Source organism: Sphaeramia orbicularis, chromosome 18, assembly GCF_902148855.1.
Source record: "Sphaeramia orbicularis chromosome 18, fSphaOr1.1, whole genome shotgun sequence".
Lineage (NCBI taxonomy): Eukaryota > Metazoa > Chordata > Actinopteri > Kurtiformes > Apogonidae > Sphaeramia > Sphaeramia orbicularis.
The window spans coordinates 8801179-9089536 of NC_043974.1; the positions used below are offsets into that span (position 1 = coordinate 8801179).

The 288358-nt window shown below is 36.8% G+C and overlaps 12 protein-coding genes across 15 annotated transcripts; 4 read left to right on the forward strand and 8 right to left on the reverse strand.

Moving 5' to 3' along the window:
* Positions 1 to 3900: 3900 nt before the first annotated feature.
* emc4 (ER membrane protein complex subunit 4) lies at positions 3901 to 15708 on the reverse strand. Of its 2 annotated transcripts, none has more exons than XM_030162615.1 (6): positions 15574 to 15708; positions 14534 to 14678; positions 13140 to 13254; positions 11590 to 11743; positions 10957 to 11117; positions 3901 to 4676 (listed from the first exon to the last, which is right to left on the reverse strand). In XM_030162615.1, the coding sequence occupies exons 2-6, from the start codon at positions 14635 to 14637 to the stop codon at positions 4641 to 4643; spliced, it is 570 nt and encodes a 189-aa protein (XP_030018475.1). In that variant the 5' UTR covers positions 14638 to 14678; positions 15574 to 15708; the 3' UTR covers positions 3901 to 4640. The 2 variants fall into 2 exon arrangements, with proteins under 2 accessions (XP_030018475.1, XP_030018476.1); XM_030162616.1 differs by lacking the exon at positions 3901 to 4676 and adding an exon at positions 7240 to 7251 and having other exon boundaries at positions 10914 to 11117.
* A 1646-nt stretch (positions 15709 to 17354) lies between these two features.
* On the reverse strand, positions 17355 to 34618 carry cyld3 (cylindromatosis (turban tumor syndrome) 3). Its single transcript, XM_030162931.1, has 17 exons — positions 34550 to 34618; positions 34092 to 34316; positions 31766 to 31883; positions 31400 to 31557; positions 29399 to 29911; positions 28314 to 28419; positions 26969 to 27429; positions 26005 to 26170; positions 25765 to 25906; positions 25545 to 25667; positions 22814 to 22905; positions 22606 to 22669; positions 19580 to 19784; positions 18797 to 18905; positions 18506 to 18624; positions 17644 to 17851; positions 17355 to 17552 (listed from the first exon to the last, which is right to left on the reverse strand). The coding sequence occupies exons 2-17, from the start codon at positions 34257 to 34259 to the stop codon at positions 17368 to 17370; spliced, it is 2937 nt and encodes a 978-aa protein (XP_030018791.1). The 5' UTR covers positions 34260 to 34316; positions 34550 to 34618; the 3' UTR covers positions 17355 to 17367.
* A 975-nt stretch (positions 34619 to 35593) lies between these two features.
* LOC115438873 (adenylate cyclase type 4) lies at positions 35594 to 62590 on the reverse strand. Its single transcript, XM_030162743.1, is given in 27 exon segments — positions 35594 to 36501; positions 38369 to 38493; positions 39302 to 39416; positions 39548 to 39655; positions 39748 to 39894; positions 41487 to 41645; positions 41771 to 41855; positions 43207 to 43382; positions 44541 to 44618; positions 44777 to 44914; positions 45754 to 45838; positions 45962 to 46059; positions 46314 to 46377; positions 46640 to 46693; positions 46788 to 46819; positions 47062 to 47238; positions 47926 to 48085; positions 48291 to 48449; positions 49752 to 49879; positions 49979 to 50090; positions 51673 to 51827; positions 53145 to 53294; positions 53668 to 53829; positions 54876 to 55088; positions 58461 to 58507; positions 58510 to 59689; positions 62396 to 62590. Coding segments are annotated over 26 exon segments (3885 nt in total). The 5' UTR covers positions 59333 to 59689; positions 62396 to 62590; the 3' UTR covers positions 35594 to 36366.
* A 7637-nt stretch (positions 62591 to 70227) lies between these two features.
* Positions 70228 to 104109, reverse strand: khnyn (KH and NYN domain containing). Of its 2 annotated transcripts, none has more exons than XM_030162633.1 (9): positions 103834 to 104109; positions 101571 to 101830; positions 96326 to 96460; positions 89423 to 91209; positions 86572 to 86702; positions 83981 to 84077; positions 82185 to 82292; positions 80712 to 80813; positions 70228 to 74360 (listed from the first exon to the last, which is right to left on the reverse strand). In XM_030162633.1, the coding sequence occupies exons 2-9, from the start codon at positions 101790 to 101792 to the stop codon at positions 73982 to 73984; spliced, it is 2961 nt and encodes a 986-aa protein (XP_030018493.1). In that variant the 5' UTR covers positions 101793 to 101830; positions 103834 to 104109; the 3' UTR covers positions 70228 to 73981. The 2 variants fall into 2 exon arrangements, with proteins under 2 accessions (XP_030018493.1, XP_030018492.1); XM_030162632.1 differs by having other exon boundaries at positions 101571 to 101841.
* Positions 104110 to 110568: 6459 nt separating this feature from the next.
* Positions 110569 to 138192, forward strand: ripk3 (receptor-interacting serine-threonine kinase 3). Of its 2 annotated transcripts, none has more exons than XM_030162791.1 (13): positions 110569 to 110689; positions 113064 to 113227; positions 113322 to 113490; positions 117463 to 117618; positions 117966 to 118114; positions 123328 to 123377; positions 126598 to 126759; positions 126859 to 126941; positions 127076 to 127139; positions 127267 to 127328; positions 130725 to 130773; positions 131115 to 131299; positions 137054 to 138192. In XM_030162791.1, the coding sequence occupies exons 2-13, from the start codon at positions 113067 to 113069 to the stop codon at positions 137237 to 137239; spliced, it is 1476 nt and encodes a 491-aa protein (XP_030018651.1). In that variant the 5' UTR covers positions 110569 to 110689; positions 113064 to 113066; the 3' UTR covers positions 137240 to 138192. The 2 variants fall into 2 exon arrangements, with proteins under 2 accessions (XP_030018651.1, XP_030018652.1); XM_030162792.1 differs by lacking the exon at positions 110569 to 110689 and adding an exon at positions 111207 to 111339.
* A 4729-nt stretch (positions 138193 to 142921) lies between these two features.
* LOC115438196 (cerebellin-1) lies at positions 142922 to 160181 on the reverse strand. Its single transcript, XM_030161630.1, has 5 exons — positions 159702 to 160181; positions 153871 to 154050; positions 153386 to 153767; positions 148964 to 149083; positions 142922 to 144997 (listed from the first exon to the last, which is right to left on the reverse strand). The coding sequence occupies exons 3-5, from the start codon at positions 153674 to 153676 to the stop codon at positions 144800 to 144802; spliced, it is 609 nt and encodes a 202-aa protein (XP_030017490.1). The 5' UTR covers positions 153677 to 153767; positions 153871 to 154050; positions 159702 to 160181; the 3' UTR covers positions 142922 to 144799.
* A 247-nt stretch (positions 160182 to 160428) lies between these two features.
* LOC115438165 (E3 ubiquitin-protein ligase TRIM39-like) lies at positions 160429 to 170780 on the reverse strand. Its single transcript, XM_030161585.1, has 9 exons — positions 170671 to 170780; positions 167478 to 167712; positions 166977 to 167364; positions 165992 to 166087; positions 165547 to 165780; positions 163319 to 163466; positions 162970 to 163061; positions 162189 to 162305; positions 160429 to 161022 (listed from the first exon to the last, which is right to left on the reverse strand). The coding sequence occupies exons 1-9, from the start codon at positions 170723 to 170725 to the stop codon at positions 160618 to 160620; spliced, it is 1770 nt and encodes a 589-aa protein (XP_030017445.1). The 5' UTR covers positions 170726 to 170780; the 3' UTR covers positions 160429 to 160617.
* Positions 170781 to 194394: 23614 nt separating this feature from the next.
* Positions 194395 to 207060, reverse strand: LOC115438164 (E3 ubiquitin-protein ligase TRIM39-like). Its single transcript, XM_030161583.1, has 10 exons — positions 207025 to 207060; positions 205408 to 205638; positions 203687 to 204068; positions 201654 to 201749; positions 200889 to 201122; positions 200618 to 200765; positions 199852 to 199878; positions 199337 to 199401; positions 197006 to 197128; positions 194395 to 195406 (listed from the first exon to the last, which is right to left on the reverse strand). The coding sequence occupies exons 2-10, from the start codon at positions 205632 to 205634 to the stop codon at positions 195020 to 195022; spliced, it is 1689 nt and encodes a 562-aa protein (XP_030017443.1). The 5' UTR covers positions 205635 to 205638; positions 207025 to 207060; the 3' UTR covers positions 194395 to 195019.
* A 27047-nt stretch (positions 207061 to 234107) lies between these two features.
* LOC115438222 (E3 ubiquitin-protein ligase TRIM39-like) lies at positions 234108 to 246510 on the forward strand. The gene is made up of 8 exons (XM_030161665.1): positions 234108 to 234158; positions 236443 to 237039; positions 241015 to 241110; positions 242285 to 242518; positions 242593 to 242740; positions 242858 to 242884; positions 243254 to 243429; positions 245560 to 246510. Exons 2-8 carry the CDS (start codon positions 236446 to 236448, stop codon positions 245941 to 245943), a joined length of 1659 nt encoding a protein of 552 aa, XP_030017525.1. The 5' UTR covers positions 234108 to 234158; positions 236443 to 236445; the 3' UTR covers positions 245944 to 246510.
* Positions 246511 to 249505: 2995 nt separating this feature from the next.
* Positions 249506 to 256118, forward strand: LOC115438959 (putative C-type lectin domain family 20 member A; the record flags this gene model as incomplete). Its single annotated transcript, XM_030162850.1, has 4 exons — positions 249506 to 249637; positions 249732 to 249771; positions 251515 to 251892; positions 255931 to 256118. Coding segments are annotated over exons 1-4 (738 nt in total), but the record flags the coding sequence as incomplete, so codon positions are not given.
* Positions 256119 to 264232: 8114 nt separating this feature from the next.
* Positions 264233 to 271081, reverse strand: LOC115438704 (C-factor-like). The gene is made up of 6 exons (XM_030162483.1): positions 270938 to 271081; positions 267982 to 268036; positions 267654 to 267841; positions 267393 to 267554; positions 266611 to 266721; positions 264233 to 264693 (listed from the first exon to the last, which is right to left on the reverse strand). Exons 1-6 carry the CDS (start codon positions 271079 to 271081, stop codon positions 264580 to 264582), a joined length of 774 nt encoding a protein of 257 aa, XP_030018343.1. The 3' UTR covers positions 264233 to 264579.
* Positions 271082 to 274261: 3180 nt separating this feature from the next.
* vbp1 (von Hippel-Lindau binding protein 1) lies at positions 274262 to 281447 on the forward strand. The gene is made up of 6 exons (XM_030162717.1): positions 274262 to 274371; positions 276365 to 276489; positions 276871 to 276937; positions 278117 to 278215; positions 278352 to 278490; positions 280492 to 281447. Exons 1-6 carry the CDS (start codon positions 274291 to 274293, stop codon positions 280566 to 280568), a joined length of 588 nt encoding a protein of 195 aa, XP_030018577.1. The 5' UTR covers positions 274262 to 274290; the 3' UTR covers positions 280569 to 281447.
* The last annotated feature ends 6911 nt before the right edge of the window (positions 281448 to 288358 follow it).

Genomic DNA, 288358 nt, shown 5'->3' on the forward strand with positions numbered 1-288358 from the left:
AAAAATAAAATATTTCACATGGGGTTTCATGAAATCTACTCATCAAAATTTAACAAAATAAAAAAATACATGATGACAAAAATAGTAATACTTACAGCAAGTAAAAAAAAAAAAAATGAGAAGAAAAAATAAAATAAGAAAATACATTTTGAAAATGTAACTAAAACATGAAAACATGGCGGCAAAAAACAAAAATATCAATGGGCAAGGCAAGGCAAATTTATTTATAAAGCACCATTCATACACTAGGTAGTTCAAAGTGCTTTACAAAGGCATAACATTACAATAAAATCATAGAGAATAAAACATTAAACAAGAGGAGAGTGCAGAAAAGATAAAAAAAAAAAAAAATAAAGAAGGAAATTACAACAGGAATAAGAGAGAGTTAAAACAACAGCTGATAAAAACAGTCTTGACTGAAATTAAGAATTTAATATTAAATCAATCAAGTTAAAACTGTGAGTGTCAGTGCAGGTGTCAGAACTGAAAAAACTACCCTAATCAAAGGCCGCTGTAAACAAATGAGTCTCAGCAGAGTTTCAGTAGACCTGCAGTTTTCTGGTTTGTTCCAGATGTGTGGAGCATAAAAACTAAAAGCTGCTTCTCTCTGCTTGGTTCTGACTCTGGAGACAGAGAGCAAACCTGTGCCAGTGGATCTGAGTGGTCCGAATGGTTCATACGGTAAAAGAAGGTCACTGATGTATTTGGGCCTTGAACCATTCAGAGCTTTATAAACTAACAAAAGTATTTTAAAGTCTATCTGCTGAGAGACAGAAAGTCAGTGTAAAGACCCCAGAACCGGTGTGATGTGGTCAGCTTTTTTGGTTCTAGTGAGGACTTGAGCAGCAGCAGCATTTTGGATCAGATGCAGCTTTTTGATAGACTTTTTCGTCAGACCTGTAAAGACACTGTTACAGAAATCTAATCAACTGAAGATAAATGCATAAACTAGTTTTTCCAGGTCCTGCTGAGACACAAGTTCTTTAATTGAGATATTCTTCAGGTGGTAGTAAACTGTCTTTGTAATGGTCTTATTATGCTTTTGAAAGTTCAGGTCTGGGTCCATCACTACACCCAGATTTCAGGCCTGACAGCTGGTTTTTAGTTGTAATAATTGGAGCTCTGTGCTGACTTGATCGCTCGTGTTTGGTCTAAAAACAACTACCTCTGTTTTGTCCATGTTTAGCTGAAGGAAACTGTGGCACATCCATTCATGCATTTGCTCTATACTTTTACCCAGGGCCTGTATGGGACTATGGTCACCTGATGACACTGAGATATAGAGCTGTGTGTCATCAGCGTAATTATGATATAAAAAAAATTTGGTCCCAGGATGGAGCCTTGGGGGACCTCACATGTTATTTTCCTCTATTTAGATTTAACCCTTTCATGCACGAATTATGAGAACCTTTGTCAAGATTTTTTTCTTCAGTGTTTAGCCATGAAAAAAACAATGCGATTGAGTTTTTTTTTTTCTGTGGAGTTACAAAAATATCCATGCATTTAATTTTTGAAGTAAAGAAACATGTTTAAAATCCAATATCAGAAAGTGATATGAAAACAATGAAATAAAAACATTTTTAATGCTGCTAATCTGATGTCTTCTCACATTTTAACATATTCTAATGCTAGTAATTACTCACTTCATGGAGATAATATGCAAAAAAAACCCTTCTTGTCTAACAAATAACAACTGATTTACACTCAAACATGTTATTGCAGATCAGGTTTATCAAGAACAGTAAAGTTACAGTAATGATCTGAATTACAGTGTATGGGATGGTGCATAAGCGTCCACTGTGTTGGCTGATATGGAACTAAAACAACAAAACCCATTAATATACAACAGAACAGCTGGAAAAGAACTGTCCATTGGAGTGGACAGTGCATGAAAGGGTTAAAATTACCTACTGACGTAAAATAGTCCCTATCTTTCAGATAAGAAGCAAACCAGACTAGTACTGTGCCAGAGAGTCCCACCCAGTTTTGCAGACTGGCCAGTGATATGCTATGGTCAACAGCGTCAAACACAGCACTGACATCCAGCAATATTAGGACAGAGGTTCTGCCACAATTTGAGTTTAAGTGGATGTCATTAAACACTTTGACCACAGTGGTCTAAGTGTTGTGGGGGGGCAATGAAACCAGACTGGAAAGTATCCAAGCAGTTGCTTAGGGTTGAAAATTTATTTAAGTGTTCAAAGGCAGTTTTTTCAATAACTTTACTTAAAAACAGCAGATTTGATATAGGCCTGTAATTTTGCATTAAGGTTCTGTCCAAATTGTTCTTTTTCAGCAGAGGTTTGATGACTGCTGTTTTTGATGACTGCTGTTTTTAATGCCTGAGGGAACCTATCTGATAACAGAGACAAGTTCAAATCAGATACCATAACCTCTGAAACTGTTTTGAACAAAGTTGTTGGCAAAACATCTAGACAACAGGAGGAGGAATTCAGTTGGTGTAAGCTATCCTTAAGGTTTTTGTGGTTTATTGGGTGAAACTGCGTCATACTGTTAGAATTAGTTTTAAATGGACACAGCACAAAACCTGGATTCAAAGTTGGTGTACTGACTGATTGTCTTATTTTCTGGATTTTCTCTGTAAAGACGGTGGCAAATTCATTGCAGGCTCTGGTGGACTGAAGTTCAGGAGCTGCAGCTACATGAGGGTTTGTTAATCTGTCAGCTGTAGCAAATAAAGCACATGTATTATTTTTGTTTTTGGTGATAATGTCAGAAATGAAAGACTGCCGTGCATTCTTCAGTTTTAAATTGTTATTATGAGGTCTCTTCTTGTAGATGTTATAATGGTAAGTGACATAAATAAATGAATGAACAAAACAATAGCCTGCATAAAAATAAAAGTCTTAGTGACTCATAGTGTAAAGGAAATATATTAATAAAATCAGAGATAAGAAATAAAAGAAAGTAGATGCTTAAATATATCTGGTTTTAAAACTGAATAATAAAAAATATGACAAAATAGAAATACTGTTAGAAAGGAGAAAACAATAGGCCTAAATGTATAAAAGAAAAAGTTATTAAAGTAATTTAAAATAAAAAGCCAAAAGTATGTTATGTGAAAGTTTCAAAGGAGGGAATAACGCTGTTTTTTTTGTGTTATCACTCTTACAATGACGACAAAAAACTCCCCCATGAGGATAATAAGGCTTACCTCACCTAACCTTCACATGTCAGGGTCTAGTTATAATGTATACTTGGTTGCAATCTGTTCGAAGTAGTTTTCAGAGATATTCTTGAAGACTTCATGCAACATATTTTATATTTTTATATTTAATTTGTACTAAAGATGAATGTCACCCACCCAGGTCACATCATGGCAGGGTGCCATTCACCTTTCATCTACTCATTCATGACATAAAGCTGCAGACTTTATGCAACTCGCCACTCAAGTTCTGTCCTCAGCTCCACCTGACTGCTTTTGTTATTCATGCAGGGTGTTGGTGAAATACCTGCAAGAATAAAACACACCCTGATCTCAACAGTAACTGCCTTGTATTTTTGTATATGTTAGAGAAAAAGTCAAATTGATCATAAAGAGTCAAATCTGTTTTTTTCAATCTGTATAATCATGTTTTATGCTCTAATATTGTGAAAAAATACCACACTCAAAAGTAGAAGCTGTATATCCTAGTGTTGAAATTATCTGCATGAGATAAGGTTTTTTCAGAGAGGATTGTTTAGTTTCAGGACACACTGTTTGTCCTTCACACCCAAACAAACTACTAAGTGTGGATAAATTAAAGATTAAAAAAAATATTACTCATAAGCCAGGTTTTGATAGGTAGTAGTCACCTCTTTTTATTTTTTTTGGCTGTGACTATGCAAAACAAACCCCAACTTATCTTAAGATGGAATAACCAGAAATTCAAAGCACAATAAAGACACATCTTTATTCATTCACAGCAGAGAGTATTTTAATTCAAGGATTTATTTCATCAAGCAAATCAGTATAAATTAAACAGACCTATAAATTAAACACAGTAGTAAATGTTGTAGGTTAGCAAGCTGGAATCATGTTGACAAAAGTATGAGTTTTTATAGAAAATTGAGAAACAAAAAGTAACAAGAGATTGAAACAGAAGAAATTGCTACCTTACTGCAATAATAATATGACTACTGATGACTGCTTCTGTGCCTGATGAAATGGGAACAAGTTACAGACTGCAAACTCCTTTTTTTTATGCCATTTATATAAAGATTTTATATCTGGGTATAAACCATTCTGTTAAATAACAACCTCCTACTTCAGGCCTACGTAATGTTGTTTTCAAATAAAAAATATTACAGTTCCACAACTGTCAACCTGATGACCTGCTGGCTTTGAAATCGTTATTAGAAGAATCAAAATCTGAAATACGACAGACAAGACAAAGCAGAGCAGGAGGCCGAGGCTGTAAGGTTAAAGATGAAGGTGATGAAGAACGCTCCCCAAATTCTGCTGCTGTATTAACAACCGTTTCGACAGAGGCAGAAGAAGTTGAATGATTTCGTGGATGAAAAAAATGACTTGTCAGCTGTAAAGGGCAGCCAGTCGGTGTGGTGGAGTTGGAGAATGTACATAGAATGTATATAACCTTTGTAAATATACACATCCTCTGTGTGCACGCTGCATCCTTTTACAACACCATCCCACCGCCCATGATCTCCATCCTCTGTGAAAAAAAAAAACAGAGACAAAGTGGTTTAATTAACTTTCAAAAGAAATTGGAGTCTATTATGACCTCTGCTGGTGTACAACAAATTTCAGTTAAAAGCCCACAGATTGATCAACTCTGACATGGTAAGATGACATGAAAAAACCTGACAAAAATACGCCAGTTGCTTTATAAAAACGCAACTTTTATCTCAAGCAATGGCATCAGCTAAATCATTTAGTGAAGAAAATCTTGTGTTCTACTTCTGTTTAGAGCCTAAAAAAATGAATACTAAATTTGTCATAATCCAAGAGAGAAGACCAATATAATAATAAAATATTTTTGTTAACTTCTGGAAGCTTAAATGGGTTGTTGTTTTAATGTAAGACAGGATATGAAAGCTCTGTATGTAGGTAACTGGACCAGACAGTCTTGAAGACATTTCACCTGAGTTCAAATCTCATTTAAAATCTCGAACAAAAAGCTGAAACTCAATGTATTTTTCCATTACCCAGAATTCTGTTGTTATGGAAGCACAATGATGGTAGTTCTCAAAAACCTCTACAGTTTTGTCTCTCTGTGGTCATGTTTTTTTGCCACTGTCACACTATTTATCTCATTTTTGTTCAGTGGCTACATCAGAGCTCCACCTCTTGTTTTGGACTGAATGCTGTTGTTAGTTTCGCCTCTTTCCTTCTATCTTTGTCAAAGAGAGTTGTTGGGAAAAGGTGGGAGTCACGGACCTGCCCAGTCCCAACCTCTACAGGCAGGTCACTCACACCTTTAGAATTAACAGGCAGAAACCTCTCGGAGGATGGTCATCTGCCTTGATCAGTTGGGGTAAAACAGAGAGGGAGAGAAGAGTAGAGGAAGCGGAAGAGAAAGAAAGAGATTCGGGGAGGGGGGAAGGAGGGGGAAATAGGGGGGAGCCACATGGATGCCCACCAAACTGCACTACAACTGTTAAAAACTAGAACTAGTTACTAGTATAACTACCAATAACTAGAACAAATATCCAGAACTGTTAACAATACTACTATAAATACAAGTACTAACAGCGGATGTACTACTACTGCGGCTGTTAGTGCAGTGTGTTTCAACCTTGGGTTTGGGACCCCATGTGGGGTCGTATGGAATTCATATGGGGTCGCATGAAATTTCTAGTAATTGATAAAAAATAAAAGTACATAAACTACTAATAAAAAATATTTTTAATTAGGGATGCACCGATACCACTTTTTTCCAGACCGAGGACGAGTACTTACATTTGAGTACTTGCCAATACCGAGTATCGATACGAGTACTTAATAATCTCATTCCAGTTCTTTGTTCCTTTTGTAAATGTGCTTTATTGTCGTTGTCATTAGTCTAACTAGAACAAAGTGCTGCTACTGACATTTAATGTGTTGGAATGTGCATTTCTCAATCAATCCACCAGGGGGCGCCGCTCTTAATTAACCATACTGGACAAATACCATGAAGAAGAGTAAAGTTTTTTGAGAAGAAGAAGAAAGTCAGTTATAACAAACATGGAGACGACAGAGGTAACACTAATGTGATACTAATATTGCAGCGTTTTCACGGTCCGCACTGCTCCGTACACCCGCTGGTATTCTCATTCTGTTTACGCATCCGCGAGCACCTGGTAAACGGATGGAATGTACGGAGAGGATGGACAGAACGTATCTGTCTGTGTCTTTAACGTTACTTGCAGTCAGCGTTACTTTTATCACCGTCATTTATTTTGAAAAATCTCCCCACTCTCCACACATTATTCCACCGCCGCATACTTGCTGCACTGAACTGTGAATGTCACACGGCCTTAAGTGGTATCGGTGCATTTGTATTGGATGTCTTTTACGAATACGAGTACACACACTGAGTATCGGAGCCGATGCCGATACTCGTATTGGTATCGGTGCATCCCTATTTTTAATGATTCAATATATATTTCATTATAATTAAAACACCACACATTTTTCCTAATAAAAATCAAGTTCAAATAAAATGCAGGATATGACATCTGAGAAGGCATATCTTGATTGACCTGATCATGTAACTGCATGCGTTACTACAATTCAACCTGCCTGGACACAGTTGAAACCGGACTGAACAGAGAATGGAGAGACTTCTTCACCCGCCTGGCCCCGCTAAGACATCTCCAGGAGAAAAATGTCTCCGTTTTGAATGTTTGGGGTCACCAGAAATTTGTGATGTTAAAATGGGGTAACGAGCCAAAAAAGGTTGGTAACCACTGAGTTAGTACCAGTATAACAGAAACCTCTACCATCTATGTAACTAGATAAATCACAATGGTCAAAAGGTGTGGCTGGGTGTAGAGCCGACTAGGGGGGGTTTCATGGCTGCACTGAAAGCATCATTCCCCACCTCCTCTGTTCAAAGATGGTTGCTCCACATTTACATAGATTAATTATTTTACATCTCTTTCAAACCATGTGTCCTCAAAACCCTATGATTATTGATATCGATATTCAAGTCACAACATTTCCTAATAAAAACAAGTTTTCCTTCTAGATTGAAAAAACTAAAATAGGACGAATGGGGTTTACGCACAGGCCCACTACTTCCTGAGCTTCAGGCAGCTCCTTTATTTCCTGTCTTTCATTATTGGACACATTGATTAATCCAAGCGTCTGCTACTTCTTGTTGTGACTACTGTGGTCAGGTACACCTGAATTAATCAGTGTGTCCAATAATGAAAGACAGGAAATAGAGGAGCTGCCTGAAGTTCAAGAAGCAGTAGGCCATGCATAGAGCCCATGGCCCTGTAGCTCACTGCCATGTTCTATCAAAAATCAATAAGTTGAATTTGTGAGGTTATCAGGTTCTACCTTTATGTTAGAGTTATGTGGTCTTGATACAGGAGATCAATCTCCCAACAAAAGTGGTGGTACTTTCACTGGAGGAGAACTCAACTAATCAAATGAAAGTCCTTATATGACTTCCTATCAGTGCTCAATAGTAACTATATTGATATCTGTAACTATTTCAATATTAAAAGCCATCAAAATATGGCCCATTATAAGTAAAGGAAAACTTACAATCTTTCAAGATCCCTCCCAAAAATTTCCCAAAACTGTGAACAAACTTTGTAGATATTGTCCCAAGGAAGCTACATATAAAATCTGAAATGAATCCGACCAGTAGTTTAGTCAGGGAAGATGTTTGAAGAAATTGCTATTGGTCGGAGAGCTAAAAATGGACCAGCATCATATTATGAAATGAGAAGTTTCCTGTCATAACAAGATGTATTTTATGTTTTATGACATGTAATGTGTAAATATCCTGTTAAAACAATATACTTTCACACTATTATGGACATCTAAACTAATGGAACAACTAACTTGTTAAAACATGAAAAATGTCACATTCTTGGTCACAGGTTAGATGTATGTATGCGTTACTCTGTCCCTCCTTTAGTCAAAAGAAACTCTGCCACACAGGTATAAAATAATATATCCACATCAAGGATACCTCTATAATCCACACAGATTCACTTCAGTTTGAGTGAGGAAGATCATATTGCCTACAGCCCACTTAACTTAACTGTCACCTGTTTTCATATTCACAAATTCACCATCAGCTCAATATGAAATCTGTGTATTTTCATTTTGCTTTTCATAGTTGATGTTTTTAATGGGTTAACAATGTGATATTATGCATGCTAATACATCTGAGAGCTTGACAGTACATGCAAAGTAATAAGCTGAACATCCTGAGAACATTCAGTGAAGATACTGTGAATATACACTACCGGTCAAAATTTTTAGAACACCCCAATTTTTCCAGTTTTCTGTGAAAAATTGGGGTGTTCTAAAATTTTTGACTGGTAGTGTACATTGAAATAAAACAATAAATAAACAAAGAAATAAATACCTGATGAAAAAATTATCATATCTGTCATGACATGTACAGTGTACTAAGGGAAAATTCAGGTATCTTACAAAGGATGATGTATTTCAGAATAACAACAGTTGAAATTAAAATTGTATGCTGCTCACATTTGATTCAGTTTTAATAACAAAGGTTCTGAAATGTTCTCAGCTGTATTTCATCTATACATTCAAAACCTTTTGACTCTTGCATTTTATTCCTGTTGAGTTAGAATGAAAAGTAAATGGGTAAATGATAAATGAATAACCAGCACAAATTAAGTTTTATAATTTTTCCACTGTAATCAGATTAATAGCTCTTTGAGACAGTGCACACACACCCAAGAAATTACCAGTAGACAGTCCTCCCGGTTAATGTGGAAAAGCCATCAATCAACAGAGTAGGTGGGCTACAACACTTACCCTGCAGTAATGAGAACCCCCCCCCCCCCAGCTACAACTTTGACCCATGTGAATCTAACACCTCTGAACACAATCGGACAGGACAACCATTCATATGTCATATCAATGATTCTGAATGTGTGACAGACCCCTCTAAAGGAAGCTGGTCAACAACTCACAGTGACCTTGATGACTCTCCTACAGGTTAATGGCCTGTTCACATTAATTTGGATATTTTTATAAATGTATTTTTCCCCTCTATTTTTTTTTTTTACTGGTTTCTATGACCTTCATTTTACAAAGTATCTCACAAAATGACTATAAATCATTGTTTCTGTTTAACTTTAAGCAGCTAAACCTGCAGAGTATCAGATAACACAGGATGTAGCAGAAACACAGGCTTTAGTCTGTCAGGAAGTTGAGCAAAACTGACAACTTGTAAACTTGAGTTGGTTTGGGTTTTGAAGCACCTTCTTCATATTATATAGATTCTGCTAAATCATCCTTCTCCGCAAATGTATTGGTGCTGGCCACAATCTGCTATCGGTATTACAATAACAGCTATAAGAATAATACATTGGCCATGGTTGCTGTTGGGTTCTGATATAGAGACACACAAGCGCATGTTGTTTACACAAAAAAAAAAACAGACATGTGAGTGTTTCAAGAAAAAATCTGTTTAAGTGACTCAAAGCACTGTTTATGTGTGGATGACAAAAATGGTTGTTATGTAAAATATCCACATTAATGTGGACAGCCCAGCCATACTTGGAACACTTCACCAATCTACCAGGACTAATGACGCCTTTTGGAAGAGAAGTGAAAGGCTGCCAAGAAAATCTAACCAGTCCAAAAACCTGCCACATCTTGGATGAATGAGAATGAGGAATATATGTTGTTGGTTTATGTGTGTATAGTGTGTATCGGCATCATTTTCAATTACTACAAAAACCTAAGCCATCATATTCTGTAATCGCTATCTTTCTTTCCACTGCATTGAATTAAAACAGAGAAACACAAATGATAACTCTTTACACCCATAACACCTCAACTGTTACATAATAATAATAATGGATTAGATTTATATAGCACTTTTCTATTAATGCATACTCAAAGCGCATACAATGGATCCATTATTCATTCACTCACACATTCACACTCTGGTGGTGGTAAACTACATATGTAGCCACAGCTGCCCTGAGGTTGGGATCTAACAATTAGAGATTTTGTTGCTACAATTATTGTTAGAGAAATAATTGTGGTTTCACGATTACTATGATTGTTTTGCAGTTGGTTTATACATGGGGTGGCAGTCCGTGCTGCACCCCCACAAAAGTAAAACTTAATGTGCATTACTAATTCCTCTCCGTCTCCCGCTGTTGTGAATCATCAGACTATTTTATGTAGTTTGCCTTGTGATCAGAGCCCATTTACTGTATCAATTCACAAGTTTAACCATCCCGAAGCTTGTATGACAGTCTGAACCGCTGGAGAAGAATGGCCTTACTGTTCAAAAGTTATGCAGCCAAAAAGTTGTGACTTGGTTGCACAACAGTAGTCTGAAGCTGCGTAGATGACAGTAGTGAATAAAAACTGTATGGAAGTGAAAGTGAGCCTGCATCGAAAATATATGAACGGTCCGAATTTCTGAACTGTCTGTCTCAGACTACTGTACTTTATGAGACTGTTTTTGGCAGCCTTGACGATTAATTAACCATGACGTTTAAAATCGGAATTAATCATAACACCATGACATCGTTACAACCCTACCCTGGGGCAGACTGATGGAAGCGTGGCTGCCAATCCGTGCCAACGGCCCTCCGACCACCAACAAACATTTATATGCATTCATGCACCAGTGTAAGTAGCAATGTGGGCAAGGACACAATGGCACATGACTAGGACAGAGTGGGATTCGAACCACCAACTCTTCGGTTACTGGATAACCCACCGCGGCCACCCATATATCTTTCCTGTTATTTTATGCTGATCATTATATTTACCTGAGGTGGATCTATGAAAGCTAGCCAATCAGACGAATGTGTTGGGAGCAGTCCCATTGATTGGCACTTGTAGATGGCCAGCGCCGAGCCCAGAAGGTTTCCGATCAGATAGACCAGACCTTGAAGCCACTGCTGGCTGGAGCTCTCCAACAGTTTGAAAGCTGTAACACAAGACAAAGGGAAAGGTAAATGACATGTCTGAGGATTTTTAGTTTCACATTGTCTCATTCATCAGAATTGTTTGCACTGATCCCGTCTTTCAGCATGGTGCTGGATGTTAGGTTGAATATCTATGTGATACAACATAATATATGTCTGGCAGTGAGCACTACATTACCTTCTATTTAAAAATATTTATACATTCAAAAGCACAATCACAGTATGAGGCCTCTTGCATGTTTTGCCATGGGCTGTGCTCTTATACATACAGTACATCTCAAAAGTTAGTCACATTTGCCAATGGAGTTATTTCTTTTGCTGAAAAGTTCTGTGCTTAAACTCCCTAAAAAGAGCAACTTGCTTAAAGGAAGCACAAAATGTAACAGTGCATATAATGAGAAACTGTTAAAACTCAATTCAGGAAATGGTACGCGGTGACCAAGTGAAAATGAAGTAAATAACTGGAATACTCACTGGCAGACATAGACATAAGAGCCTGGATGGGTCTCCACGCCATCATGCAGACCATCATGATGGGGAAGATGGAGATGGTGTTTCCTGACATGTACATGATGAATAGGTTCATGGGGATCTGTTTTAGGGGTCCAAGGGCCACATCCCAGCAACGCTATATAAGAGAAAAACAGTAGAGGCATTTGTGTGACTATCAAGAACTCTAAACTTTATAATCAGGGTTCTTACAGGTTTCTACAAGTTAAATTTAAGACTTCTTAAAACTACTGGGTTGGAACGGGTGAAACTGAGTAGACCAGTGTTACTTTCTTTACAGCTTGGACATTTCCCAAACACATTTAAGCAATACAGCCAACAAGTTTATGGTAACATAACTTAAGACCTGCCATGTTAAATGTAATACATTGTAAAAACTTTTTTAAGATATTAAATGCAGATTTGTAAATTCAAGAGTTTTATGACTTTTTGACCCCACGGGAACCCAGATAAAACAAGTGAATTTCAACATGGTGGGAACCTAAAGGGATGCACCACTGCCGCATTATTGTTTCTGATGCAGCTAACTAAGGCTATACTCATAACATCTCACTAGCCGTGGTAGAAAGCAGAGGTGAGTGACCTCTACATTTTATACTAAAAATAAACAAATAATGTCTACATTTTATTTTATTTAAAGATTGACAGACCAAAGATTTTTTTTAGCGGATATATAAACAGTTAGGGGCAAGAAAAAGCTTTAACTCTAAGTAATGGTAATTAAGATAAAAAAAAGAAGCAGCAGCTCTGTACAGGTGAACATCTAGTGAACTGTAAAGAAAAAAACAAGGTGGTAGTAGTTTTTTTTTTATCATCTCAACTTTTGACCTAAAAGAGTAATTCCATTTGAAGCCTAATGATAACAATAGAAGCCACTGGCCACAATTCAAGAGCCACCTTCTACCAATACTGATAGCAAAGAACTAAACACTACTATATTGTTCCACGACAACAGAATCTCACAGCAACAAAACTATTTTTCCACCATTTTGGACTTCCTTAATCTCTGTGTCTATATTCTTTGCTACAATTAAATAATGATAAGAAGCAAGAGCATATTATTTGTTACATGGTAACATCAGTACATAGCAGCAGAGCTACACTGCTGCCATGTTAGACTGAAAGCTGTTGTCAAGGAGGCACCAGCTTATTCACCGATTCTTTACCTTCTATTGTCTTTGCAGATAGTCAGTACATCTCTAACTATTATAATGATAAAAGATACTTTGATGATTTACTGATTATAGCCTAAATGTCCTAAGAATAAAGGTAGGGTAATTTTGTTTTTTTTGCACCAGAAAATATTGGAATCTGCATAGAATTCCAAAAGCAAAATGTGAATGGATAAAAATGAAACAATATACAATTGTAATCATCTTTGATCACATATTTTCTAGTTCTTCTAACACTATACACTTTTTAAACACATTTACTTTTCCTTGCCAATTTCCCAGGTGCATATTTAAACAATTTATTGTACATCTAACCAAGACATGTTACTTAATCTGGCTCACCTTCTCAACCAGATTCTTGTCTGTTTCCTGGATGCTTGTGTCAGGAACAGGTTTCTCAGAGTAGCCGATGGGATAAACAACATCGCCTTGACCGCCCTGACGGTCTCCACGACTCCTGCAGCACATAGGCCACACAAACAACGTAGTTATATATCCTGCAACTCAGTAGTCCCTCTTTCAACATGATAAAACAATACTGATCACTCCACTCACTCCAGTTACATGCACATCAGTATTGTGGATGCTTTGAAGTATCCTGTACATGTATAAATCCTACCGTGATTTCAGTACACTGGGTAAGACTACATCCTGGTTTTGAGAAACCCAGTAACACTAACTGGAGTACTTTAGAAGTAGCAAAGATACTATTAGACGTATATATCTTATCTTGGCTCTGACATTTGTGGATTACTGCTCTGGTGTTAAATGACAGAAATACAAACATGATGGTGACAATGAAAGCATCTCACTTCTAGAGCAATGAAGACACAGTTTTGTCATTCAGTAATAAAAAAATGTAATACTTTGGGCAGATTGGATGGAAAAAGCATCGTAACCCTAACCACTTCAAGCTTGTAGTAAACCAACCAATTGGACATTGGTTTAACAACATGTTCAGTGCAGATGGTCTGTGAAAAATAACATAAAAACCAGTCACTGAGCTTCATCATGATGACCCTCTGTCATCAGTCAGAGCTGTAGATCTTCATCTGCCTCCTTATCCTACATGGTGGCAGTGACAGAATAAAAAGTGGAGGTTGTTGACCAGTTGATCTCATGTCCCTTTGCTTGGAATAGAAGAATATCAATAAGATAAATCCACACTACGATGCTGGCATATGACAAAGCTACATTAACCAAAGTGACCTCATTTTGTATAGTCACTGTGACATTAAAGTTAAGGAGCAGCTACTGAACTGTCAGATTAAATTAATATCTTAAATGTCACAGGCGTCTGTGGAAACAGCAGCAGTAGTAGGCAACCAGAATACTGGTATTTGCCGTGTCCACAGGGATATGAGTGCACAGATTTTCCTCTGTAACATGTAAATGTCATGTCTCAAAGAATATCTAAATTGGGATAAACCTCAAAAATGGGATGCTACTGTGCATGTAAAAACAGTCACTGTCACCAAAGAGCAATGGAAAGCAACAGTTTCTGTTTCAAACTGCACGTATTGTGTTCAGGTTTGGACTAGCTTTAAACAGCAAGACAACCTCGGACAAACCTCCATTTCCTTTCCATTGATCAGGTATGCACTGATAAGGGAAAGAAATGTAAATTCTATTGATAAAATCACTGCACATACAGGTTTTGTTATTCTGAGGAAAAGACAATCCCTTCCGTTTTATGAACTGTACGTGTTTTTGTATACACTACATTCTCTGTTTACCTGGTGTTTCCCAAGCTCAGCTCCAGAGCCCATTTCATCCTTTTGGCACCACCGCCTCCTCTCGTGGACAGAGCTCCTCCTCCTTGTCCCCCTGGAGACGCCATGGCAACTGACAGCACTGCTGGACCTCAGAGACAGAAAACACCTACAGAAATAGAGTACACTGGATATCAAACCAGGAATATTCATTAACTTAGTATGATTAAAATAAAGTCTGAGATCAGCAAGTAATGAATTTTCATTTTAAATGAACTAGTGCACCAACATATCAGTATGTTATCAACAAGAATGACATAGTTCTGGGTTACAGTTGAAGGAGGATCTGGGTAGGCGATGTGACTCATCAATCCTTGTGAGTCCTGATTTAAGTTTTTTTATTGTTTAGAACTAATTCTAATATTACATGTGTGAAAAGGTGCATATACCATTATTACAGTTGGTTTCATCACAATTTAGAATTATCTTGAAAATAATATAAAATAGCTACATCCTCAATTGCCTATGCAGCAGTCAAAACTATACTGTATAAAAAAAATAACCAGGAATATTCAGCAACTTCAAAATACTTCCTTTTTTCCATTCATATACATATATAAAGTACAGGCTCAGTTTTAATTGCATTTGGCATACTAACAATCGCATGGATATTGCATAAAATTATTTATACCCTATTGTGTTTCATTACAAAGATGAAAACTGATTTATTTATGTTCTGGACATAGTACTGGCATAACATATTAACAGTGTTTTCTCTTATTTACCCTTAACAGCTGGCCTTAATATGTCCTCAAAACCTACCAGAAAGAGATCATAGCGGACTAAAAATAATGATGTTTAACAACATAGTCGCTTTCGTTATGACAGTCGGTAACATTGCCTGAGATGTCAAATATAAAACGAAAACTATCGTAACACGAAGACAAAATGTTAAAATGTATAACGGTTCATAGCGTTAGCACAACACGATGCCCCCGTCACTTGACGCATCTGTCGTCAGAGCTACAAACAGACATCACACAGCCTTTTAACAATCATTTTACCTTACTGTGACATTCAATTTTTCACGATAAAGTTGCGAATATCGTTGCTGTAGGATAAAAAGAACAAATACTGGGCTTGCTGCTGTAAACAAGAAATTCACTCGCCCCTTGTCGCTGGTTCCGGGGCCCGTAATGATGACGCAACTAGGTAGTACAAGCGGACATGGCGTACCGCTCTCCCCCTAGTGGCGCCTCCAGAGAACTGCAATGGAGTTAGAATGGAAGATAAAACTGGAATGAAAATATAATACAATTAACTGACTGTTGTGGCTAAACAATTTATCCACGGATGTAGATGTAGTCAGACCATCGCTCACTGCTTTTGTGCATGATATAAATATTAAGAAAGCCATGAAATAAATACAATATATAGAGGTCTTCAAAATTAACATAAAATACAGATATCTAGTTAGACCTGTCCTTTTGCTTTACATCTCTATTTTTTGTGGTTTGTGTGAACCTTTTTGCCAGCTGGATATTGCATTGACCAGATTTTCATTCTGAGATATTCTTGATAGCATTGCTTATGTAGATTTATATAATTCACTGATAGCCAGTGCAAACAGTTTTCTATTTCTTTTTTGTCACTTATTCTCCATTTTATTCCAGTCTTATGTCTACCATCTTAAAATCTTCTGACTCATACATAAGTTTAATTTCATTTGTTGTGCTTAATAAAAAAAATATTATGTTGTATTATGCTTTTTGTAAGTTCCCAAACGATACCTGTGTATAATTAAAAAAAAAAAAGCACAGAGTGAAACAACAAAATAGAGGAATATACATTTTTTTATTTGCTTGGAATTTGTCTCCATTCCTGTGGCTGGTTTATATTGAACAACCCATATACAATACAAAAGTTTAGATATTTCTGTGCAACTTTCACAGTCAGTTTAAGGCATTTTCTTATATACACATATGAGATGTAAATAAAACAGTGCAAATCAAATGGTAACATATGACATGTTATACATTACAGGCATACTCATTGCATACATTAAGACACTGGTTTACTTTGAACATAGCATAGAACTAACACCGACCTTATCAAAGTTTATTTGTGTCACATTAAAGCTATGACATTAATAAAATTCAAATAACAACTTGTTCAGTCACTCCTTTTTTGGTTGGGCAGTCTAACCCGATTTGGTCTAGATCCAGTTCAGACACCTTAGGTATGGATGTAAAAACCTGAACTTTTATCAGCCGCAACAGAAACGATGCTTCGGTATCAGGCTTATATACATAGTCTGACTAGATTGACTCAGTCTATCAGTGCTGGATGTGGATTATGTTATACAATCCCATTGGTTCAGAGTTTGGAAGCAGTTGTCATAGAGAATACATTCTGTGTCTTTCATTTTTATGAACCATTTCTAATCAAAGGGATAAAGTGAAAAGGAACATTGGACTAAGTGGTTTTTTGATCATTCCTATAAAATATAATATATGATGTGCTATTATATAAAGTAGAGGGCCGTCCACACCAAGAACTAGAACAATAACTACTATGTTTTTAAATTCTAAACTCAACTGGATAAATAACGGGCGAAGGTAAATAACCCTCTTTTTAACTTTTCTTTAAGAGGACCTACAGTGAGAGTTGTGGATAAAACATTAACATATGCTGACTTCAAATTTGCATCTACACACTGTTGCAGATGCACAAAAGGTCGATTTTGGGGCTCTGACACAGTTACTGTTTATAGAATGGTATTGTTCATCAGTGTAAGTAGCAGTTGTTGGTGTGTATGGCCCTTAAGCCTAAGTGAGCAGCTGTGTTTTTTCTTCATATCACTTGTAGAGGCTGAGTTCAGGACTGTGATACAAACACATGTAGGAGTCACAGAGCAGGCGGCGGGCGGGCTCTCGTAAGGAGGCGGGGTCAACTCTGCTCAGCTCCTCCTCTGACAGGCTGAGGTAGCGGCCCACCTCGGGACACGCCTTGACTCTGGGGACGTTGAAGCCGTTTTCTCCACCTGGATGAAAGCACGCAGAGAAATTGGAGCTCTTTTATAGCTGCCGTTCGAGCTTTGTAACCAAAAACCCAGGTGCCTGATTTGATCTCACCTTCCCGATCTGCCATACTGTCAAAAAACAGCCAGTCTGTGTGGAGCGGCCCGTGTTTGACGAAGCTCACGTAATGGCTGGTCTCGATACATGTAACAGCAAACAGAGACATTCGCTGGCGAGTGCAGTGGAGAGGGCCGGTCCACGTCAACCCAGGAACACCAACCTGGACTGGGCTGTGGGAAACCCGCTTCTTGTGACTATGGACCTGGTGATCAGCAGCAGACGTGGGCAGAGTCAATATATGTGTCAACTGCAGGAAATATATTAAAGCCTTTCATTAAACACTAGCTGTGTATTGAGAAAACCTGGATTTCACAAAAGGTGGAGGAGGATATTGTTATTAAATGAGCAGTTCCCAAAATGTTTAGACTAAACACAGCTTACTGCATTATAGGGCCTTGAGTTTAATGTTTAACCATACACAAAGGGCTGGATAAAAACTTAAACAGCAATAACAGTGTTAAGTAATAATATTATAATGCATGTGCAAAATTACTTGATATTACAGTCAAAAAGGAGAAATACATGGGAATATTTACAACCATAACAACTTTCAAATATATGCACTGATTTTAAAAATACATTAAATATAGGGCTATTTATCATTATTAGAAAGCATGCGGCTAAACAGTTTTCATTGAGAAACATTGCAGCATCAACAAAACAGGCTCAACATTTATAAGAAATTGATCAATAATAAAAAAAAAATCCATAGCACAAGCTACAGAATGAAAAGTTTTTGAGTGGGAGTGGAGAATTAAAGATGATTTGCCAATATTTGATAATAATGTCATTTAACCTTTAAATTAAAAAGGTATTTAGGCTTTCTAATATTTAGTCGAGGCTGCATAATGAGTACCTGTGTGTTGCAGGTCTGGCAGTACTGTTTGAGCTGACCAGGAGTGATGTCTAAGTCTTCATAACACTGGATGCATTCCCATTCAGCTACAGCCTGACAGATACTGCACTGTCGCAGTGCTACAAACAAATAAGAGAGATAAAGTTCTAAATATACAAACATATATATAATTCTGAATATTAATATATATACCAAATATACATATTAAAACACTCTATTAAGATACAAAAAAAATGTGATAAATATGTGAGTTGTGCTAGATCTAGGAACAGTGACAGATTGTTTCCTTACTGTCGTCCACAAGATCTGTGATGTCGAGGCTGAGGGTGGGTAAAATGGCATCGAACATTTTGAAGTCTTTTCCAAACCGGGGCATCAGCAGAAGCAGGCAGGACGGAGCCTGGTGGCAAATTAATACAGTAAATAGTCCCATCTCCAAAATTAAGCCTGTAAAACCTGAACCATTAAATCATTGACAAAAAATCTCAGTTCTTGGAAACTGGAGCCTTTATTGGTCCTTCTGAACAACCAGAAAACATTTTTTTCAAATATCAATTTCCATGTATGAGTTTCAATTTTCTATCATATTTGATACATCTGCTCTCAATGTTAAAATATTACTATTTTTGAACAAACAAAAACATAATACAACACAAACATGTCTAACAAATTGGTAATTCCTTTTCAAAATTGGCAAAGTTCTGCCTCCTTCCTCATTAATGACAGTCTTGTAGTGTCACTGGAAAGGCCTCTGGTGAATGAATTCCTCCCCCCTCGTGGATTATCCGTGTATTGCATGTATCTAATTGTACACATCAGATTTTTCAAGGAAAAAAAATATCACACTGATCATGTAGAGGGCTTCAAAACTCATGTATCAAATATGATACGTTTGGCGTTATAGGGTTAAGTACTCAAACATACTCATTTCACATCATTTTTAAAAGGAGACATTAACATAATAAGCAAACGATAAATATAAAGTTCTGATGTTTTGTATTAGTTCTGAATGATTAACCGGGTCTGATTTAATTGGCTATCCAGCGACATGTCAGATTGAAGTCTTGAAATTACCTCTACAAACTTAAGTCCTGAGTGGAGGAAGGAGGACTCCAGCAGGGCCTGGACGCTCGCCACTCGCATCCGGTTGGACGATGGCGAAAAAAGAGCGATGGGGGAGAGAGGAGGGGAGGCAGGCGAAGGCGAGGAGGGGGAGGGAGGGAGGGAAGGTGGGAAGAGCTGGTAGAGGTGACACTCCTGAGGCTGCTGAGTCATTGATCTAAGAGAGTAGAGCAGGGGTGTCAAACAAACATATGGCCTGCAGGCCAAAAATGGCCCGCCAAAGGGCCCAGTGCAAAAAATTACACTGAAGATATTATCAGTCAAGGGTGTCAAACATGTTCTACTTCAGGTTCCACATACAGACCAATGTGATCAAGTAAAATAATAGCACAATAACCTATAAATAATAAGAACTTAAAATATTCTTCTTGGTTTAAAGGGGTAATATTTTGCTAAACCCACTTTTATTAGTCTTTGGTACATTTATTTGTGTACTTGGACCCTAATAATTCAAGAAGTTTAAAATTGAACCCTCCAGGTGCTGCAAAGCTATCTTTATATTCATTTTGGCAAAAATTGAGTGGATTTCTACAACCTGTTTTAAATTTGCATTTAAAGGGCCAGCCCTCAAAATGACCTTTCTGGTGTCATTACTCAGAAATAGGGTTGAAGATGGACCTGTGGAGTTGAATTAATTTCAGAATTCAGACCCAAGCATAGCATTTACAGTTTATGTAGACCACAGGGAAATGTTTGAAAATGCATAATTCCATTAAAGAAAAGCAAAATATCACTCCTTTAATGTGAAAAAAATATTTGCATTTACAAACTAGAAGCACTCGGAGAGCGCAGACCTCCGCCAAGGCTGATCAATGCCCCCCCCCCCCCCCCCCCCTCCCTCCAACAAACCCTGAAAATTTCATCCAAATCTGTCCATAACTTTTTGAGTTATGCTGCACACTAACGATCAGTGGCCCCCCCCGTGGGCCCCCCCACCCCCGATCACCACCAAAATTTAAACATTTCTTCCTCATCCCATTTCCAACAAACCCTGAAAATTTCATCCAAATCTGTCCATAACTTTTTGAGTTATGTTGCACACTAACAATCAGTGCCCCCCCCCCCGTGGGCCCCCCACCCCCGATCATCACCAAAATTTAATCATGTCTTCCTTATCCCATTTCCAACAAACCCTGAAAATTTCATCCAAATCTGTCCATAACTTTTTGAGTTATGTTGCACACTAATGGACAGACAAACAAACAAACAGACAGACAGACAGACAGACAAACAAACAAACAAACCCTGGCAAAAACATAACCTCCTTGGCGGAGGTAACTATCCTTCCAGAAAAAACATGTGAATAATCTGAACAACTATGAACCGGAAATGTTGTAAGAAATTTAAGTACGATTTTAACAACATAACGCCTGCTACTAAATGCTTTATGCATTTGTAGATGCACTATAATATTAAGTTGAGAAATTGTTAAAATTCCACTTATTTTTCTGAAGAAATTTCAGGTTGTACATGGTTGTTCAGGTTTTTCACTTTTTCATAATGTAATTTTACTTTTTTCACACACTTTTTTTTTTTTTTTACTTTTTTCACAAAGACAAAAATTTGAGTAATTATTTATAGGTCATTATGGTATTATTTAACTGGTCTGGCTCATGTGAGATCACATTGGGCTGAATGCGGCCCCTGAACTAAAATGAGTTTGACACCCCTGGAGTATAAAAAGTTATCTGCAACTCATACCTTCAGGATCCATACACTAAATACAGAGCTGTGAAAAAGTATTTGCACCCTTCATGATTTCTTACAATTTTGCATGTGTCACACTTAAATGCTTCAGAAAATCAAAGAAATTACAACATTAGACAATAATGACCTGAATAAATAAAAATGCAGTTTTTTAAAGATGATTTAATTTATTAAGAGAAAAAAAGATATGTAAACCAACCTGGCCCTATGTGTGGCATTTTGAAAACTTTTACCCTACTTCACTTTGACGGACGTTCTATTTAAGCTGTTTCTTGATTGAACTGGTTAGGTAGTAATCAGGCCTGGATGTGGCTAGTGAAAATTAACTCAGTTTTCCAAAAAAAGTGGCAATTTGGGATGTAACAATGAGGACAATTTCTTTTTCACACAGGGTCAGGTAGGTTTATGTGTATTTTATTCACTCAGGTGACCTTTGTCTAATCTGAAAGATCTATGTGTGACAAATATGCACAAATGTAAGAAATCAGAAAGGGGGCAAATACTTTTTCAAAGCACTGTATCTGTTTAACATAGTGTTTGAACTCGCTTTAACCCATAAAAGACCCAGTGCTACCTTTGTGGCAGTTCCCGAATAAATGTTTCATTATATTTAACCTTTCTTAAGTAATTTATCACCATTTATTTTTATTTTGTCCGCTGTATTTTGAATTTTTTCAGTGAAAATAATGCATTTTCCTATATTTAATTCACTGACCATGTAGATGTTCATAAAAGCTCACAGTAAAGTTGAGGGTTATTAAAGCAAAAACAGAGAAAACTGAAGTAGAAATGACTTTTTCAGTATAATAAATCATTAACTGAACATAAACTCAGTGTGTCCATACACTGTCAATGATCCAACCCATGGGTTTAACTGGTGAATCAATCTTGTAGAAGATGACGATGTTTCCACGTTCAATACAGAACCTCTGAACGTCCAAATGGGTCATATATGATGATCATGAAAAGATGACAAACTACCTTTTACTCCAATTATTTCAATATATTAATAGATTTAGTAGTTCAGAAGTCCTTAACCATTTTAGATCAGTAGATGGTTTTGGGCGCTGGTGGCTGTTTGGGTCTTTATGGGTTAATATATCTGTTAAGAGTAATGCAAAGGATGAAAATCCTCAAATACATCTCATCTTTCCACTATTGTTTAGACTGTTAGTAAGAAACAACAGACAATACCCTGAGACAACCCAGTCTGGCTTTGACACTGATTTGCACACAATCAAAAAGACCGAAAAGAGCGTCAGTGAAGTTACCTGATCTTGAGGAGCGGCTCGACTTGGAGGAGCTGGAAAAGCTTGTTGAGGAACTCTTCTGGATCTGAGACACGGAGGAGCAGCAGGACAGCATTCCTCAGTGTGGTTACACAAAAACAGCTTGTGCAGGACTGTGACACATGCACATGCAGAACGCAAATGCAGGAATGACTGCTTTCATACGCAAAACAACAAACACATTCTGTACCTTTCTCCTGGTTCGTGAAGCCTGTGTCGCTGTTTGCAGCCTCCAGGAGTCGTCTCAAGGCCATGGTCTTACTGGCACACACATAGCCATACCTAGCAAACACACCAGTACACACATACTTAAGGAATACTCTATATCTTGTGTATAAAAAATATTTATGAGGAATGTGGAGAAACAGTCTTATTGGACTTGTCTCCTATATTCAATTTAACTGTCTGAGACCCTTAAGTCATTGTTTGAGTTGAGCTGTGTTTTAGAAGCTTAGAGAAATGCCCAGAGATGACATAAGGAACTATGAATAAAGGGTAATCAGAACAATATTTACAGCAGCTCACATAGTAGCACACTTAATAATCTATGTGATGACAGGGTGTTGAACTAATGAGAGAAGCTGCAATGTGGGGGGGAGTGGCTGATGAATTCAACCACAAGCATGTCTCAGAAGAAGCCTAAAATATGGTGACATAGGTTTGGAAGGACAATCCTAACCCTGATTACACTTATTTATCTGGTTTTATGTTTAAGCAAGGTTACTTATTTTATTGTCTCTCTTTTTTTAACTTCATTTACACATTGTTTTAGAGTATTTTAACCTTTAAAGACCTTTTGGTGCATGTTTAAAGTGAAACAAAATACTTTAAGAGGTTGATTTAGACAGACAGACAGACAGACAGACAGACAGACAGACAGACAGACAGACAGATAGATAGATAAGTGCATCCTGGTTTATTACCTCCGCCAAGGAGGTTATGTTTTTGCCAGGGTTTGTTTGTCTGTTTGTTTGTTTGTTTGTTTGTCTGTCCGTTAGTGTGCAACATAACTCAAAAAGTTATGGACAGATTTGGATGAAATTTTCAGGGTTTGTTGGAAATGGGATAAGGAAGAAATGATTAAATTTTGGTGGTGATCGGGGGTGGGGGGCCCACGGGGGGGGGCACGTTTGTCTGTCCGTTAGTGTACAACATAACTCAAAAAGTTATGGACAGATTTGGATGAAATTTTCAGGGTTTGTTGGAAATGGGATAAGGAAGAAATGATTAAATTTTGGTGGTGATCGGGGGTGGGGGGGCCCACGGGGGGGGCCACTGATCAGCCTTGGCGGAGGTCTGCGCTCTCCGAGTGCTTCTAGTTATTCTGATGAATTTGTTCAATCTCATATCATTAACATTATCTTTTTCTGCCTTTTACATTTTAAAAACATTCACAAAATATGTCCCTGTGGGTGTAATGTGGTTGAAAGATGAGGAAAACTGGTGCCAACTGATTGCCAGATACACTATATTGCCAAAAGTATTTGCTCACCTGCCTTGACTCGCATATGAATTTAAGTGACATCCCATTCCTAGTCTATGGGGTTCAATCTGACGTGGGTCCACCCTTTGCAGCTATAACAGCTTCAACTCTTTTGGGAAGGCTGTCCACAAGGTTTAGGAGTGTGTTCATGGGAATTTTGGACCATTCTTCCAGAAGCGCATTTGTGAGAACACACACTGATGTTGGACAGAAGGCCTGGCTCTCAGTCTCCGCTCTAATTCATCCCAAAGGTGTTCTATTGGGTTGAGGTCAGGACTCTGTGCAGGCCAGTCCAGTTCATCCACACCAGACTCTGTCATCCATGTTTTTATGGACCTTGCTTTGTGCACTGGTGCACAGTCATGCCAGCTCCAAACTGTTCCCACAAAGTTGGGAGCATGGAATTGTCCAAAATGTCTTGGTATGCTGAAGCATTCACAGTTCCTTTCACTGGAACTAAGGGGCCAAGCCCAGCTCCTGAAAAACGACCCCACACCATAATCCCCCCTCCACCAAACTTTACACTTGTCACAATGCAGTCCGACAAGTATCGTTCTCCTGGTGACCGCCAAACCCAGACCTGTCCATCAGATTGCCAGATGGAGAAGCGCAACTGGTCACTCCAGAGAACGTGCCTCCACTGCTCTAGAGTCCAGTGGCGGCGTGCTTTACACCACTGCATCCGGTGCTTTGCATTGCACCTGGTGATGTATGGCTTGGATGCAGCTGCTCGGTCATGGAAACCCATTCCATGAAGCTCTCTGCGCACTGTTCTTGAGCTAATCTGAAGGCCACATGAAGTTTGGAGGTCTGTATTGATTGACTCTGCAGAAAGTTGGCGACCTCTTCGCACTCTGCGCCTCAGCATCCGCTGACCCCGCTCCGTCAGTTTACGTGGCCTACCACTTCGTGGCTGAGTCGCTGTCGTTCCCAAACACTTACACTTTCTTATAATACAGCTGACAGTTGACTGTGGAATATTTAGGAGCGAGGAAATTTCATGACTGGATTTGTTGCACAGGTGGCATCCTATCACAGTTCCACACTGGAATTCACTGAACTCCTGAGAGCGACCCATTCTGTCACAAATGTTTGTAAAAGCAGTCTGCATGCCTAGGTGCTTGATTTTATACACTTGTGGCCATGGAAGTGATTGGAACACCTGATTCTGATTATTTGGATGGGTGAGCCAATACTTTTGGCAATATAGTGTAAGTCTACATGAAAAAAGGAACCAAAAGTTGAACCTATTCAACAGTCAAATCCAAGTTGACTGACAAAATCTGTAGAGTACATTACGTTTAATATAATTAGTCATAGATCTACTGTTAGCAACTGAACAGAGCTTTAATTACTCGTGGTCACCACCTTCAGCTATAGTACCAGTGTAATAACAGGTTCTTAACGGACACTAACAGATAAATGCAAACAAACAGACCTGCGCAGGGGGTTGACGATCTCACAGCGCAGCAGGTCCTGAGCCTGACCGGAGTTCGGGTCAGTTTCAGAGTGAGATGGCCAAAACAAAACCCAGTCTGCAGAACTACAGCAGGAAAACAAACTGGAGAGAGAAGGACAAAGGGATGGATCACAGCGACTGGTTTTAAGAGAAGACATTATTTTTCCCCACTCGTTTTCTCCATAGACTTAGATTTTACCTGAACAGTGTAGCATCCAGGTAGCAAGAGTTGAGGTGACCCTGGATGCCTCTTTTCCAGCCCTGGTACAGGTCTCTGGCCTCGTCTCCATCTACAGGAGGTGTGTGGTCCTCCACGCGCTCACTGCCCCACTCTGCAAAGGCTGCAAGCCACAGAAACACAAGAGTGAATGACACAATCTGAAATGTACACCACCACAGGACTGAGAGTGATGTTTGACCCTACAGTTATAGACTCTACCTATGGAATTGCATCTCTCCACTTGATTGACAGGTGTTTCGGGGGCAGGAAACCTGGAGTCCCGCCGACAGTTACGAAGTTTAACAAACAGCCCCTTGTTGGCTGGGCAACGGAAGTGGCGTTCACCGAGGTAACTCCCGTCTGTTCCAGCAGACAGCTCCTGGTCCTGACACACACACAGGACGGTAATTTCACATTTTTACACACATTCCAAGTGCATCTTGTATAATAACAATGATGTAAAAGGGAAGCGAAAGTTCAGCTGTCTGATACAGACTGAGTGTTTCACAAATGCTTTAGTTCATTCCTACTTAAGTTTAAATTTCTGGATTTTCCCACCTACTCATCCAGCTCTTTCTGCCAGACTTTGTTCTGTTAGGTGACTTTTCATAATGATGCTTTCTTCAGTGGCAACTTTCTGTGACTTCCCTTCTTAATGTAAGCTGTCAATAACTGTTTTGTTGGACTGTTTGGACAGCTATGACGCATTACCCATTACTGTGTAAAACTTATACTGGCTAAAGGATCATTCCTAAACAAATAGCCCAGCTTGTGTTGTTCTACTATAAACAACAGAATACATGCTGCAATATGTTTTGTATAAGACAGCTAGACCTCTGAAGTTATTTGCATTATCACACTAATTTTATATTTTTAAATTGTATTTATTTTTGTATCTGAAGAAAAGAGAATGAGAATTAAATATGTGCAGTATGTTCATTTCAACCCTGAAAAAACAACAAACAAGGTGGCCTAAAACCTTTGCACAGTACTGTATATGTTAATGATGAAAAACAAAATCAGTGTTTTGTGTCTGTTAACTTATCATTATAAAAGATGCTGAATATATTAGTAGAACAATGGTTAATGACCAGAGTGAATATCCAGAATGTTGTTACATATACATACATATTTATCAGTTTTTCTCATTAAAGGAAAGATGTGAAACATAGTGTTGGCTTACCAGCTCAATTCCTGCGACTGGCTCTGTAATGCCATTAATCCGCCCAATCCAGCGGATCACCCCAAAAAGTGGCGGGTCGTTCACCTCCACCATGGAGCCCACCTCCAAGTCCCCCTCCAACTCAGGCTCTCCATTCTCTGTTGAAGCTTCACCATTGTCTGGTGATCTCAGTGGCGAGGGAGGGCTGTACATGCCGTTGGTGTACGGGAACTGGTCTGCCTCAGTGGGCGACACTGGGCTGTGCAGTTTGGGGGGTGGGACAGGAGGGAGGGGCTTGAGGACGGGCTTTGGCGGGGGCAGGGGAGGAGGTTTAAGTGGCTGTTTAGAGGGGGGCATCAGGGCCACCTTTAGAGCAGATGCAGGTGGTGACGATGGGCTTGATTTACTGATGTTTGATGTCACTGGCTTCAGGATGGATTTGAGAATTTGAGTAGTTGGGTTGCTACGGCTGGACTTTAGCTCTGAGGACACAGAATGTGAATTATAACACTGACTATTACTTGATATGTGGACAAAAATAACTTGCAAGTCAGCTTAAAATTCCCTTGATACAAAATCAGGTGAACACTCTTTTTCAAGTGTTAATATGAGTGTCTACTGTTACAGAAAATGCATTTTTCCATTACATATTACAGTGTATATACTGTAAACAGGGGTTTTGTTGTCGGGCTGTATAAAATGACCACATTATAATTTCCCAGTATAACTCATTTCATGTCCAGATACCAGTTCATATCTAAATACATTACATTTTCTGTAAATTAACTGACAAATAGGTACAACTGACAAAATAGTTGACCACATGGAAAAGACTACTTCTTATACACACTGATACTTCATTAACAATTATAATTTGACAGCTAAAAGATAATATGAATGCATTTGATTATTCTTCTTTTATTTTGAACATTTAAGTGACAGTGAATTAACAACTAAGGATGTAATAAAATATATAAGGTACAGAATAAAATCCTGCAAATCTATTTAAATACTTCACTTTTAAAAAAAGCAAAGAATGAGCAAAGAATGTATAATACCACACACACACACACACACACACACACACACACACACACACACACACACACAAGTATATTGCTAAAGTAACAAGAGGGGGGGTTTAAAATAAATAAGATGGAACCTGGAAAAACCTGAAGAGAAGTTATAACTTCTCGCTCAGCTAATGTACTTCTCTTTAGGTTATTCATTTATTAACTGAGTGCCTAATGACACCAATATTATATGTGTAAAAACATGACAGTTCTTGGATCTTGACTGGTTCCATACATGTTGACTTATTTTTTAAACCTATTTTCAGGACTTGTTGAGCGTATAGTTGTCATACCTGAGGAAACCTTGGTGACTGGCAGTAGTATTCCATAGAGGGGTGAAGGAATATGACAGAGCTTCTCTCCTTTATAAGAGCCATCCCAGTTTCCAATAGGAGCGTCCTGTAATGTAAAGCATGGAGACACAAAGTCAACACAAAGACTCGGGCAGACACACAACAGCACTACAAAAGGACAGATGATCCTAATAAACAGTTTGTAGGTCTGGGTAAAGGACACACACTATAATGACTGCCTTTTCTGGTCATCTGAGTCTCTGATCTCCTTCAAGATAGTATTTTCTCAGTACATACTTTTACTGGAGACCCTTTCAGTTTGTCATTTCTGCTGCTAGATGTCTTTCGATCAAAACAACAGAGACAGGTGAGACGTGCTGCACATCACAGCTTCTGTTATATTACTGCTCACAATAAAAACTCAAAACATATCCACTACATGACTGGACTGGAATCAGAGCACTGCCAAATGTCTGACATTTTTATTCACAAAGTGTTTAATGACACATATTCACTTTATGTCATTTCATGCTAGTGAAATAACCACAAGTAATGTTAAACGTTTTACTGTCAGAAAATGAATGAGCTCATGTTAACCAAGTTTAGAACATTGGCCTTGTTATTTTTAGATAATCTGATATAGAATAGCTACTTACTGCGCATTTATCAGATTTTCCTTTTCATTCTTTCCTTTTTTGTGCACTGTCTTGTACTCTTTGAATTCATTCTTAATGCACTACAGGTGTCTGATTTTGATATTTTTACTATTATTTTCCTCAGAGTTTTAAAAAATATTTCTGCTGTTAAGTGGCTAATCTCTTTGATTTTATTTTCCTAACAATGTTCCTTTTCTTTACGTTGATTTTGTGCATGAAAGGAATTATATAAATACACTTGTCTTGTCTTTTAGTTAATTTTTTCCAATTCACACCTTTTTCAACAGTATACTGCTTTTTACACATCAATATTGTCCATTTTATTTTCCTGCCTTTGTGAAGCACCTGAAGCACATGCAACATGAATCTTGAGAGGAGCTCTATAAACAAACATATACAGAAAAAAACCCTGAAATAATCTCTACTAACCAGCAGAATCCCGACATACATTCCTGAAGATGACCGTCCTGGTAGGAGACCACAGAAGCGCACCTCACCCCCATGGACAACGTCTTCCAGGGGGAAACACACTCGCTGGCCAACTTGAAATGGCACAGGTGAAGTGGGTCCTCGAACCTGGATCTGGTTTTGAACTTGAGCTGTAAAAGGTGCAGCCTCAGCGGTTCGAGGGAGCATAACATGTGTGTGAGGAGGGCTGATGGGACGATGATGGTGATAATTAATGTGGCGGCTGTGCTGGTGATTTGACCGCTCGTTGTTGTTGCTGTGGTGCCCGTTGCTGGGGTGATGATTGCTGCTGCTGTTGCGGTGAACTCGTTCTCGCTCACGCGGCCGCTCATGTGCTTCGGGGCCATTGTTGCGGGACCAGCTACGGAGCCTGATGTGATTGACTGGGACGAAGAGAGCAGAGGCTTCTGGACAGAGGAAGAACTGGTGACCCTTGTATGAACCATTGCTTGTTCCTCTACCTACTGCAGAGCCCTGGGGAAGTAAAATAGGAGGAAAAGTTATTGACAGGAGAACTTTCTGAAGAATCACAGGTTCCTGTTTGAAGCAGATTTCTACTTTGTAAACAGCTACTTCAGGGTTTCTTCCCTGGGCTGTGCAGACACACACTATACCTCATTGTAATGTCCAATAACTACTCTCGGAACATGTACTTCATGTCTGGGACATGTATGATGATATTACACTGATATATTTGCTTTATTGTCATACAGTATATCTCTAATTTACACACATCTCTATTGCACACATACACACACACACACACACTATATATACAGGGGTTGGACAAAATAATGGAAACACCTTCACCTCAAGATGATAATGCCCCAATCCATACAGCTAGAACTGTTAAAGAATGGCATGAGGAACATTCTAATGAAGTTGAGCATCTCGTATGGCCGGCACAGTCCCCAGACCTCAACATTATTGAGCATTTATGGTCAGTTTTAGAGATTCAAGTAAGACGTCGATTTCCACCACCATCGTCTCTAAAAGAGTTGGAGGGTATTCTAACTGAAGAATGGCTTAAAATTCCTTTGGAAACAATTCACAAGTTGTATGAATCAATACCTCGGAGAACTGAGGCTGTAATTGCCGCAAAAGGCGGACCTACACCATATTAAATTATATTTTGTTGATTTTTTAAGGTGTTTCCATTATTTTGTCCAACCCCTGTGTGTATATATATATATATATATATATATATATATATATATATATATATATATATATATATATATATATATACTTTTTTTCTTCTTTTTTTTTCTCTCCTTTTTTAATATATGTCTGTATTTTATTGTTCTGTACATAGTGACATAGTACACTGTTGCCAGCAGAGACCACCTGTAATTATGTTGCACAACCTGTGTAATGACAATAAAGCCTATTCTATTTTGCAATTTTCAGCAAACTAAAATTTAGACCTTTTTAAGATAATTATGAATCTTCTTTAATAATCCAGGGTGGAAGATTTAGCAGGCTCTCAGAACAATTTAACTGCAGAAAAAAAAGTATATACTACTCCATATAGTTGTCATATGTTAGTTATGTCAGAATGGATGACTCCCTTTACTCCTTTTCTCCCTTTTATACAAACTCAGAGATACAATTACCTAGTATCTTTGAGTCTGGACAACAGTTAATATCACCTCATCTAAAAAGCCCAGAACAAACAAAACCAGTGGCTCTGTTGAAGGCCATTTTTTTGCAGTCACCGTAAGGGAATGGGTGTGAAGTTACACTTAAAGACATATTACAGTTTATAATCAGGATTATTGGAAACTGACGAAACCCTGTTACAGAAAAAGAAAGCCTCCAAATGGATTAATTTTCTTTACATTTAAGTGCAAGAAACATACAGTGATTGAATTATGTTCAAAATAAAATGACTTCCCATTCCGGGGTCATTCTGTGAAATCCTCACACTTCTCTGGGATACTGAAAATACTGTCAATCTACCTTGAGCTGCACCCCAAAAAACACAGCACTGCTCCCTCCTGACAGTGGACCAACGTATTGAAGTTCTGCCTCTGCCAGCTCATCCTGTTGACCAATCTGGACCCAGAGTGGGGCACCTTCAGTTAAAGAAGCCAAGTGTTGTAGCTTTCCAGGATTGGCTACAAAAATATAAAACAATAAAATTACAAATAAAAACCCAGAAGAGAAACCCAGAAAATTACTAATAATATACCCCCTTTGAGGTGAGAGGTACTGTTGTTGTACATTTTTGAGTTAGTATAGTGACTGAAATCAAATTATCTTTAGTAAAACTTTATCCATTGCACTGCTGCAGGAAAATGAGCACACAAAACACATGATACTTACTTATTAGTCTCATGCGAGCTTCACGATCAGTTACAGGCTCCAATATCCCGCCAAGGTCCACTGGGACATCAAGCAGAAACTTCCTCTCTATTTTTACCATACTGCCATTATCTAACACCTGCAGGAAAAACAGGAAATAGGCAAACATGAGGGAAAGGACAGAAGAGACGGATGCATATGGTGGATGCTATCAAGCTGGACCGTAGAATTTTTTTTAAATTAAACACTACGTTTACATCATCTTCTTTCCCATTCAATAAAAAAAAATTGTTTCAAAGCTAACTGAAAAACAGGCTGGTTTATTAAATGCTTTTAAATGGTGTCTCCCTATCTTTTACTATTATGTCCCTACAATGCACCAAGAGCACTGAGGTTTGCCTTTTCTGTGGTGGCCCTGAAACAGTAGAACAGCCTACCTTGCAGGTTAGAACTGCACAGTCTCTTGAGCATTTTAAATCCCCACTAAAAACCCACCTGTTCTCTTTGGTGATCACTTCCAGTTAAGTTTTTAAGTTAAGTATTTTGGCCCTGTTTTTAGTTCAAAATTTAGTACTATGTTTTTTAATTACTTTTTAATTACTGTGTTTTTACCTAGTTTCTATACGAATTGTTCTTAATTTTTAAAATCTTGTCTATTGCTTTAATTGTATCCTTTGGTTGATGTTATACAGCACTTTAGTCAATTGAGGTTGTTTTTAAATGTGCTATATTAATAAATATGACTTGACTTGGTTTTTCAGAGCTCAAGAAAAGCTGACTGTTTAGTAGGGATGTAACAATTACCGGTAAAATGATAAACTGCGGTAAAATTGCAGACGGTTAGTATTACCGTTTAAATTCTAATTATCATGATAACCGTGTTTGATTACCACACTTTTCCACAGAAAACGCCTATGTAAAGATCTGCTTTTATGTCAAATATTTGAGTATAGTTTTAATTTATTACAATTTTAATTTTATATACTTAATATTTGGAACCAATATTCACCTTTCTGGCCTTTTATGTTGATATAGTAGGTTAAAGAGAAAAAAATAATAGACAGATGAGATAGATGAAGTTGTGCTGAAAAAAAAAGATACCAAACATAGGTATAGTAAGTATTTGTTTATATAGTATATAAAGGCAAAATCAAAAGCACTGAAAAACAGCCAAAAAAGGCTCAGACCACTAAGGGCTAATATTTGAATGTTTCTGCCAACAGAAGGTACATTGTGCCAGTTATTTTATTTGTTTTTTTTGTTGTTGTTTTTATTTTCAAAATACAACTTGGTTAAATTATTTCAGTGTGTGTATAAGCACTTTTTGAACATTTTGAGCACAATTTCAACAATACCACGATAATAATGATAACCGTGATAATTTTGGCCACAATAACCGTGATATGAAATTTTCATATCGTTACATCCCTACTGTTTAGTGATAACTGGTTCTAGATAGAGATGCTACAGATATATGACAATCTGATATATTGCTGTAGATTATACTACCTAACACAGTGCTACACTCAAATATAGTAAAATGTAAATATATATTAAAACAGCAGCAATATAGTATTGTACTGGAGTATTTACAAAATGACAGTAGTTCTTTTACCACCACTGTCCATCAGTAGCATCCTCTAGCACACAAGTGTCAAATATGCGGCCCCTGGGGCCAAATCCGGCCTGCCAAAGGGTCCAATCCGGCCCCCTGGTATGAATTTGTGAAATGCAAAAATTACACTGAAGATATTAAACAATCAAGGATGTCAAAATGATTTGAATTCAGTTTCCACATACAGACCAATTAGATCTCAACTGGGTCGGAACTAGTAAAATACTATCATATTAAACCTATAAATAATGAAAACAGCCAATTTTCTCTTTGTTTTAGCATAAAAAAATAAAACTAAATGGAAATGTTTATATTAAACTATTCTTTTACAAAAAATGTGAATAACCTGAAATGTCTTAAGGTAAATAAATGCAATTTTACCAATATTCTCCCTATTATTAAGTGTTTTGTGCATTTGTAATAGTAATGTAAGTTGTAATGCACATGTATAACTGATAAACTAATAATCTGAAGCATAATATTGTTAAAATTGCACTTGTTTTTCTTAGGATGTTTCCAGTTGTTCATGTTATTCAAATTTTTGTAGATGTAAATATTATAATTTAATTTTAGTTTTTTTTCTTATTATTTAACTAGTCCTGCCCACTTGAGATCATATTGGGCTGAATGTGGCCCCTGAACTAAAATGAGTTTGACAGCCCTGCTCTAGCACCTCTATATTGTGTCTAGTCAAAAAGATGACGTAAATTGACTTCAAGTGGGTATCCGTACCTTAACCCACAGGGAGTCCCCCCTGCTCTTGGCTGAATCCTGCTCCTGGCACAGGTACCCCCTATGTAGGCGAATGGTACCTTCCAACTGGTCGTGAACCTTCATATCGGTCGTGATTAAAAAATATTTGGGGGGGCGGCGCTTCCTGTTTTCGTGTGCCCCAGACATCTTACTTCTTGTCTTAATTTGAAGGCTAATCACAGCGGAATTAAACTCGTCATGTTCCTGTAAAAGAAAGGAATTTGATTATTCACAAAATGTAAAAATAACAGTAGTAGGACTAAAACACCTGGAGGTCCGTTCACCTTGCGCGGTGGTTGGCAGGTAAAGTTCATTTTGAAACTTCGTTCATTTGTTAACACCATTAGAATAGCATAAGTTACTTTCCTTGAGTGTAATCTAAACACGTACCACACAGTTTAACCCTACAGCAGCTCAAGAGGTCCATTAAAACTTACCAACTTTGTAAACTCTTTCCGTCCACATTTGAAGTCACTCCGCTTCAACAACAAACCGAACCGTGAAGCAGGAAGCGGGAGAACTGACAGGACCAGCAACCAATGAGAAGTTAGGAACGCGCAGCGGGGAGTAGCTTCACCCAATCAGAGTGCTTATGGGCGGTACGAGGGCTGTGGGAAATTCCACAGGTCCTGATACGCAAGGTATATACGTCTAATATGCACGTAAACAAATGAGGTGTTTTTTAAAATTAGTTTATAAATACAAAAACAGTGTAGCTCCCTAAACTTTTCAGAAAATTTTGCTTTCACAATTCTCATCCTCCCTCTGAATATTCAGTGCACAATTAAAATGATAAGTGTAATTCATTAAAGTTGAATTATGTCGCATGATAAACATCAACATGGGGTTGCACATATATTTCACATTATCATCTATGACAGTTTTGTGTGTCAGCGTGTTCAGTAGTAAGGGAACAAGTACTCGGATGTTATACTTATGTAAAGTAATATCACAATGAAAATAGTCAACCACAACTAGTAGTTCTGCATTGAAAAACTTACTTGAAAGGATATAAATAGCGATTATCCTTAAAATGTTAGAAAGAAAAGTAAATGTTTACATGATGCAGGAAAATGGCTCCTCTCTCTCTCTGTGTGTGTATGTTGTTTTCATATTGATGCTGCATTAATGTGTATGTTACATTCTAAAAAATACATTTCCTCTGAGTGTGAAGTTGCATAAAATGGAAGTACCTAAGTAAGGAAGAAGTACCTCAAATTTGTATTGAAATTGCACTCCAGTACTGGTGTTAGATACCACCGGGATCTTCAGGATATTGGAAATCCTTGGCTCAAAAAATGGAATGACAGAACCAAAAACCAAAAAAAAAAAAAAAAAAAAAAAAAAAAAAAAAAAAAAAATGCTCTTGGCTCCTTAAAATAAAAATAGTTCTACTTACAGCTCTATTGTATGTTACATGTGTTTATGACTACGTTCAGCCCAAACATGATTAAAATGTGACCAGTACACATAAATTCTATGGTCTCATATTTATTTATTGATACCATATGCTGGGGATTGAACCCAAAGAAAAAAAAACATTCAGTTTCACAAAACTGTCTAGTAGTGCAAAATATGTAACCTCAAAAGGTTAAGCTGAGCTAAAGAAGTAAAAGCTACTTAACAGACAAAACAACAAAGATGAGGCTTGATTTTCATAAAGCAACTCATCTTCAGTACCTCTCAACACTCAATAAATTAGTCATAGAACAATGGTTTATGATCAGGCAGTGCATGTGATCCAGATAAGTGTAGCAAAAATGTGTTTAAATTTTAACACCATCTTATATTTACAGTTTATATTATTCCACATAAAACATGAAAACACTCAGATATGTTTAGATGATAAACAGGCACAGTACTAAAATAGCAACAAACAAACATGATTTTCTATTGAATGGTCCATGAAAAGAAAAGTAGAAAAGTCTGTTTTCATTTGCAGCTTCAAGTTTCAGGTCTGGAGTTGACTGTTCAGGATTTATTTAGTGTCTCATCTGAAAGACAAAGGCAGTCCGTAGGGTCATGTGAGTGACTACTACATCACCACTCCAGCACTCAGTCAGTGCAGATGTTTGTGGTGAACACAGGCCTGTGAAAACAACCAGGAGGGATTTCAAGTCACCGCTGTTGATTGTGTTCGTCTGAATGAGTCACATAGTGTCTGGTTAAATGTAGCAGTTCACAAAATACATAACGACCACTTGTGGCTTCAGTTTAGGCTCGGGTTTGAGTAATAAGTTATTGAATGAGGAGGTCAAAACGGGGGAGAAGACTGGTCTGTGTTAACAAAGTAGGTGGTGAGTTCTCCTTTTCCCTTGACGTTGATAACTCCTCTGAGTGTGACGCTGAAGCCGACGCTCTCGACCATCTGAGCTGTCTCCTCTGTCACCTGGGAGCAGAATTACAGACACTGTGAGATTTTCTTTGTCAAATTATCGATCACCCTACTAGTATACTGCCCCTTTCCCACTATGATAATGATACAGGCATCCCACCAACTTATCTACAGGCATACATGTGCATACAGGCACCGCACACACACACTCTTAATTTACATATTTTTATTTTTTTTTCTTTCCCTTCAATACCATTTGTTACGTACAATACTTAATGATGTTCATATGTGGGGGTTTTTTTTGCTCCTCGATTTACTGTTTTATAAGGAAACTGTTTCTTTTGACATTAAGACACTTGCTGACAGCTTTATATTTGTTAGAAAGAATGAAAATGTATCTGAAATTGTAATGTAAATACAAAGATATATGGGTTGTTTAAAATTAAAAAAAAAATCAAAATAAACAATAAGTTATATATATATATATATATATATATATATATATATATATATATACATACATATACATATACACACACATATATACATATATTATATATATATATATATATCTACACACACACACACACACATATATATATATATATATATATATATATATATATATATATATATATATATATATATATATATATATATACATACACACATATACACACACATATGTATATATATATATATATATATATATATATATATATATATACACACACACATATATATATATATATACATACATACACACACACACACACATGCATGTATATATATATATATATATATATATATATATATATATATATATATATATATATATATATATATATATATATATATATATATATACACACACACACTGAACAAAAATATAAACGCACCACTTTTGTTTTTGCTCCCATTTTTCATGAGCTGAACTCAAAGATCTAAAACTTTTTCTATGTACACAAAAGGCCTATTCCTCTCAAATATTGTTCATAAATTTGTCTAAATCTGTGTTAGTGAGCACTTCTCCTTTGTCCTTTGCTGAGATAATCCATCCACCTCACAGGTGTGGCATATCAAGATGCTGATTAGACAGCAGGATTATTGCACAGGTGTGACTTAGGCTGGCCACAATAAAAGGCCACTCTAAAATGTGCACTTTTACTGTATTGGGTGGTCCAGGGGGGTCAGAAAACCAGTCAGTATTTGATGTGACCACCATTTTCCTTGCACAGTCTTCTTCATGAATTCTCTGAAACAGCTTTGGAGATGGCTTATGGTAGAGAAATGAACATTCAATTCACAGGCAAAAGCTCTGGTGGAGATTCCTGAAGTCAGCATGCCAATTGCATATTCCCTCAAAACTTGTGACATCTGTGGTATTGTGCTGTGTGATAAAACTGCACATTTTGGAGTGGCCTTTTATTGTGGCCAGCCTAAGGCACACCTGTGCAAAAATCATGCTGTCTAATCAGCATCGTGATATGCCACACCTGTGAGGTGGATAGATTATCTCAGCAAAGAAGAAGTGTTCACTAACACAAATTTAGACAGATTTGTGAACAATATTTGAGAGAAATAAACCTTGTGTGTACACAGAAAAAGTTTTAGATCTTTGAGTTCAGCTCATGAAAAATGGGAGCAAAAACAAAAGTGGTGCGTTTATATTTTTGTTCAGTATATATATATATATATGTATACACACACACAACCCATTATTCTATTAAGGTTAATGTTTATGTACTGCTTCAGAAGTTGCAGATGTGTCTATTTTTCTTTTTTAAAACCCAAAAACATGTCCTGTGACATTGTTGAAATTCCTTTTTTGTAGCGCTAAAGTAGTTGACCTTTGTTTTAATAGATACACAAAGTAAAGTAAATGTTTCTCAGCATTAGGGCCTTTGCTCTTTTTTTTGACCTGTATCTTGTCTAGTACTCCTGTGCTGTCCATCCTGCTGGCCACATTCACAGAGTTCCCCCAGATATCATACTGGGGTTTATGAGCTCCGATTACACCTGCGATCACTGGGCCGTGGTTTATTCCTGCAGGTAATGAAAAGAGGAAAATATTTACAAAGTTTTAGATCATTGTGTGTTCATTTTCTTGTTTGCTTTGTGACATTTGAGAAAGAAGGTTTGGTTTAAAGTGCTGAATACAGTAGAAATACAGACACAGATACCGATACAAATAGAAATATTTTACTTTTAACTCCACATTCATCTGCCAGAGAATTCAAACAACATATACTTTCATTTGAATTATTTATTTTTATTTATTTAACCTTTATTTAATCAGGTAAGTTAGTTGAGAACTGATTCTCATTTCCAATAGCAACCTGGCTGAGAGGCAGTATACAAACAGGAAGAACAACAGAATAAATAAATGTACACATGTCATTAGAAACAAAGATTAAATAAACAGATTAGTGTATCAGAATTAGTTTTTTCTTCATTCATCTTCCATAAATCATGTGACGAGTCCTCGGGTTTATCTGGTTTCCGTGTGTGTAAAACTGGACGTAAAGTCGTTCAAACAACTTCCACTTACACTCACAGCAGAAACAACACTGACATTGTGTAAAAACACTGATGCTTCTCTACTCACACTTAAATCATACAATAATAATCAGTCATAATATCAGTTAAAAAGATCACAACAGTACTTTTACATAAGTACAGTTTTTTGCACTTGTTTTTAAATTGTGCTAAAGTAAAGGATCTGAATCAGTTTTTCACCTGTAGATGGACAGATTTCAGAGTTTTGCAATTTTAGTTTTCTGTATGCAATGTACATATGGCAAAACTGACAGTAAAGCTGACTTTGACTTTGACTTGTGCAGAGAGGACTCACCTATCCTGAGTTTAAAGCTGTTAAAGGAATGTTTGTTGATAAGTTCCAGTTTATTCATCAGAGCGATTGCAAACTCCATCATGGAGCGCACATGACTGTAGGACATCTCACATTTCTGTAGGGGGAACCAGAGTTCACGTTAATGTAGCTCAGAGTACCTGTTTGACTGCACCGATGATCAAGTAAGACTGGGATAAAAATAGTTTAACCTTTGTGAATGTGAGAACAAAGTTAGAGGAAACAAACCTTTCTTTCGTCTCCTGGAGCAGAGTGCGTCAGCCCTACGGCAGCCATGTACGTGCTGCCGATGGTTTTAATCTTCTCCACTGAAGAGAATTTGGGCTTAGAGAGAAGCTGCATAGCACAGAGAGAAATACAACACAGTATAATTAAAAAACAGATTTCCCACAGGAGGTGCTGATGGTGAAATTATGATCCTCTCATACCTCATCAAAGTCTGCTATGATTTCATTGAGGAAGCGCAAACACTCCAAGCCATCGTTGTTGGCGCTGCTTTCACTGTAAAACTCTTTGAACTGAGGCACAGATGCAAACATCACACACACGCAGTCATATGACTGACTGTACAGGTCCTGAAATACAAGTGTTAAACGAAAACATTATTTATTCCAACAACACCAACAGTGGGGTGACAAAACACTCATGTAGTATTTTACAGTGTGCAATGATGTTTTATGGACTGTTTTACTACCTATGCTTCATTACTTATTTTTACCATTACATGTACTAAATTCATTACTTATTACCTCCGCCAAGGAGGTTATGTTTTTGCCAGGGTTTGTTTGTTTGTCTGTTTGTTTGTTTGTTTGTTTGTCTGTCCGTTAGTGTGCAACATAACTCAAAAAGTTATGGACAGATTTGGATGAAATTTTCAGGGTTTGTTGGAAATGGGATAAGGAAGAAATGATTAAATTTTGGTGGTGATCGGGGGTGGGGGGGCCCACGGGGGGGGCCACTGATCAGCCTTGGCGGAGGTCTGCGCTCTCCGAGTGCTTCTAGTTTTATTATGTATTGAGAATCTGGTGTTGTTTATTACCTGGATCTTTACCAAGGATAAAGGACAAACAAAGTCTGTCTGTTTATTTGAACTTGCAGTTTAGGCACAGTTTAATTTGTTTTACTTTATTAACATTAACTCATGTGTCATAGCTTGATTACCTCCGCCAAGGAGGTTATGTTTTTGCCAGGGTTTGTTTGTTTGTCTGTTTGTTTGTTTGTCTGTCCGTTAGTGTGCAACATAACTCAAAAAGTTATGGACAGATTTTGATGAAATTTTCAGGGTTTGTTGGAAATGGGATAAGGAAGAAATGATTAAATTTTGGTGGTGATCGGGGGTGGGGGGGCCCACGGGGGGCCGCAGACCAGAAAATTTCATCAAAATCTGTCTGTAACTTTTTGAGTTATGTTGCACACTAATGGACAGACAAACAAACAAACAGACAAACAAACCCTGGCAAAAACATAACCTCCTTGGCGTGGGGGGGCCCACAGGGGGGGCCACTGATCAGCCTTGGCGGAGGTCTGCGCTCTCTGAGTGCTTCTAGTTCATTTCTTTTTCATCTTAATAGTTGGTTCCTGTTTTTTTAAATTAACTTGTATGAATGTGTTATGAATGTGTTTTCATCGTACACTCATCAGCATTTTTAGTTTTTGGCTGCAAATTGTAAACTTTGTGTTTCAACCCATTATAAAATGAACACTATAAATTTGTTCACTTCAAAAGAGCTCAACAGTGTTAATGTTGCAATTATCACCTTTTTCATTTTTAAAACATTATTTTTCTTCTTTTTTCACCTCTTTCTTTCTCATAGCATGCTGTTTTTTGTTTTAATTTAGTTTCTCCCAGGGTCCGTAAAACTTTGACTTAGGCTTACTTGCATGGTTTTTCTGCTGCTCAAGAGGTCATAGAGTTTTTGACTAAACATAAATAACATCACATCACATTAGTATTGGTCAAGTTTTGATAAGTTGAATGTTTAATTCCAAAATAGCAGGCAGTAACTGTGTTTGCCAAGTAAATTATGTGAATGCAAAATGTATTTAATTAACAAAGAAACTGCATTAAAAACTGCAGAATATTGTCTATTCATCCAAGTCACTTGAATGGATGTGAATGGGCGGTAAGTATGTAAAGTAGAATCTAATGGGATGTATTTTTCTCTACCTGGTTCTGAACATTTTTGCCCATGAAGAATGAGGCGACATGGAGTGGCAGAACATTCTGCAGAAGGAGCTTATTAACGTTCTCCATGGTCTCCATCTCCTCCCTCTCCAAATGGAAACAGTGGTCCAACAGGAAATCTACACGACAGCTGAGCTCGTCCTGACAGCAGGAGACAGTTAACGCAGATGAAGAAATACAGATTCAGCTGAGAAAAAGTAACACAAACTATCAGGTGCACATGTATATCTAAGCAGATGTACACTTCATATGACATTTTTACCTACCTGTCTGGCAAGGATGAGGCATATGATATAAAAGATGACCAGCCAAACCCCCGACATGATCTGAGGGTCTTTCAGGACGCCAGGCCTGTGGAAAAACACATTTAGGTATGATGAATCCTTCTTTTGAAGCCCTTAGTTTAACATTTATTTAATTCATTACATAATTTCCCAGACAAAAGTGTCCTGTATCTTACAGTAAAAAGGTCAATACCCCCAGGACATCCCTCTATCTATAGTTCAGTCTTGAATAAATGATGGTTAACTGAAACTCCAGGCAAAGATTCACAATCTGGACTTGGAGTACCACACAAAGCCAGGTAATCTTACACCTTGGCTAAGCAACACAGACAGTGTGATGATTAAAGATAATGGTGAATGAATGTGGACAAGTGGAAAGTGAACATGGGGACATGGACTTTAACAGGTCAGAAGCTTTAACACTAGATATTCATGAACACACACTTGAATGTATCTCATTCATATAAATGGTCCTTAACACATTGAAACTTATTCAAAAAGTGAATAAGGTGTTTTATGCTTAAGAAGCCAAATATTTCCCAATGTAATAAAACTGTCTAATCTTTAGCAAAAAATATCTGCCATGATGCCACTCGAATCTGTAATTATGATATCTTTACCTGGCGAGTTTTTTTTTTTTTTTTTTTTTTTGTAATTAGAATAAAATGATGGGTCATAAAAGAAGAAAAACATTAAGCAAGCTGTTATGTCAGACTCACACTGAGAAGTTGTGAAATTAATTTCACTCTTAAAATTATGAAAACAATCATGCTCCTCTGCTGAGATATAAAAAATGACTAGAAACAGGGTCGTTTCACTTTGCAGTGTATTTATATATTCATGCCTATACACCTTCCTACTTCTTGTTTGTATAGAAAATATTTTAACTCAATATAACCATGAAAAATGTTAGATATTTTTAACTCAAAAAGATTGACGACAAAAAATAAGTAAAAATAAGTGGCTACGTTCAAAGCTTCATCTACACCATTCTGAAACCTGCCAGTTCAGACCAAAGCAGCCAGATGTGCCACAACTCTGTTTTAACTGCTGCCATTTAAGTCTTTTTTGATTTATGTCAAAGTAGTAGCAGTGTTGTAAACTGAGTAGAGTGATGTGAGTTACTTGTATTTTTAACATTAATGGAGGACGTTTTTACTCTAAATGTCTGCTCAGCACCATGTTCTGACTGTAGTAAACTCATTCAAGTGTTATAGACACTGTGCAAAAAAATTAACAAAACCTAACACAATATTTTGTTGCTCTTTTGTTTATTACTATCCTGTGTTATCCTATTTTGTGACTAATGCTTTTACTATGAAGCACTCAAACTTCTAGATGAATAATGTTATTTTTGTGTTCCCAAACAAGGAAATACAGAGTTTATTCAACTCTAAATACTGATGGCTGTCACTCACGTTGTGTTGTTGTAAACTAGGGTAACAAGGCAGAAGGACCTCGGGGCATAAACGTGAAGGAAAAGGGCCAGGTAAACCACCACAGCAAGGGTGAGCAGCAGTATTTTCACTGACATGCAAGTCCTGACGAACACAATCACTCCAAGCATGGCGAGCAGGCAACAATACAGGTAGTACTGCATGTTTGAGGAGAGAGAAACAAGGTCATTATAGTAAGTAGGTTATTATAAGCACTGACATTTGAAGCTTGTACTAAGAACTTAAAGTGCAAATTTATGGCACTTCACTTTAGCATTTCCATTTAACGCATCTTAATGTTTCTACTCCACTATATCTCAGAAGTGAATAGTTTACTTTTTACTCCACTCCATTTGTTTGACAGCTTCAAATTAGACTTTATCATCCCCTTCCTGTCCAGTGATAAGCACATATGTCAAAATGTGAATATTTTTGATCAACTCAAGGATGATGTGTTCCTTTATAGCAGTGTCTCTCAAACTGTGGGGTGGGGCGGGCCACCCCAGGGGGGGCATGAAGGCTGGCTGGGGGGCATGGGCTCTCTCCTGGGTGTTTTTTTTCTTCAGGTTAGAACATGTAGCAAGTAGAACTATGGTTTTAGCACTAGAGCACCCTGGACTCATTTTAGGGATGTGCAACAAACCAATCTACTGCCATGGTGATCTGTCACTAGACTAGAAAAAGAGTTTAGGTTTGGAGAATGGACAAGGATTGGACTGGAAAAGAAAAATGTGCAATGGTTCTGTTTTTGCACAGTTTGCACTTTAATGTTCTGAGACGTACAATATAAAAAGGCTCATTGCAGCCACTGATATTGTTAAAATGTTCATCTTTGTTATGAAAATTTGTTTTGTTGTTCTAAAAATTGCAAAAAATTATTATCATAGTTGTATGATAATTGCAAATTTCCTATTTTCATTTGGAAAAATATTGTTTCAGGGAGCAGTCTTGTTGAGTTTATTTGTATTGTTCAATCAAAAATCCAAGTTATTTTTAATTTGCACTATAAATTATTCAAGGAAAAGCAAAAAGTATTGTTACAATATTGATGGTTCTTTCAATAAAAGTTATAATTGCACCACTTTTACAATATTGTTGGAGTTCAGGGGGGCCTGGGAATTTTTCGTCCTCCAAAGAAGGACCCGAGAGAAAAAGATTGAAAACCACTGCTTTATAGGGTTTCTCAGCCCTCTGGGATTTACTGGAAAATACACAAAAAGCTGAAAACTGGCCTGATTCTCTAAGGTCAACATTTTAAAGATTACAAACTATGATATGCAACAAACAACATGAAGTGCTCCTTTGAAGGTACTTACAGGCACAGTGTAGAGTTTGAGACCCTCCAGTTCTGTTCTGTTGACGATTGAGGTGCAGTTGTTTCCTGGGAGGAAGAACTGGAAGGAACAGCAACATTGCAAACAAAGAAAAAAGAAACAAGAAGAAAATATGGATGAATGGAAGGACAATTTATTCCTGAATGACAGGAAACACGAGGAGATTGCCAAAAGTATTGCAAAATCCTGTAACTGGGAAGCCAAAAAAAGGAACTTACAAAGTTGAGGATGGCCATAAGCAGGGTAATGAGGACGCAGAGAGTGACCACAAACACCCGCAGTGCCGCCCTGGTGGAGACGCCACGGGATAGCCCTGAAATCCACTGGACACTCAGGGGCATCTTAGACTGCCACTTCTGTCAACAGGAAGGAAAAAATAATAACAGCTGAGGTTCACATAATCATGTTAACGTTTCTTATTCAAACAGCAGTGATTAAAATTGGATTAAAACATAACAGTTATTGTCGAAAAAGTAAATAATTTCCAGTTATAAAGATAACAGTTACAACCTTTTAGGATATACGAATCAAAACAAGCACTATGAAAATGCTGAAAACTTTGAAAATACTGAAAATAATAGAAACTCTATAGAGTGTGAGGCTAACAGTGTAATCCTGAAAAAGTAACAGGATGCCTTGAGTGGGCGGGTGGCATTTCCACCTGCTGCCACTGCTTTTCCCTGTCGGCTTCTTTCTCCCTTTTTTCTCCCATTTTGTTGTTTTGTACAAGTGAAAACTGGACTATTTAGTAATAATTGTTATTTCTACTTTTTAAGACATGAAAGTGTTTTTTATGGACCTGAACAATATGCAAATATTTTGGAATGATCTGGGGTTGATATTTGTCAGTAACTGGTTTTAGATGGATGAGCATTTAATGGGAAGCCTTTACATCATAAAGAAAGATCATCCATTCAAGCAATATTATGTTCACTTCTTGCATCTTTCATCTGTGGTGTAAAGAAGCCACTGTGACCATAAATTCAATAAATGCTCACACTAAGCTGAAATGAAACAGCTGCACATAAATTAGGAAAACAGCATAAATATGTTAATGCCAGGTTAAGAAAATTAATTCAAATTGTAGGAACGATGCAGAATTTGCCCTTAAGTCACAAGATAAACCCTGTATTTATGTTTTCTTTGCAGCCAGAATTTGAAATTTGTAAAATTCTCTTTAGTGTCCTGTGTTTACCTCCAAGTATCCAGTGAAAGCGATGGACAGAAGCAGGATCAACACTGGGAAGGTCACACCATAAGACACAGCCATTTCAAAGTTCCTGGAAGGGTTAAGATGAATCATAGGAGCTTTTCCTCAGTGTGTTTTGAAATGAGCAGAATATGGACATAACCAGCTCGGAAATGTGGGCGTACTGTGTGAATGTGACTGAAATGTTACTCACCTCTTAGAGACAAGCATCTGGACTGTGAAAAGAGTTACGAAGATCAGAGCTATGCAGCTCACTGAGTGGTGTAAACCCTTTACCTCTGAGAAGCGGAACTGACAAACAACACACAACAGACAAGGTAAATATTACTCAGAAAACATAAAAACACATCATCTTCATCAAATACACAGAGAACATAAACATGCTAGATATAACACTAGTGCTAAATTATTTATGTATAAATTCAACTTTACTTTATCTAATTCTTTGCTTGACTTGACAAAGGCATATTTATTCATTTTTTGCTATGTTTGAGTAGAACCATTTTTAATAGTCTCAAATTAAAGCAATTAAAGGTTGAAACTACCTTTCTCTCCAAACTTATGTCATTGAACAGCAAAGTTAAACAGTTGAGCTTCTTTTTTCTCCTCCTAAAAAAGATAAAGGATGAAACTGTGACTGGTGTTTGACAAAAGTGACGCAGTTAAGAAAGCATTTTTCTTGTATTAATAGATATAAATTTTTTCAACAAATACTTCAGAACTTAAGTAACATAATATTGCTATCTTTGTCACTAATCCTGATAACTAATGTTCATCATGTGTCAGATGAGGCAAAAGCAGCATATAAATAAAGCTAAATTACAAAAAATACAGAAAATAACACAAGAAATTTAAAGATTACAGTACTTACCCTGCAGTGTCCATTGTGTCTAAAGATCCTCTGACACCATTATCCACAACCAAACTGGAAAAAAACACAAACACATTAAGCTTTTCTTAGCCCACACAAAATGAGACTTTAATTATTCATATTGCAAATTTCAAAATGTTTATCTCACCAGCCAGAGCTATTCTGATCAGGAAGTCGTTCCTAACGCAAATAAGAAACAAACACAAAATACCAAGACTATAATATTATACAGGTCATTCAAAGGCATTCAAATGATGTGTAATATTTGCTCTATGACTTTGTAATGTGTTCCTGGCAACAATGTGTATGCATATAAAAGATAAACAAAATGAATTAGGACATTTTTTGCATGTGTACTTGTACTGTATATTCATATAATAAACTTTTATAGCAATAGAAGGAAGGGAGCACAAAGTACTGACTGAAGACTGCTGTGACTGGTTCATTGCAACATTTTTGGGGATGACTGGCTTCTTGGGGGTCTTGGCATTGGGGTTGCTTAGATCTGCAAAGGGGTGGATTGTGTGCCAGGACTGGAGATACTGAGACATCCGCACCGACGCCCGCTGCCTAGTCTCACCTGACGCAAGTGTGTTGGGCTGAAACGAAAAAAGGAAGTATTTTTTTTAAATAAGTGCATATATGATATACATTCACATACTTGTAATTCACTGGCAACTGAAAGTAGTAAAATGCTTCAACCCAAGCCTGCCTGTAGTCATGGAAAAAGTATTAGACTTAGACTTCCTTTATTGTCATTGCACAAAAAAAAACACAGCAGTGAGATTTTGGCAACGAAATGTCCTATTCAGATCCTTATAACATATTATGAGCCAAATGGTAAAGGTAAAGGGGTCCATGTGCGAACAAAGAACAGACTTGACAAGTATTCAGGAATTTTGGACCATTTTGTACAATTTTGTTGAGAATAATAATATATCTGTTGATGGTTGGATGTGTGACACAAATTGATTTATTTTCGTATTTATTTGATTGTGTGTGTTGTTTTCTCCCCTGTAATATTATTAATTGTTTCTTTTTTGTATTTTCATATACATATATACTCTATGTGCCATGTTGTTTGTCTGTAACTTGTTCTCTTGGTTAATAGAAGAAAATCTCAATAAATGCATGGTTAAAAAAAAAAGGTGCAGTACAATGGCTCCTCACATTGAAGTAGTGGGTTTAAAGAGGACAATATCTACATCTAATATGTTGTGATTACAGTTGAATGAAATAGAAAGAATTAAGACATCAAAAATATATATTATAATAAATGGTCATACCAATCTTTGTCTCCTAGAAACAGTCTCTGGTTGGTGAGGATCAATCACCAGGTAGGTTTTCCTTCCTTGAAGAAGAGGGTCTCGACTCCCTCCGTTCCCATCCTCCACTTGGTACGCCCCATTCAAGTGCTGCAGGGTCTCCTCTGTGATGTGGACTCGTCTGCATTAATAATAATTCAATCAATCAATCACTCAATCAAATTTTATTTATACAGCACCAAATCACAACAAAAGGTATCTCATGACATTTTACATTTGGATCTGGTCTAAACCAGATTATAATAAGCCAATTCAGACACCGACACAATCCTCCACAGTTTTAGACCAAGTAGAAGAAAGGCCTCAACAAGAAAATGGACCCTCACCCAGGCAGGCCTCCAGACTCCATGTGATTGGCTAATGTGACATCATGTGACCACACATCGTACTGCCATTTCTGCAAACCGATGACACCAGAGAGCACATTGCCAGTGTGAACGCCAACCCGCATACTGATCTCTACCCCGGTTGCCTCTCGCAATTTACTACAAAGAGGGAAGAGAATTGACAATTCAGAAATGCTTTATAGTGTAATAAGTACATTTTGGTCATGTCTTGTTGTCTTGTTTTTCTGGGAAGATGCACAACTTTCAAACACAGGAAATTAAGCAAATGTGTTACTGAAAGTAAAACAAAGGTAACTGCAGTATTGTTGAGGTGACTTCCACACAAATTTTTCACCACATCAAACCTTTCCTAAGTTATTTATCAGTATTTGTTATTTCATCCTTTTCAGTGAAAATCAGGTATTACATATTCTGATCATGTGTATGTTCATAAAGCTCAGTATTAATTCAAAGGTTATTATATCCAAATAGAGAAAGCTGAACAAAAAAAGAGTTTTTCAACAAAATATATCATTAACTGAACATAAAAACAAGTGTCTACAACCACTGTCATTTGTCAAGATGACGGTGTTTCCATGTTCACAATAGAGCCTCTGAACATCCAAATGGATCATATCTGATTCATGTGAAAAGATGAGAAACTGCATTTTACCTGAATTATTTCAATGTATTGATCAGATTAGTGGTTCAACAATTATTACATATTTTAGATCAGTAGATGCTTTTGCTCTCCAGCAGCTGTTGAGGTCCTTGAGGGTTAAAATTGTGTGCATGTATAGCATTTTTGTAATACACATCTGTCAATCTGAGTCTGTCTATACTAGTATACTGGTGATATATTAGTAAACTTCTACTAATTCCTACAATATTAGTGATCATAAAGAATTTAACGTTTTGCTATACAAAGTCAGGGATCAAGTCCTACAACACATGTTAAAGCTGTTTTAAAGCTATTTAAGACTGCATAGAACAGAACACCAACTAAGCGCTTTTACATTATTTTAATAGTACAAATCCAGCATGAATGAATCATTTCCATTTTATGATGCTTCCACATTACATAACCTTGTACTTGTTAAAATTAACCATGTAACAGCAGCTTAAAAAGAGAGGTGAAGTAAAAATGCCAATAGAACAATGAGGAAGTTATATGGAGAAAATCAGATGCAAATTAAGATTTTCATACAGCTTTCATTCCAGTGAAGGCGGAAATTTTTTGAGTGCACAAACGAGAGCTTGGAATATATTACTTTTCCATTATATAACATTATCAATTTCCTCCCTGAATTTATACAGTTAATGTGTATCTGAAAAATGAAATGCCTAAGGACACTATTTGTTCAAAAACCCCTCTATTAGTCTTGGCTTCATGAGAGGACATGAGTCAGGTAATGTGGAGCAGAAATCTTCAGACATAGATAAACATTCAGATAGACTGACCTGATGGCAGTGCACATGTCCAGTCCCATCTGCACACAGTTCTTGGCGTGTGAGGGGATCGGGTCAGGCAGACCAGACACGCAGTAGTAGCAGTCACCCAAAATTTTAATGCGAAGGCACCCATTCTTCTACAAATACAAACAAACAGAGGGTCAGACAAAGATATTTAGTCTATAAACATGACTCTTGTACAGCCAGAGTTGGTCTCAGATGTGCTGTAGTTATACCTTGGCGATGTCATCAAATCTGCCAAAGAGCTTGTTGAGCACAACAACCAATTCCTCTGGTGAGCAGGTACTTGCCAGCTTTGTGAAGCCTACAATGTCAGCATAAAGGATGCTACACAAAAGCACATAGACAAACACAAGTATTTAGCATTGAATCTTGCAAAAGAGTGTGTATAGAATAGAAATATCCAATGTAAAGTAAAGAGGAGATGAAGGTTAAGCCAAAAATAAGACACACTTCCTCAGCGCAACTGAGTATATAAAGACACTCCAGATGCAACTAGAAAAGCACTCAGAGAGCACAGACCTCCGCCAAGGCAGATCAGTGTCCCCCCCCCCCCAGATCACCACCAAAATTTAATAATTTTTTCCTTGTGCCAGTATCAACATTTCCTGAAATTTTCATCCAAATCCGTCCATTACTTTTTGAGTTATTTTGCACACGGACAGACAGACAGACAGACAGACAAAAACAAATGCCAGCAAAAACATAACCTCCTTGGTGGAGGTAACAATGAGTCAGTTAGTTGTGAATTGTTAAATTAATCTACAAATATTCTGACAGATCACAGTAATTTTTAAAGACCAACAGTCAAAATTCTCTAATTTCAGAGTCATAAATGTGCATGTTCTTTTATTTCTTTTATTATTATTATTATTATTATTATTATTATTATTATTATTATTAATAATAATAATAATAATAATAATAATAATAATAATAATAATAACACTAATACTACTAATAATAATAATACATTTTATTTATAGGCGCTTGGCACTCAAGGACACAGCAAAGTAAAACAGGAGAGTATAAAACAAGCAATAAAACAGAGTAAAAATAAAAGGCAGGTAAAAAAACTGGACAATGCAATTGTGTTCACAAAGAGAAAGTGGTCCTGAACAAATGGGTTTGGAGTTTGGATTTGAAAAGAGGGAGTGTAGAAGTATTTCTGAGCTCTGGTGGCAAGGAGTTCCAGAGATGGGGAGCAGAGCATTCATGGTAGTGAGACAGGCAGAGGGAACAGTGAGGTGGATGGAGGAGGAAGATCTGAGGGAGTGGCAACATGAAGGAGGTCAGACAGATATGGAGGGGCGAGGTTATGGATGGCCTTGAATGTCTATAAAAGTATTTCTTCTCTATGACAGTAAACTGAATATCTTCAACCAAACAAGGCATTTGAGGACCTCATATTAGACTTTAGGAGACACTGAGCAATTAATTGATTTATTTAGGAAAATGATGAACAGATTAACTGAAGTAGAAAATAATCATTAGTTACATCCCTGAAATTCACAGTTCTAATATTTCTCAAATGCTGTCCTGTAAAATTCAATTGCTCTAATCTGTAGATGTAAAATATGTGTCTTCACAAGGTCTCTCTTGGATCTGAGACATTAATGAATAAATAAATGTAATAATAATGGGTTAAGCCGACTGCAAGAAAGAAGTTACAGTAGTCATTCATTCATTCATTCATTCATTCATTCATTATTATAACTCAGATACACTGAGATAAAGGCCTAAAAAAAGGAAAACTCATGAGAAAAATAACAAAATCTTCAGGAAAAGAAAAGCAATAAAAACATTAAATGAATTAACATTGCATACACAATATGATGGTATATTTGTTATGTTTTACTATGGAAACACTGAACTAATCCCCTCACAATGAGGCAAAACTGCTCATTACCTGACGTCTTTGTGCTGTCGTATGTAGAGGCTGTGGAAGTTGTGAAAGTTGGGTCCATCCTCCCTCTCACTCTTGGGTTTGGACAGCCTCTTTATCACCTCTGCTTTTAGCTCTACGGCGATGTAGCGTGGCAACACCGACAAAAGGAGCCGCTCCTGTTGCCGTGGAAACAGACAGGATGGGGTTACTTGAGTGAAAAAAGTGGCAGATGACTTTTGAGACTTTGTACATGGCTTTTCAGCCCAATGGAGGTGATAATCTGTTAACGCAGGCCGTAAAAGAAATAGGCAGTCGTCAAAAGCCTCCTTCAAACGATGCCATGTTTACTCAGTGGATCACGTTTCATCTATTTGTCTCCTTGCTCTGGATACTGCCCACTTGGCTTTGCCTGTTCTGTTGCTGCTGGGCTTCAGACAAGTGAATGATTAATCTATTGACCTAATGGCCAGAAAATTCTACAGCAACCAAACACAGGTCGTTCACATAAAGTGCCCTTTAATACGAGCAATTAAACATAACGATTTTCATTTTAGATTCACTGCAAAAAATGCCCAATTAGAATGAAGCCAAATATTCTGAAATACAACCAAACTGTCTTATATTAAGCAAAAATATGCCAATGGGGTAAACAAAATTTCCTTGGCTTAAAATGGGACTAAATGTCTAACCAGTTAAGTACTGTATTGGACCTAATGAGAAAATTCAAGCAAGTACTACAAAAACACGGTTATTTAAGAGAGATTTAATATTCTACAATTGAGAACACTCTTGTATCTGCTGGGAAATTATACACATCATAGTTTTAGTTTTCTATTGGTTATTCTGGTATCCTTTTAAAAACAAAAAAAAACCAAGACTTAAAGACTTTTCTCAATGACAAGATTATTTTTATTGTAAGCAAAAAATAAGACTAATTACTCAGAAACAGGACTGTTTTATTTTCTTGAAGTTCCAGTTTTACAGGAACTGATCTTTACTTTTCTATAAACAGGCTCATATTACTTTTGGTTAACATTTTCATACCAAGAAATCAGATGTGGAAGAATTATTAAGGTTCTTTCAAGAAAAAAGTCCAGCATGAAAAATTCAAATTAAACCCACAGTGTGTCATATTTTTGGATTATAATATCCAAAAATAAAAATTCATAAGTTTTATATATTTCTTAACATGTAACTAATGTTTTCCTATTATGTTCAAATTCAGATAAAAACTTAATTTATTTATTTTATTTATTATTGCAATAGGATGTTTGAGTTGGTTGCTTGTTAATGATGACATATTCCCTTTGTTACGTTAACGTTATTATTTAATGTTACATGTGACGTCTTTTGTCTTAGTCACACAGAGTGTATGTTTAGAGCATTCACTGTGAAATGCGGAAGTGGTTAATCTATAGTCATTATCGATTATTATCTTATCTTCATGTTCAGTGAAAGAAAGCATATTGATTTAAATGAAGTCAGTGTTTAACCTGCTGGTATTTTCTTATTTCCTTCTGGGAGCGTATTGCGCTGAACTTTTCTCTCTTCTGATTGGACTTCCTGAGGTCATGCTCCGTCATCCACAGGTGGAAAATCCCAACGCAGTTCACACATATGAATAATACACCATTTGCTACCAGCTGAGAGAGAGGAGAGGAGAGAAATAGATAAATATCCATACTTCAGTTAAAATAAACATATTCTAATTCCTAGAAGACAAACAGCTCTTTTGGTTGAGCAGGTTGTGAAGTTGAAAAAATAAAAAATGCTACATGTAATTTGCACTTATTCCTGAGAAACTGTAAACACGTGACATGGATTCAATTCAGACGCTATTTTTTGATCCATGCAAAAACTGCACAGCTCATTTGCATGACTTTGCATATATTTCCCATTGAACCTAAAAGATGTACAGTTATTTGCATTTCCCTGTCAAAAAACTTTGCTCTAGCATAAGCATAGCACATGAGAGATGTAACAAAAACACTGTATTTAAAGACTGCAAATTTTTACCTGCACAGCAAGGTCCGCTGTTTCAGGACTTGTGACAGGGACGTAGATGCTGATGATGATAATGTGTGAAACGCTGGTCCCAATTCCCACCATGAGAGCCCAGGCCAAAGAGAGAGGCAAAATTGTGTACACACTCAAAGACAGGAAGAGGAAAAATGCCACCTGAGAAGGAGAATGGACAGCAGAAAGAGAGAAGGATAAAAAAAAATGAGACAAAAGACACCATTAAAGATAACTTATATAATAATAAAGGGTTAGTTCAGTTTTAGAGATATTTTAGAGCACAAAAAAGCCAATAGACTGTTAAGTGGCTGATATTATCTCTCCTGCCTCACTCAAAAACAAATCACAAGTTCCATAAATATCTTTGAATTTATCAGAAACATCAAAATCAAACTGAAAATCAAATTAGCTTTAAGACTCTAGGCAAAACAAATTTTTAGCTATTATTTTCTGTAGAAGTTAGTAATTCCAGTGGAAAAGCCTAACATTAGCTAATGGCCAAGGTCTGTTGATACTAAGTTTGTAAAACAGTTGCTCATGACCTGATTCAGCTACACTAAAAAAAAAACCCTGATCCCCTTGGATGATAAAACAACTTCAAAACAGGACAGCGATAAAATTTATGTTGGTAACAGTCAGAAGCTTTGAACATTTTTTCTTCATATGGATAAATATAACAGGTAATCAGACAGTCGAAATACATAAAGTGTCGTATTTAGGTTTGAGATGACTGTTTAACAGACTAGGAGTAAACATCTGTGACAAAGACATCATGTAAAATAAAACAAGAAAATAAAAACCTGAGCATACTCTGCTGTGTTTTGGTTTCATGTACTGCTTCTTTCTGTTCCTGCTGGTGTTTATGTTGGTGTTTGACACTGGAAGGTGGATGTTTCACAGCAAAAAAAATATTGCACCAAAATGCTGCAACCAAGACCACTTTGTAAATTCAGAAATCTGCACTAAAATTGCCCAGAGTACTGTTTATAAAGAAGAAAGTTCATGTTTTCTTATTCGCCTGTGTTAAATAGAACATATTTAATTTCACTGAAAATATGAGAATGCTGCCCCAAGTTTAGTCAGTGAACTCATTACCAAGTCATATACTGTGATAAAAATATTGACTAATATTGAAAAAAAAACCCTCCGTGATCACATTTTTGGTCATATGGTCCAGCTCTACTTGAATTCTATAAACTTCTCACCTGTTCCCATGCAGTGACACGACCTCCGGTGAAGATGAAAACTATGGCAGTGACGTATAATGTCCCCCAAACAAACAAGGCCAAGGCTCCTCCACAGCGCCTCATGGTGGCCAACCAGGGCAGGCAGACAAGCAGGATGGCACTCAGACATAAAACCACACACACCACTGCCAGGGCACCGACATGGAGTTCCTGTAGTTCTTCTGTGTCAAACTGAAGCAGGAATGGCAGTTCAGTAAACTGAAGTTTACTGAAAACATATCATCATATTATTTAGTGTGGGAGAAAAATCTGTGATTAGTTCGCCCTAAATGTTACACTCTGAGTAAGATCCAAATCACAAGATGTGGAGCAACATTAACACTACAAATGATTCAGGATGCACTGCTCTTTGTAATGTACTTTATTCACCCTGGTTCCACTACCTGTTAAAATGAGTTAAAAGTGTCTGTGAAAGCCATTGGAAAGAGAATGAGCAGTGAAACCTCCAAGCAAGGCTCACGCTGCCAGCTTAAGTAAATTAGTTGGTTATTTATACTTATTGTTTGAGAAATAGTCATTAGCCACATTTCTCCCTATACTCAAGTTGCAATACACTGAGTTTATTTTTGTATGTTTTGTATGTATTTTCCAGTCATACTCTCCAGTGTTTATTTTGTTTTTCTAAATCTACCTCAGAAAGCCACAGAAATTTAGACAGACTTGCAGGACGAAACTCTTGGGTTTCCTTGATGAATCAATACTGCAGAACTTGTCAGGATAACCATCTTCACTACAGAGCCTCTAAATGTCCAAAAGAGACATATATAGAGAGAACGACACTTATATGTGTCTTTAAGCATATGGATGGGATTACTAGTCATCAATGCTCGTTATTAAACATCAGATTAATCACTCTAAACTCATACACCCCTCATTTAGCCAACAAATATTTCTGTAAAACTAAACTTAGTTTTGAGTCTTTGTAAAAAGTAAGTATAAATTTGACAGCAGTAAGGTAATCTGCTATTTTTTTTAAACCATTGAATGGATAACCAACTAAAAAAAGTAATAATAATAAAGAGCACCTCATGTTAATATTCATGGAAAACACTATTGACTCATGCCAAAACCACCCATCTATTCCACACTAAAAAATATAATTAAAATATTGTTTGTTATAGATGAAAGTCTGACGGCTTTAAAAATCTGATGTATTATTTGTATTTAATTAGATTAGATTAGATTTAATTTATTGGTCCCCGTGGGGAAATTTGTCTTCACTGACTGAACATTACAAGAAAAAGACAGCAACATTATACAACACAGACAACAACAACAACAGTAGGGGCAGACATAACAAAAAGAGACATTGATGAAGCGACAGTTAGCAGACTGGTCAGCCTGTCAGCGGGGCCTGGTGTTTAATCGGTTTCTGATATTAAGTAATTTAATCTTCATTCTATTAGAGACATGTTAAAAAAATGACTACAATCTGGACAGGACAGAAGAGTAACTAATTCCACTGTTGTATTTTAAAATCATAATAAGAAAAACATGAAAACATTCATAAACAGCTGATGTTTAGAAGCTGAGATCGTTATTTCTTCAGCAGTGCTGCTACCTTGCCTCAGTTGTACCAATAACAGACCAACAATTCAAGTAAAAGCTGTTCTACAACCTATTTGAGTTGATCAGTGTCTTGTCCATTATAACTGCGTTTTTCATTTGCAGTTAAAACAGAAGACCCATTTATGCTTTTACTGTGCCTCTATTATCTGTGAAGGAGAGAACATAGCTACATAATGAAACTCATGAATGCCATAATCGCTTTTTGGAAACACAGGTTTGATGTGCTACTTCCTTGAGAAGCATGTACTAAGTGAATACATTAAATACTGAAGAACTGTTTTGAAGTAGTTCTTGAGTATTTTCATTTCTACTACTTAATTCTTGAACAACTCCACTACATCTCGAAACAAATATAAAACCTGTTATTAAACATGCAAAGAAATTACTGATGATGGCAGATACCAGTAGAAGTTAGGCGGCTCCACCCCAACTCTGGTTATGCAAAAATTATTAGTTTGCTCAACTAATTACAAAAACACATTATAATTATGTAATCATGGTAAGGATTATGTAATAATTACATAGTGTTTGTTGTAAAGTTTATGATTACTATGGTGATGATTACGTAATTTTTTTTAAATCTACATGGAACCAAAAAATAAATTCATTTTTATCTCTAAACTCACAATCAGTATCGTACTTTGTCATATGATGTGCTTTTTCAGAAGGATCATACTATCATTGCATAAATAAATGTCACTGCTTTCCCAGTTTTCCTACTCTATCAGTATTAACATTGAATGACCCAAGCACTGGTCTAATAATTATTTGTATTTTAAAGTGTGTCACACAATGGGTTGTTTGTCAGGCTAATGACTGTATTTAAGTCTGTTTATAGTGATAGCTTTAAACACTGTAAGTGTTCAGTTGGTTCAATTTAACCTATAGAGATTTATTAAAATGTTGTTTTGTTTCCACCGAGGAAATAAACAATAAAATAACTTCAAGCAGCAAAAAGAGCAGATGAATATTATGCACAGAGTCTGGTTTTATACAGATGATGTAAAACACAATGTGAGAGATATATGATGTTTAAGTGTTATAGTATCCCAGTTGCTTATGGCAGTGTGGTGAGACAAATTAGTCTATGGCAAGTTACGAATTTGAGGCGATTAAAGAAAAATCGTTGCTGTCACAGGCAAAAAGGTCGGGCACCATAGTATTCACTTCATCACTGTAAATCTCTATTTTGGGTTCCTTCTAGCTGCTGTTTAAATACTGCCAGTTCAGGAGTGATGTAAAAATGCCAGTGGCTTTTTACTGAATGGGAGCAACAATAGTAAGAAAAGATATAGCATCACAGCCTAAGCCCACCATAAACCTCGAGGAAACTTGGTAGAGTTTGGTTTTAAATATCACACACTGAAAGGTGTGAAAAACTGCAACTGAAATCATGGGATGGGATTTTACCTCAAAACACTGTCATATTACTAACAGCTCTCAGTAAACCCCCCCTTTGTACCATGTGCATGCACAACCACAATGTAAATATGTAAATAATATTTTACTTTCATCCTAATTCTATATTTATATGAATACCAAATTTCTCATTTGTCTCTTTATATTTCATTTTTTTGCTAATTTGTGGTTATTCTACCTGTCTTTTTCTCTACACTTGCTTGTTGTTTCTTGCTGCTGTTAGCTGTGAAATTTTCCCAGGGTGGGATAAACAAAGTCTTATCTTATCTTATGGTTTTAGAACCAGTTAAATTCTGTCAAACTATATTGTCGCTGTCGGCCGGAAACCTCTTATGTCCAAAACAGTAAATTTTCAGGAAACTGGAAAATATATGTTCTAATTAAATGAATAAAGTTAAGAGATGTAGTCACAAGCAGTTTTCAACATGTTTCATTGGTTAAATATTTCTAAACCCATCAGGCCAACGTGAAGACTGACCAATATAATCGTTTTATGACAAAAAAGGCTAACAGTGACATTCTTCATGTTTTGGGTGTACTATGTCTCATTCTCACCCTTCCTGTGGTGGGGATGAGGACGATGATTGCCACACAGAAGGCCAAGACAGCACCAGCCCCGTCAGCATCGCCGGCGTCTCCTCCACACACCGTAAAAAGGCCCTGTGAACGGCGTGATAACAACAGCAAACTCCCTCAGCCACAGTGCTCCTCCTGGACCGAGTGCTTTGCCTGTCCTCCTCTTCATCCTCCTCTGCCCATCTCATGTCTATGCTGTCCCTCGGTTGGGAGACACTGCATGAAACGTCAGGAAGTACAGATTTGCTGCTGCTGGGGGAGATGTCAGCGTTTGAGTCACCCCTGTCATCCATCGGGCAAGAGCTGGAGCTTTTACTAGAGTCTGAAGCATCCAAACTAGATTCTTGGAAACTGTCAAAAGAGATGGGATTCTTTTTCTCACAGGAGCTCTCTTCAAGTTCATGTCCATCACAAAGGTCAGTGCTAAAACTAGTGTTGGCGTAACCTGGGCTGGACTTGGAGCTACAGTAGTCTGAGTCACTGGAGCTGCTTGGTTGAGATGAGATGGTGCTCTCTTGTTGCAAACTTTCAGTGGATAAGTTGACGCCATCGTCCAGACCTTGTGGAGTTCCTCTCAACAAAGAATTGGCTTGAAGAGGTTCAGGGACCTGCGCCGTTTTTGCCACACCCACTTCCACAGAAACCTGAGATTCACTGAGTACAGACTGCAAAATTTTAGGATCAGCATTTTGTGTTGTGTGGCTTAAATCATCCAGTTCCAGGTCATTCCCTTCAGCGACTTGGCCCTTCTCTTCACTGGAGATGACCACAATATCCGGCATCACAGCCACCTGTGACAGGTCTTCTCCAGTCCCACTCCTTCCCTGAGAACCTTGTGACTCATGTGGCATCGTGTATGTGTCAGGATCTTGTAGGTCGTCCACTTGTCACTTTGTGTTTCCACGCTGTCTATCTCTGTCAGTACGATAAATAAACACCAGGGCAGTGTTTACTTCTTTATCTATTCCTTGTCAGGCTCCATTCATCGTCATTTAGGCAAAACATTACAAACAATATTATAAATTAATTCAAGAGTGAGTCCAGCTCCTCAGTTTTATAGCAGAAAATAAATTATAATAATGATGTTGGCTCTCTTTGAGGTTACATAGATCTATTCAGGTCCAAATGATTGTTGATAAGAAATCTCAAAACACATTATAATCTCCTTTGACAATCGAGGATCTGTAACGGATAGAAGAAAGCTCTCACTGTCAAAAAACAAACAGGTAAGTGATTAGAAAACCACAAGAATAAGAGATCTGGGTTATACTACTGAAGAATGATGAAAATAAAAGGGTTATTTCTACAAGTTATTGACAGTCATTGTTGTCTACATCACCACTATCAGTCATAATAATTTACACTAATTTCTGTGCATCAATAAAGGCTGCTTTGTTTAGTTTTAGGGGATTAGTGATTGCGTCATTGTTGACTTTCTCAACATTTAGGCTGATTCATGTATGGAACGATAATAAATAAAATGCTGGATGATCACCCTCATGCGTCCATCAGTGAATATCATATATAACATCTGTAAAAATTTGAAAATGATGTAAATGCTGTAACAAAACAGAAAATACAGGGAGACTGGATGACTGGGAAGGGCATCGAAATGTTCCAAATTCTGTTGATGACATTGATTTGTGCATTGGAGTAAAGTTAATGTTCATTATTTTCAGTTTATTATTATTTATTACCTCCACCAAGTGTAACGGCAGAGGTTATGTTTTCATCGGGGTTTGTCTGTCTGTCTGTTTGTCTATTAGCAAGATAACTCAAAAAGTTATGGACGTATTTTCATGAAATTTTGAGGAAATGTTGATACTGGCACAAGGAACAAATTATTAAATTTTGGTGGTGATGGGGGGGACAACACTGATCTGCTTGGCGGAGGTCTGCGCTCTCTGAGTGCTTTTCTACTTTTATTTGAAGTTATAGCACTTTCAACAGTCTTCACATTGAACTAATACAACATATATTTCAGTTAGTAAATGTCCCTCTGAGGCTTCCTTTTCATTTTAAGCTTTTATTACTTTTCAGAGCTTAAACTATCCTTACTGCAGAAAGGAAGAGTTATCAGAACTTCTACTTTTACGTTTTTTTACACAAGTATATGTATGCATATTGTAAAGAATACGTATAAGCCTGTACCGCTGATAAATCTTACAAATGAATGTAAAATGCCTTAAAGATAAGCATCATTAGCATAGAAGAAAGAATAAACTGAGCTAAACATGCTGTGCAGTTTTGTTCCACAGATCAGAGACTGCATGTGATCATGTTTCAAATAACTGTACATGGTTTTAATACCATTTGAATGACAAACCTCTTCTAGCTGTGTCTCCATTATGCAAAAAACTTGTTAGTCCTGCTGCACACTCATCAACACACACGATGTTCACTGTGTACTGGAATGACATGTCAGCGACGCACCCATTGCAACATTAAAAACATTTTTCCAGCCACCACCTACACTCAGCAGCTCACTTTAATGTGCCCCTCTGCTGGTTTCCTCTTTTGTGTCTTCTTCCTTGTCATCTGACTCCATCCAAACGCTCTCCTCCCTGTCAGTGTGCAAAATATCACAAACGCCCTAACAGTACCCCACACTCAATCTGCTCCAATGTTATCATTAATTCTGGGATTAAAAATATCTCTTTAATCTGTCTCCTACAGGTGCATGTCTAGTTTAATGGCAAAGTCATGCAGGGATTACGCTGAAATTCATCTGAGTTATGTGTTCACCTTGATTGACCTGCTGGGACTATTTTATGTTGGCAGGCATTGATTTCACATTACATAAAAACAATCTGGGATCTTTACAAAAGAGGTCTTGTGTGTTTTTTTTCTTTTGGCCATGACACTTCTGTGACACAGAGCAGTATTGACAGTACATTTATTGTTCGTACCGCTGTTTAGGCTAACTCGTCTCATTCCCCCCCCCCCCCTTGTTTTTTTTTTTTCTATTGCCACTACTGTGTTCACTAATCTAAGAAGTAACCTGCAAGAAGAGGAGGGGTTTCCATAAGAAACTCCTTTGGTTAAAATCAGCTCAGTGATGTAGTATTTTTACTTTGATTCAACAGCCTCAGATTATCTTTTATAATCTGGTCTAAAACCAGAGATTCACCAAGATAGCCAGTTTTGAATTATATAAAACAGACACAAAATGTGTACATTTAACAGCTGAGATCAGTTTAGTAATCCTTTATGTTCAATAAATTAGTTTTTCATCTCTATTTTTAACTAAAACACACTTAAATGAGTCAGTGTCTTAAGTGAAATCACCATCCATGTAATTTAGAAACCACATAATGTGATTTAAAGTCAAAATTGGGAATTTTTAGAATGAACTACAGCTGAGAAATCTAACATTTTCTTAATTAGCCTGTTTGGTGTATTTCTGCTCATTTTGATTAGCCTGTATTATAATTCCACCTAAAATAGTCTTGACCTGTTGAGCTTGCGATGAGGATAGAACTGAAAGACAAATTAGCTATGGCAAATTATTTAACCACCATATGAGAAAAATCAATAAAGCTATCTTTAAGATCTATTCTTTTATCTGCAGTGTAACGGATGGCTGCATGTTTAAGCGTCTGTACACTTGAATAAGCAGCTAGCATTTAACTAAGATGTCAAAACATTAATGCACAGACAAAAACCCCAATTTGGTCGGATATTTCTAAAAAAAAAGTGACCTTTTTGAACCAATTTACTGGTCACTGCCTACAATTTACATCCTATTATCGTAGTTATTCACCTTGTGTTCGAAACATTATATGACTAAATGTAATTTATTGTAAGTTTGTCAATGTGGAGGGCAGTAAACAGGATTCTTCAATTAATGAAAGATCTCAGAAAGTTTGTGGTTTGCGTGTAGCTACAGGTCATAAGTAAAACTCTTAACTTACCTCATTGTATCTCTATTGAGCTTCTCTAGACGACAATTCCCATCAGCGTTTCCATCGCAACTTCGTCTGCCATCGTTTAACTACTGTCAAAAAGAAAACGCGAACATTTTTTAACACGTTTCAATACGTTTAAATGCCGATATGCCCTGAAAAAGCCGTTTGTTGTTCACAGAACTCGCCTCAGCCGGGCGCAAAGCGACTGTGTGTGAGATCTGAGGAGCGCGAGACAGACAGGTGAATGCGGGGGCGTGTGCGCGAGCGAGCGAGCGAGCGACAAGCGCGAGCGCACACTCCGGTCCAGCTATGCAAATACAACGCGAGGTAAACAGAGGCTGAGAGATGGACAAGAGGAAGGGTCAAAGGTCAGACAGCAGGTGCGTTGTCTTTACAGGATGCGCTCAGGTGTGTCATTACCTGAGACATCTTAAATATCGGACATGTACACACAACACGGATTTAACCCTAAATATTGTAAAATACTGTAAAATAACGACTGAACCTCGTTTCATATTTGTCGTATAATTAACCCTTTCATGCATACTGGTCACTACAGTGGACATCTATTTTCCATCTGTTCTCTTTTATATTCATGGGTTTTGTTGTTTTAGTTCCATATCAGCCAACATATTGAACACTTATGCACCATCCCAAACACTGCAATTCATACAATTACTATAACTGTGCTGTTCTTGATAAACCTGATCTGCAGTAACATGTTTGAGAGGAAATAAATTGCTAGTTGTTATTAGACTGTAATAAACAGTTTTCTTAAACAAAAAGTTTTTTTGTGCATATTATCTCCATGAAGTGAGTAATAACTTTTACAGTATAATAAAATGTGAGAAAACATCAGATTAGCTGCCTTAAAAATGTTTTTATTTAATAGTTTTCACACAGTATATCACTTTCTGTTATTGCATTTTAAATACATGCTTCTTTGCTTCAAAAATTAAAGGCATGGTGTCCAGCTGAGTGGACATTTTTGTAATGCCATAAAAATAGGTTCATTAAGAAAAATTTCAATCATATTGTTTTTTTTTTTCATGCCTAAAGAGGAATAAAAACACTCAGGAAAAAAATCTTTAAGGTTTTCATAATTTATGCATCAAAGGGTTAATGAAAATAGGTTTGTGTTACTGTTTGAATTTGTTTAGCTGATAATATAACTCTTTTTGTTTATTTGCTTCTTTTGCACAGTGGCTAATATGTAAAAATCTTAGGCAGACTTTTGTTTTGCTTTTTTGCAGGGATGTAATGTGTATGTCTTTATTTCTGACAAAACATATGCAAGAAATATATGCATGTTAATGAAACGCACGCACAGATGGAAAAACATAAAACCAGAACTCTTTTATTGGATCCCTAATTAACAGCAAAAAATAAACAAAAACAGACACATAAAATATTTTATTTGACCACCTTAAGCTCTGACAACAGGACATGTCAGCAAGGTGTCAATGATACCATGTAGTGCTACAATAATTGCCATAAGATTTTTTTCCAACCAGAGTTATGACAGTTTTTTGCTGTCTAAAGTCTTCACCAGCACACCTCAACATTTCTTTACAGGGGTAACTTCTAGACTCTGTGGTGGTCAATCTATAGACTCTTCTCAATTCTCACCTCTTTGGCTCCTTGATACTAGATTGTGACTTGGAAATTAATCTAGGAGCTCCATTTTAAAGGAAATCTCAGTCCCCTAAAGTGCACATGAAGGATTGGAGGCTGACCAGAGGAGCAATGACTGAGGCTGAGACTGTGACCTGTAAAAGAACTGACATCTGGATTGTACAAGTTATTGCAGAAGTTTTCCTCAATCTTTCTCACAAAGTTCTATTTAATATTTAAAATGATCAAATATGCAATAAAACCTGTGTCCTAAATTTAAAAAAAAAGTATGACATCATTGCATCACCTACTCACTTATGCCTTATTGTAAATTTAATTAAAATCCACTATAACACAACACATCACAAAAACCTTTTGCCTCGACTCCTCCGCTCACATGGCTGACAGGAGGAGTTAGGTGTGGAGGTGAGGACCTGAGGAGCTAAAGCTTGAGATCAGAGAAGAGGGACATGTGTGGAAATGATGTCTTATATTCCCCAATCCACTCTTTCACAAAGCCTGATGAGCTCAATGAATCTGGTTGGAACATTAAGGGTGAACCACTACATCCACCTCCCTTCCACCCTGATGTGCCCATCAGTCTGGAATGGAATGGACTCTGCACAGCCCCTCTACTTCCTGAATTTAAGGCAGCTCCTGTATTTCCTGTCTTTCATTACTGGACACACTGATTTATCCAGGTGTGTTTGCTACTTCTTGTTGTGACTTCTGTGATCAGAGTCCATTATTGCTTATAATATGGAGAGTTCATCTGTCTATCAATAAAAGTTTATCTATACAGTTGTTAGTTTCATTACTTGTACAAAACCTGCACTAGTCAAAGAGGTGGACAGCTGATAAAAACACTTAAAAAGACCAAAACCCCTGATGAAATGCACAAAACGTAGATGTCACCTTCATATATTTCAAATTAGGAATAGAAAATTCCCCAAGGATTAGAATTTTATTAACCAGACCAGAAAATCATCTTTGCTTCATCAAATGGAAAAATAAATGACACAAAATACATAATTACTATCTTTAAGTTGCTGTTGCGTTGATTTTGCACACACACAGTCAAACTACAGGAGTCTACTTTGAAAAACACGATTCATAGAGACTACATCAAACATACACATCACACAACTACACAGATGGCCTATACAAATATACCACACATTCCCTCTTTACATTGGATATTGCAGAACTGACATGTAACATAGATAGATAGAAAGATTATTTGTTTGTCTACTCTCTATCTCATTTTTCCCCTTCCCATCAAATAGGTTTATTGGTGTAATATTTTCCTTTATTGCCAAACAAGCAATTTCACAGCAGCAGCAAACACACACATCCATACCACCTTGTACATAGATGCTGCAGCTGCAGGTTGTAGAGATGAATATATTATATAATGTGTACGTTATATATGTGTACGTTGTAGGTTAACATATTGGATCAGCAATATGTAACAATAAATGACTATATAGTGGATTTGTATGTATATACAAATATATCCAATTAAGTGTTTTGCATTTTGAGATACTTATTCACTACATTTTAGTGATATACATCATTGTGCAACAATAGGATTTCCAGGAAATTATTTTATGCAAAACTTGAAGCCACCTCAGCTACTGACTGTTAATGCTTCCCACCAACTTACTGTAACAGTGTTTTTCAACCTTGGGGTCAGGACCCCACGTGGGGTCGCTTGGAATTCAAATGGGATTGCCTGAAATTTCTAGTAATTGATAAAAATAAAAAAACAACTACTTACTAATAAAAAATATATGGTGAGATGACAGAGACAATCACAATACATAAAAGACATGACAAACTCTGAAGGTGAAACTGAAGCACTGTGGTACTGTTTATCTTTCAAATGTTCATTGTGGTCGGTTTAAGATGCTGCAGCTCTTTCATAATTCATAGTTTGATTTATTGTTTGTTCAGTACTAATTGTCAGCCTTGTAAATACAAGCTGGACTGACTGTACATATCCTGACCAAGGAAAATCAAATTCTCACTTTATGCAGTAATCTACACCTGGCTTTTCTGCCTCCGTCCATAATAATATCAATTATATAGCCTAAATGTCATCTAAAATTAAGGTTTATTTGCAACATACAGTAGTATAGCAAACTATTACATGATCCAAAAAAAATCATTTTAGCGAAAAAAAAAAAAAAAAAAATCTCAGTTTTGAATGTCTGGGGTCGCCAGAAATTTGTGACATTAAAATGGGGTCATGAGCCAAAAAAGCTTGTTTTGCATGGTCACCTATAAATAGACAGTCCACTGACCTTTCTTTTTTTTGGTGGAATGTTATTTGTAGTTTTCAGATTTTTTTTTTTTTACTTAGGTAGATACACTCACAGGCAACTTTAAAGGTGCATTCAAAACCATTTGTAAGTATATCAAGTAGTTTTTGTGCAGTAAAATGGTCCCTGGTCAGAGTTTTACTTTTGTATGTGACATCTGTGAATTTGTTTTATGTGTATTTTGCATGTTGCTGCTGCAGATGAGCACATTTAAACTGCTTTACGTAATAATGGATAGCTTATGTACAACAGGGGTTCACAAACAGCCACAATGAGTAATGTTAGCAACACACTGGTTTCCAAGACAATGCCAAACAAACATGATTGATTTACTTTTCCACTGACAAAACTGTCTCTGCTACGGAAAAATGTTTTTGATGGGTTTCTATACAGCGAGTCCTTCTGATTTGTTAATGTGTAAGATTTACCTACTGAAGACCTTGTGACTGAAAACACATTTAGTCCCCTCCTCTACTTTGGGGAAGCCAACATTTAAGTGTTTTTACATTTTGAGATATTTGTTCACTACATTTTAGTGATATATATATATATCATTGTGATAACAAAAACAAAATCAGGGTCAATTCAGCCAGAAGTCAGTCATTTTTTTTTTCAGAATACTTGTCTTGTTTTTTAAATTAGAATATGTATAAAAACGTGTCATGTCATAGCAGTGTTTTGTATTTTACTCTACCATTTGAAGACCCAATAAAATGGATTGTGACCCAGTTTGTGAATGGCATATCTAGAGCAATGTGCCACATTCAATCTCAGAAAAGCTGTGGATGTCTGAAAATCTGCTATGCATTAGCTCAGTAAAACAGGCCTGTTTTCAGCTCAATGTAATTTTAATCAACAAGATTAACATCCCATGATGCATTGAGGTTTTGAATTTGAGCTCATGTCTTTTATGAAGACTCTGTGTAACTGAAACACATTGGTGATAGTGTCCCTGTAGGTAATAAAGGACTTTTATTTCTGTATCAAGGTGCCTCAGGCTTTTTTCTGGCTACTATAATTTTACGTTACTTACTTTTTGAACCCTGATGCTTGTTATTTTTTCTACCTAATGAAGTGCCTGCAGTGAACTACATTTTTTTTTTATTCAAGGATCTTACACCTTATGAAGAAGGAAAATTTTTTTCTACCCAATGAAACACTTTCTCAGACATTTTAAGTTTTCACTGGAGAGGAAGTGGAAGAAACTGCAATCTGAAAAGGTGTCAGATTCAAAGATTCAAAAGATTCAAAGATTTTTTTTATTGTCATTTCACTAGATGCACAGGATATACATTCATTCATACATTCATACATTCATTCATTCATTCATTCATTATCTGAACCCGCTTTATTCTCACTAGGGTCACGGGGGTCGCTTGGAGCCTATCCCAGCTACTTAAGGGTGAAGGCAGGGTACACCTTGGACAACTCGCCAGTTCATTGCAGGGCACAGGACATACAGAAAATTGAAATACTGTTTCTCTCTCACCTTGTTAAATGCCACACATTTAACACATTTTAAAAACAGAGGTAAAAATAGAATAAGAATAAATAAGTTGTATAAAGAGTAATCCATAGCAGAATTACTAGAAAGGCACTCAAAGAGTGTAGACCTCCACCAAGACAGATCAGCCCCCCCACCAAAATGTAATCATTTGTTCCTTGTGCCAGTATCAACATTTCCTGAAAATTTCATGAAAATCCGTCCATAACTTTTTGAGTTATCTTGCTAACAGACAAACAAACAAACAAACAAACAGACAGATAAACAAACAGACAAAGCCCAATGAAAATATAACCTCCTTGGCAGAGGAAATAAAGTGTAAAGTGTGTCAGACAGATGTAGTGGAGTAAAAAGTACAATATTCTATGGTGTAATGGAATAGAGGTATAAAGTTGAATAACATGGAGATACTCAAGTACGTTCCACTACTATTTGAACTAGGAACTAAGCACACAGGTATTCAATGAAACTTATTGTGGAACACAGGAGGAACTCCAAATGGGTTTTATGACCATAAAAGCATGCTTGGCATTTGAAAGGGATAAACCCAAAAAAACACAGGAAAATGTGGAGTGATATATTAAACTTTTTGTGCATTTACCACTTTGTTTATGGTGCCATTTCTTTCACAACACTGAAAAGATATTCATGGACTGACCACGGACCATTTTTCCTGCAAACAAGTCTGAAGGTACGATACAATATGAGGTTTTCATTGTCACATTTTGTGTTTCAAGATGCTATGAACATTCTCTGCTTGGGATAAATGTGGACTGCATCAGGCCAGTCCAGCACGCACACCCTCATATTCAACAGCCAGGTCTTTGTATTGTGTGCAGAATGTGGTTTTGTATTGCCTTGTTGAAATATGCATGAGTATCATTAAAAAAGGTGTCATCTTTAAGGTTTGCTCCAAATGTCAATGCACTCTTCAATATTAACAGTAACAATGACCTTTGACTTTTACAGCAACAAAACCCCAGACTATGACAGACCCAGGCTTCTGGAGATATTGTTGTCTTCACCTCCGGAGTGCAGGGCATCCATTCCCTCTTTGTGTCTTTACCCCTTACACACTGAAATATATTAAGGTTTATTAGACACTCTAATTCTCTTCTGCATATTACCAGTTATTCAACAAAGGTGGACCTCTCTGACCATCTTTGCAGCATCCTTCCTTGGATGCAGCTTTTGTACCAAGTAATTGTTTTCACATCACCTGTTTCAAACTACATTGTGATTTTCATCTTTTTTTTTTTTTTGCAGTTTTTGTACTAATTTACTCCTGTTGTAACTTTCTCCTGAAGTTATTAGAGGTTCAAAGCTCACAAATGCAATAAGGCGGTCCAGAGAACACATTTAATGTTGTGCTCATACCATTTACAGTAAAATGCTATTCATCATCACTGCATTCTTTTTCCACTTTCTTTATCTACTTTTTGTTTCAGGTTGCTGAGAAAACAAAAGAATGGTAGATCAAACTGCTACAAACCAAAGAAAAGAAACCAAAGGTGTTCAGGCACCAAGCAACATCAAAAAATTTAATCTATTGTCCACCTACTGTGTGTCACTCTAATTGCTATTATAGAGCTGAATCAGATGTTTAATGCTGGGTTGGTTGGTTCATTAAGCAATGTAAGGAAGTTCCCAAAATAGACATCCTGTCTATTTTCATTATTGTTCAAAAGTCACCCAACTGGTTTCGTTTCTATTCTCAGAAAGGCACGACCTAATCCTCCTCTGTGGAGTCCCTAAAGGTAACAATGTATAGTATGCGCTATAGAAAAAAAAAAAAAAAAAAAAAAAAAAAATAATAGAAATACAAATTGTTGACATTTTACATATGAATTAAAAATAAAAAAACCAATACATTTATAATTTCAGAAATAAATGAACATTAAATGAAATTATAAGAATCCGAATCAGGAAGAAACTAATGCTTGTTTAAAGAAACACACTTTGTCCTCATTCAAAAAGTCCTCATATGCTTCTTCAGAAAGGGTACAGGTGATAATCCAAGAGTTTTGATAACTTTTAATAAATTACATTTTATGGAAAGAAATCTTTTGAAAATGATGTAATTATATAGAAAAAAATGATTAAAAATAACCTATCCTCTGAGTAGAATAAGCATGTTACTATTATATTAAATGTTGCAGACACACACTAATGACCTGCTCTTCCTGTTAAATATTGGTGAAGAGTGACCCCTGGTGAATCTTTTGATGAACAACATGTTTCACTGTTGATCATATGGTGATAGGATTAATAACCACAAGCAAAAGATAATTATACCTACCACATAATAACAATGTATAGATTCATATAGGGGGTTGTATAATTTTTGTTCCATTGGCATTTGGTTAAAAGCTTCCAACAAAAGAGAAACAACAGAGAAAATTCCAAATAGATTTAATGAAAGTATGACAGAATTCAGCATCAAAGTCTTAAAATATACACACACAATCCTATTTCATATTTCTTAAATATTACAGAATGCTTTTAAGTGGTCGACTGAAGAGCAACGTGGGCGTCATGTGACCTGGCAGCAACAACTTATCAGCCCCCACTCACTTCATTCTTTTAGTTTGTTCTCAGTTTTGTCGAGACTCACTTAATGTAAACAAGAGCAGAAACCTACAGAAATACAGCATCCAACCTGCATCAAAAGTACATAAAAGCCAATATAAAGAACAGAACAGAATGTGGTCCAGTATTATTTTGGCAAAATAAAATTAAGTCTCACAACTACTGGATCTACATTTCACCTCAGTTTAGTTCACATTTAATTTCTGCTACAGTGGTTTTTTAACACAGGCAGATTTTTAAGGTATTTTATTGCTCTTTTTCATTCTAAATAAAATTTTGTCTGCCTGTAAATCACATTCATTTTCTTAAACTTTAAAGCATAATTTAGAATTGTGCTTAAAATGTCTGCACGATTAATATTATGGCTCAGCTGCATTAATTTTAAGACTGATGGTGATCTGCATGTTAGAGCTGCAAAGTACACACATGGAATAGTTACACTGATGGATGAGCAATGTCAACTAAGGCCAATTAACACATTCCACACATTTTTCTTGCTACCTTGATACCAAAGGACAACATTCTCCATTTAATCTAAAGACAAGTTTGCCTGATATAAAATAAGTTACTCAGATTGAAGAGTTAGATTGTATTATTATTGAGTGGCATTTTTTACTCTTCATGCACAGTGAACCAAACACAATGATTCTTAATCGATTTATCAAACAACCAAAGCTGTTCCTATGACTGCTTGTTGTCAACCACAACCTTCAAATGAACATGAACACGAGAAACAAATTTCAGGGGCAGATTTAGCTGCAAAGAGAAAATCTTTAAGGTTTGGGTTCAGCTACAGGAAGGATGACCAAAAACAGGTTCACTGAATGCACCACAAAGCTTTGTAGAATGAGTTCTGAGATCTGAGTGAATTCTAAAGAAATAAAAAAAAAATTGCATGTGTTTGTGAGCAAATAGATATTCAAGGCTGGTGGGAATCAATGTATTTCTTTCAGATAAATATGTATTGAAAAAAAGAAAAAAAAAAAAGAATTGCATTGCAGTGTCAGTTTTTTTTTCCCCAACATGGAGCTTTACTACTTTAGATAAATGATAAGCACTGAAACACGTTTTTTTTGTTTGTTTTGTCTTTTTTTTTTTTTGGGGGGGGGGGGGGATTTACTAGCACTTCTTTCCACTTGTCCTTTCTCTCCTGATGTCCTTTGGTCTTTTCGCCTGAACAGGGTCAGCATAAGCCACTGGGTTTTGCAGGGAGAATATACAGAGGTAGATAAGAAAAAACAGTGAGTGGCAGGCTGGAGGAGGAAAGAGGCACGGGGGCTGGAAAGGCAGAAAAAAGCAGTAGAATGGATGCAAATGTCATTACCCTATGATTGTCTTTCTTTTAAAAGTTAGAGAGGTCACCTAAATGTCACCTCGGCTCTTTTTACTAGCACAGCAACATTTGAGCTCACAGCCAACAGTGCAGAGAAATATTAATCATACTTAAGACAGCGTAAAGTCATGCCATTACACCTCACCATGGACCTCCCCCTTAATATCACAGATATTCCTGCAAACAAAAAATGCTAATATGTTACTGTGGGATAGTGCACAAAAGCTAAAGCTCTACAATAAAAACTTTTTTGTTTCATTGTTATTACTATTTCTGTTCAAAACCTCACTAATTTCTTATTAACATTCTCAAGTATTAGCTAAATGTTACAAGTGTAGGAACACCTAAGTAATAGTCAACCAATACAGTGATATGACACCTTTAAAATATCTGCAATCTGCAGTTAATATTGACAAGGGTTTCTGCAGGATAACGCGTTCATCTACTGGATCCAGACTTTGGTGATGCCGTTGATGTGAATACAGAATGATGCTGGCTGACAGCAACTGTTACTGGTGGATTTTTCTTTCACAGCTTTAAGTTTTATCCGACTCTAATAGCTTTGTCCCAAACATTGCAGTAGGTTTCAGATTTGTCAAATTCAACAGGCTTCATCCAATCACTACATTGTAAAAATCTGTCAAAATTATCTTTTAAGGTGTTATATTCAGATTTTACACCTGCACCAATCTTGGTTTTATTGTCCTTAAATAGTTATAAGGACATTAAAACAGTCATTCTTGGACAAAGTGAGCTGCCATCTTCTATATTATAAAAGCTAAGTGGCCTCTGTGTGTGTCCCCAGGGATTCACACAAAATCCAGAAAGAGCTGACTGTTGCAGTTCAGCATACATATGTATTTTTGGTCAAGGAAGAGGTTAGGGAAACAGCAAGTTGATAGGACCAATATTTTTGAAGATGCTGGTAATTTTGGAATACAATAGCCTTACAATCACGTTGCTATGGCCAGAACGCTTTGGCAGTGACTGCTGGACAAATGCGATACAGCACGCAAGAATACACGACAGCACAAAAACTACCACATCTAGAACCCATGGATCCTCATGGGTCAGCGCACTAGTTAAGTATATTTACAAACATTTTTGTCTGTAAAATGTTTATGCAAATATGATAGAAACAGATTAATTCTTTGCAAAATCAAGATTTGCTTGCAAAAAGAGTGAACATACTTAATGATTTTTTACCAATTATTTGTGAGTTTTTGCAACAGCTAAATACTGAATAGATTTTGCTGACAACTGAAAGAGCAAAAAAGACTAATCAATGTTCATCACGGAAGTAGTATAAAAATATAACTGGTAAAAACAAGTCAACTTCTGATACAAAAATAAAAATCATTTATTACCTCCAGGGATGTCATCATTATCACATTTTGACTACAGTGTCTTCATCAGGGCCATACATTGTGAACATTGATTATGATTGTTTGCTCTTTTAGTTTTTACCCCTCGGCCGAGGTGACCTTGACCTACTTTTTCAAGGTCAAATGGCCTTGTGGAGCTGTAACTACTTTCACACATCAATATGTATGTAATAAGTTTTACACAAAGACAAACTAATCTACATTACAGGCCAGTAACTTTCAACTGAATCTTACACTGTAATTGGCCCAGAGGGATTAAAAGTGCGCAGAACTTTATGTTTATTCAGTGAGCTCCTGTCTTCGACGAGCACCAGATTCCTTAATTTACATCAACATTTTGTGTTTCTGGCCCAGTGAAGCACCTACCACTCATTTTTTTTCTTGGACGTTGGTGATTATCCTTGCGGTTTCTCAGTACAACTGATAATCCACAGAAAAAGAAGCAATTGGTGAGACTTAAAATAAACATACCAATGTAAAATCTAAGGGCCAAAATTCAGGACTAAGACAGTATTTGAAGTAGACCTTCAGGATTTTAAGTTAGGTGAGTCACGTAAGTCACGTTCTTGATAAAGAACTTTTCAGGAGATTTTTTAAGAAATGCCATGACGAAATGGGAAAAGTTTGGGTGAATTTCCCGGGGATGACGATAAACTAAAATAATCAGTTTTACATTCAGCTGTCACCAGGATGTTTAACTCATATGATAGCATGTAAAATCGTTGCTAAACAGGAAAATGAATTCCTGGTCAGTGCTTCAAATGGCTTTGCTGGAATCCAGAGTTATTCTTAACCCATCCAGGGCAAAACACAGTATAAGACAAGTCTAAATTAAAGGCATTTCTAGTCCTTCTGCTGCTCCAAGATGAGGTCAGACAGTACGTTGATGTCCGTCTCTGTTGGGTGACACTGTAGCACCAACGTCACCATGCTGTCCTGACCTGGGAAAACCTGACCCAGCTGCTCTATGAGGTCGGCTGTTTGCTCTAGACTCCTGTTGGCACTGCGGCCCATGCCCAGACCTGCAGGTCCATGTTGGTTTTGATCCAGGTGGCCCATGTCCCAACCCCCACCGAGCTTAGTCCGACGACCCACTGCATCTAGAGCACCACCCAGTGTCCGATCGCGGAAGTTCAAGACCTCTGTTTGAGAGCGTGGTGTTTGGGAGGAAGGGAAGGAAGTGGCTACACCAGCAAACGAGTGGTTTCCTGGATCTGGAGTCCTGAGAGGAAAGAAACAATGGGAGAACACAAACCAAACTATGACCAAATGACTGAGAGAAGAGTTATTTGATTCTTAATATTATGTGAAAAATTTCAGATGTTTTAAAACTTGAGGAAAATCCATAAAATTAAAGTTAAATTTATCCTTTAACTTATATAGTCCATATTTTGGGTTTAATATAAGTACCAGGGGCCTCATGTAAAAAGACCTGCGTGGATTTCATACTGAAACCGGTTGTATGCTTACATCCAGAAAACTTCGTACGCACAAAAAAAATCCAGACGAATAAAACTGAGCGTACGCCCGATTCCAAGTACATTTCCTCTGTACATCCCAATCAGCGCGGAATTGACCAAATATGTTGGAGTGCCTGACTCCTCCCTCTCCAAACCCCTATTTAAATATGCAAATTGGTATAAACAGGCCCTGCAGGTGGGATTCCCCTCTCTGCATGATCAGATGATGTCAAGCAAATGCAAAACAGGTGGAAGGAGAAAAGAGGATGAACTCAGCCCATTTGAGCAGAGAGTCACCGCTATTGCGAGTGACACTGCCCTCACAGGGGTGACTCAGTTCAAGGTAAAGATATATTTTGTATTTGTGTAACTCACACATTTGTTCATTCTGCGCGTCATACAATAGTCTGTTCACAGCCAAACACAATGAAGGTTCATGCATAATCATGCCAGGATATCAAGGAGGAAATCAATGACTTCGACTTATGTTTAAAGGTAGGGTAGAAGATGTTTTCCCAGAGCATGTTTTACTATATTGCTTAAAATCCCCTTCACACCCCGATTGTGACCAATTAATTAAATGTTCTAACACAAACATAAAAAAATTTTAGTCACCTGTGGAATGGACAGGACTGAAAAAACACCATCCAATCAATTTAACCGGCCCGTCGAAATGATTGAATGGTGATATGTCGATCAAATTCAACTGCCATTTGTCCCTCCCCCCGTCTGCAAGTACAATCAATACAATGGAGGCGTGGCATCAGAGGGAAGTCTAAAGAAAGGGGTTTGAACTTTTGAATTATGTATTTTCAAAATGTAGCTTGCTCAAACTGTTTTTCCAGGATCTCCTACCCTACCTTTAATCACTCAATTTATTATTTTAAACAGACAATGAGGCAGAAGAAGATGGTGAGACGCAGTCCCAATGGGACAGTCTGAATGTAAAAAAAAAAAAAAAAAAAAAAAAAACTTAATGTAGCTTAATGTCTGAAAACAGCAATCAGTTATCACCAAAATATTCATGGACATCTGTAATCATGTCGACATTCACCTCTCCAAAAATCAAAACCATGAGATTGGTGATGATTGATTGCAGTTTTCAGAAATTAAACTACGTTAAGCTTTTTACATTAAGAGTTTTAGATTGTCCTGTCCCAGCCTCCTGTCACAGACCCGTAGGGGCCTCCTCCAGCCTTCCGGTGTTAGCCGATCCCCTGGTCCAACAGCCAGCTGCTGATACTGTCCGACCAGTCGTGTCCTTACACGTGCTCACCCGAATCACAAGAGGACATTGTGAGGGCAATTGACTGCATCATTGAGCACCTAGACCGACTTATAAATGTTTTCACAGACATTAATACAACATTAAATGCATTTATCAACAAGTTAATTTTGTGTCCTTGTCTCTTTATAGGGTTGAAATCACATGTTGTCAGACCAAATGGCCTCCAGGCAGGATTAGCACTAATGGGTCCAGGGTTGGTCTAGTTGGTCTGCTAGGGGGATGTGCGGCTCTAGCAGTAGGATGGCGTGCTGGTGTGTGAATTGTTCATCTGTGTATCTCTGATGTGCACATCACTCTGAGGAATTCCCCTTTTCACATTATGAACAGTTTCCCAGTATCACCTGTCACCAAAGGTTCAAAAACACTAGAAATGTGCATACGCCAGCCATGAAGTTGGCATGGAGCACCGCACCTTTCCACGGTCATTTCACCCTTTATACATCTGAACGTGAGTGTGGAAAAGGGTGTACGCCACGTTTTTGGGCATACGCACCCTTTATACATGAGGCCCCAGCTAATCACAGGTATCTTAAATTTAATGCATTTTAAGACATTTTCAAGACAATTTTTAATTTGAACGTTTAAATAAGAAGGTAAATATGAAAGTACTTAGTAAATATACAGTCCTGTCGGTATTATGTAGGAATATCATCACCTTCCTACAATAATTGCCCAAGTCATTTTTTTTCAGATTTTTCAGGGAAAAAACAAAAATCTTAGGCAGAAATTGAGTGATTGATGATTTAGGTAAAAAGTAATTTTTGTCAAAAGGTCATTTTAGGAAAGTGACAATATAGTCATTAGTGACATTAGTGACAGTAACGGCTAACATATCATAAAAAGACAGTGTTAATTAAGATCAGTTGTATGTTAAAATCTGTAAACATGAAAAATGTTGACTTCCTCAGAGAAGTTTGACGAACTGTAAGGAAAAGTAATTAAAAGACCAGTTAAGACGTCTATTATTGATTGATTGATTTTTCATAAATTTTTGATTATGTTCAGTCTGCAGACCTGTAGCTTTTAAGGTGTTTTCTTACCTGTTAATCAATACAAGGTGACACTGAATTAATAAATAAACGTTAAATATTCATTTTACATCTTTGACAATTTGTTATATTGCATGATTTAGGCTTTTGTGATTATTGAAGCATCCAAGTTTGTAAACTGTATGAATTTATACTAAATTATACAAACTGTGGATAATTAATTTCCTCAAGGAGAAATAAGTATCAGAACATTGTTCCATTCCAGTGCTATTCTTCTTCATCTATCTGTCTCTGTCCGTCCGTCCGTCCGTCCATCCATCCATCCATCCATCTATCTATCTATATTAAGCCTGTAATGGTACACAAAATTTTCGGTTCGGTACGTTTTCGGTTTTGAAAGCCACGGTTCATTTTTTTTTTTTGGTTTGGTACTGGAAGAAAGAAAACCCCTCAAAATGTCTTTAATAAATTTATGAATTTTTAAAAATTTTCCCCCCAATTTTTGGACACAATAGAATATAGAAAAACAGGAATATAATTCTACTGCTATAAATCAAATAGAAAATAAAATTAATTATTAATATTACTAAATGTATTTTAAACATCAGTATTGCACTTTTCCTTGACAGGTAGTTTTGAACAAACAACAAAAATCAAATCACATTTCTGTCAGTTCACAATCTGCATAAAAATACCAAAAAAATTCCACATGAAGTGCAACATTAACAAGAGGACAAACTGGTATTCTGTTTAAACAAACTGAAGAGCAACTTTGACAACAAAAAATTAACCAAATTATTTATTTTAGGACAGATAACCAACTGTTTAGGCCACTTTGTGTACGTGCGCGCATGTGTACAGGGTGTGACTTGTTGGGGGGATGTTTCTGGGGTGTTTTTTTGGTCGGAGCCGGGGGGGGGGGGGCATAACTAACGCTGGCGTGAAACAAAAGTGAAACTTTATATTCTTTCAACGTCCAACTCCGGGTTCTATTCCTCTGTTATACAGCGTGTGTGTGTGTGTGTAAGTGTTTTAGAACTACTGTCGTTCATAGGGGCCAAACAACGTCCGTCTTATTAATGTCTCTTTCCTCGTTGCTGTCTTTCACCAGGACCTGAACTGATCCCAAACGGGATTGTAATGATGGCAGAGGGTCTCCAGTCTCTTCCTTCCAGGTTCACATCATATTTGTTGTTGTTGTTTTTTTTTTTAACCTTATATCAGCTGTTATTTCGTATTTCGGGTCAATGTACGCATCCTTCAATACGTCTGTGTGGAACTTGCGCAGATTTAAAGTTCCACATCAAACAACGTCTTTCGTTCCTTTTTCTTTTTCTCAACATACTGTGCCGTTTCGATACAGCTGTGTACTGAACCGAACAGGTGTGTACCGAAATGGTTCAGTTTGGTACGTGTACCGTTACAGGCCTTATATATATATATATATATATATATATTAGTGGTGGGCAGCGATTAAAATTTTTAATCACGATTAATCGCGTGGCTTTATGCGATTAATCGTGATCAATTGCATAGTTGTGTGTGTGTGTGTGTGGGGGGGCATCAACAGCATGTATTGCCTTTCAGTGATATTTCAGACTGGAAGTACTCCGGTGATAAAAATAATTGCACGTCAGTGCTTCCAAACACTTGTGTCCTTCTCAACCCCACCATCTGAAGACATTTAAAATGAAAATGTCCATGTAAAAAAACACTACTTTTACACATGTTTATGTCCCCACCATTGTATTTACAGTTGTGAGTGACTGACAGGAGTCTTAGTCCCACTAATAAGTACTAATACTAATAAGCCCAATAATATGTGATGTTCAGTTGTTCAAAGCAAGCAAAAGGGGCCCTGAAGTGGCCAGAATAAGTTGCACTAACATATGTTTTGTCCTTGCGGTGTTCCCGTAGTCAGTTCGAACATAAGAACGAACTAACACACGTTTCTTTCACTCTGTTTGTATGGCCCCAAAAACGTTTGCCTGTGAGTATTTTATGTTCAGTTGTTGTAAGAATGAATAGTATAAAATATCTCTGATGTGAACCTTTGTTGCTGGATAAAAAGACGTTGTAAATCTTAAATTAACCTGTAAATGCTAATCGTTAGCGTGTCTATGGATTTTCCCATTCAAGTTAGCATCGAGATAAAATGACTGCTAATACAACATTCACATCGTAAATAAGTAAAGGTTAGTTCAAAGGCTGGCATATTAGACCTAAACACAACCAATGAATTTACATAAACTTAACATGAGCCTGCATAAAGAATTAGCAACCCATCTGCGACTGCCAGCATAAACGAATTAGCTTAAACATGTTAATAACACATTGTAATAAACACATCCAAAATAACGTCATAAACATGTTTCTAACGGCACGTTTGCATGTGAAATTATTTAGCGAACAACAGAATGATTGATACATACAGGTGTTGCTTCTGCAGGAGTTACACAAAGTTTGATTCTGCATTATTTGTCAAGTTCGCTAATTTTTCTCCTCTCAGCCGGCACGTGCTCACAGCACCGGCGTGTGGACCGGCAAAATAAAAGCATGAGTTTCAAAATAAGAGTCTGTATGTATAAATCAACTAAGACTTGCTTGAAAGGCAGAACAATAATAAGACGGCGTTAATGTGAGATAAAAAAATTGTCAGCGTTATTTAATGAATGCGTTAACGCAGTAATAACGCGTTAACTTGCCCACCCCTAAAATATATATATATATATATATATATATATATATATATATATGTGTGTGTGTGTGTGTGTGTGTGTGTGTGAAAACTGTGAAAAAAGGTGTGAAAACTCTTAATTCTGGAAATGGTAAAAAACTTACAGATTGTTAGCTTCATAGGATAATTGCCTAAGTCATAAACTATATAGACAAAAGTATTGGGACACACTGAATTCAGGTGTTTCTTTGCTAACAGGGATCTGGGATACAAAACAATAATGACAAATGTTGTAATATAGTTTTATATTGTGATAAATATCATTGCATTGGTTAGTTTGGTTTAAATTGTTATCTTTGCTTCCAAAATGTCTCAGAGATGGTATTTACTTAATTTCTTTCAACAGTGATTTTTTTTTAAATCTATCCATGACTGATTTCAAATGTTCAACCTCTAAATTTCTAAAATATTTTTCAAGCTCTGACTGTAAATAATAATTTTCTACCACAACTAACCATCAGACATTTCTTCATGTCTCACTTAGGAAGAAAAATCTCCCATTAAACTTTAAGGAAATATTGATGTTTATAAACTACATGGACAAAAATCACATCACACATCATAGCTACAGCTGTAAGCATCAATATTAATAATCAACATGCTATTTATCACAATATTAAACTATATTTTGACATTTGTCATTATTGTTTTGAATCCCAGACCCCTGTTAGAAAAGAAACACCTGAATTCAACATGTCCCAATACTTTTTGTCCATTGTATGACTTAGGCAATTATGCTATGAGGCTAACGATATGCAGTTTTAATGGAATTACTTTTAGAATATGAGGCATTCCTAATATGCCTTTGTTTGCTTTTCAGTATTTTCAGATGTCTTTAAACACTTACATATGATGCTGTTGGTTCGCTGAACAACTCACACAGAGGACATCAGTATGGTAAGACTGTCCTTCAATCCATCCCAGAACACATCTGGATTCACAAAACTAAGAGAATGTGCACATACTCGTCCTAGACCACCTGCAAAAGCATCCTATGTGCATTTGCATCAGACATTAGAGCTGTGTGAATGTACTCACATCACTCTGAACTCGTTAAAGCTGGGATTTCCTAGAACCGTTGTATGTGAGGTTAAAATACCTGTGCTCCGTACGTAAGAAGTCATCCAGGTGAGGCCCTCCTCTCCCTAAAGGATCGTCCGGCACCATGAAGTGATCCCCGACAAATGTGTACTGCAGAAGTCTAGGAGGCAACGTGAAGTAAAACCATTCTTATTCATGAGTGAATTTGTACTTTCCTTTTTTAGATAGATGATCTGCCTGTACATGGGCTGTAAAATTCCATTAATAACGGGAATAATAGCCCAATCAGAACAAAAACAGCCCCATGTAACCACCTCAACCACAATGCGCTATAATGCTAATTAACACCAGACATTTCACAGCTTAAAAGAAGACCCAAAGTTTCCATTCATATCATGGTGAAATTCAGGTATGATGACTACATCAGATATGGTTTTACCTACATTGAGGACAAAAACCTCAGTGTGTTTAATTCTTGAATAAGTGACTGAATGCACTTTTAATTTTTAACTGAGTGCACTGCTTTGTTTTGGTTAAAATGTACCTAATTTAGTGTTAAAGGGAATATTTCCTTATTTAGCATCACCACCTGCTGGTCAGTTTGGTTTATCATTACTTCCACCAAGTGAAACGGCGGAGGTCATGATTTCATCAGGGTTTGTATGTCTGTCTGTCTGTTAGCAAGATAACTCAAAAAGTTAAGGATGGATTTGGATGATATTTTCAGGAAATGTTGATACTAGCACAAGGAACAAATGATTACATTTTGGTGGTGATGGGGGGGGGGGCTGATCTGTCTTGGCGGAGGTCTGCGCTCTCCATGTGCTTTTCTAGTTACCTCCACCAGGAGGTATTGTGATCGCTTTGCTTCGTGTGTTTGCGTGTTTGTTTGTTTGTTAGCAAGATAACTCAAAAAGTTATGGATGGATTTTCAGGAAATTTTCAGGAAATGTTGATACTGGCACAAGGAAGAAATGATTAAATTTTAGTGGTGATTGGGGGGGGGCAGAGCTGTCTTGGAGGAGGTCTGCGCACTCTGAGTGCTTTTCTAGTTAAACTTGTCCTCTGTGTTTTCATACTGTGATATTCTGTATTATCTCAGGTTCAAAACACACCATCTTTTTATTAGTTTAACTGTTATCATTTTGGGTTGTAGCTTGTCATTGAGGGGTGATCATGAGTTCTTAAGCCGGACCAGTTGAGAACCACTGATTTAAAGGGAAATAAAACCAGAAAAGTCACCACCACTTCTTCTCAGTTACATTCACGACTGATTCGTATTCGTATCATATTTATAAAAACACTTGCCCATGTTTCAAATATGTTTTATTCAGATTAAATGTTTTTGGGCATGTTGCTAAGTGACAGAAATACTGTTAATATGACTGCAACTATAATAGTTGCAATAATTGTTACCCAGCTTCAGAACTGACTAACGGTGATTTCAAGATTTACAGTCATGAGCTGAGTATTATATGTTAATGGCAGCTTGAACACTGCAATGATTGTTATTTTTATTATTATTTTCTACCTCTTTTTGATGATATCCCTCCAAGCAGCAGATTCATCTGACAGGTCTCTCAGGTTGTCGTTAGTTACGATCACCCCATCTGTCTTCTGTGCAAGCTGCAGCATGAGTCTGGTCAAACAGTTTTGAAGAAGAAGAATAATTTTGTTTTAAAAACCATAAAAAAGAAAAAGTCCATGCATTCTTAACTCAAGTAGAACAGAAAAAAAACAAAGCAAAAAAGACTGGCAAAAGGTAAAAGTATTGATTCTAGTCTTTCCAGCAGTACTTAGTGAAAAAGTAGAAAAGTAAAAAACAGTTGTGTGCGGGACATTTCTACCAACTGTTTCTGTATAAACTGACTGAACCTCGTACCACATTAATGTAACATAAAGATGACTGAACCATTAGCGTTCTTCATAATATATTAACTTCAATTCAATGCTCAAATCAGCTTTAAATGTCATCAATAGAACCTAATAATGCCCTTTCTCTGTGGTTTTCCATTTCATCTTGTTTCATCTTTTACATCACTTTCATTATGTATGTTGTGTGGAACATGCATAAATGTAATGGCATCTGTTTAGGATGAAATTGATCTTGATGTTAGGAAGGCATGCATGCAAAATAGATATACAGATTTTTTCACACTTCAGCATTTAAAAAATGTGTAGTAGATATAGTTCAAGCTTTTGCAGAGTTCCACATTGTTCTTATTCTGCTCAGAAACAACCTCACCTGTTGTTCCATTCATTTCCTACAGATGCTAACCTGACATCTAAGTTGATACAAGCACTACAGAGAGATGAAGGACCAAATTTCCAGGATGTAGATGGCACTGATATCTGCAGTCAGAGGATTACTTTGCAGAATGGTCTCCTAAGTCTCTTTGCTTGGAGCCGTTTTACATCTCCACAAAAAAAGGGGAAAATACGCGACTTCAATTAGCATTTATTCACCTGTTCACCTGACAGAGGAGATTAAGCTGAAACCATTACACTACAAGAACATGACTGCACTGTCCACACTTCTGCAGATCACCAAGAGTTGACATTTTAATTAATTAATTTTTTTTAATAAACTGAATTTATCTTGGCTTGCTTGTTACATCCCACAGAGACTAAGATCCTACTGCAGGGACCCAGGTTCAGTTCCAACCTGCTGGCTGCATGTGATTCCCTCCATTTCCTGTCTATTTCTACTTAGTCTATCAAATACAGTCAACTACCCCAAAATAAAAAAGTAAACTGAATTTTATTGGAATATTATAATTGCAGTTAAAGGTCCTCAGATTTGGAATACGTACAACTAACTTATAGGTTTTTAATACTATAGCAAAACTATGGCTAAAACAGAGACAAACCTATGAACACTGAACAGTTACTTTCCACTGATCTTAAGTGTCATCATGTCTTTCTTTTATTAACTTTAACTTTTGATGTTTTTGCATATTTGTAGTCTTTATGTTTGGTTTAGTGTTGTTGTTTTTTTTAAAGCCTAATCACACTTCTGAAAATGAGCCACTACAGTTAAAAGTCCTTGAATTGGCTGCATTAATGTAACATTGCAAGTCTAATGTCTAATATCTAATAACAACAACAATCAGAAGAAGAATAACTGTTGTCACCTTCATTATCATTATCAATCTCCTGACTGTGTTTTAGAGATTAACATATTTATGATATTTGAGTCAAAGTTTAGGCGTCAATACGACAGTACAGCGCAGAAACCTTAAAACTCTGCTACAGTACAGTGATATTTTCTTCTGTTACTTCCAACCTGTGTATAAAACTGTAGCACAGTGTGTATTATTTATGTACCTGTCGTCATATGAGCTGATCCTCTTGCCCTGAACTTCCCTGGAGGGAGTGTAGGAGAGCAGACCCAACTTCTGCAGCTCGGTCAGATAGTGTTTCTCTGGAAGAAGAGGAACAAACAACACCATGTTAGTTCAGGTTCCACATTCAGCCCAGTACGATCTTAAGTGGGCCAGACCAGTAAAATGGTGCGGGAGATCGACATGTGGATCGGGGCAGCATCTGCAGTGATGCGGGCGCTAAACTGGTCCGTTGTGGTGAAGAGGGAGCTAAGCTGAAAGGCGAAGCTCTCAATTTACTGGTCGATTTCACCTATGGTCATGAACTCTGGGTAATGACCGAAAGAATGAGGTTGCAGGTACATGCGGCCGAAAGGAGTTTCCTTTGCAGGGTGGATGGGCTCAGCCTTAGAGATAAGATGAGGAGCTTGGACATCTAGGAGGGACTCAGAGTAGAGCCGCTGCTCCTCCATCTCGAGAAGAGCCAGTTGTGGTGGGCTGGGCATCTAGTGAGGATGCCTCCCGAAAACCTCCCTGGGGAGGTGTTTTGGGCATGTCCGTCCAGGATGAGAGCTCGTGGGCTGACCCAGGAGACACTGGAGGGATTATATCTCTCGACTGGCCTGGGAAAGCCTCGGGATTCCTCCAGAAGAGCTGGTGGAAGTGGCTGGGGAGTGGGCTGTCTGGGCTTCTTTGCTGAGGCTGCTGCCCCTGCGACCTGGACCCAGATAAGTGGTTAAAGACGTCACATCACATCATGCTTTAACCTATCATTTACACAAATGTATTACAATTTACAGATCACAGTGGATCTACAAATACACAAAACATTTAGTAACAGGCAAAGTATTGTTAAAACTGCACTTACTTCTCTTAAGACATTTCAGGTTGTTCGAATTTGTTTTTCCACATTGTTTGTGAAAGGACAGTTTGTAAATGTAAACAATTTCATGTAGTTTTACTTTCTGGCACTAAAACAAAGAGAAAAATTTGGAGTTGTCATTATTTATACATTATAATGATAGTATTTTACTGGTCTGACCCACTTGAGATTATATTGTTCTGCATGTGGGCCCTGAAATCAAATGATTTTCACATCCTTGATTGTTAATATGTTCAGTGTAATTTTTGCATCTCACACATTCATCCCACGGGCCGCCCTGGACCCTTTGGTGGGCCAGTTCTGGCCAGTGGGCTATATGTTTGACACCTGTACTCTAGAACATCCAGGCTCATTCTTCTTCTCTCCTTCAGTTCAAGTGTGAATAAATGACACAGCTTTTACAGTATCATGCATTAAACTTGCAAAACATTTCTTTTTTTGTTGCTTAAGTATATATACTAATATATATATCCAGTTGGGTGCAATTCATGTATGTATAGTGTATAGTTCCAATTAAACGGTCTGTGTCACTTTTTTCCAGTTTTTGTTGAAAATGTCCCCTATTTTCTCAGTTTTAAGTGAACTTTTCCACAACAAGAATGGCTTAAATACTTTCCAGCCACTGATCTGACTTTGCTGTGTTCACATTATTATTAAACCAGTTCCTAGTGACAGCTTTCTTACTTGCTCCTAGTAAAACTTTAAGCTGCGAATTACTTTCATCACCAGTTTTTCATCAAATTTGTAAAACCCAAGTCATAGCCTAAGAATAACAAATCCGTAAGTCTTTCCGTGATTACTCACCTGAATATCTTCCCTCACGGTAAACAATTTCAAAGTGGACTCCACCATAAACAAACCATTTGTTTACAAATAGGGGCCAGTAGGTCAGTTGGGCATTTTTGGAAATTTGTTGCGATGTGTATTGTGGGAAGTGGAGCTTCACACAGCTGCATGATGGCCACAGCGGCAACAAACACGGAAACGGCTTTATTCCCTCTTGCTATTGCAGCATACTTTTTATTTTAGGTGTTATAAAGAAGTGGATGAATTCTTAGTTTCTAATATGTGAGACCTGGTATATAGTTATTGAACAAAATTCCAGCTTTTATTATTGTTTGTGTTTATCTAATGTGTTTTTAATGTGTCTAAATGCTCTGCACTCTACCAGAAATCCTATATTATAGATATTTTCTTGGGTTGTTTTAACCTGGTGACCTCTGGTAATGTGTAATAAATATGGAGGTCCTCTGTGATCTTAACCCTGTGTGAATCTACAATAAACAGTTGTCCTGTGATAATAGTCCCATGCAAATTGACATCGGTGTGATTTTTTTTCTTTTGCTCTGATTTTCTGCTTTTCCTGATCAAGAATTAAGGAGACTGTGCTGACAATTATGAATTAAAGATGTTCATGTCACTTCACTGAATGGGCAAACTCAAATTAATGTGGAAAACAAAATCTCCAAATATGATGAAATGTCTGATATTTATGGTAATGTGTGGTTATACACATTTTTCTATCTTTCATCAGGGTCAATGGTTGATATGTGGCAGCATATAATGAGTCTTTGCATCATATCTGAGATGATGTCAAAGTTTGCTTTCCTGTGTAACGTCTAAAAACCACAGTCTCCAGGGTCTACTAATCCCTGAGAATAAGGCTTATGTCAGAGTAGGAGTAATTCCAACAGAGGAACATGAAGTCCTACCTTTAATGCGGGGGTCACTCTTCTGTCTCCACTGTGGCAGCAGAGTGCTGATATGACGATGCCCTCTATCCCAGAAATGCTGCACGGCCAGAGCGATTCCTCGACATGAGAAGAAATGACCCAAACCATGACTGAAGAACATACAGAACAAGAAAAAAGGACATATTTATAAAGCACCAGCCTATTGAGCGGTATTGAAAAATGAAAAAAAAAAAAAAAAAAAATCTCTAACTAAAAACATTAAAAAGGTGAAAATAAGTAAAATGTAAAGAGATTTAAAAAAAAGTTTTAAGTTGTAATTAAGTTTGTTATAATCTTTATATAATAACTTAATTGTGAATATTTTAAGTAACCAAATCCTTTCTGCAAAACAATTAGACACTTCTCCATTCAGCTGTATAAAAGTCACAAATGTAATTTCTGCTATTTGAGGACTGAAATGCACTTTTTAATGATGCCATCTTGTTGTATCTACTTTCATACAGTCTGTACACTGACATCACATCAGTTGTTTTAGCCTGTTGCTATGATACATCAATGTATCTGCCATATTAGACAGGGTCACATTATTGTATAAATACATTCATGTCAAAAGAGGAGCTGTTTTTTTTCTTGATTTTCTTCAGTTTCAATTAGTTATTTTTTATAATCTCTGTGGGGTACAAGAGGAAGTTTCTATAACAAACATTGTCACTTTTTAGGAAGTATAACCGAATGGCCAGTGAAGTGTCTGTGTGTAGAACTCTATGGCTGTACCCTCTTTTCTATAGTTTATTGTCATAAGGATTGGAAAATTAGCCTAAAAAAACAGACCAATCGAGGCACTTCTAATATCCACCCAAATGTATTTTGACATTAAAAGGTGCACTATGGAAGATTCATGCGTGTTTGTGTGAAGTTTCTGTTTAATGCTGGGACCTGGTCATTAGTCGTTTTTCCATTGGACATATGCGCAAAACCTTACCGATATTTACTAAATGTCAAAAAAACAGAAGTGTGTAATGTCGGTTTTCCATTAAATCACAAATGCGATGATTTGTTTATTTATTATCCTGAGATGACAGAGGAACACATTCCATAAACATGGCGACGAACATAAATATTATGTTGATTTACAGATATATTCATTATTATTATTATATATTACCCCTCTATCCTGTAGTAATTGAAAAATGATTTGGTTTCCTGGTGTGTCCACACATACCGCGCCATGTTTCTTTTAAAACTCCTCCTCTTCTCTTGTTGTAACATCCGTCAATATCCGTTTCTTTTTTTTTAATCCATTCATTCATTCATTTTCTGAACCCACTTTTATCCTCACTAGGGTCACGGGGGTCGCTTGGAGCCTATCCCAGCTACATAGGGGGGAAGGCAGGGTACACCCTGGACAAGTCGCCAGTTCATCGCAGGGCTGACATATAGAGACAAACAATCACTTTCACATTCACACCTATGGGCAATTTAGATTAACCAGTTAACCTATCAGTGCATGTCTTTGGATGGTGGGGGTAAGCCGGAGTACCCGGAGAGAACCCACGCAGACACAGGGAGAACATGCAAACTCCACACAGAAAGGTCCCACCCCCATCACATGGACTGGTGTTGGAATCGAATCCAGGACCTTCTTGCTGTGAGGCACGAGTGCTATCCACTGCACCACCATATCGCCCATTATTTTTATTTATTTATTTTTTATTCACGTGACTGTTTGCAAAAAAAGGTCTTTCCATTGCAGTTCTGCATGATAATTGTGCCATGCCGGAAAAAACCCTTCTTACCAGCGCAAAACTTTTAATCAAAAAACGAGTTTTGGCGAAACTGTCAATTTCCATTAGGTAAATTTTTATGTGCAAGTTATATTCATGCAATTTGAGGGTCAATGGAAAAGTGACTATTGACTGGTTAACTCCAGTACTAACCTAATGACTACGCATAGTTGTATATATCCACAGTAACAGCCATTATACATTGATTTCTAGGTAGATGTTCTAGGTGAGATTTTTTACGAAAATCCTCCCACTTGTTCTCAAGCTTTTTAGGAGTTGGCTTTTCATTCAAATGTACTATAAGGTCCTCCCAGAATTTGCTATAGTTTTGTTTCTTGTATTACTTAAGTGAACACTGCAACTTGCACATGGTTTACATTGACCTTTCATCAATTCAGCTGTTTTTCCACCTCTCCAAAGCTTTTTATTTTTTTCAGAAATATCAAGTATTCCTCAGATTTTCAGCGTTTCTACCCAGGAATTTTCATCCACTGATAAAAAAGTATATAAAAAGAGTTTATTGAAATGAACCTAATGCATGTCCATCAACTGTTTAATGTGTATGTAGCGTTATACACTGTTGCAGCTGTAAAGGGGCTATAACTTCACATAATACACATACACAACACACTGTTAGTTTAAATATCCAGTCCACTAATGTTAACATAAGAACAACTCCCAAGAAAAAACAGACTCCAAAACAAACTTTACATAATTACATGTTTGAATCTTATAAGCAGAAACTTTAACTGTATAAATGTAGTTGCAAAAGGAGTCACAATTTCTCATATGACAGGCTTGGTTGTATTGTCTTTTTAAGCATCTTTTAACAAAGTGTTATATATCATCCACATGAACCTGCTTTCTTTTACAAAATATGATTTTTCCAAGTGAAAGGAACATGGAAATCCCAAACAGTGGGTAAATTATTTCTCAAATATCAAATCTGCCTGTGTGCTTCCCTCAAAAAGCAACTGGAAAACACAAAAGCAAAATGTTCACAGAAATAAAAAGAATCCTCAGTAAGTAATGTGTGATTAAAGATATATTTCATGGGTTTGTTGTGTTTTTTTCCCCTGTCCTACCTCATGGCTACGTTGCTCCCGTCAATGATGATCGTCCTCAGCTTCGGGTCTCCAGGTTTGTCAGTGAGCTGCAGGTCAAAGGGCGCCTGCAGACCCTCCAGGAATCGCTGCTCCCCTGTGACCACCACTGAGGAAGCCGACAGGAAACCCCTTCTATCCCTCGATCTAGTGGGAGATGAGTCATTCCTGGTGGAGACGGGAGGTTGAGAGGCTTGGTGCACTTGCTTTAAAGAGTGGGTCAGCTGGGGTTTTATATGGGCATGTTGTCTGTTGGACTGGAAATTGGAAAGTGGAGTGTCAAGGGATGAGGTATACGTGGACATTGGTGGCCCTCTGACATCAGGTAGAGGTTGCTGGCGTCGACTTCCTGATGTTAAAGCTAGGTTTTTCTTTGGCTGCTGGATGAACTGATTTGTCAGCTGCTGCTGGGGCTTATCAATCCACAGAAATGTGTCTGCTTCTACAACAGGTGGAGTTACCTTTGGCTCTTTTAAACCTTTTTTGTTATCTACGTCTCTCTTTTCTGCAGCCGTGTATGTCCTCGCTGGAATCTCAGTTTCTTCTCTTGATTTGTCCTCCACCAAGAGTCCAGCTTTCTGTCCTTCTTTTTCCAACACCACGTCATCCATCTCTCTTGGACCCTCGTTAGAAAAGTCCACATCTCTGCCCCCCTCCTTCTGCAGCTCTAGGAGGAGCTGGTGAGTGGATCGATCGGGCAGCATGCTGTAGACTTCGGTCACTTTCTGTTCCGTGTACCCACAACTGGCCGCAGCTTTCTTCAACACTCCTAGGACAAAGTCTTCCTCGTGTTCTCTGTCTTTTAACTCTGTCCTGCCTTCTCCTTCAAAGTGCCCTGTGCTTCCTGTTGCTCCATTTCCCAGACCTTCATGGATGTTGCTCACCTCCCTGTGTGTTCCTGCTGCTCCTTCATCCTCTCTATGCTCCGTCTCACAGGGTCGATTCCTCTCACCGACACCATCTAGATTTTTCTGCTCTTGCTTCTTCAGTGCTTCTTGCATCTGCTCCCTGTCAGTTCGATCTTGTTCCTGTTGAACTAAGTCGAGTATTTGCGAAGCCTCTTTCGGTCCTGTTCGGGCTAGGACACGTTTAACGACATCCTCTGAATAGCCCATGGCTGTGAAGAACTTCAACAAGAGCCAGAACTCCTTGTTTACACCTGATACCTGTAGCTCCTGTTCTTCTTCTTTCTCCTTTGTACCTACAGCTCCCCCCTCCTCTGGCTGCCCTTCTTCACCCACTTCCTGTGGAGATTGTATGTGTCTTCCTTCAGCACCTTCTGCCCTCCCTCTGGCACTTGAAGAAGCAGAAAGAGCATTGAAGAAAGAGTCCTTGGCAGAGATGTCCTCCCCTGATCCCGCAGTCATACCTTCAACCCACTCATCACTAGTTCTGTTTTCCTCTGGAAGTGTGTACGGTTTCACCCACCTATCCTCCACTTCTCCGTGTAATCTGCTTCCTGTGTCTCCCTCTGCTAGGGCAGGGTTTGGGCTTTCTCCAAGTCCAGAATCTTTGACTAAATCCAACAGGATTTCTTTGACAGGCCCTGGCAACACCAGAAGGTCCAGAGTGTGCCGGTCCTCCAAGTCCTCCACTAGAGTTTTAAAGGCACGGCGTGAATCAAGGGACTCCCCTGGTCCTCTGTCTACCACCTCAGAGCGTCTTGCCTGAGTGCCTTTATACCTCTCTACCAGGTCTGTTATAAGGGAGCAGGCTCGCACAACGGGCTCGGTAAGACCTGATATGAGGAGGAATCCCGGAGACCTGACCTGGTTTAGAAAGGAAAACAGAATGGCATTAATCTAAAACCCGAGCAACTATTTGCTGACATTTAGCTGCATCAAACTATGAAGAATCCTATTAATTCTGTAGAGTTTCTATTATCTAAATCATCATCATAAAAACAAAACCAGTTGCTGAAATTGTGGCTTTACAGAATTTGCCCTAGAAATTGTGCAGTTCATAATAACCATAAAATAAAATTGTGTCAAAATGAGATACCTAATTCTCTATCTATTTTTGCAGAGATATTGGATATTAAAAGAGTATTTTAACCCTCAAATGCCAAAAGTGATCATGTGTTTTACTGTAGTCATATCAATGTCCTCATCATTTGATATCATTTGGATCTTTAGAAGCTCCATAGAAAATGTATATAATTTATGAAAAAAAAGAAAAGATTTATGTCACTCTTTGCATTTAATTAATAATATCTATTTTTGAACACGTGTACAGTCAGTTAATGAATAATAATAAATACCCTGAAAAAACAGCCACAATAATACTAGAATAAAAGGTTTTAAGTTGCCTATGTGGACGAAAACTAAAAAATCATTTGGAGGCTGAAAACACAAAGTTCTTGAGGTTCTGCCAGAGCTCATGGTAAAAACATCTTATTTTTACTTGTTTATTTATTAGAAATTTTAAAACGATCCATCCTCAGATGAAGAAAATGTAAAAAGTGGACTTAAAAAGAGCCAGATGAAACTTCACATCTGATGCCGACTGATGTAAAATTTATAGAAAAACATAATAAATACATGAAAAGCAGAGGTCTGAAACACTGCTCGGAGACTTTGAGGGTTAAAGAAAAACAGAGACAAGCATGATATATTCACAACCAAACAGAACATATTAGTATTAAAATATCAACATGACAAAGAGCCTCAGGTACCTGATGGTGACACTGCTGTCAGGCTACGCAAGTAAATACAAAGTGCTGAACTAGTAGGCTGCGTCAGGGATTTTCCTTCATGACTGAGATATTTTATAGTGATATTTACTGTCTATTTGTTCTGGTGGCTTTGGATTCACTGCTGTTTTCGGGTTGGCAAGATTTTAAGAAATGTCCTGGGTGAGCTTGTTTTTCACTAAAGACACCACATGGCTCAAAGCACATGGCATTATACTGCAGCCAAAAAGGGAGACATGTTGTGTAATATGGTCTTTAAGAGCAGGAAACTGTCAAAAAGAACAGCATCAAATATGACTGTACTATATGTACACTATGACTGTGTGATGTAACAATGTGTCTCATGATTACACATAATGTCAGCTGTTAAACATTAAACCCTATATGTTGCTTTTTTTTTGATTTAGTCACAAGCTTTTTTTCTTCATGCTTAACATTTTTTTTCTCTGGACACCTTTCATTAGTGGACACACTGATTAATCCAGGTGTGTCTGCTACTTCTTGTTGTGACTACCAGGAATGCAACACTACAGGTTAACCACGGTTTGGTGTGTATTGCGGTTCTTGAGTCATGGTTCAGTACGGTTTGGACGCAGAGCACGGCTGTGTACTGAAACATAACTGGGAGCTGATGGAGAGCCTTAAGGCTCATTTATGTTCCTTTACGTACGTAAATAGATTTATGAGTTTCTAACATTGTCATGTGTCATTGTCATGTGTGTCTTCATACTTCCATGTCTCCTGTACATTGGAATGAGCGTTTCTCAATCAATCCACCAAAGGGCGCCACTCTTTATTACCATACAGGGCGAATACCATGAAGAAGAGTAAAGTTTTTTGAGAAGAAGGAAGTCAATAATAACAAACATGGCGACAACAAAGGAGGTTTTACTAATGTGGATACTAATGTTAATATTGGGAAGGGTAGTTGGAAGGGCTGTGCTCCACGTCCGACTTGCTTCCGGCTCATGGCTCGCACCGTGTCCGGCTTGTGCCGTGTCCAGCTCGCGCCGTTTCTGGCTCGGGCTGGGGTCCGCCGTGCACTGTGTCCAGCTCTGCATGTAATGCTCTAGCTGAGCTCCAACCAATAACAGTAGAATTCCATAAGTCAGTTGTCTTGCACAGCAGTAATATAAACGCGAATAGTCCGGAAGTGTCTTTGAAAATGACAAATGAGCCGTACCACGGTACATGCTCGTACCGAACCATGAGGGGCATACCGAACGATACGATACTACAACATGTACCACTGCACCCTACTGCGGTCAGGCACACCTAGATTAATCAGTGAGTCCAATAATGAAAGACAGGAAAGGAGGTGCCTGAAGTTCAGGAAGTAGTGGAGCTGTGCATAGAGCCTATTTATAACTGACAGTTGTCACAGTTTACTTCTCTGCTGTCTCCTCCCTGACCCTGCCACCTCGTCAGCAACATTGGTTTCACCTGGGACTCCCTGCTGCTGTCCTCTCCCTCACCATTCCATACCTAATCAGCCAAACCCATTCCACCTGTCTCTCCCAGCTGTGCCTAATCAGCAGACCAGTGTTTATGCAGCATAGGCTCATCCACCCATTGCCAGATTGTCCTCGTTTCCTGCCAGACTTTCCATCATTCATCCCAAACCTTCTTTCCTGTTTCCAATCTTGCTTGATTTTGACCCCCTCTCTTCGCCTCAGCCCTGGTAACCTGACCTGTTTTCTGTCAGTAACCCAGAGTTCAGTGAGTCTGGATTTTCCTGGTTTTGACTCTGCCTGGCCCAACCTCGTTTCTTTGCCTCAGCCCCAGTAACCCTTACTGTCCGTGACCATGATTCTGGATTGTTGGATTTCCTGAGCCTTATGTCTGTGACTACGTGGCATTTCACCAAGCAGACACAGCTGTTCCAAGGTGAGCCCCTGACCCAGTACTTCCATCCATTTGGCCTAGTGGTATCAACAGCAGTGGTCACATCTGAGCCCTGGGTTCGAGTCCTGGCAGCGCACCCGAGTTACACTGTTCCAGAATTCTACCAGTGTCCAAGACTCTCACTCTACAATTGAGCTTTTGTCTGCCCTCCACATTAAAACCTTCTCTTAAATGAATCTATACCTCTAAACTACAAACAACTGTGCTGCATTTGGGTCCTAACCACACATACAGTAATGTATTAATAAAAAATGGCCTTTCCACGACAATTTTATTCATACATCATTTACTCATTGGATTTAAAGAAAATGTGTTATATTGTGATATGTATAGATATCTGGAAATGAGATAACTTATATTAACCTATCGTTAGCCTCATTATGTACTTGCTTAAGTCATATTTTTAGCCAAATTGTGTTATCTGCGTATCTTTACTCTCCTAACACTGCTGCTTCACACTTGACTATTGGCTATGACCTGAAGAAAATAGGACTTGTGCAGTTAGGATATGAGACTATACTCATATCACAAAGTGCTAATATGCACAAATCCTGACCAGAGTAATACTGCTTTTTCATAAATCTGATAAGGATTTGTTATAATACCATTACCATGCATAACACATTATGCACAGACTATAGGAGGTCAGTGTGAGTTCACAGTCTGCGTTTTATGACCTGTCTTCGTCCATGACTGTGGAATGTCTTTGACTAATAACTTCTTTCCAACCAACCACGTCTGATTGGTTTTCCTCTTATGGGGAGTTTTATAGAGAGGTGGGAAGAGGCCAGATACAGGAGATGGGAGTGAGGTGTCATGTCTGCTGCAAAAAATGTCTACTCCTTTTTTTTTCCCTTGGTTATTTGATCAGCAGTTTGGTTTATAAAATCCAATGAGCCTCAAATGTCTTGGTAGATATTATGGCTACTGCCACAGAGGAGTAAAGACATCAGAAAATATTAAAATAAAAGACATTGAAATCAGAAAATTGGCTTCTTTCTATAAAATGTATTCCACCCACTGTGATTAACTCATTAACTGTATGGTTGCTATTTTTATTTTGACTTAATTCATCGAATAATAATTACAGTTCCACTGTTAGGCAAAACCAAGCTCCTATTTACTTCTCATCTTATTTCCTACATCTTGTTACATTAGAATCATGACTCTAACTCTAATAATTTCTACAACATTACGCAATAATAGGTTTGGAAGGGTGAAAGAAAAAGTTGAAGTAATAAAATTTCCGCTGAGCTTCTTACTTATGTTTTAGAAAGCATGTTAATAACTGATATTAAAAAAAATCCCAGTCAAAAAACAATAGTTATGTGGGTGTTATGACAAATCTATAGGTAATGACCCAACAGTGATATTGTCTAATAATGTAATTTCTTGTCAGCAAAAAAATATTACATTATTAGTCAATATCAAGTGGTCAGAAATGATGCTTTTTCAACAGTTGTGTGGAAATTTAAACATTTTTCTATTTTGTAGATAGATAGATAGATAGAATGTAAAGTTTGATTAAAATGATTGTTCATTAGAGCAAAAATAACATTTAAGCCACAATGCAGGTCACTCAGATGATTTCTGGAAATGTTAAAAAAAAAAAGTTGTTTATGGTAAATGATATGACAAATACTACATATTAAAATAATGTATCAGGCAGTAAAAAAACCTATGAGGATTAAAGCTGCTCCAATCGATCTAATTACTATTATATTTTTAAAAATGACAGAAAAATTAGAAAATGGGGGGAATGTACAGAACAGAAGAATGAACTTGACAATAAGGTTTGTGTCAGTGTCTCTCAAACGTATGACTGTATTCACTCTGTTAATAATACTGTAACTCAAGGTCAAGGTCAAGGTTACTTTATTTATACCCGTAGGTAGATTTGTTTTGCAGTCTAGGTGATTGCCATGACATTACAACAACACTTACATTAAACATGCAAGACAGGTACTTGATCACGCTTACAGGCAGGACAAAAAGACAGGATAAAAAGTGCTCAGTGTTCCACCATTCATCTGTATAGCAGCATGGATAAGTAAAAGAATAAAATAAATAAGATCCAATAAATAAAAACCAGATGCAATAAAACACCATAAAAACCAGAAAAGATAAAATAGAAACAATCTGGGATAAAAACCAGGATAAGAACATAAAATTTAAAAATTTAAAAACTAACTGGGTGTTGATGACCTCTAACATACACCGATTAAAGTGATTTATAAAAAACTGAAATGACTAATGCAGCCGTATCAAAGGACACATCAAATACTCACCACTATATGGGCGGAGGTGTTTTTTATCAGGCAGTCCAGGAACAGCCCTCTGGCTCCACAGAACACACAGAGAAGGACCTCGGGATAAGAAACCTCCTGCTGTTCCTCCTGGTTCACGAAGCCTTTCACAAACAACTACAAGATGGAAAAACACTTGAATTAATGGAAGTAATAATAGTGTACTGTAAAAAACATATTAAATTATCTCTGCTAGACTTGGAATTTAATAATTTTGCTGACAGTGATCATTTAATTTTAACCGATTTTACACAAACATAAAAACAGAATTAGAAAACAAAACAGAGTGTATGAAAATTAATAGGTTGAAGTATTCAGATCTATTTCAGAGATGACATTTAGGGCCTGATTTACTAAGACTGCAAATAACGGGCACAAATGTGCTTGCTCGTGCTAAAATATGCGTGTGCTATTGATTTGCGTGTCAGGGGTCAACAAAGATTGCCTGCGTAAATGACAACAGGCGCAAAGTCTTGGAGACTGCCCTATTTAAATGAGGATTTTGCATGTGCTACTGGTTGTCGTCATGGAGACAGTGTGCTGTAAAAATTGCTCTGGGATATCCCAGCACTTATAAATATGAAGTTGTTCTTTTTCCACATAGAGGGGTGAATAGGTATTTTTCTGTTGCTGTTTATCAGTGGTGAAGTGTGTTATTAGTGAAATAAATACCTTCTGTCTTTATGTCACTCTGTATGGTGAATGAAAACATTTAAGTCTGTGGGCATGATAAAAAAAAAAACCCAAAACAAACATCTGCTTATATAGCGGGTTCAGGAGTCCAGTCACAACACTGTGTTTGTGTGTCTGTGTGTGCAGCGCTAGAATCCTGTTAGCAGATAAGCTTCAATGTGTTTTTGCGTGCGCAGTCAAGTTTGTGCACATTTCTACACGCTCAAAGCTTTAGTAAATCAGGCCCTTAGAAACATGTTATCACTTTGCTAACCCATAAAGACCCAAACTTCCACCATCAACCCAAAACATCTACTGATATAAAATGATTAATACTTGTTGATTCACTAATCCTATCAATACATGTAAATTATTGGTGTAAAATGTGGTTTGTCATCTTTTCATGGTCATCAGATATCACCCATTTGGATGTTCAGAGGTTCCGTAGTTACCGTGGAAACACAGTCATCTTCTACAACACTGATTCCTGGACGGGTCAGAACTGACTTCAGAGAGAGGGCGAAGCTTCGTCTGTCAGTTTCTCACTTGTGCACGATAAAGGAAGGCTTGATTGACAACCAATCCATTCTCCACAAATTTCTTTGTCGTTTACGCCTCCACGACAATCCTCATCTATGTTATAAAAGCCAAGTGGCCTCTGTGTGTGTGGGTTTATGTGTGTCTGCTTTATAACTGAAATACTGGACAGATCTAGCCTCCATCTTTTGGAGTTCTTATGTATTTTAGGTGAAGGATCAGACAGGTCAAAACAGCTTATAGATACAACCAATACTTTTGGAGTTATCAGTGGTTTTTACAATGGGCTTATAGGCAGCCCACAGACGACTCCATTCACAGCTGCAAATGGGGGTGGGGGGCTGGAGCCAGATCAATGGAACCACTGGGACACAACAGGAGAACCGGGTCTGGCTGTGATCACATACTAACAAGGTCGGTCTGGTTCTTACTGTGGCCCGGTTCCACTCTGCTGGTCCCCGGTCAGACCCAGCCTGTTAATGTCCCCCTCTGGACCACCCCCCTCGCCATAACACAGTGACAGACTGTTCTGCACAAACTCTGATCAGACGGACTGGAGTTCAGCAGATCCGGACACAGAGCGGCAGTTAGTCACAACAAACTGTCATGTTCAGTCCTGTTTAAAAGTCTATGGTTCACATCGATGTCAATACAAAACAAAATAAGGGCCATTCCTTTTCTTCTTTATCTGTGTGTTACATCAGTAAGTTTAGTCAAGTCCTGTGAATGTGATGCAGTCATACAGTAATGATGTAAAGCCCTTTCAAATAAATAAGGTGACTATGAAAGTGTCATACCTGCAGCCAGACGTTAGTCTGGTTTTGTCTGTCTTTTATGTTTTGTTTGTCACTTCCTGTTTTATTTTGTTAAGTTTACCCTCATGTGTCTTGTCTGTCGTCTTTACTTCCCTTCCTTGTTCGTGTTCACTGTTCCCCTGATTACCTGTCTCCGCCCTAATTTGTGCCACCTGTGTCTAGTTGTCTTCCCTCCCTTTTGTGTATTTAAACTCGGTCTCTTCCCCTGGTCAGACGCCAGTTTGTAACTCTCGTAGTTCTTACCAGCGTTTTTGATCTTGTCTGTCTGTTTGATTACCTGTTTTGTGACCCATTTTTGACTTCCCGGTTTTTGCCTACTGCCTGCTCCCTGTCGGTTTTGTCTGCCTCATCTGATACCCTGGTTCTGATCTCCTCGCCTGATTTCTGGTACGTGATTTTTTTTGCCTTGTCCTTATGTCCTGTCGCCTGATTGATAGCCTACCTGTGTATGACCTGTTTCCGTCCCTGACCTCCCTTTGCTTTTCCCTAGTCGGGAAAAAGACCCCAAAAGCCGCACAGGGAGATGGATTGCCGTTCTCGGTCCGGAGGACGAATCCGAAGAGGAAGTTACCACCCATTATCCTCAAGATTTTGTCATTCATATTTTTCTTACACCTATGTGTGACTAATAAACCTTTTGAACTTTACCTTTTGAGTCTGAGTTCTGCATTTGGATTCAGTGCCTGTACTTAGGCCATCACAGAAAGCATTGCTTTCTGTTTTGATTTCAATACAAAACTAAATGAGGGCCATTATATGTTTTCTAATCTGTATGTTACACCAGTTATCTTAGCTCAGCTCCCCATTATATCAACTCTACTGCTTCCAGAACCTGTGGATTCCCATGGGTCTACAGGCTAGATCAAAGATAATACTACGTCTGTCATTGATCTGAGATGGACCATTACAGTGTAAACCTGGTCATAATTATCCAAACTACTGAATCAGTCTATGTCTATGAAGAATCCCAGTTCAGATGGGCTGCAAACCATGTTTTATGATGAATAAAATTGCTTTTGGCATTTTATTGTTTCCTTAATTTTTAGCTACATGTGTCAATCTAATCACTTCTAAATACTGTATCTGCACTTAACTGGAGTCAACATCTAGATATGAACCTGTTTGACACTATGCTGGTGTGGAAGATGTTCTGTGAGCTCTGTGTATTGTATTGCAACGGTACAGAAGGTGTGAATTCCTGTTACCATTATGATGACAGTTGTCTACATAACTGAAGACATACTGTATGTGGTCATAAGTATGCACCCAGAAAATCAGTAATGGCCAAGTTGGCAAGAGTACCTGAAAACTCTACATAAAATCAATCAGGGAAGTCATATACACTGGAGACAGATCGGAAGCTAGGGGGATTAAATGGATTATTTGTCACCATGTGTGACCGTATGTTGTATATGAGAATAAAATGGCTGTGGAGGGAGGCATCTAAAGTGCTGCCAAAAAATAATTTTAATAAGAAGTAAGAGCTTTTGGACATGGTTGAAATCATAAAGTAATATCTACTGGTGGAAAACACCTAAAGTTTATAAAAAAGAGAAGGATGGACTGGAGGTGGGGAAACCTCAGTCCGAAAAGGTTTAAAAGCAGAGTGAAGTTCCAAACCAATTCAGACTTCTCCCAGGGTTGTCTCCTTGTGTTTAATTTCTGTTCTACGAATAAACACATGTAAGGCTCTGAAGACTGGCTGACTCAACTCATCTTTGACTCCAAGTGTGAGTTCTTGACTTCTATTAGGATCAGGACTTAGTGTTAGGTTACGGTAAGTTAGTGTTAGAATAACAGTGGTCTGATCCAAATTTGACGGACGGATTTCCACATCACTGGTAAAACACAACAGGTAAAAACCTGCTTCATTGAAACACAGTTACTTGGGGTGGCCATGGTTCAGGAGGTAGAGTTCAATAACCAAAAGGTTGGCAATTCAAATCCCACTCTGCCCTAGTCATGTGCTGTTGTGCCCTTGGGCAAAGACACTTCACCCACCTTGCCTCCAGTGTCACTCACACTGGTGTATGACTATTTGGTGGTGGTGGTTGGAGGGGCCATTTGGTGCAAATTGGCAGCCATGCTTCCGTCAGCCTGGCCCAGGGCAGCTGTGGCTACAAATGTAGTTTAACACCACCAGAGAGTGAATGAATAATGAAAAGCGCTTTGGGTGCCTTAAAAAGCACAATAGAAATCTAATCCATTATTACTGTCATCAGGTTCTGTTTTTAAACCATCAATTGAAGACGAAATACAGATCTGCATAATGAATGTATAATTATATTACTATACTATCTACAGGTTTCACTTTCACTTTAAGATCCAGGTAATGTCATTTGCCATGCACGAGTCAGATCTGAGGTGCTTTTGCGGAATTATTTCACTCACCCGACCTGCGGGTAACTCGCTGATGTGCGCATCACTAATGTACGGCGCAGAACACACCCCATATAATCCCTGGATGGACCTGTTCAGAGACTGGCTACAGCAGTGGCAAACATACGGCCCACCAAAGGTTCTAATTTGTTCCACAGTATGAATTTGGAAAGCGCAAAAATTATACTAAGGTTATTTAGAGTCAAAGGTGTCATACTTGTTTTAGTTCAGGTTCCACATTCAGCCCAGTTGTGATCTCAAGTAAAATAACAGCATAACCTATAAATAATGACTCCAAATTTAAATAAAAATTTTATTGCAAAAAGTCGGTATCTGATCGGTATCGGCAAAACTAATCCAAAAAAAATCAGATTGCAAAAAAATCCAGATCAGGACATCACTATATATAACCAAACATCTGTACTGACAGAGTACGATCAGTTCTTTGTATTGTTTTGTTATGATTTGAGGACTTACTTTTCACTTCTTATCTTTTGCAGTACTGTAGCAACTGAAAAATTATACAGTTCAGCTTTCGGTCATCTACAGCTTTATTTTCATTCAATGCTGTCAGACCTTCTGCATGCATCTGAGTATGTGTCAGAAGGTTGACCACATATTTGTAAAGACACTCAACAGACATTCATCAACGTTTAAAACCCCTCCATGAGTCATTTTCTTGAAACAGCACTAAAACTAATATAGTCACAACAGGAACCACCTTATTTCAACAACACAAGAAACACCGAAACCAAAAATATAGATAAATAAATGACAGAAACAAAGATAAAAACTTGTAGCATAAAACCAAAACTAGGCCTTACTTTAGCAGCTTTTACACTGTTGTTCGACCCTCTGAGTTTCAGCCATATCTGCCCGTCGTTCCCATGAGGCAATTCGTCAGCACCGATCCCAAACTTCACCCGAAATATTCGCTCCACGGTGCCGTGCAGGTTTGTCAGAGACCCCCGAAGCATCCCAGCACAGGCGAACTCATCCTCCATCTCTGCCTCTCCTCCTCCTCCATCACTTCTCTCTGTGTCCATCCTTTGTTCTTTACATATGTGGTGTAGAGTTGAACATCCTGCAAAAAAACACATAGTGAAAAAAAACCCCGTGTAAACTCCCTCTGACAGATGGCATTTCATCAACAGTGTGTTTGATTTTAAATACAGGTAATGTCATTTGCCACTTTGAAGTTAAAATGTAATAATAATGTGGGTATATGTAATTACTGCTCCCAGTGCAATGCCAAAATATCTGATGGTTATGACATAAAAATAGTGTTTGTATGTGGATTTAATACCAACTGTGTTTCAACTCAGAGGAAAGACACAATCCATTATCTTTAAAGTTATGAGGCCAGAGATCAGCTGATAGGGGGTTATTAAAAGTCAACAATAACAATAGTTTGGGGCAGGAAAAAGCTAAATCGATTTAACATTCTCAGACAAAAACATCAATTTCTGACTCGTATGTCAAGTCAAGGCAATACACAATGCAATAAATCTGGAATCGACTCAAACTAAAAATCCTAAACAGTAAAACATCTAAGTAATGCTTACTTTTGAGTCAGTATTTCCAGTTGAGAAGAAAAATACCAACCATCTGCCACTACTGGAGTTCATTTCTATTGATACTGATAAAATAAAACATCCTACTGGTACCAATTAATCATCTTTCTTTACTATGGATGCACTGATTGCAAATTCTTGGCAGATACTGATATTTAAAATGACGTACAATGTCCAAAAGCCGATGTACCCCTTTTGGTTTATTTTGTTTTTGTTATCTATCTATTATTTAACAGAATACTTCCTTATAAATATAAAAATTGTTAATATTTTAGTCTTTCAGGCCTTTATCACATTACATTACATTGAAGGAACACCGATTCAAACATACTAAGAAACAGACAAGAAAAAAACTTTGGATGTAACATGACAGTTATATACACTGTTGCCCATAACATTGGAATTATTTCATTTTTAGACACATTCCTCTTTTTATTCCTATTTATATACATCAGTCACCTTTGACCAGGTCTAATGATTCCATACAGAGTCCCAGTTACACTTTATCTATAAAGAATAACTCACATTATCACAATCACTTCCTGAGAAGAGGTACAAATGTTTTATTAAAACTTTATGGGCAACAGTGTATCTACCACTGTTTTTGCTGATACTGCCTCTGGCTGATATCAACAAATACCAGCCATTACTGATGCAACGCTGACATATGGTTGCACCTCTACTCTCTACTACAACATGCATTTATAAATGAATTATCAATAACATCTTCCTCCTTTTAATGGAAAATCATTTACTGTAACTTCCATTTCTCATCAGTTGCCGAGTATCTATTTGTCAATCCAGATTAATAGAAAATACCGTGGATGCTTTTTCAGAAATAAATATTAAGCTGTTATTTGGTATACACATGAAGGAAACACTGAGACTTTTTTTTAAAATTAGGTAAAAATACTAATATCAGACTGATACTGATACTCAAAAGTAAGGTATTATGATCAAAATGTACTTAAAGTAAGAATAGTTATAGTTGCTACTGTACAGTAAAAGTATCCCTGTGAATGTTTTGCAATTATTTATTCATATTACTGCAACTGCAAGCCCTCACCTGAATATTTCCTTTCATATCTAGTATATCTGTTTGTTTCTATGTACAGTACACACCTCTTCTCTTATTCTACTGCCATTTTTACATTTAGGTTAAACAATATGAATCTGTGTGCATGTTTTGCACATCTGCCACTTTGCACCTAATAATGGCTCTCCTCTGAAACATGACTGCAATAATATGTACATATATTATACAAACTTGACATTCTACAATCCTCACAAATACGGTTACATTTGTGGTGTTAATTAGGAAAACAACGGTCAAAATAAGGCCTATATACTCCAATTTGTCTGACTAAAGTAAAAGATGTATTTCTGGTAAGTAAGGATATGGAGGTATTACAAAAAACACAGTTCAGTCGCTCATCAGGACAAAACAACATCCAGATTACGGTTTAAAAACGAATAGAACTACAAATATCATCTTTCATTGTCGTTTTCTTACATGAGGTCGATCGGTGTGCGTCTTCAAAGTTTCGTTTCCAGGAGTCTGCTCCAGAGGACGCTTCACTCTTCCGCAATCATAAAAAAAAACAACAACAACGCGCAGCCTTATCGGGTCCAAAGTTCAAGTCATGGCGTAATGCGCACAAAATGTGCCCAAATCACGCATGAATTTTCTGCTGCTGCTACGAATCAACAAGGGGGATGGGGCCACACACGGACATAATATCCCCACTGTGGAAAGCCCAAAGACAAAACCGAAACTAAAGGAAAAAAACACGCAGCAGGGCGGGTACGGCTGGTCTGCTTTTGCACGGCGGTCGTAAAGACGCTGCGTAAAAAGTCTGGGAAATCACGCACCAGGACTCACTCCTCATGCATCTGTGGACAGAATAAATATATATATTTTTTATGTCAGACAAAGAAAGAAGATTTTACTCGAACGTACTATTAAATAATGAATCGATCAAAAACCTAAAATAACTAATAATTACCCCAGTCAATGTTATATAACAGTGTAAATACCCTTTTAATCTCCATATGTGTTTAAAACGTATTATAGGTGTTTTCAGAGTCACGCAGGACAAAAGGGGAATTCCACTGACGTCAGATGCGTGGGTTTTTCTTTTTTTTCACGCTACTTGTGAGATGACGCACAGACGGACACACAGACCTACAGACAGACTGACTGGGGCTGTTTGTAACTCATTTCCAACCTCAGACATTAAGACATTAACTTTTGTCTGTTGTTAAAGTGGTTTCCCCATCCAAACAGAAGGATTAAAGAGAAATCTGTCTGCACGAGTCAGGAAGAGAAATACCACTGTGTACTGGAGCTGCTTCCTATTTGATCACATCCCGTAACCAAGGGGATGTGGGATTGCATGAAAAAGCATATCACCTTGGATACAGAGATGTCAAACCTATAAATATACTGCTATGGAAACACAAGTACTACTGTCTACAGCTTTTTTTTTTTTTTTTTTTTTTTTTTTTATGTAGCATGAGGATTAGATTACTTAAAAAGACCTAACACTATAGTCATTACTGTCACTCAGAGCCATTACTTGTCACTTTCAGGGCCCTAAGCAAGAAGGGAAATATTGGGGCCCTAGTGGTGACTAAATTCTCACTGAATACATATGACACAACCTCTGGATTTTTCACCATTTTTCACATCTATCTATCTATCTATCTATCTATCTATCTATCTATCTATCTATCTATCTATCTATCTATCTATCTATCTATCTATCTATCTATCTATCTATCTATCTATCTATCTATCTATCTATCTATCTATCTATCTATCTATCTGTATGTATGTGCTTTTATTGTGTTTAACGTTATATTGATTGTACCATTCAATTTCACATGCTTCACATGCATGACAGATGATAAAATATTTTAGTTTCTTATTAGATTAGATTAGATTAGATTACTTAAACAGATTTAACACTATAGTCATTACTGTCACTCAGAGCCACTGCTTGTCACTTTTGGGGCCCAAAGCAAGAAGGGATTATTGGGGCCCTTGTGGTGACTAAATTCTCACTGAATACATATGACACAACCTCTGGATTTTTCACCATTTTTCACATCTATCTATCTATCTATCTATCTATCTATCTATCTATCTATCTATCTATCTATCTATCTATCTATCTATCTATCTATCTATCTATCTATCTATCTATCTATCTATCTATCTATCTATCTATCTATCTATCTATCTATCTATCTATCTATCTATCTATCTATCTATCTGTATGTATGTGCTTTTATTGTGTTTAACGTTATATTGATTGTACCATTCAATTTCACATGCTTCACATGCATGACAGATGATAAAATATTTTAGTTTCTTATTAGATTAGATTAGATTAGATTAGATTAGATTACTTAAACAGATTTAACACTATAGTCATTACTGTCACTCAGAGCCACTGCTTGTCACTTTTGGGGCCCAAAGCAAGAAGGGATTATTGGGGCCCTTGTGGTGACTAAATTCTCACTGAATACACATGACACATGACTCTGGATTTTTCACCATTTTTCATGTTATCATCTAATTGTCTCTTGTGAATCTCCTTGGGGGCATTTCTGAATTTCGAGGAAAATCAAAGTACGTTATTTGAACTGGTCCTTTTTTCTCCAGTTGACACTGAGTGCTGTCATCATTCAGGTTTGGTCACAGTGTAGGATCATCACAGACAACTGGAGTACCTTCCTTTGTTGATAATTTTGGTGCAGGTGCGATAGAGGTGGTGGGAATAACTGGAGTACTCTTGGGTTACCTCAAAAGACTCCCCATGATCTACTAAGCAAAAACTGTTGCTGCTTTATGCTTAGTGTAACCCTTTACAGCCTAATGAACCAAAACAAAAAAAACGGAAAAATAAACAGAGCTACTTCAAAAATATGCCCGACCCTAAACCAGTGTTTTTCAGCCTTGGGGTCAGGACCCCACGTGGGGTCGCCTTGGAATTCAAATGGGGTCGCCTGAAATTTCTAGTAATTGATTAAAAAAAACAAACAAACTTACTAATAAAAAATCTATGGTGAGTTGAGAGAGACAGTCCCAATACATAAAAGACATGACAAACTCTGAAGCTGAAACTGAAGCTCTGTGGTACTGTTTATCTTTCAAATGTTCATTGTGGTCGGTTTCAGATGCTGCAGCTCTTTCATAATTCATAGTATGAGTTCTTGTTTGTTCAGTATTAATTGCCAGCCTTGTAAATACAAACTGGACTGACCGTACATATCCTGACCAAGGAAAATCAAATTCTCACTTTGTGCAGTAATCTACACCTGGCTTTTCTGCTTCTGTCCATTATAATATACATTATATAGACTAAATGTCATCTAAAATTTACATTTATTTGCAACATAGTATAGCAAACTATTATATGATCAAAAATAAATTGATTTTAGCCAAAAAAAAAAAAAAAAAAGGCTTCGTTTTGAATGTTTGCCAGAAATTTGTGATGTTAAAATTGGGTCATGGGCCAAAAAAGGTTGGGAACCACTAGCTTAGTGTAACTCTATATGGCCTAATGAACCAAACCAAAAAAAAAGGAAACATAAACAAACAGGGCTACCTCAAAAATATGCCTGACCCTAAACCCTGCATGGCTGATATGCAAATCATGTAAAACTCTTTATTTATGTAGATAAAGCCCTATGTCTGACTATTAAATTATCTGAGATATTGGAATATGCTGACTACAATAGAACTCAGGAAAAGGAAAAGAAATGAAACATCGTTATATAGATAGGCAAATATTTTAAATATGTTTGTAGTTATTTAGAACATTTTAATTTATTGAAGATTATAATGTAAATTGCGTCTCTCATCACATATTTAAGGGCCCCCATTTATAAGCTGAGGACTGCTTCTGGGGTGTCCTATTACAAATGTATCTTGTAAATGAATTGTCAATTTTAACTGTTTGTAATAATGTTGTAATAAAATTGATTGATTGATAGATTCGTTGAATAAGACCATAATGATCAGCCTAATCCTACTACAATGCACGTTCTGTGTCCGATCGATGTGTGATCGATGTTGCAGCACAGGAGGGCATTTGTACAGATTTTCCTCAGCCTTCACAGGCCCGATCGCCGCCAAACTCACCAAATTCATAGAAACATTACCTGACTATCTACTAGGCACAATTTTATGTTCAAATGCTGTGGGGAATGCTGGGTGATTTGAACAGGGCCCCAGCTCACCTCAGACCGGGTCCCAGCTCACCTCAGACCGGGTCCCAGCTCACCACAGACCTTCGCAGGCCCGATCGGCACCAAACTCGCCAAATGAATAGAAACATTACCTGACGATCTACTAGGCACAATTTTATGTCTGTATTCAAATGTTGTGAGGTATGCTGGGCGATTTTAGCCTCTCATGCTATCGTATAATGGCACCACGGGTACAATCCCACTAGTAATTACAGTTTTAAGTCCAAATTAGACATTATATTAGACTAGATCAATACTTTATTGATCCCAAACTGGGAAATTCCTTTAATGCAGCAGCATTAAGTACAGTAAGAAACAGAAGAATAATAGAAGCACACAATAAAGAATAAAAATACACCCAATAAAATAAAAATCATCAATAACTAACGCACATACCTTCGTCTCTGGAGGTTGTGACATCGTTGTGAGAAGACACAGCCAGGTATTTAAGCAAAGCTCCCAATGAAAAAAAGGTAACACTCATAAATCAAAACTACGGGGCAGTGCTTGACTATCAGGATTATTAAATAGTTTTTTGTTAAAAGAAACTCAGGGCCCTCGGCAATTGCTTAGTTTGCCTACTGTGTTGTGGCAGCTCTGCTGTCACTTGTACATGTACATTCTACATATTTGGACTCACTTTTTGTGTGTGTGCGCTGTTTTTTTACTTGACTGTTTTTTTTTTATACTTACAAAGTCTTTTTACTTACTGACTGTTTTATTCTTAGATTTTTATTCTTGGCTGTATAATTGATGTGTGTATTGTACTTGAGCACCTTATAGAATGTAAAACCAAATTTTGTTGCACTGTACAATTGTATTTTGCAATGACAATAAAGATTATTGTATTCGATTCAATTACTACTCCTATTTCTACTATTCATACTAATACTGCTACCATTAATACTAATAATGATAACTACAATAATAATATTTAACGTAATAGTAATAACTACGATTATACTATTATAATTGTCATTACATGTAGAAATAACAGCTTTGTTTGAGTGCTAAACAGTGACAAAGGTTTCCCAATTTTCTCTTTTCATAATAATAAAAGAAGAAATCCTGAAATTGTGCCAAATTCCACACAAAACTGTTGACCTCATCTACCTCCTCGGCTGGTTTGAGGCTCTCTGGATTGTTAATAGATATTATTTTGTTGGGGTCTTTTGCTTTTTATTTATTTATTTATTTTTTTTACAAGATGCAGAAAATATGGAGAAAGGAATACCAACTGGGAATCAAATCCACAAAAATTAAGCATTTGTTATCCCATCATAACTTAATAATTAAATACAGATAAAATAACTAATATTCAATGATTTTTCAAGAACCCCATCAGTCACCGTTTCAAGACTCAAACTTGCAATGTCATTTTATAAACTTAATATCCTACTTTTTGTCATACATGGTTTCATTTGAATTAATTTGGCAAAAATGGTCAAAATAAGGCCTGTGTACGACAAAACTGTTCACTCAATCTCCCTCCTCAGCTGAATCGAGACTCTCTGGATAGTTAATGATTATTAATTTGGTGGGGGCATTATGTAATCTTAATAGAGGCAGGAAATAGAACTGGCAAAACAAGGAATTTGTTAAAGTTAAGTACTGAAAAAAAATTGCTAATATTATGTGATTTTTCAGTCCTGTCACTCACAATTCTACGAAATAAACCTAAAGTCAAAGAATCAGAGTTGTCATTGTTTTTACAATGACAAAAACCTAATGCAACGTCGTCAGTACCTCAGGCATGCTTTGTTAATCAGTATCTGCAGACACAGTGAACTGGATGGTTAATGTTATACTGGCAACATTAACACCGCAAACTGGGCATTAACTTCACAGTTTGGTGCAGAGGAATAATTGAAAAGGTGTGTAAATCACATTGAAACCACCCACATAAAGAAATATTTAAAGAAATATTATCTACAAGTCACATTTTGTGCAGTTGCTTTTCCTCATTGTTTGTAAGAGACTTTCTCCATGAAGCCAAAGTGTGCAGAGGTTTTTTTTTCCACAATGGAAACATAATTAACCCATAAAGACCTACCGGTGACCAAAAGCACCCACTCATTTATAATGTTTAATAACTGTTGTTTTAATAATCCTATCAATACATGTAAGTAATTGCTGTAAAATGCAGTTTGTAATCTTGTCATGATCATCAGATATAACCCATTTGGACGTTCAGAGGCTCCGTAATGAACATGGAAACCCCGTCATCTTCTACAACATTGATTCAACAGTAAAACCAATAGAGTTGGACAAATGACAATGGATGGAGACACTTGGTTTATGTTCAGTTATTGATATATTTTACTAAAAATTCACTTTTTTAAAAAAAATTTCTATGTTTCTGATTTAAGAATCCTCAACTTTAATCTGAGATTTAATGAACATCTACATAATCAGTAAATTAAATGCAGAGAAAATTGCTGATTTACACTGAAAAATGCAAAATACAGTGGGTAATATTATTTTAAAAATGGTGATAAATCACTTAAGAAAAAATAAATAGAGAGAAATATTTATTTGGGAACTGACATAAAAGTAGCACTGGATCTTTTTGGGTTAATGATAAAGAAAAAGCCTGTGATTTGGAGAAAAGACAATGTAGATGGTATCCTTAATCTGACTGAAGTCACTTAAATTACTGTTCTCTTGTACATAACTGTGTTTAACCAAATAAAGAGATATAAAGTCTTAGTTAAAAGGGAAAAATAGACTCAAAGAGCAAAGAGGCCCTGACCTATATCAAAACCTTCCCCTCCCCTACTAGTAAATCTCATCACTTCCTCACCCAAAAACTCTTATCACTAAAAGCTATTTTAATAAACATTCATCTGCGCAATCAACCATTAAAGTTGACACTGAGTGAATGGGTGAAATACAAAGTGGTCCTTTTGTGAGTTGCCTGCTTTGTTGTCGAGAAGCAGAAGTTAAAAAAAGAAAAAACAGGTTTATGGGATGGATCTGGGCTGCACACTTTCACTTCTGCTTTTCATCTGCTGCGAGTAGAGTCACTGAAGGAGCACGAGGGTTTTTACACTCTTTTTCTCCTTCGTCCCTATGGTTAAATGATGAGGAAGAAGAGTATAGACCTACGGGTGAGTGGTTCCCCCCCTTCTTTTTTAAAAAAAAAAAAAATCACCTGAATATTGCTATTAGTGTTTTTAATGTCTATGGTTTTATTCTGTTGGGAAATTTGTGCTATTGTGGTTTCTTTTGTGTTTGCTCAGACCGTTTGTTTGATGACAGTCTCTTTTGTTTCTGCTATTTTTGAGCCATAAAACTATAGGGGAACTACAGTATAGCACTTTTTAATTCATGAATCCAGTGCAAATAACTGAACTAACAGAATTTCAACAAAAAAATCTGGTATTTTAAATTACATTGAATGATTTATTCATACAGGACTCTCATTGTATTGCTTCATAGAGGTGTTTTTACATTTTCGTGTACCCCTCTGCAGCTTTCTGTAGCATGATGAGAAGCTCGAGGGGCACTGACTGCGGTTTCCTGTAGTGGTTGGTCGTGAATCTGTAGGTGCTCATCTGTGTGAAATATAACAACTTGGAATATTGTTTTTGGTCAGTTTGACAAGAATTTGTCTAGAGTTGTCCAATTGACAAGACTAAATCAGATTAAGTGATATAAGTGAAAGCAGTAAACTCACTCAGCTCCTTCGACTCAATTTCATCATTGAAATGTAAGCAAGTGCGTTTACTCAAGCAGGCACTACAGATTTGGCGTACAAGTAAGTCACATTTTATTATACTTTATATTTCGAATCACTTTCCACTTCATTTTACATTTTAGATTGTAGTTTTTCATTAGTTTCCCATTCAATCATTTTATTACATGTGCTAGTTTAGTAACATATAAACTCAAGGATGAAGTGTTTCCTGTATGGGTTGAATTCTAAACTCTCCTCCTACACTCCAAAAAATGATTCATGGGGTTAGTAAGTTAAGCTTAAAATCAAGAGCTTTCTCTGCTTAAAAAATTTAGTTTGTTACATGTACACATTTAAATCAGTTGATAAGTTATGTTATTAAGTTGGTCTAAATGAAAAACAAGGAAAACAGTCTTAACTTAATAACATTGATTTTGAACAGACATTTCTGCCTTTAACTTAACAAAGAAGTATATTAAGTTAGTACAACTTAAAAATCTTGTAAGCTTCCTCTAAAAGCTGAGTACAAATCTGAAGATAAATAAAGTTTGGTTTTGTTGAAAAATGTATGATCAGACAGCTATAAAGGGGCTTTTTTTTCTGAGCTCAAAAGAGGTTGACTTTGTGGTTCTCACAGGACAACAACACTACAAAACTATGATGACCATACAGAATATGATCTTTATTTATTTATTTATTTATTTGACAGGGACAATGCAGTCAAACATAGTTACAAGTTTGCAGCTGATGTGACGCATGTAGAGTTTATAGCTCGTGCTAATTCTCAACTCCAGTCCCCGGTTGGGCTCTTCCACAACATTGCAGTACAAGTATAAAATATACATCATTTAAAACGATCATACCATACAATTTGATAATCCAGAGTTGCATTTATATATGAGGCATTCACTTACCCACTCTCCCATACAATATACACAATGCATTAAACTACCCAATATTTATCATAGTGTATATAGTACCCATTTATAAACTAGTTCAGATGATATCAGCTTCAAAGAACTACAACAGTAAAATGCAACCCACACCTTATAACAATAACATGGATCAAAATCATCATATATAATAGTAAAACATTAATGCATCTTAGTCACTTTCACACCTGTAGGTATATAGTGTATATTTATATTTACTTCCATTTTCTGTAGATTTGTACATATGCAAATTTAGCATTTTTTCTGTTTTATTAGTGTATTCTATTTATATTATTTATTGCTTTTATCTCTTCACACTTACTTTCCTGTTTTTTGTTTTTTTTTGCTAGTGTTTTTTCAAGAGTGTTTTTGTACGCAACTGAACTATTGTGACCAAATCATTTCTTCTGTGGATCAATAGAGTTTGTCTAACTCTAAGGCTAAAACACTGACGGACTATTTCACTGCCATATGATGACATTAAATGTTTCCTACAGGTGTGAATCACTTCATAAGCAGACATTGGTTTTGCAAATATGTTCAATTTATTGGTCTGGAATGATGTTATGTATGTTTTGCTTTGAGTTTAGTTACTTCATACACTTTGTGAGTTTTGAACCATTTTACAGTAAATATATTATTTTCGGCCTTGCTGAGCAGTTTTGTTATATCTCTATAGTTAACCATACTAAATGAAGAGAACTCATCTGACACATTATTGTGATTAACTGTTAGCACAAACTGAAAAAACTGGAAATGATCATGATCAGTATCTGGATAGGGTCCTCTTTATTTAATAGGAACAACAGGTTTCAGTATTTGTGAGTAAACTCCTCAGGTGTTGTGGTTAACATCAACTATTTCCTCTTGCAGTGAATGATGGCACTACGCAGCTCTCCAGCTCCAGCTTTGATCGGAGACTCCTGCCTAGAAGACTGGCACGTGATAGGCTCGGGGGGGTTTGGACAGATCTACAAAGCCAGGCATCATATGTGGTGTTGTGATGTGGCTATTAAACTGCTTCATTTTGATGACGGGTGAGTAGATTCAGACAGATTAACTCTCATTCAAATGAAAGAAAAGGCTTGTTACTCACAGGACAAAAATATCAAATGAACTATGCACGAATAGGAAAAGCTCATCTTTGCTGCGTGAGATTGATCTGATGCGCCAAGGAAGCAGCCCATATGTAATTCAGGTCCTCGGGGTGTTTCGGGGTCATGTGGCCTCCTCTGGACCATCAGTACAGCTCGGTCTGGTCATGGAGTTCATGGAGAGGGGGTCCCTGGCTTCACTGCAGGTAAGTCTGTATACTTTATACTTTTTATCCTCTGAGTTTTTATCACTTAATTATCAGTTCTTTCTTTCTTTCTTTCTTTCTTTCTTTCTTTCTTTCTTTCTTTCTTTCTTTCTTTCTTTCTTTCTTTCTTTCTTTCTTTCTTTCCATTTTATCCATAAATCCAGCACACACCAATGCATGTATCTGAACGAACACAATTTCAGCACAAATATCTGACATTTTAAATCACACTGAGGAAATTATTCAAACAGGATGTTCATTGGATTCTTTCATAGAGATGTTTTTACAATTTTGTGTATTCCCTAAAACTTTCTGTTGTGTGTGAAGTAGCCTGAGGAGTATAGAGTGTGGATTTTGTGCTGTCTTCTCTGTATACTTAATTCTTTTTATGTGTTTTATCCTCTCAAATCTCAGTATTTCATCATATTATTGCCACTTAAGGGCTATTTTTTTCTTTCTTTCTTTCTTTCTTTCTTTCTTTCTTTCTTTCTTTCTTTCTTTCTTTCTTTCTTTCTTTCTTTCTCTCTTCACATATTGTTAAACTCCAAAATACCTTATGAACACTGAGAAAACTATTTTTGGTCATCACTGACATTTTACATGTATTTTTACATGTCTTTTTGTAAAAGTTTTGTATTTGCGTTCTAAAACCTCTGATATTACCTTCTTCCAATCCTCCTCCCAAAGTGTCTGCAAAGTTTATTCCTACAACTGCCATTTAGAACATTTTCCACACATATATCAGTTTTACTTACACAGGCCAATATCACAAATTTGCATAAGATAAGATGAGACTTTATTGATCCCACCACGAGGAAATTATACAGTTGACAGCAGCAAATATAAAATAAAGTGCAGGAAAAACAGAATAACAGAAACTTGTAAAAAATAAAATATAAAGATATATATAATATATAAAGAGCTTTATAAATATTTAAATAAATTTATACTTAAATTCAAGTGTTATATATATATTTACATTGCTTCTGCAGGTGTTAGAATCTGTATAATGTACAACATTCAGTGAAGAAAATATAAAAGAATTGTCAAAGGGACCCTTCTACAGGAAGGCAATAGTTGATTTATGTACAAAACATGCACTCAACACTTAAAATAATATTAACAGAAACCTCACACATATAGACAAAGAATTTAAAAATGTTCCATGTGTACTCTGCAGGTAAAAGTATCTAGACCAACTGCACTCAAACCAGGAATCAGGCCTGCTCACCTGTACAATGATAAACTTCTGGGTCCATTCTGATTCAGTGGTTTTGTACTCAAAGCAAAGTACAATCTGATGTCTGACCTAAAATTTGAACCATCATCATCTGAGCTAATGATCTTTTCTGACCGTCCTTGAGAAGCATCTGGTCCCTTTCTTAAAAAAAAAAATTGTTTCAGATATTTTTGTTGCAAAACCTTATCGTAATACAAACATGAAATCACCTGAGTGGTACATTGTGCTTCATAACAAACAGTCAGAAATGAAAAGAAAACAATATTGATAGAGTGAGAGAAACCCCCCCCACACACATTAGACATCTCAGTCACCCAAACAACCCCCTCCCCCTCCCCACCCCCAGAGCCACTGAGATCAATCAAGGCACTGCTATGCTGTGAACTACTGTTTATGTAGTGGATCTTAACTGTCCGGTCCTTCCATATATGACATCACTGGTTTCCTTTTTTTTTCAAATTCTCCCAATTTGTCATTAAGTGTGTATCTAATCCTCTCTAAGTGAAGGCTATCCATCACTGTTTTTACTTAGGCTTTAAAAGTTGGTGTCTCTTTTGACTTCCACAACAGGAGAATGAGCTTCCTTGCACAGAGAAAGCCATTAGACAGGAGGAGGCGCTGTGTATTCTACATATTTCTAGAGCTTTCTGAAGCACCCAGTACAACCAGTAGGGGATCTTGTCTTAGTTTAACCCTAAAGACTTTGGAAAAGAATGAAAATATTGCATCCCAGTATCCCTCCAATAGCATAGAACATAGCTATGTGTGTAATAAGTCTGCATCAGTTTGATTACATATTTTGCAAGTAGGTGACACTTCTGTCTGGATAGATCTTATGTAGTTTCACTTCTGAATAATATAAGCTATGCAAAATTTTAAACAGGGTCAGTCAGTATCAAGCATTAAGAGAACAGGTATTTACATATTGTGGGCCTTTGTCCCAGACGTCCTCAGCTATTTCCATTTGTGTGGTTAGTGGAATAAAGTTAATGAGACCTTTTTTTTAGGCATTATATATAAACTATGACAGTTACACCATGTATACTGTTTTACAGTTTCTAAACTTTCTGTCAAAGAGTCATCTGAAACAAAAAACTAAACAAAAAAACAAGCATATATTATATTATAATATCTATAATAATATATTTTCTATATAATAAAAATATCTCCTAATTTCATTACTACTACTACCACTACTACTACTACTACCACTACTACTACTACTGCTATTACTACTACTACTACTACTACTACTACTACTACTACTACTACTACTACTACTACTAATAATAATAATAATACACTGTAAAAAAGGGTTTTGGGGGTTGGTAAATACAAACTATGAAAATCAGTTACATTTTAATCAACAGTAATATTTAGCCAGTGAAATCTATTAGGACTGATTAAATTCAACCTAATTGTTAACAGTACCAATTGCTACTTAAAATAATATAATAAAATCTACCCCATAATATTGTGATGTGTTGGAAGACCCGCTGGGGGGAGTTTTCCAGCATGCATTGGGACAAACTAGTAGGGACAGTCTTTATGTGTTTAACAGTAGTCTGAGTTGATAAGAAGTGTTTTTTTTTTGTTACATATATAGCACAGTTATGGTGTGTTTTGCAGTTTTGATTAGTTATTTTTTTGTTGAATGAATATTTCTGTTGAGTTGCATATTCTTGCACCATGAGCTAAGTTGATCCTTTGTTTCATTGTTCCCTGTAATGGTGTTGCATAAAGGGGTGGGTGAAAATAAAAATTAAGATGAAAGTTCTCATTTCTCATTCTGCACTTGCTTCTTAGGGTTGGGATTAAATGTTGAAGTCCTCCCATGACTGGTAGCTTTTCAAGTAAAACTAACCTTCCTTGAATAAGAAATGGTTAAATAATTATATTGAATTATAGTTGTTAATAATAACAATTAAATTACCGGTGGGCGATACTGGGAATTTTGGTATCGATCTGATATCAATACACACACACCTTAGTATCGATACAATCAATATTTAGATTGATCCCCCCTGCCCTAAATTAAGTAAATGAACATATTCCTATTAACAACTGAGAGTTAATATTACTCAATTTTTATGAGTAATTTGTTGTGTAATCTATTGGGATATGAAAGGTGGATTTTATCTAATTCCTTTTAATGAGTTATAGCTGTTAAATTTAATCACATTTTACTCAAAATATACTCAACCAAAATGAGTGCAAATTGTTACCTCACTTTTATCGAGTAGATTCTAAACGTTTGTTTTTACAGTGTAATGTATTAGATTTCTATAGCGCTTTTCAAGGCACCCACAGTGCTTTACATTACTGACCCATTATTCATTCGCTCTCACATTCACTCTCTGGTGGTGGCAAACTATGTTTGTATCCACAGCTGCCCTGGGGCCAGCTGATTGAACCGTGGCTGCCAATTTATGCAAAATGGCCCCTCCAACCACCACCGAACATTCATACACATTCATACACCACCATGAGATACATTGGTGACATTGTACATACAATGACAACAAAGGCTTTTCTATTCTGGGCTATTTTATTATATCCAGAAATTAATTTGGAACACACAGTTTGAGCAGGATTAGCACCCTATGTTCAACCACAGTTAAGTCATTGTTGCTACCATAAACAAATACAAATGAAGTTTTCAAACTGAAGTACAGACATTCATTAGCGTCTCCAAAGTTCTCACATATACTTATTGCCGGTTGTTCTATCAGGAAACTTTACATGGAGCCCCTCCGTGGCCGCTGATCTTCAGACTGGCTCATCAGGTGGCTCTGGGCATGAATTTTCTCCACAATCTCACCCCCCCTCTGCTCCACCTGGATCTGAAGCCCAGCAATGTCCTGCTAGACTCGTATCTCAATGCCAAGGTGAGTTTCAGACATTTCAATCATTGCCTTTGTTGTAGGTGTTAATGTGAGTGCTCTGTCTGTGAGTCTTCATCCTTATTTTCATGCACTGGCGGCTTCATCTATAGTGGTTTCAACTTCTCCATTGCTTTCCCTCCTGCTTCCCTTAACCCCAACTAATTACAGAAGTAGAAGAAGCTCTGTTCCTAAAACTTATTTATGAAACAGTTTTTGTAAAGAATCTGACAGGATAGTCCCATGATTTTAATCTTTATAAATATTACTACCATGCATCATTTCTTTTTTTTGTGCCACACATGATCTCTCTTTTTGTTTTCCTGAAATCGCTTCCCTCTCGCTCTGTCCAGCTTACAGATTTTGGCCTTTCCAGGGTTAGCCACAGCTTCAGCAGGGTTTCCAAGAAGGACAGCGAAGAAGAAGGAGGAACAATCAGCTATATGCCACCGGAAGCATTTGGTGTGTCATACAGCCCCACAAGGGCCTCTGATATCTACAGGTACAGAGCACTGCACCCACACTTCACTGTTGATAAGATCAGATCAGGTGAGATGAGATGGTTCATTTTCCATTTGTACACATTCAGGTGCATATGAATTATAATGCAGAGCTCTCTCAGAGTACAAGTATAAAAGATTAAACGATACAATAAGAGTAAAAATATAAGATATAAGAAATATGAAAGCAGCATAAAAACAATTACAAGACAATAGGCAAGGCAAGTTTATTTGTATAGCACCATTCATACACAGGGTCACTCAAAGTGCTTACAAAGGCATAAAAAATCACAGAAAAAACCCAGACATTGAAATTACATTAAAATCAAAAAAGGAAAAGACATTAAATCATCAGAGATAAAATATAATTTTAAAGTGTATTCACAGAATAAAAGAAAGACATTAATTATATTAAAATCATATAATAAAATTAACATTAAAGTTAAAATAGAATAAATCAAGACATTAAAATAAAAAAAGTGCATTTAAAGGACAAGATTGAAAAAAGTTTACTCATAAGCACATGAAAAGAGGAAGGTTTCTAGCCTAAACTTAGAAATGTTCACATTTGGGGCTGATTTCAGTTCAGTTGGTAGCTTGTTTCAGTTGTGTGCAGCATAACAGCTAAAAGCTACTTCACCATGTTTAGTTTGAACTCTGGACTGGACTATGTGACCTGAGTTAGCTGACCTCAGAGCCCTACTGGGTTTATATTCTATTAACATGTCATTCATGTATTCTGGACCTAAACCATTCAGTGACTTGTAGACCAGACCAGTTGTAGAACTTTAAAATCTATTCTGTAGCTGACTGGGAGCCAGTGTAAAGACTTTAGATCTGGAGTAAAATGCACTGATCTCTTAGTTCTGGTCAAAACTCCAGTTGCAGCATTCTGAATGAGCTGCAGCTGTTCAGTGCTCTTTTGAGGGAGTCCAGTCAGAAGACTGTTACAGTAGTTGAGTCTACTGGAGATGAAAGCAAGAATTAGCTTCTCTTGATCTGTTTGGAACATAAAACCCTTTACTCTCGATAAGTTCTTTAGCTGATAGAGGCTGTTTGGTGATTAATTTGATATGACTGCTCAAGGTCAGATCTGAGTCCATCAGCAAACCATGATTTCAGACATGGTCTTTGGTTTTTAGAAACAGTGATTCAAGGTATTTACAGCAATCCTCTTCTCTTTATTGCTGAAAACAATTATCTAAGTTTTGTCCTGATTTAACTGAAGGATATTTTGGTCATCCAGTTATTTACTTGCTCTAAGCAGTGACACAATGAGTCTATCGGACTGCAGTCATCTGGGACAGTGCTAGATAAATCTGTGTATCATCTGCATAACTATGATAGTCAACATTAAATTCTGCAGGATTTGACCCAAAGGCAGCATATATAGGCTGAACAGAATGGGACCAAAAACTGACCCCTGAGGGACTCCACGTGTCAGAGCCACTTGATTAGATTCATAACCTCCAATGGTCAGACAGCAACTCCGCTCCTCTAAGTAGGACCTGAACCAGTCTAGGACCATTGAGACTTGCCCCATGTTTCCAACCTGTTCAACAGTATAGTGTGATCCACAGTGTCAAAGGCAGCACTGAGGTCCAATAAGACGAGAACTGACACCTTGCCTGACTCAACCTTATATCATTCAGCACTCTAATAAGAGCTGTTTCTGTGCTGTGATGAGCTCGGAAGCCAAACTGAAATTTGTCAAAAGTCCACTGGAATTTAAAAAATTGCTGAGTTGATTAAAAACCATTTTGTCAATGATCTTGGCTATAAAAGGAAGATTTTAACACAGTGACTTGCAATAAATATGTAAAAATAAATTCCCTCCACAAATTGCACTTATGTACATTGCACATTCCCTTGTCTTTGATAATGTCCGTAAACAGACGTAGGACAGAACTAATGGTATTTTCCTTCTGCTGAAGCTGTTGTAAAAAAGTGCTCTATGTGATGATACTGTCTCTTCTGCTGTGTTTGAGGTTGTATGACCAGTGTTTGTGTCTGAGGAGCAGTGTTGTGCATGTTACCTCCAAACTGTAATACATTACAGATTACTTGTTACTGTTATTTAAGTAATTTAATACCTTACAATATTACTGTCTCAGATTTGTAATGAGTTAGATGTTTGCAAGAGATAGAACGGCCTTGTTACGCAGAAATTTACGCCCTGAAATACATGTGGATGGATAGGTCAGTAAGTAATGCAAATGTCTATGATGTTCAATTCCCAGCTGGAAAGCTTGCATTTCTTTCAACATTTTACATGTCCAAACAGGGGCCACGGTGCTGAGGACACCAGTAGATAAAGCCACAATTGATAAAGAATTTTAACTAGTCTTAGAAACGTTAGCTTACCTTGTCATTGCTGATCATAGGATCACACTAACTAGCTTCTGTAAAGCAGGGTTAGGGTTATTAAAGAGCATACATTCATGTGGCCAATGTACTGTCTTCTGCCATCTTCACCCATTGGCTGAACACCAACAGGAAATAGAACTTTCCTGCCACATTTTTGATTCTTCAAGGGCTCACAGTCTTGCTGTTTTTTTTTTTTTTTTCCTTTTTTTTTTCATTTGAGCAATTAATTTGAAATGTGTGTTGTAACACAAGTGCTACTGAATAATAATAATAATAATAAACTTTATTTGTATAGCACCTTTCATACAGAAATTGTAGCCCAAAGTGCTTCACATTGATTGAAAAAATACAATATTAAAATACATTAAGATTTGATTAGAAATACAATAAATAAAAATATAAAACAGCGCACATTAAAATATTTGATTATGCATAGAATTTTTGAAGTTGCAAGAAATAAGATGAAATTTGAGGAGAAATACAATAAAATAAAATAAAAATAAAAATAAAAGCAGCGCACATTAAAATCTTTGATTATGCATAGAATTTTTGAAGTGCAAGAAATAAGATGAAATTTGAAATACAATAAATAAAAAATAAAACACGAAATACAATAAATAAAATAAAAATAAAAACCGCACATTCCTGGTTCCTGAATTGTGACCCCATTTTATCTCCTTTCAAAGGCCTAATGAGAATAAAATGTTTTTAATTTGGTTTTAAATATATTCAGTGAACTGGCTTCTCTAATGTCTTTTGGAATTGTATTCCATAACTTTGGTGCATAGTTAGTAAAGGCTGCGTCCCCCATTTTCTTTGTAATATTCTGGGAGTCGCTAGTAACCTGCGTTTGATGACCCTCAGTGCTTCTAGTTGTACATAATTGATCAGTGAGTTTGCAATGTAACTTGGTCCGCTTCCATTTAGAGCTTTATACGTGAGGAGTAGTATCTTAAAATCAATTCTGAAGGTTACCGGTAGCCAGTGCAGGGAAACCAACACTGGAGTAATGTGCTCTCTCTTCTTGGTTTTGGTTAAAACCTAGCTGCAGAACATGCTAGCTACTGAACATGTACCAAGTAAATATTACTGAAAATTCATTAGTAATCCCTTAATTCAATTCAATCTTAATTATATTTGTAGAGCCCTACAGTATATCACAACAAGGTTGCCTCACAGGGCTGTACAGAATTAGATGGATATTAAAACAAATACAAGTCAAATAACAGTAGATGAAGGAAATGGATTAATGTCCTGGGCATCCCCCCATCCTTAGACCCCTCCTTTTCGGTAAAGAAAAACTCCAAAACCCAGTAGGAAAAGAGAAACCTTGGGGAGAACCACACTACTGCGTTACAGCAAAAAGTAGCCTGTTACTGTAATGCAGGGGTGTCCAAACCTGATCCTTGAGGGCCAGTATCCTGCATGTTTTAGACATTTCCCTCTTCTAGCACTCCTGGTTCAATTAATGATCAACTCATCATCAAGCTCTGCAGAAGTCTGATTACAATGTAATGGCTTCCAGGTGCACTGGAAGAGGGAAATATTTAAAACAGGTAGGATATCAGCCCTCGAGGACCGGGGTTGGCATCCCTTCTGTAATGCATTACTTCTGTAAAGCGTTAATCCCAACGCTGCTGACGAGGGTATGTTCTGGGTGGTGTGTGTCTCTGATGATGCTCCTTTTTCTTACCGCATTGTGTGTAGAAGTTTTGCCCTTATAATCCACTCTGCATTCTTATGACCCACTGAAGAGCTTTTCTTTCTGCCTGGGCGGTGTTACCATACACCATGCAGTGATGTAATTTTTTACCAATAATAACAGGGATAACTCCAACACAGATTCGACTTCAAACTTAAATTGTGTAAGTACTTTTTGGTTATCACTCATCTGTGAAGTACTTGGGCCTCCTGTGATTCTAAGGAAAGGTGCTACACAATTAGGTTTGAAGCATTTACTTGCACTAATGTAAAGGAAACTTAACCCTTTAAGACCTAGCAAATGAATTTATCTTTGCATTTAACATTTAGTCAGTGATCTGTCACTATTTAGTATATTATCTTCTGCATTTTACATTTTTCAAGTATTACATATTTGGTTTAATGATCAAGCAGATGTTTGTAAAAGCTCAGAGTAGATTAAAAAGTCATATCAAAACAAAGAAAACTGAACAAAAAGTTACTTTCTCAGCGAAATATATCAAAAATTGAACAGAAAAACAAGCATCTGCAACCACTGCCTTTGTTAAACTCCATGGGTTTTACTGGTGAATCAATGTTACAAAAGATGAGGGTGTTTCCATGTTCACTATGGAGCCTCTGAATATCCAAATGGGTCATAGGCAATCTGACATCAGTGAAATACTAAGAAACTGGATTTTACTTGAAATATTTACATGTATAGATAGGGTTAGTGGTTTAAACGTCATTAAACATTCAAATCAGTAGATGCTTCTGGTCACCGGCTGCTGTTTTGATCTTAAAATGTTTTAGCAGGGTGTCTATAGGTCTTTCAGATGTTTCAAAATGTATTAAATTACCTATAATTGTAAATCATTGATTTCATTTGCAGAGTTTCTTTTAAACAATACAATTTGGTTTACTTTGAAAGTGTTTGGTTTCTTTTTAGTCAGGATGTTTTTTCAGTTTATAACATGACAGAGGCTAATTCCTGTGAAGTTTATAGATGAGTGTACGGTAAAACCATGTCATCAAATTTCCAGGTAGTCATGTGACTTCCTCATCAGTCCATGACCCCGTAAACAACTTGCAACAAGTCACAACAAGTCATGCAGATTAAAACACCTAAACGTGATGGTCTGTGACCTTTTTGTGTTTCTGCTTTCAGCTATGGCATACTTTTGTGGTCCATTGTCACAGGAAAGCAACCGTATGCAAGTAAGCCAATCTCTAGTCTGTTCATGTCATTTCCTGTAACACTTTACTCTGTCTATCCTCTGCCTTCTGTTTGTTTTTTATTTGTATTCTGAGCTATGATATTGTTCTTGATATTGTTCCTGTTACTATTTCATGCCCAGTGACACATGACTTCATACCTGTTACCACACTTAACATTTGTTTTCTTGGTTCCTAATTTCAGTATGTTGTCTGTGTACTTATGTTGCACATATGCTCACATTCACGTGAATGTGGTTTTTTCAATGTTTCATTCTAAAACAAATGTTCACTCTTTGGCCTAAAACAGCAAATGTTAAAATATTATGACATCAAATAACTCAGTCCTCAAAAAGAGTATTGATTTGTATCTATAAGGTAGTAGCTTATAGTAGCTAATAGCTTATATTTTAATAAATTATCAGTCAAATGCTAACATTGAGAAATTAAAGTGATATTTTCAGTGATATTTGACCCATGAGTTTTATTTATATTTGACAAATTAGTTTTTGTATTACATATTATTGTTACTATTCTTACCATTGATACTAATATCCAAGCTATTGTTATAACATTAACATAAAGGATTGAAAAATGAAATGAAAAATGTTGGTATGATTAAAAGATGCAAAGGATGAAATATCTTTATTTAAAATATATTTTTCCAATAACAGTTTTCACATTACATGTATATATATTAACCTCTGTTAATATAAAGATAGAAGTTCGTTTTAAGAACAGTATGGAGAATTACAGAGAGAAGTCATACATGTAGAAGTGACAAGCAAGTCCTGAGTCTTAACTGTTCAAAACTCTCAAGAAAGTCCTAAATTTTTGTGGCAAAAGTCAAAGCAAATTAGCAGATTAGATTTCTGTAGCGCTTCTCTATGCACCCAAAGCCCTTTACATTACTGATCCATTATTCATTCACACTGGTGGTGGTAAACTACGTTTATAGTCCGACAGACGTGTGGCTGCCAATTCTCACCAAATGGCCTCTCCGACCACCACTAAACATTCACACGCATCCATACACCAGTGTGAGTGACACTGGAGGCATGGTGGGTGAAGTGTCTTGCCCAAGGACACAACGGCACATGACTAGGACAGAGCGGGCTTCGAACCGCCAGCCCTTTGGTTATTGGACAACCTGCTCTACTTCTGAGCCATGGCTGCCCAGTGTAAACATAATGATGAGTCATCAGTTGAAGCCTCAAAAATTAACATTAATAGTGAGTGGCGTTTACTACTTTACTTCTTTGTCTCTTATTTGTATTGGAGGATGCTTTACAAAAAACATGATGCACAAGGCATCGTATCATATTTCAAAGATCAGTATATTCCCTCAATATGTTATTACTGTCAAGTTCTTAAATCTCCTGCCACAAATCCTGTACATACTCCACAAGAACAGAGAAATTTGTTCATTTCCACAAGATGGCAAGAACAAGAATAAAGTTAGCTCTGACCAGGACATTTCATGTTTCACATGAAATTCAAGTGCAGAACTCCTGAGAAGTTCTCCACTTTTATGTATTAACCACACCCACTTCAAATCTCCAGACCAATCACACAATAGTTGCAAGGTTATGATAGTTTTGGATTTTTCATTATAGTTATTTTTTATTTAGTTTTGACTTTTTTTTCTCTAATTCAGTTGGTTTTAATTCGTTTTTAGAGCAGGTTTGCTAGTTTTTATTAGTTTTTGTTATTTTCTAAATGCTTAGTTTTAGTATTAATTTTAGTTTTGTTGTATTTTTTCTCTTCTTCTCCGTCGTATTCAGATAAATCCCAGACAGGAATCTGCTGTTTTCTCCCAACTTTAGTCTCTATGTTTCCAGGTAGACTGGGGACCAGAGTGACGGACCATTAAATATCATATGGTGCTGCTAGCAAAATTACCTCAGGGAAATAAATCGATTTTATATTAATGTGACATTGACAAAGACGAAAACAAAGGGAATTTTATCCAGAATTTTTGTCCGTTTTAGTTAGTTTTGTAAGCACACAATACAGTTTCAGTTAGTTATTATTTTTTCTTTTAATTATAGTTTTTATTTATTTCAGTTAATGAAAATGTTTTTACAATTCTAGTTTTCGTCATTTCGCTAATTTTCATTAACGATAATAACCTTGAATAGTTGTTGAACGCCACGTGAGAAAAAAGTTCTGCCCATATGATGTGTCAAGCTCAAGCTCAGAGAACTCCCAAACCAGGAATGAATTATTCTTTTATTGCAGCCCTTGGAGAGTGAACACATTTCTCTGTTCTTCCAGAATATGTACAGGCCTTGAGTCCAATTGTGTCTTTCATCAGCCTTAGTCAAATATACATCAGGTTTGGACAGGTTATCTCACTTTAATATACCCATCCTAACACGAATGCACGCATGCACGCACACACACAGCATAAACCATTAACCCTCTATCGGGCAAGTGACTATTTTTGGTAATTTCCACATACATTTTAAGACAGTGACAGCAACAGTTACATTGAGTCAACAATCTCAGGTCCAATGTGGTCTACAGGGTCTGTAAGGTCCACCTCTGCATGAACAGTGAGTGTACCTGCTTTGTTAGGTACCATGAAGTAATGGTACTAATGTAAGGAATGATGTTCAAAGGGATCATGTGGATGTGGACAGGGGTCTGGATCAGCACTTATGTTGTTCAAATGTTCTAAAATACATGTTTCTTTGACATTACATGTGTTTTTCTTGTACTTTTTATATTCACTTCTTTGATTTTTTTTGTTTTGTTTTTTTTTTTGCCACTTACGGGTAAGGAACCAAATATGGTAATTTCATTCACCTTGATTTTCTACATAACAATAAAAAAGTTTTTGAAAAATTTCACAAAAGTAAGAAAGTCTGCTATGTCTTCCAATAACACTTAAAGGTTGACATTTTTTAATTTCAGAGTATCTCTATGATTGCCATATAAAGGGTTAACACATTATCCCATCAGTGAGCTGCCACTGGAGGCACTCAGGAACCAACTCCAGATTTTTATCAGTATCGTGGTCAAGGGCAGAAATAACCTTTACATACATTTTTTACACACCCTCACCACCCAAATAAACTTAAATCAAGCCAATAAAAATAAAAATATTGTGACTTAAATCTGACTTCAGTCAAGTCATGTATCATCATTTACAATTTTCATCCTTTGTCAGTGTTTTTGATCTGATGCCTTATTAGAATAAATGCTTTCTCCGCTGCAGATGCCATGTCCAGCATAGTCCGTTTACGCATCCCACAGGGAGACCGGCCATCAATGGACGACATCAGGGTTCTGGCTTCAGGGATCGCAGGGCTGACGAGGCTCATGGACCTCATGGAAAAATGCTGGCAGACAAAAGCGAACGAACGGCCCAGCTCCTACTGTGAGAAAAGCACTCTTTAAATGTTAATATTAATGCTCCATGAACACAACACCAGGTCTTTTCATAACTGGTAAATTACACTCAAATTGTTATTTGCAGACTGTACGACACTGACAGAAGAACTGAATAAGATGCACAAACATGCAATTCATGACGCTGTTCATCAAGTGCTGAAGAAGCTGGTAAGAACCAAATTTCTTAACAGACCCTCAAGTCATGCTGAGATAGAAAACTTTTTTTTTGACGTGATGCAGCAAATTATCACATTTTGCATTACTTTACATCACTGACTCACACTTTCTCTTCCTCTTTCCAGGACCAAACACAAGAAGAAAGACTGACAGAAAGGGTTCAGGGGGTTTATATCTCTCAGCCTTCAGGTTTGTCCTTAAAAGACTTTTTTTTTTTTAATTTCACTAAGAGTTTTATGTTACTTTTTCAACACTCGACCTAGATGAATTACAGAAACCACTACAAAAAAACACTAATTTCCCATCTCATTTACAGGGAACAGAGCAGAAGCTTTGACTATTCATAATGATGTACCAACGGGAGGCCTGCCGGTTCAGGTGAGATAAAATAAAGTCCTCATGTGTCACTACAACCTGCAGAAAAAAAGTTTTTTTTTTTTATTTTTTTATTGTAGTCACAACACTTAAATATTATATCCTCAGATGAACAATGTATTTACTGAGTGTTCTGCCAGATATTGGTCAATACTGTGGTGTTTCTAGACTGCATGTGTGGTTTTTTTGCTACTGTGGGGAAATATTAGATATATCACTTCCTTCTGTTGCCTCAGGGGATTTTCACAGGAAAGAAAGCTGAACACAGCAGATTTAAGAAGTACACACAGTATGGGTGCTATATCTACAATGAAATAAGATACTTTTGTTAAGGTTAATAAGGTTATTAAAATAAATTTATATTCATTTTTCAAGTTGGAAGAAGTTTTCAACTTTGCTGAAGACTATTAACAAAATCTGTTTTAATAACGATAAGTTTCTGCATATGAATATGTTGTTTCATTTAGTTACAGCAGTGTCAAATGTACCGAAATGATTCTCTACTTTTTATTATGTTTTTATCATTTTGTTAGCCTCAGAACATAATTGCCTAAGTCATACACTACAGTATATGGACAAATATATTGAAACTTGGTATGGGGAATTCAGGTGTTTCTTTTCTAACAGGGGTCTGGGCCACAAAACAATAATGACAAATGTCATAAAATAGTTTTACATTGTGATAAATATCATATTGATAATTAATGTTGATGTAACCATGATGTGTTCCAATATTTTTGTCCATATAGTTTATAAACACCAATATTTCCTTAAAGTTTAATGGGAGATTTTTCTTCCTAAGTGAAATGTGAAGAAAGTAGAGTGTTAGTTGTAGTAGATTTACAGTCAGAGCTCGAAATATATCTTAGAAACTTAGAGGTAGAACATTTAAAATCATAGTCATGGACAAAAAGAAAAATCAATGTTGAGAGAAATTACGTAAAATCCATCCCTGAGGCAGTTTAGAATCAGAATCAGAATCTCTTTATTGTTATTGCACAAGTACAATGAATTTGAGGTAGAGTTCTCCAACTTAGTGCAAGAAATTACAAGGCACAACAAAAGAGAGTAGATGGCACACTTATTTACATTAGGAAAAGTAAAAGATAGAGGTAAAATTAGGAATGTTTGTAAAAAAGATTTACAGAATTGAGTAGTGCAAATGGTTTGACAGTAGTACAAAGAAGCCAAGATAACAATTTAAACCAGACTAACCAATGCAATACAATGATATTTATCACAATATATAACTGTATTATGACATTTGTCATTATTTTTATGTATCCCAGACCCCTTAGAAAAGAAACACCTGGATTCAATGTGTCCCAATACTTTTGTCCATATCGTGTATAACTTCGGAAATTATGCTATGAGGTTAACAATATATGAATACTTGCACACACTGCTAATAGTAATCTCCTGCCAGTGCTGCTCAGTTATTGTATCTGTACAACAATTTGATAACATATGCAGGATGCAGGATAATTTCATCTTTTTTGACAAAAAGTAGTTGCGACTTATTTGGCACATATCTTTTTATTTCATCCCCCTGACAGCAAAGTAAAGGGTAGTAAAATACTGGTTCTATGTCTTGTGGTGATAATGAATGTGACTCACAAGCCAACTTAATGATTTGTTCATTCATTTTCCATAACTGCTCGCAGGGGCGCTTACATGCTGCTATTTCATCATAAGACTGAACTTAATCAATCAAGTAGAAAAGTTTAGTAACTATGGTTTAACACTGTACTACTAATTGCTACTCATTATATTTTACATGTGGGTCTTTGCAAAAAAAAAAAAAAAAAAGAAGAAGAAGAAGAAGCAGCTTCAGTTTTGTCCGTAAAGGCACATGTTAAATTTATTGCATCTTAAACTGGAAGTCAGCAAACTACTGTAGAGCATATTTTCAGTTTACAACATTGACTCTTACACATACATAGTACACACCTAAAATGAGCAGTAGGTCACAACTTTATTGAACGAACTAAAATATTATTTTAATTTAGATATTTGAAGTCTTAAGTTTAATCACATATTAGTCAGTGGTAATTAGGATTCCTTTGTTTCACTAGATTCCTTTGTTTCACTGGTTGGTGGTAAAGTTCTTAGGATAGTATGGGTCACATCTTGGCCAACATACCAAACTGAAAGATTTATGATCATGGGACTTAGGCATTACCTTAGGTACACTTTTAAATATACATGCCCTCATAGGATTGTAAACCACATGAGATAAGATGGAAGTTGAGGTATCACATCTGCTGGATTTAAGAGTTAGATAATTCTAGCCCGTTGTTAGTGACCCAACCCCCCTAGCACAAGGGGTCAGCCCATAGATTGAAGATCAGTTTACAAGGATTATAAAAGTGATGTGCATTGGAATGTCTGGATCCATTTCCTGTTTGGTGTGTGGATCCTCAGAGCTGAGTTGTACGTTGTTTGTGGTCAGATCAAGTCAAAATTAAATTTATAAAAATGAGACAGAAAAGAATCCGGACTTATTCTTGGTGCTTCCAACAAAAAAACATGCTTACAGAACATTTTTAGTAATTTTAAGGTAAACTCTGTAAAATATGTTTCGAAGCTCAGTTGATGATTTCCAGGATAACATCCTGCACAGTGACGTCTGTATAGAACTGTGTAAGAACTGGGTTGTTTTTTGTGTGTCCTTACATGCACGTCTGAGTTCTACATTGTCACTTTTTTCCACTCCTCTACAATAGCAACATTATCCAACACTAGTGACTGTTCGCCGAGAAATGGAGCTAGCACTATACTATTCTCCATAAAGTTGGAACAATTTTGCTTTCAGACACATTCCTCTTTATATTCCTATTTATATACATCAGTATCACCTTTGACCAGGTACAGTGATCACATACTGAGTCCCAGTTGCATTTTATGTATCAAGAATAAATCACGTTGTCACAATCTTTTCATGAGAAGGGGTAAAAATATTTTATTCTGACTTTCTAGGCAACAATGTATTACTCAATATGATTGTATATGGCCCTATATACAATCCAAGGGAAAGTATACTGTAACAATGCTCAAAAACAGGACATGAAAACAATGTACCATATGGAAAGTGTACAGTTCTTGCATTGATTTTACACTCACAAATAGAGACATTCAATCAGAATATAAAGTTGCTATCCTGATTAAACAAATATGCAGACATAGTAGTACAAAGAAATTAATGTAACTAGTTAAAACCCTTGAGACACACTCAAAACTCCAAGATTTCTATTTTGGTCAAAAACCTGCTTGAGGTGCAGTCTATCATAGGTTTATTTCATTTAAACAAATACCTTCATGTTTAATTTAGAGATAAAACACATAGGCACCAGATATAGAACAACTTTGTGAGTGAGATTCTTCTTCCTTTTGTTGCAGGAGGTTGCTGGCCATTTTGCAGCAAACCAGAACAAAGCAAGATCAAAAGGTAAAAGGAAGCGCCTGTTCAAGCTGTATGAAACTACTAAAGTAGGGCACGAAGTTTTGTTTTATATCATGATTCAGACAAACAAGTCATCTACTGTATAATGATGTAAGGTTTTTAGGTAAGATTAGATTCGGAAAAGAAAAAAACACAACAGCAGTATAGTTTCTATATTAGTTTTATTTCAGCTTGAAACATTACAGGTGAAATAAACCAAAATACATGAACTATACTGTTGTTGAGAATTTGTATTTATTTATTTATTCATTTATTTATTTATTTATTTTGTTTGCTTTTGATTTTCCTGTCCAGCACCCAGACATATATTTTGGTGTGTTTTTCAGAATGGCCAACTCCTCGACCTGCTGACATGTGTGATGTAGATAAGACACACTCATCTCCAGACTATAAAATCAAACCTTCCTCTGTTCATCCCATTCAACTGCCATCACCTTCTCCTTCGCCCAGGGGGTCACCCAAAGGGAGAAACATAGCCTCTCAGATTGGTTTTAGGATGAACCAGTACCATGTAAGTTATTTTTTCTTTCTGTACAGTGTGGTTTTACAGTTCTTCCTCAGGTATATACTGGGGTGCTGATAAGGGGGGGGTAAACATGACAAACATGACAAATTCATGCCCCCCCAAGATACTGAATTTTATGAAAGGGTCCACAACATTTACCTTTCATGGGGCCCACAATTGGTGGCAGTGCCGCTGGGTATATATCTGGTGTTGGTAGGTGAAAAAAACAACAGATCTGGATACATAACATGCACGTACACTGATCTGTCATAATGAAACCATAAAGGCCCAAACATCCACTGCCGACCAAAATCATTTACTGATATAAAAAGCTAAATAACTGTCGGCCCACTTATCCTATCAATACATGTAAATAATTGGTGCAAAATGCAGTTTGTCATCTTTTCATGGTCATCAGATATGACCCATTTGACGTTCAGTGGTTCTGTAGTGAACATGGAAACACAACATCTTCTACACCACTGATTCACCAGTAAAACCCATGGAGTTGGATCAATAACAGTGGATGGAGAGACTTGTTTTTACATTCAGTTAATGATATATTTTTCCTCCATTTTCTCAGTTTTTCATATAATAACATTCAACTTGCGACACAGTGGTGCAGTGGTTAGCACTGCTGCCTCACAGCAAGAAGGTCCTGGGTTTAACTCCAACCAGGGGCCTTGCTGTGTGGAGTTTGCATGGGTTCTCTTAGGGTTAGAGATGGGGATCGAGAACTGGTTCTTTTTGAGAACTGGATCCCAGTAGCTCGATTCCTTGGAATCGTTTGCCTGCCTGCTTACCAATTCTGCTTATCAATTTCGCCTTCGTTGCACATGCGCAATGACATCACGCGTACGCTGCATTGTTTTGGTCAGGTCATAGCCAACATGATGTTTAGGCAGAAACTGTCTAAAAAGATAACACCAGATCCACTTGTAACACTGTCAAAGCTTCCATGTCTTCTAAAGGGTGGAATCCCTCCAATATGTTCAAACATTTGTCCACAGCATGTGATTCATTTGATACACTACTTAGCAGTGCTTGTGACTCTAGTGGAAGAATGAACACCAGGCCGTCATCCGGGCCCAGTTCTGGTGCAGGCAACAAATGTTGTACCCCCGCAAAAGCAAGTTTCCGAAGGTAGGGGAAAGGAAATGAAGAGCACAACAACGGGAGCCGAGCCGAACGGTTCCATGTAATGGAAATGCGGCAATAGAGGCATCATCTGTTATTATTATTTGGACATACTGTATATAATAATAATAATAATGGATTGGATTTATATAGCGCCTTTCTAGACACCCAAAGCGCTTCACATTATTGACCCATTATTCATTCGCGCTCACATGGTAAACTACATCTGTAGCCACAGCTGCCCTGGGGCAGACTGACAGAAGCGTGGCTGCCATTTTGCGCCTACGGCCCCTCCGACCACCACCGAACATTCATACACCAGTGTGGGTGGCACTGGAAGCAAGGAGGGTGGCACTGGAGGCAAGGAGGGTGAAGTGTCTTGCCCAAGGACACAACAGACTGACTAGGACAGAGTGGGATTCGAACCGCCAACCCTTCGGTTATTGGACGACCCGCTCTACCAACTGAGCCACGGCCGCCCCAATGTATATGTTATATTTTCTGTGCAGATGGAAATATAGAAGACAGTTAATGCGAACACACACATTTGTACTCTTTTATTCCCTCACCCAATGAGAATCGATAAGAGAATCGATAAGGAATTGGATCTATAAGCATAATCAATAATGGACTCGGAATCGTTAAATTCTTAGCGATTCCCATCCCTACTCAAGGTACTCCGGCTTCTTCCCACCATCCAAAAATGCACGCACTGATAGGTTAATTGGTTAATCTAAATTGCCCATAGGTGTGAATGTGAGAGTGATTGGTTGTTTCGTCTCTATGTCGGCACTGAGATGAACCGGCGACATGTCCAGGGTGTCCAATACCCCCCTCCATGACCCTAGTGAGGATAAAGTAGATTCAGAAGCTGGATGGATGGAGAACATTCAACTTTAATTTCAGCTTTTATGGACATATAGGAAAATACCAGATATTCAATTAAGAATGCAAAATACTGAGCATTATATTAGAATAAAGAATAAATGGTGATGTCACTTAAGAAAAGTTACAAATAGAGAAAAAAAAAATCATTTGGGAACTGCCACAAAAGTAGCATTGGGTCCTTATGGGTTAATACTGATTATGTCATTCCAGTGGGACCTGTCAGTGGGTGGGATATTTTAGACAACAAGTGAACATCTAGCCCTCAAAGTCAGTGTGTTAGAAACAAAAATAAGGGCAAAAGTATGGATCTAAGCATATTTTACGACGGAGAAATTGTGATGGTTAAATTACTGGGTCAGAGCATCTCCATGTCTTGTTCATTCCCGGTGTAATGTGGTTCGCACCCATCAAAAGTGGACTAACAAACAACCAGATTTCAACCAATCAAACATCTGTAGGAGTCCAACATTATTGCACACTATTAAATATTGCGTAAGTCACTGAAGGTACTCGGAGACCAACTCCAGATCTTCATCAGGACCGTAGTCAGGGGCAGTGACAGGAAAATTAACCTACATGTACCTGTTTTTAATGGTAGCAAGGAGAGAAAACAAGAAAACTCAACACAGAAAGGCTCTGAATGAGAGTCAAACCCACAAGTGCTAACCACTACACCACCGCGCCCCCCCAGTGAACAATTTAACTCATTAACCACAACTGTAGATGAATATGAATGGTATAGATGAACAGTGTCCTATATGAAGGAGAGACATAGTTTATTCATTTGTTGTAAAACCTCTGAAGTATCCAACTGTGAAAATAGGTGAATACACTGAAAAAAATTGGGGGTATTTTTTATATGTTTATTGTTACCTCCGCCAAGGAGGTTATGTTTTTGCCAGGGTTTGTTTGTTTGTCTGTTTGTTTGTCTGTCCGTTAGTGTGCAACATAACTCAAAAAGTTATGTACAGATTTGGATGAAATTTTCAGGGTTTGTTGGAAATGGGATAAGGAAGAAATGATTAAATTTTGGTGGTGATCGGGGGTGGGGGGGCCCATGGGGGGGGGCACTGATCAGCCTTGGCGGAGGTCTGCGCTCTCCGAGTGCTTCTAGTTTATATGTTTATTATATGTTTTTGTCGGCGTTGGTTTGTCTGTTTGTCTGTCTGTCTGTGTGCAAGATAACTTAAAAAGTTCCAAACGGATTTGGATGAAAATTTCAGGAAATGTTGATACTGGCACAAGGAATAAATGATTAAATTTTGGTGGTGATCGAGGGTGGGGGGGCCACAGGGGCCCAATGATCTTCCTTGGTGGAGGTCTGCGCTCTACGAGTACTTTTCTAGAAAAGACTGCGCAGACCTCCGCCAAGGCCGATCAGTGCCCCCCCACCCCCAATCACCACCAAAATTTAATCATCAGACAGACAAACAGACAGACAGAAAGACAAACATTGGGGGGGGTGGGGGGGTCACTGATCTGCCTTGGCGGAGGTCTGCGTTCTCCAAGTGCTTCTAGTTAATATTGTCATTGAATTTTACTTTCTCCTTCTTTGTAAGTTTTACTTGGACTGTAACTGCTATAAACTAAAAACAATGCTAATGCTAATGGCTTTTCAAGGTCATTTTTAAATACTGTAACATTTTGATATAACTAAGTTACAGGAGTGTAAAAATTGGTCGTACATGTTGGATTCCAATGTACCACACAATATTGAAAGGGTAGAGGTATTTTCATGCATTGAATAATGTGTTCATTAAACAGCATAGACAGCACAGACCGTTCAGTCATGGTGTCAAACTGAAATATTCCTTCCACCCAGTTAACTCAGATACTCTCTCCTATAGGCAGAACATGAGTCATAGAACTACATAACACATAACAGCAACTTGCTTTTAACAAATATTTACAACTTGCAAGGTAGTGCACCGTCACATGACTCAGTGACACTGTAAACTACATGAGTCACATGACTGCACAAACTGCCCCCATTACGATCAGTGTGGCTTGCTACATACTTTTTCAAACTTTTATTAATGGACAATACATAAGTAACATTTACACAACATTTTACATATTTTTTCTGCAGTTTAAATTGCCTTTTAAAACTTACTTGGTATTTCTAGGCTCATGTGACTATAACCACTGAATATTATGTGAAAATACATAATACAACTTACTCTTCCTACACAGTTTATTTATTACACGAAGGACAAATTTAGTTTTACTTGAAGTGAAAGACTCCATACCTAAAAATCATGTAAGTGACACCATCCTGTCTGTTCAGAACCAGAAAAGAGCGAAAATATTTGTCTGTTGCTGTTAATTTTTTTTTTTTTTAGAAATCCCATCTATAAGTGAGCAACAACCTGTCAATCCCACCTGTCAATCAAGCCCACATGGCAGATGTCAAAGCCTTTTATTTGCTCTCAAAACCCATTAACTGAGCAATAATTCAGAGAAGGACCACCAATGCGCTGTCTAGAAGGTCGACATGAAGCAAACGAGTGACATAGTATTTCAAGAGGCACAGTTTTTGCCCTTGTTTGTAAGACTGTATTTGTGCTGTATTTGTTCTTACAGTGTGATACATTAGACATATTTTTTTTTCATAATTTAAAAAAAAAAGATATGTGTATGTGTGTTTGTTAGTGAAATTATCTCAATATCATCAAGTGGAACTAAGTGCAAACCACAGTTTATTGTTTTGAATTATGTCTATATTGTTATGAAATGAACAAAGTATACTTTTGTTTGATATGTGTACTGCTATGAAAGGGACAGAGTTTATTTTTGCTTTTGATATGTGAATTACTGCTATGAAAGGGACAGAGTCTATTTTGATGTGAAATGCTATTGTGAATTCTATTCTTGATTTTGTATTTATTGATTTAGTTACAGGACAGTATGTATTGGCATTAGTTACAAAGAACAAGATTCATGCACCAGATTTAGCAGAGAAGCTAATTTTCATCTGTTGTCCTGGACAAACGACTAACATAACAAACATTAGATTACAAAGTCATACTATACTGGAAGAAAACCGTTAAACATGACAGATATAGGAAAGTCTGCTCAGAATTAATGGCTTCAGCCAAATACATAAAACAGGGCTTTTATTCTAAAAATACACTAACTTTCCTAGAGCAAAAATAAGATATAAATAAAACATAGACAGAGAAGGAGGAGAGAAAAAGAGAAAGAGGAAGAAAAAAAGAGAGAGCAAGAAGAATAAATGAATAAATCAATCAATAAATAGATAAATAAATAGATAGATAGATAAATAGATAAATAAGCTAATTGTGCAATTGCAAACCAGACAAGTACAAGAAAAACTATTGGGCTAAAAACTCAGTAGAACTAACCAAGACAGTATATACAACACGTGTGCAGAGATGAGTACTGTAGTGGATTTAATATGTATAGCATTTTTGTGTTTTGTGCTTAGTCAGAATTTAGTCTGTTATGTGTAGGATTTTTGAGTTACTTATGGGATCTGACATGGGAATTTAGAGTAGGTAGAAGGATGGGGTAAGGGGGCGGGAGATTATAAATTAAACTTCATCCCGCTCCTTTTCGAATGTTTTCCTTTCTTTTTATAGAAATCTTTTTGTTTTGGGGTTTTAATGTTATATTCAGAATAAATAAACAACCAGCCAAGTAAGCCAACAAATAATTATTGACTGACTGACATATTTTTTTACTTATTTTCTCCTTTTTGTTTGGTATTCACAGCGACAGATCTCTACCCCAGAAACCTCCTCAGGCAACGCTCAGCTGCCTAGTGTCAACATTCACTGCAGCAACGTCACCGGATTTCAGAAGGGCAATTACAACACCATGCACATACAGATATGTGAGAGGAAACGGCACCCAACAGCACCCTCCAGTGTTAACCATCACCATTCAGGAAGATGGTGACATAGGAACGGGGGTGTTGTCTAAGATCACATGAAGCCGTTTGATACGAAGTTCTCTAACTTTCTTTTACAGTTCTCTGTTGGGACAATCTTCTCTTGCACAACAGGAAGGTCGAGTTTTGTAAGAACAGAGAGTCTTTTAAACTGGTTTTGCTTTCCAGCTGGATTCAGATTTATTTCTAGGAGGATTTTGTTGTACATTTTTCTCATCTTTATTTATTGCATTTGTTAGAACACCTTGGACCTATAAACAAAACACCAACCCCTTCTATGTCAGTAGTATTAATAAGAGCCAAGACAGGGCACATGGTTGGTTTTGCTTTTTTACCAAGGTCAACAAAAATCCACAGCTACAGTGCCAGCTCACCATGAGGTGTCATACCAGAATGACTATTAATTAAAGCTGGCCAAGATAGTGAAGCCTATTCATTTATTGCTTTTTGAGTCTAAATGACCAAAGACATTGTGTCATGTGGAAAAACAACTGTACTTGCAACAAAAAAAAGTCAGTTCATATTTTACAATTTTTTTTTACTGTTTGCACTAAAAAATGATATTGGATCAACAGTTTGCTTTGTTACAGACTCATAATGTGAACCCAGGTATGTTTAAACCAAGGTTTTGCATATTTTTTTTTTTTTTATTGATTGTTTGTATTTCTAATGATTTTTTTGATGTATATAATGGACTGGCATTTTGGATTTGAAAATTTTGGCCAGGAGAAGCGTGGTGTAGCTTCAATGAAGTAAATTTACATGGGATTGATTTGCAGTGAGCACGAAGGCTTCATCTCAACTCTGAATATGCTGAAATGCAAATATTAATATGCGTCATATTTTTGTACAAGTGATGTTGGCTATGACTCCAATAAGATGATAAATTCTGTTTGTAGTTATTCATAGCCTATTCTGTTGTCAAAGCTTTTTTCAGTTCAAATAAATGTACATATTTCTATTCAAAGTCTCTGGAAATTTGTTTTGAAATAGTAAAAATACATAAGTTTAGTCTCTCTATATGCATCCTCAAAAGCCTGAGTGAAAATATGCATTCATAACTGTTAGAAAAGTGAGTCCAAATGCAGTGGTACTAGAATGTTAAGTAGAAAAAGTCAGCAACTCCTTCACTGCAGCAAAATGTGTTTAATGAATCTAAAAGTTAGATCATTTTCAGCTAATAATACATTGTTTTACTGTGTATAATACGCTGCCAAACAAGCCACACATAGTTGTAATTACAGGACTGAGGCATCCTTTATGCCACACAATATGGACTGCAATGTAAATGTCACAACATTAATTTGCATCCAAATGCGTATTAATTTTTATTAATTATTATTTTGAATTGATAATGGGAGAGTCCAGCCCTGTGTAAAGTCTTCTCCATCACACCCCAAAGATTCTCAATGGGGATCAGGTCTGGACTCTGTGGTGGCCAATCCATGTGTAAAATGATGTCTCCCTGAACCACTGTTTCACGATCTGATCCTGGTGAATCCCAGTGTTGTCATCTTGGAATATATCTGTGTTATCAGTGAAGGAAAAAAAAAATCCATTGATGTTCAGACCTGGTCATTCATTATATTCAGGACCTCATTTTTTGGACACATAATACTTCTGGACCTAAACCTGACCAACTGAATTAACCCCAGATCATAACACTGCCCCCACAGGCTTGTACTGCAGGCTAGAGCTGCGTAATATATCGTTTGAGCATCGTCATCACGATCTACATGTGTGCAATAATCACATCGCAGGTCCGGCAATGTAGGAGGCAAATAAACTCAATGTGTTCTCATCTAATTTCAAAGGCACCTGACACACACTGCACACAGTGATCCACCAATCACAATTGTTCTTAATCAGTTTGGAGTGAGTCACTGGTAACAACATTGAAAAATGAGCAACGAAAAAGAGAAAATCACTGTAAACAAAGACTTGGTGCCGAAAAGAAAAGCAACGTCAGTTATCTGGAATTATTTCAGCTACTACAAGGATGATACTGAAACATGTGTTTTGTGTCGATAGTGCTTTGCACCTGTTGCCACAACAAGAGGTAACACAGCTAATTTGTTCTGCTATTATATATTCCTCAGTATTTTTTCATATCGCAATATATATTGCAGGGTAAAAAAGAAATTGCAATGTCAGTTTTTTTCCCCAATATCGTGCAGCCCTACTGCAGGCACTGGGCATGATGGGTAATCACTTCTTCAACCCATCACTCTGGAATAGGGTCACTCCGTACTCATCAGACCACATGGCCTTTTTCCATTGGAACAGACTAATCTTTCTGCTCTCTAATAAACTGATGGTTGTTTAAGAAATGAGAATATACTTGGGTTACTCATTTAGGGTTAAAGAGGAACTCTTACCTATTTGCTTTGTTAAATCAGTGTATATACCTTAACTCTATCTATGATTAGCAACTTAGGTCATCAGTCTGTTTCTTCAAGGGAGTAGTGTGATGGAAATTTTTCTCTGCTGCTGGTAAATAATGAAATAGAGACATCTGCTGGCTGACAAGATTTTATTTCTTTGTCAAGAAAGGTCAGTTCTGCACACGAGTGGCGATTGTGAAGAAAAGACCAAGAACTTCTCACAAGATCAGCCTTTTAAAGGGTGAATCGCATTTGCAATTGACACCTCCAGTCTCCTCAAAGGGCCTTTTGATTGATTGATGAGCCCACGGTTTTAACAATCAGTTTCTTTTAGTTACCTTGCAAGAAAATTTACACACACAGTAGGAGGGTTTGGGTAAAGGTAGCAGGCAGTGGGGGGTATTCAGGAAAGTTAGCATGCAGTGGGGAAGGGTATTCAGGAAAGGATATGGGAACAAAGAAGGGAATTAGATGAAGAAGTTAAATTCCATTTCAGCAGATATATGGATAAATATCTAGCAGCCAGTAGTAAAAAGTATAGCTGGGTTATTCTGGTGGGACATAATACTCAAATTTTGTTTGACTTGCAGAATTAATTGTGTAATAAATATCCATAGCAGATATTTTCACTTTTTAAATGAGAGAACACAGAAGTGTTATTTATATAGTGGACAATGACTGCATCCAATATCTGTATTTTATCTAAATATAGTGCATGGACAAACAACTTCTGCAACAGCTGATGGTGTTGAATGAAATGACTGAATGCTTTCTTTGTTTAGAATTGAACACAAAGAAATCATACACTTTAAAGATAAATACAGTAAAATGATGTTATATTTTGATTAAAACTCTATTCAGTATGTTATCTTCTGTGCAGTCAAACAACTGAGAACTAGAAAAGCACTCGGAGAGCGCAGACCTCCACCAAGGCAGATCAGTCCCCCCACGACCACCACCAAAATTTAATCATTACTTCCTTGTGCCAGTATCAACATTTCCTGAAAATTTCATCCAAATCTGTCCATAACTTTTTGAGTTATCTTGCTAATAGGCAGACGAACAAACAAAAAATCTGCCCCCCCCGGATCACCACCAAAATTTCATCATTTGTTCCTTGTGCCAGTATCAACATTTCATGAAAATTTCATGAAAATCCATCCATAACTTTTTGAGTTGTCTTGCTAACAGACAAACAAACAGACAAACAGACAGACAGACAAACTGTACTGTACTAGACAATCTGTACTGCTGCCCGTCTTGGCCAGGACACTCTTGGAAAAGAGATTTTTAATCTCAATGAGGTTTTCCTGGTTAAATAAAGGCAAAAATAAATAAATAAATAAATAAATAAAACCCCAATGAAAACATGACCTCCACTGTTACACTTGTCGGAGGTAATAAAATAGAAAAATTAGGATTTACTAATCATTAAAGCTAATAGAGTTGTCAAAATAGCTATCAAAATCCAGCGGCAAATCTGATTTAATAATAGGTTACTCTGTTTTATTTTATTTGCTGTATGATTTCTTTTTTTTTTTTTTTTTTTAAGTTTAATTAACAAAACAGATGAAATTACAAACATTATTCGTGTAATATCACAATGTTTTTCTCAAAATCATATGTCTTGACTCTTGCCATATTGTGACTTTCATTCTAATAATATTATGAGTAATATTATGACTCTTATGATATCATGGCTTTATTCTCATCATGTCAGATTTATTCCTTGGTGTTATCCTGAAACTACTCAATAAAATATTTATTTTACTCTACAGTGCTTTTTTCAACAAATTTGCCGCCTCTCGGTCCAAAATGCCAGGTGCTCATCTCAGTTGCTGCAGGATGATGTTGCAATGGAACAGTCCAGTAAGTTTGGTTTCTTCCCAAGTTCTTTGTATCAGTTTGACTTTGGTATCTGTTTGGTTACCTGGAACAGCCTGTGGGGAAACTCAACAGAACAGAGCCATAGTTATAATCAGTAACATCGATGATATGCCTGCTTTTATAAACCAAAATATCTGCTGTGAAAAAGGTCCATTCAAACCTAATATCAGAGTAAAATACTCTTTTACTTTTTACAGTTTTTGACATTTTTTGACACTACTCTCACCTTTCAGTCAAACATGATGTTTCTTCCTTGATGAACTTTGGTTGTCTGTAGGTGGCACTCCTGTCTCTTTTTTCAGCGGTCAGGTCTCTTTGACGTCTGCCTACATATTCTCATCAGTTCCTTTTCAGGTAATGTTGTCAATGAATGAAACAAACGCCATTCAGTTCAGTTTTAACAGGAACATGTTCACAAGAAGATATAAGTCATGCTGAATATTTACTGAAGCAAACATTGCTACTGAAATGAATAAGTCACCTAAAAGGAAAACAAAATGACTTTTTAATCTAATGATTGTGATTATATACTGCTTGCAGATTACTGTAACAAATAATTTATGTTTAATGTTTTCTGTGGTTAATTTCAATCTCAGGTTTCATGTCTTGCATGTTATTTTTCTGGTTTTAGACCCAAACTCTTGACATTGTTTAGAATTCCTGACATGAATCTCTCAAAGTGCTAACACAGGCCTCTGCTGAGCACCGGAATGTTGACACTAATCGGCTGTGACAGTCCAGAGTGAACCCAGCAGGCTCCTGGCACAGAATCATCTTCTTCACTGCCAATACTCCATCTGCCACCAGATCCCCTGCAGGGAGACGCGTGGTCTTGGAGATGACAAAATCACATAAAAACATATGTAAAGATTAAGTGTTTTACAATTACGTTGCTATTTTGATACCTACATTGTGATGAAGGTATCTGAAACCATGGCATGTTGTAGTTTAAAGTCCTGGTCTACTTTTAACCTCGTTCTTTTGGAGTATGCAGCAGGGAGGCCACGATAGTGTCAACACAAATAACATATGCCTCTGTATGTCCTTGTCATATGCCCTAGTTTAGACAGACAGACAGACAGACAGATAGATAGATAGATAGATAGATAGATAGATAGATAGATAGATAGATAGATAGATAGATAGATAGATAGATAGATAGATAGATAGATAGATAGATAGATAGATAGATAGATACTGTATATGTATAGAAACTGAGAAAGTACAGCGCAGCATCATGACCAGTAAAAAAAAAAAAAAAAGAACACAAGAGCAAACACACTATACACAGACATGGATAAAAAAAACCCTGGATAATTAAAGTGTAAGGTGCAACAGAAACTGTAATGTTCAGTATGATGAAGGTGCAAAATGACATTTACGTCCAAAATGATGTTAGATTTATGACCAAAGTTTAAACATCAGAAATTAAACACATTCACTTTCTTTATTGGCACATTTGTTTTCTGCTTTGGGTTTCATGCACTAAAGAAAAAGACAAGCAAGCATATACAGCACATTATACTTAATAATTACAAGTCAGACAAGAGACAAAGAGTCATAACTGTGCAATATTAATGGGCAATACATTCATGACTGTTTGGTGCAAAGTGAATTCACTCAATGTGTCAGAATATCAGTTTTGGAGCGTCAGTGTTTGACAGATGGTTATGTAGATCAGAAGATTTTATCCAGTGATGTTTTGTGCTTTTTATCAAGACTTACTTGGTATAAAGATATCTTTTTTTGGGTGTGTTTATATGTGCACCAGTATCCTAGTTATAAGGCTTATCCCAGGTTTAATAAAGGATTTGGTATTTACACGGAACACAGAGAAATCTGCCACTTCACATCCATGTGCATGTCATTAATATTTATGCTGGTACTGATGACTGGAAATCTAATGTCCACACCACCATCTTCTGTACCTGCAGGCATGATCAAGCATGTGCAAAATTGAGAAAAAATTTAAAGTTGCTGGGTTAGATCTTCATTTGTTTTTTGGTTGGGATTTTATTTCTTCAGAGTGACTTGCTTGCTCCACTCTAGCAACACATTCTTTTTGTTGGTAAACTGGTTTATCTGTAGCTTGTTTACTACATACCATACTAGGTCAGTAATTAAATCATTTTTTTCCCATCTAAACTGCCATGTACTGTATAATTTAAAATAAAATATGTAATATTTTCACAAAAAAACCCACTTGAAAATGACGCTTATGTTGTATATTTTCTTGACTTGTTTACTTACATATAAATAAAAGTCAAATTCAGAGAAATTCACAGTTTTTCACATAGCTGCCAGCTTCATTTGGTCACCAGGAAAGTGATGTTACTTATGGCTTTTTCACATACATCACTAAATGTAATGCCTATTATTTTTTGTCATTGTTTCCATTATTTTTACTATTCATCATTGGGGGGCAGCTGTGTCCTTGAGGGCTGGAGAGTTGGCTAATGATTGAAGGGTCACCGGTTCAATTCCCAAGACCAGCGGAGAGTTGTTGGCTGGTGTGCCACTGAGCAAGCACTTAACCCCCATTTGCTCCCCGGGTGCTTGATATGGAAATCCCACTGCCTCTAGTATGCAGTGTGTGACACATGCATGGGTTAAATACAGAAGGCCAATTTCAGTGTGTAGTGCATGCGTGAACCCCACTGACAAACTAAGATTCTTAATTAATTCCTTGTTGCTGCAGAAGTCACTTTCATTTCTGATCATTCACTTGGTTAAAGCCATGTTTGTATGGGTTGTGAACAGCAGAAAGGTAGAGAATGGGATAAGACGTATACATTAAACAGTATTATTGTTTTTTTTTTTTTAAAGTATTCCAACTGTCATATTCTCCTGAGACCCAGCAATTAATTTTTGTCCTCTCTAGGGGACAAATGTTTCACAGTTTTATTTAAAAAATGCCGTTCATTGCAAAGGACATTCCATAAATAAATACATACATAAAAATAATACTAAGAGAACGTATCTGAAAAAACTTTTGTATTATACAGTTCCCAAACAAGACAATTGTTTAATATAACAAAAAGCCAAAACTTTCACTTTCCTGGGTCTCAGGAGGATAATCATGTTTCTCAAACCAGGAAGATTACAAACACTCAAACTGAATACTTCAAAAACCCAATCACAACCAGGATACTCAAGTTCATGTAAACACACCCTCTTGTTCCCATTATATCTTTATCAATGGCCTGAAATTCAGAAATCCAGAAAGGTGAAACCCTTCTTTTCATGCATATCTTGATCCAATCTCCACCACTTTTTGTGTTTCTAATTCAACCCTGCCTACAATGGGAACACTAGAAACCCAGAGAAGGTGGAATACTTCCACCCTCCCATCAGGTTCCCCCTCTCTAGCTTGAGGTAAGCCTTGTCCCCTCGCTCCATTATCACCAGGCCGGCATTGGTGGCAGCTTCCCTGGTCACATCCTGGTCGCCCGCAAAAGCAGAGATCACTGGCCAGCCATTAAGAACCAAACTCACCTAAAGAAGACAAGCATAAAACAAAAGAAAATGTTAATGTTAAAGAAAAATGTCAACATTACTCTCTGAGCTTTCATGAGCCTTTTAGGTTTTCTGCATTTTATTGTTTGACGTTTGAAATACATGTTCTTTCATACTTTACGCCATACTACACAAAGAAAAACAGGCTTTGCTTATCATTTCTCACTGATTTCAACCACTGTTGGTAAAAAAAATAGATCAGTTGTCTTGAAAATATTTGTGCTCAGTGCCGCATAGCTTTCCTCCAGCTTCCCTCATCATCAAAAACAGGTACATAAAAGTTAATTAAACATCTAAACTCGGGATGCACCGATACCACTTTTTTCCAGACCGAGTACGAGTACGAGTACGAGTACGAGTACTTACATTTGAGTACTTGCCAATACCGAGTACTGATACGAGTATAATATAATCCCATTCCAGTTCTTAGTTCCTTTTGTAAATGTGCTTTATTGTCGTTGTCATTAGTCTGACTGGAAAAAAGTGCTGCTACTGACATTTAATGTGTTGGAATGAGCGTTTCTCAATTAATCCACCAGGGGGCGCCGCTCTGAATTAACCATACTGGACAAATACCATGAAGAAGAGTAAAGTTTTATTGAGAAGAAGAAGAAGAAAGTCAGCAACAACAAACATGGAGACGACAGAGGCAACACTAATGTGATACTAATGTTGCAGTGTTTTCGCTGATAAGATTTAAAAGCTTAGCTTCAGCAGATAGAGAAAAGAGAAATGAGTGATAAGTTTCGTTTTCACTTCTGCTGGCGGTGGTCCGCACCACTCCGTACTCCTGCTGGTATTCTCCGTCTCGGTACACATCTGCCAGCACCTGGAAAATGGATGGAATGTACGCAGAGGACGGACAGAACGCTGCGTCCGTATCTGTCTGTCTTTAACGTTACTTGCAGTCAGCATCACTTTTATCATTTATTTTGAAAAATGTCCACACTCTTCACACTCCCCACACATTATTCCACCGCCGCGTACCTGCTGCACTGAACTGTGAATGTCACACGGCTATAAGTGGTATCGGTGCATTTGTATCGGATTACTTTTACGAGTACGAATACGTACACACACTGAGTATCTGAGCTGACTCCCGGTACTCATATCGGTATCAGTGCATCCCTACTTTAAACAAAGTCATGCTCCTTGATCAGTCCATAACACCTTCTTCCAGTCTTCAGTAGTCCACTGGCGGTGTTTCATGGCCCAGCCAAGCCTCTTTTTCTTATTCTGAAGTCTCAGCAGTGGCTTTCTTGCTGCAACTTGACCCATCAAACCTGCAACTGTTCAGTTTTCTCTTCACAGCTGAAACACAGACTTGCTTACTACGACCACTATTGAGCTGTGCTTGAAGCTGTTGTCCTGTGAGTCTCCGATCACACAAGCTGTTGACTCTCAGAAACTTGTCTTCTGAGTCTGTTGTGGCTTTGGCTCTGCCAGACCTCTTCCTGTCAGCATATCCCCCAGTTTCTGAGTGCCTTTTGATGGTGAAGGAAACTGGACTTACTGACACCTTGACTGTCTTGGCAGTTTCTCTGTTGGAAAGACCTACATTTTTCAGTGTTCTGATGGTCTGTCTCTCTTCTATTGTTAATTGCCTTTTCCTTGCCATTTTTATTGTAACACACTACTTTCTGCAGTACAATACTGTTCAAATAATGCTGACAACGGTATGGTACCAAAGTGTGTTCCAACACTACTTTTATGTACGTAGACAGAGGGGGTTGGAAGGAATTCAGAAACGTTGGGACACCTGTAGGAATTGGTAGCACCAACTTTCCAGGCTTGATCAACCTCCATTGCTGCAGAACTGCTTTAAGTTGTTAAACCCATTTCTTGTTCACCTTTTTGTGTAATTCTGAAATGTACATTATTTTCATTATTTTTCAGCTTTGTTTAACACCTTACTTTTTTTTTTTTTTTTTTTTTTTGACCTCTGGCAGTTCATCTTTGTACCATTTCAAGCTGCTCATTGGACTTGAAGTGCTTGAATTTCAATACAAAACTGGAAAAATTGGGGTGTTCTAAAACTTTTGACTGGTAGTGTATATCAGTTATTTCATAGGATATTATACTTATATTTCATAAGATATTTTTATTAATACTATAATGTTTCTCTTATTTTAACTTATTTATTTATTTTTTATATGGTTGATTTATAATTGCTTTCTATTTTGAGAGTTTATCCTGCCTCTGGTGTTTCCTCACTTATGCTAGCCCTTCCTCAGCTCTTTATATGAAGGCTGTTCTTATTTTAGTCTTTACCACTACAAAGTCTTTCCTTATGTGTGTGTGTGTGTGTGTGTGTGTGTGCGTATTTTATCATTATTATTGTGTGAAGCACTTTGTGTGGCACTCTGCATGAAAAGTGTTATATAAATAAAGTTTGATTGATTATTTAACTAATTACTGTTTTTTCTTTTCTCGTCACAGTGGCAGACATGGAATTTTGTTGGAGAACCAGTTCAGATAGGATTGACGGGAAAAGGCTGCCCTGGATCTCATCTGAGGCTGTTATAACAAAGAATCTGAAAACACTCTAACACACTTTATAATATTTCAAATTTATGAAAAAACACATTTATTTTTATCCAATCAGTCCACGTATAATATGCTACAAGATCAAAAAAACTAATATTTTGGAGAGTTTTGTTAAATTATAAAATAAATTAATTAATTAATAAAAAAAAAAACAAAAAACTGAAGAATCAGTTTTCCATATTTTATTATGTTTTAACTTCATCTTAGAATTCATTAATTTTTATTTAAATACTTACAGAGAAAAAAAAAATTTTTTGGAGTGTTTTGTTAATTCATAATAAAAAGTAAATAGATTAAATGAAACTGACCCATCCAATTGACATAAGTGGGACAAGTTTAATAGTCCATTCACGTTCAGCTGCATATGGAAGCCTATTAATGACACTCAAACATCAAATAATCAAATAACGACCATATCTTCAGACCTGTTTTGTGATGTTGTTTTGTCATTTTCAGACACGGTCTTGTTATTTTGAAAAGGTTTCCAATTATTTAACAGAAATAGAGTCACTTTATGAAATACTAACTCGTGTTAACCTATTTTTATCATCTGTCTTTTTCCTTTTCCCATCACAGCAGCATTAATGGAGTTTTCTGGCAGTGTTACTCATGATGTCTTAACCTCATACAATTGATCATTCATTAGACCCAGGTGAAATCCAAACAAGTTGGAGAACCAGTTCAGACATGATTAACAGAAGTAGAATACACTAGATCATAACTATTATGTAAAGACATAAAGGCTTCTTTAAAGGTGTGTCTTAGGTTTTTTTTGTTTTTTTTTTATTAAAGTAAAAAAGTGGTCCAAAAATCCTGTTTTGTTTTGTCATAGTGGAGTATTGTGAGAGGACTGATATGATGGGGAAAAATTTTAGGATGAGTCCAAAAAACGGGGCGAAAATTGATGATGTTTCCAGGGGCCCATGACTGACAGGGGCCCTGGAAAATCGGAAAACATTAGTTTTTTAAGATAATTGTAATAAGATAAGATAAATGTAGAGAAAAGAGAAAAAAAGAGAAAATGACAGGTAGAAAAAACCATAAATGAGTGAAAAATGAAATATAAAGAGAAAAATAACACATTTGGTATTTATATACATATGGAATTATAATTAAATTTACCTGTCACCATAAAAACCTGTTGCTTCACAAGGCACTAACAAGTACAAAAATACTAAAATCTACTCAGCCTCTCTCTCTCTCTCTCTCTCTCTCTCTCTCTCTCTCTCTCTCTATCATATATATATATATATATATATATATATATATATATATATATATATATATATATATATATATATATATATATATAGAGAGAGAGAGAGAGAGAGAGAGAGAGAGAGAGAGAGAGAGAGAGAGAGAGAGAGAGAGGAGAGAGAGAGAGACCATTGTACTTACTTGTATTGTCTGGCGGTTGTACACTTTGACCACGTGAAAGTTGAAACTGTAGACTCCTTTTCTTGGAGCCACAAAGATGCTTCTCGCCGGATCAAAATGGCTGCCGACATTTACAAGGATCTGTTAAGAGTCAAACAGTGTGTTAGTAGTGGCACTGGACTCCAAGCTGACATATTTGGATCAATGAATGAAAGAATATTGTTAGCCTCATAGCATAATTGCCTAAGTCGTACACTATATGGACAAAAGTATTCAGGTGTTTCTTTTCTAATACGGGTCTGGGATACAAAACAATAATGACACATTTCATTATATAGTTTTAAATTGTGATAAATATCATTGCGTTGGTTAGTTTTGTTTAAATTGTTATCTTTGCTTCCAAAATGCCTCAGATGGTTTTTACTTAATTTCTCTCAACATTGATTTTGTTTGTTTGTTTTTTTTATCCATAACTATAATTTCAAATGTTCTATCTCTAAATTTCTTAAATATTTTCTGTGTTCTGACTGTAAATAATAATTTTCTACCACAACTAACCATCTACTTTCTTCACATCTCACTTAGGAAGAAAAATCTCCCATTAAACTTTAAGGAAATATTGATGTTTATAAACTATGTGGACAAAAATATTGGGACACATCATGACTACAGCTGTAAGATGTCCTGGTCATGCTGATTTGACATATAACAATCAAAATTAATTACCAATATGATATGTATCGCAATATAAAACTGTATTATGACATTTGTCATTATTGTTTTGTATCCCAGACCCCTGTTAGAAAAGAAACACCTGAATTCAACATGTCCATATACTTTTGTCCATATCATGTATGACTTAGGCAATTATGCTATGAGGCTAATGATGTGTAACTCTGGAAAGTTACAGGGTTATGTCTAAATTTCACATTTCGTAGATTTTTATCCATGTTCTGTCTGCCACGCATCCTGTTTACTCATCATGGCAGAAAGCTGAAAGGGAGCAGGATGTGTAATATCTGACACCTGACTATTACATACATCTGTCATATTTAGACATTGATTACAAAGCATGACTCATCAGTGTCTAAACTGTGCAATACTCTGACTCAGTAGATGCACTGCACTAACTGTATTATTCCACTTGTAGTGTGTTTTTGAATGGTTGGTGAAAGTATATGACACTAAAAACTCACCACTGAGTGTTGAGTCACATGCAGAAACTAACTGCGGATGTGACGATTTAAACTATTGTGTAAGCAGCATTTTGTAGACAGTGATTAATCAGGAACTGGAGAAACTGAATCAATGCTGTTTGATAATAAGAGGGAATAAATGACAGGTAAGGGATAAACTAATATGTGAATCCAGTCCAAGTGCTGGTGTATATTTTTAGTTTTGTCTTGTGAATTCAGTATGCTTAACAGAAACAGAATAAACATCCACATGGAGAAAAAAACAAAGTGTTTCAACAATAAGAGATAGAAAATACAATTAAAAGGAGGTATGAGAATATTACGATATAATTATGATTGATGTACAGCCCTTTGTTTCAGCTGTGGTTATTCTTAAAGTGCTCTAGAAATAAAAGTGGGTTGAGTTGAGAATACTCCAGAATCACAGCAAAAAAAAAAAAAAAAAATAATACAGGGTATTAAGAATATGTGGCCAGTTTTAGACCTAAGTTCTAGAACTTTTTAAAGGTTCTATTTTAATTAATAATTTATTTTTTTTTTTTTTTTTTACATTTTTGCCAGAGGAGTGTGAGAAAAAAACATGGTGGAGAAAAAAGAGGAATGACATTGAGTAATTTCTCACCCAAAAACAAATGTTTTAACCTAGCTTTGATACCATTTAGTACAAAACATCAAAACGCAGTGATCACTTATAGTTAATTGAAGCATAGTAGCACAGGTTTAATGAGTTGTGGTAGTGGATTACAACAGGTTACTTGTGTTTTTGGGAAGGCTGGTGAGAAGGTTATAGTGAGCCCAAGACCCCTCCTGGTGGAACACCATAGGACCTTTTCTGGGAAAATGATGTATAGCAGTCATGGTAGAGACGAATCATGTGTGTTTATTTTCTTTTCGATACTGCTGAAAATATACCATTGATCACACATAAGGTATTGTCATTTTAAAAACTAATGGTGCAAGTTAAGGATCTCATGTTTTGCTGTAAATATCTCAAAAGGTACCTTTTAAGTTTAGTGTGAAGAAACTCTAGAGATGTGTTACATGTCACAACACTAAAAAGACATACGTTACAGACTGCACTGCTGCTCAAAATAGCAACAAGTAACATAAAAAACAATCCCACACATAAAATACACTAAGGACATAAATTCAACGAAGAAAAATAATAAAACAACAACAAAAGAAAGGCATATCCATGACAGCCATAACTCACACTATCTAAAGAGGTTTATATCACGCAACTTTCAAAGGTATTTAAAAAAGGAGGTGTTTAAAATAGGTAGCAGTAGTATGATGCACAGACAGAAAAGGCTGTTTTGCTGAGCTCTGAGTTTCACCTCAGACTTTCAGAGGACTATGAGTAGTCGATTTATTGCTGTAGTTACTAATGCGACAAGACAAGAGGCTGGAGATATGAGTTTACCCGTCAATACTTCTAAGTCTGAGACAATGACTGCAAAGATTCACATAAAATACAGTGGTGAGTACGTGAATCAGCCTTAGTTACAAAGTGAAGTGTGGCATATTACACAGAGTTTGTGTTTCTTAGGTAAGGATGACGCTCCATGCGTATAAATCACACAATACCATAATCTAGTACAGGTATGGTGAATGAATACAGAGTAAGTGTTAAAAAAAAAGTTAAAACAATAACAAGTCTGGTTGTACTGACAGCTGCAGAGATAAATTTAGAATGACATCACTTTTAGTAAGTTTTGAGCGTGCCATCTGTCTGATCGGTTTTAATGACGACCAGTGTTTGTTTTTTATTTGTGAAATTGTCTGTTGAATAAACAAGCATTGTGTGTATGTGTAACTGATAGCAGGATTAAAACAGCTGATGTGACAACTAACAAGTCTGGTTGTACTGACAACTGCAGGGGTAAACTTAGGGCAACGTCACTTGAGTGAGTTTTGGGTATGTCATATCTCCAACCAGCATACAGCTAGAGCAGTGTTTTTCAACCTTGGGGTCGGGACCCCAATGGGGTCACCTGGAATTCAAATGGGAAATTTCTAGTAATTGATAAAAATAAAAAACTTGCTAATAAAAAATATATGGTGAGTTACAGAAACAATCCCAATACATAAAAGACATGACAAACTGTGAAGCTGAAACTGAAGCACTGTGGTTCTGCTTATCTGTCAAATGTTCATTGTGGTCGGTTTCAGATGCTGCAGCTCTTTCATAATTCATAGTTTGAGTTATTGTTTGTTCAGTATTAATTTTCAGCCTTGTAAATCCAAGCTGGACTGACTGTACATATCCTGACCAAGGAAAATCAGATTCTCACTTTGTGCAGTAATCTACACCTGGCTTTTCTGCCTCCGTCCATAATAATATACATTATATAGCCTTAATGTCATCTAAAATTGACGTTTATTTGCAACATAGTATAGCAAACTATTACATGATATGATCAAAAATGAATTAGTTTTAGCAACATAAAAAAGTCTCCATTTTGAATGTCTGGGGTCACCAGAAATTTGTGATGTTAAAATGGGGTCATGAGCCAAAAAAGGTTGGAAACCACTGAGTTAGAGTTTAATGATCAGTTTAATGGCAACCAGTGATTTTTTTATTTGTAAAATTGTCTTTTGAATAAACCAGCATCATATGTGTGTGTATGTGTAACTGATGGCAGGATTAAAACATCTGATGTGTCTCTGGTAATTGAGAACTTTGCAGATTTTCTCCAAAATAAGGTCAGCAGTTCAGCTTTCTACTGTAATAGTGTACCCTACTACAAATTCAAGCTTTTTAGTCTTTGTGGGAAACCAAACCTTTGGTTCAGGCCAAATTTTTAAGTACACAGAAGGACATTTTGATGATTGCTAGGACATGGCTGATGGTAACATCTGACAAGGTTTTGGACTTGGTCATGAAAATACTGTAACAATGTACAATGCGAGGTTACTTTGCAAGGTTGTTTTGGGATTAAGGCTGCACAGATCATTGAGCTCTATCCTGTCCAATGTTTTTTGGGGTTCATCCCATCACTGATCGACAATGGCTGGTATCAGTAATGGTCTTGTGGCTGAGAAATGTTTTTGTCCAGTATTTAAAGCATGATTTCAAAGTGAAATAGTATTCTCCACCAATTAGAATGGGTAAGTGTTGTGAGTTAACAACATTTGGAGTTAAATGCAGAATTATTGTTATAGTAAAACTGAATAAAATGGGCATTTATGACTCCTAAGTCCTAAACTTTCTGCGTTTGTGCATACATGTACTTCTAAAACTCACTTGGTCAAAGTAGATGGTCATGGTGCGGTTGCTCATCTCTGACGGTTCATGGTTGGTGTTGCGTATGGCTGAGAATGCCACCCGACCACTTCCTGACCTCACTGATAGGCCCAAAGCGTTACCCGATGGCTCAGCAGAGGGGGTGGAGTCGCACACCACCAGACACTTCCCCTCCAGCACGATTGGCTCTGTTTCATTCTGGCAGCTGACCTCTGAGGGCCCCCAATGGACAAGAAGCAACAGTGCAAGGAAGACAGAGGAGTGAGGGCTGACAGAGGGCACAGGGGGCATAGTTCCAGAAAGAGGGTTAGCTTTTGGGGTTTTGTTTTTACACCCAGACTGTAGAACCTCTGGATATCTTGTGTCGTCTCAGTGGAGTGTCCTTTAGTTCAACAACACAATCATAATTTCACTTCTGGAACACATAACTTAACCAAGGGTTTTGTACATTTTACAAGGCATGAAATGATGCAGGAAATACCAACAAGGAGTGAAGATTGAGTGTTTATCAAGATGCTTTTAGGTGGCACTAAGGTGGCGTCTTCCCATAACAGCAGAATGGAAGTCCTTATATAGCCGTTGAGTATGGAGGTTATCCAGTCCTCACACTGCAGCCAGAATGGCCGTCAGCCAGTTGGACAAAGGAGACTGAAGCTGTTTGAAGCCTGTTAAAGGAAAACACAAGGTCAAGTGGCACCTTTTTGCATAGAACTTCTGCACAGATATGAAGTACATACATCACTGAACATTAGCCATTACCATATATATATATTTTACAACTAGTATGGAAGTTTAAAACATGGGTGGACGTACATGTTTGTTAAAATCTGAATTTGTTTGAGCTATAAATACTTCATGATGTCAGAAAATGTGAGATTGTACCTGTTAGAGAAATTTGACCTTAACCCATAAAGACTAAGGCTGAATCCCAATTCACCCCTTGGTCCTCCCCCTTCCCCCTACCGCTTGGTTTTTGCGCATACATATGAAGGGGTAATGTTGTCCCAATTCTTGATTAGACAGAGGGGAAGGGCTAGGGTGGAGGGCTGTAAAGCCCTCGAAACGGAGCTATTTCAGGAACACACTACGAATGGAGGGGTAGGAGAAATTTCCCATAATTCTGTTTGAATCATTGGCAAGATGAAGGTAAACACAGCAAAAAAGTGCAGCAGTGGGATGAAAGAAACACACAAATGTACGTATTTTCATCATAAACAACTTAATCACTTGATCGACCATTTAATGTTCTTTCAATGTGTTATAGCTCGTATTTCTGAGGTTTATAGTTGATAGCCACAAAAAGATGACCAAAGCCCATGCAACAGATATGGTTACAGCTGCTGACGGCATGGTGAATACTTTCAGAAACAAAGTTATGTGCTATCTGTTAATAGTGGCATCGATGACTGCTGATGACGTAACAGGTCATGAAGGGTTGTCCCATTTAGGAGAATGTTTCAACCCCTAAACTTTGCAGCTCCATTTCAAGGGGTAGTGCCAAGTGCAAAGGCCAAGTGATAAGGGTAAGGGTTAGGGCTAAGAGGTGAATTGGGACTGGGCGTAAGTGCTCCTTTTCTGTCTCTCTATTTAACCTTTTTTAAGTGATTTACCACCATTTATCATAATACAGTATTATCCTCTGCTGTATTTTGCATTTTCAGTATAAATCATGTATTTTCCTATATTTAATTAGCTGATCATGTAGATGTTCATGAAAACTCAGAGTAAATTCAAAGGTTATTATATCAAAACAGAAAACTGCAGAAGAAGTGACTTTTTCAGCAAATCTATCAATAACTGAACATAAAACAAGCATCTCCATTTACTGTCACTGATCCAACTCCCTGGGTTTTACTGGTGAATCAATGTTGTAGAAGACGATGGTGTTTCCAGGGTAACTACGAAGCCTCTGAATGTCCAATGAAAACCATGAAAAGATGACAAACTACATTCTACACCAATTATTTACACATACTGATGCTGGCTATGCAGATCAACCTCATGACCGGGAGAGCAATGTGACAAAACTTAATGATTCATGACTTTCAAAGACAAAGCTTCCATTGTAATGCTGTTCTGGCATATAGTTGTGTAACGTGAGGGTTCTCTGGTGGTTAATAGTTCATTCTTTCTTTTCTTCTCACAAAAGTGCTTTACTTTTCATTTACTGTAACTGCTACCATAACACTTCCTGAAACATCATCTCACATGACCGAACCAGCCAATCAGGAGCTAACAGTACCTAGATCAGTAAATGTAAGTGATTTAGACAGGCACATTCAACAGGTTATTTTAGCTGGTTATATGCAACAAATGAAAATAATTAAATGTGTATATGTGTAAATAATTATTCTGCAAACATAAATGTAAATAGTTATTTAGGTTAACACTGTCAATATATTTTTGAACAAATACATGAATTAACTTATTCCCTGTAATTTATTCCATTGTTAAACCTTACATTCCTTCAACATAAATTATTTTAACTTCTGAGCCGGACAGTTGGTTTAACTTCTGAGAAGGCTTCATAGGTGTCATTACTACATATCTTTTTAATTTAACTTTTATTTAACCAGGAGAAAAGATCCCATTGAGATTAAGAACCTCTCTTCCAGGGGATTCCTGGCCAAGATGCAGCGTGAAATACAACACAGTTACAACACACAATTTATGATTTACAGGACAATTCAAACTATGAAAAACAAGTGCAAGTCATTGAGTTAGTCTCTAGCACTTTGAGTTTGGATTTAAAAGCATTCAAGGAAATCAATTCAGTCAGTTTCCAGTCTTTTAGCAACATAATCCATGTGCAAGGAGCAGAGAAGGCAAATCCCCTTTTACCCAGCTCTGTACGGGCGAATGGCACAAAAAGGAACAAATATTCATTTGATCACAGACAATAAGAATCAACACTTCTTCTTGTTATTAAACTACAGATATAGGAAGGCAATCGTCCAAGTATGGCCTTGTAAATAAATGTATACCAGTGTCCCAGCCTCCTAGTGGAAAGGGCAGGCCAACGGACTCTGGAATACAACTCACAATGATGGGTCATTTTAGATTTAGAATTAGAAATAAACCTAAGAGAAGCATGATAAACTGTCAGAACTGTAAGCAACAATAATAAAATAAGCTTTGAAACTAATTACAACAATGATTTCCAACTCTTTGCTAGATAACTTTATTTATCCACAATGGGATAAATAGTTTAGTTTAACAGTCTCTGATTATGGCTCTAGAAGTGAATCATAAATACATCAGTGGTGGCTGCTTGTCTTTCACAGAGGGGAAGCTCATTGTTGGCTTACATCAAAAAAATTGTCAAGTTATTTAAACATAAATTCGGCCCTCCGTTCCTTGTGATTTGTGTATTTACAGTGCAAGAAATGAACAAGTAATTTCGTAGTGGTTTCTCTCTCGATTTCACAGCAGAATGCATGACGGTATTAAAATGAACTCTGTCAAGTGAAGGAGTAGATCTCAAAATAGCTGTCAATCAAACGGGATTCAGCCTTTCGACTGATCCTCCAATCAACACGTGGAAGCCTAGCGTACAGCCCAGCCGAGGTCCACCCACAGCTCCATTCACCCTCAGAGATGCTGAGCGTCCAGTTTTGAGGCAATGAAAAAAACTGTTCCACTCAGTCCCATTGAAGTGCATGGACGCTGAGCGTCTACGGGCAAATGCACTGACCATCGATTGTAAGAGAAAACAGCACAACGGGAATGTATGAGAAGTTAACAACATCGAGTCCATTGATTTGTGATAAAGCTGATTCTGAACGAACTCGCCTTTCAGATGAACGTGTTCTAACATATTTGTAGTCAATGAAATGTCAACACAACCGTACATATTTGACTATTTAATTTTCATAATTTTAGGGGAAGCTGAGCTTCCCTTGCAGTCTTCGAGAAATCGCCACTGAAATACATTATACAATATTGGCACAAACACATCATGCATTTGTCATAAAAACAAGTAAGTCAACAAACTCGTGCAGGTTACGACTGCATTTTACACCAGTTATTTGCATGTATTGATAGGATTAGTCTATCAACAGGTATTAACTATTTTATATCAGTAGATGCTATTGGTTGCCAGTGGATGTTAACCTGTGGTTTTTGCCTTGGCTTAATTCTGAGGTCAGAACACAGGTCGTGGTGTGCAAAACATTTGGTCTTGAACTTTTGCTTCTATATCTAGATAAAAGTTTGTAGACATGTGGTGCTTAAGCTATCTTCTGTTTCTGTCAACTGTAGGAATGTAAGTACCCGCATCAATTATCTTTCCTTAAGGTTGGGCACATATCTGAAAAAATAATCTACGTTTGCATCTGCACGCACACATAAGAACTTGATTATTCTATTGTCTGTACTACATAATCTCTGTTTTCACAAGCTCATTGCAACATTGCAATAAATATTTCCTGTGATGTTTTTGGAAAGTTGAAATTCCCCAGGCACCAATAGACAAAAAGCAGGAAAATGTAGTTTATTAATTGCTATGTAATAATGGTACATAACTACTGACCTTGTTATTTTCATTTTTTCATTTCAATTTTTGGAATATAATTTAATTTACTGTAACCCACTCTATTCCTTATAGTGGATCCCGTAAGATATTTGTTTTCAGTCCATGGCCCTTCCTCAATGTCTCAATGTCTCAATGTCTGGTACAAATGGGTGCAGCAGTTTTTGCACAATCCTGTTGACAGACAAAGAGGCAAACAAAGGGAAGTAATCTCTATCTATAGTACAAACTGTCCTTCTACTCTTTTTCCTTTTGCTGGTGTTTTCCAATCCATTTCTTATTTAGTTACTCACTTTTTTATGGCTTTAGGTACTAGTCCTAAGCATTAAGTTCAAGTTGGTTACACAGTCGTAGAAAAAAACAAAATTATTAGACCACCCCTTGTTTTCTTCAATTTCTTGTTTATTTTAATGCCTGGTACAACTAAAGGTACATTTGTTGGGACAAATAGAATGATAACAACAAAAATAGTTCATAAGAGTTTAATTTCAGAGCTGATATCCATGGTTTTCTTGATAATAATCAAACTCACTTCAGTTCTTATATCAGTAGCTATGGCATTATACTGTCAAAAACAGTGCTTTTAGACATTCTGTGTTTTCTTTTCTGTATGTTTTAGTCACATGATACAGACAGGAGTTAGTAGTTCATTGCATAACCATTATTTATGATGACTTTTGATGGTCTAATAATTTTTTCCACAACTGTATATATTAACTATATCAAGTCAGCAGTCATCAATTCTTAAAGCTAGCATTGGTTTTCTTGTCTCTAGCTAATAGGACTGAATTACAGGTCAGTTCCCAACATGTAAAAGTAGCCAACCATTGAATTTTTATATAATTATCTCTTTGTCTCTGCCAATCTGTAAACATTTTGTTCTTACGTTAATATTAATGTTCTCCAATGAATATGTTTTTCTGTTGGACAGATTAGGAGGTGAACTGTATTTTACAAATATTTAGCTACTCTTCTCCTACTTTGAACATCAATGTATTCACCTGAACACTGGTTAACTGGTAAATTGTAATGTTTATTTTATAGATTAAGGGAAGTGTTGAGGACTAATACTGATGAACACTGCTAACTGTGTATCAGTCTAATATATTATGAAATTAAATGCATCAAGACACTGTTTTGAGCATCTCAGCAGTAAAATAGCTACTATACCCTGATTAAAAAAAAAAAAAAAAAAAAAAAGCAGGATAAAAGACAAAAAAGTCAAAGTAAAAGTGATGAGGTAATGTTTTGGCCAGGAAATGGCCTGCGTGAGTGCTACCAGCTGGACTCAGGAGGGGGGACAGAGGACTATCACTATCCCACTGCCGAGAGGCCATCTGTGGGTAAATACTCCCACTCTCTCTCCTCCTGCACCTTTCCAATTTAATCCCAGACTTTGTTCTTACATTCCTTTACACAAGCACACACAAACTACAAATATGTATTTCACAATTTAAAACTGAAATTATTTAAATGCAGGTAGTAATATCACACCAACATGCCATATATATACCAGATGACTTCAGTAAATGAAAAAAAACATACTTTATTGACATTTTTATCAACAAAAGTAGATAAGTAAAGAGAGTATGTTACCTTTAAAATCTCATTTCTATTGTTATTTTGCTAAATTAGATGAATCCATACTATTTGCGCTGTAATAACAGACGGCAATGACATGCACAAGCATTAAAAGTAATTTGCAAGACCCATTCAGAAATGGTTTAAAGTAAAAATAAATAAATAAGTAAATAAATAAGCCCACAGAGAAAGACTAACGCCTACCTGTATGTGGGAGTGTCGTCTCTGCAGTGACATGCAGCCGGTTTGCCTCAGTATATATTAAAACATCCCAAGAGCCCGGTTCCTCTATTTACTAGAGTTTTATCCCTGGTCCTCCACCTTTTCCCTCGTCTCTCTGTCTGTTCCAGGGAACCCCTGCGTTCAAGCAGACGTTTAATCACATCACAAGCATTGCGGCCCTTCTGTTGTCACCGCTCCTCGACCCCCCACCTGTATCTCCTCCCTCCCTGCCTTTTTTTTTTACTTTACATCACACAGATGGAGGATCTAAAAGGCTTTATCAATGCTGACATATTGCTCTTCTGGAGATTTTTTTTTCATTGAATAAATAGCTGTAAGTTTATTTTCATTTCAACTTTTCCCTCAGCGATCACTTCCTCATATCCACACTTTAGTGCATCACTTTTTGCAAATATTAGATTATGCCCCTCGATACTTTTTTCCCACTGCCAAATAAACCAAGTATATAAATAAACTATACCACAGCCAAGGCCCCACAATGGTCACTGCAAAACCAGCCCCACTACAATTTCAGGATGAATTTATCTAAGATCTAAATAAAATGCTGAATAATCAAAATAATTCCTTTTATTGTAATGCATCTAATCATGAAGAGGGACATGTATAAAAATTGCAAAATGAGGACATTAAAATGACTGCATATGATGTGTAATTATCCTTAAATTGTTCATGAAAGAAGACAATTGCGCATGTTTGTCCACAACTTTTATTTTTTTATTTCCCAGTTTGTGTAAGGAATACAGAGCCCATGTATTAGTTTCAGCCTGTTGCAGGCCAATGATTGTAAAATACTCATACAGTACAATAAATGTAACAAGAAAAACCAGTCACAAAGTTTCTCACATGAGAACTTAAGAGTACACAATGTAATAATACATCACACAGTTATTACACTGAGTTCCTGTCCAGGTCCTTCTCTGATCTGCCCCTCAACTGGACAGATCACCAGTGGAATGGAGTTTTTCTCATTTTCCTGCACACAGGGGTTAAAGTATGGACAGAGGGACTCGGTGAAGCTGCAGCTGCTGTATGTATAAATATGAGCCTTTGCTTCTGCGTCGAAGAAGGAGACCACCCCCTCCTCATAGTCCAGGAAAATGCCCACTTTCTGTGGAATTTCCTTCAGGTTGACGGTGACAGAAGGGTCAGCACAGGCGCTCAGGCTGCCGCCTTTCCTCCGGCAGATCGCCCAGTAACCACAGTCAGGACGCACTTTGATGGCACCCTTCCTGTTAATGGACTCTTTGGCCACTCCCAGATCCCAGTCTGTTTTATCCCCCACCTGAAACACAACAAACACACAATTGAATTAGACAAACATGGAAGATCATTCAGCTTTGTAACATTCAGTAGTTTTAAATTACATGCTTCATTTTCATTATTTATTATGTAAAGTCAAACATTTCAAGTGCCCACAAAAAAAAAAAAAAAAAAAAAAATTAAATACAAATGTTATTCCGTATTTGTTTTTTGGTTGCAGTTGCTGACTCTAAAACTTCAGCATTAACATGAAGACAAGCACCAGGTGGTCAGTTTTTGTTTGCATGTGGGTCAGTATCTAATTTCATGTAACAGTGTTATTAAGAACTATAACTGTAATTATAGTTACTAACTATTCATGTATTTATTTTAGTGCAGTTTTTAATATTTTATCATATATATGGGTTGTTTTTAGTTTGTGTTTTTAGGATTCTTTTTCTGTGTTTTTATTTTGTGCTGTGCGTTTTGCTATTTCGTTCTTTAACAGAATCTGGGATGTTTTTATTGAATGACAATTAATAAATCTGAATCCGAATCTAAGAAAAACTATGTAATTCAGTCACACTTATTTATCACAATTTTGGGCTTTAATTAAGTATGACAGCTGAATACACAAAAGTATTTGGAACTATTTTAGGACAAAGATGCCTGTGAATGCTGGAAATTCCACATTAATTTGATCAAAAGGCCTCAAACATTACTGTACAGTGTGGCTTTAAATGTATTTTACTCCAACTTTTCAGCTTTAAAAAGTAAAGTATCCAAAAAGTAATGCAACCCATCTGATTTTTAAGAAATAATAACAATCGTTAACATCATTTAACACATATTTAATAGCATAACTAATAGTATGTGACCTATTACATTTCCAAATTGACCTTATACTTGAAAATAATTTTTTTACACCTTGATATGTGTTGAAGAAACTCTGGAAACAACAAGAAAAGCTCCTGGACACTGTCTTTTCTTAATTTTAATACAGCATTTAGGTTCTTTTGACCTTCATCAGGCATGCAAGGAACACAAAAACTACAATTTATCATCCATAAACCGATGAGCTGCTCATTGTCCAATAGGAGAACAGAAGAAAAGGAATATTGACATTCCCAAACTGAGCTTTCTCGTCGTATTTTCTCCAGCTTTTGACTGTTTAATTCAGTTTTGTGTAAGTTAATGGTTCTGACTCACCTGAACAACCCAGTAACGTCTCCCAGATGTGAAGCTTTGTTGCCCCAAAACGCAGACGCAGGAGTCGAACCGCTTGGGGTTGTCTGGTACGGGGGTCTTCTTCTTCTGGCTGTGCACCTGTGTATCGCAATCAACATCATCATCACTCACTTATTCTTCACACACAACCAAGTGCTCATCAGTTTCAGCACTCCTGTTCTTTAAATGTATGTACAGTCCTGTCTAAAAGTCCTAGACCAACATTACGTTTGTTGGTTCAGTAAAGTTCTAATGTCCACACATATACATTTCTCAGTCTCTGTATTTAGATAAAATCTGAAATATGTGTAAGATGGACAGCAGGAAAAACAAAACTTTCAGGTTGAACAGCTTCTAGAAACCAAAGTGGTTGTATTTAGTGTGACCTCTGTTTGCATTTAACATGTTTTCAACCCTTTTGTTGAGGACAATATGAGATTTTTTGCATAATCTTCTGATGTTTTATACCAGGTTTCGTTCATCACGTCAAATGTTTCTAACTGTTTATGCTGCTTCTTGTCATGGGGTCAGAGGTCACACTAAATAGTCACTTTAACCTTTAGAACCCATTTAGTTCAGTTTTTTTGTGTGTCTTTTAAGGCTGGGTGCATATTTACTTAATTTTCTTGTTGTATGTGAAGGAAACAGAATGTGACATAAATATGTATGATCATTTCAACCCTGCATAAACAACAAAGCTAAAGGTAGCTAAAGACTTGCGTAGTTCTGTATATATTTAGCTGTATACACATATGAAACATACCTTCTTTTGGTCAGGAGACAGAACCAGCCAACCTGAAGCAGTCACTGGATCCAGAGTCACATCGGCTGAGTATTGATTCAGACAGTCTACTTCTGCAAAAACAGAGACAACGTGATGTTTTAATGGGTTGATTTTCACAGTAATCCCAACAGCATTTCATCAGTTTAGTAAGATTTTATAAAAGGACAGATCAAACTTGATATAAGTTAGTTATGCTTCATATTTTCATGTTGAATGTTTGGTTCTTTTCACTTCTTGAGACCATATCGGAAATAGATGTTTTCACAATCTTTTCTTTTTTCCACCATTTGATCCATAAATTAAAAATAAATGTTTAAAACTTACTGACCTTCTACTGACAGTTTGTTGATGAGTTCCTGACAAACATCCATCAGCTTAGAGACCGCTCTTCTCACTTCCCCGATGCAGTTATCTGAGTGGACTGTGACATCTGACCAGTTTCTGGTGGATGAAAATTTACTCAGACATGGGAAACTCTGAAACAAAAAGGAAAAGAGGGTATGTTAGATTTTACATCCTTCAAACAGTGGTGGAACAAGTATTCAGATGCTTTATTTAACCCATAAAGACCCAGTGCTTCTTTTGTGTCAGTTCCCAAATAATTTTTTCTCTCTATTTAAACATTCTTAAGTGATTTAACACCATGTATTCTAATATTACCCTCTGTATTTTGCAATTTTTTCTGTGTAAATCATGTATTTTTCTGTATTTAATTAACTGATCATGTAGATGTTCATAAAAGCTCAGGGTAAAGTGGTGACTTTTTTTTCAAAAAATTAACTGAATGTAAAACAAAGTCTGTCCATCCACTGTCATTGATCCAACTCCGTGGGTTTCACTGGTGAATTAATGTTGTAGATGACGGTGCTTCCACATTCATTGCGGAGCGTCTGAACGTCCAAACGGGTCATATCTGATGACCGAGAAAAGATGACTAACTGCGTTTTACACCAATTATTTACATGTATTGATAGGATTAGTGGATCAACAGGTATTAAATATTTTACAACAGTAGGCGATGTTGTTTGATGGTGGATGTTTGGGTCTTAATGGGTTAAATTCTCCACTACAAGTAAATGTTGTACAGTTTTATACAGTTGTAATTGGCGTAGACAGAACTTATTTTGTATTTTTTTGCATAGGACTGCAAATAACCATTTTTCTTGTTTTATCCATTAAATAATTAATTCTTCACAGGTAAAACTGAGAAAACAGTGAAATATGTGATCACAAGACTCAGTAGGATGGTATTACAATGTTTGTTTGGTCCAACTAAGAAAAGAAAAGCAGCATTTACAAGAAAACATCATGTGTTTCTTCAGTGCTAAGTAGTTAAATTCAATATAACTCAGGGGTGTCAAACATGCGGCCCGGGGGCCAAAACCGGCCCGCCAAAGGGTCCAGTCCGGCCCGCAGGATGAATTAGTGAATACAAAAATTACACTGAAGATATTAACAATCAAGGATATCAAAGTAAATTTAGTTCAATTCCATCTAAAGTGGGTCAGACCAGCAAAATACTATCATAATAAAGTATAAATAACGAAAACCACATATTTTTCTCTTAGTTTTAGTGTAAAAAAACAAAGGAAAATTACACAAAAATGTTAACATTTACACACTAGCCTTTTACAAACAATGTGAAAAACCTGAACAAATATGAACAACCTGAAATGTCTTAAGAGATTTAAGAGTAATTTTACCAATATTCTGTCTGTTATTAAATGTTTTGTGCATTTGCAGATCCACTGTGATCTGTAAATTGTAATGAACATGTAAAACTGAGAAGCTGAGGCCTAATAATGGCATAAATTGTTAAAATTGCACTTTTTTTCTTAATAAATTTCATTTTGGTCATGGTTCATGTTTTTCCATATTTTTTTTTAAAAGATAGTTTGTAGATGTAGAAATTTTGATAATATAATCTTACTTTTTTCACTCTAAAACAAAGAAATTAGACATACAAATTTTGGAGTTGATATTATTTATGTATTATTATGTTATCATTTTAATCATCTGGCCCACTGCAGGTCATATTGGGCTTTATGTGGCCCCTAAACTAACATGAGTTTGACACCCCTGATATAACTTAAGGTAGAAAAAGCAGTCAAATAAATACAATAAAAAGTGACTGTCTCTGAGATGTAATGAATTAGAGGAATAAAGCTCAAAGATTCAAAGATTTTTGTTTTGTCAGTTCACTACATGCACTGGACATACAGAGAACTGAGAAATAAAAAGCCATGCATTTTTTTTTTTAAAAAGAGGTAAAAATAGAATAAAAATAAATAGGTGGTATAAAAAATGAACCGTAATAGAACATAAAGTGTATATGTACATCTATTTACAATAGCAGCGGTAGTGCAATCAGTAACAATTATGAGGTGAATGATAGGTCAGAACAGCAGCAGGGATGACAGTAGTGCAATATTTATAATAAAGTGCAGTTGACAGTGAGGAGAACAGAATCTTCTGAGCTGACGTTCAAGTGAAGTTTAAGTGAAGCTACTGTTCAGCTCATGATGCACTGATACTTTGTCATATGGTGTGTTTTACCTGCAGGAGGTGGAGTGGGTTCTGTGTGAGCTCCAGGTATCCCAGCTCGCTGCTCCTCATCTGGAGTTTGTTCATTTCCTCCTCCAGCTCCTTCAGCAGCTCCTCCGCCTTCCTCTCCACCTCCTCCTGCTTCCTCTTCAGCTCCTTCACCAGCCCGGTCTGCTGTCTCTCGATGGCGCTAACCAGGATGGTGCAGACCTGGACGCTGCTCTGGATCTGCTTCTCTGTGGTTTTCTGTTAAATCAAAAACTATGTTATAATTTAGATCATAGTCAGTCATATTTCATGCATTTATTGGGCACAAACGTCTTTCTGCATTGACTTTAGTGTTTTGATGCAGTTGTTGATGCTCTTTTTTTTAATAATGCATATGTTAACAAACCCTTTATAAGAAATCCAATAAATAAGAACATTATTTCTTTCTTAGAATAAATTCAGAACTTACTTTGCTCTCATCCACTGAATGTTTGATCTCATCTACTTTCCTCAGTCTGTCCTCAATCATCTTGTGAATGTTGGCTTTTGTTTGCTTCAACTGAGCCTGTAAAATACACATGTTGATTTAGGAAAGTCATATTGCATTCTAGGGAAATATATTCACTGCTTCAAAGACTGAACTAAAAAAAATTCAGTATTTATGGATGAAGACAAAACATATTTTCTCAATTTAACCCTTTAACCCCTGACATGTCTGCAGTGAGCATTCTGAATGTATGATTTATTTTAAATATTCATACAAATTCAACTGTTTCCTTAATAGAAAATTTCAAAACATGCAGATAGAATAGACCTTGTTCTTTCCATAAACATCTGAGCATGCTCAGTGCATCACTCGCCACCTGTGTAATACTGAGTGAGACAACTCATGATAAAATAGATGCTTTGGGCTTTTTATTCCTCCTTTTTTTATACCCCTTTTTCCTTGTCATTTTTTTGGTTTTGTTTTGTTTTTACTGATGTTTGCAGTGTTGATTTTCCTTTTTTTTTTTTTTTTTTTTTTAACTGTGTTTTTACTGAGTTTTGACCAACCTTTTGAAGTTCCACCAGGTGCCAAAAAGCAACTGGACTGATTTAGAAAAAAAGAGCTCCAAAACAAAAACTAAAATTCAAATACTTGTTCAGTGTGTTCCAGTTCACAGTTCATGTTCAACATCCTAAATCTCTTATTAATGTACATTTTGAGTGCCTTATCTAGTTAAAACCTGTCAAATGTCAAATCCTCTCTTTGTCTTTTTCTGTTATTCCACCCTGTTTTGACCCTAAAACACACAATAAAACAAAACCACTGAAGAAAAGGAACATAAGTACATACTCACAGCAGCTTTTATGACACAAACAGACGCAAATTCACAGTAGCATGTTTTACTGAAATACTGTCTCGGGGTTAAAGGGTTAAAGAACATTGTACAGTAAAGCAAACATATTTTTACCCTGATCCTCTTGCTGGCTTTCTCCATGGAGACTATCTTGTGGTTTTTGTGCTCCATCTGAGTACAGTCCACACACACTGGAGTCTGGTCGGTCTTACAGAACATCTCCAGGGGTTTGTTGTGATTTCTACACAGGTGACTTGTGGAGAAGGTGGCTGGATCCGTCATCCTGTGTTTCTGCAGGGCCCGATCCCTCCGATGGGGCACGAGGTGAATTTCACAGTAAGACGCCTGGCAGACGAGGCACGAGTTGACGGCTGTACGTGGGTTTGTGTGACAGATGTCGCAGAAAACTTCATTGATTATGAAGTTTCCTTTTGGGGATTGTTTCATGCTTCCTGGTGGCACCACTACATCTGCTTTGCTGTCTTTATTTGCTGACAGAAACCTTGTAATTGAAATAAGATTCAATTAGATTTGAGTAAAATTCTTGCCTTTAGAATAAATGAAGAGCTTTATAACTCAACAAAAAAAGCATCTGAAAAGTCTAAAGTAACAAACCTTTTAATGAAATCAATAACATCAGCAAATCCGTGGTTAATCTTGAGGACTGGGGGGCTGCTGAACGTAGTTTTACACAGGGGACACTCAGGCTTGTCCTTTGTGTCCCAGTAGCCTTCAATGCAGTCCAAGCAGAAGTTGTGTGCACACGGCAGGGAAACAGGGTCGCTGTAGAAGTCCAGACAGATGCAGCAGTAGAACTGCTCCTGAGGCGGCACAGAGGCCATTGCATTGACTGGAAAAACACATGTTGTTTACTCAGTTGTGCATATTTGTTTGTTACTTCCACCTGCTCTTTACACATGCACAGTTTTCCCTAATAAATATGTCATGAATCGACCTCAGTAAAAACAGATTTCTGCATTACTCATACAGGTAACGCTGACAAATGTTCATCTGATATCATTTTAACCCATAAAGACCCAAACAGCCACTGGCAACCAAATCCATCTACTGATGCACAATGTTTAATACCTGTTGATCCATTAATCCTATCATTACATGAAAATAATTGGTGTAAAATACAGTTTGTCATCTTTTCATGGTCATCAGATATGACCCATTTGGACGTTCAGAGGCTCCATAGGTATCGTGGAAAGACTGTCATCTTCGACAACACTGATTCACCAGTGAAACCCATGGAGTTGGATCAGTGAAGTGGATGGACTCACTTTGTTTTATGTGTACACTTTTTCTTCAGTTTTTCTCTGTTTTTGATATAATAACCATCAACTTTAATGTGAGCTTTTATGAACATCAACATGATCAGTGAATTAAATACAGGAAAATACCAGATTTTTAGTGGAAAACCACAAAATACACAGGATATCATTATAATAAATGGTGATAAAACACTTAAGAAAAGTTAAATATAGAGAAAAAAAACTATGTTGGAACTGCCACATAAGTAGCACTGGGTCTTTATGGGTTAAATCTGTCCCTGAAAGCTAGAGTCTGGACCATATATGGATCGTGGATTCTTATTTACTGGGTCACTCAGTTGACAGAAAATACCACAATGTGAATCACTTTTCCTAATTCCAAAGATGGAATGCAACTCAAGTTCTGTTCCAAACATATGTGTACTTCACTAAAGTATTTCTATCTACTCCAATAAATGTAACATTTTTACTACACTACTTTATGCATATTGTTTTGTTTTAGATACTTTAATGTACATTTGAAGTAATACTTTGAACTCAGGACTGGAACATTTGTACACTGTAGCATTTCTATTTTTAGTGTAGTCAAAGATCTGAATACTTTTCTGAATGCTACCTCTGTCTTGTACAAACAAAGGATGAAATGTCTCTTTGTTCGTTGAGTTCCACCTGTTTTTTTTATGTCCTCTTTAAACCTATTCACTTGTGTTATTCCTACGCAGGATCCAGAACAATGGCAGCTCAGAGAAATCTCACGTGCTGTCACCTTGTTAAACCAGTTCAGGTTTTCCCTTTTTTTTTTGTTGCTGTATTGCTACCGCTGAAATTTTTGCATATATTTAAAGCTCCAGTTCTGTGATTTTGGAAAAAATTCACTTGCCACAACATAAAAAATACAACATTTCTCTGATAATCATATTTGCTAAAGCATAAAATATCTATAGAGTCCGCAAGAGCTGGATGCCTGGTGGCTGATAAATGTGATAAGTTGTAAATAATACCATCTCTCATCTCTTGTATTAATGCTTGGATTAACATAGTCATGGTATTACAGGTGTGCAAGATTCAATATTGAAACCAGGTCTGTAAAATTTATTAATTGCATATGTTATTTTAGAATTTTTGCACCATGTTTATGCACCTTACACTCAATAATTGCCCATGTATCATATTTACCTCCGCCAAGGAGGTGATGTGTTTGCCGGCATTGGTTTGTCTGTCTGTCTGTCTGTCTGTCTGTCTGTCCTTGTGCAAGATAACTCAAAAAGTGATGTACGGATTTGGATGGAAATGTCAGGAAATGTTGATACTGGCACAAGGAACAAATGATTAAATTTTGGTGGTGATCAGGGGGGCTGATCTGCCTTGGTGGGGGTCTGTGCTCTACGAGTGCTTTTCTAGTTATCATATATTTTACATTTAACACACCATTTACCTTTGGCAGTTTGCAAAATGATGCGTACATTGCACATTTATGTAAATATATATTTACTTAATAATGTAGTTTATATGTTTATTTAATTTTATAGTTTTTATAGTTCATATTTTTATGCTCATTCTCTTTGCATGCCAGTCCTACATGCCACTTTGTTTTGTTTATTTAAATTTTCTGGTTAAATTATTCTATTTTTATACATCTTAAAATCTCTTAGCATTCAGTGTGGATGGCAAAGTAAGCTTTTCATTGTACAGGGAAACTTTACTGTCCACATGACAATAAAACGCTTTGAATCCTTTTGCAGCTTTTTTTTTTTTAAACAAAGTCCAAATCAGTAGACTTCATATAGATATATATAACCTGATGCTGTTTTACACTACTGCAGAAAAGCAAAAACATTTCCAAGCTTCCATGTTTAGCCAAGCAATATAGCAAAACTGTCATGTTTCCAAACAGTTCAGTAATTACAGTGGATGATCACGTATTTACCCGCTCTACCTGTCTGAAAACACCTGTAATTCAGCAAACTCTGTAGCAGGCAGTAGATTTTGTATATGTCTCGTTTCCTCTCAAACCACTTAACATACAGTTTGCTGAAAGGTAATACTGGAATTTTTGCTCAAAGATGCAAAAAACCCCAATCAAGCTCTGCAGCACTGAACAGAGCATTAGTTCCCAAAAATATCACAACCCGTTCATAAAAGTAAAACCACATTACAATATCATCCTGGACAACCATTCTGCAAATATGTACATTAATATAAACCTTAATCCTAGATGAGGTAATTTCACACTAAAAAACAATTCACAGCTATCAAAAACACAAGTATCTATTGACCCAATTAAATCCTCCTGTGGTCCCCCTGTAGTAACCCATACCTTTTAGACATACATTAAACAGAGCATATATATTGAATAATTTCACATTTTTGATGCGTTCCCAATTTAGCTGAATTGTCTTAAGTTAAATGGAAATTTGGTGATATTAAACAGGTCATAATTCCTGCAACACGACACTACTTGGCAGCAGAAAGTGCTCATCCTGTTAATCGTTACTCTCATACTGAACTCTCTGAAAATACAATCGTCTTACCTGTTAGGGTTGACATGTTAAATCGCTCTGAGAAGATGCCAACATGTGCAGACATTTAAATATGTCAACCCCTCCCTGTTTGGATAAGTCAGACCTTTTTACCGTTTGCCTCCTCCCACTGAGTTTAGATGACTTTCTCAAATCACACAGTTATTCTTGCATTTCTGGTCCTGCTGCTTTGATGACACATGTATGACAGTCACACTACAGTAAATAAAAAATACTAGTACATGTGTCTGTGGTGTCACATGGTATCTGTTAAAAGAATGTTTCTGCTCACGAGGGTTTGCAGTGTTCCAGTTGTATATTTATGATCATTCTTGTGGTATTTAAGAGGGATTTTTTATAAAGACTGGCAAAAACATGAAAAAACCCCTTCAACCCCTGCATCAATCTGTTGGCCCTGAGTCATTTTACACCCCCAGTGCAAGAAGGAGCAATACTCCCCACGCACACCCACCCATACCATATCTTGTGCATTTGCAAATAGATTGTAAATATTCAAAGATTCAAATATTCTTTATTGTCCATTCACTAAATATACAGGCCATACTGAGAACTGAGGTACTGTTTCTCTCTCACCTTGTTAAATGCCATTCACTTTAAAAAAGAAAAACAAAGAGGTAAAACAGAATAAGAATAGGAATAGATAAAGTGTACATGTCAGTAGCAACAGTAGTGTAATACAGTGACGGTTATGAGGTGAGGATATATATCTATGTAAATAATATTTAAATTCAAATACAAAATGTGTATAAATACTTCTTTTTTCTCTTTGTATTTTATGTTTCACAAGTGTATATTTTCTATCTTTCCGGTAGTTTATTTTTGTATTTTGCTGGTGTCAACTGAGAAATTTCTCCATGGTGGGATCAATAAAGTGTTGTCTTTTGCCTTATCTTATCTTATCTCATCTCATCTCATCTCATCTCATCTCATCTCATCTCATCTCATCTCATCTCATCTCATCTCATCTTATCTTAAAGTCAGAATAGAATAGAATAGAATAGAATAGAATAGAATAGAATAGAATAGAATAGACTTTATTTGCCATTTGCACAGATACATTGCAGTATAGGTACATTGGAATTCTTGTGCATTTCCCTGAGTCACAGAGTTAAAAAAAAGACAAGAACAAAAACAGAAACAAAACATAAACACAACTATAAAACATTAAAAACAGTTATTGCACAGACAGACACAAATGCACACTTGTAAAATAGAGTACTGAAATAATAAGAACAAGAACAAGAACAATAATAATAATGATAATAATAATAATAATAATAATAATAATAATAATAATAATAATAATAATAATAATAATAATAATTAAAGTACTGGGAGGTAGAACAAGTTATTGCACATTCCATTAAAAGCATGGTATTAGTTAAGTTAAATATCTTTAAGAGTGTGAGGGATGTGAGTGTCTAGTGGCCTGGGGTACTTGTCCTGTGCCACTAGTCTAACTGTGGCAGAGAAGAAGCTGTTGTGGAGGTGGGTCCTGCGAGCGCTGATACTCACCGGCCTGCAGTGTCTCAGGTTGTAACCCGACTCCACCCACTGGAACAGAACATGAGGTGAATGGTGACGGTCTCTGAGGATGCTCTGTGCTTTCTTACGGCAGCGCTGATTGTAGATGGTGTCCATGGAGAGGAGGTCAGAGCCAATGACCCATAGAAACAGAAACACATAGTCTCTTTAATGAACCATAATGCATGAATGTCACATCTTGTGGTCAAATAAGAAACCCCAACCTTCTGCACTCTTACACACTTGTGATAGCATGCAATTTCAGAGTCTTTTATTACCTCCGCCAAGGAGGTTATGTTTTTGTCAGGGTTTGTTTGTTTGTTTGTCTGTCTGTTTGTTTGTCTGTCCGTTAGTGTGCAACATAACTCAAAAAGTTATGGACAGATTTGGATGAAATTTTCAGGGTTTGTTGGAAATGGGATAAGGAAGAAATGATTACATTTTGGTGGTGATCGGGGGTGGGGGGGCCCACGGGGGGGCCCACTGATCAGCCTTGGCGGAGGTCTGCGCTCTCCGAGTGCTTCTAGTTTCATATCTGTGGTTTGACGCCACGATTTCGAAAGTTTTCTTTAGTTCAACAATGTGAAGGAACCAGTGCATCTGAGAGTCTGAATCTGAGCCAAAATCTGTACTTCCTTAAACCGGATTAATTGCTGAAGTCAGTAGCAGTCCTAGATTTGCACATAATCAAGCAACATGCCCAATACCCACAGTGCAATGTGGCTAACACATTTACTTAATTTTTTAAAAATGTATTTACTCTTTAATCTCGGAGTGCTTCAGGTCAATCTATGGGTTAGGGTTAGGGTTAGTTTTGAGTAAGACTTTCTCGATGACACCCCCACTTGATCCGACTGACCAGACAGTTTAAAGTAGGAGGAGCCAAAGGCAAAGCACTGGGAAGCGCAGGTCAGTCTGCAGCTCCAAAACTTACTCAATTTCTTAAGTCGTACAGACTCACTTTCTTAAGTTGTTGTTAGAGATGAAGACTATTGAGTCAGAATGAGTAAGAATGAGAAGAAGAAGAAGAATGAGACTAAAGCTCTTGAAACCAAGGTTATTATCGTTAACGAAAACTAACGAAATGACGAAAACTAGAATTGTAAAAACATTTTCGTCAACTGAAATAAATAAAAACTATAATTAAAAGAAAAAAATGATAACTAACTGAAACTGTATTGTGTGCTTACAAAACTAACTAAAACATATAAAAAATTATGGATAAAATTCCCTTCGTTTTCATCTTTGTCAATGTTGGGTTGATACAAAATCGATTTATTTCCCTCAAGCAATTTTAGTTGCCGGCACCATATGATATTTAACAGTCCATCACTTCTCATCACTTGTGGTTTAGAGTCGTCTTCTCATCCCCCACTCTACCTGGAAACATGGAGACTAAAGTTGGGAGAAAACAGCAGAGTCCTGGACGGGATTTATTTTAAATACGACAGCGAAGAAGATAAAAGATATGAAAAAAACTAAAACCAAACTAAAACTAAGCCTTTAGAAAAAAGTGAAAACTAATAAAAGCTAGTAATCCTGCTCTAAAAACTAATTAAAACTAACTGAATTGGAGAAAAAAAGTAGTCAAAACTAAATAAAACTAAACTATAATGAAAAATCCAAAACGATTATAACCTTGCTTGAAGCTGATAGGTATTAAGTGCTTCATACTCAAATATTCTCCCTGGTATTTACAGAAAATATTATGAAAATATTATGGATCTTAAAAATATAAATTGTTTCTCGAATACTTATTTAGTTTTGTGAAATAAACTTAAATAATCCTACTATAATGGACGTTCTGCACGTCTTTGTCCGTCTTTGTCCGGCGTGTGTTGCAGCACAGGAGGGCATCCAACTATAATGGATGTTCTGTGTGTCTTTGTCCGACGCGTGTCCGACACATGTCCGGCACGTGTTGCTGCAAGGGAGGGCATATGGGTGCAATGCTGCTGTTGGGCAGGCACTATCGTACAATGGCTCCATGGGTACAATACCGCTAGTGTTAAAAATGTGTATGTTATACTTGGGTCCCTCTTGCAAATGAGATCTTTGTCCCAAAGAGATTTCCTGATAAACAAAAAATATATCAGCTGACTCCACGTCACAGGCCTGAACTGAACTGCATTAGACATCACAGAGTTCATTGTTGTACTTGGTTTCAAGACTTAACTTTTCTGTCTGTTTGTGTCTCCAAATGGCCATTAAAATACACTGGGTAGAGTATGTTTACTTGAACCAGTATTCATGTCCGTCCACTGATTAGAGCCATGAAAGATGGTCTACTATGTTTGACCATTATTTACTGCATTTTAAAAAAACTTTTGTGTATTTTTTCCATTGAGCCACATTTCATTTGTAACATGACATGGACTCACATAGCAAGAGCTTCAATTTGTGCAGGCATTTTCAGGGTTTTTATTTACTTAGAAGATCTTAACAACATATTGTAAGACACATAAAGAGGCTTTTGCTTTTTTAACACATGCCCAAGCTTAAGTTCAAACATTCATCTTTATTTTTGAAAGAATCTGATCTCAACTGTACACATTGTTGCGACTCAAGTATAGACAGTGCGTTCACATCTTATATAATCACCAGGTGTGTTCTGAGACATGCCAACTGGTGTTTTCAATGCAGGTGAGAACAATGTTTGCCTTGAGAACGTCAACCTGTAGATTACACCCACAGGTTTATGCAACTTGGATATGAATGCAAAGAATACATGTAGTTGTCAGTTGAAGAAACAGTTGTGGTTCATTACCATGCAGTGGAAGATTTACACCTCCCCCTGTTTGAAAATGTGCAGAAAAAATGACAGGGAATCGATCCCATACTTTCTGTACTGGAGTCTGATATGATTACAGAAAGCGTTACAGAAAAACCATTTACCTCAGTGTCATGTTTTACAGTGGAATGAATTCTAAAGACTTTATCGGCAAGAAAAAACTGAAGCAAGTAAAAAACATACATCTCAAAGCTTTCTTTATGAGCATTTTGTTGATTGCAGTGGCAGCTGCTCATCTTTCAGAGAGGGGAAGGTCACTGTTGGCTTACATCAAAAAAAATGTCAAGTTATTTATACTTAAATTTGACCCTTCGTTCCTTGTTTATGTAAATATAAGACAAAAAAGCATTTATTTTGGTACATCCAACTCAAATAAGCACTTAAGTGATTTTCAGAGATTTTATTAAGGTAGTATACCTCTTCAGTATTGTGATATTTACTAAGGGCCTGAATTATTTTTTAGAGTGTACATGACATCTACACTAACATTCAGCTTACGTTTGTGTAAATAAATAGTAGAATGTATCTCGGTGTTGTGGTGTGAATACAGTCACTTCCTGGACCATCTAATCTCACCAATACTTTCATGTGCATGTATGCACGTAGACACACACACCATTACTACGGACCATAATGGCAGCTGTGTGTTAATACTAACCCAGGTTGCTGGGCTGTGTTCACTGTCTGTCATTGTCCACTGTTTCAATGACTCCAGTACTTTATGGGATATACATTAAGATTAAGATTCTTTTTTTTTTTTTTTTTGTCAGTATCCTCATAAGACCCGGCTATGGGTTTTCTGTCCAAGTTTGTGGACAAGAGTTTCACAGCTTTATACAAAACAATAACAATAAAAATGTGTCCATCACTAAGGGCGTTCCATAACATTTTTAAAAATAGCATCTGAAAATACTACTGCATCATGATATTTCCAATATAGGCAATTTTTTAATTTAAAAAAGCCAAAACTTGTACTTTCCTGACCTTTGCTAGGTCTTAGGGAGGGTATATAGACACATAGACATGCACCACACACCAAAATTGACCTTCTACATTTAACCCATCACTTGAACATGCAGGAAGACACACACACACACACACACAGAGACACACACACACCCTCACACACACACACACACACACACCTACACACTCGCACCCTCACACACACACACACACACACACACACACACACACACACACACACACACACACACACACACACACACACTGCAGACTGGGGGCAATGGGCTTGCCATATCAAGCACCTGGGGAGCTAAGTGCCTTGCTCAAAGGCACTTTAGCCAACAACTTTCTGACAGACTGGGGAATCAAACCGGTGACCCTTCGGTTGCAGCCTTCCAGGCCACGGCTGCCCACATATGTATGCTAAGTATCCAGAGCATGCAGAATGCAATATTTACCTGGAAATAATATGGAAATCACATACTGTTGGTTTCATGTTGTGCTTTCACACATACAAAACAAGACCACACTGTAATGACCCCGTGCACCTGTTCCCCTGTTGCTCCCTATTCTCCTACCAGCTCCACTATCCCCTCACCTCATCTGTTCTAGCTCCTCCTATCCGCCCCCATGACCGACCCACTGACCTTGATAGACCTGAAAAATGTAGGCCATGCACTGATCTGACCTGATTGATCTGACCTTGAATGTGAAGGTCAAGGTCGATGACCAAAGAACTAGTCCAAGAGTTTCTGAAGTTGCACTTAAATACTAAACACAATGGAGATATGACGATTAGGTGAAGAGTAATCACGTTGACACTGATGGACAGACCCCCTGACATATCCCACATGTATTCATTGAATAATAATTAAAAACATCGTATCATCACGCGCCTAAACCTCAACCTATAATTGTTTCTACATCTATGATTTAGACATTTTATGACAATAAGTGTCTATAACTGGGCCAGATCTACTAAAGGTCTGCATGTTTTAAAATGTGTGCAAACTCATTGCACACACAAAAACATGTACAAACTGATTTACCAACAGTGTGCAATAAGGGTTGCGTCTTTCAAAGGTGCAAAATAGCGCGTCTGCATCAGTTAATACATTTGACACAATGACTATGCAATATGGGGCGTTCACAAGTGTGTGTGTGCTGGGAAGAGAAAATGTAAATATATTAATTTACCACGTCCCAAAAGGAGGTGCAAACGGTTTGGATGCATAATTGCGCACACATGGAAGTGGTTAGGAGACATCGAAATGATGGAACGAGATGCAGAGAATGCATTTTTCACCCCTGTGTGAACATTTTTGGAGTGACGGAAGAAAAAATAATTGAGACGTATATCCCCCCCACACACACACACACCTTTAAAATGAAAAATAAATGAAAAATGAATGAAAAATGATTTATGCAATACCTTCTATGACAAAACTCCTTCAGCGTTACATTTCCTTGTGTCTGGATCATTCAGTCACTGTTCCCATTAGTGCTGCTGTATCCCAGAGCAGTTTTTACAGTGTATTGTCTCCAGTAGCTCACACAAAACCCTCATTTAAATAGGCCGGTCTCCAAGACATTGCACCTGTTGTAATTTGCACAAGCAATCTTAGTAAATCACCCGCAAACTGCAGTTACACCCCACACACAAAATTCTAGATTGCGCAAGCAAATTAGTACACGCAAATTAGGATCTTAGTAGATCTGGCCCAGAGTCTTTAGACTTCATTTACAAAGGCCACCGTAAAACATGACATTGAGGTCAATGGCTTTTCTGTAATGCTTTCCTACTCAGAGTGTTTTACATTGTGTCATATTAAGCCATTTGTGCACTCATTCATACACCAGTGAATCAGTACCTTGCTCACGGACACTCCGATATGTTGACAAGAGTCTGGGATTGACTTGCCAACATTCTGGTTTTTGAACCATCCACTCTTCCTCCTGACCCAGTGGAGAATTGCTACTCAATAGACAAAATCAACCTTTACTTTATAAAATACTCTATAGTTAATTCAGAAATATCCAGCTGAATATGAACTTTAACTAATGAATTAATTAAACAATTTGTTTAGTTTTACTGAGACAAATGGATTAATTTTACTCATTTTCAAGTCACTGATTGAGTTTCCACCTGATTTTAATGGATTAGATTTCTATAGCACTTTTCAAGGCACCCAAAGCACTTTACATTACTGATCTATTATTCATTCCCTCTCACATTCACACTCTGGTGGTGTTAAACTACATATGTATCCACAGCTGCCCCGGGGTTGGCTGACGGAGGCATGGCTGCCAATTAGCACCAAATAGCCCCTCCGACCACCACCGAACATTCAGACGCTTTCATACACCAGTGTCAGTAGCAACGTGGCCAAGGACGGCAACACACATGACTGGAACAGAGTGGGATTCAAACCACCAACCCTTCAGTTCTACCTTCTGAACCATGGCCACCCCATTTTGTTGCATCAATGTTTGAGACGTAAATAAATATATGATAGTGTGTGATTAAAGAGTTCTGTTGCACACATCTTCAACATGTGAATCATTCATAATTTTTTGTAGTTTTTACGCCATTTAACTTCATTGTGAATCTTATGAAACATGAATGACATTATGACAGAGAATGGAAATAAATAAACTGAAGCCCCAAAACACTTCATACAACTGAATAGAAAGATTTTTTTTTTTTTTGGTATGTATTGAAATTATTTACATTTAAATGCTTTGTAACCACTTTTCTTGAGAAATTAATTCAAGCATTAACTACATAAATTAAACTGGAAATAGAAAGAAAGAAAGAAAGAAAGAAAGAAAGAAAGAAAGAAAGAAAGAAATTTAGTCACATTCTTACACACAGCACAACTTTGTTATTTATTATATATAGTTCTTATTGTATATTATATTTTCTGTGATATATTATTTTACTTTTGCTGTATTTTCTGTGATTTTTTTGTTTTTGTTGGTGGAGAGTACTCTACTTTGATTTCATTATTCTTTAAAAAAATCAGTAAGAATCAAGAACTTATGAGCCCCTCATAAAAGTGAACTCATGAGGAAAATTGATAATTAAGATACAAATACAGGAAAGAGTCAGTTTTACTCAGGTCTTCAGGGTTAACTCTCAGACTTGTCCTAGTTTCATGTTGTACTTTTTTTTGTCCTTTCACACTTTTTGGCAGCGTACCGACTCTTTCTGCTTTGACAGGTTATTAGTTGAGGCGTCTATAAACCTTAGGATCAGGTTATATTTGGTTTCATGTTTTCCACCTTTGAGGTAATGAAAGAAAAACAACACGCATGTTGATGTTACGTGATTCACTGATTCAAGTCGTACAGTTTGTTCCTAGTGCTTGAGGATATTTCATTTCCAAACTAGTTCTGTGAACTTTGGTGGAATGAACAAAATCAGCTCAGTGAAGAGGCTCTGAGAGACTGAAATGCATTTTGTTTGCTTCCATTTTTTTTTTTAATGAGGGTCATTTATGAGTGAAGTAGCACAATTTACTTTACATCTAGTATTTGGTATTTCAGTACATTGAAGCAGGTTGACTTCAACATAAAGTACTTTCATAGTAATGAACCAAAAGTACCTGCATTCCTGAAAAACAGCGGTAACCGGACGCAGCAGAAACATGATTCCACACAGATCGTAAAGAAGTCACAGCTCTGTTTGATTTAGGCTTTAGGCTTTGATTTAAGCTTATAGGTCTGAACCTCGTAGTAGACTGATTATGTTCGTTTTTGTCGTTTTCTTATATTAGATTAGCGATTCTTCTTTGTAACAAAGTTAGGGTAACACTTTATAATAAGTACACACTTTGAAGGATTAGTTAAGCATTAATAAATACTGAATTCATCATTTATAAAGCATATTTCAGACATGAATACTCATTAGTGTACGGTTTATAAGCACAGTTGTAAATGTTTTACTCATAAATAATAAGCTCATCTACAATATGCTTAATAATTGTACTTTCATACTTTATAATATATGGATTCAGCATATAAAAAATTAGTATTGCATCACTTACAAACCAGTTATGATGTGCATTTATGCTCACACGTACACTATTCAGACAGGTACTAATGGTTAGTGGATATGTTAGTAGGTATTTTATACTAACTCACAAATTTCTTTTCCAATAGAGGTCCTATAAACAGTTATTAATACAGGAATTCATTATTTCAGGTGGTTATAAAGCACTTACTATTCATTAATTAAGTATATGGTGTGAGCTCATCTAAAGTGTGACCTATCTATGCCATCTAAAGCATTTACAAATGAGATTTAAAGGTTGGCAATGCCTAAAGACTCACAAAAGTCTGAGTTATTCTAACAAAGGAAAAACACAGCACATGGGATTAGCAAATGAACTACATTAATATTTATTGCAACTTCTCACAAGGGTAAACATGGCTCAGAGTTGCTAATCCCATGTGCTGTGTCTTTCCTTTGTTAGAATAACTCAGACTCAGGCGGGGCTTTGGAGGGAGGCGGGTTGTTCATGTTCAAACTTTTGCTAAGTGCTGTGAGAAATGCCACATCGGTAGGTATAGCTTTAAGTCTTGAAACCAAGTACGACAATGAACTCTGTGATGTCTGGTGTTATGCAGTTCAGTTCAGGCATGTGACGTGGAGTCAGCTGATATGTTTTTTGTTTATCAGGAAATCTCTTTGGGACAAAGATCTCATTTGCAAGAGGGACCCAAGTATAACGTACATGTTTTTAACATGATTAAATCCAATGTGTAGACTATAGACAAGTTAAATAGCTGCAAGAAATAAAAATATAGTACAGAGAGCATTAGAGTCATTTGGCTGAGGCAATGTTGCTGTCAGGATCTGTGCCTGTGTGACTCTCAGCTCCTCCCTTTTGGTCATGGTCTGTGCCTGTGTGACCCTCAGCTCCTCCTTCTCCTAATCATCATCAGACTCACCTGCTGGCGCTGCGTGGCTGCAGCCAATTACCTCCAGCCTATTTAAGGCTTTGGTTTGCAGCCATGCAGCGCTGGTCCATTTCTCTTCTCTTCTTTCCATTTCACTCCATAACCCGGACATTTATTCATCTACGGACTCTGATCCAGGTTTTGTATGGACTCTGTCTTAGTTTTTGTGTTAGGTTTTCCGTTGTTTGGTTTTCATTTTTTTTGTTAAATAAACTTGTATTTTTTTCTCTTCAGTACTGTGCATTTGAGTCCTCTCTTTCCCCCCCCGTTGTGACAATTGCCTATAAAGTTGGAATAAATAATTTCTACCTCTTTTGATCAAAGAATTGCTGCAATGAGATTTATTCTCGATATACCAAGTGTGTAACTGGGACCCATTATAATCATTGCACCTGGTCAAAAGGTGACACTGATGTGTATAAATAGGAATAAAAAAAAGGAATCTGTCTGAAAACAAAATGATTCCAACTTTATAGGAAACAGTGTAATATCAGGGCTCAAACTGTGCTGCAGTAAGGTGCATAGTAACCCAGTAACACAAAAAAAAAAAAAAAAAAAAAAATGAAAACACTGAGAACGGGGAGATAAACAGCCACAGGCTTGTACAGTAGTCACTAGGCATGATGGGAAATCATTTCATCCATCTCTCTTTTATCCCTGATGTACCCTTCACTCTAGAACAGGATCAGTCTGGACTCATCAGATCACATGACCTTTAAACATTGAAACCCAGTCTGATCTTTATGCTCTTTATCAAACTGATAGTAGTTTGAGAAATGAAAATGTTTTGACAGCATAAGTGAATTTAGAAAAGGCCACTGGCATCAAGACAAAGGAGCTCCTTTCCATGCATGGAAGGTCTCACCCTAAGTGTCCAGTATCCTGAGGCTGTCCACAATGTGACAGGAGGGAGGTTGAGGACTGGTAAGCGTCTAGTACTAGTTACTAGACTAGTTACTAGACCTGGACTAGTAAGAGCTACTGTCCAGGAGGAAACAGCAAGCCTACAGGATTATATCAAGAAGATGACCCCCAATGACCATCTGCTGAGTGAGGACAATGTTAGAACCAGAGACACAAGACTTGGACCCAAATGCACAACCAACAAACAGGAATAAAGTTAAAGGGTGTTTATTAAACACGGACAGAATTAACAGTTCACAAAAAGGTTTCCTTAAGGAGTCTTCGCAGGTTAGACTGTGTGAATTCGTCACGGCGTCTGAAACCAGCAAGGGAATCTCTCTGCCCGGGTCGGGAGCACACGAGGGGAACCCGACTAGGATAAATCAGAGAAGAGTCAGGGGACAAACCAGGTCATACACAGAGGATCCAAAAAACAGGCAACGGTACATGGGGGAAAGGCACAGTACGAACCGTGAGTCCAGGCAAAAGGTCAAAACCAGTGAGGCGGTATCAGGAGGGGATCAGGCAGGCTCAGGAAACGAGGAAACAAACCGGGTCAGGAACGAACAGGTTCAGAGAATCGCTGGTAAGTAAACACAACACTAGGAAGGAATACGAACTGGCAACTGACAAGAGGAGACACAGGGTTTAAATACACAAGAGGGCGGGAAGACAATTGGACACAGGTGGAGACAATCAGGGAGGAGCAAGGTAATCAGGTGAAAGGGGAACCCAAAAGGAAGTAAAAACACCAGACAAGACACATGAGGGAAAAACTACAAAATAAAACAGGAAGTGACAAACAAGACAGACAAAACATAAAAGAGTCCGGTACTGATGTGACAGACAAGGCTGGACTGAAAGACAGCACAGAGGCACTACTCATGGCTGCACAAGAACAGGCCCTGAACACCAGAGCAATAGAGGCCGGGGTCTACCACACCAGACAAGACCCCAGGTGTAGGCTGTGTAGAGAAGCCCCTGAGACAGTCCAGCACATCACAGCAGGGTGTAAGATGCTGAAAGTGAAGGCATACGTGGAACGACATAGATAGAGAACAAAGAAGCCAAGATCCTGTGGGACTTCCAGATCCAGACTGACAAGATGGTGATGACCAACCACCCTGACATAGTGGTGGTCGATAAACATCAGAAGACAGTGGTAGTGGTACATGCAGCAATCTCAAGTGATAGTAACATCAGAGAGAAAGAACAGGAGAAGCTTGAGAAATACCAAGGGCTGAGAGAGGAGCTGGAGAAAATGTGGGGTGTGAAGGCAACAGTGGTGTCAGTAGTGATCGGGGCACTAGGGGCAGTGACCCCCAAACTGGGTGGATGGAACCAGCAGATACCAGGGACAACATCAGAGATCTCTATCCAAAAGAGAGCAGTCTGGAGAACAGCTAAGATCCTGGACAGAAACCTCAGGTGCCCAGGCTTCTGGTAGAGGACTCAAGCCTGAAGGAGGCACACAGGGGTGGACTGGCCATTGGGAGTACTGTGGAGTTGTCCTGGTGGCCCGCTGGGTCAGTGGGCTGGTGTGGCCAGTGAGTGGGAAAAAAAAAACTGCTGATGCCATTGCCTAGACCAGGGGTGTCAAACTCGTGTTAGTTCAGGGGTCACATAAAGCCCAATATGACCTGTAGTGGGCTGGATCATTAAAATCATAACATAATAATACATAAATAATATCAGTTCCAAAATTTGTATGTCTAATTTCTAGGTTTTAGAGTGAAAAAAGTAAGATTATATTATTAAAATTTTTACATCTACAAACTATCCTTTTAAAAAATATGGAAAAACATGAACAAACCATGACCAAAAGGAAATTTATTAAGAAAAAATGTGTAATTTTAACAATTTATGCCATTATTTGGCCTCAGCTTCTCATTTTTACATACAATGTACAGATCACAGTGGATCTACAAATACACAAAACATTTAATAACAGACAGAATATTGGTACAATTACTCTTAAATCTCTTAAGACATTTCAGGTTGTTCGTATTTGTTCAGGTTTTTCACATTTTTTGTAAAAAGCTAGTCTGTAAATGTTAACATTTTTGTGTAATTTTACTTTTTTTACACTAAAACAAAAAGAAAAATATGTGGTTTTTGTTATTTATAGTTTATTATGATAGTATTTTACTGGTCTGACCCACTTTAGATGGAATTGAACTAAATTTATTTTGACATCATCAGTGTAATTTTTTTTATTTCAGTAATTCATCCCGTGGGCCGGATTGGACCCTTTGGAGGGCTGCATTTGGCCCCCGGGCTGCATGTTTGACACCCCTGGCCTAGATGGTGCACAAGGTTGTGGCTATTGGCCCACAACAGGCCAGATAACATTGGTTCTGAATGGGCCGGTCAGGTACAAATTCCCGGGCTGCTTTTTTGCCCCAGTCTGCCCCTGGATGCACAACACTGCCCAGGTGAGTGATCTGTACCAACTATGTTTCCACACAATGGAAAAACTTGTTCAGCGTTAGTGCTCTGTCTTGTCTTGTTTTGATGCCAAGTACATACCAAAACAAAGAACATTCCACAAAGCTAAACACCATAGATCAACACAGATAGTTGCACACATATTTCAGTGACGTGCAGTCAGAGGAGGCAGGGGAGGCAGAGCCTCCCTTGTCAATCTTGAAAAGAAAAAAAACTTGACAATAAAATATAATAAATGTTGATAGTTGTCAGCTGGTATGTCCTATAAACTCATTTTCCGTTCGAATCCAATATTATTATTATTATTACCTCCGCCAAGGAGGTTATGTTTTTATCAGGGTTTGTTTGTCTGTTTGTTTGTCTGTCCGTTAGTGTGCAACATAACTCAAAAAGTTATGGACAGATTTGGATGAAATTTTCAGGGTTTGTTGGAAATGGGATAAGGAAGAAATGATTAAATTTTGGTGGTGATCGGGGGTGGGGGGGCCCACGGGGGGGGCCACTGATCAGCCTTGGCGGAGGTCTGCGCTCTCCGAGTGCTTCAAGTTATTATTATTATTATTATTATTATTATTATTATTATTATTATTTTTTATTTTTTTTTTTTGTCAATTAGAATAGCAGAATTTCCGCATGCTCCGTTCAAATACAGGGAGGAGATGCGCTGTGAGGCAGTGCTGTGGTGTGCCTCCTGGACAACTGTCTACTCCCCTCATGAACTCTGCTGGTACCCCATGAAAATATTATGTCGCTGTCCCTCTGTATATCGCAGTTAAAATGCTTTTAAACACTCTGATCATATGCTCTATACTTCCATAATCTGCATAACGTATGGAATGTTTTTCTGTAATGTGTTTAGGCTCGCAGATTAATCATAAAACCGCAGTGAAAAAGTCACTAGGGGAGGCAAACAGTACCCCTGCTTCATGATAGATGGCGCCTGTGAGTCCACAGATTCATGCGCTTATAATCTTCTTCGTTCTTTTTTATACACTTTAATTCACCTCATCAAAAATGGAGGATTACATTTCATGTACAAATAAAGGTAAGACCATAAACTTTTTGTATTTTTAGTTTGAAATGGCTCTTTTTGAAGGTTTCCTGTTGAATTCCTGCCAGTCTACCTATGCTGACTTGATGCAGAGCCCGTATAACCAGGCCATTCCTTTTGCTCACTCTCTCTATTCCAGTTTCTCAGGCCACCATATATTTGTAGATCTGGCTCTGAAAGAGTCAGTGCCTCCCCAGCCATGAACCCCACTGCACGTCACTGACATATTTTGTCTTCATTCTGTCAATGAAACCTTAGAAGCCTTTACAGAGGTGAAAGTAATCGTCTGCTCTATGATAGTGAATGGAACCAAGCTGAATGTACTTTTGAAAGAATGTCACATGGCCACAGGGCCTGATACAACAGACATAGGAACAGGGAACAGAATCCCTGAATGACAGCTTTTCCTGCAGTGAATGCTTCAGTATAATGCTAAAAATGTTACAAAAACCATAATTTAACTGCACTAAAGGTGTTAACAGAGAAAACAAGGATGGAAATGCTTGAAATAAAACACGGGCGAAACTTCTTGAAATAAAGCATTCACTTTGAACAGTGGTGCAGTGGTTAGTGGATTCCAGCATCAAGACCTTTCTGTGTGGAGTTTGCATGTTCTCCCCATGTTTGTGTGGGTTCTCTCTGTGCAATACGACTTATTCTCCTCATCCAAACACATGCACTAATACAAGGTGCAACAAAAAAGAAATGAGACTGTGGCAGCCATGCCCATGACTCGATGCCTATTATCTAACTGCTTATTTCATTGTATTGCTCATCTTCTCGCCAATAGTCTGCTATAATATTCTGGTACAGATTCCTTTTATTTCTTCTTGTTGTCTAATGGCAGCTGCTGAAGGTTTGATAAAGATGGCAAAAAGTGAGGGAGAGATTGGGCAGCCCTGTCTGGTGCCTCAGTGCAGACTGAAGCTTGGAGAAGTTTGATCAGTGGTCCTCACACACGCATGTGGGTTGTTATACAAAATCCTAATCCAGTCAATGAAAGCTGATCCAAACCCAAATTTATTCAACGCTGTGAATAGAAATTTCCAGTTTACCTGGTCAAATGCTTTTTCTGTATCTAGAGAGATGATTATGGTTTCCAGATTGTGTATGTTAGAATAATCTATGAGGTTAATTAATCTACGTGTGTAAATTGAAGAGTGTCTACCTTTAATAAAAGCTGTTTGATCTGGATGTACTCGTATTATGAAAGGAGTTATTTTCTCTATTCTTCTGGCCAAAGCTTTACTGATTATTTTGAGGTCTATATTGATTACTGAAATTGGGCGGTAGCTAGATGGAAGTGTAGGGTCTTTTCCTGGTTTTAATAATAGAGTAACGTTAGCTAAGTTCATATTTGTGGGTATTTTGTTTTTCTCCTTTATTTCTAGTATCATTTTGTAGAAAGTGGGTGCCAGAATAGTCCAGAATTCTTTGTAGAAAACCATCTGGCCATCTGGTTTTCTTTGTGGAAAACCATCTGGCCCTGGATTTATATAAATTTATTATTGGGTATATGTTGGAGAGCTGTATAGCACAGTGATAGCAAACATGGAGCAAAGAATGAATTTGAAATTCCTTGTTAAGTTGGGGAGGAGCCCAACAGAGTGTCTCAAACTTCTCCCTCTGGTCATCTGACAAAACCTTGTTCACCATCTTAGCACACACCTTTCGCATCCCCAGCTCCTCCACCAAGATGGTACTCACTGACTCCCTGTTCAGGCTGAGCTGTTCCTCTATTGTCACTGTCAATCTGCAATCACTTCGCACCAGCTGCTTCACTCCGTCTTTGTCGTGGAAGGCTGTCCTGACTTGGGGTCATCATCCACCTCCTCGCAGCTTCTCTTGAAGCATTTATGCCACTCAAAGACTCACGGCCGCGACATTGCATCTTCTCCGTAAGCCTCATGGAGAAGTTTGAGCCACTCTGTTGGGCTCCTCCCCAACTTAACCAGGAATTTCAAATTAATTCTTTGCTCCATGTTTGTTATCTTCAACAAACTTTAGCTTCACAAAAGTTGTGTAATAAGGCCTAACAGCACTATGTTACACAAAAGCCTGCAACAGAAGAATGGTGTGAGATAAGTGAACAATATTATAGCGGACTATTGCCAAGAAGTTGTGCCACACAATGGGACAAGCGGTTAGCCAATAGGCATTGAGTCATGAGCATGGCTGTCATGGTCTTGTTTCTTTTTTGTCGCACCTTGTAGGTTAATCGCTTAAGCTAAAATTGGCCATAGGTGTGAGAGTGATTGGTTGCTTGTCTCTATATGTCAACCATGTGATGAACTGGTGACATGCGTTGTACTCTGCCATATGTAGCTGGGATAGACTCCAGCACCTCGTGACGCTCTCAAGGATAAAGCAGTTCAGAAGATGAATGACTGAAGTTGAACTAACTGATGTCCAAAAGGATCATGTAACAGTGGGATGCAGCTGTGTGTGAATCACTGTTTCCAAAAGTCTCAGTTTTAGAAAACCTAAAACATGGTTGCATTTTATAAACATGACAAAAGTTATGCATTTTATGACAAAAACCTATAGATGAGGACAATGTCAGTAGCCCTCTAATACTGTTACACAGAACAAATTTTATTTATTTTTTTTAAACACAACTTTTTCAAACATCCTACTTTAATTTTAGGTGCTCATGTTATTTTACTTTGAACACAGAAACAAAATTATTTCAGAAAAACAAAAAAAAACAAAAAATTACCAGAGTCAAAATAATTACTGTCCTGGTTTGAATAGTCAGTTGTTTATCCTTTTTGTTATTTGAAGTTGTTTTTTGGAGTTTTCAACAAGTGTCCCGAAGAATCCCAGCACATTCTATTTTGGCGAATCTCTCAGGCTCCTCCAGATTTGATGGCCTTCTAGCATGGAACTTGGTCTTCAGTTCACACCACAGATTTGCGGTGGGATTCAAGACAGTAACGGTCACTTTGGCCTTCTGGAGGTAGTTCTTCATCAGGACTGACACATGTTTGGGGTGACTGTTGTGTTGTTTCTTAAATGACAAATCAGACCCTTTGGGAAGTTTTTATACTGTGTTCTTATTCAGAGAAAACCCTCAGTTTTAGCTTGATTTTCCAAGCGAATGAGTCAGGTGTAACCTGCACAAGTTTGTGGACTTACTTGTTTTTATGACAAATGCATGATGTGTTTGTGGCCGATTTTGTACATCGTATTTATGATTCACTTCTTGAGCCACAGCCGGAGACTGTTAAACTAAGTTACCCAATGGGGACATACAGAGGTTGGACAAAATAATGGAAACACCTAACGTTGTGGCATCATAGAAGGTGTTTCCATTATTTTGTCCAAGCCCTGTATAAGATTATCTAACAAAGAGGTGGAAACCATTGCTGTAATTAGTTTCAAAGCTTGTTTTAGTATTGCTGCTTACAGTTCTGTAAGAATGAAACCTATGAAGCCTTTTCAGAAATGAAACCAACTTTGTGCTCATGGTGCCACAACAACATTCCAATGGAAGCTTTGTCTTTGAAAGTCATAAATCATGAAGTGTTGACACATTACTTTCCTGGTGTAGAGGTTGACTTGCATAGCCCCAACATCATCTGAAGTAGTCCTCTTAATCCATAAAGACCCAAACATCCATCACCTACCAAAACCATTTCCTGATCTAAACTGCTTAATACCTGCTGATCCACTAATCCTGTCAATACATGTAAATAATTGGTGTGAAATGCAGTTTATCATCTTTTCATGGTCATCAGATATGACCCATTTGGACGTTCAGAGGCTCCGTAGTGAACTTGGAAACACCATTATCCTCTACAACATTGATTCACCAGTAAAACCCATGGATTTGGATCAATGACAGTGGATGGACACACTGGGCTTATGTTCAGTTCATGATAGATTTGACTGAAAAAGTCACTTTTTCTGCAGTTTTATTTGTGTTTAATATAATAACCTTAAAATTTACTCTGAGCTAATACCTGATTTATATATATTGATATGATAAAATATAAAATACAGAGAACGCTATGATAAATAAATGGTGATAAATCACTGAAGAAAGGTTAGAAAAGAAAAAAGATCATGTAGGGACTGACATAAAAGTGGCGCTGGGTCATTATGGGTGAAATTAGTTCTTTTATGACTTACATGCCACCTGGTGATCATTTTTAACCAACTTCAGTTCTGTTTATTTGATTTAGTTTTAATCTTTAGAGCCCTCTAGTGGTTAGATGGCAAAGTGCATTATCCCACAAGCACATACAGCAGGGGTGTCAAACACGTGGCCTGTGGGCCAAAACCAGCCCTCCAAAGGGTTCAATGTGGCCCACAGGATGAAAAATTACACTGAAGATATTAACAAACAAGAACATTAAACTCGTTTTCGTTCAGGTTCCACATACAGACCAATACCCTCTAAAATAAAATAAAAGCATAATAGCCCTTTAACAAAAAAATGTGAACAACCTGAAAATGAAGTCTAATTTTGCCAATATTCTGTCTGTTACTAAATGTTTTGTCCATTTATACTGTGATCCGCAAATTGTGTTAATAATAAGCTGAGATGCAATATTGTAGAAATTGTTCTTATTTTAGTTCCAAATTCAAAACTTAAAAGTGTTAACAATATTATGCCTGCCACCAAATGTTTGTGTAACATTGTGTGTAATGTACAAATGATAAGATGAGGCATTATATTGTTAAAATTGCACCTATTTTTCTTAGGAAATTTCAGAGTTTTTTTTTTTTTTTTTTTTTTTTTTTTTTTTCAGGTTTTTCACATCATTTTTGTGAAAGGTAAATGTAAATATTTTCGTAATTTAACCTACAAGGACCCAGTGCTACTTTTGTGGCAGTTCCCAATTGAATTTTTCTTTATTTTTAACCATTCCTAAGTGATTTATCATAATTTATTCTAATACTATGCTTTGTATTTTTGCATTTTCCCAGTGAAAATAAAATATTTTCCTATATTTCATTTACTGACCATGTAGATGTTCATAAAGTCTCAGATTTAAGTTGAGGGTTTTAATATCAGAAACAGAGAAAACTGAAGAAAAAGTGACTTTTCCAGTACAATATATCCATAATTGAACATAAACCCAGTGTCTCCATCCACTGTCATTGATCCAACTCCATGGGTTTTACTGGTGAATCAATGTTGTAGAAGATGATGGTGTTTCCACGGTAACTATGGAGCCTCTGAACATCCAAATGAGTCATATTTGGTAACCATGAAAGATGACAAACTGTATTTTACACCAGTTGAAAGGACTGATAGGATTAGTGGGTCAACAGGTATTAAACAGTTTATATCAGCATGGTTTTGGTCACAGGTGAATGTTTGGGCCTTTATGGGTTAATGATTTTTATTGCATTAAAACCGGTTCTGTTCCTAATTTTTATGGACAGAATTTCAAGCCGCAGCCAGGGGCCGGAGGGGGTCTGGTTTGGGGACCACAGGATTTTGTCTCTGCTTTTTGCAGATGACATTGTCCTGTTGGCCTCATCGAACCTGGACCTTCAGCGTACCCTGGGGCGGTTTGCAGCCGAGTGTGAAGTGAGCGGGATGAGGATCAGCCCCTCCAAATCCAAGGCCATGGTTCTCGACTGGAAAAAGGTGGTCTGCCCTTCCGGGTCGGTGGAGAGTCTTTGCCCCAAGTGGAGGAGTTCAAGTATCTTGGTGTCTTGTTCACGAGTGAGGGAAGGATGGAGCGTGAGATTGACAGACGGATCGGTGCAGTGTCAGCAGTGATGCAGTCACTGTATCGGTTGGTTGTGGTAAAGAGGGAGCTGAGCCGAGAGGTGAAGCTCTCGATTTACCGGTCAATCTACGTCCCTACCCTCACCTATGGTCATGAGCTTTGGGTCATGACCGAAAGGACAAGATCCCAGATACAAGTGGTCGAAATGAGTTTCCTCCGTAGGGTGGCTGGGCGCACCCTTAGGGATAGGGTGAGGAGCTCAGTCACCAGGGAGGAGCTTGGAGTAGAGCCGCTGCTCCTCCACATCGAGAGGGGCCAGCTGAGGTGGCTCAGGCATCTGTTTCAGATGCCTCCTGGACGCTTCCCAGGGAGGTGTTCTGGGCATGTCCCGCCGTGAGGAGGCCTCGGGGAAGACCTAGGACATGTTGGAGAGACTATGTCTCTTGGCTGGCCTGGGAACGCCTCGGGGTCCCCCTGGAAGAGCTGGAGGAGGTGTCTGGGGAGAGGGAAGTCTGGGCATCCCTGCTTAGACTGTTGCCCCCGCGACCCAGCCCCGGATAAGTGGCAGACAATGGATGGATGGATGGATAAAACAAAGAAAAAAACTTGGAGTTGTCATTGTCAGTAGGTTATTATGATAATATTTTACTTGTTCGGCCCACTTGTGATCAAGTTGGGCTGAATGTTGCCCCTGAACTAAAATGACTTTAACACCCCTGACATACAGTGACTCGTGCCATCATAAATGCTGTAGTCACTTAAGAATACAACAAATTTTTTCCTTAGTTTATTTGATTTGATCACAATTATATGCAAAGTTTACTCTGACAGAATGAAATACAGTCTAAATCCCCGTGAACAGAAATAGTAAATAAACACATGGTTTAATATAATGTACAAAGGTTACATAAAATACAACAAATATAGCTTAATTTTGAACTCTATTCTTCCAGGAAGCAGGAAAAGTTTTAATAATTGGACAAATATATTAACAAACATTCAAAACTTCTGTTCTTGATTAAGTGTTTCCTGTTCATCCCATATGATACTGTATATATTGGGAAATAATTGTCACAACAGCAACAATAAAAGTGGTCAGGATTACATAGACCTGCAACCAAGAATAAAAGAAAACACACAGAAGTCAAATCATCTGTTTGTAAACAAGAAAACAAAACAGAAAAGTATCAAAAAGCCAAATGCCTAATGGTACAATCTAAACTATCATGAAATATTGATAATATTGGGAATAGCAGAGTTAAGGTGCCCTCCTACATACATTGTCTGATCTGAACCAAAACTGCAGGTATGAAACCTCACATGGACCATGACCAGACATCAACAACATCTGAGCTGAAACTACATATCAACATGAGTCCTTTTATTTGGCATTTTCTTTCATGATAATTTTGTTATTTTAAAACTAAAACATGCTTCATCATATGCAGTTATTCGAATAAAACAACTTCTCCCCCTATGATCATTTTCAAAGTCACTGTCACTGTGAAACTAAAACAACCCAGAAAGCTTTTACACCTAATGTGCATTTTAACACAAATGAAACAAATAATAATAATGATAAAACCAATGAACACAGGAATTGTCACAGATTTCCTGACTGACAGTTTTTACTACAATGATAGTGTAATGCTAAAAAGTCTGATTTACTGCATAAAAGCTGTTAGCGCAGAAAAAAAGAAAGGAAATGCTGAAAAATCACATTGAAATAGCAGCTGGTTGTCAAGGTTGATGTCCAAAATTATCATGTGACAGTGGGTTTGAGAATCAGGATGCAGCAAATGCAGTTGTATGAATCAGTGTTTCCAAAAGTCCCAGTTTTGTAGATTCTAAAATGTTGATTGATGTAAACATAGCAAGTTATGCATTTTAAAACAAAAACCTATTAGCACGGATCAACTTTAAGTGATTTTAACACCACATCTCACTTCCATTCTTGGAAGCATTTAGCAAAGAAGTATTGATCATTGATGCCAGCATTGATGAGTATCATCATTAAATGTCCTGCAAATTATTTTCATCCATCAATTTTTATTTTTTCACTTCCTTTCCCGCTACCCACCCGCATTTCATTTAATTTTACCTGTGCCTGTATCCACGAAAATTCATCACTTTTTTTTTTTACTCGTCCCTGCATGTTTTTGTGGATTACCCGACCCTTTTTTTTTTTTTTGGGGGGGGGGGGGTTACCCAACATGATTCAGGACTCTCCTCCAGAGTCATGCTATGTTTCGTTCTTATTCGTTTTTGTTACATCACGTTTGATCACAGGAGATTTCTGGCTTGGAGGACTAGATTCTAGATCGGTGGTGGGACAGAATCGTTATGTGTGTGGTGTGCTGTGTTGAGATTATCGGAGCACACTACACAGTATGATCGAAACGGTTGAATGCCTGATTTTTTGTTTTCATGTGTGGGGTCTGTAACGGATAAAAAATCTAATAATAATAATGGATTAGATTTATGTAGCGGTTTTCTATGAACGCATACAGAGGACCCATTATTCATTTGCTCTCACATTCTCCCTCTGGTGGTGGTAAACTACATCTGTAGCCACAGCTGCCCTGGGGCAGACTGACGGAAGCATGGCTGCCAATCTGCGCCTACGGCCCCTCCGACCACCACCGAACATTCACACACATTCATGCACCAGTGTGAGTAGCAGCACTGGAGGCAAGGGGGGTGAAGTGTCTTGACCAAGGACACAACAGCACATAGACAGAGCGGGATTCGAACCACAAACCCTTCGGTTATTGGACGACCCGCTCTACCATCTGAGTCACGGCTGCCCCAAAAAAATCTCTTCAGTTTTAGAAGATGCTTATGTGTGTACCCCACTTCATGAGACATAAGATAATTTGGCGTTTGCGTTTGATCAGGAAGGGGGAAAATGGCGACAAAAACAGCCCAATTATCTTTAACCCATAAGAACCCACTGTGACATTTGTGGCAGTTCCCAAAAGAATTTTTCTCCATATTTAATCATCCTTAAGTGGTTTATCATAATTACCTTAATATTATCTTATGTATTTTGTGTGTTTTCAGTGAAAATCAGGTATTTTCTAACATTTAATTCACTGATCATGAATATATTCATTAAAACTCAGATTAAAGTTGGGGACTGTTCTATCAAATATAGACAAAACTGAAGAAAAAGTGACTTTTTCCTCAAAATCTATCATTAACTGAACATAAACCAAGTGTCTCCATCCACTGTCATTAATCCAACTCCATGGGTTTTACTGGTGAGTCAATGTTGTAGAAGATGACAGTGTTTCCATGGTAACTATGGAGCCTCTGAACGTCCAAATGGGTCATATCTGATGACCATGAAAAGATGAAAAACTGCATTTTACACCAGTTATTTACATGGATTAGTGGATCAACAGGTATTAAACAGTTTATATCATCAGATGATTTTGGTAGATGGTGGAAGTTTGGGTCTTTATGGGTTAAGTGTGTACCCTGCTTTAGTTTTAGTGTTTCTAAAATAATAAACGTTGTGTGAATACTTGATGTAAACATAGCAAATGTTATGTAATTTATAGACAAAGCTTATTAGTGTGGATGAGCATAAGTCATTTTAATAGCACATTTGTAAAGGTTCCACCAAAACAAGTTCACCCTGACACTATTTTGCAAATGCCCTGTAGTTCTTTTGAAAAATGAGTGTGACTGATTTGAAGAAATACTAAATGGTAAAAAAAGAAAGAAAGACAGAAAGACAGACAGACAGAAAGAAAGAAAGAAAGAAAGAAAGAAAGAAAGAAAGAAAGAAACAGATTGCTTTTATCCCAATTCCAGAATGATCATGGATTGAGCCAGACCCATCTCACTGATACACCTCAAATAAAGTGCAAGCTTAACATTATTCATTGCGTATTGGGTGAATTTAATTGTGAAGTGAAGCCTTTTGTTTGTTGTTTCTAGACTTTGCCTGTTTCTCTGCATCTGTCCTTTAAACTGTGATGAAGAGTGTTGAGTTCACATTCGTGCAGCCTCTTCAGGGACCTCTACTTCCACGGGACAGATGTTCAATGGGGCAATGTTTCTCCCATTATCATGAAGACAGGGGTTTAAGTACGCGTAGAGAGGTTCCATAAAGATCAACCCACTGTACGTATAAATGTGAGTCTTTGCTTCTGCATTGTAGAAGGACACCATTCCCTCTTCGTAGTCCAAAAAAATGCCCACTTTTTGAGGGATTTCTGACAGGTGGAGGGGGATGGAGGGTCCTGTGCAGGCGTTGAGGTTGCCACCTTTCCGTCGACAGATCGCCCAATATCCGCAGTCAGGACGCACCGTAATGACCCCCTTCCTGTTGATGGACTCTTTGGCCACCCCCAGATCCCAGTCTGTTTTATCCCCCACCTGAAACACATGGGATAGAACTAGGAGTCAGGGAGAATCTATAGGCCTCTTTGGGCTTCAGGGTAAGTGATGTTTTGGACTAATTTTGTGTTTTGCCCGAAAAACTAAAACCAAAACCATGACACAAGGCACATTGGATTGCGCACATTAGGATCCATCCTACTGGAAAGGCAATTTCACTTGCACATTGCAGTTTATTATTGCACCTTACTGTTGAATTATCCAGATTTCTTACCCAGTTCTATTAGGAATTTACTATGTATTATGTGTTTGCTCTTGTGTCCTATCTTTTATTCTTGTAGTGTATTTTTTACTATGTCAAATGCTGTTGTAATACAGTAATTTCCCAGATTGGGATCAACACAATCTGTCTGTCTGTCTGCCTATCTGTCTGTCTGTTGGTCATAGTTCCTGTTGGATCATATATAGCAGGTACACTCACCTTTTGGCAGCTAATAAAGTTTTTTTTTAATCCTAAAAGGCCCAAAAGTCATCTTTGTCTTCAGTTACTTACACTGTAAAACTGATTAAGTTGAGTTTACTTAAAAAAATTGGAGTAAACCGGTTGCCTTAAAAAATTTAAGTAATGAGTAATGAAAACTTGAGTGTATTAAACTTAAATGCTTGATTTGAATGGAATTGCTATTTTAAGTACAGCACACTAAATGCCAAGTTAATTTAACTTAAAATTTGTTGCAATGTCAGTTGCTTTGTATAATCATTAACTTAATATCATCAGATCATTGTACTCATTTCCATATTGATTTACATTTAAATCTCTCGCAATTTGGATTGCTTTAAGAAATTATTCAACATAATATATATTGAAGTGTGGATGGAAGTTACATATATAGATAGGTCAGTGTAATAGTGATGTGATGTTCACGAATGAATCGAATCTTTTGAATGGCTCTTTGAAACGAACGATGGGAACCGAGTCTTTGTAAAGAGCTGTTCTTTTTTTTTTTTTTTTTTAAAGGAGGGAGTGTCCGATTGCCTGTCAGTTTAGCATCACTGGGGAGGCATTGGCTTTATATGCAGGGTAGAAGTGAGAGAACTCCTGACATGGTGTCATTATGATATTTATATTAGAGATATCATAAATTTTGACAGTAATTTCTTTGAAAATGTATCAGACTCATAGTGCTAATCAGTCTGAAAAGTCATATATTGGAATGATTACATATTTTGGAATTATCTTTTGACCTTTAAAGAAAATGATTTTGTGAAGGTGTAAAAATGGAGAAATGAACCAGTTGGTAATTATTATTTCAGGGATTTTATTTTTATATTATAAATAACTTTCACAGTATTCTTTTTTTAAATGTAAAATGCAATTTGTAACTTAATAATCCGCTGGAATTATGAACTGCTTACATCCAGTCTCCATTATCAAGCATTCATTTTTGCATCTACCATAAAGTCTAGAATAGAGGTGCATTAGATTTTTAATGTGCGGCCCACTTGACCGGACAGACCACTTGCTCACAAGTAGGTTTATGTTGCTGGTCTGGTTTCTTTTCCTGAACAATTCTATTTGAAATTGAGTATTTTCTTTGTGTGTTGCTCAGTTCATGTACCTGGATGTTAGAGTCCTACCTGAACTACCCAGTAGTGTCTGCCGGTGGTGAAGCTTTGTTTCCCCAGAACTGAGACGCAGGAATCGAATCTGCGAGGCTCATCGGCCGTTGCAGTTTTCCTCGGGTGAAAACCAAGGCTCACCTGTTCATGATCAACGACAATGCTCCGATTACAGGTTTATTTGTTCATTTAAGACAATATAGAGTTATTACAGCCAACGTCATCCTTAATTTTCTACAGTTTTATTGTGTTTTTGATGTAAGGAAAATCTCCATACAGTACAGCAGATGTTTTATGACAATTAAAGGTGCCGGATGTAGGATTGTGGCCAAAACTAGTACTGCAATTACATTCAAAATACTGTAGAGCGTGGTATCCTCTCCGCCTCCCCCCAGACTAGGGGTTGCCAAATCCAGCATGAGCATCTACTACTAGCGTTTCCACTAATCCTTGCCACCACACCATAAATTTCATACAAAAAAATCATCACCAGACTTATTATACATAAGTCTAATATATAATAGGCCAGGACAAACATCCTGCCCACTCAAATGAAAGTTTGTGAAAATTCAGGAGATAGGGAAAAGGGAAATGAGCCTCAAGTTTAACTTTTACGAACGCAAAGTACAAGCAGCATGGATCGTTACCGTACCCCCCCCCCCAGTCGAACCACGGATGCAAAATCATCTCCATACATATCCATGTTTTGTTTGTCACTTTGTCATGACATATTTGAGAATAATAAGAGGCCTTTTAGGTTTATTAACGTCAGACATTTATGATCAGAAATGTTCCAGCTGCAGCTCGTTGGGAACTGGCAACCTGGATGCTGAAAGGCTACTGACTCTCTGATTGGAAGACACGTGATGGGCGGAGCATCAGACCAGAACACACAATGACAACATAAACCTCATTTCGGGGCTGACACTGAGCTTTTCAAATGCAAATATTCCAGCTGGACTACTACTGTCAGTGATATCAGTATTTGAAATGAACATGATTCCTTAATGTCTGGTGACAGTCATGGCCATTTTATAAGTACTGAGAACATAATTCCTACATACGGCACCTTTAAAGGAATGATGCTGCCTTCATGTGCTATGGGAATTATGGATAATACTACTTAAGAACTCAAAAGTTGCACATGAACATCCCCTCATGTTGTATTTTCCACTGGAGAACTGTGGAAAAAAATGTGACACACGAGTTGCTGAGGTGAAAATAACCTTTCAACTTTTCAACATGGCGGAACGCAACAAGGGATTAATCGCAAATTATAAATACTGCTTTTATTAATGTTCTGCTGCTGTTAGCTGATAATTTTGCACATTTAAAGTGCACAATTTGCAAAAAACAATTTTCCAAAAAAAAAAAAAAAAAAGTGGAATTTGCTTGTTCTCCCTGTATGTGTGTGTGTGGGTTGTCTACGGGTACTTCGGCTTCCAAAGACATGTACTAATAGGTTAACTGGTTAAGCTAAGTTGCCCATTGGTGTGAACGTGAGACTCCCTGTACATTAAACAGGTAAAGAAGATGGCTTTATCAATTCTTAATAATGACTCCCATCCTTTATGAGGTGAATTTCAGCTCCTTTCCTCTGGACGGAGGTTTTTAGTCCCAAGGTGTAGGACACAGCGTTATAAAAACAGCTTTGTTCGTGTCGCCGTCACTGAGCTCAATAAGAAATAGTGACATTGCACTTTATTAACTTATTTTAGTTATTTATCCTATTTCTTTGCTCTATTTATTATTATTGTGACTTCTAATTTCTGAATTTTATGTTCTTATCCTGGTTTTTATCCCAGACTGTTTTTATCTTTTCTGGGTTTTTATTGTGTTTTATTGCATCTTGTTTTTGTTTATTTGATCTTATTTATTTATTTTATTCTTTTACTTATCCATGCTGCTATACTGATGAATGGTGGAACACTGAGCACTTTTTGTCCTGTCTGGACAAGTATCTGCCTACAGGTTCAATGTATGTTTTGTTGTAATGCCAAAAGCAATCACTACGTCTGCTAAACAAATCTACCCACGGGTAGAAATAAAGTAACCTTGAACCTTGAAAAGCACTTCAATACAATGCACTGGTAATTTCAAATTCACAATTGGAAAGGCTCATCTTCTCGATAGCACTTGAAGGCAGCATTAGCTACATATTATAAACACTATTTACACCTGTGCATTTCCTGTTAAAACATCTCAAACTATTAACAGATAGTAATAGCAGATAAAGCAGATAGTTATTGGATTTATAATGACATATATATATATATATATATATATATATATATATATATATATATATATATATATATATACACACACACACACACACACATACACTACCTTTTTTCCATCTGGAGATAGGACGAGCCAGGCAGCAGCTGTCAAAGGATCCAGAGTCACATCATCTGGACACAGAAAAGAGGAAATAAAATGTGTAAATACAAGAGAAATGTTCTTCTCTTTTCAGTTATTTTTGTTACATATCTGTTTTTTTTTTTGGCAGCTGTAACAAAATGGAAATCAAATAAACAAATACAAGTGAGTTTTTGTTGAACATTTGACACAGCAACCTATTTTTTTTTTTTTTTTTTTTTTTTTTTTTACAACTGAAGCTCACAATGGCTGATTCAGACAACTGTATGTATGTATATATATATATATATATATATATATATATATATATATATATATATATATATATATATATATATATACAATCTGTATGTGGATTGTGTATTACTTTCTATTCAAACATTAATACTAAGAATGTTCTGCATGTCTAACTGAATATTTCTACATAGTGAGTACTTTCCTAAAAGACCTTAAAACCTTTTCCTTTTCTCTGCTACACATACCTGCGTACTGAGTCATCTTGCTCACCTCTACAAAAGGAAAGAAAAATACTTAGTCACAGATAAATAGATAATGAAGTTAGATGCTTCAGGTTGGTAGTGTCAGATGATTTCATGTTCCTCTGGGCAGTGTTTTTCAACCTTGGGGTAGGGAACCCAAATGGGGTCGCCTGAAATTCAAATGGGGTTGCCTGAAATTTCTAGTAATTGAAGAAAAAAGCCAAACCTACGAATAAAAAATATATAGTGAGTTGACAGAGACAATCACAAAACATAAAAGACATGACAAAGCACTGTGGTACTGTTTTTCTTTCAAATGTTCATTGTGGTCGGTTTCAGATGCTGCAGCTCTTTCATAATTCATAGTTTGAGTTCTTGTTTGTTCAGTATTAATTGTCAGCCTTGGAAATCCAAGCTGGACTGACTGTACATATCTTGACCAAGGAAAATAAAATTCTCCCTTTGTGCAGTAATCTACACCTGGCTTTTCTGCCTCTGTCTATAATAACCTACATTATATAGACTAAATGTGTCTAAAATTGAGGTTTATTTGTAGCATAGTATAGCAAACTATTACATGATCAAAAACAAATTAATTTTAGCAAAAAACATGTCTCTGTTTTGAATGTCTGGGGTCACCAGAAATGTGTGATGTTAGAATGGGGTCAAAAAGGACAAAAAAGGTTGGGAACCACTGCTCTGGGGATTCATATGAAATCCATCTGAGTATCTGGGTTATACATTACAAAACAGTGGAGACGTTACCGACCCTCTGCAGACAGTTTCTTTTCCAGTTCCCGGCAGACGTCCACTAGTTTGGTGAACACTCTCCTCACTGAGCCCATACTGTTGTTTGACTGGATCGTCACTTTGGACCAGTCCCTGGTGGACAGTGGAGGACTCAAAGAAGGATAGCTCTGAAAAAAAGAAATAGAAAAATATTCAAAATTACATGTGAATCTACTTGTTTTTATGTGAAATAGTAGCTGTAGAGTTGGTTTTGTTTTATCCAATTGTGATTTTCAGAGGTTCTCTCTAACCTGGAAGAGGTCGATGGGGTCGTCGCTGAGTTCCAGATGCAGCAGGTCGTTGCGTCTCCTCTGCAGCTCATTGATTTCACTGCTCAGCTCTTTGAGAAGATCCTCTGCTTTCTTCTCTGCTGCTTCCTGCTTCTGTTCGATCTCCTCAATGAGTGCAGCCTGATGTCTTTCAGTTGCACTTATCACCTCTGTGTAGACCTCAACAGTGGTCTTTATGTTGTTTTCTTTAACTGTCTGCAAATATACGTAAATCAATGATATATATTTATTTTATCACAATAATCATAGAAAACTTTATTTATTATGTTGGTATGTAGCTGTATAGGCAACGCAAAGTTTCTCATTCAGTCATATGGATGGATGGATGGATGGATGGATGGATATAAAAATGACCTGCGCATGACCAGATCAGGGAAAAACAAGAACACTTCCTTGATTTCTTAAAATGCAGCAATAAGTCACTGGGAGCTGCGTTGAAGATAGATAGATAGATAGATAGATAGATAGATAGATAGATAGATAGATAGATAGATAGATAGATAGATAGATAGATAGATAGATAGATAGATAGATAGATAGATAGATAGATAGATAGATAGATAGATAGATAGATAGATAGATAGATGTAGATGTATTTTATTTAATCCAACTCAGGGAAATTACAGAAGCAGTGTTACCAGATCACAAATGTTTAGTAACAAATATGTGTACCTTGATGTAATGATCTATATCTGAACATATCTACATGTACATGGTCATGCTCACTTTGCTGAGCTCCACTGCATCTTTGATCTGTTCCGTCTTTCTGAGTCGGTCCTGGATCATCTGTTGAAACTCTGCTTCAGCTTTCCTCATCTCAGCCTACAAAAGTCAGATATGATTGAGATTCAGTGAGATGGATTTCACAGGGAAGCAAGTGCTCAAGTCAATAAAACTGCTAGTGAGTTTTGCCTGGGATATAAATTTGTGGCCATTGCCTGTGTTTGTAGTATGAGATGAAGACGCCACACATGCAGCATTTGCACATAACAGGTTTGAAATGGTCAAAATAACTTCAGTATAAACGCCTTTGACCTCTTTGCATCATTATTGATTCATGCATTTCTACATATTTTTTGCAATTCTGAGCAAAAATATACATTTTTTGAGATCACAGCAGCCGAGACCAAAATACTTTTTGCTTCATTCTTGATTTCAACACAAGATGTTGTGTTTTAAAGATAATTATATGAATATGACATGTTAACCCTTTAACCCACAGGTGTCAAACATGCGGCCTGGGGGCAAAATCTGGCCCGTCAAAGGTTCCATTCCAGCCCGCGGGATGAAAGTGCAAAAATTAATTTGAACAGTCAAAGTTGTCAAAATCCTTTTGGTTCAGGTTCCACATACGGACCAATGTGATCTACAGCAAAAATAACAGCACAACAACCCATAAATAATGACAACTACAAATTTTCTTTGGGAAAAATTATGTGGAAAAAATTTAAGTAAAAAAAAAAAACATTACACTGTGAAAATATTTACATTTACAAAACTATTCTTTCACAATAAAATGCAAATAAATACATAAATAAAAACAAATAAGAACAACTCGAAATGTGCAATTTGAACAATATTCTGCCTGTTACTAAATGTTTTGTGCATTTATGGATCTACTGTGATCTGTAGTTGTGTTAATAATAAGAGATGTAATATTGTAGAAATTGTTCAAATTTTAGTTCCAAACTCCAAAGTTTTAACAATATTCTGCCTGTTACCAAGTATTTATGAAACATTGTGTGTAATGTACATGTATAAATAATAAGTCGAGGCATCATATTGTTCAAATTGCACTAATTTTTCAAATGAAATTTCTGTTTTTTCAGGTTATTCACATCTTTTTTTGTAAAATGTATATATTTTTATAATTTAATTGGGTTTTTTTTGTACTAAAACAAAAAGAAAAACTTGGATTTGTCATTATTTATAGGTTATTAAGTCATTATTTTACTGGTCTGGCCCTCTTGAGATCAAATTGGGCTAAATGTGCCCCATGAACCAAAGTGAGTTTGACACCCCTGCTTTAACCCCTGACACGTCTGTAGTGAGCGTTCTGTATGATTTGTTTTAAATATTCATAAATTCAACTGTTTCCTAAATAGGAAAATTTTCAGGATGTGCTGATAGAGTTGACCTTGTGCTTTCCATAGGCATCTGAGCATGCTCAGTTCACCTCCCACCCTGTCTGTAGAATAGTGGACAAAATACATAGCAGTGAGTGAGACCAACTTGTTTAAAAATTATGTTCGGCCTTTTTTTTTTGTTTTTTTACTGTTGTTTGGAGTGTTGTTGTGATTTTCCTTTATTTTGTCTATATTTTTACTGAGTTTTGACTGTGTAAATGTGTTTTGGAGTTCAAAAAGCAGCTGGACTGATTTAGAAAAGAGTACCAAAACAAAAACTACTGTGCCAAAATTCAAATACTTGTTTAGTGTGTTCCAGTTTACAGTTCATGTTAAACATCCTAAATCTCTTATTGATGTACATTCTGGGTGCCTTATTTAGTCAAAACCTGTCAAACATCAATTCCTCTCTGTCTTTTTCTGTTATTCCACCCTATTTTGACCCTAAAACACACAGTAACGTAAAACCACTGAAGAAAAGGAACACAAGCACATGCTCACAGCAGTTTTAATGACACTGAAACAGATGCAAATTCACAGCAGCATGTTTACCTGGAATAATTTCCCAGGGGTTAAAGGGTTAATGGCCACATTAGCAAAATAACACATTACTCACTCAGACATCTGTCTCACCTTGATCCTCCTGGTCTCCTTCTCAATGGTGATGATCTCGTGGTGCTTATGATCCCTGTCAATGCATTTTGCACACACCAGTACCTGATCTTTCTTACAGAACATCTCAAGGAGCATGTTGTGTTTTTGGCAGACGTGGCTGGTGGTGAAAGTGCCCGGATCTGTCAGTGTGTGTGTAATCAATGCTTGATCCCGTAGATGAGGCACCAGGTGAACTTCGCAGTAAGAGGCCCGACACACTAGACAGGACTTGACTGCTCGGATGTTGTTCCCGGCACACGTGTCACAGAAAACCTCATCTGAACTAGAAAGCGATTTGGAGAGTCTTGGGTTTTGTCTCTTCAGAGGGGCTGGCTTGTATGTTACTTTTTCCTTCAGAGAGCTTTAGATTGAACAAAAGGAAGGTTATGTCAGGTCAAAACTAAATAAAAAGTTAATTTTCAGATTAAAGTTTTAAAGATAGTTATAACCCATAAAGACCCAAACATCCATCGGCGACCAAAACCATCTACTGATCTAAAATGTTTCATAACTGTTGATCCACTAATCCTATCAATGTATGTAAATAATTGGAGTAAAATGCAGTTTGTCATCTTTTCACAGTCATCAGATATGACCCATATGGACGTTCAGAGGCTCTGTAGTGAACGTGGAAACACCGTCATCTTCTACAACACAGGTGTCAAACATGCGGCCCGGGGGCCAAATTTGGCCCCCCAAAGGGTCCAATCCGGATGACTGCAAAGTGCAGAAGCTGTTAACAGTCAAGGGCGTCAAACTTGAAAATAACAGCATAATAACCTAAAAATAATGACTCCAAATTTTCTTCTGGGTTTAATGTGAAAAAAATAATATGACATCATGCCTATAAATAATGAAAACACCAGTTTTTTCTCTTTGATTTATTGCGAAGAACATTAAATTTTGATATCCTTTAATAATAAACGTCAATAACCTGAACAAATATGAACAACCTGAAATGTCTAAAGAAAAATAAGTGCAATTTTAACAATATTCTGTCTGTTTTGTGTCTTGGTAGATGCACGTATAAATATTGATCAATTTTTCTTATTATTTCTTCTTATTTTTCTTCAGAAATTTCAATTTTTTCCGGTTATTCACATCTTTTTTGTTTGGATAGTTTGTAAAATGTAAAGGATTTAATAATTTAATGTTATTTTTTGGTTATAAAAAATTTGGAGCTGTCATTATTTCTAGGCTATTATGCTATTATTTTACTGGTCCGGCCCCCTGGAGGTCAAACTGGGCTGAATGTGGCCCCTGAAAGAAAATGAGTTTGACACTCCTGTTCTACAACATTGATCCACCAGTAAAACCCATGGAGTTGGATTAATGACAGTGGATGGACACACTTGTTTTTACATTCAGCTATTGATATCTTTGCTGAAAAAGTAATTTTTTATCTTCAGTTTTGTCTGTTTCTGATATAATAGCCCTCAACTTCAATATGAGCTTTTCTTAACATCTATATGATCAGTAAATTAAATATAGGAAAATACCAGAATGTCACTGGAAAAAAAAAAACAACCAAAAATAAAAAAAAATGCACATGACAATATTGTAAGGAATGGTGATAATTCATTTAAAAAAGGTTGAATAGAGAAAAATATTCATTTGGGAACTGCAACAAAAGTAGTACTGGGTCTTTATGGGTTAAAAATGTTAATAATACACAAAGAAGCAAAATATATCAAATCAACCTTTTAAACGTTTCCGTGATGTCTTTCAGGTTGATGTTAGTTGTCAGTTCAGGACGGGTTTTGAAGGTTTGTTTGCAAAGAGGGCACTGTGACTTATGTCTCGAATCCCAGTACCGTTTAATGCATCTTTTGCAGAAATTATGTCCACATGGGGTTGAGACAGGGTTTTTAAAAATATCCAAACAGATGCTGCAACGAAACTGCTCTTCAGACAGTACGGATGCCATGTTTCTGGTAGATGAAATGAAACAAAATGTCATTATATGCAGATGAAAATTTGTTTTATGTATCAGAATACAAAAATGTCTTCTTTCTCACTTAATCTCAACTAATTCACACTCTGAATAGGGAATTCTCACAACCAAGGTTCACATTGATTTTTAGGTTCTATACCTCACTGTGAATTGGGACTAATAAACAATTACAGTATAAGGCACAATCACTGTGATTACTATGAAGAATAATAGACCATATCTGTTATATGCGCACATGCTTTTTTAATCATTCAACAGGTGTTTGGTCTCTTTGCACAGAACAAACATCCACAATTTAAAAAATATAAATTGTACTCTAATAGTATCACTATAATCTAATGAACTATTTCAGCTAAATTATGTTGTGTTGTGTATTTATGACTACATAACCACCTCTGTTTGGTTTGTTTTAATAATTTCTATATGATCATCCAACACAAACGACACACTAATGAACTGTGTTTCTTACATTAAAATGTTGTCTGGCAAAAAGTAAAGGGTTTTTGTTTTTGAATCTGTAAAAAAAAAAAAAAAAAAAAAAAAAAAAAAAAAACTTTCATCAATAAAGAGTTAAAAAAAAAAAAAAGTAAGTAAAAACCAGAATCCACCAAAAAAATGACCTGATCAAACATGATTTATAAAAATCAGATGTTTCATAGCACATGGAAATGCTTGTTAAAAACATTCTATATATTCAGTTTCAATGCTTGGGGACATGTAGGCATATATTTTGTCTGATCACTGCATCCATACAAATAGTTTCAGTCAGATCAAAGAACTATTGTCCATGCGCAAAGCATTATTTTTGTATGATCTACTGTGTCTTAATAAATCCTAAATGCCTAAAGCTGCTGTGCTTGAGTTAATGACACAAACGGCTTCATCTGCACAACAGTGGACTGACAAACCAGACAGACCTCTTTTCAGATTCAGCAGGTGAAATACTAAAAAAGTTGAAGGAATGTTACTACGCAGGTGCAAACAGAGATGCACCTGATTTTTCAAACATGTGACGGAGAAAGGTAACATCCTGGTATCTCAGTGCAACATAAAACCTCTGATCCACATGTTTGCTATTTTTAGAGTATTTCCTTCTATATTTTGTGAGCGACACATAACAAAAACATAACAAATGAAACATATGACAATCTAATACAGAATACATATTTGTTACTGTATTGATGATTTAAACAGCATTTTAAGTAAGTATAGAAGTTAACATTTTACAAAGTGCCATGGCTTTTCCCCTTCTGACAGCTTTGCTTCTCAACAGTTATTACAAATGTCCAGTTAATCCAACTGATACATAGTGATTTATAGGCCACTGTTGTCTCTGTTCTTTTTGATATGAAGAATCTCTTACCTGACAGGCTTGATGCACAGATGTGTCGATGGTAAATGCGACAATCAAAAAAAGCGACAGTCTTGATGTCCTCCTAAAACATGTCCTAAAACCCCTCCCTCAATGACACTGTTAAACGGGAAATTCCAGTCCGTCTCGGAGTCATTAGTGCTCAGTTTTAACCCTGAGGGTTTTTCCCCAGGCTTCACTGCTGTAAGCATAACCTGACCCAAAACAGGATATGTTTGAGCAGATTAACAGATCCTATTCACCCTTTATCAAGCAAATGACTATTTTTTGGTAATTTCCACAAACATTAAATATGGGGCCAATCCTGTGCCTCAGAGAAGCATGTTGGTTTTTACAAACTATACAGTGATTAAGAGAGATTTTATAGAAATTTTGAAGTTGTAAATAATGAATACGAGTGATTTTGTTTTCACTTTATGACATTATAACAGTTGTTTTATTGCACGTGTTTACTTTTTAGCAAGTGCTGCTCAGGTATTTTATGGCAGGAGGAGGGAGACTGTTGTCACTGCAACCAAATACAAGGCCATGAATTTACTGTTTAAGCCTAAAAGAAATCAGACTGATGTTTTTCATTTTTCACCAGGTAAATACTGTTGCAGGTGTAACTTTTCACCTTAAGCTACTCAGTACTTACGGTAACACTTTATTTGAAGGTCTAGTTTATATGGTAATGCATTAAGCGCACATTCATAAGACATTATGATGCATTTATAATGCATTATATATATATATATATATATATATATATATATATATATATATATATATATATATATATATATATATATATATATATATATATGTCACAGTAGAGATTGAAATCCAGTAGGATTCCTAATCCTACTAGGACAGATAGTAATTGTAGTTTGTCCTAGGACAAACTGAAATCCTACAAGACATTAGGATCTGAAGATTGGAATTCCAATCTGTCCTAGGAGAATTTGCAATCCTACTAGGACAGATTGTAATTCTATTTGGAAGTGGGATCTGAAGATTGGAAAAATACGGCAAAAAATATAAGAATTCTGTCAGGACAATCTCGAATTCTATTAGGAGAATGTCAGATTATATCAAAATGTATGGAAAATAGACTGAATCATTTCACACCCAAAATTCCAGTCAATTTCAGCATAGGTAAGCATACAATTTCGCCATCACTATTCCAGCTGAATTATTTTCTTATCTTTCATATCTATATCAGTGTAAGGAAAAACCTTTGTAGTATTACTTGTTTGAAATTTTGAAGTTAGCTATAGACTAACGTTAGTGTCACTATTGAGTAGTATGTAGCACATTTAAGTATTAGAAAAATAACTGACAAAACCTCTGTAGTATTACTTGTTTGAAATTTTGAAGTTAGCTATAGACTAAGTTCATTGTCACTATTGAGTAGTATGTAGCACCTTTGTCCTAAGACAAACTAAAATTTCAATCTGTCCTAGTAGGATTAGGAATCCTACTGGATTTCAATCTCTACTGTGACATCTCTCTCTCTCTCTCTCTCTCTCTCTCTCTCTCTCTCTCTCTCTCTCTCTCTCTCTCTCTCTCTCTCTCTCTCTCTCTCTCTCTCTCTCTCTCTCTCTCTCTCTCTCTCTCTCTCTATATATATATATATATATATATATATATATATGTGTGTGTGTGTATATATCTATATCTATATCTATATATATATATCTATATATATATAAAGTCATTACAACAGTTTATGATCATTTACAACAACTTATACCAAGGTTAATAAAGTATTAGAAGTGTAGGCATAATGTATTATAAATTCAGCATTCATAATGTTTTATACATCCATACCAAAGTGACAACAGTGTTTGAAGGAAGAATCTCCAGTCCTGGGTTACAGAACATAACCATCATAACTGTAGCCAGTTATAAAGACACAGACAACTGCTGTGACATGTAGTTTCTGAAACTGAATAATGCCTTATAAATATCAATAATAATTTACAGGATGACTGATGATATTATAACACAAGGATGATGACGTATGAGCAGTATCTGCTGGTTCTGAGTAAAGTGTAAGTCAAAAATTATACATCAAAGTGTTCTTAATAACTCTTTATTTGCCAAAACAAAACATTAAAAGAACAGAGACAGTAAATAGAAGTGTTACATGTTGCTTTATGCATGAATAAAAAATAACGTGGCAGCTCTAAATCTTTGTTAATTCAAACACACAGTTCTTTTTTTTTTTTTTTTGTTTTTTTAATAAACATGAAATCCCTAAAATAGATGGGTATATGGACCAGTGACAAAACCTAACAAAAGTTCCCCACCTAAAAAAATAAATTCCTTCACACTGCTTTGGTATGGATGTATAAAACATAATGAAAGCTGAATTTATAATACATTAGGCCTACACTTCTAATACTTTATTAACCTTGGCATAAGTTGTTGTACATGATCATAAACTGTTGTAATGACTTTTATAATGCATTATAAATGCATTATAATGTCTTATGAATGTGCGCTTAATGCATTATAAACTAGACCTTCAAATAAAGTGTTACCGTACTTAACTACATACTTTATTTATTAGGGACTAAACACAACTTCTTTGTATTTTATGCATATTGATCTACAAATTAGGAGTGCAATCGATTCAAAATAATGTATTCAAACTAAACAAAAGTTCTTCACTTTTTACAGTTAGAAACAATTAGAAGCAATAGATGACCTCATACTAATAAACAGGGAAGTAGTGAAGCAGCTACAGGGAAAGAGTAGCCAGTAACCGGACACTTTTCGTATTTTAGTTTTCCTCATAGGTGAACTCTAGGAGAACTTCAAAAACTTGTAGAAAAACTAGATTTGCTGTTAAATGAGGAACATCTTATCATCAGTACTCAGACAGAGTCTACATGAATCTGCTGTGCATAACATCCAGAAAAACAACTTTTCAAACTTTACCTCTTTGATAAGACAAATGTGGGCATGTGAGTCTTGATTTGTGTTCCACCGGTTTTCCATGTTTAGAATCAGGCTTAAGGCTGTAAGGCAACGATATTCAACATACGGCCCATGGGCAAAACCGGCCCACCAAAGGGTCCAGTCCGGCCTGTGGGATGAGTATGTGAAACGCAAAAATGACAGGTGAAGATATTAGCAATCAATGATGTTAAAATAATTTTACTTCAATACAGACAAATTTTTTTTAGTTTGTATTTGCTTTAGCGCAAAATTACACAAAAATGTTTGCATTTACAAACTACCCTTTCACAAAAAATGTGAGTAATCTGAATAAACAACAACTTGAAATGTCTTAAGAGAAGTAAGTGCAATTTTAACAATATTGTGCCTGTTATTAAATGTGTTGTGTATTTGTAGATCCACGGTTTGATTAATTTGATTGATTGACTGTGGTCTGTAAGTTGTAATGCACATGTGGAAATGAGAAGTTGATTGTTAAAATTGCATTTATTTTTCAAATAAATTTCATTTTTTTTCATGATTGTTCATATTATCACACTTTTTAAAGGACACTTTATTATTGTAAACATTTTCATTATGTAATTTTACATTTTTCACTCTTAAACACAGAGAAAAGTTTGGAGTTGACATTATTTATAAGTTATTATTTTATTGGTCCGGCCCACCGGATCATATTGGGCTGTATGTGACCCCTGAGCTAAAATGAGTTTGGCAACCCTGCTGTAAGGAGAGGATGGACTTCTGAAGCTGTCAAAGTGCAGGAGAATGGTGGGGTCCAGGGTCGGACCCTCAGTGGAGGTTCAAGGAAGTGAAGCGAAGTAAAATCAGCATTACAAATGCTTCAAATCACATAAAACATTTTTTTTTCCTATACTAATTAAATAAATACAAGCTAACCTCACTCATGTGACCACTTTTGAAACCAAAGCGAAGAGTTTACTTTAATATGGTTGTCCTAAGTTATGGCATTGAATTCCATTGCATTCCAAATAAGTTTCAATTAGAAACAAGAAAAGCACTTGGAGAGCGCAGACCTCTGCCAAGGCAGATCAGCCCCCCACCCCACCCCCAATCACCACCAAAATGTAATCATTTGTTCCTTGTGCCAGTATCAACATTTACTGAAATTTTCATCCAAATCTATCCATAACTTTTTTGAGTTATCTTGCTAACAAACAAACAAACAAACACACAAAGCAAAGTGATCACAGTGCCTCCTGGCGGAGGTGATAAAGTCACAGATGGGGTGGGGGGGGGTTTCTATTACTATAATTCCTTAGTTAAAACTAAGAACACTTGACTCCTCTTGACTTTAAAAGACGCACAAACTTCAATTTTATGATAAAGGTAAAAATTTTAAGTGGAGCATTGTGGTGCTACAGAGATGCTTCAACATATTCCCCAGTACAGGGAAAAAGTCAAATCAGTTTTGTATTTTTTTGTATTTTATAAGAATAATTTTATAATGTATTTTATATTTTTTTTAATATTTTATAAGGAAATTCAAATTTCCATTAAAATTGGGACTTGTCTGTCAAAATAACCAGGTGTGATGAATGATAATTAAATTAATTTGACTTTTTTAAAAAGATAAGTTAGACATTTATTCATCCTCCACAGGGGAAATTCCAATCAGCACAAAGAGATAGGAAGAAGAGGAATAAATAAACAAGAAAAGCACTCGGAAAGCGCAGACCTCCGCCAAGACAGATCTGCCTGCCCCCACCCCACCCCCTCCCCGATCACCACCAAAATTTAATCAGTTGTTCCTTGTGCTACTCTCAACATTTCATGAAAATTTTATGACAAGCCATTCATAACTTTTTGAGATATCTTGCTAAGAAACAAACAAACACGCAAACAAACACACAAAGCAAAGTGATCACAATACCTCCTGGCGGAGGTAACAACAGGATACAGTAGAGGTATAGGCCTATGTTTGACAACTGTGTGTGATTCATTACATCACTGGCTGTGTTCCACAGCAACTCAAAGATTTTTAATATTCAGTCCATGCAGTTCTATAGTTCCCGCTGTCTAATACTTGATCCATCTCCGCCACTCATTTACAAGCTTTCTTAAGTAGATATAAATAACAGAGTTACCTGGTTCCCCTAACTTTAGTTTAGCAGTTTAGCAGTAGTTCACATGTGGAACTGTGTGTGTGTGTTAGAAATGATGACCTCAGACTGGACACTCTGTACGTCAATCAAGTGGCAAAAGCCAGAGGAAGGACAGGTGATGGACTAACATTAAACATGTTTTTGAAAGTCTCACAATCCACTTATGTTACCTTACCGATCTACTGCTCATTCGACATATTGGGCACCTTTGCCCTGAAATATGTAGTACGTTTTCAGATCTGTTTTAACCCATCTTTTTTATTTATATATATTTGGATCAAATTTCTACTCAGATGCAAACTTGAACTGAAAGTGACCTCATGTCTGTCATTCACCTCACACAGGTATTTTTTTTTTTTTTTTTGGCTAATTTGGCCCAAATGTTCACTTGGACTCAAGGAGGACACTGATTAGATTGTGATGGGCAAAGGTCAAAGGTCAAAGCTGTTGTGATCTCACAAAACACGCTCGTGGTTCTTTTTCTAGTTTACCAAAGAGTTTATTTAACAAATGTATTTACTGCCAAATTCATTGCTATATTTAAATGAAGTTTTCAGGTAGAGCCTTTATTTACTTACTTTACTACATTTTTGTACATTTCAACAATGATGTTTTGATAGATCCTCTGCATCTGTTAAAAAGACAGCTCCAACCACAACCACAGATAAAACTGAAGAAAAGAATGAGGAACATGTTGCTTTAGCAGTGCACATTCAAGTATAATTACTGGGCAAGGCAAGGTACATTTAATTTCATTGTATATTGAATTACAATCACAATGAAAGTTTGATCAGCTTATAAAAGTACAGAAATACATGAAACATCCAGAGAAAAAAAATAAAATTGGAAAGTAATGAGATACTGAGAGAAGAAAATAAGTCATAAGAGAGAGAAACTGAAGAACACAGGGTGTAAATTTAAGAACACAGGGTGTAATCTGCAATTCAATCCTTATTTTTGAATCAAGTAAACAACCGACAACAGTTGTAAAGAGATTTGTGGACTTGGAACTGACTTTGACTTGTGACAAGAGGTCGGTGCGCATGACACATTGTGGAACACCTGCCCCTCAGACTTGTGACTGGTCGGTATAGAGTAGATCAAAACATATTTAACCTACAAAGACCCAGACCTACTTTTGTGGCACTTTCCAAATTAATTTTTCTCTATATTTAAACTTTTTTTTAAGTGATTTTCTTACCATTTATTATGAAATTATCCTCTGTAGTTTATGTTTTTTCAGTGAAAATCAGGTATTTCCCTATTTGTAATTTGCTGATACTGTAGATGTTCATAAAAGCCCAGTTTAAAGTTGTGGGTTATTATACCAAAACCTTTCTTGAATTTCTTGAATTTATTTTTGAGGGGGAAATTTCATTTGACTTTGAAGATGTTTTGTTTGTTGTTTTGGCTGAGCCCTTCCTGAACCCTTTTTTTTTTTTTTTTTGAGTTATTTAAAATAAATACATTTTAGACTGTAGTTTTCTAGTCTGGTGTTGTGCTTGGAAGTTGGGAGAAGACAAAGGGATCACATTATGTGGGTCCTGGATAATCCCTAGGCTGGGATGTAACATACTTCAAATGTATTATGTATAGTGTCCCTACATATACCTGCTTACTTACTAACTAACTAACTAAAGGACCAATTGGCCCATTAAGACCCAGTGCTACTTTTGTGACAGTTCCCACATTAAATTTTATCTATATCTAACCTTTCTTAAGTGATTTATCACCACTTATTATAAAATTATGCTCTGTATTCTGTGTTTTTTCAGTGAAAATCAGGTATTTCCCTATATTAAATTTACTGATAATGTAGATGTTCATAAAAGCTCAGTTTACAGTTGTGGGTTATTATATCAAAAACAGAGAAAACGGGAAAAAAAAAAGTGACTTTCAGTAAAATATATCATTAATTGAACGTAAACTAAGTATGTCCATCCACTGTCAACTCCATGGGTTTCACTGGTGAACCAATGTTGTAGAAGATGTTTCCACAGTAACTATGGAGCCTCTGAATATCCAAATGGGTCATATCTGATGACCATGAAAAGATGACAAACTGTGTTTTACACCAATTATTTTAGTGTATTGATACATTTAAGGTTCAGAAGTTATTAGTCATTTAGATCAGTAAATGGTTCTGGTTGCCAGTGGCTGTTTGGGTGTTTATGGGTTAAAATGTGGGAGCTTGATCAACATGCATTTCTAAGAGCCTACAGTTGAGTTAGTACATTGAACAGAAAGTTAAGGGGGAAATATCAAGAGGTTTTTTTTGACATTTTGAAGTCTGAAAGGCACCTCATGTCATGTCTCGTCAGATTTGTTAATTATGTTAATGTTTAGTGTTTCATGTCTCGTCTTTGGTTTTCAGTGTTTTGTCTTTGTTTCATTAGTCACGGTATGTTAAGTTAGAGTTTCACATTTTGTCCTGTCTTGCACTTTGTTTTATTTTGTATACAGGGTGGGGAAGCAAAATTTACAATGAACATTTAGTTGTTTTTTCTCAGCAGGCACTACGTCAATTGTTTTGAAACCAAACACATATTGATGTCATAATCATACCTAACACTATTATCCATACCTTTTCAGAAACTTTTGCCCATATGAGTAATCAGGAAAGCAAACGTCAAAGAGTGTGTGATTTGTTGAATGCACTCGTCACACCAAAGCAAAACTATTACGAGAAAGTTTGGAAGATACTATTAAAGAAGAATGGGAGAAGTTGTCACCCGAATATTTGAGGAACACTTGCGCAAGTTTCAGGAAGCGTGTGAAGGCAGTTATTGAGAAAGAAGGAGGACACATAGAATAAAAACATTTTCCATTATGGAAATTTTCTTGTGGCAAATAAATTCTCATGACTTTCAATAAACTAATTGGTCATACACTGTCTTTCAATTCCTGCCTCAAAATATTGTAAATTTTGCTTCCCCACCCTGTACATCTCTTCCCTCTTGTTTCAGACCCTGACTTCCTCCCTTTGTGTGTTCTCCCACCAGTGTGATTGTTAGCTTTACCTCTGATTGTTGTCACCTGTGTTCCCCTTCCTCATTCATAAATAGTCCTGTCTCCCTTTATCTTGTGCCAGTTCATCTGATTCCGTCATGGTGTTCACGTCAAGCGGGCATTCACGTGTTTTTTCATGTTCATCAGGTTTTTGTTTCAAGTTTTTTCTGAAAGACTTTTTGTTCGTCATAGAGATTGTTTTTTAGTTTGATATATCCTCCTTGAGAGCGCTTTTTGTTCATCACTTTTTTATTATTAAAATACTTTTGTTAAAACCTTCAGTTATTGTGAGTCGTGTACTTTGAGTCCTCCTTTTTGTGTGTCAAGGAGTTAATACTTCATAGTGATATTGACCCATAAATACTTCTACAATGGTCTCATTTTAGAGTTCATCTTTGTTCCTCTCTTCTGTCTTAAAACATTTTATAGAGAGTGATTGTTTACTTGTGTCAAATGTAGGTACATCTAGTGCATCACATAACATTCTGAGCTGATGATGCTGCCATGAAGTGACAATCTGAGCCATTATGATTGATTTTTACATTCATGAATTTTAAAATGGGAACTGAAATAACCCGCTACAACCTATAATCATCTTTTAACAAAAGAACTGTCTCATTGCCAAACCATAAAATCAGTCTGGGACATTTATGGGAATAAATGAACCACAGTTTTTGTGAATCGTTTTTGTGCCTGAACAGATGGAAAGCTTCAACCTGTGGTGTCACTTAATGCAGCGTGGACAGCTGAGAGGATGCAGGGGCCTCAATTATAACAGAAACCATAACTCCATAACTTCATTAGGTGTTGGCACTTCAGCTCAAATCGATCCAGGAGTCACTCTAGTCTAATAGTGTGACATCAACGCCTGTAATGAGCAGCTTGTGAACTGGCAGCCTGCAGATTTGTACTGAACCACGCCCTGCAATGAACAGTGCTGGGAGAGGAGTTTCACTGCAGACTGAAGACTGCAAGTCCTTATGTATTTTATTACACAACACACAAGCATCTGTTTTTATAACTGCATGTGGCATTGTGAATGAATGTGACATTAACATGATTCTGGTTGTTACAGTGGATCACAAAAAGCCCAAGTACACACAGATTTAAAGTGGCATATAAACAGATGGTCTGGTCCCAGTACAAAGATAAGAGGGTCCTAATACTTATGTCACGTTAATATTCTGTCTTGTCTGATTTTGTTTGTTCCTTGTTTTTTGTTTGTTGATTTTTTTGTTGTTTGATTGCTGTTGTTTTTTACTTTGTCTTATTGTTTACTTTATAGTGTATTCATTTGTGTTGCCTTCAAGGACTTGTGTTTTAGGTATCCCCATTAAAAAAAAAACTAGTGATGTGAGGTCTGGTGAATGTGGAGGGTATTCAACGAAACCCCTCCGTCCAATCCACCTGATTGACAAGTTCACCAGACGTCACACCACTAGACTTTTTTTCATGGGAATACCTAAAAGACAAAGTCTACGCTATGAGACCTGCAACAGTCGCTGAATTGAGAGCAGCCATTGAACATGAATGCACGTAAATAACAAGGGAATTGTTTGGTGATGTGTGTGATTCCATTGCTGCGTTGTCAGCAGTGTCTGGACCAGAACGGACGTCAGTTTGAGAACAGGTGGTGGCAAAACAATAAAATGATGTTTGTAAATTCTGTTACATTTTGAAAATTAAATGAATTTTAATAAACACCAGTGTGTATACATTTTCTGGGACACTCTGTATGTATGTATATGTATATATATATATATATATACTTATTTACTTTTCTGATATGTCAGTATAGGTGTGTATGTATGTGTATGTGAGGATGATAAGTGAGGTTAATTACTTACAAAAGATCTAAGGGACTTGACTCTTTATATATTCTGCTGATATGAAGCTAAAGAATAGACTAGGGGTCAGCAACCCTGGTCCTAGAGAGCCACTATCCTGCATGTTTTAGATGTTTCCCCTCTTCCAGCACACCTGATGGTCATTATCAGGCTTCTGCAGAGCTTATCATTTGAATCAGGTGCGGGTGAGGGATACATCTAAAACATGCAGGATAGTGGCTCTCTAGGACCAGGGTTGCTGACCCCTGGGATAGACTGTTGTGTGGAGAAGGGGTGGGATTAAATAAGTTATACTTCCTCCCACTCCTTTTTGAATGTGCAGATGAAGTCATGTATATGTATGTTTTGTTTTCTTCCATGACTTCTTACAACCGGTTTTATTTCTAAAGACTAAGTAAGATTACTTTGTCTTGTTGCATATTCATAATAAACTAAAAAACTAAATTTCTAGAGCAAAAAAAAGGGCTCTTGTAGGTGTGAATTTATTAGTACTGATTTAACTTCTTTCTTTAGGTAAAAAGTGAGAAAGTACAGGCTCTAAATTGTACTCCAGAAAGCTATGAACAGGGTAAAAACAGGTATGGTTAAAATAACAGGGAAAAAATAGAAAGAGTAGAAGCATATTGGAGTCAAAAAGGTGAAACCTTGGTGAACAAATGTAAAAATAATATAAAGGGGATGTTTGCTTTTCAAAACACTTATAAATTTAGTTGAATTTCTTTTATTTTCTGTAGCTCACTGTTACGGTCTCCAAACAATAAGAAAGTAAATCAGCTCAAAGGAAAAGGAGACCCCAACATAAAGAAAGGACACCATGGAAATTAAATGACTTCAAGGATTTTATTAATCAGATTAAACAAAAGTAACCCAGTTAGTTAACAATGAAGTCATTTACCAAAGTAACAAATTCAAAAAGGCAATACATACCAAAAATGAACCCAACGAACCAAAAGGACCTGGAGGTGCCGGCAAAAATAAATAAAATGAAGGGGGAAGGCAGGCCACCCCTATAGGGACAGAGAAGCTGCTCCCCCTCCCTAACTGAAAAGAACTTATCCAACTAAATCTAAAATGAAAAGTTTGACCACCGGCCATCCCTAGGCCAAACTAAAAGAAATTAACTTAAATGTTAACTAACTAAAAAGAAAGAAGGTGCCCTAGCCTAAGGCTTCAGCTGTGGTTGGACAGGTTTGCTGCGTCTGCTGAGGTGTTCATCTTACTGCCTTTTCTAGCTGGATGACAATCAGGGTAGCTGGTTCCGCTGATCATCTGCATGTGTGTTGCCTGATTGAAAGAGCCACAAACAGGGTTACACAGTAAATGATGTCATGGCCCCACACAACACTCACTATTCATGAAAGTGTTTCTATGTGTTGCTTTTACTGAAGGAGGCAACTCCTTTAGTTTTCTACAATTCCTTTTCATCATATTGTGATTCAAGTGTTCTTAGAGGACATGAAATACCTGCATCTACTCTTTACCTGTGTGTCCAGGGCCCGTATTCCTAAAGATTCTTAGTGCAAAGAGTTTCTCCTAGTGGCCAAATTCTGAGAAAATTCTTAGAATCATGATGTTTTCTTAGAATTTCCCCTAAAAATGAAGAGTAGATCCTAGTAAAGATAAAAGCTGTTCCTAAAGAATCTTAGCTCTTAAGAGAGCTCCTAAGGTGAGATCTGTTAAGAGCAGGGAAGAGGACTTTTAAGGGGCAAAGGACAAAATGGCCGACGGAAGAGGAGGGAGGGATATTCTCCAAACACTGGATGACAGTGAATTAATTAAATGCTACAGATTGCACTGTAAAAAAAAAAAAAAAATAAATAAATAAATAAAGGGGTGCTGAAAAAATACTGTAAAATAATGGAAAATAACCATCTCATAAAAATACAGTAATTTTCCATCATTAAAGAACTGTTTTTTGCCCTAACTTTACATGAGATTTTGCTTTTTTTGACTTGTTAATGTTTAATAAAGAATATTTACATGTATTAAAACAATCAAATTACCTATAAATATACACTGAACAAAAATATAAATGCCACACTTTTGTTTTTGCTCCCATTTTTCATGAGCTGAACTCAACAATCTAAAACTTTTTCTATGTACACAAAGGCCTATTTCTCTCAAATATTGTTCATAAATTTGTCTAAATCTGTGTTAGTGAGCACTTCTCCTTTGTCCTTTGCTGAGATAATCCATCCACCTCACAGGTGTGGCATATCAAGATGCTGATTAGACAGCAGGATTATTGCACAGGTGTGATTTAGGCTGGCCACAATAAAAGGCCACTCTAAAATGTGCAGTTTTACTGTATTGGGTGGTCCAGGGGGGTCAGAAAACCAGTCAGTATTTGGTGTGACCACCATTTTCCTCACACAGTCTTCTTCATGAATTCTCTGAAACAGCTTTGGAGATGGCTTATGGTAGAGAAATTAACATTCAATTCACAGGCAAAAGCTCTGCTGGACATTCCTGAAGTCAGCATGCCGATTTCATATTCCCTCAAAACTTGTGACATCTGTGGTATTGTGCTGTGTGATAAAACTGCACATTTTAGAGTGGCTTTTTATTGTGGCCAGCCTAAGGCACACCTGTGCAATGATCCTGTTGTCTAATCAGCATCTTGATATGCCACACCTGTGAGGTGGATGGATCATCTCAGCAAAGAAGAAGTGTTCACTAACACAAATTTAAACAGATTTGTGAACAATATTTGAGAGAAATAAACCTTATGTGCATACAGAAAAAGTTTTAGATCTTTGAGTTCAGCTCATGAAAAATGGGAGCAAAAACAAGTGTGGCATTTATATTTTTGTTCAGTGTATGTATAAATAATTTTCAGTGAGACTAAATTGTACAATCCACTGATAAAACCTGTATTTTGACAGTTTATCAGTGCTTATACATGTTATACATTTACAAAAATACATTTATTCAACATTTTTGTTGTGAAACCTCCCGTAATTACACAAGATATTTGTCAATTAACAAATAAGTCTTGTTAAACTTACAGAACAAATACTTCTTTTATGGTTAATTGCCAGTAATGTTATCTCGTATTTAGGGATGTCCGATATTGGCTTTTTTGCCAAAAAACGATATGCTGATATTGTCCAATGCTTAATTTCCGATTCCAATATCTACCGATATCGCTGCCGATATTTGTGGGATATTAAACTAATTTTAGGTAACATCACATATCTCCTGTCATGGAATTAACACATCATGCCTAATTTTATTGTGATGCCCCATTGGATGCATTCTCAAATGCAACAAGGCTTTTACAATGTAAACACTGTCCGTGCAAAGAATACATACTTCAACTTAACTCTTTCCCCGTCAGAGCATTTTCCAGTGAGTTGGTAGCCAGCGCCAGCCTTTTTGGTCATTTTCACTAATCTTTGGAGGCTCACTGAAAATGTTGTGTTAGGAGTATGTGAACACTGAACACATCAAAAGAAAGAACAGAACTTCAACTTTTAAACACAAGAAACAATTTTATTCTATCTTCATTCATTCGTGAGATATGACCATTTGAATATTGGTCATTTTCAGGAAAAAAATTAATTTTGAGCAAAAAACTGAGAAAACTGCATTTTTTTCCAAAGATATTGATTTTCAAGATAAAATTGATTTCCTATTTACATTTTTGACTCTTTCTCATTTACCAACAGTAACACTGTATTCCAAATCACAAAATAAAATAATAATAACAACAATAATAATAACAAACAGCTCTAAGATATCCCATCATTCCACAAAATATTAGAGGAATCTACACCAAACTTTAGACCAAACATCTTCTAAAGCAACAGGTTCCTTCTAAACTTATCACATTTACATACATCAGTTATAGGTCTAACACATAGTAGTTTAGTTTTTTTGATATAAACACTTCAATATTCCTCATTTTCAAGAAAAAAAGAAACAAATGCACTAAATACTGTAGATTTCTGGCCTTTCCTTGGCTGCACCAGGTCCTCCTGTTGGACCACCTGCTGTGTTTGAGCTGTAAATAATTATATGGACATCTTGTTATTTATCTATGTATGAATTTATGTATTTATTTATTTATTTCATACAAAAGCCACATCAAACAGTGTCTCACCTCTGTCCCTGCTGACATTATACAGCTGAATCTGTTCTGTGTCCTCAGTCTGAATCTGAACTCACTCTAACAGATGAACACTAGCTGTCCTTTGTCTTGTCCCATGTCTGTGTGTCTGTCTTCTCTTTGAATGTCCTCTATAAATGTTTCTTTTCTCTTCCTCCTCCTGTCATTTTCTCCGTGTCGCTCTGTGCCCCCCCGACACACACACACACTTTGTGTCGGACCCTCGCCGCTCCGTGTTTCCCGTGTTCCATGTCCGTCTCCTTCACCTTCTATTTCTCTGTTCCTGTCTCTAAATGGTTCTTCTGTAGCTCCATCATATATTGAATTGTCAGACTCTGTCTCCATAATCATCTTTAAGGCTTTTGAAACTGCGCGCGGTTCCTGCACAGTCTGCATTTCCTCATTCAGTGACTGACGCTGGATGCGTTGCCATGGGATACGGAGACTCCAGTGCGAAAACGTTAAACCCGGTCCTTCATTTTCCGAAAAAACTGCTTAATTGTTTGTTTTTGGACTAAGGAAAGTAATTCACACGATCCGCAACAGCTTCAACTACAGTATGACAGTGAAAACAAGGAGTGACGGAAAATCTCGTCATTAGCGGAGAAAGAGTTAAGTTGTGGAAAAAATGCCATATTTATTTATTTTCTCTCCCTCCCTCCATGAGTCTATTACAGTGTGGCAACTCCACTGTACAATTTTGAAAACTGCACATTTCTTCCAGCTACAGACAATGATTCATTTACGCGTCGGTAAATGCTGGTGAGATCAAGGCATTATTTTATCAGTTTTAATGATAGGCAAAAAAAAACGATACTGATATTCACCGATATTACATTTTTATGCCAATATCGGGCCGATAATATTGGTGGGCCGATATTATCGGACATCCCTACTCGTTTTATTTATTTTAAATTATTTTTTACAGTATTAAACTTTAAATTAACAGTTTAATCTCATGAATAGAAAATAAATATTTGTGAAATTACGATATATTTGCAAATGTATTTCAACTGTATTTTTCTGTGAAAAAGAAAAAAAATTCTTTTAAAAAAATGGACATTTTATGGTTATTCACAGTTAAAGTTTTTTTTGTGTTGACATGTATAGCAGGGCTATATGTACAGCCCTGTGATGAACTGGTGACTTGTCCAGGGTGTACCCCGCCTTCGCCCCTATGTAGCTGGGATAGGCTCCAAGCGACCCCCGTGACCCTAGTGAGGATAAAGCGGGTTCAGAAAATGAATGAATGAATGTAAAATCAGTCTATTTTTGTCATGTCATTGATATTTTCCCGTATCTTAAAAATACAGGAAAAATCTGTAAAATAAACAGTGAAAATTCTGTTAAATTACAGATTTTTGTTTTTACAGTGTGTGTCTTGATATTGTAGCTTCACAAAGTAACCTCACTTTTCCGTAACAGAATAACAGAAAGTCACATTATCATCAAATCTAGCATCTTGTCAAATATTGATTTCTGTTTTTGTACCTGAATGGAATTGGATTGAATTACTCTATACTGACCACGTCTATTTACTATGAAGCACTACACAAATAAATTATACTATTATTATTATTATTAGTAGTAGTAGTAGTAGTAGTAGTTGGAGGAGTAGGAGTAATAGTTTTGTTTACATCTATATTTTGTATATTATTAAATAAATACAAACTTAATTTTGAGTTTTTTGTTTAATAAAGAAATGTAGGAAATATTTAAAGTCTGTTGCCGAACCTTAAGCTGAGTGTAATGCTCATATTGTTTCGCCTTTGTCTAAGGTTTTGAAGCCAGAATGAGAAGTTTCAGTGACTGAGTTTCCAGTTTTGAGTTACCGTTTGTGAAACTCTCTGAAATTACAGCCTGTCACCAGCAGAGGGCAGTAGTGACAATTTTAATCACAGGTCAGCACTTCTACACAGAGCCCACAGGTGGACTTAAAACAGACACAGTGAATAATGACTTTCAGACCTTTAATCTGTTGAGACTAAGAGTGTAACATATTCAAATATTTTTATTTATAATACATGTTCTCTCACATATAAAATGAACTTTAAACAAAATAACCTGCATTTTAACAAGTCAATCCCAAATTGACAAAGAAAGAAAGAAAGAAAGAAAGAAAGAAAGAAAGAAAGAAAGAAAGAAAGAAAGAAAAGAAACAGTTGTACTGCATATATCTGGTTCAGTTTCAGTGTTGATCTTTTGTATTATGTCACTTTGAAAACAGCCACATAGTAAAGAACATATCATCTCTCCTCATGAAGTAGATTGTCTTCTTACCTTTGAACATTTTGCCACTAAGTGGAAGTTTCACTGCACTGCAAAAAAATAAATATTTTTTTCCCGAACTCATTCATTTTCTCAATCAGAGTTTTTTTTTTTTTTTTTTTTTGTGAAAGTTTTGACTAGAAAAGGCATAAACATGATATTGTCATCATTAACTTGTGGTACAGAAAGCTGCACTTATGCTTAAAATCAAGTGGGATTTCACTGATGTTTCCACAATGGCAAGTTATATGAGTAATTTAAAAGGTCTATAGTACCCTTAAGTTCCTATACAGTAGTTTTGCCATTAAAAACATAAATAAATTAATATATAGTTAATCTAGAAACCGGCTTTATGTTTGTATTAACCCCAATTTAGCATATCCTAGGGGACCACGCAACTCTGAGACAGTTTCAGTGGGAGAATTATCGTCAACAGCTTCATTCAATGACAATGAATATTTCTACGAATAGTTTTCCTTGCAAACTGATGTTCTTAAATTAAAGGTATTACTTGGATAAACACAATGAGATGTTGACATTTTAAGATTTAGGAGTTGTTAAATACATTACCTTCACATTCCTTTTGTTATACTATGCAGATTGCAATACAGAAATACAATATTTACATAAAGAATTAAGAATTAAGAAAGAACAAGTGTTCAGAGAACGCAAACCTCCGCCAAACACTCTGAACAGTGTGCATGTGTGGATCGACTATTTGTTTTTAAATTAAACAGTTTCAAGGTTGTTCCACGCAGCAGAAAAAGTTGAAGCTTGGTACCAGTCATGTGTATGTCAAATTAGATTAAATTCCAATCAATATTTGTTGAGTTATAATGAAAAATGTGTCGTAAATGGGATTTTCAATGTTAAATGGAAATGTCCACAGAGTCCACATTCCACAGTGGATGTGGACAATTTTGTGTCAGATACAAGATATTGCTATAAGCTACAGGTGTATCAAATTGGAGGCTAATCAGAGTCATTTTGAATTTTTTATGAATTTTTGAAAATTGCTCAATGATGAGAGATAGGAAAATTGTAGATTTTGTGACCTTGCTGTGACCTTGAACTTTGGCCTACTTGGCCTAAAATTTAATGGGTTTGTCCCAGGGCCTAGGCCTATCTGTGGGTACAATTTGGTAAAGATGGTTGGAATAATTTTCCCGTAAAGTTGCTAACAAACAAACAAACACACAAACACACAAACAAACACACAAAGCAAAGTGATCACAATACCTGCTGGTGGAGGTAAATATAATTGACAGACATGAAGGGATTGATTTTAGCATTTCTACATAAATTTAGTATAAGTGAAGGATCCATAGTAGACATAAAGACTACATTTTGAGTGGTATCTGAAGCTCAGGTAACTGAAACTGACACACACTGTTTATCTTCTGTCGAATAAAGTCATGAATGGTTTATAAAATGTTGGCTCTGCCTTGTGATGACCCTTCAGAGATGCAAAGCAGATGAAAAGAGACGTTGCCTCACCAGATGCAAACTGTATGCTAACATAGAGTCTAATGCAGTATCTTGTCTGCGTCGACAAACCTTTGAAATGAAACCTGGTTGTGTGTTTTTTTTATAGAATTAGTCTTTATTGGTTTATTAGTGTACGACAGCATATTAGGACTACATAAAAAAACCACTTGTAATAAAGAATATAAAGTTGTAAAATATCGAGATAAAACACGTAATTTCACGAGAATAAAGTCGAATGCAAAAAGTGTCGTAATTTTGAGAATGAATTTGTAGTATTATGAGAATAATGTCATTATATTACGAGAATAAAGCCATAATATTACGAGAATAATGTCAAATTTAAAAACAGGCAGGAAAAATATCATAATATCCATCCATCCATCCATTCTCTTCCGCTTATCCGGGGCCGGGTCGCGGGGGTAACAGTCTAAGCAGGGATGCCCAGACTTCCCTCTCCCCAGACACCTCCTCCAGCTCTTCCGGGGGGATCCCGAGGCGTTCCCAGGCCAGCCGAGAGACATAGTCTCTCCAACGTGTCCTGGGTCTTCCCCGAGGTCTCCTCCCGGTGGAGGACTCTCGTATATCATAATATACGAGAGTAAAATCTTAGTGTATCCACCACTAGCCCTGCAGCTGACCACTTCTAGTCAGTTCCTCCTCCACAAAAGAGGCAATTTGCTCCAAATCAGTTCGATTCTCACAACGAAACAAACCCAAACATGTACAAACTCGCTTCAAAGTCCTTAGACTGATGCTAATTTGTTGATGGTGGGCTGATAGATTCCAAATGAAAGTATAACCTCACAAAATATTCCAAGTTCTCCATTTTGCGACGAGTGGGCACGACTTTATTCTCGTAAATTATTTTTTTCCCACCTGTTTTTCAATTACGACGTTATTCTTGTAGTATTACGACTTTAATCTCAAAATATGACAACATTATTCTCATTTTACGACTTCATTCGCGTAGAATTATGACTCTTTTTGTATTCGACTTTACTCTCATAAAATCATGGGTTTAATTTTGTTATTTTACGACTTCATAGTGACAAGTGTTTTTATTTTATGTGGCCCTAATACACTGTTGTATTAGTGTTATGTTTTCTGGCCACAAATAAAAATATTTTTCAGCTCAATTTTACACATTTGGAAATACAGTATCAGGAAAAGCTGTCAGATAAATGTACTGAAGCACAAAAACAGTCAAATTCGCCAGTGAGATGTTATCAAGTAGATTTAGAAAGATGCATAAAGTGGAAATGCTCAAAAGCAAGTTGGAAATTATCTCAAATATGAACAAATAAACGGGAAGAAGAAGAATATTTGTCAGTGTTTTGTATGTACTGACATGCAACACACACTGAAACTGAACCTCTACATTTAACCCCTCACTAGCTGAACATGCAGGAACACACCACACATTGCAGATTAGGAGCAGTGTAAATGAGGAGTTAAGTGCCTTGCTGAAGGGCACATCAGCCAATAATTTATTTGCCATTTTAGGGAATTGGACCAGAGACCCTTCAGTCTCTAGTACATTTCTCCGGGAACAATACTGATTTCAGTGTCATTTACACAGGTTTGCACTTCTGTTACATTTTTATAACTTCTTTCAAAATTCTATTAAAAAAAAAAAAAAAAAGAAAAGAAAAGCTTTAATTTCAATCAGGTTAATTCTATATAACAGATCATACAGATTACAGCTGATAGACAAGTTTCCTGAAAAGAAGGTAATGTAACTGTGACATTGATCTAAGAAAAAAAACAACTGCACAGTCAGACAAAGTCATGACCAGTTTAGCTCTGTATTTGAGAAGGTTTGAAGTATGCAAAGCAGATGGAAAGAGACGCTGGATGCAAACGGTATGCTAACATGAGGTCCAGAGTGTGCTTCTTTTGTGGTCACGCATAGAACATTTGAAATAAAACACCTCTTTTTATTTCAGTAAAGCTAACACAAATGGTGTATTTTACTATCACACTCTTTAATGCAGTGGTTCCCAACCTTTTCTGGCTCGTGACCCAATTTTAACATCAGAAAATTCTGATAACCCCAGACATTCAAAACAAAGACATTCCTTTCGCTAAAATTAGTTTTTGATCATGTAATAGTTTGCTATACTATGTTTCAACTAAATGTTAATTTTAGAGGACATTTAGTCTATATAATGTGTATTATCATGGACGGAGGCAGAAAAGTCAGGTGTAGATTACTGCACAAAGTGAGAATTTTATTTTCCTTGGTCAGGATATGTACAGTCAGTCCAGCTTGTGTTTACAAGGCTGACAGTTAATAGTGAACAAACAAGAGCTCAAACTATGAATCATGAAAGAGCTGCAGCATCTGAAACCGACCACAATGAACATTTGACAGATAAACAGAACCACAGTGCTTCAGTTTCAGCCTCACAGTTTGTCATGTCTGTTATGTATTAGGATTGTCTCTCTCAACTCAACATATATGTTTTATTAGTAAGTTGTTTTTTTTTTCACTTTTATCAATTACTAGAAATGTCAGGTGACCTCATTTGAATTCCAGGTGACCCCATGTGGGGTCCCGACCCCAAGGTTAAAAAACACTGTTTTAATTCAACCACATGTACATTGTATTTCACCGCACTGGTTCAACTCACTTAAACTACTAAAATGTTGATTGTTGAATCTACAACAATGCAGCATATTTCATAATCATATGTTCACAGTGTAATGACCCGTGACAATTTTTTCATGAGCTCAGAAAAACAGTCCACTTCAGACTTTATTCACCCCCAACTTTATTCATTTGCAACTTTCTCAACAATAACCATCAGTAAAGGGAACATTAGCTCTTTATAGGGCACTCATAGAAATACTCTGAAATTCCAAATTTCAACCTTCGTGCCTTACTGGAGGACATAAGACTTGATTACTTTTGTAAAAAATGTTTGAAATGTTTTGTCATGCAGAAAATCTTGGTCAGTGAAGTTAAAAGTACCCAACAAAGCAATTACACTCACTGCTCGTGCAGAGATGGACCTTGACCCTGTAGACCACATTGGATCAGAGACTGTAGCCTCACTGTCCTCACTGGAACTTTTGCTGTCACTGCCTTGTAATGTGAATGTGTGCAGGAATGACCAAAATTAGTCACTTGCCTGATAAAGGGTTAAGAGACATATGAGCCCATAAAATTATCAATAACTAGAAAAGCACTCGGAGAGCGCAGACCTCTGCCAAGGCAGATCAGTTCCCCCACCACACCCCCGATCACCACCAAAATTTAATCATCTGTTCCTTGTGCCAGTATCAACATTTCCTGAAAATTTCATCACCCCCCCCCAGTGTTTAAGAGCTGAATTTCAGATGGAATACAAGACTTTGTGTGGTGATTTTTCTCAACTTTTGGGTGCAGTATAGCATCAACTAGAAGGCAGAAGTAGTAGTGATTGGCTCATAATAATATTTTGGGTTTTTTTTTTCCCCCCTATTTTCTGCTTTGTTACAATGCATATCCCAGCAAATCCAAGAGGTTTGTTTGTTTGTTTGTTTTTTTAAACTTTATTTACATAATGCTGTATACAAATAGAACAACAGAACATGGAAAAAACAAAATACTCAAGGTGAGGCAGGGAGAAATTAAATATAAATACATAGATAGGTAAGTAAATTAAATAAATAAAAAAATAAAAGAATAAACAAGAAGGAAGAAAAAAAAATTACAACTTAAATTCTTTACATAAGGCTTTAGTTTTCACAGCTTTAGAGTTAGTGCAAAAGCTAAGAGTGTCCAAGTAGGATCTTAAGTAGGATTGAAAAACCACAAAGCTGGGTTTCTGTTTAAGCAAATTTGCTAGCATGCATATGAAATTTTGCTAATAACGAAATGAGATTAAGAATAAACAGTTCCTTAACAGGCAGATCATTAATAAAGAAACCAAATAAAATATCTTCAATTTTGAAGTTTAGAGAAATATCCAGTTTTCTATTTAAAAAAAGACCAAACAATTTGACTGAAGGCACATTCCCTAAACAGATGAGCTAATGTTTCATCAGTATTGTGACAAAATGAGCAAAGAGGGTTGACATTGATCTTATACTTAACCAGAGCTGAAATAACTGGATAACACCTGTGGAACAGTTTCAGAGATACCTCTCACACCTTAGCAGAGATGAAAAACTTCCTAGGTAATAACCATACTTTTTCCCAGTCCACATCAAAATATAAATTATTCCAAAAAAAGATAGAAGCTGGTTTACAAAATGTATCTCTTTGAATCATTTCTCTAATGCATTTATTATTAGTTCTTTTTTTTTCTTTTATTCAAGAATGGATTTAAATTTCCTATGTATAATTCTGATTGAGCAATTTGAGGGGTAATGGTTGTTGAAGGTCTGATAGCAAAGTTTTAAACCTGAAGGGATAGCGTCAAACACAATGGCATATTCTCTTGAGAGTACAGGAATTTTATATTCTAACAAAAATTCACTATAAGTAAACAACTGACCTTCCTTGTTAAATAACTGACAGACAAGTAGTATTCCATTGTCAACCCAATTCTGCAAAATCCAAGAGTTGTTTAGAGGCCAGATCAAGCATGACACAGGGACACATTTCCTGTTCAATAAGTTCTGTGTTGAAAACTAAATAACTTACCTCCATGTTTAATACATATATGAGTAGGTCTCAGTACTTTCACATGACACATGTTACAATTTACAGAAATAAAATCTTGAGGTAAAAATACTTAAATTACTGCTGATGACACAGGGACTCAAACTTTACGCAAATGTACAAAACATGCTGTTCTCATAAAAAATTGATACTAAATGAAACATAAGGCTTTAGCGATGATGTTAAACTACAATTATGATCAATATTGGAAAAAAATGTTTAAGTCACAAGTTTTTATGAACACAGATATGTTATGACGCGGGAACAGCAGTTTGTCACTTTGTTCAGTATCAGAATAAAAGACTTTGCTTGAACTAAAACACTACAAATATGCCAATAAACTTTTATTTAACATCTGTATTACAACTGAAGTGATATATACAGCTTATACCAGAGCATATTTTACATATAATTTGATTATACACAACCTTTTTATATCCTTTTACTGTTGAATAATTAGTTTCTACATATTGACAGACCTAAAATATCAATTATACGAGCAAGAAAAAAATATTACAGTTAAAGTTAATAGTGCATTTACATATTTTAGTCATTGTTAGGTTTCATTTTATATTGATTATATCTTTAGATCTTTTTTTTTTCTACAAGTGATACTGAAATGTTGTAAACAGTTCCATAAAATAAGTTTTTTGTTTTTTTTTTAAATGAGCCTGCTTAAAAAATGAAAGGTGAAACTTGAATTTTTGATACTGATGTTCACTTTTGCTTGATCTGCCCCTTAGTTGAAGAGGATACTTTCTAATTTGATCCCTAAAGAAACACCACATCCGTCAGTTTACAACAAATACTGATATTTGGAGATACATGGTTTTACTAAACAGGAAAGGGGATGAATAACTGTATTTGAAAATGAGCTGCAGCAGCACACAAATGTAGTGGAATGAGAAGTAAAATATGTATGTAATGTGCACAAAACGGAAATACAAATTCTTCTATGTCCTTGTGTAAAAGTGTTATGTTACACTCCATTGTTGCCTATAAAGGAAATCATGTTTGACCTTTAACAGCTTGTAAAATTTCCCTTTGTACTAGTCTCACATGATAACCTGATAATGACTCATTGGATGACCACCGCTGCTTTGTCCTGTAAAGATTTAATTCTTCAGTGGTTTTGTTTTACTGTGTGTTTTAGGGTCAAAACAGGGTGGAATAACAAAAAAAAAGGGATGAAATGAAGTTTTACAGGTTTTTACTAAATAAGACACTCAGAATGTTCATCGATAAGAGATTTAGGATGTTGACCATGAAATGTGAACTGGAACGCACTGAACAACGACAAGGATTTGAATTTTGGCCCAGTAAATTTTGTTTTGGGCCCTTTAAAAAAAAATAAAATAAATAAATCAGTCCAGCTGCTTTTTGGCACCTGGTTGAACTCCAAAAAGCAGTTACATGGTCAAAACTTGGTAAAAAAAAAAAAAAAAAAACACAGTTAAAAAAAAAAAAAAAAAAAAGGAAAATCATAACAACAGTAAAAGCAAAATACATCAAGAAAAACCATGTAAAAAAAAAAAAAAAAAAAAAAAAAAAAAAAAGAGCCTAAACTGTCTATTTAGGCAAGGGCGGGGGGTGCACTGAGCATGCTCAGATGCCTATATGAAAAATGCAAGGTCCTTTTTATCAGCACGTTTTGACATTTTTACCCTGTAAAGCCTAAAACATTAAATCAGACAGAAAATTCCAGTTCTTTGAACCTGGAGGCTTTATTGGGCCTTCTGAACAACCAAAAAAATTTTTTTTTCAAATATCAATTTCCATCTATGACTTTCAATTTTGTATCATATTTGATACATCAGGTCTCAATGCTCAAATATTATTATTTTTGATCAAACAAAAACATAATATAACACAAACATGTCTAACAAATTGGTCATTCCTTTTCACAATTGCCAAAGTTCTTCCTCCTTCCTCAGTAATGACAGTCTTGTAATGTCACTGGAAAGGCCTCTGATGAAGGAATCCCTCCCCTCTGGTGGATTATCTGTGTATTGCATGTATCCAATTGTATACATCAGGTTTTTCAAGAAAAAAAAAATCACACTGGTCATGTATAGGGCTTCAAAACTCATGTATCAAATATAATACGTTTGCAGTTATAGGGTCAACTATTGAGTAAATGGTTGAATCTTAATGAATATTGTTAAAAAATCATACATACAGAAAGCTCATCACAGACACGTCAGGGTTAAATGGTTAAGAGCTTGTAGAATGTCTCTTTGCACTAGTCTCACATGATAACCCGATAATGACTCATTGGATAACCACTGCTGCTTCGTCCTGTAAAGATGTCATCCATTACCTTTGGTGGTGATCGGGGGGGGCAGATCTGTCTTGGCAGAGGTCTACGCTCTCCGACTGCTTTTCTTGTTTCAGTTGTAGCCCTCAGAATTCTTGTTCCTTAAAGGTGGGGTACGAGATCTTAGAAAAAGCGAGCAAGCTACATTTTGAAAATACTCAGTGGACTCTATGCACAGCCCCACTACTTCCTGAACTTCAGGTGGGTCCTTCATTTCCTGTGTTTCATTACTGGACACACACTGATTAATCCAGGTGCGTCTGCTACTTCTTGTTGTGACCACTGATTAATTAGGCAAACCTGGATTAATCAGTGTGTCCAATGATGACAGACAGGAAATAAAGGACCCACCTGAGGTTCAGGAAGTAGTGGGGCTGTGCATAGAGTCCATTCAAAAGTCCAAACCCCTTTCTTCAGACACCTGCCAGAAGCCACGCCTCCAGATTACTGACACGTGCAATGCTTGTTCCTGAGGGTTCACGAGCGCAGCACAGCAACAATTTGCTCCAGCCCAGGTCCCAGATCCAACCCCATACGGCTCCGACTCGGGCTCCGACCCCAGCAATGGCCCCCAGCTCCGGTGGCCCCGTTCCATGCATACCTCATTCAGTCTCCTCCAACACCCCCGCTCTTACAGAACAGCCCCAGTTCATACCTATCTGGCAATTTTACATTTCCTACTGATTTATGTTAGTGACAAAACAGTTTGCCGATGAACTTTCCATCCAAATATAACTAATATAGCCAAGCTGTGGCCCTGGCTTTGTTTCCTGTGCAAGTGCTTCAAACCTTTGAGAATGCACGATTCACGCACGAAGAGGGGTACACGCAGAGGGGGGAGGAGCAAATGGCAGTTGAATCTGATAGACATATCACCGTTCAATGATTTCGATTGGGCGCTCAAAATGATTGGATGGTGTTTTTTCAGTCCTGTCCGTTCCACAGGTGACTAAATTTTTTTAATTTTTGTATTAGAGCATTTAATTAATTGGTTGTAATCGGGGTGTGAAAAGGATTTTAAGCAATATAGTAAAAAATGCTCCAGGAAAACATCTCACACCCCACCTTTGAGTGGAAAATAATACGGTAATGATCCTTCCGCAGGGTCACCTACGGAAAACTTTTAACAGCTTTTACTTCCTCTAGATCACAGGTGTCAAACATGCAGCCCGGGGGCCAAATCCAGCCCCCCAAAGGGTCCAGTCCGGCCCCTGGGATGAATTTGTGAAATGCAAAAATGACACTGAAGATATTAACAATCCATTTAGTTCAGGTTCCACATTCAGACCAATTCAATCTCAAGTGGGTCAGATCAGTCAAATACTATCATAATAACATGTAAATAATGACAACTCCAAATGATTCTCTTTGTAAATGTAAATATTTTCAGGTATTTACACTAAAACAAAGTACAATTTTGCAAAAAATGTGAATAACCTGAAATGTCTTAAGAGAAGTCAGTACAATTTTAACAATATTCTGCCTGTTACTAAATGTTTTGTGTGTTTGTAGATCCACTGTGATCTATAAGTTATAATGAACATGTGTAAATGATAAACTGAGGTAGAATAGTGTTAAAATTACAATTATTTTCTCAGTTTGTTCATGTTATTCACATCTTTTGAAAGGATAGTTTGTAGATGTAAACCTTTTCATAATGTAAAATTACTTTTTTTTTTCTAAAACACAGAAAAAAGTTTGGAGTTGACATTATTTATATATTATTATGTTATTATTTTACTGGTTCGGCCCACTGCAGATCAAATTTAGCTGAATGTGGCCCCTGAACTAAAATGAGTTTGACACCCCTGCTCTAGATAGTCAAGTTTGATTGTCATGTAACATGGTGGTAAATGCTCTATAAAACCATGAGTGTGCTGCAATCAGGCCTCACGTGTAAAGCAATGCAGAGCCACAGCATTCCTCAGGTCACACAAAGATGGGGTTGTTTGCTGAACTTCAGGTGTGTCATAAATGGAAAATGTTAACCATTGGACTCATGCGCCACACCCGTGAGACAAACACTCTTTCCTAGTGTGCCATTATGTATCCCACTGATCCATTTAAACACACGCATGCAGAGGAAAGTGGAGTTGCATGTGAGTGTAATGCTAGTGCATACTGTCAATAATATAAGGCTGGTGGAGTAAATGTGGTTATTTTCAGATCAGGTAGATGCAGTAAAGTAAACAGAAACACAGCGGCAGGAAAGGGAGGGGAGGGCCACGCTGATAGATAACTGTGTTGACGTTACATTTTCCTGTTTCACAGCTAGACCTGTAATGTATTCATACCCATTCATACAGCAGGAGTCACCTGCTGCGGACGTGTGACTGATCAGCTTCACCTGCGACACGTAGCTGTGAGTATTTAACACTATTTATACTGAAAGAAAAGGCATCAACTCTGTTTTCTGTCACGGCAAATGAAGAGAAAACAGACAATTGCACCTGTTTTGATGTTGCTTTAGCAGATCATAATGAGTTCTGTTTTTGACACGTAACTTTTAGCAGTTTTTTTTTTTTTTTTTTTAACATATATATTACATTCACTATGACAGTTTATGGCTTGGTTTCCTCCAATTAAAAAAAACAAACCCAAAAAGAAATAGAGCTTTTCGTTGCACAACCGTAATTGTAAAAACTGCACTTTCTGGTTATCAGACAGCTGAAGGATGTTTTTAACCACTTAAAACATGTTGTTAGTAGTTTCTGTTTTGTCATTTATCTACTGCTGTTCCTGCCACATTGTGAATTTCTTCTGTAACACAGTGAGCAGTAAATTATAGAATTAAAGAGGCCCCTTTACAGGCAGAGTAATGGCTTCAGAGCGCATGTGTTCATTGGGTAACTCAGGTAAGTGGATTTGTATTCTAGTAAGGCAAAATATTTGAATGAATCTCCATTGGATGTTGTTGATGTATTACTATAATTACATGCACTTAAAGCATGGGGTGTGTCTGTGTGTTCGGTCACAAAACCTTCATGACTAATACAACAGCAGTGCAGGGTGTATAAGTCTTGAACGTCAAGCTCTTGCATAGTTCTACATACTGAACTATATTTACCAACCTATTCACCACATTAAAGTACTGTCATTGTATGTTAATGCAAACCACACTATGTGTACTCTCAATATGTCTGAGCTAAAAAAAAACCCATTTCATTTCTATATCACTGCTATAGTGTTTCAACCACAGATGGAAATTTTGATGTTTAGTGACTGCCAAAATGAAATACAATACAATGCTGTAGATCATTATAGACTTCCTCTTCCTTGTTCCATGTTTATAACAGTCAAAGCTGTTCCACTGTGGACCAGAGTTAATCTCAAAGAACACTCAAACCAAGCACAAGTGGAAAATACTAGTATGTTTTTGTGGCCATTGTAGGAGGGTGAGGCGTGGGGTATTCACTGTAATCTGCAGATCTGACTACAGATTTTACACTCAATCTTGAATCCAGAAATAGTCAGCAGAGATGTAATAAAAGATGTAATTAAATATTTGTCATAGAAAACAAGCAATAGCATTTTCCTAATCTTGCTTTTACTAAACTTTAAATGTTAAAGATTGGGACACAAACTTGGATTGCATACATGCCGTCGACTCCAACTATTTCATATGTACTGAGGAAGGACAAAAAAACTAGTATATCGTAGAAATAAGTAGTGGATAAATAATACTGTAGTTTGCAGAAATGCACAATAACAACATGAACATCTTATTCATGAGTTTAAAGGCCTTGCGTTATTCAACATGTTGCATTTAAATAGTATAAAACTCCTGAACTCTCAATAAAGGAAGTCAAACACCAACAGGGGAATGAAAGACACTAAAACTCCATTGCTACAACAATTTTATAGATTTTTAAACAGATTTTAGAATTTTAAGACTAATTTTTTATAGTTTGCACACAGCACTTTTCATATTTGAGATTATATGTGACAGCTGTATTTATTTATTTTTTTTACACTGTTTGAGTCATGCAATGAAATTACATTCAAGTGCAATAAAGTGACTCTATCTATCTATCTATCTATCTATCTATCTATCTATCTATCTATCTATCTATCTATCTATCTATCTATCTATCTATCTATCGTTCTATCGTTCTATCGTTCTATCGTTCTATCTATCGTTCTATCTATCGTTCTATCGTTCTATCATTCTATCTATCGTTCTATCGTTCTATCTATCTATCTGTCTGTCTGTGTGTCTGTGTGTCTGTGTGTCTGTCTGTCGGTCTCTATCTATCTATCTATCTATCTATCTATCTATCTATCTATCTATCTATCTATCTATCTATTGGAGGACCTAACAATCTATCGTTCTATTGTTCTATCTATCGTTCTATCTATCGTTCTATCGTTCTATCTATCTGTCTGTCTGTGTGTCTGTCTGTCGGTCTCTATCTATCTATCTATCTATCTATCTATCTATCTATCTATCTATCTATCTATCTATCTATCTATCTATCTATCTATCTATCTATCTATCTATCTATCTATCTATCTATCTATCTATCTATCTATCCAGTATCGTATTCATTTGATGGATAACTGTGTTTGCATGCCCTTCCCCTGTCAACATGTTCAATATTAACAGTTCACTCAGTTTCCTCTTTTATTGTCCTGCTGTGCTGCAGATAATGGCCTCCTCATCTAACACCCTTCCAGAAAAGCAGTTCCTGTGCTCCATTTGTCTGCATGTGTTCACCGACCCGGTCACCACACCCTGCGGACACAATTTCTGTCAAAGCTGCATCCAGAATGTGTGGGACAGCAATGAATTATGCCAGTGTCCCGCCTGCCACAAGTCATTCTCCTCCAGGCCTGAAATTAGCATCAACACGGCCTTTAAAGAGCTGTCAGATACTTTTAGGAAGATGACCGTTTCCAACCTCCTGTCAGCCATACCGCCGTCAGCGGCCCAGCCAGGTGAGGTGGTGTGTGACGTCTGTGCTGCCACGTCGCTGCAGGTGAAAGCCCTGAAGTCCTGCGTGGTGTGTCTGACGTCGTACTGCCAAACCCACCTGGAGCCCCACCAGAGGGTCGCCACCTTGAACATGCACAAGCTGATCGAGCCCACAAAGAACCTGCGGGACAGGATGTGTGAGAAGCACGAGAGGCTGCTGGAGATGTTCTGCAGGGATGAACAGAAGTGTGTGTGTCTGTTCTGCACTGAGACGGAGCACAAAGACCACCAGACTGTTAAAGTGGAAGACGAGAGTGGAGAAAAGAAGGTGCATACAGTCTCATTCACCCAATCAAGCTTCATCCTCATCTCTTCTCTGAGGTGGCCCAGAGGTGCAACAGCTCAAAATATTATCCATATAAGAAAAAAAAAAAAAAAAGAGAACAGCACAAAAAATTATCCACTATAAGAAAAAAAAGAGAACAGCCCAAAAAAATATCCGTATAAGAAAAAAAAAAACAGAGAACAGCCCAAAAAATAATCCACTATAAGAAAAAAAAGAGAACAGCCCAAAAAATTATCCACTTTAAGAAAAAAAAGAGAACAGCCCAAAAAATTATCCTATATAAGAAAAAAGAAGAGAACAGCCCAAAAAATTATCCATATTAGAAAAAAAGAGAACAGCCCAAAAAATTATCCACTGTAAGAAAAAAAGAGAACAGCCCAAAAAATTATCCACCGTAAGAAAAAAAAGAGAACAGCCCAAAAAAGTTAGCCACTATAAGAATAAAAAGAGAGCAGCCCAAAAAAATTATTCACCATAAGAAAAAAAAGAGAACAGCCCAAAAAATTATCCAGTATAAGAAAAAAAAGAGAATAGCCCAAAAAATTATCCACTATAAGAAAAAAAGAGAACAGCCCAAAAAATGATCCACTATAAGAAAAAAAAGAGAACAGCCCAAAAAATTTTCCTCTATAAGAAAAAAAAGAGAACAGCCCAAAAAAATTTATCCACTGTAAGAAAAAAAGAGAACAGCCCAAGAAATTATTAACTATAAGAAAAAAAAAAAAGAGAACAGCCCAAAAAATAATCCGCTATATGAAAAAAAAAACAAAACATCATCAACCTTTTCAATAACGGGAGCGCTGTTTATTTAAAAGGTATCTTGCTTTAAAATTAAGGCCACCAGAAAAAATAAAAGCATAGGCTGAAATTTTTTAAGGCCTTCAGCTAATGTGGCTAATGGTAACGAAGTAACCCACTGGAAGTGGAGGTTGGTGCACTAAAAATGAAGTTATTCTAAAAATATATAGTGGATAATTTTTTTTGGGCTGTTCTCTTTTTTTCTTATAGTGAATAATTTTTTGGGCTGTCCTCTTTTTTCTTATGGTGGATATTTTTTTGGGCTGTTGTTTTTTTTCTTGTAGTGGAAAATTTTTTGGGCTGTTCTCTTTATTTTTCTTAGAGTGGATAATTTTTTGGGGATGTTCTCTTTTTTTTCTTATAGTGGATAATTTTTTGGGCTGTTCTCTGTTTTTTTCTTATAGTGGATAATTTTTTGGGCTGTTGCACATCTGGGCCACTGTACTTCTCTCTTCAATTTCTTCAACAGATCTGTACAAACATGCACAAAAATATTTGGACACTTAATGTGTACGGCTTGTAGGACTTCACATCTCCATTGATTTGAAATACAACATGATTATTTGTGTTCAAAACATGATAAATATTTCGGAAATTTAGAGGTACATTTAGAGGCATTTAAAACATTTCAGTTCATTTGCTGAACTCTTAACTGGTCCCTGCTGTACACCACTGTAGATTGGTGTATTTTTTTGGTAACTGCCATATTTTACTCTTGCTGCATTTTCTCTTTTTAATCACTGCTGCATTTTATTCCTGCTTCTTTGCACACATGTACATAAGTTTTTAAAAACTGTATAGTAGTATTTTATCATTATTTATCTATATAACATAGCACTTTACATTAGATTCTTGTCTTGAGCCTACATACAATGAAATTTCGTTCTGTATACACTTAGTGCATACCTGAATGACAAAGTTTCTCAAAGTCAAAGTCTATAATGACAAAGACAAAGACAGAAAAACTTCAAAATTAAGCAAAAACAAACTCTAAAGCATTTTGCACATCTTAGAAGACAGGACAACCCATATTAACCCCACAAGTGACACAAAAACATTATACCTAACGGATATATAATTACATCATGACATTTGTTTGTAGCCCAGCCCCCTATTAGCAATGAAACACCTGAATTCAATGTGTCCCAATATTTTTGACCATATACTGTTACAAAGATATGTGAACAAAGACTGCACAATTTTACCATCACAAGTATGATGTCTATTCACAAAGATCATTGATCTGATGTATAGTTAATTATTTCATAATGTTGCCCATAAGTCTGAGATGTATTCAGATCCTAAATCTACCAATTTAGTGTAAAAATACTAAATTACAAGTAAAAGTCATGCATGAAGAACACCACTGAGGGAAAGTGCATTAGCATTAGCAGCAAAATGTAGCTAAAAATAATAGAATAATTGGTTTGGTCCCTTTGACTGATGATTATTCATTCATTCATTTTCTGAACCCACTTTACCCTCACTAGGGTCATGGGGGTCGCTTGGAGCCTATCCCAGCTACTTATGGGCGAAGGCGGAGTACACCCTGGACATGTCACCAGTTCATCACAGGGCTGACATATAGAGACAATCACTCTCACATTCACACCTATGGGTGATTTAGATTAGCCAATTAACCTATCAGTGCATGTCGTTGGATGGTGGGAGGAAGCCGGAGTACCTGGAGAGAATCCATGCAGACATGGGGAGAATGAATTACTATATCGACAATATTAGGTTATTAATACTGAAACATCAGTGTTGTTTCTAATGGGGTAGTAGTATGAACTATCCAGTTGTAAATACCAGAATGTCAGGTACTTCTGAGGGAATGTCATTCAAAGATTCAAGATTCAAAGTGTTTTATTGTCATGTGTTTTGTAAAGAAACAAGTTTCCCTGTACAATGAACATCGTACTTTGCCATCCACACTGAATGCCAAGAGAATTTAAGATGTATAAAAATGGAATAATTTAACTTGTAAATGAAAACAAACAAATCAAAAACAAAGTGGCATTTAAGAATGGCATGCAAATAGAATGAGCATAAAAATGTAAACATAAAAACTATAAAACTAAATAAAAATATAAACTACAATTACTATGTAAATATATATTTACATAAACATGCAATATATGCGTAATTGTGCAAACTGTCAGAGATGAACAATATGATGTATGGGCAGTAACAGAGTATAACTATGTGATATATATGTTATATATCATGTTATTAATCAGAGAGAAAAGTAGAAAAACAGTCCTAATAACCTAATCTGTTGTCAGATTTGAACTTCTTCTATTATCTTTTATTTTGGCGAGATATTGATTTATTTGAACTTTTAATGAAACAACATGAGAGGCTTAGTGAGAAACATCATTATTTAACCCTTTATAGGACACTCAGAAATAGTCTGACATTCAAAATTTCAACCATGGTGTGTTATCGAAGGACACAACAAGACTTTATTACTTTTGTAGAATTTTTCAAAATGTTTTATGGATATGTAGAAAACAAAGTTTAATGAAGTTACCATATTTGGCTCCTTATCCATAAGTGGCAAAATAAACAACAAAGAATAAATTACAAGAAAATACAAGAAAAACACGTGTATTTTAGAACATTAGAACATCACTTTTACGTTAGACCCACATAAGTGCTGATCCAGACCCCTGTCCACATCCACATGATCCCGTTGAACATCATTCCTTACATTAGTACCATTACTTCATGGTACCTAACAAAGCAGGTCCACTCACTGTTCGTGCAGAGGTGGACCTTGCAGACCCTGTAGACCACATTGGACCTGAGATTGTTGGCTCACTGGCCTCACTGGAACTGTTGCTGTCATTGTCTTGTAATGCATATGGAATTTACCAAATATAGTCACTTGTAAGATAAAGGGTTCATGGAGCTTGTCAGATTCAAAAAAGGTTGCAAACAACTGGTGTAATCCTTAAAAATACATTGTATAGCATTTGAAAAGCGTGTTGTGCTTAAATATCCATTGTAACAAGTAACTAAAGCAGAAGTATACAACAAAAACTGAAATAACAACCAGATACCTCACATTTATATTCAAGAACAGTGCACTAACTGAGAACATACACTTGTTACTTTTGTTGTGATGAAGTTGTCATTTCTGTTGTGCTTGTTTAGGTCCAGATGAAAAACACCGAAGCTGAATTTCAGCAGATGATTCAGGAGCGACTGAAGAAAGTGGAGGAGATCTCAGATTCACTGAAGCTCAGCACAGTGAGTCCTGAAGGAAAAAGGGAAAGAATCAAACACTGAGTGTTTTTTATTGCTACAACTTCATGTCTTTTCCAGGATTGAACAAAATTCAGAATTTCAGACTTTAATTCAATTCAATGAAAGAATTTGAATTTGAATTGACTCCACCCTACAGGATATTAAATCAAATTTGGACTGGAATTACAGGAAATGGAATTGAATTCATTGCAATTCAGAGAAATTTATTCTTATCACATATCAGTGAGAATGTAATACTTTTAACATACATTTTCCGTCCAAATGCATTTTTGGCAACGTTTTGCTCACATCACTGTTAACTTTAGATACAAAAATACATTTTAACATAAAACTTTTTACAGTCTTTTTATTTCCCTTGAATGGCACCATAATTTCAATAGTTTTCCATTGTCAAACCGAATAACAATATAAATGTTCTTCTTAACATAACTTTGTTTTCTATGTTTTATGTCAAAAATTATATATATTACATAAATATGCCTCTCTCTTCTGTTCATATCCAACTAATTCTGTAAAGCCCTGTGAGGCAACCTTGTTGTGATATACCATAGAGGTGGGTAATCCCAGCTCCATAGAGTAAAAATCCTGCCATGAATTGGTTCTACCTGTTCACTTGACACAGGTGATTCCATTAATTATCCCTTCATCTACCTGGATGAGGAGTTGTGCTCATCAAACTGGGCTGGTTCAGTGAGTGGTTGGAACGAATACATGGCAGGACTTTTACTCTATGGAGCTGGGATTACCCACCTCTGGATATAAGGCTCTTCAAATAAAACTGAATTGAATTGAAAATTGCTCTGCAATAACAATAGAATATTTATTTAATATTAATCAAAATATAAATGTACTACTTTATATAGACTTGGTTATTGGTATACATGCTCTTATATATTTAATAGATAAAAATACTGTTAATATTGTTAATATTGTTCATAAATATACATACTGTTAATACTGTAAAATTGCGTCTATTCATATTCTGTCCATTTTTATTTTTTATTTTATTCTATTCTTATATTACTTTGTTAAATTGGAAAATCTATATTACTATTTTTTATCTTATTTTTAGTTTTTGTAATTTTATATTCGCTCTGTTCTTATTCTATTCTATTCTATTCTATTCTATTCTATTCTATTCTATGCATTCATTAAGGCCAGTGCAGAGAAGGAGATGAAGGAGAGCGATTGCCTGTTTTCATCTCTGATTAACTCCATCAAAGAGAGACAAACCGAAGTCAGCGCAGACATTGAGGAGAAGCAGAAAGCAGCTGAGATGAGAGCAGAGGAACTGATCACTGACCTGCAGCAGGAAATCACTGAACTCCAGAAAAGAAACTCTGAGCTGGAGGAGCTGAGGGACACAGAGGACCACCTCCATCTCCTACAGGTTCCAACCAAACAACGGTGGAGAAGTTATCTGTCACTGCATTAATACACACTAACATGTCTTGTCTGTATTAGAGGTTTCCTTCTCTCACCTCACCTCCACCTTCCAAAGAATGGACGGAGATCAGCGTCTACCCTGAGCTCTGCGTGGGGACACTGAGGAGAGCACTGTCCAAGCTGGATGACACCTTAAAGAATGATCTGGACAATATGAAGAAAGAAGGTAAGTGCAAGTATCTGGAACAGAAAGGCAAAGCACTGCAAGACTTAATTTTTTTTGTCTTTTGATGCAGCTGTTGAAATACTAAAACTGAGGTATAATTCTATACATTCATTACAGAAATGAAGAGGATGCAGAAATATGCAGGTATGACGTCTCTGCAATCATTTCCAATCTGCAAACTTCAGTGAATTCTGAAATAATTGCAGCCACTATGCTTAGGAAAATGTTCCATCAATAGATGTATCCAAAAAGGAAATTTCTCTTCAATGCTGTAAATAAGGCCTCCAGTTCAATACAGCTTTGTATTATTGAAGTTGTGCAATGTTTTTTGTTTGTTTGTTATCATTATCACTTTATTTTTCTTATTGCTTATTTTATATGTATATATGTATATTGAGCATATTATAATGTTGTAACATAACATAATACCTATTTATTATTATTATTATTATTATTACTCTGTTATTTGTTGCAACTGTTTTATTAATGTAACTTTTGCATGTTTCTCTGTAGTCGATGTGGTTTTAGACCCGGACACCGCTCATCCGAACATTGTCTTATCGGCTGATGGGAAGCAGGCTGGCCGTGGTGAACTGTTGCATATTGTACCGGACAATCCCCAGCGCTTCGACCCGGTCATCTGCGTCCTGAGCAAGAGAGGCTTCCTGTCCGGCAGATTCTACTTCCAGGTCAATCACTGAATTAACCCATAAAGACCCAGTGCTACTTTTGTGGCAGTTCTCAAATTAATTTTTCTCTCTATTTAACCTTTCTTTCAAAGGCTCAGGAGGTAGAGCGGGTCATCCAATAACCGAAGGGTTGGTGGTTCAAATCCCACTCTGTCCTAGCCATCTGCTGTTATGTCCTTGGGCAAAAGTAGAGAGTTGTGGTAGAGAGCAGTGCTGCTACTCACACTGGTGTATGCATGCGTATGAATGTTGTAGTGGTCAGAGGGGCCATAGGTGCAAATTTGCTGCCACGCTTCTGTCAGCCCCCCCAGGGCAGTTGTGGATACAAATATAGTTTACTACCACCAGAGTGAGAATGTGTGAGTGAATGAATAATGGATCCACTGTACGCACTCTGAGTATGTGTTAAAAGAAAAGCATTATATGAATCTAGTCCATCATTATTATTATTATTTCTTAACTGATCATTTATTGTAATATTATCCTCTTTGTTTTGAGTTTTTTCAGTATAAACCATGTATTTTCCTATAATTAATTCACTGATCATGTAGATGTTCATAAAAGCTCAGAGTAAATTCAAAGGTTAATTGATCAAAACAGAGAAAATGTCATGATGGTGTGAATGATAGCACTCAAATGCACGGTGCTGAAGGGAGAAAAGAATTTATTAACAGAACACAAACCAAGGGACAAACAGAAAAAACCTGAGGGGAGAAAGGGTCAGTCTGAGTCCATAGAGCAGGATGATGGAGTTGAATGTCCAGGTTATTGTGGGGAGATGAGAATGTAGTGAAGACAATAATCCAGCGCTGCACGACTGCACAGGAAAGCCTTAAAGGTGCGGGAGACTTTCGTGACCAATTTTTCATCAGATCTGTAAAACCTCAGTCATAGCCTAAGTATCAAGAATCTGGAAGTCTTTCTGTGATTACTCACCTGAATCTCTTGCATTACAGTGAACAATTTCGAAGTGCCATCCACCATAAACATACCATTTGTTTACAAACTGAGCCGGGAGGTCACTCGGGCATCTTCAGAATTTTCTCGCCACGTGCATTGTGGGAAGTGAAGGCTCGTGCAGCCACCTAACAGCAGCAGCTGGAACAGACGCAGAAACGGCAGGAGCTCCCCTCCCTCTATGCATATTCCTCCAGCCGTTTCCGCGTTTCAGCCTTTTCCGCATCGTGTTTATTTCATTCATATAATACCATATGGTTGCACTGCCACTGCCACTGTCAGGTGGCTATGCAAACCTCCCTTTCCCACAATGCACATCACAACAAAATTCCGATATGACTGAGGTTTTACAGATTTGATGAAAAATTGGTCACGAAACTCTCCCGCATCTTTAAATACTCTCCCAATGATGAGTTGCGGCTGTGCAGCACACAGCAGGTGGAAGTGATGGATCTGATAGGAGAGGGAGGGGTCAGCAGCCACGCCAAAGTGGGCCGTGACAGAAAATTGAAGAAAAAGTGACTTTTTTGGCAAAATATATCATTAACTGAATGCCAGAACAAGTGTGTCCATCCACTGTCATTGATCCAACTCCATGGGTTTTACTGGTGAATCAAAGTTGAAGAAGATGACGGTGTTTCCACGTTCACTACAGAGCCTCTGAACGTCCAAATGGGTCATATCTGATGACCATGAAAAGATGACAAACTATATTTTACACCAATTATTGATGTGGGTTGATTAGAGTGGATAGTGGAGAGTGGATTAACAGGTATTAAACATTTTAGATCAGTAGATTGTTTTGGTTCACAGTGGCTGTTAGTTGGGTTAATCCAAACTGTGTTGAATGCTCGCCAATAATGCATCAGGGGTTAAAGAGTTAAAAACAAATTCTGCATTCAGGTCGACTCCATGCTGAATTACAAAGCAGGAGAATAATGTTACAGTCTAAGTATATGCTTCTGACAGAAAAGAACATGACCTTTATTATCACCAACAGGTTGATTTCTTATGCATTCAATCAAGTTTTCCATGTTAATTTCTTTAAAACAGTGAAAGGAAAGCAGCAGGATTCATTTTTGTCCTTATTTAACTTCAAACTACAGTTCTAAGAGACACTTGCATGAAATTGATATAAAAATCCTTGTGTCCTTTTGTATCATTTTTCATCAGGTTGCTGTTGGCGCAAAGACTTTCTGGGACCTGGGTGTGGTCAGAGAGTCAGTGAACAGGAAGGGAATGATCACCTCCAAGCCCGAGAACGGTTTCTGGACAGTTCGACTGAGGGGCGGGAACGAGTACCGGGCTTTGGAGTCCCCGTCCATCCTTCTGTCCCTGAAGGACAAGCCTCAGACTGTGGGAGTGTTTGCAGATTACGAAGAGGGGACGGTGTCCTTCTTTAACGTGGAAACGACGTCTCACATCTACACCTTCACTGGGTGTTCATTTTCCGGGAGGATTTTCCCCTTTTTCAGCCCGGGTGTTTGTGATGATGGAAAGAATATCGCACCATTGATCCTCACAACTGTCAGTCATGGGGCACAGACACATGATTGACAGGTTTGTAAGCCTTTGGATTCAAGGCATCTACTGTACACCAGCATCAAAAAGGACGAAGAAAGTTCAACCTTTTGTTCTTCTTGGAAGCCGAAGATGCTTTAGTGATGATCACACCATAATTTAAAGGCATATTTTATAGGATTATAATTAATTAATATTTAAAATACACATCTCATATCAACAAAAAGGGGGAAAACATTTGTCTAGAAATTTTTTCTAAAAGCTGTGTTTATTTACAATATTGCTTCTATTTCTATCTCTTCTTTTCTTTGCGCGAAAAACATCTTTGACATATGGTAAAATGTTTTTTTCTTCACACTATTTAAAAATTTTTATTTTTTTTTATGCTTGTTTCATACCAGGGTTGTCAAACTCATTTTCTTTCAGGGGTCACATTCATCCCAATTTGATCTCAAGTGGGCCAGACCAGTAAAATAATAGCATTATAACCGATAAATATTAACAACTTTGTTTTTGCAATATCATTAAATTATGAAAACATTTACATTTACAAACAAAACATTTTTTTTTTCGAAAAAAAAAAAAAAAAAAAGTAAATAACCTGAAGAAGCTGAATAAGTGCAATTTTAACAATACTATGCCTCAACTTATTATTTATACATGTGCATTACACACAATGTTACACAAACATTTGGTAACTACATACTATTGTTTGGAATTTGGAACTAAAATGAAAACAGTTTCAACAATATTACAAATTATCTTGTTATTAACACAACTTACAGATAGCAGTGGATCTACAAATGCATTAAACATTTACTAACAAACATTATATTGTTTGCAAAAATTGCACTTAATTTTCTTTAGACATTTCATGTTGTTCATATTTGTTCAGGTTATTCATATTTAGATTTTCATAATGTGATAATATATATTTTTCACATTAAATCGTGAACAAAATTTGTAGTTGTTATTATTTATAGGTTATCATGCTATTATTTTAACCGAGATCAAATTGGTCTGTATGTGGCTCCTGAACTAAAATGAGTTCGACACCCTTGACTGTTATGTTCAGTGTAATTTTTGCACTTCTAAATTCATCCTGCGGGCCAGATTGGGCTCCTTGGCAGGCTGGTTGTGTGTTTGATACCCCTGTTTTAAACAATTATATTGACTTTGCAAGTTCATAGACTCCAGTCTTATTTGTAATGCCAACCATTTAACCATTTTTGATATGTTATTCAAAGCTAAACTACACTGTTAACCATGAAGTTGGAATAATTTTGTTTTCAGACATATTCTTCTTTTGATTCCTATTTATACACATCAGTAATCACCTTTGTTGAGGTACAATGATTACATACTGAGTCCCAGTTACACTTTGTTAAGAATAGATTCACATTGACACAATCATATCATGAGAAGAGGTAAAAATATTTTACTGTTTAATTTCAACTTCATGGGTAACAATGTACTCAGCACAGTAAATAGTCAGAAATCTACAACTGTAAGGCTTTTGTTTAAGGTGATTCAATTTGGCCAATAAACAAGTTCTGTTCTGAAAAGTCTAGAGCCATCTCTTTTCCATGTGTTTTACAGTTTCATATGAAATATTTTACACCAACTAGTGACATTGGAGGCCACATTCAGTGAATTACCACATATTTTAAACTCTGCACCAAGTACTTGTACATTGAGGTCCAGACAAATGTAAAATAAAGACTATTAATGCATTTCTCATAATGTTTATTGAAACCAAAAAGTAAAAGTACACATTCTGCACCAAGTATGGGGAGGTGTGTTTTCGCGGAACTGCAGGTAAAGTTACAGTATTACACTGTCAATAGCCAGTCAACATTTCAGAATAAAAGCCTTCTAGTGTTTGACTGGAAAGATACCAAAAGGGCTTTTATTATGAAAGCTACTGTACTCTTGCAGTCCTTGTACACCTGGACTGGAACACCCAACAAGACCTGCACTTGTGGAGATGCTCTGACCCATTCATCACCATTAAAATCTGGACCTGGTCAAAGTCACTCAGTTCAGTATGGCTGATTAGTGCTTATTCAGACTGCAAATATGTATATTTGGCATACATATAAATATACAGAGATATATACAGTATATGTTTGTATATTTAGAACAGTGGTTTCCAACCTTTTTTGGCTCGTGACCCCATTTTAACATCACAAATTTCTGGTGGCCCCAGAACGGAGACTTTTTTTTTTTTTGCAGATATGAATTGTTAATCATGTAATACAGGGTGGGGAAGCAAAATTTACAATATTTGAGGCAGGGATTGAAAGACAGTGTATGACCAATTAGTTTATTGATAGTCATGAGAATTTATTTGCCACAAAAAAATTTACATAATAGAAAATGTTTTTATTCTATGTGTCCTCCTTCTTTCTCAATTACTGCCTTCACACACTTCCTGAAATTTGCGCAAGTGTTCCTCAAATATTCAGGTGACAACTTCTCCCATTCTTCTTTAATAGTATCTTCCAGACTTTCTCGTAATAGTTTTGCTCATAGTCATTCTCTTCTTTCCATTATAAACAGTCTTTATGGACACTCCAAGTATTTTTGAAATCTCCTTTGGTGTGATGAGTGCATTCAGCAAATCACACACTCTTTGACGTTTGCTTTCCTGATTACTCATATGGGCAAAAGTTTCTGAAAAGGTATGGATAATAGTGTTAGGTATGATTATGACATCAATATATGTTTGGTTTCAAAACAATTGACGTAGTGCCTGCTGAGAAAAAACAACTAAATGTTCATTGTAAATTTTGCTTCCCCACCCTGTAGTTTGCTATACTATGTTGAGGATAAAGGTTAGTTTTAGACGACATTTAGTCTATATAATGTATATTATTATGGACAGAGGCAGAAAAGACAGGTGTAGATTACTGCACAAAGGGAGAATTTTATTTTCCTTGGTCAGGACATGTACAGTCAGTCCAGCTTGGATTTACAAGGCTGACAATTAATACTGAACAAACAAGAACTCAGACTATGAATTATGAAAGAGCTGCAGCATCTGAAACTGACCACAATGAACATTTGACAGATAAACAGAACCACAGTGCTTCAGTTTCAGCTTCACAGTTTGTCATATCTGTTATGGATTGGGATTGTCTCTGTCAACTCACCATATATTGTTTATTAGTAAGTTTTTAATTTTTTATTTTAATCAATTACTAGAAATTTCAGGTGACCCCATTTGAATTCCAGGCGACCCCACGTGGGGTCCCAACCCCAAGGTTGAAAAACACTGATTTAGAGCTTTATATATGTATATATGTATATATTTATATATTTTTCTTTTTCTGTTGTATTGATAATTTCTTTCCCAAAACTTTTATTTTACTGGAATGGAGTGACTGTAACACCCAATAATTTCTCCCTGAGATTAATAAAGTATTCTGATTCAGATTTGCATGTTAGAATTCTTCATGGCTATTTGTGACTACTTTCATGTTTAGCTTCATTGCTGATAAGTGAAGCCTTAAAAAAATCTCTGTACAACCTTTGTAAAACCTTAAGGAGGTCGCTTGTACAAAACATGTTAAAAGCACAGAGGAATTTACCTAAGATGGTGCGCACCCTGAATAATTTGAATAGCCTTGATAAGGTTTCGGTAAAAGGCACTATAGTGCACCAGCACAGAGCAGAGCAATACGACACCAGTCCTTACATCACAAATCAGACGGTGCCTTCATCACAGGTAAGTTTTATGTTAAGAAAATATGAATAATTTTGATTGATTTAACCTCTTTACATTTGTCTTAAGTATAATCATCTTTGATTTTCATCAACAGAACATGGATAAAGGAAAGCTCTGCATTCTGCTACTGTCAGGTGAGATAGTGCTGAATATCTCCTATGAAAAACACATTTGAGCTCTGTGGATAATAGGCTTTTCTCAAGCTCTGCACCTAAGAACAAAGTTGAGGTACTACTTGTACATGGATATTTGCATTTTATGTAACTTTACATACTTAATGCTTAATACATAACCACAGCCAAATATTGTCCTCTTTATTCCATTACTTTTCCAACAGCTTCAGTCTGACAGTAAAATAAATAAATAAATAAATTCTTTCAAACCCCCTTGAATTAGCTACAAAATACATTATAACAAATATAAAAACAGGGCTGTTTTTCTAATGAAACTCACTTTTTAGAGAGTTTTTGCTATAAATTAAGCCAATTCAAGCGAGTTCAGTATTAAATGTCAATAGCAGTAAAATGTAACATATACTGTACATGAATGCAATAGTAAAATGACCCTGAATGCACCATATGTAACAGGAAAACACTGACAGGGACAATTTCACTGCACAATAACTACATTTTCTTGATGAACGCACATATTTGTATTTCAGTAAGGGTTTGGATGCAAAACTGCTACTTGTTTTGGAGTGTTTTTGGAGTGTGGCATTCATATTTACATTAACCCTTTAACCCCTGAGGTGTCTATGGTAAGCATTCTGAATGTATGATTTATTTTAAATATTCATTCAAATTCAACTGTTTACTCAATAAGAAAAACTTCAAAACATGCTGATAGAATTGACCTTGTGTTTCTTGTGTGTGAGCATGCTCAGTGCACTCCCCGTCACCTGTGTAATGCAGGGCAAAACACAGAGCAGTGAGTGAGATCGACTTGTTCTAAAAATAGATGGTTTGGGCTTCTTCTTCTTTTTTTTTTTTTTTTTACCTGTTTTCCTTATTGTTTTTTGTTTTCACTGTTGTTTGCAGTGTTGACATGATTTTTCGTTTTTTCTTTCTTTCTTTCTTTCTTTCTTTTTTTTTTTTTTACTGTGTTTTTACTGAGTTTTGACTGCTTTTTGGGGTTCAACCAGGTGCCAAAAAGCAGCTGGACTGATTCAGAAAAAAAGAGCCCCAAAAACAAAAACTACTGAGCCCAAATTCAAATACTTGTTATTCAGTATGTTCCAGTTCACAGTTATTGTTCAGCATCCTAAATCTCTTATTGATGTACATTCTGAGTTTCCTCTATTTGTCTTTTTCTGTTATTCCACCCTGTTTTGACACTAAAACACACAGTAAAGCAAAGCTACTGAAGCAAAGGAACACAATAATAACTAGAAGCAATTGGAGAGCCCAGACCCCCCCCCCCACCACCACCACCACCCCACCCCAATCACCACCAAAATTTAATCATTTGTTCCTTGTGCCAGTATCAACATTTCCTGAAATTTTCATCCAAATCCGTTCATAACTTTTTGAGTTATCTTGCGCACAGACAGACAGACAGACAGACCAACGCCAGCAAAACCATAACCTCCTTGGCGGAGGTAATAATAATAATAATTATAATAATAATAATAATAATACATCACACTTATGCAGCATTTTTTTGGACGCTCAAAGACGCTTCAAAAACAAACAAACAAAACAAAACAAGCACATATTCGCAGCAGCTTTTGTGACACTGAAACAGATGCAAATCCACACCTGCACATTTACCTGAAATAACGTCTCAGGGGTTAAAACAATGCATGCATTCTTCTCACACCACTGTATGCACATCATACAAATAAACTTAAACCACACTGAGTTTTATATTCTTACCAGCTTTATCTGCAGGCTTGTGTGGTTTCTCTTCGGCTCTTCCTCGTCGGCACTTCCACTTCATCAAAACCCTAAAAACCTGGAATGAAGCTTTGCATTACTGTCGAGTGAAGTACACGGAGATGGCCACAGTCAATGACGAACAAGACTTGGGGGAACTCGCTTGTCTGGTGTACCCTTGGCATCAACCTGTCCACTTAGGTTTGTACTTGACATGGAGTTGGTCGTTGTCTGAAAATGATGACCACAAAGAAGGTGAACAGAGCTACTCAGCCTGGACAAAAGGTAATCCTGGGCTGGGCCGCTGTACAAGCATAGGACCGTCAGGAGGATGGAACACAACAAGATGCTCCCGAAGTTTGAACTTTTTCTGCTATGATGGTGAGAATGAAATGCATGTTACCTTTTGAAACTGAATATTTGCCATAATCTAAAGACTGGGATAAAATGTTGTACAGTATATTTCTAAATTTCTGTGTGGTAAATCAGTAAACACATACACTTTGATTTAATTCAGCATCCCATTTCCAAACAACTTTTTGTTTCTCCATTAACCCATAAGGACCAAGTGCTACTTTTGTGTCAGTTCCCAGATGAAATTTTTTCTTCATTTTAACCTTTTTGTAAATGATTCATCACCCTTTATTATAATATTATGCTCTGTATTTGTACGTTTTTGGTGATAATGGTTTTTGCTGTATTTAATTGACTGACCATGTAGATGTTCATAAAAGCTTGGAGTAAAGTTAAGGGTTATTACATCATCAGGGGAAAAAACTGAGAAAGCTGAAGACAAAATGACTTTTTCAACAAAATCTGTCTTTAACTGAGCATAAACCAAGTGTCTCCAAACACTGTCATTGGTCCAACTCCATGGGTTTTACTAGTGAATCAATGTTGTAGAAGATAATGGTGTTTTCACATTCACTATGGAGCTTCTGAAAAATGGATCATATCTGATGACCATGAAAAGATGACAAACTGCATTTTACACCAATTATTTACATGTATTCATAAGATTAGTGGATCAACAAGTATTAAACAGTTTAGATCAGTTGATGGTTTGTGTCACCAGCTTTGCACATCCAGAGACTGAAATTTTTGCCCATTCTTCTTTGCTAAACAGCTCAAGTTCAGTCAGATTAGATGGAGAGCGTTTGTGATCGGCAGTTTTAGGATTTTGCTACAGATTCTTGATTGGAAATAGGTCTGGACTTTGACCTGGTCATTCTAACACATGAATATGTTCAGTTTTAAACCATTCCATTGTAGCTCTGGCTTTATGTTTGGGGTCATTGTCCTGCTAGATGGTGAACCTCCGCCCCAGTCTCAAGTCTTTTGCACACTCCAACAGGTTTTCTTCCCAGATTGCCCTGTATTTGGCTCCATCCATCTTCCCATCAACTCTGACCATCTTCCTTGTCCCTGCTGAAGAGAAGCCCCCCCACAGCATGATGCTGCCACCACCATGTTTGACACGGGGGATGGTTTGTTCAGAGTGTTAGTTTTCCGCCACACACACGCATTTTGCATTTATGCCAAAAAGTTCAATTTTGGTCTCAACTGACCAGAGTACCTTCTTCCACATGTTTGCTGTGTCCCCCACATGGCTTCTGGCAAACAGCAAAAGAGACTTCTTGTTTTCTTTAAACAATGGCTTTCTTCTTGCCATTCTTCCATAAAGGCCAGATTTGTGCAGTGCATGACTAATAGTTGTCCTGTGAACAGATTCCCCCACCTGAGCTGTGGATCTGTGCAGTTCGTCCAGAGTCACCATGGGCCTCTTGGCTGCATCTCTGATCAGTGCTCTCCTTGTCTGGGCTGTAAATTTACGTGAATGGCCGTGTCTTGGTAGATTTGCAGTTGTGCCATACTCTTTCCATGTCTGGATGATGGATTGAACAGTGCTCTGTGAGACGTTCAAAGCTTGGGAAATCTTTTTATAGTCTAACCCTGCCTTAAACTTCTCCACAACTTTATCCCTGACCTGTCTGGTGTGTTCTTTTTGGACATCATGATGCTGTTTGCTTCCCAATATTCTCTTAACAAACCTCTGAGGCCATCACAGAACAGCTGTATTTGTACTGAGATTAGATTACACACAGGTGGACTCTATTTAGTCATTTGGTCAACATTTGATCATTCAGCAATCATTCGGCAACTTCTGAAGGCAATTGGTTGCACTCAGAGAAAAGGGGGCTGAATACTTTTGCATGGCACACTTTTCAGTTTTTTATTTGTAAAACAATATTAAAATCATATATTATTTTTTTCTCCTTCACAATTGTGTGCCACTTTGTGTTGGTCTTTCACATAAAATTCCACTAAAATATATTTATGTTTGTGGTCGTAGCGTGACAGAATCACCTTGGAGACCTGAGTTCCTAGGTAAAGACCAAACTGAGGAATCTGGGTGTCATCTTTGACCAGGACATGTCTTTAGAATTCTACTCCAAACACCTAGTCAAAAACTGTTTCTTCCAACTACGCAACATCTCCAAACTCAGATCTATGGTGTCCATAAATGAGCTCGAGATGATCGTTCACCCTTTTGTATCTTCTCGCTTAGATTACTGCAACAGCCTGTTTACATGCTTAAACAAGAAGGAGCTGGCCCGTCTACAGTTTGTCCAGAACTCTGCTGCCAGGCTCCTGACCCACACAAACAGGAGAACCCACATCACTCCCATCCTCAAATCTCTCCACTGGCTCCCTGTTCTATATCGTCTTCATTTCAAAATTCTTGTGCTAACTTTCTGGGCTCTACATGACCAGGCCCCTGCATACATTGCTTCCCTGATCCAGCCCTACAGCTCAACTCATAGCTTGAGGTCTTCAGGACAGCACCTGCTGATGGTTCCACACACCTGTTTTAGCACACGCGGTGACAGGTCTTTTAAAGCTGTGGCACCACATCTATGGAATGACCTGCCTCTACACCTACGGTCCATGGACTCTGTAGAGAGCTTTAAGAAACACCTCAAAACCCTCCTGTTCAAAAAGGCTTTTTAGTCTCCCACCTGACCCAGGGCCACCACAGACTGATTACACTCTATGTATTCATCATAACGTACTCCATGTGTCATCCCCCCCCCCCCAGTCTCTCTATATCTCTATCGCTCTCTCTTTTCTCCTCCTTTACTCTCTCTCTCTCTCTTTAACCCCAACTGGTCAAGGCAGACAGCCATCCTTCAGGAGTCTGGGTCTGCTCGAGGTTTCTGCCTGTTAAAGGGAACTTTTTCCTCGCCACTGTCACCAATCACAAGTGTTTGCTCCTGAAGGATTCTGTTGGGTCTCTGTAAACTTAATTTGATTCTGATTTGAACTGATACAGCACTTTGTGACTCTGTCTGTGAAAAGTGCTCTATAAATAAAATTTACTTACTTACTTACTTACTTACTACTTACTTACAGAATGTGAAAAAGTTCAAGGGGAATGAACACTTTTGCAAGCCACTGTAAAAGTAAATGGATGAACTTTGACCTACTTTTCCCAAATCATAATCATATCTATTCTGGGTCACTGGTAATCTATAAACCCAGTGTGGTATGAATTCAGCCAATAGTTTTGCTGCTACAGTGTTAACAAACAAACAAACAAAGAAAAAAATGAACCAAAAACAATACTACTTGCCTTCCCTTCAGGGGACGGGGTGCTAATTTTGCAGGCTTTTTACTGGAATTTACTATCCACAACTACAGTTAAGAGGAAAAATGTGTGTTTTATTAAATAAACCAAAAGTTTTAAAGTCTGACTCAGTAGGTTAGCAGGCTGTAGTACAGAGTTGTCAAATATGAACATGAAAACGAACAACATAACCTTCTATCTAGATTAGATTAGATTAGATTAGATTAGATTAGATTAGATTAGATCAGATCAGATTAGATTAGATCAGATTAGATTGGAGTAGATTGAATTTTATTGATCCTTTGGGCAGAGCCCCACAAACTGTCACTCAAAATAACACTGCTGTCTTATACTATTCATTTTGTGTCAGCTGATAGTTTACATTACAGGTCTGTTAGGTAAGGTGTTAGCAAAAATGAAATGGAATGTGTTTTCTGTGTGGTTGGTGTTGGCGATAGCTGAACCATAGATCTGTTTTCAATTATCAGAACCGCCATAATTTGGTTTGACTCTCATATCAACAAATGGGGATCAATCATAATAACCCTGCAAATAACTTTAAGCCTTTTTACACCCTTATAAAGTCAAAACTGTTCTGTTATCATAGTCTTTCAACTATTTGGGTCTTCAGAAGAAAAATCAACTCACTTCACTCATCACCAAAGAATTTTGGAAACAAAAATTTTAATGAATAAAAATTCTAATAATGTTGGAGTTGATGGGGCTCTGCTGGTGCACCTCCAAATGTGTACCAAAATAAATGATCTGCAACCTGTTTATGTCATTTGCAGGATATGTCACTGATCTTTCTAAGAGGTTTGTCATGGGAAACGGTTCACTGATGTGGCCTGAAGCCCAGACTTACTGCCGGACTCACCACACAGACCTGGCCAGAATACGAAACCACAATGAAAATTTGAGGCTGCAGGCGATGGCACATGACAGACAGGTCTGGATTGGGATGGCACTGTGGCGTTGGATATGGACCGATGGGAGTGAATCTTCATATATACCTCATTTGAAAGTGCCTCCAAATCAAGTAGAGGGCAATCGTGGTCAGTTTTGGATCAACAACAGCCCTCCTGGGATAACATATGGGAATGGTGCTCAGAAACTGTCCTTCCTTTGCTATAGTGGTAAACAAATTATCTTCATATCACTGATTTATACACTGACATACAGTACAGATCAAATGGCACTGACTTTTCCCGCACTTTGAAGCATGACATTTACATTCACATTACATTCCCAAATGTTACATATTGACAGTGTCTGTGTTTACAGGGATTTAGCCTACAGAGGGCCGGATCTACCAAGATCCCAATTTGCATGTACTAATTCGTCTGCGCAATCTAGAATTTTGCATGGGAGGTTGAATCGTGGTTTGCGGGTGATTTACTAAGATTGTTTGCGCAAATTACAACAGGTACAAAGTCTTGGAGACCGCCCTTTTTAAATGAGGGTTTTACGTGTGCTACTGGAGACAATACGCTGGTAAAACTGCTCTGGGATACAGCAGCACTAATAGTAACAATGACTGAATGATCCAGATGCACGGAAATGTAACGTTGGAGGAATTTTGTCATAAAAGGCATTGCATGACTCATTCATTCACTCATTTTTTATTTTAAAGGTGTGTGTGTGTATGTTGGGGTGGGGGTGGGGGTGGGGGTGGGACTGAATGACTGTCAGGCGCACATAATTTTGTCACACTGTAGCCTAATGTCGGTGCGTATTTTTAATCACAATCAGCAGGAGTGGAAAACAGTCCCGTAAAGTGTGTGTGTGGGTGGATGTGTGTGGGGCACATACATCTCAATTATTTTTTCTTCCGTCACTCCAAAAATGTTCACACAAGGGTGAAAAATGCGTTCTCTGCATCTTGTTTCATCATTTCGATGTCTCCTAACCACTTCCGTGTGTGCAATAACGCATCCAAACAGTTTGCACCTCCTTTTGAGACATGTTAAATATAGACGCAGTTTCTATGAGCAAAATTGCTCTCGTGTTTGATGAATCACTTTGCGTGTGCTAAATTAGTATATTTACATTTTCTCCTCCCACCACATGCACAATTGTGTGTAAATGCCCCATATTGCATATTCATTGCGTCAAACGTATTAACTGGATGTAGACACGCTATTTTGCACCTTTGAAAGATGCAACTGTTAGTGCGCATTGTTAGTAAATCAGTTTGTACATTTTTTTTTGTGTGTGCAATGAGTTTGCACTCATTTTAATACATGCAAACCTTTAGTAGATCCGGCCCAGAGTAGCATTGCTATTCAGTCTCTCATATGAAAGATAATTTACACCTCTGTCCTGAAAAACCTGGAGACCTGAACATCACTGCACTGATTAAAAAAAGTGTGTATGTTATATTTTATTGCTATAGGCATAATGTTGAGACATTAGCACTACAAACATATAACAGTGATATAAAACTTTTCACTTCCTGTTTCCTACACAGCATTGTCAGAAAGGTTGAGAACATTAACCTGTCTGTCAACCTGTCTGTCCGTGTGCAAGATAACTCAAAAAGTTGTGGACGGATTTGGATGAAAATTTTCAGGAAATGTTGGTACTGGCACAAGGAACAAATGATTAAATTTTGGTGGTGATCGGGCGTGGGGGGGCCCAATGACCTGCCTTGGCGGAGATTTGTGCTCTCTGAGTGTTTTTCTAGAAAAGAGAGAATAGAATAGAATAGAATAGAATAGAATTGAAACAATGTAATTCTATTCTATTCTATTTATTACTTCAGTCACTGCTGGGGTTTTTTACAGCACAGCCAATACAGTTTACAATAGAACAGAACAAGGTTATTATCGTTAACGAAAACGAACGAAATGACGAAAACTAAAATTGAAAAAACATTTTCGTTAACTGAAATTAATAAAAACTCTAATTAAAAGAAAAAAACGATAACTAACTGAAACTGTATCGTGAGCTTACAAAACTAACTAAAACGTATAAAAATTATGGATACAATTCCCTTCGTTTTCGTCTTTGTCAATGTCGGATTGATATGAAATTGATTTATTTGGCTCCAGCAGTTTGAGCTGGTGACACCATACGACACTACACAGTCTGTCATGTCTGGTCACTGGTGGTTTCCAGTGGTCTTCTGGTCCCCACTCTACCTGGAACATACAGACTAAAGCTGGGACACAGCAGCACAGTCCTGTCTGGGGTTTACTGTAGTGATACATGGGTCGGGTTTTTTTTTTTTTTTTTTTTTTTTTTTTAGGCGTACCGTGTGTGTGCGCGTGAGTGACAGAGACAGAGCAGAGCTAAAGGACAGTCAGTGTTGAACTAGCATCCAGGTTAAAACTGGAGAGTTTATCACCATGAAAAGGCTTTCCAAGCCCTGAACTGCACAGTTTAGAAGAGGAGAAAAGAGGAGGATGAAAACTAATCCAATTACAGAGGTATGGAACCTGTTAGAATGTTAAAAAACGTTTGATGTTACTAGCTACAGCTAGCTGAACTGAACTGAAGCAAAGTTGGCTAATAATGGAACTGGAGATGATTGAGATATGAGATATCTGCTAAGGTGTGGTTTACTGATGAGGAACTGGGTTAGATATGTTTATAAGTGGTTTATATATGTTTCTGTCTGCTTTAACTGCTGGTTAGCTGGCTTATAATAGGTTCCTATCTGCTTTAACTGCTGGTTAGCTGGTTTATAATAGGTTCCTATCTGCTTTAACTGCTGGGTAGCTGGTTTATAATATGTTCCTATCTACTTTAACTGCTGGTTAGCTGGTTTATATATGTTTCTATCTGCTTTAACTGCTGGTTAGCTGGTTTATAATAGGTTCCTATCTGCTTTAACTGCTGGTTAGCTGGTTTATAATATGTTCCTATCTGCTTTAACTGCTGGTTAGCTGGTTTATATATGTTTCTATCTGCTTTAACTGCTGGTTAGCTGGTTATATATGTTTCTATCTGGTTTAACTGCTGGCTGCTTTGTGCATCTGCTCTCCTGCTTTGCACATCTTCGCATTGTTTCACGTAAGTGACGTGTATGGATTGCACCCCACCTCAACCTGCTATAGGGAATTTATACATTGTACGGTACATTGTGTCTCTGCTCAGTCCATGAGCCGCCCTAACCCGACCCCCAAATAAAGTGTCCAGGGTAACCCATATCCATGCCTCACTAATTTCTTTGAATAGGATGATGAGGAAGATAAAATATATGAAATAACTAAAACTAATACTAAAACTAAACTAAACTAAAACTAAGCATTCAGAAAAAAACGATAACTAATAAAAACTAACAAACCTGCTCTAAAAACTAATTAAAACTAACTGAATAAGAGAAAAAAAAGTCAAAACTAATTAAAACTAAACTATAATTAAAAATCCAAAACTATTATAACCTTGGAACAGAACAGAACAGAACAGAACAGAATAGAATAGGATAGAATAGGATAGAATAGAACAGAATGACAGACACAATGGAATTCTATTCTATTCTATTCTATTCACTTTACAACACAGCCAAAGCAATTTAGAATAAAATCGAATCGAATCGAATTGAATCGAATCGAATAGAATAGAATAGAATAGAATGATAGACACAATGGAATTCTATTCTATTCTATTCTATTCTATTCTATTCTATTCACTTTACAACACAGCCAATGCAATTTAGAATTGAATCAAATCAAATCGAATAGACTCAATGTAATTCAATTCTATTCTATTCTATTCTATTCTATTCTATTCTATTCTATTCTATTCTATTCTATTCTATTCTATTCACTTTACAACACAGCCAATGCAATTTAGAATAAAATAGAATAGAATAGAATGGAAGAGAAGAGAACAGAAGAGAACAGAAGAGAAGAGAACAGAAGAGAAGAGAACAGAAGAGAACAGAAGAGAAGAGAACAGAAGAGAAGAGAACGATAGACACAATGGAATTCTATTCTATTCTATTCTATTCTATTCTATTCTATTCTATTCTATTCTATTCAGTTTACAACACAGCCAATGCAATTTAGAATAAAATTGAATCGAATCGAATCGAATAAAATAGAATAGACACAATGTAATTCTATTCTATTCTATTCTATTCTATTGCTTACTTCAGTCACTGCTGGGGGGTTTTACAGCACAGCCAATACAGTTTGCAATATAATATAATAGAATAGAATAGAATAGAATAGAATAGAATATATACAATGACATTCTATTCTACAGCTCCATACTAACCATTAACTGTTCCTCATGTTAAATGTCTTCAAAATCACTGATATTTAGTTTACTGTGGTTTTATGTTTCGCCCAGCTCCACGGAAGAAATACTTTATGAGGCTGAAGCTGAGTGCTGACTCCTCTGTCAACCTGAGAGACCCCACTGTCACCGCATCCATCCATCAATGGGTAATTTCACTTTACTGTCAACTTTTATGAACTTCTTTGTGTAAATGATAATGGATTCATAATGACAGTAGGAAGTTTAACATAAGACTGATTATATCTCTAAACACTGAAGTTGCACCTTTTGTTTTTATTACCCACATAAAGACCACAAACATATCGGCACATTAAATTGCAGTAAATAATATTCACATTTCCAGTAAATGGTTTAATATCTCTTCTGCACAGGTGAAAACCAAGTTGAGTGAAAAAGTTGTGTGGAATAATGTAAACCTGAACTGGCAGACGCCTCAAGTTAAAGGAAAATCTGAGCCTCCAATACATGAAGAAAACTGTGTCCCATAGTGTACATACCTCATTTATTGTTATTTATGTTGTTAAATCCTTCCTGTTTGTTATTATATCTTTACAAAATACTCCAAATATTTTATTACTCTACACTTACAGGAAATAACTTCATGTTTATGTTCTATGTTTATTGAAAAAGTTACGCGGGAGAAAAAGACAAGAAATTTTACGTCACATGTCTTGCATTTTATGTATCATTTTCACACATTTTGTAATATGCATATTTCTTCTTGAATATTCAAAATGCAAAGATTGTAGACTATGTGGTGTGTTAAAACAAACAAAAAATTCATAAAACATGGGTGCTTTCTCATAGAAAAACACTGTAATCAAATTTAATACTTAGCATCTACTTTACATCAAGATCCCAGGTGATGTATTTTCATGTAGTTTGCATTCAAGTATTTATTAACAGAGAAAATAAACTACTTTACCCAATCAACAAGAATGTAATTTGTCCTAACTTTTATCAGTGTAATGTATGTTATGTTTTAGTCACTAGATATTATGTTTGTCATGTTTGGAATTTTGTTATTTGTATGTGTCCATTACAGAACTGCATTAGAAGTGATTACTTACATTAATAATAAAAATAATAATAATACATCACACTTATATAGTGCTTTTTGGGACACTCAAAGACGCTTCACAAACAAACAAAACAAAAAGAACAGAGAGAAAAAAAGACTCAAGAAAATATAAGTTTTAACAGGGGAGTTTTGAGTAGTGATTTGAAGTTTTGTATTGAGTCCGAGTTCCTGATGTTTTGTTGGCGTGAGTTCCATATGGGGGCGGCTGCGGCGAAGGTTCGGTCCCCCAAGGTCCGGTGCTTGATGGAGTTATAAGACTTAACACAGAAGGATGTTATTTTTTTTTTACCCATTACTCCTACGTAGCTTCACGTGAAACTCCAACTCAGTCAAACCTGTAGCGTTGCATCTGTTTTAACGCATTGGCCACATCTGTGTGATACTACAGACTTTACCAGCATGTGTGTTCTACTACTGACCTCTGGTCACCTTCTGTGATTGTTGTGGCCACTAATGCATTGCATTATGGGATATTCTCACTGGTTTAGTGTCCAGAGTTTGCATACTGTAGCATTTAACAAAAACCATATGTAATTCACACACTGTTGGTAATATTTACAGTTGGTATGGTATCAGAAGCACTGAAAAATGTGCAATACCTAGTGACTAGTGTGTTAGTAAGGAATTTCCACATTTAGTCCAATTTGATCTGGGTAAAATAAAAGCATAATAGCTTTTAAATAAGGGCAATTCAAACTATTCTCTTTGATTTAGTGCAAAAAAGTAAAATTACTGCATGAAAATCTTTGCATTTACATTACATAGCTATTCTTTCACAGCCTCAACATCCATGAACAACCATAAATTTCTGACAAAGGAAAAAAAAGCAAAATTTTAACAATATTAGGTTTCAGTTTATCATTTATACATGGGCATTACGAATTACAGATCACAGTGGATCTGCAAAGGCAAAGAAATTTTGTGACAGGCATCTGCAAATGAAAACTATAACATTTAACTTTATATATCTGTACCTGTATCTGTACCTATATCTGTACCTGTATCTGTATCTGTACCTGTACCTGTATCTGTATCTGTATCTGTACCTGTACCTGTATCTGTATCTGTACCTATATCTGTACCTGTATCTGTATCTGTACCTGTATCTGTATCTGTATCTGTACCTGTACCTGTATCTGTATCTGTATCTGTATCTGTATCTATACCTGTATCTGTACCTGTGCCTGTATCTGTATCTGTATCTGTGTCTGTACCTGTATCTGTACCTGTACCTGTATCTGTATCTGTGTCTGTACCTGTATCTGTACCTGTATCTGTACCTGTATCTGTACCTGTGCCTGTATCTGTATCTGTATCTGTATCTGTATCTGTGTCTGTACCTGTATCTGTACCTGTACCTGTATCTGTATCTGTGTCTGTACCTGTATCTGTACCTGTATCTGTACCTGTATCTGTACCTGTACCTGTATCTGTATCTGTACCTGTATCTTTATCTGTATCTGTATCTGTATCTATACCTGTATCTGTACCTGTATCTGTATCTGTATCTGTACCTGTATCTGTACCTGTATCTATACCTGTACCTGTACCTGTATCTGTATCTGTATCTGTATCTATACCTGTATCTGTACCTGTATCTGTATCTGTACCTGTGTCTGTACCTGTATCTGTACCTGTATCTGTACCTGTATCTATACCTGTACCTGTACCTGTATCTGTATCTGTGTCTGTATCTGTACCTGTATCTGTACCTGTATCTATACCTGTACCTGTACCTGTATCTGTATCTGTGTCTGTATCTGTACCTGTATCTGTATCTGTATCTGTATCTGTACCTGTATCTGTACCTGTACCTGTATCTGTATCTGTACCTGTATCTGTATCTGTATCTATACCTGTATCTGTACCTGTATCTGTATCTGTGTCTGTACCTGTACCTGTATCTGTATCTGTATCTGTATCTGTATCTGTATCTGTATCTGTACCTGTATCTGTATCTGTATCTGTATCTATACCTGTATCTGTACCTGTATCTGTATCTGTATCTGTGTCTGTACCTGTATCTGTGTCTGTACCTGTATCTGTATCTGTATCTGTATCTGTATCTGTATCTGTATCTGTACCTGTATCTGTACCTGTATCTGTAGCTGTACCTGTATCTGTATCTGTACCTGTATCTGTACCTGTATCTGTAGCTGTACCTGTATCTGTATCTGTACCTGTATCTGTACCTGTATCTGTATCTGTATCTGTATCTGTACCTGTATCTGTACCTGTATCTGTAGCTGTAGCTGTATCTGTACCTGTATCTGTATCTGTACCTGTATCTGTATCTGTACCTGTATCTGTACCTGTACCTGTATCTGTATCTGTATCTGTACCTGTATCTGTATCTCTACCTGTACCTGTACCTGTACCTGTACATGCACCTGTATCTGTATCTGTATCTGTATCTGTATCTGTATCTGTATCTGTACCTGTACCTGTATCTGTATCTGTATCTCTACCTGTACCTGTACCTGTACCTGTACATGCACCTGTATCTGTATCTGTATCTGTACCTGTATCTGTATCTGTACCTGTATCTGTATCTCTACCTGTACCTGTACCTGTACCTGTACATGCACCTGTATCTGTATCTGTATCTGTACCTGTATCTGTATCTGTATCTGTACCTGTATCTGTATCTGTAGAATCTAACACTATAGACCCACCTACCACTTTTCTGAAACTGGTCCCAGGTCATTAATATTCTGGAACTTTCTGACATATCTAAACCAAATAAGAATGACACAACAAAATAGAGCAAATATTGTTTTATTTCATGTGAGTTCACAAATTGAATGATTGCAGTTAACCCGCACAAAGAGGTTGTTTAATGAATTTACTAAATCATCAAGTGTTTCTGATCATTGTATTTGTAACATTAAACACAGCATGAAAAGCTACCACAGATTTTGTTTGACTGATAAGAAGAAAGTATGTAAAATTATGTGATCTGAAGGATGAATATGATTACCTGTTAAACATAATGTTATATGCTGATGGTGGTAGAAAAAGGTCAAGACTTTTCATTTATGGTCATTAGGTCCTGGTAGTTTGTCATTTTTGGAAAATTAAAAAAACAAAAAAAGCAGACATCAGCTGGTTACCAGGAGATAGACTCGCCCTTAAAATCCAGAAAGGCTCCATTCTGCTGCTCAGTCAGCGAGGCCATCACCTTCATCATGCCCTGTACACTCTCTGGAGCATCAATCTCCCCCTGGTGGACACACACACACACACACACACACATGCACAGGTTCAGTAATGTACATGCAACTTGACCAATTCAGAGTTTCATTTCAGGATTATCGGGCAAGTGACCATTTTTGGTAATTTCCACATACATTACAACATCACATTACCTTTCACCTTACATGTGTTTTTCTTGTATTTTTTTATATTTACTACTTGGCATTTTTATTTATTTGTTAATTAATTAATTAATTAATTTAGCCACTTAAGGGTGATGAACCAAATATGGTAACTTCACTGACCCTGATTTTCCACATATCAGTAAAAAATTTTGAAAATTTTCACAAAAGTTATAAAGTCTTGTTAGGTCCTCCAATAGATAGATAGATAGATCGATAGATTGATAGATCGATAGATCGATAGATAAACTTTATCGTCTGTCACAAGTGACAGAAATTCTTCTTCGACAGGCTTGTATACAGCAACAAACTAAAAACACAAACATTCAAACAAAACACATTAAAACAGCATTCAGGTACAATCATGCTAAAAAGGAGGAGGGGTGCAGTTAAAAACAGCAAAGTGTTCATTTTCTACAGCATATGAGACAACATGATGTTCTTATGTCTTTAAAGTCTCAAAGCACTTAAATACAACGATGCCTTTCTTTTATTTATGCACTTCTGGGTCAGCAACACACTTTGTCGTTTTATAGTACAGAATAAAAAGGGTTCATAGCATAATTTATCTGCCATGCTTTAATAAAAATGTTTTGTGTTGTTTTGAAGTCAATCTTCTGAGTTGCAAAGAACGTCCAACTCGAAAGAAAGGCACCAAATATTTTTATATATAACCTGATTATTTTGTATTAAATTTAGTTCAATATTAGGACAATCTCAATGTCTATTTAAAAGACCTATTTACCCCAATCAAGCTTTTTTTTTTTTCTTGAAATTCTTTACTCATCCAGACACTGAAAGAAATCAGATCTCACACTTGTATACAATTACAATCTACAAAGCTGTGTTGATGTTAGTTTGAGGATACACTATGGAAGAACCTTTTACATACACGATGGCGAACAGTCCTCAGAAAAATGCAGATGAGGCCAGCTTTGTACAAAGGTGTATCATTGTGAAATCAGATTTGGTGCTTATCTTTCCTCTGTCCATTTGTATTGAGTCCAGAATAAATACTCATATCTTTGTTATTTGCAGAAAGCAAACAATAACTGCATAAACAGTTGTGTCAGACAGTTGGTCCATTAGATTTTGGGTGTGGTTTTTATATAAGCCATGACACTGCAAAAACAGCCCTACAAACAACAGCCACATATTGTTAATATAATGTAACTGCCTTAAAATAAAAATGTGCAAATACAAGTGACAAAAACTGTTATGTAAGATGAAAGTAATATTCTAGCATTGAAAACTGAGCAAATGATCTTTGTCAACCGTTCAGAGCGCACTCATAGAAATACTCTGAAATTCAAAATTTCAATTTTAGTGTGCTATTGGAGGACATAACAAGACTTAATTACTTTTGTGAATTTTTTTTTAACTTCTTTTATTGTTAAATAGAAAATTAAGGTCAATGAAGTTACCATATTTGGTTCCTTACTTGTAAGTGGTAAAATAAATAAATAAATAAATAAATAGAAAAACACATGTAAGGTGAAGAGGTCTACGTATTTTAGAACTCTTGCTGTCACCCTCTTGTAATGTACGAAATTACCAAAAATAGTCACTTGCCCAATAAAGGGTTAAGCACTACAGTCTTGCTCCTCTAAGACTGATTCCATTAGCCAGTTTTATTTCTTGAATTTCCTGTTTTTGCAGGGAACCCCATGATTAATGACCTCAACTACTGTTCAGTTGGCTCAGTCATTGTCTCAGTGTTTAGTTTATGGGACGGTGGTGTCAGTAGGAACCCGTTGACTCACCTCTTCTCCACCCATGTCGGTGCGGACCCATCCAGGGTGCAGCGATGCGCACAGGATGCCATCGTTCTTCAGCTCCTCTGCAGCGCAAAGCGTCAGCATGTTCAAACTTGCCTGAGAGGAGATGCAAGGAAGGAAATGAGCTGTTTCAGAACAACAAAAGTCCCCATTAGACAAATGATAAAGCATCACAGTCGTATACAGGACGGAGTCAGATATCCATAACTATGTTTCATATTCGAATGGTAAATAACAGTATCTATAAAAACAATCTTACAACTGAAAAATAGTTTTTCTGTTAATATCTATTCTTTTGACTCAGGTTTGTACAGCCACAAAGTAATTCCTCTTGAAAAATAAACACATGATGAGTATTAATAGGACTGCAAATATCAAACAATAGACTGTAAATGTGAGGTTTTTTACAGATAGAATTTTACAGTTAGTATTGCGCATATATTTTCAATAAATCACCTCTGGCTGATGTTTAAACTTTGGTCTTAAACCTAAAACCACTTTGCACTTAGATGCCATTTTGCACCTTCATCATACTGAACATTACAGTTTAATTTGCACCTTACAGTTTAATTATCCAGGTATTTTATCAATATCTGTTTATTATACGTCTCATTTCTTTATGTATAATGTGTTTGCTCTTGTGTTCTATTTTTTATTATATCTTTATTGTATCTGTTTTATATGTATCTATGCATTTATGAATCTGTGTATCTATGTATCTATCTATTGGCAACAAATACAAAGTCTACATTATTTTATCTGCTTACCTTGCTGACACGGTAGGAGATTGCAGGAAAGAAGCCATACGTCTCTTTAACAGCTGCCATTGAACCCAGAAGTGAGGAAATGTTGATAATGGCTGCTTTGCTGCAGGACATCCCAGGCATGGCGCTGGCCTTTGCTGCAGCTCGCAGGTGAGGCAGGAACTCCTGATGTTAAGGACAAGGAAGGGTGATGATGAGGTAAGGTATGGTGGGATTGTAAAAGTAAAAACTGTGAATAAAGACACATGTTTTCCTGCCCCATACTTTCATGATGTTCATGGGGCCTGTGACATTAGTGTTGAAAGTAGTCTGCATGTCCTCAGCACTGGTCTCCTGCATGATGGATTTAATCAGCATCCCTGCATTATTGATCAGCAGGTTGAGACCCCTCGTCCCCACCAGAGAGCCCACCTGCTGGGCTGACTGTTTTATGCTAGAAAGGTCAGCAGTGTCTGACAGAGAGAGGAAGAAAGAAGAGCATTAGGATCAGTCAAAAAATATTATAATACTGAGCTACTCAGACATTCAAGGTCAGTGTGTGGTTTGGCAACATAAGTTTAATGAACATAACAGAGGGTCGTGGAGGTCGTACCCATTTGGATGACTTTGATGATGTCTGGGTGTTTCTTTGCCAGAGCTTGCAAGGCCTGGAAATGTGCAAAAAGAAGAGGAAGAATTGGATGGATTAGATTTTCAAGGCACCCAAAGCACTTTACATGATTGATCCACTAGCGGCATTGTACCCGTGGTGCCATTGTACGGTAGCATGATAAGTAGAACTTGTCTGCCACCACTATCCATTTGTAAACTACCATTTAATCATGCATTGTGCAGGTAATAATTTGAGCCAACATATGAGGCATGAAGGGAAGAGCATGTATTTGTTCGGCCTGTTAAATTCACACAGCGGTAGTGAACTGCAGCCTTCACATTGTAGCATCGTCTGCTAACAGTAGAAATTTCATGAACGGCAGCATAACCAACTCTGAAAATGGAGTATGGCGGCAGGGATGAAGAATTCAAAGTAGAGAGTGGCTAAAATTGCCCAGCATACCTCACAACATTTGAATACAGACATAAAATTGTGCCTAGTAGAGAGTCAGGTCATGTTTCTATTCATTTGGCGAATTTGGCGGCGATCGCGCCTGTGAAGGCTGAGGAAAATCTGTACAAATGCCCTCCTGTGCTGCAACATCGATGGGACACAGAATGTGTATTATATAGTAGGATTATTCACTCGCTCTCACATTCACTCTCTGGTGGTGGTAAACTACGTTTGTAGCCACAGCTGCCCTGGGGCAGGCTGATGGGAGGGTGGCTGCCAATTCACGCCAAACGGCTTCTCCGACCACCACCGAACATTCATATGCATTCTTACACCAGTGTGAGTGACACTGAGGGCAAGGAGGGTGAAGTGTCTTGCCTAAGGACACAGCGGACTGACTTGGACAGAGCGGGATTCGAACCAGCAACCCTTCAGTTATTGGACCCCGCCCTACCTCCTGAGCAATGGCAAGTCTTTAATGTACAAAAAATCACACCAAAGTGTGTTTTATCACATGGCAAATCATGGAATTTCAAAACTGTCATGATTTGTACCTGTGTGGCCCTCAGCTCCTCCCTCTCATCTCCCCATTATCAGACTCACCTGCTGGCGCTGCGTGGCTGCAGCCAATTATCTCAAGACTATTTAAGGCTTAGGGTTGCAGCCATGCAGCGCTGGTCCATTCCTCTTCACTACACTCCATAACCCGGACACTTGTTCATCTCCTCTACGGACTCTGACCCCGGTTTTGTGTGTTTTTTTCTCGTTGTTTAGTTTTCATTTATGTTTAATAAACTTGTTTTTTTCCCTTCAGTACTGTGCATTTGAGTCCTCTCTTTTCCCCCCTTTGTGACAAAAACAGAACAAAGTCCTTGTTTCAGGAGTTCTTGTTTGAAGTAAAATAATCTTGGCAAGAATGTTACTCAGTGGAGAAGAAACAGAGAAAATACACTGCTTCTAACGCTGTCTAAACCAGGGGTGTCAAACTCATTTCAGTTCAGGGGCCACATACAGCCTAATATGATCTAAAGTGGGTCGGAGCAGTAAATATAAATGATAGAATAAGGACTTACAAATAATGTCAACTCCAAAATTTTCTCTATGTTTTTGTGTGAAAAAAGTAAAATTCCATTATGAAAATATTTAAACCTACGAACCGTACTTGAACATAACATGAACAAATATGAACAACCTGAAAATTCTTCAGAAAAAAAGTGCAATGTTAACAATATTACACCTAAGTTGCTCATATATACATGTGCATCACAACTTAAAGATTTAGTACCAGGCAGAATATTGTTAAAATTCCACATATTTCTCTCAAGACATTGCAGTTTGTTCATATTTGTTCAAGATATTCATATATTTTGTAAAAGGATAGTCTGTAAATGTAACTTTTTTTTTCCTAATTTTACTTTTTTTTATACTAAAACAGAGGAAAATTTGCAGTTTTCATTATTTATAGGTTATTATGATAATATTTTACTAGTCTGATCCACTTAAGATTGAATTGACCTACAATGATTTTAACATCCTTGATTGTTAATGTCTTCAGTGTAATTTTTGTATTTCACAAATTCATCCTAGGGGCCAGATTGGACCCTTTGGCGGGACGGTTTTGGCCCCCGGGCCGCATGTTTGACACCTGTGGTCCAAACTGAAGGTTCAGTGTGTGGTGGGTTGTGCCATCTAGTGGTGAAGTTACAGATTGCAACCAATCTCCCCTACAAAAGACTTTTGACCTCTGGCCTTGGTAATTGAGGGAGTGTTAACAGTAGAATTAATACTGGGGGATTAACACTGGATTCCACCCACTATGAAACAGAAAAAGTCTATTCTACTATAGAAACATGAAGGGCTCATTTGAAATAAGGAAAACCACAACTTTTACATTATTACACACTAAGAAAAAATTATTACAAATATTGAATTCCCTTTAAATCTTATATATCAGACCTTTAATATAATATTACATCTTAAACTGAGTTAGATTTAACTAGTAATAAAGTAAAACAGTATCCAAGCAGAGAGGGTGGTTTTCATTATTTCAGTCGTGATGTATATTTAACTGTGACTTCACTGCCTGTAGTTAGTGGGACTTTCTTGCATTTAACACATCTTTAAAGTTTTTATTTAGGTTAAATTTTTCAGAGACAAGTTGTAAAAAAAAACAAACAAACAAACAAAAAAAAGCAAGGAACATATGCTTACCCATTTGGCAGGTTTTGCTAAATATAAGACACTTCAGTTATATTATATTTTAGAATATTTAGCTACTGTTTGGTAGGACTGTTTTTGCAGTGTCATTGCAAAGCCACACCCATTCTGATCATTTTGCATATTAATGGTAGAATTATGCATTATATCTTAAGTCCTAACCACTAAAATGCTGCAGCTCTCAAGAATTTTACTTTTTTTTTTTTTTTTTTTTAACTCTAGTATGTGAAGAAACAGATCTACACCGCACATTTCAACGAGTCACACAGGAAGTCTGGACTCTCACCTCAGCCCTGGGTCCATCCGGATCCCTGCAACATGCAAACACCTTCTTCATGGGGTGCTGGCACTGCACCATTTGCTTAACCATCTCCAGGCCCAGGCCTCGGTTGGCTCCGGTGATGAGAACACTGACGTTCCGAGCTGCCATTTCCTCAGAGTGTTTGAGTCTCTGCTCCCACAGTGCATTCAGCCTGAGTGTTTATTCTACAGCCTGACCACACCCACGTTCCCAAATCTGATTCTAGGTTGTTTTTTTTTACTCTCGACTGCTGGACTCACACGCAACCTTACCACAGAATTAAGTGACAGTAATAAATATGGTGGTGGTCACTGTGTTTAAACATGCAAACATATAAGATAATAACAATCATGTCAACATACTGTGATTCCAAGCTCAGAAAAAACATATAAGGTATTCCTGTTGGCAGAAATGGGCTGATGTATATAAGCTAAAAATGCACTTAAGATGCTCTGTTTATTTAAATCATAATCAGAGACTTATGACTTAATGCTTATATTGTGTGTAGCAGTATTTTTGGTGAAATGGAAGCACAAAAGTAGATAAAAAAAGGGTCATTTAAGCTTTTCTACCATTGGTGAGGTCAAGTCATAAACAGTGATGACAGACAAGAAATAGCTCTGTAATGTACACCTAAAATAATCACACATTCATTTGGAAGAAAGTGAAAATAATATTACTGTCATGATGCTTTTGGAACTGTACAAAAAATTGTTACGCTAAAATCATATACAGTGATTTTACCCACAAATACAACGATGTTATGGCAGGTTGTAATGACATGTTACATTACATTATATTTTATGTTATAAAAGAACACTGAAGCTGCAGCAGTTGCATAGGTAATGATGAATAAGGTGGAAAAATCACTACAAGAAATAAGATTTAGAGAATTGCAAATCTTCTGCGAATCTGTGGATTTACTAAAATCTCAAATGTTTTTAGTCTGTTAGAAATCAAACCAATGTACTAAATAAAGTGGATAATCACACCACAACACAACAATAAATAAAAAAAACAGTTTCTTATGAGGCTCATAATACAACCATAACACAACTGATTTTATTTTACGCTGTATTAATGTCACATTAAGTTTCATTGCAGGGTTACTGCACTAGATGGTATTTTGAACGTTTCTGTTATCTTGTACTTCATATGCATACACGATTTTGGTCTTTTCAAGCCTGTATTGTAGACATGGTGTAGAGAGGTGTAAAGGTAAAGCACAGTGAGATCTCAGCCTCAGTCATACATTTCTTAACAAGTGAATCACATGCATGGATTTGTGACAAAGTTACAAAAAGACTGGCTATGATGGGATGGATGACTCCAAGGACACATAGCAAAAAAAAAAAAAAAAAAGAATGGTGACATGGTCGCATTTAATTAAAATAATTGTTACCCATGAAGTTGGAACTATTTTGTTTTCAGACACATTCCTCTTTTTATTAATATTAAGACCTCAGTAACTACCTCTGACCAGGTACAATGATTGTATACCGAGTCCCTGTTACACTTTATTTATCAAGAATAAATCACATTGTCACAATATTTTTTCCAACTTCATGGGCAACAGTGGATTTCATGAGTAAAGCACAGAATAAATCTTTATTGTCCACAAAAGCACACTTAAAAACAAACAACAAAACATATGAGTTGTTGATGAAACACATGATAAAATACATGAGGGTAAGACACATGATACATGTTACACCAGACTGTGTCATTGTCTGTGGTTCAAAGTGTCATCCATCAAATTAGTAAGGGACATTTATAACATTTGTGGGACACAAATACAAATATGAAACAAATACAATCAGTTTTGTTTTTTGTTTTTATCATGTCGTTGCTAATTGTAGAAGTTGATTATGCACTAATAACATGATTAAATTAAATGCATATATCAATAAATACAATATATGAATAAAAGACTATTAGACCTTAACACATAATTTCAGCTGTTTGTCATTAATATGTGGGTTATGTTAGAGCAGGGGTGTCAAACATGCGGCCCGGGGGCCAAATGCCAAAGGGTCTAGTTCAGCCCCTGGGATGTTTTTGCCAAGTGCAAAAATTCCACAGTCTTATTAAGAATTAAGAATTACGCAAAAAAAAAAAAAAAAAATTAGCTTGAATTAAGGACAAAATCTTGAATCAAGCCAAAAAAAAAATAAAAATCTTCAATTAAGTAAAAAAAAAATCTTCAGTTAAGCAAAAAAAATCTTCAATTAAGTAAAAAAAATCTTCAATTAAGCCAAAAAAAACCCAAAAAAAAATCTTCAATTAAGTAAAAAATCTTCAATTAAGCCAAAAAAAAAAATCTTCAATTAAGTAAAAAAAATCTTCAATTAAGCAAAGAAAATCTTCAATTAAGTAAAAAAAAAAAAAAAAAAAATCTTGAATTAAACAAAAAAAACATCTTCAATTAAGTTAAAAAAAAAAAAATCTTGAATTAAACAAAAAAAACATCTTCAATTAAGTTAAAAAAAAAAAAATCTTGAATTAACCCCCCCCCCCCAAAAAAAAAAAAATTCAATTAAGTAAAAAAAAAATCTTGAATTAAGCCAAAAAAAAAAAAAATCTTCAATTAAATAAAAACATCTTGAATTAAGCCAAAAAAAAAAATCTTGAATTAACAACTTACATTTTTTTCCTTTGTTTTAGTGCAAAAAATAACATTAAATTATGACAATATTTACATTCACAAACTATCCTGTAACACTAAAATGTGAATAACCTGAACAAATATGAATAACCTGAAATGTCTAAAGAAAGTTAAGCACAATTTTAACAATTTTTCTGCCTGTTCCTCAGTGTTTAGTGTTTTTGTAGATCTGATCCATAATGCACATGGAGAAATGGTAAGTTGAGGAATAATATTGTTAAAATTGCACTAAATTTTCTTACATTTTTAAATTTAAATTTCATTTTTTCAGGGGTTTCTTTTTTGTTTGTTTTGTTTTTTGTTGTTTTGTTTTTGGATAGTTTATAAAAGTAAGTATTTTCATAATCTAATGTGTTTTGTTTTTTTGTTTTTTTTACATTAAAATGAAGACAAAAATTTGGAGTTGTCATTATTTATAGGTTATTATGTTATTATTTTTCTGGTCCGGCCCACTTCAGATCAAATTTAGCTGAGTATGGCCCCTGAACTTAAATGAGTTTGACACCCTGGGTTAGAGGACATTTAATTAAACCTCAGGGTCAGTGAGGAACACAGAGCGGAGCTGCAGTGTCCACCTTTCACCGCTAGGGGCACACCAGCTGCCGTTGGTCCTCTTGAGACAGTTGACGCCCAGTCTTCTACGTAAGGAAGGAAGGTGTAGCCTCTCTCCAAGATGGCGACGACCATAGACAACAGCAATGCCGTACAGGCGACAAAGAAAAAGCATCTCGGCATCCCTGAAGCTGTGTTTGTGGTGGGTAAACTTTTCACTTCACACTGTCTCCCATGTCTACTGCCGGACTAGTAGGTTGTAAAACCACTCGTGTACTTGTTGCCGATGTGTGGGCGCGTAATGCTGGCTATGAGCTAGCTAGCTAGCTAGCTAAGCTAGCGGGATGGCTAACACGGTTAATCCTGCTGTGTGTGCAGGCTGGGCGGCTGCTCACATCCATCTATGGAAGAAGCAGCCTGTCAGTGTGTTAGCCTCTTCTTTCAATCTACTTCGTTTCCTCTTTAGGGTATCAAATGTTATTCGTTGTTCGTGAGTGGCTGGGTTTCGATAGCTCTTCTTCTTTGGTGATGATACATTAGTCAGAAATTCTCTTTAATTGGTGTGTATCTGCATTCAATAGTATCACTTAACCATAAATAGTTAAAATAAAAGAAGTTAATGTTATATTAAAAAAAACACATTAATGTCGTTGTTGAACACTTGCCAACTAAGAACACGTTGGTAGTATCAAAAACAGAACTAACCAATTTGATAAATTTTAAAACTTTAAGGTTAAACTGTAATCAGATCTGAAATAAAGAACCATGTGCGTTCTATAGGACATGACCGAATTAAATAAATACCACAGAATCACAATATAGTTTTAAGCAAATTGAAACTAAAATTACATGAATACATGTGGCAAATTGTACTAAAGGTTTCTTGAACGTTCAGTACAACTCTCATCCCAGTTACATGACAAATAAGAAACTCAGAAAATGCATGCTAATAATGAAGTTTAAGTCTGGCTTAACTTAAAAGAAAACCTACAAAAACAAGCTCAACTGAAAGTTTTGCATATTTCTTTTTTTAAGCAAATGTAAGACATGAATTGGGAGGTTTATATCTGAGTTGGTATAGAATGACCCAATAGTAAGCAAAGTGGTTTTTGGACTGTTGGTGTGGTCAGTTTCACATTTCTTGATGCTTTGAAGTCTGGTCAGATGAGGTGATCAGAACAAAATGAACCCGCTTTTTAAGAAAAGGAATATCATTAAAGTTTGATTTGATATTTGTCAATTCTTTCAGGGTTCCTGCAGGGTCTTAAAAGTCTTGAGTGTACAAATCTGCATTTAATACCTTAAAAAAAGTCTTTAAAAGGTATTAAATTTGACATGGTAGGTCTTAAGTTATGTTGCCATAAACTTGTTGGTTGTACTGTATTTGACATGTCCAAGCTGCAAAGAAAGTAACGTTAGTCTACTCAGTTCCACCCCTTCCAACCCAACAATTTATATTGAAATTAGGAACCCATTATTGGTAACTTTATAGCCATCTGGTGAGAAATGACTCGATGGTGGGAATCAAGGCATTGGAGTAAATAAATAAATTTTCCTAAATCCTGGGTGTCACAAATTTTTTGTCAGTATGGCCAAGAAATGGGCATTAAATTCTGTTCTAAGCAAGCTTAAAATGTGTTAAATTTAACTTGTAGAAATCTGAAGGAACCCTGTTCTTTATAGTTTGAACTAATAATTAATAGTTAAAATAATTAGTAGATTAACCAATTAAATGCTTATTGCAGCTCTACATCAAGTCCTTGTTCACCTGAATTTGGAAATACACTTTTTTTGTGCTGCTCTCTTCTCTTGATTAATAACTAAGACTAACTTCAGATGACCTAATGCATGTTTCTTTGTCAAGCAGTGGGAAATTTGGTCAGCGATTAGTTATTACAGCCATCATACAAACATTTATCCTCTCCCCTACCTGCATGAAAACACCTTTGACCTGTCTGCATCATATAAGTGGGTATGATTTATGTAAACCCCTCTTACACCACTTGTATTACAATAGGCTGAAAGGTAAGTGTGTAATTATTGCCCAATGTTGCCAAAACTTAGTGCACCTTTTAACATGAGCAATATTTCCAGTTGATTGCCAGCATCCCTTTTGTCGTGGTTCGTCAGTCAATCAAATAATCAACCAATGTACGTGTTGTTCTTGGCTCACTGCTTGTCCTCTCTCTTTTCAGGAGGATGTCGACTCTTTCATGAAACAGCCTGGCAATGAGACAGCAGACGCAGTGCTGAGGAAGCTGGATGAGCAATACCAGAAATACAAATACATGGAGCTCAACCTGTCTCAGAAAAAACTTAGGTAACACTAACACAGAACCCTGAATGTCACATATTAAGGAGGCTGACAGCCTGGTTTAACAGTGCATGGTTATTCTGCCTGTGCTCACAGGATAATTATGATGAACTTGATTTACTGGTACACTGAGTAAGAACACGAGCACAAGGATGTTCTCATAGTGGAAGGGAGGAAATTATCTCTGTTTATTGTTTATCTTTTTTTTCTGTAACTATCTTTCACTTTGGATCATTTGTGACATATGTAGTCACCTACATGTAACACAATATTCTATCACAATATTATCTGAATGTACTTTCTAATATCCACGTTTATTTAGTTGTATAATAATGTGCCAAATGTTGTATTTACTTGTTTTTTCTTTCATGTTCTCATTCTGTGTAGGTTGAAAAATCAGATTCCACAAATAACACAGACGTTAGAAATCTTACGACACATGCAGAAGAAAAAGGTGAGTACGGTCAAGTGTGCACCTGCACGAATGTGAGAGTCAAAAAGTTCTCAGACAAATGTAATAAAGTTTATCAAAATAACAAAGTTATTTGTCTACATAAGTTCCATTCCACTCTAAACATTTTTGCAGTCTTTGTTTCCACTGGCAGATTCCTTCTTTGTAGAATCGCTGGGGTTGGGGTTGTCTTTGACACAGTCTTTGTCTTTGACATTTGTCTGAGAACTTTGTGGCTCTCCTTTATACAATAAGAAGTCATTAAAAAATGAAACCAAAAAGTGAAGCTGCTTTAATTGTGAATAGGGGTGGGTGATATGGCAAAAATATCATATCCCGATTTTTAAAAAAATAATAAATTCATGATTTGATCACGATTCTTTACATTGATGTTTAAGACTAATTTCTATATATTTTGCCAGGTAAAAAAAATCACTGTTTCCATTACCTCTTTCCACCATTTGCTGCTCTTCTCATAAAGAGTGCTTTTACTAAATGCTTTTGTTAAAGTTGTTTGCTCTTATTCAAGGCTACCTGTTGCCTCTGGCTGCGGTGTGGCTGGTCTTCTAGTGGTTTGGCTCTCATCATACTGTTTGGGCATGCATCGATTCAGGTTGGACAGGGAGCTAATAGCAGTGTGAACATACACGCGGGAAGTTTATAATGCTTACAGATAACACGCCAATTAAAAGTGGTGTGCATATTTACACGAGTCATGATATCACATTGCCAGGTGATTGAAAAGGTTTGCAGTGTTACTATCCGATTTGCGGACTGTGTCTATCCAAATTTTGCAAATTACTGTTGCTTGCACTTTGTTGTTTGGGGAAAAGCCAAACCAATTCCATACGATGGAAGTAGAGCTCTTTTTAGGAAGCGACTCGTCTATTTTGCTGTCAGCCATGGCTCCCGCTACACAACTTAAAATCCACATGATGTGATCTGACGTGAATCCATCTGTGCGTCAACATGTAACTACATCCAGAGCCGTTGAATACTCTGTGGCTCTGACTATATCATATTATAGACGATTCCATGATCTCTCTGCTTTGTTGGATCATCGATTCATTGTTATCGTTCACAATCTAATATCATCATATTGCACGCCCCTAATTATGAATGAGCAAGTGATAAATTATGTTTTCTAAACAATTGTGGCGTATTTTTTTTTTTTTTTTCCAGGAGACCACAGAGCCCATGGAAACACACTTCTTACTGGCAGATAATGTTTACTGCAAGGCCTTGGTACCGCCCACTGAAAAAGTTTGCCTATGGTTAGGGGTAAGTTGAGCTTCATGATCATATAATTTAAGCATCAAGAGTCTCAGAAGGGGTTTTTTTTATTCCTAAAGTAATGGATTATTACAAAACAAGTACCTTGTGGAGTTAAGTTGACGTATATGTTTTCTCCCCAAAGGCTAACGTCATGTTAGAATACGACATCGATGAAGCCCAGGCTCTCCTAGAGAAGAACTTATCCACAGCATCTCGTAACCTAGAGACAGTTGAGGAGGATCTGGATTTCCTGCGAGACCAGTTCACTACCACTGAAGTCAGTATCCTTCCATCCAACGGAACAATCTGGCATCGCAGACTCATGTGTTCATTGAAATTTCTTCTTGTTGAATGGAGTCTGGTATTTTAGGGTTGTAGTGGTACACAGAATTCATAATTCAGTGCTCATGTCACATTACAGTACAACTGAGGGGGAAAAGCCGTTGAAAACTTCAATAGGTTACAATTTTAATGTAAAACCGGTCCTCATTGGCTCAAAATCAGCTTTATCCAAAACCAACAGCTTTTCCCTCACCATTGACAACTCCACTGTCTCCCCTTCCCCACAGGTTAAGAGTCTGGGTGTCATCCTCGACAGTACTCTATCTTTTCAGTCCCACATCAATAACATTACTCGGTCTGCATACTTCCACCTACGTAACATTTATCGCCTCCGCCCCTCCCTCACCCCCCATACCACTGCTATCCTTGTTCACAGCCTTGTCACCTCTCGTCTGGATTACTGTAACTCTCTCCTCTTTGGTCTCACACACAAATCCCTCCATAAACTTCAATTAGTTCAGAACTCTGCTGCTTGCATCATCACCAGGACCCCCTCCACTCACCACATCACTCCTGTCCTCCAACAGCTCCACTGGCTCCCAGTTAAGTTCCAGATTGAATTTGAAATTTTCTAATGACATTCAAGGCCATCCATAACCTGGCCCCTCCATATCTGTCTGACCTCCTTCAGGTTGCCACTCCCTCTCGTACCCTCAGATCTTCCTCCTCCATCCTCCTCACTGTTCCCTCTGCCCGTCTCACCACCATGGGGTGTAGAGCATTCAGCCGCTCTGCTCCCCAACTCTGGAACTCCTTGCCACCGGAGCTCAGAAATATGTTTATGTTTACGCATTTGGCAGATGCTTTTTTCCAAAGTGACTTACAGGGGAAAACCAATTAAATCAAATATCACCTCACTCCCTCTTTTCAAATCCAAACTCAAAACCCATCTGTTTAGATCCACTTTTTCTTTGTGAACACAATCGCATTGTCCAATTTTTTAACCTGCCTTTTATTTTTTACTCTGCTTTATTGCTTGTTTTATACAGGGTGGGGAAGCAAAATTTACAATATTTTGAGGCAGGGATTGAAAGACAGTGTATGACCAGTTAGTTTATTGAAAGTCATGAGAATTTATTTGCCTCAAGAAAGTTTACATAATAGAAAATGTTTTTATTCTGTGTCCTCCTTCTTTCACAATAACTACCTTCACACGCTTCCTGAAACTTGCGTAAGTGTTCCTCAAATATTTGGGTGACAACTTCTCCCATTCTTCTTTAATAGTATCTTCCAAACTTTCTCGTAATAGTTTTGCTCATAGTCATTCTCTTCTTTACATTATAAACAGTCTTTATGGACACTCCAACTATTTTTGAAATCTCCTTTGGTGTGACGAGTGCATTCAGCAAATCACACGCTCTTTGACGTTTGCTTTCCTGATTACTCATATGGGCAAAAGTTTCTGAAAAGGTATGGATAATAGTGTTAGGTATGATTATGACATCAATATATGTTTGGTTTCAAAACAATTGACGTAGTGCCTGCTGAGAAAAAACAACTAAATGTTCATTATAAATTTTGCTTCCCCACCCTGTACTCTCCTGTTTACTGTTTTACTGTACGGTGCCCTTGAGTGCCAAGAAAGGCGCCTATAAATAAAATTTATTATTATTATTATTATTATTATTATTATTATTATTATTATTATTATTATTATTATTTTAAAATGTTATATATGTGTGTGTGTGTATGTATGTATGTGTATATATATATATATATATAGCATTTTATCGCACTGATCTGCCTTGGCAGAGGTCTGCGCTCTCAGTGCTTTTGTAGTTGTTAAAGTTTTGGAAAGAAACTAAATGCATTCATGTCCTGAAAATATTAGTGGAAAGTTTGTCAGCTGCCCACTTTGCAGGTCGGTTGATGAATCAAACACTTTTTCTTTAGACTAATTCCACAGCTGCTGTTGTTCCTTAACCCACTACCCTTCTCAGACATGGCACGAGTCTACAACTGGGACGTGAAGAGAAGGAGCAAAGAAAACCTCCTCAAATCTGCAGACAAGTCTTAATATCTACAGGATGGCGTCCACATCCCTCCCTGCTAAAAACCTTCTCCTTAGTCAATAAAAAAACCAGACCCTAATCCCGCCCCCAAAGTCATCTGTATGTTCACCCTAGAGCTCAGCACATAGAGGGCTTATCTGAAATATTTCCAAAGCTGTGCTGGTGAACTTGATTTGTCATATGGAGAGGTCATCATAAAAAAATGACAATCAAGTCACCTCGTAACTTTGATAAATGTTAAATATGCCCATGAAAGGTGAGCTCAAACTTCCACCACTACTGTTTTCTGTTGATTTGTTACTTTTCAAAGTATTTTTTCAAGTAAAAAAAAAAGAAAAACAAAGATGACAAGGCAATTTTTGTATTCTTTTTAATGAGTTGAGTATGTTTCTGTTATTCACATTATGAGTGAGGGATCGCTCATATCTTCCTTTTCTGCATCTTCCTTTACTGACCAGGCATTTGGAGGTTTTTTTTTTTTGTTTGTTTGTTTTTTACCCCCCCAACCTGAATTTCACTGCAGTAACACTTCTGCTAGAGCTGATTTACGTTAAAGTGCAGTTGCCATTCTGCTCAGTAGAGTCAGTGTTGTAGGATGATAAAGACCTCAACAGAGGGAGAGTAGTGTCGAGTAAAGCCAGTTTTGTTTTGTGGCTCCGGTTTTCACTTAATACAGGTCTTTGTGGAGGTGAGAGGATTCTGTTCCTGTTTGTACACTAACCTGTCACTTCTCCTCTGACATTCAACTCTGCACTTCTTTTCCTTCCTCTGTCCTCCATCACTCCTTTTGGCCGCTGCTCTGTCTGTATTTATTTGTCTCTCACTGTTCTCATTAAACAATGAATGAAGTAAAAGAACATTTGGGCAAAGACATATGACCTGGACTTGGTGCGCTGTGTTTTTTGTGTGTGTTGGGGGGTGGGTGCATCACTCTGTTCCAGTTAACCCTTTAACCCCGAGACATTTCAATGAATTGTTTCGCTTGGAATTTGCCACTAGAAGTGTCATAGAAGCTGCAGTGAGTATGTACTTGTGTTCCTTTTCTTCACTGGTTTTGTTTTACTGTTTGCTTTAGGGTCAAAACAGGTTGGAATAACAGAAAAAGACAGAAATTTAAGTTTTAGAGTTTTGTTTTTTTTTTTTTTGGAAATTATCTTCATTTGAAAGGCAAATGTCCATCACATTAATTACATAATCATTAACAAAAATACAATGGGGTGGATACAGAAAGTTTAGATCATTATATCCATATTGCCCTTCTCTAATTTCTTTTTTATGGACCCTTAATTTTGGCTGAAACATTAATACAACAAAACAGAACAGGGGAGCACACCACCTCATACAATCATAACCTCGCATAAACGCAAACGGATTAACACAAATATAATCAAATGAAATCAGATCTGGTTGGTTTTACGTACTCAGTCCATTTAAACCAGATATTATAACATTTTTCTTTTTCAACTTTGAGGGAAAAGGATATCTTCTCCATAACATAAATCTCAGACAATTCCAATCCATTCATCAATGGTGGGCGGTTCTTCTTTTAACCATTTCCTCGTAACTGATTTCTTACTGGCTGCCAACAGTATGGCCAATAATTTTTTTGTCTTTAATGTTCCATGACTCAAATGGTAGATTACCCAAATACATAGTTTCACATTTAAACAGAATGTTTAAATACATTTTGTATGTGTTTGTGAATCTCTTCCCAGTAAGGTCATATAACCGGACAGTCCCAAAAAGTATGGAAGTGGTTGGCTCCATTAGACCCACAAAATCTCCAACAAGCGTCCCCACTGCCTTGGTGTCGCTTCTGAATGGGTGTGACAAAAAATTGTATGTTTTTCCAGCAGAACTCCCGCCAAGTGTTTGACCCAGTTGAGAACCATTGTAGTTGCCATATTTTCTCCCAGCTCTCCTGTGTAATCTTTACCTTTGCTTCTTTTTCCCATTTATTCTTTATGTATTCTGTATTCTCTTGTAAGTTTCACAGGTTTTTACTAAATAAGGCACTCAAAATGTACGTCAATAAGAGATCTAGGATGTTGAACATGAACTGTGAAGTGGAACATGCTAAACGACAAGTATTTGAATTTTGACCAGTAGTTTTTGTTTTGGGGATTTTTTTTTTCTAAATCAGTCCAGCTGTTTTTTGGCACCTGGTTGAACTCCAAAAACCAGTTACACAGTCAAAACTCAGTATAAACAGTAAAAAATATATATATAAAAATAAAGGAAAATCATGACAACGCTGCAAACAACAGTAGAGACAAAAAACGTCAAGGAAAGAAGTGTTTAAAAAAAAAAAAAAAAACACCAAACTGTCTATTTTTATAGTGACTCAGTCTCACTCGCTGCTCTGTGTTTTGCCCCCCATTCCACAGGCAGTAGGGGGTGCACTGAGCATGCTCAGATGTGTTTGGAAGTAACAAGGTGTATTCTATCAGCATGTTTTGAATTTTTTTTTTTTTTTAGCAAACGGTAAAAATTTTTATGAATATTTAAAATAAATCATACATTCAGAACACCACAGACACATCAGGGGGGTTAAAGGGTCAATGTAATAAAGTCTTTTTTCTAAAGCTACTAAGTATCAAAATCTACAGTCTTTTGTTGGGCTTTAGCCTGTTGCGAAGAGGTTTGTCTTTGTGACTTTATCTGTACTTGTTTCTCCTTATGTCAAAGTTACTGAGGCACTGTGGAGTTTTTTGAACAGTGTTTTAACTCAAGTACTGCCCCGAATCGAAAAGAAGTGGATACAATACATTATACTTCAGCTATTGCAGTTTTAGAGAAACGGAGGAAATTTGAGGATGAATAAAATACAAAGTGTAAAGATTTGGATGAAAAAATGACGAGTCGTCCACATAGAAACCAGTGTCATGAATGTAGTCAACTGGGACATTTGAGTCCATTTAGAAATGACTGTCTCATGTCCACAAACTGCTTGGGGGTGGGGGTGGGGGGTTAGGGCCCTTTTCCATGGAGCAGACCATGTTTCACCATCATGTTGCTACAGCAGTTGTGGATCATTTTGTGTCAGTGTTAAGGTACAGTACCATCCCATAATGTGGACTAGAGTTCATATCCCCTTTATGTAAAATGCTCATGGGCTCTGGAGCGGTCCTGTCACATTTTTTTTGTGGTTCATGTAAAAAATGTAAACGGAGAAGTGAGGGATATTCATTAGGTTCTGATCTGTGTCTAAATGTAATATACTAAACCTATAACCTCCTGAGACCCAGGAAATGTCAGCAAAGTACCAGCTTTTTTTGTTTTTTATTAAATAAGTGCCTATATTGGAAACATCATGATGCAACAGTTTTTTCAGATGCAGTTTTAAAAAATTGTATGGAATGTCCTTTGTGGTGGACAGTTTTCTTTCCTTTTTTTTTTGTATAAAGTTGTGAAACTCTTGTCCGCAAATGTTGCCAGAAAACCCATAGAGCAGGGGTGTCAAACTCATTTTGGTTCAGGGGCCATATTTAGCCCAATTTGATCTCCAATAGGCCAGACCAATCAAATAATAGCATAATAACCTCTAAATAATGACAACTCCAAATTTTTTAGTGCAAAAAATAACATTAGATGATGAAACTAGTTCTACCCAAAACAAAAAAGATGTGAATAACTGGGGAAAAAATGAAATTTCTGAGAAAAAAAAAACAAGTACAATTTTTTTTATCAATATTATGCCTCAACTTATGATTTCTACATGTGTATTACAGATCAGATCTACCAAGACACAAAACAGGCAGAATATTGTTAAAATTGCACTTATTTTTCTTTAGACATTCCAAGTTGTTCATATTTGTTCAGGTTATGGACATTTTATTATTAAAGGATATCAGAATTTAATGTTCTTTGCAATAAATCAAAGAGAAAAAAAATGGTGTTGCCATTATTTAGAGGCATAATGTCATCTTATTTTTCTCACATTAAACCAAGAAGAAAATTTGGAGTTATTATTTCTAGGTTATTATGCTCTTATTTTTGAGTTTGATTCCCTTGACTGTTAATATCTTCCGGGTAATTTTTACATTTTGCACTTTGTAAATTCATCTCGCGGGCCAGATTGGAACCTTTGGCGGGCCGATTTGGCCCCCGGGCCGCATGTTTGACACCTGTGCCATAGGGGGTCTGAGGAGGTTAAAGAGGTTCTACACTCTCACCAGCAGGGGTCAGTCTGGTACTAGGACACACTTGGCACTAAACCCATCAGTGAATGGATGCCCTGGATCCACACACTGGATCAGTTACTGAATAAAGGATCAACTGGGACAACCCCAGTGTAGGCTGCTCCTCCTCCTCCTCCTCCTCCTCCTCCTCCTCCTCCTCCTCCTCCTCCTCCTCCTCCTCCTCCTCCTCCTCCTCCTCCTCCTCCTCCTCCTCCTCCTCCTCCTCCTCCTCCTCCTCCTCCTCCTCCTCCTCCTCCTCCTCCTCCTCCTCCTCCTCCTCCTCCTCCTCCTCCTCCTCCTCCTCCTCCTCGGCAATCCACTGTTCATACTTGTACTTGCAGTAGTAGTATTAACAGTCATGGACCTTTGTTGTGGTTTTCAGTCATTATACTAACATCAGCTGATCTACTTTTAACAGTTCTAGTTCAGTTTTCTGTGCATCAATTGCATCCATGTGTCTCTCCCTACCCCACCCCCCACCCCCCCTTTCTCCCCGAGTCTCTCTCTGTCACTCTTTTTCTCTTCCTTTACCCTCTCTCTTTCATCCCAACTGGCAGTGGCATCACTAGGCCTATTTTTTAGGGGGGCTGAAGAAAAGTGTAAAAGTCTGAAGCCCCCTAAAATGTTCTTAAGCCCCCCTAAATAATTTGGTGCTTTTCATCATTATTATTATTATTATTTATTTATTTTTTTTTTTTACAAAAAAGTTCAGACAAATTCCATATAATGTGGCCCCAGTGTAGGGCTGGGCTCCATGTTGTCCCTCCTTCTCCTCCTCCTCGGCAATCCACTGTTCATACACAGCAAATTCTGGTCTTTGGAATAAACTCCATGCGAGTTAAAATCAACTCAATTTAAGAGTACATGTGAGACCATTGAAAACACTCTAGAGCAGGGTTAAAGTAACTCTTTTCAGAGAGTTGATCTTTTAAGTCTTTTCAGGAGTTAAAATTTAACTCTTCTGGGAGTTACAAAAACTAATCTCATGTAGACTAAAACACAACACTCGCCTGGAATTCATTTTATGTGAACTCTGAAACTCTCAAAAAAACACCATATAATGACTAGTTGTTTTTGTTTTTGTTTTTTTTGAAAAGTGTGCTCAAACACATGCTATATAGATGCTTATAAAGTGCTCTTGCATGAAGTGTTTTCCAGGTGTCCGGGTTATGGCTCTGAAGTGAAATGGGATGAATGTCTATGGAGGCATGAAGCAGTGACAGCAGCAGGAATGATCTGGCACCGTGCCAGAGCAGAGGAGCCGCTTCCAGGGGCTCCTAATGCAGATTTGCTGGAGGTGTGACACGTGCCAGCAGGTGAAGTTGATAACACTGGTCAACAACAAATTTATTGTTTAAGTTTTTTGAGCTGATTTAGGATAATTTTGGTGTGCTGAATCCAAAAATCACATTTATTTTGCTCAATCAGATCAACTTTCTGAACTATGCTACATATTGGCTTTTTAACATTTTTGCTTACATTTATGGGCATTTTCACATCATATGATACAAAATTCTTTCATATTTCTTGCAATAAATGAGTTCTGAAGATTTTGCGTTTGCCAATTTATGATTAATGTTTTTTTGAATAGTACAGGTGAATGAAATGGCTTCGACTAGAAGATCTTGCAAAAATAAGCCTGACGTATTCTGCTACATCTGCGGTCAATACACCATTGTACCTAACAGGAATCAAGTCACAAGTTTCATCAAGTGTGCTTACCAATCTTATTTTGGTATTAATTATTATATTTTGTGAGAAGATCAAATTTTTCAAAATCAAATTAGCAAAAAAAACCTGACCTGATTGAGAAAAACAGATGTCATTTTTTGGATTTAGCGGTGCAAAATGGTTCTAATTCAGTTGAAAAAGCCTAGACAACTTGCAAAAAACATTTTTTTGTAACCCAGTGTAATGAGTCTGAGGGAGGGGTCTGTGGCAATGCAGGAGTGCATCATGACAGTTACTATTTGTTCAATAGCTTTGCTCTCAACTCTTGTATGAATTACCTAAGACTACAATGCAAGAAGCTAAAATCAGCATGTTCGACGTTCTAAGTTTGCAGCAAGAGCTAATTTTAGCAGCTGGTTAGCAAGTTGGTCCAAACAGAAATGTCCACATTATGGTACTGACAGAGCTGACAGAAAAGTTCCTTGCAGCCTAATAAATAGCCTTGTTTCAGAAATAAAATGGTACTATACGACGCCTCATATGAGCACACTGCTCTTCTCTGTTGCTCTGTCCAGAAATCAACACCCATTATGGTGTTCAATCATGCTCCTCAACATCTGGTAAATCTACCCCGAAAAATGACACCATCAAAGACACAAGCTGGAGTTAAACTTACAGAATGAACTCCAGAAATGTAACTCTTTCACCCTTTTTACCTAACTCCAGATTATTTTACTCCACAAATTTGCTGTGTACTTGTATTTGCAGTAGTAGTATTAACAGTCGTGGACCTTTGTTCTGGTTTTTAGTAATTATACTAACACCAGCTGATCTACTTTTGACAGTTCTAGTTCAGTTTTCTGTGCATCAATTGCATCTATGTGTCTCCCCCAGTCTCTCTCTCTGTCTGTCACTCTTTTTCTCTTCCTTTACCCTCTCTCTTTCACCCCAACTGCTCCTGTCAGAAGTCCATCCCAACAACTTCTATCAGTCCATAATATTTCAGATCAACTCAGTGACTCTGACAGTGTCATCACTGCATTCTTGTATCTTCAGTCACAGGTGAATCTCATATTTCTTTTCAACCGGTTTGTTCATTCATTGTCACTATTTAGTAAAACTGAAGTGGAACTGTGAAAATACTTGTTTTTTGTTCTTTCAATACTTCCATGATGTACTTTTAGAAATATTCTGCTTTAAAATATAATTCTAATGTGGTTTAAAGTAGGTTCTGTTAAGATCATGAATTATTCCTGTTAAAATGATGTAATAAAAAATCAGAAACCATCTTGTTTCAATGCTTAAATCTTTTTAATCATGCATGGTTGAAGAAGAACGGAATCAGAATGAAGTTGTGCTAAAAGCATCTTTTCAGAAGCATTCAGTCTGCTCTTTTATGAGACACAAGGTCCTAAAGCAGTCCACTTTTTTTTTTTTTTTTTTTATGTAAGCCGACAATGAGCTTCCCCTCTCTGAAAGACGAGCAGCCGCCACTGGGACACACGTTCTGACAATGTACACCCAGAGGGCAAACATGAAGACACACGTGCACAGAACATTTTCACTCATAAATACAACATTGATTGTTTTCTGGGAAGGACATGAAGTGAGCAAAAAGAAAAAGAAAAAGAATAAACAAAACTTCAGTTTTGCTTTAATTCACCAACACCCAGATTCAGTTTCATGTCATCACTGATGCGTGTTTAACCTGCTCACTAACAACACATTCAAGTTCCAGAAGGATTTCATAAGGAATGAAAATACTTCTCAAACAGTCTGAAGTGATCACTATCTGTCTGAATCATGCCAATATGGCTTTCATAGTGCTAAATTTCACGTGGATTGATCTAATTAATGATGATGTTTGCTGAGTTTAGTGAAAAATACAAATACAACTCAATACAAATCAACTAGTCGATATCCTTTATGGTCTTGTTATCAGT

What these genes read in the sequence shown, in the direction of transcription:
- emc4 (XM_030162615.1), bottom strand. Translation starts at nt 14,637, where the DNA reads ATGGCGTCTCCAGGGGGACAAGGAGGAGGAGCTCTGTCCACGAGAGGA. An exon ending in CTGAGCTTGGGAAACACCAG is followed by an intron (nt 13,255 to 14,533) that starts GTAAACAGAGAA and finishes TATGTGCTGCAG; the next exon opens with GAGTCGTGGAGACCGTCAGG. An exon ending in CTTTCATAGATCCACCTCAG is followed by an intron (nt 4,677 to 10,956) that starts GTAAATATAATG and finishes TTTTTTTCACAG; the next exon opens with AGGATGGAGATCATGGGCGG.
- cyld3 (XM_030162931.1), bottom strand. Translation starts at nt 34,259, where the DNA reads ATGTCTGGGGCACACGAAAACAGGAAGCGCCGCCCCCCCAAATATTTT. An exon ending in CAGGACTTAAGTTTGTAGAG is followed by an intron (nt 18,906 to 19,579) that starts GTAATTTCAAGA and finishes ATTTGCCACCAG; the next exon opens with GCTCCGTCCTGCCTGCTTCT. An exon ending in CAGTATGGCAGATCGGGAAG is followed by an intron (nt 17,553 to 17,643) that starts GTGAGATCAAAT and finishes GCTTTCATCCAG; the next exon opens with GTGGAGAAAACGGCTTCAAC.
- khnyn (XM_030162633.1), bottom strand. Translation starts at nt 101,792, where the DNA reads ATGGACACAGAGAGAAGTGATGGAGGAGGAGGAGAGGCAGAGATGGAG. An exon ending in GAGTGACCCCCGCATTAAAG is followed by an intron (nt 84,078 to 86,571) that starts GTAGGACTTCAT and finishes CTCTTCTTCCAG; the next exon opens with AGAAACACTATCTGACCGAG. An exon ending in AGGGATATCATCAAAAAGAG is followed by an intron (nt 80,814 to 82,184) that starts GTAGAAAATAAT and finishes GTTGCCTCCTAG; the next exon opens with ACTTCTGCAGTACACATTTG.
- ripk3 (XM_030162791.1), top strand. Translation starts at nt 113,067, where the DNA reads ATGATGGCACTACGCAGCTCTCCAGCTCCAGCTTTGATCGGAGACTCC. An exon ending in CGAACGGCCCAGCTCCTACT is followed by an intron (nt 126,760 to 126,858) that starts GTGAGAAAAGCA and finishes TGTTATTTGCAG; the next exon opens with ACTGTACGACACTGACAGAA. An exon ending in ATCAAGTGCTGAAGAAGCTG is followed by an intron (nt 126,942 to 127,075) that starts GTAAGAACCAAA and finishes TCCTCTTTCCAG; the next exon opens with GACCAAACACAAGAAGAAAG.
- LOC115438196 (XM_030161630.1), bottom strand. Translation starts at nt 153,676, where the DNA reads ATGCCCCCTGTGCCCTCTGTCAGCCCTCACTCCTCTGTCTTCCTTGCA. An exon ending in TGACCATCTACTTTGACCAA is followed by an intron (nt 149,084 to 153,385) that starts GTGAGTTTTAGA and finishes GACTCTTAACAG; the next exon opens with ATCCTTGTAAATGTCGGCAG. An exon ending in ACAACCGCCAGACAATACAA is followed by an intron (nt 144,998 to 148,963) that starts GTAAGTACAATG and finishes TGTCTTCTTTAG; the next exon opens with GTGAGTTTGGTTCTTAATGG.
- LOC115438165 (XM_030161585.1), bottom strand. Translation starts at nt 170,725, where the DNA reads ATGTCTGCACATGTTGGCATCTTCTCAGAGCGATTTAACATGTCAACC. An exon ending in GTTATTGATTTCATTAAAAG is followed by an intron (nt 167,365 to 167,477) that starts GTTTGTTACTTT and finishes TTCAATTACAAG; the next exon opens with GTTTCTGTCAGCAAATAAAG. An exon ending in CAACAAACTGTCAGTAGAAG is followed by an intron (nt 163,062 to 163,318) that starts GTCAGTAAGTTT and finishes CTGTTTTTGCAG; the next exon opens with AAGTAGACTGTCTGAATCAA.
- LOC115438164 (XM_030161583.1), bottom strand. Translation starts at nt 205,634, where the DNA reads ATGGCATCCGTACTGTCTGAAGAGCAGTTTCGTTGCAGCATCTGTTTG. An exon ending in ATCACGGAAACGTTTAAAAG is followed by an intron (nt 204,069 to 205,407) that starts GTTGATTTGATA and finishes TTCAATCTAAAG; the next exon opens with CTCTCTGAAGGAAAAAGTAA. An exon ending in GACACTACTGGGTAGTTCAG is followed by an intron (nt 195,407 to 197,005) that starts GTAGGACTCTAA and finishes CATGTGTTTCAG; the next exon opens with GTGGGGGATAAAACAGACTG.
- LOC115438222 (XM_030161665.1), top strand. Translation starts at nt 236,446, where the DNA reads ATGGCCTCCTCATCTAACACCCTTCCAGAAAAGCAGTTCCTGTGCTCC. An exon ending in GGACAATATGAAGAAAGAAG is followed by an intron (nt 242,741 to 242,857) that starts GTAAGTGCAAGT and finishes CATTCATTACAG; the next exon opens with AAATGAAGAGGATGCAGAAA. An exon ending in CCGGCAGATTCTACTTCCAG is followed by an intron (nt 243,430 to 245,559) that starts GTCAATCACTGA and finishes ATTTTTCATCAG; the next exon opens with GTTGCTGTTGGCGCAAAGAC.
- LOC115438704 (XM_030162483.1), bottom strand. Translation starts at nt 271,081, where the DNA reads ATGGCAGCTCGGAACGTCAGTGTTCTCATCACCGGAGCCAACCGAGGC. An exon ending in CATCAAAGTCATCCAAATGG is followed by an intron (nt 267,842 to 267,981) that starts GTACGACCTCCA and finishes TCTCTCTGTCAG; the next exon opens with ACACTGCTGACCTTTCTAGC. An exon ending in GCCCCATGAACATCATGAAA is followed by an intron (nt 267,555 to 267,653) that starts GTATGGGGCAGG and finishes CCTTAACATCAG; the next exon opens with GAGTTCCTGCCTCACCTGCG.
- vbp1 (XM_030162717.1), top strand. Translation starts at nt 274,291, where the DNA reads ATGGCGACGACCATAGACAACAGCAATGCCGTACAGGCGACAAAGAAA. An exon ending in GACACATGCAGAAGAAAAAG is followed by an intron (nt 276,938 to 278,116) that starts GTGAGTACGGTC and finishes TTTTTTTTCCAG; the next exon opens with GAGACCACAGAGCCCATGGA. An exon ending in AAGTTTGCCTATGGTTAGGG is followed by an intron (nt 278,216 to 278,351) that starts GTAAGTTGAGCT and finishes TTCTCCCCAAAG; the next exon opens with GCTAACGTCATGTTAGAATA.